This window comes from Impatiens glandulifera, chromosome 3, assembly GCF_907164915.1.
Source record: "Impatiens glandulifera chromosome 3, dImpGla2.1, whole genome shotgun sequence".
NCBI lineage: Eukaryota > Viridiplantae > Streptophyta > Magnoliopsida > Ericales > Balsaminaceae > Impatiens > Impatiens glandulifera.
The window spans coordinates 402,050-663,388 of record NC_061864.1 but is presented as its reverse complement, the minus strand read 5'-3'; the positions used below and the strand labels follow the sequence as shown (position 1 = coordinate 663,388).

At 31.2% G+C, this 261,339-nt stretch overlaps 38 protein-coding genes, 3 long non-coding RNA genes, 2 other non-coding genes and 1 pseudogene across 65 annotated transcripts; 20 read left to right on the top strand and 24 right to left on the bottom strand.

Moving 5' to 3' along the window:
- Window positions 1-2,429: 2,429 nt before the first annotated feature.
- Window positions 2,430-4,789, top strand: LOC124928762 (zinc finger MYM-type protein 1-like). The gene is made up of 4 exons (XM_047469011.1): window positions 2,430-2,446; window positions 3,145-3,796; window positions 3,894-4,358; window positions 4,616-4,789. The coding sequence occupies exons 1-4, from the start codon at window positions 2,430-2,432 to the stop codon at window positions 4,787-4,789; spliced, it is 1,308 nt and encodes a 435-aa protein (XP_047324967.1).
- A 3,397-nt stretch (window positions 4,790-8,186) lies between these two features.
- Window positions 8,187-8,981, bottom strand: LOC124931970 (auxin-responsive protein SAUR50-like). The gene has a single exon (XM_047472561.1). The coding sequence runs from the start codon at window positions 8,749-8,751 to the stop codon at window positions 8,401-8,403; it is 351 nt and encodes a 116-aa protein (XP_047328517.1). The 5' UTR covers window positions 8,752-8,981; the 3' UTR covers window positions 8,187-8,400.
- A 3,130-nt stretch (window positions 8,982-12,111) lies between these two features.
- On the bottom strand, window positions 12,112-15,936 carry LOC124928792. 3 transcript variants are annotated; one of them, XR_007098593.1, is made up of 3 exons: window positions 15,607-15,936; window positions 13,473-13,800; window positions 12,112-13,345 (listed from the first exon to the last, which is right to left on the bottom strand). It is a non-coding gene; the product is annotated as an uncharacterized LOC124928792 (long non-coding RNA). The 3 variants fall into 3 exon arrangements; XR_007098594.1 differs by lacking the exon at window positions 15,607-15,936 and adding an exon at window positions 14,054-15,272 and having other exon boundaries at window positions 12,112-13,369; window positions 13,473-13,941; XR_007098592.1 differs by lacking the exon at window positions 15,607-15,936 and adding an exon at window positions 14,054-15,272 and having other exon boundaries at window positions 13,473-13,941.
- Window positions 15,937-23,139: 7,203 nt separating this feature from the next.
- On the top strand, window positions 23,140-23,606 carry LOC124932324 (auxin-responsive protein SAUR24-like). The gene has a single exon (XM_047472945.1). The coding sequence runs from the start codon at window positions 23,236-23,238 to the stop codon at window positions 23,530-23,532; it is 297 nt and encodes a 98-aa protein (XP_047328901.1). The 5' UTR covers window positions 23,140-23,235; the 3' UTR covers window positions 23,533-23,606.
- Window positions 23,607-30,551: 6,945 nt separating this feature from the next.
- On the top strand, window positions 30,552-30,824 carry LOC124928760 (auxin-responsive protein SAUR21-like). Its single transcript, XM_047469008.1, has one exon. The coding sequence runs from the start codon at window positions 30,552-30,554 to the stop codon at window positions 30,822-30,824; it is 273 nt and encodes a 90-aa protein (XP_047324964.1).
- Window positions 30,825-30,858: 34 nt separating this feature from the next.
- On the bottom strand, window positions 30,859-36,870 carry LOC124928656 (pentatricopeptide repeat-containing protein MRL1, chloroplastic-like). Its single transcript, XM_047468897.1, has 18 exons — window positions 36,478-36,870; window positions 35,462-36,366; window positions 35,267-35,330; window positions 35,030-35,174; window positions 34,823-34,938; window positions 34,443-34,571; window positions 34,101-34,274; window positions 33,851-34,015; window positions 33,406-33,546; window positions 33,172-33,271; window positions 32,904-33,012; window positions 32,716-32,807; window positions 32,335-32,425; window positions 32,019-32,250; window positions 31,858-31,953; window positions 31,695-31,743; window positions 31,420-31,513; window positions 30,859-31,300 (listed from the first exon to the last, which is right to left on the bottom strand). The coding sequence occupies exons 1-18, from the start codon at window positions 36,799-36,801 to the stop codon at window positions 31,060-31,062; spliced, it is 3,267 nt and encodes a 1,088-aa protein (XP_047324853.1). The 5' UTR covers window positions 36,802-36,870; the 3' UTR covers window positions 30,859-31,059.
- A 2,425-nt stretch (window positions 36,871-39,295) lies between these two features.
- LOC124928657 (aquaporin-5-like) lies at window positions 39,296-40,831 on the bottom strand. Its single transcript, XM_047468898.1, has 3 exons — window positions 40,596-40,831; window positions 40,429-40,513; window positions 39,296-40,282 (listed from the first exon to the last, which is right to left on the bottom strand). Exons 1-3 carry the CDS (start codon window positions 40,664-40,666, stop codon window positions 39,491-39,493), a joined length of 948 nt encoding a protein of 315 aa, XP_047324854.1. The 5' UTR covers window positions 40,667-40,831; the 3' UTR covers window positions 39,296-39,490.
- Window positions 40,832-41,985: 1,154 nt separating this feature from the next.
- LOC124928758 (gibberellin-regulated protein 11-like) lies at window positions 41,986-42,595 on the bottom strand (the record flags this gene model as incomplete). The annotated part of the gene is made up of 1 exon (XM_047469004.1): window positions 41,986-42,595. A coding segment is annotated over one exon (306 nt), but the record flags the coding sequence as incomplete, so codon positions are not given.
- An 8-nt stretch (window positions 42,596-42,603) lies between these two features.
- Window positions 42,604-45,846, top strand: LOC124928658. Its single transcript, XM_047468899.1, has 2 exons — window positions 42,604-42,830; window positions 45,576-45,846. Exons 1-2 carry the CDS (start codon window positions 42,667-42,669, stop codon window positions 45,727-45,729), a joined length of 318 nt encoding a protein of 105 aa, XP_047324855.1. The 5' UTR covers window positions 42,604-42,666; the 3' UTR covers window positions 45,730-45,846.
- Window positions 45,847-45,984: 138 nt separating this feature from the next.
- Window positions 45,985-48,403, bottom strand: LOC124932765 (ER lumen protein-retaining receptor erd-2.2-like). Its single transcript, XM_047473444.1, has 6 exons — window positions 47,969-48,403; window positions 47,186-47,385; window positions 46,958-47,098; window positions 46,787-46,867; window positions 46,360-46,484; window positions 45,985-46,270 (listed from the first exon to the last, which is right to left on the bottom strand). Exons 1-6 carry the CDS (start codon window positions 48,189-48,191, stop codon window positions 46,222-46,224), a joined length of 819 nt encoding a protein of 272 aa, XP_047329400.1. The 5' UTR covers window positions 48,192-48,403; the 3' UTR covers window positions 45,985-46,221.
- A 3,168-nt stretch (window positions 48,404-51,571) lies between these two features.
- On the top strand, window positions 51,572-53,967 carry LOC124932764 (probable magnesium transporter NIPA6). The gene is made up of 9 exons (XM_047473443.1): window positions 51,572-52,038; window positions 52,142-52,198; window positions 52,300-52,390; window positions 52,474-52,634; window positions 52,716-52,843; window positions 52,909-53,046; window positions 53,121-53,213; window positions 53,287-53,404; window positions 53,484-53,967. The coding sequence occupies exons 1-9, from the start codon at window positions 51,915-51,917 to the stop codon at window positions 53,591-53,593; spliced, it is 1,020 nt and encodes a 339-aa protein (XP_047329399.1). The 5' UTR covers window positions 51,572-51,914; the 3' UTR covers window positions 53,594-53,967.
- Window positions 53,871-56,232, bottom strand: LOC124932763 (auxin transporter-like protein 2). The gene is made up of 5 exons (XM_047473442.1): window positions 55,634-56,232; window positions 55,377-55,560; window positions 55,219-55,316; window positions 54,652-54,859; window positions 53,871-54,557 (listed from the first exon to the last, which is right to left on the bottom strand). The coding sequence occupies exons 1-5, from the start codon at window positions 56,134-56,136 to the stop codon at window positions 54,018-54,020; spliced, it is 1,533 nt and encodes a 510-aa protein (XP_047329398.1). The 5' UTR covers window positions 56,137-56,232; the 3' UTR covers window positions 53,871-54,017.
- Window positions 56,233-71,668: 15,436 nt separating this feature from the next.
- Window positions 71,669-72,552, top strand: LOC124932152 (actin-depolymerizing factor 9-like). The gene is made up of 3 exons (XM_047472761.1): window positions 71,669-71,703; window positions 71,793-72,055; window positions 72,136-72,552. The coding sequence occupies exons 1-3, from the start codon at window positions 71,683-71,685 to the stop codon at window positions 72,284-72,286; spliced, it is 435 nt and encodes a 144-aa protein (XP_047328717.1). The 5' UTR covers window positions 71,669-71,682; the 3' UTR covers window positions 72,287-72,552.
- Window positions 72,553-76,161: 3,609 nt separating this feature from the next.
- On the top strand, window positions 76,162-77,297 carry LOC124932549 (SKP1-like protein 1B). Of its 2 annotated transcripts, XM_047473200.1 has the most exons (3): window positions 76,162-76,286; window positions 76,380-76,673; window positions 76,801-77,297. In XM_047473200.1, the coding sequence occupies exons 2-3, from the start codon at window positions 76,380-76,382 to the stop codon at window positions 76,972-76,974; spliced, it is 468 nt and encodes a 155-aa protein (XP_047329156.1). In that variant the 5' UTR covers window positions 76,162-76,286; the 3' UTR covers window positions 76,975-77,297. The 2 variants fall into 2 exon arrangements, with proteins under 2 accessions (XP_047329156.1, XP_047329155.1); XM_047473199.1 differs by lacking the exon at window positions 76,162-76,286 and having other exon boundaries at window positions 76,318-76,673.
- A 3,339-nt stretch (window positions 77,298-80,636) lies between these two features.
- Window positions 80,637-82,247, top strand: LOC124928950 (lysM domain-containing GPI-anchored protein 2). Its single transcript, XM_047469205.1, has 4 exons — window positions 80,637-81,442; window positions 81,536-81,659; window positions 81,740-81,918; window positions 82,020-82,247. The coding sequence occupies exons 1-4, from the start codon at window positions 80,767-80,769 to the stop codon at window positions 82,115-82,117; spliced, it is 1,077 nt and encodes a 358-aa protein (XP_047325161.1). The 5' UTR covers window positions 80,637-80,766; the 3' UTR covers window positions 82,118-82,247.
- A 119-nt stretch (window positions 82,248-82,366) lies between these two features.
- On the top strand, window positions 82,367-83,775 carry LOC124928949 (zinc finger protein ZAT3-like). The gene has a single exon (XM_047469204.1). It carries the CDS (start codon window positions 82,539-82,541, stop codon window positions 83,649-83,651), a length of 1,113 nt encoding a protein of 370 aa, XP_047325160.1. The 5' UTR covers window positions 82,367-82,538; the 3' UTR covers window positions 83,652-83,775.
- A 1,282-nt stretch (window positions 83,776-85,057) lies between these two features.
- On the top strand, window positions 85,058-88,465 carry LOC124928947 (calcium-dependent protein kinase 26-like). Its single transcript, XM_047469202.1, has 7 exons — window positions 85,058-85,326; window positions 85,494-86,457; window positions 86,533-86,685; window positions 86,820-86,935; window positions 87,592-87,759; window positions 87,838-88,062; window positions 88,136-88,465. The coding sequence occupies exons 2-7, from the start codon at window positions 85,551-85,553 to the stop codon at window positions 88,247-88,249; spliced, it is 1,683 nt and encodes a 560-aa protein (XP_047325158.1). The 5' UTR covers window positions 85,058-85,326; window positions 85,494-85,550; the 3' UTR covers window positions 88,250-88,465.
- LOC124928948 lies at window positions 88,410-90,775 on the bottom strand. Its single transcript, XM_047469203.1, has 4 exons — window positions 90,311-90,775; window positions 89,606-90,228; window positions 88,925-89,125; window positions 88,410-88,613 (listed from the first exon to the last, which is right to left on the bottom strand). The coding sequence occupies exons 1-4, from the start codon at window positions 90,570-90,572 to the stop codon at window positions 88,560-88,562; spliced, it is 1,140 nt and encodes a 379-aa protein (XP_047325159.1). The 5' UTR covers window positions 90,573-90,775; the 3' UTR covers window positions 88,410-88,559.
- Window positions 90,776-91,833: 1,058 nt separating this feature from the next.
- Window positions 91,834-92,740, bottom strand: LOC124932139. The gene has a single exon (XM_047472745.1). The coding sequence runs from the start codon at window positions 92,583-92,585 to the stop codon at window positions 92,115-92,117; it is 471 nt and encodes a 156-aa protein (XP_047328701.1). The 5' UTR covers window positions 92,586-92,740; the 3' UTR covers window positions 91,834-92,114.
- Window positions 92,741-97,380: 4,640 nt separating this feature from the next.
- On the top strand, window positions 97,381-99,023 carry LOC124928753 (annotated as a pseudogene).
- A 557-nt stretch (window positions 99,024-99,580) lies between these two features.
- Window positions 99,581-105,312, bottom strand: LOC124929142 (lysine--tRNA ligase, cytoplasmic). 2 transcript variants are annotated; one of them, XM_047469425.1, is made up of 17 exons: window positions 105,170-105,312; window positions 104,948-105,038; window positions 104,627-104,689; window positions 104,358-104,523; window positions 104,180-104,273; window positions 103,710-103,795; window positions 103,051-103,169; window positions 102,912-102,974; window positions 102,703-102,828; window positions 101,718-102,000; window positions 101,536-101,632; window positions 101,293-101,449; window positions 100,472-100,615; window positions 100,294-100,362; window positions 100,053-100,196; window positions 99,905-99,956; window positions 99,581-99,815 (listed from the first exon to the last, which is right to left on the bottom strand). In XM_047469425.1, exons 1-17 carry the CDS (start codon window positions 105,241-105,243, stop codon window positions 99,802-99,804), a joined length of 1,842 nt encoding a protein of 613 aa, XP_047325381.1. In that variant the 5' UTR covers window positions 105,244-105,312; the 3' UTR covers window positions 99,581-99,801. The 2 variants fall into 2 exon arrangements, with proteins under 2 accessions (XP_047325381.1, XP_047325382.1); XM_047469426.1 differs by having other exon boundaries at window positions 103,057-103,169.
- Window positions 105,313-106,998: 1,686 nt separating this feature from the next.
- On the bottom strand, window positions 106,999-112,150 carry LOC124931770 (guanine nucleotide-binding protein alpha-1 subunit). Of its 2 annotated transcripts, none has more exons than XM_047472322.1 (15): window positions 111,597-112,150; window positions 111,249-111,434; window positions 110,658-110,730; window positions 110,178-110,215; window positions 109,997-110,086; window positions 109,813-109,890; window positions 109,623-109,730; window positions 109,385-109,486; window positions 108,906-108,961; window positions 108,581-108,715; window positions 108,232-108,325; window positions 108,099-108,158; window positions 107,937-108,016; window positions 107,282-107,514; window positions 106,999-107,203 (listed from the first exon to the last, which is right to left on the bottom strand). In XM_047472322.1, exons 2-14 carry the CDS (start codon window positions 111,309-111,311, stop codon window positions 107,337-107,339), a joined length of 1,155 nt encoding a protein of 384 aa, XP_047328278.1. In that variant the 5' UTR covers window positions 111,312-111,434; window positions 111,597-112,150; the 3' UTR covers window positions 106,999-107,203; window positions 107,282-107,336. The 2 variants fall into 2 exon arrangements, with proteins under 2 accessions (XP_047328278.1, XP_047328279.1); XM_047472323.1 differs by having other exon boundaries at window positions 111,968-112,150.
- Window positions 112,151-114,354: 2,204 nt separating this feature from the next.
- Window positions 114,355-116,378, bottom strand: LOC124931173 (2-hydroxymuconate semialdehyde hydrolase-like). The gene is made up of 5 exons (XM_047471569.1): window positions 115,905-116,378; window positions 115,064-115,375; window positions 114,860-114,955; window positions 114,705-114,772; window positions 114,355-114,621 (listed from the first exon to the last, which is right to left on the bottom strand). The coding sequence occupies exons 1-5, from the start codon at window positions 116,220-116,222 to the stop codon at window positions 114,504-114,506; spliced, it is 912 nt and encodes a 303-aa protein (XP_047327525.1). The 5' UTR covers window positions 116,223-116,378; the 3' UTR covers window positions 114,355-114,503.
- Window positions 116,379-125,894: 9,516 nt separating this feature from the next.
- TRNAS-GCU lies at window positions 125,895-125,976 on the bottom strand. The gene has a single exon. It is a non-coding gene; the product is annotated as a tRNA-Ser (tRNA).
- A 52-nt stretch (window positions 125,977-126,028) lies between these two features.
- LOC124931785 (G-protein coupled receptor 1-like) lies at window positions 126,029-128,763 on the top strand. 3 transcript variants are annotated; one of them, XR_007098712.1, is made up of 7 exons: window positions 126,029-126,224; window positions 126,723-126,872; window positions 127,199-127,305; window positions 127,453-127,554; window positions 127,633-127,689; window positions 127,941-128,080; window positions 128,113-128,763. XR_007098712.1 is itself a non-coding variant. In XM_047472337.1 (6 exons), exons 2-6 carry the CDS (start codon window positions 126,842-126,844, stop codon window positions 128,547-128,549), a joined length of 324 nt encoding a protein of 107 aa, XP_047328293.1. In that variant the 5' UTR covers window positions 126,029-126,224; window positions 126,723-126,841; the 3' UTR covers window positions 128,550-128,763. The 3 variants fall into 3 exon arrangements, 1 of the variants encoding a protein (XP_047328293.1); XM_047472337.1 differs by lacking the exon at window positions 127,941-128,080 and having other exon boundaries at window positions 128,523-128,763; XR_007098713.1 differs by lacking the exons at window positions 126,029-126,224; window positions 128,113-128,763 and having other exon boundaries at window positions 126,729-126,872; window positions 127,428-127,554; window positions 127,633-128,071.
- A 366-nt stretch (window positions 128,764-129,129) lies between these two features.
- LOC124929105 (polyadenylate-binding protein-interacting protein 7-like) lies at window positions 129,130-133,560 on the top strand. Of its 3 annotated transcripts, XM_047469377.1 has the most exons (7): window positions 129,130-129,246; window positions 129,322-129,477; window positions 130,339-131,167; window positions 131,898-132,357; window positions 132,449-132,519; window positions 132,749-132,873; window positions 132,966-133,560. In XM_047469377.1, exons 3-7 carry the CDS (start codon window positions 130,442-130,444, stop codon window positions 133,261-133,263), a joined length of 1,680 nt encoding a protein of 559 aa, XP_047325333.1. In that variant the 5' UTR covers window positions 129,130-129,246; window positions 129,322-129,477; window positions 130,339-130,441; the 3' UTR covers window positions 133,264-133,560. The 3 variants fall into 3 exon arrangements, with proteins under 3 accessions (XP_047325333.1, XP_047325334.1, XP_047325332.1); XM_047469378.1 differs by having other exon boundaries at window positions 129,173-129,477; window positions 130,407-131,167; XM_047469376.1 differs by having other exon boundaries at window positions 129,174-129,477.
- A 1,109-nt stretch (window positions 133,561-134,669) lies between these two features.
- On the top strand, window positions 134,670-136,545 carry LOC124928752 (3-ketoacyl-CoA synthase 10-like). The gene is made up of 3 exons (XM_047468999.1): window positions 134,670-134,990; window positions 135,140-135,765; window positions 135,972-136,545. The coding sequence occupies exons 1-3, from the start codon at window positions 134,670-134,672 to the stop codon at window positions 136,543-136,545; spliced, it is 1,521 nt and encodes a 506-aa protein (XP_047324955.1).
- A 575-nt stretch (window positions 136,546-137,120) lies between these two features.
- On the bottom strand, window positions 137,121-137,754 carry LOC124932837 (norbelladine synthase-like). Its single transcript, XM_047473523.1, has 2 exons — window positions 137,537-137,754; window positions 137,121-137,456 (listed from the first exon to the last, which is right to left on the bottom strand). Exons 1-2 carry the CDS (start codon window positions 137,715-137,717, stop codon window positions 137,170-137,172), a joined length of 468 nt encoding a protein of 155 aa, XP_047329479.1. The 5' UTR covers window positions 137,718-137,754; the 3' UTR covers window positions 137,121-137,169.
- A 4,570-nt stretch (window positions 137,755-142,324) lies between these two features.
- Window positions 142,325-144,585, bottom strand: LOC124931076 (deSI-like protein At4g17486). The gene is made up of 3 exons (XM_047471465.1): window positions 144,306-144,585; window positions 143,485-143,772; window positions 142,325-142,894 (listed from the first exon to the last, which is right to left on the bottom strand). Exons 1-3 carry the CDS (start codon window positions 144,436-144,438, stop codon window positions 142,665-142,667), a joined length of 651 nt encoding a protein of 216 aa, XP_047327421.1. The 5' UTR covers window positions 144,439-144,585; the 3' UTR covers window positions 142,325-142,664.
- A 1,203-nt stretch (window positions 144,586-145,788) lies between these two features.
- LOC124931633 (Golgi SNAP receptor complex member 1-1-like) lies at window positions 145,789-149,703 on the bottom strand. The gene is made up of 5 exons (XM_047472147.1): window positions 149,449-149,703; window positions 148,697-148,927; window positions 147,683-147,853; window positions 146,502-146,615; window positions 145,789-146,133 (listed from the first exon to the last, which is right to left on the bottom strand). The coding sequence occupies exons 1-5, from the start codon at window positions 149,485-149,487 to the stop codon at window positions 146,020-146,022; spliced, it is 669 nt and encodes a 222-aa protein (XP_047328103.1). The 5' UTR covers window positions 149,488-149,703; the 3' UTR covers window positions 145,789-146,019.
- Window positions 149,704-150,065: 362 nt separating this feature from the next.
- Window positions 150,066-164,735, bottom strand: LOC124932294 (CHD3-type chromatin-remodeling factor PICKLE-like). 2 transcript variants are annotated; one of them, XM_047472911.1, is made up of 31 exons: window positions 164,576-164,735; window positions 164,296-164,444; window positions 163,371-163,508; window positions 163,100-163,254; window positions 162,620-162,781; window positions 161,979-162,211; window positions 161,772-161,867; window positions 161,435-161,571; window positions 161,134-161,343; window positions 160,948-161,055; window positions 160,289-160,339; window positions 160,110-160,209; window positions 159,075-159,217; window positions 158,879-158,982; window positions 157,841-157,979; window positions 157,583-157,752; window positions 157,441-157,507; window positions 157,228-157,350; window positions 155,565-155,674; window positions 155,413-155,494; window positions 155,060-155,257; window positions 154,583-154,736; window positions 154,401-154,506; window positions 153,752-153,826; window positions 153,090-153,151; window positions 152,907-152,983; window positions 152,700-152,830; window positions 151,588-151,963; window positions 151,306-151,438; window positions 151,062-151,114; window positions 150,066-150,736 (listed from the first exon to the last, which is right to left on the bottom strand). In XM_047472911.1, the coding sequence occupies exons 2-31, from the start codon at window positions 164,440-164,442 to the stop codon at window positions 150,365-150,367; spliced, it is 4,212 nt and encodes a 1,403-aa protein (XP_047328867.1). In that variant the 5' UTR covers window positions 164,443-164,444; window positions 164,576-164,735; the 3' UTR covers window positions 150,066-150,364. The 2 variants fall into 2 exon arrangements, with proteins under 2 accessions (XP_047328867.1, XP_047328868.1); XM_047472912.1 differs by having other exon boundaries at window positions 154,401-154,503.
- A 785-nt stretch (window positions 164,736-165,520) lies between these two features.
- LOC124928952 (cytochrome b561, DM13 and DOMON domain-containing protein At5g54830) lies at window positions 165,521-168,668 on the bottom strand. Its single transcript, XM_047469207.1, has one exon. The coding sequence runs from the start codon at window positions 168,367-168,369 to the stop codon at window positions 165,682-165,684; it is 2,688 nt and encodes an 895-aa protein (XP_047325163.1). The 5' UTR covers window positions 168,370-168,668; the 3' UTR covers window positions 165,521-165,681.
- Window positions 168,669-176,965: 8,297 nt separating this feature from the next.
- Window positions 176,966-179,150, top strand: LOC124932531 (U-box domain-containing protein 14-like). The gene is made up of 2 exons (XM_047473179.1): window positions 176,966-177,712; window positions 178,001-179,150. Exons 1-2 carry the CDS (start codon window positions 177,183-177,185, stop codon window positions 178,923-178,925), a joined length of 1,455 nt encoding a protein of 484 aa, XP_047329135.1. The 5' UTR covers window positions 176,966-177,182; the 3' UTR covers window positions 178,926-179,150.
- Window positions 179,151-203,006: 23,856 nt separating this feature from the next.
- Window positions 203,007-215,088, bottom strand: LOC124932989 (formin-like protein 18). 2 transcript variants are annotated; one of them, XM_047473710.1, is made up of 18 exons: window positions 214,842-215,088; window positions 213,760-214,460; window positions 212,741-212,962; window positions 210,396-212,659; window positions 210,175-210,298; window positions 209,431-209,502; window positions 208,984-209,082; window positions 208,818-208,859; window positions 208,554-208,634; window positions 208,426-208,476; window positions 208,266-208,347; window positions 206,636-206,730; window positions 205,497-205,568; window positions 205,172-205,288; window positions 204,998-205,066; window positions 204,853-204,919; window positions 203,361-203,598; window positions 203,007-203,129 (listed from the first exon to the last, which is right to left on the bottom strand). In XM_047473710.1, exons 1-17 carry the CDS (start codon window positions 214,912-214,914, stop codon window positions 203,402-203,404), a joined length of 4,428 nt encoding a protein of 1,475 aa, XP_047329666.1. In that variant the 5' UTR covers window positions 214,915-215,088; the 3' UTR covers window positions 203,007-203,129; window positions 203,361-203,401. The 2 variants fall into 2 exon arrangements, 1 of the variants encoding a protein (XP_047329666.1); XR_007098803.1 differs by lacking the exons at window positions 203,007-203,129; window positions 203,361-203,598; window positions 204,853-204,919; ... (1 more) ...; window positions 205,172-205,288; window positions 205,497-205,568 and having other exon boundaries at window positions 206,694-206,730; window positions 208,426-208,459.
- A 225-nt stretch (window positions 215,089-215,313) lies between these two features.
- TRNAR-ACG lies at window positions 215,314-215,386 on the bottom strand. Its single transcript has one exon. It is a non-coding gene; the product is annotated as a tRNA-Arg (tRNA).
- Window positions 215,387-219,319: 3,933 nt separating this feature from the next.
- Window positions 219,320-221,163, top strand: LOC124928606. Of its 2 annotated transcripts, XR_007098565.1 has the most exons (4): window positions 219,320-219,388; window positions 220,076-220,181; window positions 220,533-220,577; window positions 220,757-221,163. It is a non-coding gene; the product is annotated as an uncharacterized LOC124928606 (long non-coding RNA). The 2 variants fall into 2 exon arrangements; XR_007098566.1 differs by lacking the exons at window positions 220,533-220,577; window positions 220,757-221,163 and adding an exon at window positions 220,320-220,349.
- A 1,915-nt stretch (window positions 221,164-223,078) lies between these two features.
- LOC124931543 (chorismate mutase 2) lies at window positions 223,079-224,869 on the top strand. Its single transcript, XM_047472033.1, has 5 exons — window positions 223,079-223,397; window positions 223,922-224,011; window positions 224,102-224,248; window positions 224,331-224,423; window positions 224,506-224,869. The coding sequence occupies exons 1-5, from the start codon at window positions 223,215-223,217 to the stop codon at window positions 224,752-224,754; spliced, it is 762 nt and encodes a 253-aa protein (XP_047327989.1). The 5' UTR covers window positions 223,079-223,214; the 3' UTR covers window positions 224,755-224,869.
- A 1,319-nt stretch (window positions 224,870-226,188) lies between these two features.
- On the top strand, window positions 226,189-232,650 carry LOC124929257 (DNA-directed RNA polymerases IV and V subunit 2-like). 2 transcript variants are annotated; one of them, XM_047469567.1, is made up of 9 exons: window positions 226,189-226,388; window positions 226,498-226,589; window positions 227,651-228,211; window positions 228,305-228,517; window positions 229,040-229,932; window positions 230,058-230,352; window positions 230,667-231,611; window positions 231,790-232,061; window positions 232,146-232,650. In XM_047469567.1, exons 3-9 carry the CDS (start codon window positions 227,663-227,665, stop codon window positions 232,648-232,650), a joined length of 3,672 nt encoding a protein of 1,223 aa, XP_047325523.1. In that variant the 5' UTR covers window positions 226,189-226,388; window positions 226,498-226,589; window positions 227,651-227,662. The 2 variants fall into 2 exon arrangements, with proteins under 2 accessions (XP_047325523.1, XP_047325524.1); XM_047469568.1 differs by lacking the exon at window positions 226,498-226,589.
- Window positions 231,668-236,306, bottom strand: LOC124929259 (nucleoid-associated protein At4g30620, chloroplastic-like). Of its 6 annotated transcripts, none has more exons than XR_007098631.1 (9): window positions 236,141-236,306; window positions 235,367-235,518; window positions 234,789-234,889; window positions 234,632-234,671; window positions 233,801-233,872; window positions 233,185-233,241; window positions 233,003-233,100; window positions 232,819-232,851; window positions 231,668-232,674 (listed from the first exon to the last, which is right to left on the bottom strand). XR_007098631.1 is itself a non-coding variant. In XM_047469574.1 (8 exons), the coding sequence occupies exons 1-7, from the start codon at window positions 236,226-236,228 to the stop codon at window positions 233,026-233,028; spliced, it is 585 nt and encodes a 194-aa protein (XP_047325530.1). In that variant the 5' UTR covers window positions 236,229-236,306; the 3' UTR covers window positions 232,854-232,904; window positions 233,003-233,025. The 6 variants fall into 6 exon arrangements, 3 of the variants coding, with proteins under 3 accessions (XP_047325530.1, XP_047325529.1, XP_047325531.1); XR_007098632.1 differs by having other exon boundaries at window positions 231,668-232,656; XR_007098630.1 differs by having other exon boundaries at window positions 231,668-232,651.
- A 1,632-nt stretch (window positions 236,307-237,938) lies between these two features.
- On the bottom strand, window positions 237,939-243,080 carry LOC124929258 (probable protein phosphatase 2C 60). 4 transcript variants are annotated; one of them, XM_047469570.1, is made up of 12 exons: window positions 242,827-243,080; window positions 242,437-242,572; window positions 242,162-242,225; window positions 241,719-241,827; window positions 241,044-241,197; window positions 240,268-240,393; window positions 239,845-239,968; window positions 239,540-239,616; window positions 239,225-239,277; window positions 238,621-238,675; window positions 238,332-238,536; window positions 237,939-238,237 (listed from the first exon to the last, which is right to left on the bottom strand). In XM_047469570.1, exons 2-11 carry the CDS (start codon window positions 242,551-242,553, stop codon window positions 238,354-238,356), a joined length of 1,062 nt encoding a protein of 353 aa, XP_047325526.1. In that variant the 5' UTR covers window positions 242,554-242,572; window positions 242,827-243,080; the 3' UTR covers window positions 237,939-238,237; window positions 238,332-238,353. The 4 variants fall into 4 exon arrangements, with proteins under 4 accessions (XP_047325526.1, XP_047325528.1, XP_047325527.1 ...); XM_047469572.1 differs by having other exon boundaries at window positions 237,939-238,229; window positions 238,307-238,536; window positions 242,437-242,559; XM_047469571.1 differs by having other exon boundaries at window positions 238,307-238,536; window positions 242,437-242,559; window positions 242,827-243,079.
- A 293-nt stretch (window positions 243,081-243,373) lies between these two features.
- Window positions 243,374-247,522, bottom strand: LOC124931109 (ER membrane protein complex subunit 4-like). The gene is made up of 6 exons (XM_047471500.1): window positions 247,282-247,522; window positions 247,111-247,167; window positions 245,803-245,956; window positions 244,752-244,849; window positions 244,595-244,660; window positions 243,374-243,621 (listed from the first exon to the last, which is right to left on the bottom strand). Exons 1-6 carry the CDS (start codon window positions 247,405-247,407, stop codon window positions 243,586-243,588), a joined length of 537 nt encoding a protein of 178 aa, XP_047327456.1. The 5' UTR covers window positions 247,408-247,522; the 3' UTR covers window positions 243,374-243,585.
- Window positions 247,523-249,677: 2,155 nt separating this feature from the next.
- On the top strand, window positions 249,678-251,118 carry LOC124931974 (peroxidase 46-like). The gene is made up of 4 exons (XM_047472567.1): window positions 249,678-249,913; window positions 249,982-250,161; window positions 250,248-250,413; window positions 250,646-251,118. Exons 1-4 carry the CDS (start codon window positions 249,707-249,709, stop codon window positions 251,056-251,058), a joined length of 966 nt encoding a protein of 321 aa, XP_047328523.1. The 5' UTR covers window positions 249,678-249,706; the 3' UTR covers window positions 251,059-251,118.
- A 634-nt stretch (window positions 251,119-251,752) lies between these two features.
- Window positions 251,753-255,914, top strand: LOC124931675 (eukaryotic translation initiation factor 3 subunit C-like). The gene is made up of 4 exons (XM_047472197.1): window positions 251,753-251,829; window positions 251,928-252,005; window positions 252,119-253,912; window positions 254,675-255,914. Exons 2-4 carry the CDS (start codon window positions 251,982-251,984, stop codon window positions 255,680-255,682), a joined length of 2,826 nt encoding a protein of 941 aa, XP_047328153.1. The 5' UTR covers window positions 251,753-251,829; window positions 251,928-251,981; the 3' UTR covers window positions 255,683-255,914.
- A 684-nt stretch (window positions 255,915-256,598) lies between these two features.
- On the bottom strand, window positions 256,599-258,150 carry LOC124932890. Of its 2 annotated transcripts, none has more exons than XR_007098790.1 (3): window positions 258,010-258,150; window positions 257,788-257,902; window positions 256,599-256,779 (listed from the first exon to the last, which is right to left on the bottom strand). It is a non-coding gene; the product is annotated as an uncharacterized LOC124932890 (long non-coding RNA). The 2 variants fall into 2 exon arrangements; XR_007098789.1 differs by having other exon boundaries at window positions 256,599-256,767.
- Between the last annotated feature and the right edge of the window lie 3,189 nt (window positions 258,151-261,339).

Sequence of the window (261,339 nt, the reverse complement as noted above, 5' to 3'; positions counted from 1 at the left end):
GATTTGAACTTAATAACTATTTTTAAAAAAACTAGCATGTATCCCGTGCACGAGTAATAATATAAAAAATCGTGAAAAAATATTACGATAAAACTTTTATGGGCGGGTCAACCCACAATCCGACCCAAGTATCCATTTACTCTCACATATATCCAAATTAACTATAGCTCTCGATCCGGCAATTCGGAAATTTTAAAAATCAAGCATCATTATATATATATATATATTAGATAGTTAAAAAGTTGAACTTATATTGTTAAAATGTCACGCGTTTATAAAATTTTGGGTTGAATTTAAAATATAAAGTGTTATTAGTCTAGTTGGTTAAAAGATTGCACTTGTTTTTGTTAGGTTGCAAGTTCTCGAACCATACCTATAGTATTTTTAATTTTATTTTTAATCGTCAACCTACAATCCGACTAATCGTCAACCTACAATCCGACCCAAGTATCTATTTATTCTAATATATATATCCAAATTAACCATATCTCTCGACCCGACAATCCAGAAATTTTAAAAATAAAGCATTATATAGATAAATTTGTATATATTGAAAAATGATAAATTCAAATAAAGTGACTTATTAATATTAATACCTTAATTAATTAATTAATTAATTAACTGGTTGTCCATGTGCATGAAAATGCATGGAAATTTCGCGGAAGAAAGGCGAAGCATATGTGTGGGGCCCTACACACTTGAATGTGTGTGACTAGTGAGAGACATATGGACCATACTAGTCACGTGTACCTCTGGGACCCACAGAGTACCATCCCAATATATTAAATATTTTCCAACAATACATGTAGGCCTTGTTTGGAATTCCACTATAAGTCTTGTTTGGCAAAATGTCAGATTCTAACCTCAATTTCCATTCTTAAATTTACAAAATACATCAACCCATATATATATATATATATACAAGAGGGATAAAATAGGAAAAACTATATTAAAAACTTCAATGATTATGTTTTTCTTGTCTATTTTTGGTTAGAAAAACCAAACAAGTCTCTGTACCTGTTTTACCTGGTCCCTTGCTCTACTTTGTAGCCTTCTGACCTATTTATTTCAATGCTAGCTAATTAGTCCAATTGATTATATATAAAATATCTTTAATTACATTATTTATTTTTGAAAGAAAAACAAACAATTTCAATATTTATTATCTTTATTTATTAATTGAGATTGAGACTTTCTTTCTCAAAGTTCCACCACTTTATATATATATTCAAAATCAAACTTAATAATTATATCTTTATATATCGGGTCAAATTAATGTTAACCTAACAACTTAAATAAATAGATACATTGATTGATTGATTGATATGAAGTTTGACCTAAAGAAACAAATTATAAATTTTGAGACCGTTTTAATTAATTAATAATGTTGTTTTTAAAACGCGTTTATATAATATCAATGTACGTACGTACGTACGTACGTACGGGGTGTGAATGGTTTAGAACTAGAAGTACGTTTGATTTACAATTAAGGTCATGAGGGATGACTTAGAAATGAGATAGAATAGTGGTACTTTGAAAGGACAATTAGCTAGAGATGTATGGTTATCATACAACTTCTAGCTAGCTAGCTAGCTAGTCAAAAATGTAACCATCACAAGCCAACTGTAATGGGACTCATTAGGGTTTGTTTGATTTCACAAGTGTCTATTTATCGATGATCGCAATCCGACAATTAATCCTGCCCATATATAGCGGGATATGTGGTTTAGTGAATTGTCTCATTCGATTTTGAATATATAATCGTCATCGTCATCATCATCGTGAAGGATGTGGGTCGATCTTAATTAGATTGTTCTTCTAAATGTTTTTGTTATTGTTTGAAATTAAAGAAAGATCTTCATTAATAATCCAAAAGAAGAGGGGACCTAGCTAATTAATAAATCGGCAATATTTAAAGAAAATGGAAGTAATTGTTGAGGTACGGGTGGTTGAGAAAGGAAGGGCCAACTAAGAAATGGAGAAGAATTGATCAATAGAATGATTGACTTGGGACTAGATATTTCTCCCATTACAATTAATAATTCGAGTTTTCTATTCACTCACGGACTCGTTTTCTAGATCTTCAACAAAGAAAAAAAATATTGTAGAATCTAAATATTAATTAATTATTGGTATTGCAATAGTAGCTGGTATTAGTGTGTTGATATTTAAATATGGAATAAATGATAAATTACCTTTTAAAAATTTTGATTTAATAAATTAAAGTATGTATTATTTAATCTAAATTAATATTTATATAAAAAAAAACTTGAAACATGTATTTGTATAAGTGTATCATTTAGATTTATAAATTATTAAATGTTCATTTTAGACTTATATAATGATCACTAATATTTTCTATATATTAAAAATGGTGTTCATATTTTTGTAACATATTTATTAATTAATTAAAAGTAAAAATAAAACAAATGAGTCTGTTAACACGGTAGTCGTCTCTTCTTAACGAACTCTCATTAGCGAGGAGTTCTCTGCAAACTCATTTTTGTCAAACCTAACCAGGCCCAGACCTGCTGTGTAATAAGTGAGACAATTGCCTCAGGCTCAAATATTTTTGGGACACCAAAATCTTCAAAAAAAAATTTATAATGATATGTTCATGGGCTTATTTTTAAAAAGCCCATAAATAATAATTGACAATCTATCAATGATAAACCCTAACTTAATTTGTATCAAAAAAATAAAAATAAAAAACACTATCTTACTTAGAGAAAAGAATCGCACGATTTCCATTTATCAAAAAAATCAAGGAAAAAGAAAAAAAAATAAGAACAAGCATTCTGAAACAAAAGGAAACACTTTCCCCAAATCCCAAGCCCTTCGTCGATCCTCTAGCTTGCCGGAATTGGAGCAGAAAACTCAGTCGTCTCCTTCCCCGAGCTCTTGGGCATTTTTCGCTCGTCCAGCCTTATTTTTCGGCACTGCGCCACTGCTCACTAGAGTTCTTCCTCTAATTTCGGTGAGATTTTGGTTCGATTTACTTGATTATTTTTTGTTGTTGAGGACTTGTCTGGTGGAATGGTGAATTCACAATCTGTATCTTGCATTATTGCATAGCGGAAGTGCAACATTGTGGTTAATCATAGATTCATAGAATGATGGTTAATCTATAAATTTTTAATGCAGATTAGCATTTAGAGTTGAAGTATTGAAGAGAATAATTGCGGTTGTGCAAAGAATTGCGAAAAATAACTTGGCACTTCGAGAAGATTGTGAAAAGCTTTATGTTGAGAATAATGGAATCTTTTTGCAATTAATTGAAATGATTGCCGAATTTGATCCAATAATGGAGGAACATCTTCGGCGTGTTCATTTTCAAGAACGAGATATTCATTACACTTATCTTGGGCCCAAAATCCAAAATGAATTGATACAAATGTTGACAGCTGAAGTAAGAAGTTTAATTGTTGCAAAAACTAAGCATGCAAAATATTTCACTGTGATACTTGATTGCACTCCAGATGCAAGTCACGAGGAACAAATGTCCCTTGTAATTAGATGTGCGGATGATTCAGAAAATGCAATAGTGGTCGAAGAATTTTGGATTGGATTTTTGAAAGTTAATGAAACTTCTGGGCTTGGGCTTTTTATAGAGCTTAAAAATATTTTGAGCAATCTCGAACTTGCGATTGACATTATAAGAGGTCAAGGATATGACAATGGATCTAATATGAAAGGCAAGCACAAAGGTGTACAAAATAGATTACTTGAAATTAATCCCAAAGCTTTCTACACTCCATGTGGATGCCACAGTCTTAATCTCACACTATGTGATATGGTAAATTGTTGTCCTAAAGTGATGTCCTTTTTTGGTGTTATACAACGCATATATTCATTATTCTCTTCTTCTACCAAGCGGTGGAAAATCTTCAAAGATCATGTACAAGGTCTTACGGTCAAGCCATTATCACAACACACGATGGGAAAGCTATGTTGAAAGTGTGAAGCCCATAAAAGACCAGACTTCAAAAATACGAGATGCTTTAATTGATTTGACAAACACTTCTTATGACTCAAAAATAAAGAGTGAAGCTGAGCGCTTGACACCATTTGAACTTGAGAATTTTGAATTCCTAACCGGAATGATAATTTGGTACAAGTTATTATATGAGATTAACATTGTCGATAAGTTTCTCCAATCAGAAAAAATGGATATCGATGTTGCTATCGGACAGTTAAAAGGGCTTATTTCTTTTCTCCAAGAGTTTAGAGAATCTAGATTTGATCAAGCCTTGGTTGAAGCCGAACATATTGCAAGTGAAATGGGAATTAAACCTATTTTCCGAGAAAAACACATCATTCGGAGAAAGAGACAATTTGATGATATCAATAGTGAAAAGGTAACTCAATCTCCTAAAGAATCTTTTCGAGTTAATTACTTCTTATTTATAATTGATCAAGCTCTTTTTCTTCACTTCAAACTCGGTTTGAGCAATTTTAAAAGTACGAAGAAACCTTTGGGTTTTTATTTAGTTTGGAGAAGTTAAAGTCTATTGATGATGATGGTCTCTTGAGCTCATGTGTCAATCTTCAAAATTCTTTAACACATGATGGGCACTCCGATGTTGATGAATCAGATTTATTTCTATAACTAAAGTTGTTAAGACATTCATTACCCGGAGAAGCAAAAAGAGCGATTGATGTGCTGAATTATTTGAAAACAATGGATGGTTGTTATCCAAATTTCTATATCGCATATCGAGTTTTGCTGACTATACCAGTTACTGTTGCATCTGCGGAAAGAAGTTTTTTCCAAATTGAAGTTGTTTAAAACTTATCTTCGATCAATTATGTCGCAAGAAAGAATAAATGGGTTAACTATGTTATCTATCGAGAAAAAATTTATTGAGAAAGTTGATTATGCAAACTTGATTAATACTTTCGCTTCAAAAAATGCGAGACGAGTAATATTCAAGTGACTATGTACTAGTTCGGAACATAATTTTTATATTTTGGTTGGATCTTCTATGTTTTTTTAATATTTACTTATGACATATTATTTTGATGATATTTTATTTCTAGAATTCATGTTACAAATACTATTATTTATTTAAATCGATAAAAAAATATATGTATGGATATTAAGCTTTGAGGGTACCAAGTTTTGTGCTCGCCTCAGGCCTCGAAATCTCAGGTCCGACACTGAAACTAGCTAGCTATACTAATTTGGCTTCTCTCATGAAATGTTTCAACCTAATTCTTTTATATATATATATATATATATATATATATATATATATATATATATATATATATATATATATATATATATATATATATATATATATGAAATTTTAATTGGAGCTAATTAATGGTTTATAATTTCGACTATATTTCATTCTAACCAAATTTCACAAATAAATTGCAGAGAATATTAATATATAAATATTGACGAGTTCAATTTTTATAAATTTAAAAGAAAGAAGTTGGGAGAAAATGACACATAAAATTCCGATCAATTTCATCCACAAAAATGAAGAATAATAAAAAGTTCTAGGAGTTTTGAATGATAGAAGGAAGAAGAAGAAGAATAAGAAGAAGAAGAAGGAGAGAGAGAGGAAGAAAAAGTAATTGAAAAAAAAAAAAGAATGAAAGGTAGAAGAAGAGGAACATGCAAGCACGTTAGTTTTATTTTTACATTTAGATAATGTAATTAAAAAAAAAACAATTATTAACAGAAAATGAAAAAAATAAGTTAAATGTGCCAATTAAATGTTCTACTTATATAAGCATATATATAAACCTATGCAATTGAATTCGGAAATCTGATTGTTTCCTTATAACATTTTGAATTAAATGGGATATGCAAATTATATATAGATAATAAAAGTTGAAAAATAAAACTGATGGGAATGAATGTCAGAAATTGTATGTGGCTGAAATGAAAAGAAATTAAAACTGGAGGCTATTATATATATATATATAGGATCGAGCCATGTGATGTTATAATTGGAAGAAGGCTAGCTGACGATATTGATATATATACCCCATCCTGCATATCCATGGCTATGAAAGCTCACAAGTCACAAGAAAGACAGACAAATAAACAATAGATGTACATTGCAAATTAATAATGTTGTTGTATGTGATCATAAAATAGCGCTACTCTTTCACTTTATTTATTTATCTTTTATTCAAACCATAAAGTTTTTCAACTTTTTACTGTTAATTCATGTTCAAAAGGAACCCCATCATATATACACCAACCTACCAACTTATTTCATTTATAACTAAAAAAACTAATTGAAATGATAATGATATACTATTAATGTTGGAGTATATATATATATATATATATATATATATGGATCAAAAGGGAGAGTTTCACATTCGTTCAAGATGATCGATCAGATATAATTTGGATAGTCATGATCGATGTTGATCAGGTAAATTAATTATATATGACATTTTTGTTAGGAGTATCTATCTATTCATGTCAATGAAAATTAAGATGAAAGATTAGAAGTTAATTAATTTGTTCTACAAGTTATAGAAATAAAAAATAAATGGCAAACATATCATGAAAGTGCTTTTTTTTTTATAAATGGCCCCCCCAACTTAGGGAGACACTGTATATATTCTAAACTATTTATTAAAGATAAGTTAATATTTATATATAATATATAAAACAAAATAATGAGAACTTATGCAATTTAAGGATTTGTATGGTTTGGGAAGAATTACGTACGTACATTCCAACCAATTATATATGCATGCTTAAAGATTCACATAAAACTAATTAATTAATTAGATTCAACCCCTAGCTAGCTAGCTAACTCATGAAGCTATATATAATATATAATATCCACATACTTTGAATTATTGGTCTAATTACGTACTATATGACAAGGGGTCACTTGATGTTTTTTATTTTTCAAACATTTGTCTATATCATTTTTTTTAGCAAGGAAAATACCACAATTAGGCAATATTGACCTAATTTTACAATTTATCATATATATTAACAATTAATACTAATTAAAATATCTAAGACGATAAAGTTTGAGACAAAACTAATGGTCATCACTAATATCTTCAAGTTTTAAATCATTCATGTAATATATGAGTCGCCTTTGTTTATTTTGGATCTTGAGCAAATTGATTTTTTTTTTTCTTTTTCTTCTGAATAGGTTGTTTGTTTTAGAGTGAGTGTCTTGTATACGCGTGGATGTACGAATTTATGTCTCCCCATAAACTAGCTAGTTCATATTTATTTATTTTTTCATGAAGGTATATTTTATTAATCCACAAAGTTGAGAACTTTCTAGACGTCTAAATGAGTAATGAAAAGTCTTACCTTTACAAAAAAAAATAAATATATATATATAAAAAATAATGTGTTAGTCTTTTATTTGAAATATTGTCCCTCATTAGTTCTTCAAGGTGGGCTATGGTGTCTTAACTTGTAACCAACTTTATATTTATATATATAAACGATGTTTTTATTAGTTTTAGTTTTAGTTGAGACTCCGGTCTTGTGTCATATATGTCTGTGGTTCATATAAGGATAGGGATATAAAAATTATGAGAGTAAATAGGAGAGAAGTGATCATGACATTTTAGCCACTCATTTCTTTAACATTCCCTTCTTTTTTTTTCTATCATATATCATTTCTCTTATTTTATGTAAAATAATAATAAAAATATTTAATAATATTTATTATAAATTATAAATAAAAATAAGATAACTGCCCATAACACAGAGAGCTAGAGTTCACATATATAATATAAACAACAAACAACATTAAATTTTAATTTTCACTAAATATATATATATATATGTATATATTTTATATAATCATGAAGTGTTTTTGTTAGTTTCTTTAAAAAAAATCTGATTTAAATTTATATTTATTTATATATGTGAGAGTGCTTTATATATTAATTATTTCTTTTATATTAAGAGTCATTATATTTTATTATTTGATGAATAAATAATAAATAAATCAAGAATTTGTTTAATGGTGGGTTAATTTAATAACTCTTTATTTATTATATCTCCTTTTAATAATTAAACCATACTTTTATTAATAAAAAATAAAATTGTTTTTTATCACAAAAAAAAAGACAAATAATTTTAATTTATCAATTAGATATAAAAAATAAAAAGTTAAGCTAACCCACATGAAAAGATGAATAAACATAATTAGGGTTCCATTCCATGAATTAATTAGAACAATTATATATATAACGAAGAAAGATGTTAAAAAAAAGAGAAGCAGCAGCTGCGGCCGGCTGATTACTACGGCGGCGGCGGCGGCGGCGGCGGCGCTTCATCTTACATACATATCTCTTCTCGAAACAAACTTGAAAAGCATGCAACTAATTATTATTAAATCTAAGCTAGCTAGGTTTTAATGAAATGAAATGAATTGAGATGGATCATCTCAAAAGCATTGATGTTAAGGATCGAAAGACAACTTCTTCACAAGGAATAGTAAGGCCCATATCATGATTGAAACCGAATTCCTCCTCCGCCCTCTGTAAAAGGAATTGAAATTCTGGATGATTTAAAAGAGAAATGGGCACTATGTATCTGGTTCTGTTCTCTCCAACGTAAACTGCAAAATGGCCTTTTGGTACGTCAACAGGGAAGTTATAATCTCCTTCTTGATCATCACCATCATATGATGATCCTGCTGCCTTGATTTTGCCTAAGCTTGAACATCTCTTCACGATTTGCTTGATCAGTGCCGCTTGTGTTAGCTTGTTTGATTTTGATCTGATTGCCATTTCTCCCCCCGAATCCTCTCTGGGTTGGATTTGAATTTGGATTTGGATAAGAGAGAGAGAAGAAAAACAGATTTTTGTGAATTGGATTGGATTGGATTTGATTTGATTTGGAGCCTTGGAATGGAAGGGGGGTTTGGTATTTATGATGAAGAAAAATGAGAGATGGTGATCATGTGGGGGTGGTATAGAGAGGACAGAAGAGCACGGATGTTTAAGAAGATGAAGGAGTGGTGGGAGCAGAATTGATGAGGAGGCCATTGTTTGTATGTCCTCTAAATCACACAAATGTGGACCCAATTATCCTTTTCTCTCTAGTCTCCCTCTGTCTGTCTAGACTTTAGGCTAGTCGGTTAACCTAATTAGGTTATTCAATTATATTAATAATTATGAATAACAAATTAGTAATGCTTTACATAAAAAAAATTATATTTTCATTGTTCTATATAGGGATATTGGTTCTGGCAGATTGGATCATTAATTGTTGTTATGTTTTTAATATATATAATCTATCTTTTGATTTTTCTTTCCAGTTCTCCAGTTTTGCTTCACATTCTAGGTATAATACCCTATGTAAAATAATATATCTAAAATTATAAATAAGGAAAATAAGAGATGATGAGATGAAATTAACAGTGTAGATTTAGTACGATATATACTTTTTTTGATAGTTGAATAATTATATATAAGGCATTATTTATTGTATATATTTGATCATTATGCAAGAATATATATTCTGCAAAGTTTCCAAGAAGTTAACAACAATAAATCAATTAGTTTAATTGTATTTCTATTTTTCTATGTATTTTTTTGTAAAATGATCTCAGTATGAAATAATTAGTTCATATAGCTTGTTTGAAAGAGGTATAGTAGATGTTATTTCTTTTTATTTTTTAATACTTTAATAATTATAAAAGAAATAGATATATACATTATTTTGGTTGTTTTGTATGAGTTGTATTTATTTTTTGCACACAAAAAATATGGATGAAATTATTTAGATAAATAATTAATATATATTTATATTATTTTGGGAGATTATTATATATAATAGAGTAAAATTAAAGTAGTGTTTGAATTCATTTCATAGTTAATATCGCCGGCCAGTCCAAAGCTATAGCCGTAGTACTATAAAGTACAAATGGGATAAAAAAAAGTAGGTAGCGTTTGGTTTTTCCTGTTGTTTCCTTTGTAATAACTGTCAACTGATAGATAAAAACAAGTATTTAATTAAAATAATTTTATTCATTATTATGTGACATCTGAACTAACAAAGCTTAAGCTTTTTAACTCTAGTTAGTTGATAATTAATTAATATTGATGATAACTTAATTAAAACGCTTAATCACTAATTCTCTTATAGGAATCAAACAAACAAACAAGGCCTAAACAAAAACTATGTGCCAACAACAAAACCAGTAACCACTCGAAACCTTTACATGGTTCCAAAACCACTCTCCAATTGCCAAACATGTCTAATTAAGGCCTAGTTTGAATCATAAATATATGTGGTTTAACCAAACAACAAGATAATAATAGTATATATTATTTTGTTTAAGGCAAACAAACAAACAAAGAAATGAAAAGATGAAGTGAAAGTTAATTTATTGAAGTAATTATGAATGGTTAGAACTTCTCTTTCATGCAGCTCATACTCCCTTTTTATAAGTTGTTTGGTAATGGATGTACACTTTTGAGATAGTACTACAACTTAATTTAACAATAACTTTATACTATAAAATGTTTGGTAAAAAGCAAAAATTAGGTTCAGATATTTTAAAAAAAAAAGATAGAAAGATCTTAATTATTTTTTTATTTTAATTTAAAGTATTTTTAATAAGAATTAAAATACAAAATCTTATCTCAGCTATCTTATCTAACCTTACTGAATTTATATTATTATATTTACAATTACATATAATATATTCCAAGTTGAAAAATATAATCATTTGTTATTATATTTTAAGTTAATGAATAATTTTGTTTTTGTTTTTTTCTATATAATGTAATTCTATTTTATATATTAATTAATATTTTAATAGATAACATGAAAATATATTTTTTAAATTGAATATAATTATAAAATGATAGGAACAAAAGTAAGAACAAAACAAATAGAGGACATAAAATAATGATATTTTTCGCTATAATTACCTCACAAACCAAACAAATCTTAGGGTTAAATATTAAATTATAAGTAGGGGTGGGAAAAATTACCGATATTAAAGGTATATCGAAAATATCATACCGTAATATATCAAAAATATTGACTTTTAAGGTATACCGAAAAAAATGTAAGGTATGATACCGATACCGTAATTATTGGTACGGTAAAGGTATGAGATTTTTAAAATTTTGGTATATCAAGATATACCGAAATAGTATTTATAAGTTAATATATATATAATCCTTATAAGGAAATAATTAAATAAATTTAAAATTAATTTAATTATAGAAATATAATTTTTAAATAATATCAAAATATAATTATACTGAATATATGTAATTTTTACCTTAACGATTGGGATTGATTTTTTTATTAATATATTTTTTATGTATCAAATGTATAATACCGATACTGTACCGAAAATAAGGTAGAGTAAATGTATGAATTCTTTTTATACCGAAATTAAAATATATCGAAATAAGGTATACCAAAATTAATGTAAGGTAAAAGTATTATTTTTTGCATACCGAAATTTTAAGTAAGGTATAAGAAATGGAAAAAATATTAAGATATACCGTACCGAAATTCAGTAACAACTTTTTCCTTTTTTTTTTCTTTCCCAATTTATAATATTTTAAACAAATACAGATTAACTCAATAGTTAGATTAACTCAATAGTTAGATGCTGGTTCCATTTTACTCAGGTGCGTTACATCCTTTTAAATATATATATATATATATATATAGTTTAGAAATAATAAATTGTAATATATTTCATGTACAAAGCAAATATAACAAAGACCATGAGACTATGATAAATAAATAAATAAAACAGTATTTAGGGTATGCTTAGTACGTGATTTTTTTAATTAGCTTTCTAATCCAATCTTACTTCATTTTCTCAACAACAAAATGGATACCTAAATCACCTAATAGAATAAACATAACTTAATTAGAGATATAGTTTATTAATAATAGTTTATTAGAGAGTGGGGGTGTATCCATCAATCAATTTACAGAAAATATAATTTGCATATACTCTTATCTTTGAATTCAAGAAAATTCATATACGGCGCCTGCAAAATTGTGCTAACAGAAATGCAGTTAAAGATATAATAATAATAATAATAATTCCATCCAAGATGAGGAATGGGAAGGAGGGGGCACATGGGTGGTCCTGAAATAGCATCATCATTCATCGCCATCCATCCAACTTGAGAGAATAGAGAGTTGCAATCATAAAGAGACAAGCAAGAATCCAAATCTTTAACCACAACCACTGAATAATAATAATAAGAAGAATGAATCCGACCAATTCATGATCATGATGATAATTGATACACACATACATACAGAGACTCCAACTAGGCTATACGACTCTACTAACCGCATTCGACACCAACAACAACAACACCATCACCCCACGATAGCTATGTAACCTCTCCATGTTCCCAAGGCACACAATTATCACAAACCAACCCATTTTCTCACCTCAAATGTCTTCTACTACTACTACTACAGGTAAGATCTTTTACTCCTATCTCTGTTTCTCTCTTCAACACCACCACCACCACCACATACATCATGCCCATCAAAATTACTCACAATTCCACACAGCATTATATACCAGGATCAATGATAATCATGCTCCTAACTATTTGACAAAATGTCCAAGTGTTACGAGTTCATTTGCAAGATGGAATGAAAATAAAAGTGTTGAAAAGAGATATATATCTTTTTTGTGTGTGAAATGTGTAACTAATTGTTTTAGTTTCATTTCAAGTGTTAAAAATGTTCCTTTATTTGTTGACTTAAATCTCCTTTTTCCTCAAAAACATGCAAAAATTTTAAGTTAGTTAGATTAGACTGGGGTAAAACAACATTCCACTGTCACAACTCCCTACTTTAATCAAAATGTGTTCAATGAAAATCAAATTTGAGATCTGAATCTCTTCGGTTTCAGACTCTAACCAATTAATTTTAGTCTATATGGATTTGAGGTTAGTATGAGACCAAAATGAAAGTGGACCCGATTGGGTGGGCCTCTCATGTATACCTCTCTGCCTATATATTGTACAAATATAAGAGGATAGTGATGGGTGACCTTGTCTCTCTTCAGCCACATGAGAGCCATGTTACTCTTGCCCCCCTTCCCCAAGATCCTCCATCAAAATGGTCAAGAGATGCCTTGAGAAGATATATCTTTCAAACGCCACTTTTACTGACAATAACTTCCCACCAGAAAAATTTCAATGATTAAGCAAATTAATTACCTTTGCCCTCACTTCACCAGAAAACCCACCCAACATATAGCTCAAGTGATAAGAGAGCCTGCTGAAGAATGTCGTCTTGATCTTCCCATGAACTAAGAGGCTGATTCCCACTGAAAACACTTTGATGGTGGTGGGATTTAGTACTAGCCTCCTCATTCTACATGGGGATAAAAACTTTGTTCTAAAATAAAAACAAAAATTATGCCATTGTAGTTGGGAAACTTTCCATATAAAAAATCTAATACAGATTATTGAACTGGACCGGAGTATTAAAAAAATGATACCTAGACGCAAAGAGTAATTGAAGTTAAGAGGATCTAATCTTTCTTTTGGACCCACTCTGAAAATTATATTGAAAATTCTGGGACTAAAGATTAGAGTGATCCAGAGTACAGACCTACCTGTATTTTCTGCAAACACAAAAGAAAAATGAGCTTGCAAGAGGAAAAACAATGGTGAGATGACTACCAACAGCACATGGAGGACCCCGTCGTGAAGGCCGAATTTGAAGACTCTATCCCATCCCTATCACCTCCATATCAGGAACATCAGATCACTATGATGTGCTGCACCTGAGAACTGTTTCTTGCTTCATTTCACATGGCTACAGGACTGAAAAAAGAAAAATATTGATGAAAGCTTAACTCATATTTTTGGATCCAACAAGAAGAATGATTTTGGACACACAGAATCTCAAGTCATGAACTCCTCTTGAGAAGAAGCCATGAGCTCCTCTCCTATGCAAAAGTACAACTGCATCCCAAAAATTGAATAAAAAAAAGACACCATCCGACCATCCTACTACATTACAAAATCGCATCTAGCAATTTTATTAAGCAAACTAGGAACTGTGTAGAAGACATACATACTGCTACACAGACTGCCAATAATAATTTTTTGATTTACTGCTGTGTACAAGCTCATAACCTTGTTCCTCGCGAACTCTTGAATTTTTTTGTGAAGCAATGTCTTGCTAGCCGTTATCTCCTTGTTAGGCACAAGACAAGTGTTTGATAACCTTTTTAAGAGAATACAAAGGAGAATAGGGACGAGAAGATGTTGAGTTGTATAGGAGGTAATAAATTAGGTCAGATACTCAGATAAATATAATATGGTAATAAAATTCAAAAGCATAGTTCATTTTATAATTACATTCCCATATCATAAAGCATAAAGAATCTATGTTAGGTCAATGAGATAGAAGAGATGGTCATTTCAGAGCAAGAGTTGGATCCAATTGAAGCAAATTTTCGTCACACCTTTCGGTAAGGAGCGGGTTAAAGATGTTAACAGAAAAGAGAAAACTAGATCAAAGAAGAAGATGACAAAATCAGAAAGAGAACCAACAACGTATTTGTATTCCAGGATTGTACTTGGTTTTGTTTTTTCCAATCATAGGCAATGCGACCATCATTTTTACTATGGTTGTTAATAGTATTTTCATTTCTTCAAGGAAAAAAGAAAGAAATATCTGTTGTATGTATACATGTTTGAGCTGCAGGATCTAATTTCTATCCATCAGTTGGCCCCAATGGTTGTCTGAGGCTAGCAATATGAGCTTACACCTGTTAAATTTAAGTGTGCTACAAGAATGGTCACTCTTCTGCAAATATGCATCTGTGCAAGACAAAATACACAAGCTAGAACAGGAACTGGATAAGAATTTATCATGTCCAACTAAACAGCAAGGTCATTTCAGATGTAATCTTTTAGTCCACATGGATATTATTTGGACGTGTACACTCCTTGAACATGCAATGAAAACAGCATTCTACTAGTCAAAATTTGATCCAGTTTGAAACAATACAAATGAATTGCCCATGTGACAAATAAAGACACTGGCAATATTGGAGAAATATAGGCAATATATTGAGATTTGTCAGTGCCTAAGTTAGCCTTCAGGAGCAAAAACTACAGAGATTTGTCTTCAGGGTTACTGGTATCATCAAAATGATTTCTGGAAGTTGAAACTTCCCAAATATCAACTTGATATTAGAAAGCAAATTGGACAAAGCATTTGGGATGCTGCCAAAACTTGGAATACTATGCATATATGCCAGAACCAACTGTTTAAGCATCAATTGCTCTACCTCATTTCTTTGCTGATGAGCTAGTCTGACAAACTTCGTCTTAAGAATCCCCCTAGTAAGAATGCTGGTTTAAGAAAAGAGAATTCTCAAATTTGGATAAAAAAGGAACCATGATCATAACAGGTTTATTACACAAACTGAGATTTCGTTAATAAGCAAAATAACAGAATAGTTCCAAATACATCAAATAATATAGAAATGCCATATAATAAGTTCAAGATCTAGTTCTGTTTAACGATAATTTTGGACTATTTTACACAGCATTTTTCAGTCAAGCCAAGTCAAGTAAAGAAAGATATAATTATTGGAAGAGAGAATTCATATTCACCTGCTGACGAGCTGCTGCATGTTTCAAAAGCTCATTTACCTCACAGAATCTTAGGTGATATCTTTAGTGTCCCCTCTATTTTGCTTGTCCTCTTCTTGTAGTTGAACTTCAAAGATAAAGATCATTGACTTAATAAACCATGGCAAAAACCTTCAATACCTAGCTATTTTGAATTCATACCCAAAACAATTTGAAAGCTTGAAAGGTGGGGTATTCCACATCCAGAGGTGGGTTCTTTAGAATTGACATGCAACTTGAGAACTGCTTACCCCAGGTCCCATTGTTGCTCCTCTATAGCAAGAGGTCCACTTGTGAGACTGGGGTGTCCTTTCTAGTAAGTTGTTTACAAGCATTATCAATAATGCATATATATTTAGCCTTTCAAATATATTTCTTTTATTTCAAACTCTGCACTTTTCTCTTCTTCTGTTTTTCCAAATTTATTATTTGCAGAAGACGTCCACAAGAACGAGTACAAAAGGAAAGTGCATGATTGTAAAGAATCATGAAGAAGTATTGAAAGTGAAAACTATCAAACTGTTGCAAGAACTCCATTATACAGGAGTATTACACTAGAATGAAAACTAACTGCTATTTAGAGAACAATGACTAAACTACCACTAACATATAAAGTGTCAATAACAAATCTATCATTTATTTATTTAATTTCTACTATAATCTCATATAAATCAATGGAATCCCAAAAAGTGTAAAGAAAATGGATAAACTACAAACAAATAAAAATGACTCTCAATGTAGACAAGTCTCAATGGCGTGAAGAAACGGAAAATAGCCCACTAATTATCAGTTATGGAGAGCATCGTTGAAGTCTTTTGTGCACAGATCTCCCTCATCCTGTGTGACTCACCCCCTCGTCGTGAAACACATTCATCTCAGACCGATGGAAGCAGCCCCGCAGTCATATAAAAACCCACAAATTATACATAGTTATTTGTCCGCTACTAAAACTCATCAGTCAATATTAGAGTGATAGAAACCTAAGGCAACATTGTGTCATCAATAAACATGTATGTCCACCAAAGAGGCAAAATAATAATATTAACTCAATTTCATTAAAATAAAAGGGTTACAAAAGAAATAAATGCACAGACTGAATGGTAAAGGGGGATTGTAAATGGGCCCTCGTGAGAGGCACCAACACACAAAGATCACATGCTCTGTTTTCAAATGCCAGAAATGCTAAGGAGACAAAGATTAATTAAAAACGCGCTTATATATTAAAAGAAATTATTTATTCATGATCAACATGGTAAAGACCATTGATACAATTAAATTAGTAGGTCTTAGTTCATGTTAGGTACATATCTACCCAAATAAAGAAGAAATACGTAGTAGTACATACATCCTCTGCAATAACTGCAATTCATATTTCGAAGACAAAGAAATGGTTTTGAATTTGAACTTCCCATAAAGTTCTGATGAGAAGAAAAATTGGAAGTTGAAAATGAGTATGCCGTAGTAGTTAAGAGTAGATATGGGGGTGGGGTGGTGCAGGTTTAAGACTTAAGGTATACCATATAATTATGGTCCATCTGAAGGGCAGGTGACATTTGGCATCACAAATTGTGTCTGGCATTAAACTAATGAGGCCTACTTGAGATTATGTCTGATTGTGTGTGAATATCCAATTGACACTTTGAAGGACTTGTGACATAGGGAGGCCATTTCACTTAGCCATGGGGCACCCCCACCCACCTCAGTTTGTAGATCAATTTGTTGATTATATGAATATGTCAAGAAATGTCTTTAATTCATGTTGAATCTTGCTTAGACATCAATTGCCATTGATCTAGATGGTTTAACTAGTTGATTGACCCTTTTTTGGGAGGATTGGTGGCATAATTTTGCATGGGTCCTTCACAAGTGGCTGGCAAGCCACAAGGTTGGATGAACTACACTAAATTATTTTTAATTCTCTCCTCCCTCTTCTCAAGACTCCATCAAGTTCAATGATCCAACAATGAAACTTAGTCATTTATAACTCATGTTCAGTAAAAGTATGTTTGAATGCAAAACTCAAATATATTTGGAATGGAAGTTGACTTAATCGGCTTAGAAGAACACTGAAAGGAAGAAAAGTTCTTCAAGACCTGGTTGTTGCGAGTGGACCATTGAGAAGCAAGGTACAAACAAGAGGAAATGAGGTAAATTGGGAAAGGTCTACTTAAGTTGTCTATAAGTATCAATGTATTATCTGAATTGCCTTTCATGCATGACTGATAATTAATGACAAAGTTGAACATTATCGATTTGTTCATCTATTCTCTGTCTTTATGGAAGGATTTATGACATGTATGATAACTTTGAGATGGCCTAAAGTGTGGAGGAGACTCAAAGAATGGACCACCCTGAAAACCAAATAGAGTTTTATACTCGAGCAACCTAAAATGCTCTTTTGCTGCAATTGTCTACTAGAAATGGAGCGCAGAAAATGTTAAAGAGTGTTCGGAACGCTGACATAAATGGAAGAACAAATATTGAAATTGATTGTAAGAAGAGGTAATTTTTTAAAAAAAAAAAATTGGTCCAGGTATAATGGAAAATAGAGAGTTATTTAAGCGCAACGACACATGAGGAAAAAAGCAACAACCACAAAACATGAAAATAAGGAAAAAAACAAAAACACGTCGCCCAACATATTATCGAGCTCGTAGATACTCGATAAAGACGGTTAGTTCCCCGACCGAATCCATCGGCTTTCCCGAACAAATCTTAGAAATTTACTCAATATTCATCGCCCCTACATATAATCCCAATTCTCAAGTGTTATTTGATAAATTATGAGAGAATGGTGATGTTATCTTTCATGTTTTACTTTCATTGGCTTGTTTGACTTTTCAGTCATATAGTTTAAGTTTTTTTCTTTTTTGATACTCAGCATTTGGGGTATCTTTTCCTTTTTGCTTGTGTTTTGTAGGTGACTTTTGTCTGTCATTTATTAAATTAAGGCTCCGGACTTCCCAAAAAACAAAAACCTTTTCGTATAAAAACTGCTAGAAAGTGTCTATAATATCCTTATCCAAAATAAATTCCATGATTTATCTCATTGGAAAATTCAAATGATTTGCATCAGTTGACCTAACCTCTAAAAGAACAAATATCTAGCAACTTATGCTCTAATTTTTTTTTAAAAATGATTATCTGAAAAAACTAACCCTAAACCCACCTTTTTGTTGTTTGAGAAGAAAATAAGATATAGGAAACAAGACAAAATAGTCTCTTGAATTTGTAGTAGTGATATGATAAGACCAAACTTTGAGTCTCAATTAGCTTAAAGACTAGAGAAAATTTTCTCTAATATCACTCGAACTTTCTAATCCTAAACTTGATGATGGTTGCAGCTCAATGAGTCATTTCAAGGCCCACATAACGATTCAGGTCTAAGTTCAATGGTTCTTCCAATTAAGGAAATATAAATTAGCAACAATATGTAATCTCATATACCTACTTGCATCCTTGGTAAGAGACTTCAAATATGTGATGATGTCCCATATGACCAACAAAGAAAAACACTCATTTGAATATAATAATACTATATTAGAATTAGTTTAAATTTCTTAATACAAAGGAGAAATAAAAGGGCATCGGCTAGGGCATAGTGTCTTAAAACAAGTGGGGGCAAAACCCATGTGGTCATTTTTCGACTTGTTAAATAAAACCACTGTAACAAATTAACAATCAAAATCTGTGGACTATGACTGTGTTCCTTATCTCTATATAAACCAACATCCCTAACAAAAAAGAGAAACCGGGATTAATCTTCTCTCTCTTGGATATACACATTTTACAACAAGAAGAAGAACATGGGTCTAAGATCACTAGCTCAAGCCAAACAAAAGCTCCAAAGAACTCTCTCACCCAGAACCATAAGAGCGGTTGCAGAAATCACAACTGGAAACCAAGTACCAAAGGGGTGTTTCCCAGTTTATGTTGGAGAATCTCAAAGAAGATTTCTAGTTCCAATCTCTTTCCTCAATCACCGTGTTTTCCAAGAGTTGTTGCATTTGGCGGAGGAAGAATTTGGGTTTGATTATCCTACTTCAGGAGCTCTGACAATTCCTTGCAGTGAAAGTTATTTCCTTAACCTCACTTCTTCCTTGGAATGAATGAATAGCTTTCTACATGATCATTTAATCGGTGGTCTAGCAATAATCCCGCCCTTTTTTTCTATTTATTATACTTTAGGCTAGCTATAGAAGAAGATAAGGAGACATTCGAGTGAACTAGCGTCTTCTGATTTGTAGACTTAAAGTCCAAACGATGTAGCTAGCTTTGAGATTCATATCTTTCAATATCAAAGCTTCCCCAACTTCAGTTCTACTTGTTCACTCCAGAAAAAAGGTTAAATAGCACAATGATGCTATTTAAGGCAATCGTAAGTTCTATAAACTATTTGATCTTTGGAAAACTCTGCTTGAGAAATACTTTGTTTATTGGCAACTGATTTACACATCCAATATAGACACCACCTGAAAAGGCTAGCATGTATATATGGATACCCTTCAATACATAATATATGTCGACTCAAATAGAAGTTTTTTAGTTACTTTGATTAAATGAATATCTAATGACATGGTTCAAGAGTTGCAGCAATTTTAATTGTCAGAAGTCAAGAAAGGCAACTGATGAATGCAATTTAGGGTCAGAAAAGATGTCTTCTTTGTGCAATGCTTACCCCAATCAAAATTTAATATTAATACATTTTTTCCCTATTCTATCACATTAACATCACGTCAACCAAACTAACACAAATATCCCATTGTCGTTAACAAAGACAAAATCAAATTTGTCAGTCTAATAAAAAAAAGGCAATTAAATAACCATCCGACCCATTATTAAACCAAATTTGCTTAAAATTCTTCCAAGTTGATGGTTAAGATACGAGATGGGGTTTACATGTTGAAAAAAGAAGCACATGATAACATATAAATTAATAAACTTGTAAATTTATTAAAAAGAATAAAGAAATAAATAAAATAGTGATTATCCAATTGAAACCGACCTAAAAGAATACAAGAAAATTACTATCATCTTCAAAAACGGTAGCAGCCTATGAATAATTTTTCATGAATTAGAAACCTAGAGCAACTTGCCATTAGAAAATGATGAAGCCAACACGTGACTGTCAGAATGCTATAAAGTATATCCTACCAACAAAATTTACCAAAAGTGAAACTAGAGAAAAGTATTCCCCATATTCTAACTATGTTTCCATCTGGAAGCGATGACGCATGGCTATGGCTGTGTGGGTGTCATGCTAGTTCTCCTTAATTCAAAAAAAAATTAAAAAATATAATAATTAAATAAAAACTTGAAGTTGTGACTTCTTACTCCCTTTATTCGAAAGTTTTTTTTATTTTAAAAAGGCATTTATTCAAAAGTATCAAAACAAAATTGTCAAGCGTTCTATTCCCACGTTCTATTCCCACTTAAAGTGCCTTAGGTTGAAGTGGGGTCATGACTGAAAAGGCGTGTTAACTTCCAAAATTAAGAAAAAATAACTATTTTACCCATATACCAAACCTTTCAAAAGTGAACAAATAAAAATAGAACGATCTTAAGCTATTATCCAGTAAATTTGATTTTAAGTAAATCTTAGAGTAGTATTTTGATCTTTAACTGTAAAACTACTGGATAAGAAAATCAAAATTTAAAAGATCTTTAGATCCATCCTGCCCAGGTATTGTTCTCAAAGTTCCTTTTTTCACAAGTATTGGCAATTTGATTCAACATTCAGTTTCAGTCATGTGAAAACTTTAAGGATATATCAAATGATTGATCAATCAAACAGATGTTGGCCCCTGGCCACCATCAATTTGCAGGAGATGGCTTTTATTTAGGAAAATGACTGCACTTCAGCACATGGAGTGACAGACAATTTCATGGGCACCATGACTAAGTAGATCCTTGGATGAGTGTGTAAACGAGTAGTATATTTATAGTCCAAATGATTGGGAAGGCATGGGGAAACCTGAAAAATAAATATCCCTATGATTATCCACATCAGCCACATGACCGAAACTCCAGAGTTATGCATGCAAAATCAGTGGCTGGTGATAGTATGAAGTATGCATGTCATATACTTTTCAAAGTACAGTGCAATTGGGGAGTAATGAAGACGTGTCACCAATAAATACAGAACCAAACTGCATTTTGCCAAAAAGAACATGAAGATACATCCAGATGAGCAAGCGCACATTGTTCCTGATTAATGAATACCTAATCTCAGTCCATTTCCCTTATCCTAATTAGTTGTACGTTAGGAAAGATTAGCAAGACAGAAAAGGCCATTTAATAGGTAAAAAGGCATTAGAAAAGTCCATGTCACATTACTTTGAAGGTTGTGATTGACAAAGTATGACGTTCTTGGATCTTCTCGGCAGCCTAAGTCAATGGGAACCTTTGTTTTGAGAATGTTGGTGTTATTTTTCCATTTTCTTTGACAGTAATTTTTTTTTTAAGTTTAAGTGTTAGTACTTTGTCACCTACTCGCATCTTTTTTATACTTTTTTCGGAACAAAAAATGAGGGGGATTTTTGGCAGCAATATTAGGCCTAATCATAAATTGGCCTATTATTTCTTTTTGTTTCTTTTTTCCTAAGAGAAAGGCAAAACACAACAAATTGGGATATCAGCCGTAACATATCACTGAAAACCTATTTATGTTTAGCTTACACAAAAGGTGGATCCTTTTCGACAAAGACACAAGGCGAAATGAACTTTAAGTAAAAAGAGAATTATGAAATTCTGGTAATAGAGGTTTCAGGATGTTCTTAACCTCCCATGAAATTTAGTGGGGTGGCTTGTTCAAAAAGGAAATAAAGTTGAGGGAATCCCTGAAGAATGTGAAATAGGATCCGATCTAGTTAATTGTATAATGTTGTGCAAAGAGTAGCACAGGAGCTTCCATTATATATGGGAACCACACATGAAATTGGCTTATCATGATAAGTAGTAAGTACATGGGTGGTTTGAATCACTTAAAAGATGGGTACCATTTATCTCGTTCTCCTTTCACCTCGGAACGAAAAGATTTTAGTGGCTATTTTTCATATCCTATAAGAAGAGGTAAAGAAAAACAAACTTTGGAGTAATAAATGTTTCATAGTCACAAGGCCAAGCATTATTAATTCATAGGGTAACCCTTCTGTTTGTGTCTCTAAGAAGTGGGTCCTAGCTTATGTCACTTCTACCTTGGGAAGCTACACAGATCCACCAATAGGTTGTTTTTAGCCTGTTTTCAGAAAATATAAACAATTGCATCAACATAGATAAACATGACTTCATACACACAAGTGGGGATCTATCAGTGCAAGCGGGCTTATAACGGCATGGTGAGAGGGTGAATTAAAATGTTATCTAAAACTGAGAAGAACCATGTGATTGTTTTTTTCTAGGTGGCCCCTCCACGCATCTTAATTCCTACCAGTTTACCTAGCCCTATAAATAAATACAGAGAAAAGATGCTATTATTATTAAGTCAGGATCTTGAGTGAGTTCGCATATCCACTTTCTAATCAACTTCAATCAAACGGGTGGCAAGACCTTGGGTTTTGCTCCCAAGTTTCAAGCATTACCCAACTCCAACCCATTCTAAACTAAACCAATATGGGTATTCGTTTTCCATCAATGATACTTTCTCAAGCCAAGAAAATTCTGAAGTTACAACCATCACAAACTGGGAACCAGTCCGATGTACCGAAAGGTCATTTAGCAGTTTATGTGGGAGAGATTCAAAAGAAGAGATTCATTGTTCCAATTTCATATTTGAATCATCCATCATTCCAAGCCTTATTGCTCAGGACAGAAGAAGAATTTGGATTCAATCATCCTATGGGAGGTTTGACAATCCCTTGCAAAGAAGAAACATTTATTGATCTTACTTCGCGGCTAAATTACTCATGAACAAGATAAAGAAGGCTTGGATTTTATTTTATTTTATTTCCTACACTCTTTTTGTTCTAGTAAACTTATAAAAGGAATTTTCTGGAGCCGAGTAATTGTTTCACCCTATTCATTCTGGAAATTTCCAAGAGGGATAAGAGCTGATCCTAACAACATTTAACTGCAAAAACAGTTATCTTCTATATACGATTAAACAGCTAATCAGGCGGAGAGATTCAAATCATCACAGTTCGTATCATATATATAATGGAATACCCTAAAATGAGAAACAATTTAACATTACAATCGAAATAAAATGATATATATATAAAGAAAAGAGATTATCATCTTATTAACGCAAGATGGTAACGTCAAAAGAACTTTTCGATGGGGAAAGATAAGGATGGACATGAAACTGTAGGGTTCAGATTAGTGAGCAAATGATGAACGCAACTAACTACACGCGGAGATAGAGATGGCGACCGCATAAACGACAAGGAAGAAAGATTCTAGATAATGAAAAGAGTAAGGACTGACCTAAAGAACATTTTCACCGTAGATGATGAGATCGTGAGACCTTTGACTGTCGGTTTGCCGCCCCCACCAACCATCGCCATGGTTAGCCGTCATCATGGACATTAGTATTGCTTCCCGCCACGCCACCGGCTTCTTATTTATATTAAAATCAACCTAATTCATTTTATTTTACATCTTATTCAAATAAATTAATACGGAAATTTTGATGGAATGACCTAATAATTGCTTTGCCTAATAAAAATTTTACAAACTGTTTTAATTGAACCGATGACTAACGTCTTATAAAAAAAATTCGAACAAAAATACCTCGTTTCGTGACGGCACACTCGACAAATTAGAGTTCCGTCAAAATATTCGACAAATTAGAGTTCCGTCAAAATATGGATACCTCGTTTCGCGACGACACACTCGACAAATTAGAGTTTCGTCGCAGTACAAAAGTATTTTTGTCCGATAAATAGGAAGAATCATTTGCGAAACTTTTATTAGGCGCGGAACATTTAAGCAATTAAGGCAATTATTAGAATTATTTCATCCAATTTCTCAATTAATATTTTAAATATTCTTTTATCAATTAATTTATTAATTAAAATATTTAAAATAAAAAATATTAATTATTAATACATTTTTAAATATTTTCACATAAAAATAAAAATCTAACTTTTTTTTAACTAAAACCAAATACTAACGAGTCCTAGAGAAATTATTATAATCAAGATAATGGGAATGGGATACAAAGTAAGGTCAAATTTTCCATTAAACTTTTGATATTTGCCATTTTTACTCTAAACTTTTTATTTTATTTTTATTTTATACACTTGTTTTTTTGGAAAAATCATTTTTATGAACTTATCTAAACGTGTTATTAAAAAAATAATTCATAAATTTTTCATTGAATATGGAAGAAAGCTACTCCATTTTGGCTGTTGTTTTATACATTCTACCTAATGTCTGGACATCAGATCAGATCTTCTGCTACCGAATTGGGTGTTCCCCTAATGCGGACCAATCAAAACTCAGCATTATTATTATATTAATAAATTAAAATTGGGTTGAAAAGGAAGAAAGAGAACCCGGAACCCGTATTTTATTCCGGGTTCAGCAGAAACAGAAATGAGTGAAGCTTCCTTCGCTTCACTCTGTTTTACATGAGCTTTGAAGAGACAGTCTACACTGTTTTACATAAGGTTGTCCATGTAAAACTAATTGATATATATTCACTCAGGTAAATATAAAATACATTCATGTAAAATTAGTTTATATGATAGAAGTGAAGCAAACTTCACTTGATATTAAATTTGTAAGATATTTAAATAAATTTACTTTAATTATTTTATATGATTATATATTAAATATATATATATAAACATGTTCAATTTTTTTTTTTGTAATATATTTAAATAAATTTGTAAAACAAAATATTTAAATTATTTTATATTTTATATAATTATATATTAAATATATGTAAATGTTCATGTAAAACCACTAACACATTTATGTAAAAACATTTATACGTTAATGTAAAAGCATTTATGCATTCATTTAAGTCTGCAAAAAATATAAAAAGAAAACAAGCGCTACCAGGTGAAGCTAGCTTCACCTGAGTATTTACAACGCTCAAATGAGTGAAACAAGCACTACCAGGTGAAGCTTGCTTCACTCAATATTTACAGCGCTGATAGAAGTGAAGCAAACTTCACTTGATATTTACATTTGTAAGATATTTAAATTAGTTTATTTTAATTATTTTATATAATTATATATTAAATATATATATATATATATATATAACAATATATTCAAAAAATTTTGTAATATATTTAAATAAATTTGTAAAACAAAATATTTTTAAATTTATTTGTAAGATATTTAAAAAAAATTATTTAAATTATTTTATATTTTATATAATTATATATTAAATATATATAAATGTTCATGTAAAACCATTAACACATTTATGTAAAAATATTTATATGTTCATGTAAAAACATTTATGTCTTCATGTAAGTCTGCAATAGAATTAAAAAAAACAAGCTCTACCAGGTGAAGCTTGCTTCACCTGGGTATTTGCAGCGCTCAAATGAGTGAAACAAGCACCACCAAGTGAAGCTTGCTTCACTCAATATTTACAGCACTGATAGAAGTGAACTAAACTTCACTTGATATTTACATTTGTAAGATATTTAAATTAATTTATTTAAATTATTTTATATGATTATATAATAAATATATATATATATATATAACATGTTCAAAAAATTTTGTAATATATTTAAATAAATTTGTAAAACAAAATATTTTTAAATTTATTTGTAAGATATATTTAAAAAAATTATTTAAATTATGTTATATTTTATATAATTATATATTAAATATATATAAATGTTCATGTAAAATCATTAATACATTTATGTAAAAACATTTATATGTTCATGTAAAAGCATTTATACTTTCATGTAAGTCTGCAAAAAAAAAAAAAAAAAAAAAAAACAAGCACTACCAGGTGAAGCAAGCTTCACCTAGGGATTTACAGTGCTAAAATGAGTGAAACAAGCACTACTAAGTGAAGATTGCTTCACTCAATATTTACAGCACTGATAGAAGTGAAGTAAACTTCACTTGATATTTACAATTGTAAGATATTTAATTTAATTTATTTTAATTATTTTATATGATTATATAATAAATATATATATATAACATTTTCAAAAAATTTTGTAATATATTTAAATAAATTTGTAAAACAAAATATTTTTAAATTTATTTGTAAGATATTTTTTAAAAAAATATTTAAATTATTTTATATTTTATATAATTATATATTAAATATATGTAAATGTTCATGTAAAACCAATAACACATTTATGTAAAAACATTTATACGTTCATGTAAAAGCATTTATGCCTTCATGTAAATCTGCAAAAGAATAAAAAAACAAGCGCTACCAGGTGAAGCTAGCTTCACCTGGGTATTTAAAGCGCTCAAATTAGTAAAACAAGCACTACCAGGTGAAGATTGCTTCACTCAATATTTCCAGCGTTGATAGAAGTGAAGCAAACTTTACTTCTTGATATTAAATTTGTAAGATATTTAAATGAATTTATTTTAATTATTTTATATGATTATATATTAAATATATATATATATAAATATGTTCAAATTTTTTAGTAATATATTTAAATAAATTTGTAAAACAAAATATTTTAAAATTTATTTGTAAGATATTTTTTAAAAAAAATATTTATATTATTTTATATTTTATATAATTATATATTAAATATATGTAAATGTTCATGTAAAACCACTAACACGTTTGTGTAAAAACATTTATACGTTAATGTAAAAGCATTTATGCCTTCATTTAAGTCTGCAAAATATAAAAATAAAAACAAGCGCTACCAGGTGAAGCTAACTTCACCTGGGTATTTACAGCGCTCAAATAAGTGAAACAAACACTACCAGGTGAAGCTTGCTTCACTCAATATTTACAGCGTTGATAGAAGTGAAGCAATTCAAAATTTTTTGAAATATATTTAAATAAATTTGTAAAACAAAATATTTTAAAATTTATTTTTAAGATATTTAAAAAAAATATATTTAAATTATTTTATATTGTATATAATTATATATTCAATATATATAAATGTTTATGTAAAACCATTAACACATTTATAAATATTTTATTTTTTTTATTCTTTTGCAGATTTACATGAAGGCATAAATGTTTTTACATGAACGTATAAATGTTTTTACATAAATGTGTTACTGGTTTTACATGAACATTTACATATATTTAATATATAATTATATAAAATATAAAATAATTTAAATATATTATTTTTTAAATATCTTACAAATAAATTTTAAAATATTTTGTTTTACAAAAAATTTTAAATATATTACAAAAAAAAATTGAACATGTTGTTTTATATATATATATTTAATATATAATTATATAAAATAATTAAAGTAAATTCATTTAAATATCTTACAAATTTAATATTAAGTGAAGTTTGTTTCATTTCTATCAGTGCTGTAAATATTGAGTGAAGCAATCTTCACCTGGTAGTGCTTGTTTCACTCATTTGAGCACTGTAAATCCATAGGTGAAGCAAGCTTCACCTGGTAGTGCTTGTTTATTTTTTTATTTTTTTGCAGACTTACATGAATGTATAAATGCTTTTACATGAACATATAAATGTTTTTACAAAGATGTGTTAATGATTTTACATGAACATTTATATATATTTAATATATAATTATATAAAATATAAAATAATTTAAATAATTTTTTTAAATATCTTACAAATAAATTTAAAAATATTTTGTTTTACAAATTTATTTAAATATATTACAAATTTTTTTGAAAATGTTATATATATATATTTATTATATAATTATATAAAATAATTAAAATAAATTAATTTAAATATCTTACAAATGTAAATATCAAGTGAAATTACTTCACTTCTATCAGTGCTGTAAATATTGAGTGAAGCAATCTTCACCTGGTAGTGCTTGTTTCACTCATTTGAGCACTGTAAATACCCAGGTGAAGCAAGCTTCACCTGGTAGTGCTTGTTTTTTATTCTATTGCAGACTTACATGAAGACATAAATGTTTACATGAACATATAAATATTTTTACATAAATGTGTTAATGGTTTTACATTAACATTTATATATATTTAATCTATAATTATATAAAATATAAAATAATTTAAATAATTTTTTTTTAAATATCTTATAAATAAATTTAAAAATATTTTGTTTTACAAATTTATTTAAATATATTATAAAAAAAATTGAATATATTGTTATATATATATATTTATATTTAATATATAATCATATAAAATAATTAAAATAAACTAATTTAAATATCTTACAAATGTAAATATCAAGTGAAGTTTGCTTCACTTCTATCAACGCTGTAAATATTGAGTGAAGCAAGTTTCACCTGGTAGTGTTTGTTTCACTCATTTGAGCGCTGTAAATACCTTCACCTGGTAGGGCTTGTTTTTTTTTTTTTTTTTTTTTTGCAGACTTAAATGAAGGCATAAATGTTTTTACACTAACGTATAAATGTTTTTACATAAATGTGTTAGTGATTTTACATGAACATTTACATATATTTAATATATAATTATATAAAATATAAAATATTTTAAATATTTTAAATATTTTTTTTAAAAATATTTTACAAATAAATTTTAAAATATTTTGTTTTACAAATTTATTTAAATATATTAAAAAAAATTTTTGAACATGTTTATATATATATATATATATATTTAATATATAATCATATAAAATAATTAAAATAAATTCATTTAAATATCTTACAAATTTAATATCAAGTGAAGTTTGCTTCACTTCTATCATATAAACTGTTTTTACATGAATGTATTTTATATTCACGTGAATATATATTAATCAGTTTTACATGGACAACCTTATGTAAAACAGTGTAGACTGTCTCTTCAAAGGTCATGTAAAACAGAGTGAAGCGAATGAAGCTTCACTCATTTCTGTTTCTGCTGAACCCGGAGCAAAATACGGGTTCCGGGTTCTCTTTCTTCCTTTTCAACCCAATTTTAATTTATTAATATAATAATAATGCTGAGTTTTGATTGGTCCGCAACAGGGGAACACCCAATTCGGTAGCAGAAGATCTTATCTGAATGGACATATTCAAGTGTAAAATAAATAAATAAATAAAGAAGAAAAATCATGAAAATCAAAATAACCAATAAAAAATTAAATTTATTGCAGATTAAGTTTAATTTTTAAATATGTTTTTGTCTCAACTTTTTGCATTCAATGTATTTTTTAATTGATTTCTGACTTATTAATAATATTTTAAATTGAAGTTTATAAATTTTTAAAAATGGCCTATATCTTACTAAATATTAACTAATTTAGGCATGCAAAATTCCAAGCCTCGGGTCCGGACTCAACCCCTGCTCCGAGAAACTGGTGAACTCAACCTGATTAATTACAAGAACTAGTTTGTTTTACAACTTTTATTTTTTATATAAATATGAACCGAATTTTTAAAAGGACACGTTTGTTTTATAAATTAATATTTTTTTAATGGATTGTAACTATAACCAAATAAATATGTCGGCTCACTAATTTATCCAATTATTTTGATATAACACTATAACATAAATCAATCAAACCCTAGATAGGTTGGTTGATCCGACCTTGTTCTAGGGATCATAAAGAAAGACTTAGAATCTCTAAGTAACTTGTGACATTGACTTTTTAGTATGCATATATTTTATGATGTCAGACAAAATTGAACAAAACCATGTGAGTGTTGTTCAAGGTATCTCATAAGAATCTCCGTAGCCTTTTGTTCTTACCATACACCCACCCACCCAAATCTATCTTATAAATACAAAATGAATTAACTTCTAATAATACTCAAACCACTTTCTAGTTCAACACAAATAACAGACTAAGGCAAACGGACAGCCATAAAAATCAAAAAGAGAAATGGCTATCCGTTTGCCATCAACAATTGCACACGCCAAGCAAATCATGATGAAGTTACAATCTTCTCAGACAAAGAAAGGCTATCTAGCCGTATATGTGGGAGAGATTCAAAAGAAGCGGTTTCTTGTTCCTATATCATATTTGAATCATCCTACATTCTTAGCCTTGTTGCAAAGATCAGAAGATGAGTTTGGGTTTCAGCATCCTATGGGTGGATTAACAATTCCTTGCAAAGAAGAAACCTTCCTTCATCTCACATCTAGCCTTAATTAATTACAGTAATGATTCCATATAGTTAGACACACTCTTGTACAACTTTCTTTGATCATTCTATCTTGCTTTCTTGTACACAACTTGTAAAACCAAGATCAGAAAACAAAACAAAAACTTACTGCATGATCCAATCTATGATTCCAAATTGATTTTTTCTTTCCATTGGGATACTAGTTACATAAATCAATAGGTTGAATTTAATTAGTACCTTGATGATGAGCTTAATCATTTGATATTAGTTAAAGGACAGATCACCCGTTCTAATGCTACGCTGCTGATGACTTATTCCTTTGCCTAGTATTCGTGATTGGGTCGATCCCAGCTCCATTTGTTGTTTCAAGTTAAAAGGAGAATCAAGTTTTGGCCGCAACCACTTCTTAACTACTACCCCATTGATTCTTACTTTTCCATTTGATTCACTTCCTATGTAAGTTAGGCCTAGTCTTCTCATTGATGCTGCTACAGATTGGCTTATTCTGCACAACAGTAGAGATAAACATTCAGTCATAGCAATTATTTGCATAAATAAAGTGAAATTAAAATCTGAACACCAGTGAAGAAGCTAGCTGTTTCTGAGAATTGGAACTGATCTGACCTTCCTGCCAGTCTAATTTCTTTCTCCCCAGTGGGCGAAAGTATTCGTGTCTTCTCAACAGGCAATAAAATGCTTATGTTTGGTAACTTTGCACCTGATAATATAATGTTCGGAAAAGAGGCACAAAATCACTGAACCTTCCAAATTGTAATGAAAAGGGCTAACTCTTTTTTGGGGAGAAAGACTAGCCTTTTATTAATTTAACAGAAAAAAAGGGTAACTTTTGGGGGATTAACCCACTAAAAAAACTAAAAATAAAAAGAGAAAAAGTATACCAGCAGCAAGCCGATGTTTGAGACTCTTCAGAATTGTCAAAATGTATACCTGGTAAAAACGTTCAGAAGGATCAATGGCATAATTAGTTTTCTTTTTCATGAAAGATTAAAAGGAAAAGGCAATGACTGGTTTCATTATAAGGCACTACATCAGAATACAGACCTCAGTAGTATGAATATGTAATTCTCTGGCATCAATTTTAATAATGGGACTTTCTTTTACTGACACGCATGGGATAATTCCAAGAGAAACAGCTTCCTGAGACCAAATTCCTTCTGTTAGTAACCATGACAAAGCAAAAGAACCTGAGAGCCTATACTAACCTCAAATAATGAGAGAGCCCGTGGATCATACTCTCCAAATCCATCAACCAATGAACAAAGGTTTGATCTTCTTGATGAACCACCACTTACCTGCAGATTTTCAATCAGTTTATCTCTCAAGCCACCGCCAGTTGGAAGTTTCAAGCAACCCAAGACTTGTGAGAACAGTTCCATATCAGGCGAAATTCCAGCCGTTATTGTTTCCCTATAAACCAACAAGGCTATCGATGTCCTGCATATTAGTTTATTTTAGGATTTTTTCATCAACGAACGGGCACATGAAGATCATCATTCTAAAGAGGAGTAAGTAACATACCACCTACTATCAACTTGTGGCCGTCCCAAGTTGAAAGACATGACAGATTCACCAAGTGCACCAGCCTTCTTAAATCTTCTCAAGCACATGGCTGCAAGTTGAGAACAAAGGAATAACCTTAAAATCATGTAGTTTGATTAACTTTGAGGGGTTAAAGTTTGTTTTTGACACTCACTAAATTACCAATTTAAGCCATTCTACATAATTAAGTGATTTTAATAGCATTTAATGAACTTAATACAAATAAGCACTTACACCATTTACAGGAATATCACAAAACTAAAATATGTTTTCCACAACAGACACGATGGATGCACAGAACAACCTCCCAAACTGCATACTACTTGAGATAAAATTATAGCCAAATTTCTAAATTCCTACCTATTAGACACCTTGACATAACAAGGCTAGGAGTAACGCCGTCATTTTTTGCTTGAGAAAAGAGCATGAGGCCAGCTTCGAGATTGTCCTCCCTACACAAAGAAGTGGGAAGCGGAAGAAATGAACTATATAATTCTACCAAACATTTATGAATGAGAAAATAAAAAGAATGAAACTTGAGCAACTACTTTTCACAAGCTGCCAGTAGAACAGAATATGTGATGATGTTCGGAGACAATCCAGTCTTCTTAATTTCGAACAGAACTTCTAAAGCTTTCTGCACTTGGTCCCCATCACCTAAAGCAAAATCATAAAATATGGTTGGAAGAGCAAATAATAAATGCAAAACGTAAGATGGCCGACATATTCAGGTCTGTAAAAAAGAAAAAAAAAAAACTTTGAAAAGCAGAAAAGATGAACCCCATCAATTAAAATGTGAACTAGTGCTGCACTTACACAAGGCAGTAATCAAGGCATTCATTGTTGAAACTGTTAGTTTAAGTCCCATGGATTTGATATCCTTGTACAGCTCCAGTGCCTTCTGGCAGTTTTTGGCCTGAAATGTATTGTGCAATAGTAAAACAGATTATTCATCAATGAGAAAAATATGTGGATGTTTGCAGGTTTGATAGAAATATAAAAAAGGACATCATTTAGATATGTAACAACATTTAGCAGGACATAACCTACATTGCTACAGGCTCCCATTAAGGAGCTATATAAAATTATTCCCATGTGAATTCCTTGTTTCCTAGCTTCTTCTAAGATTTCAAAAGCCGCATCCAGATTATTAGCATGCCCCATAACATCAACCAATGCACTAAGGAACATCTGCAAGAAAGAAAAGAACCTTCTTTTAGTTTAATATGTCTTCAATCAGTCAATTTGAAAGGTGACATTGTTCTCATGTTCTAGAACTTTACTGCAATTATAAATTTCAAGGTTACTCTGATTTCAAATAAATGGAGGTGAGTACCTTAATATTGAATAACCAAATAATGATGCGGTCGTGAACCTAATATATGATAACATAACATTTTTTTCCTTATCATGAAACATGTTTATTATTAGCAAAAGAATTATCAACTGTAGCATTTCCATAAAGCTTAACAGCCATATAAGTTGAGACGACTACCTCGTCGGGAACTATGCCATTTATTTTCATGTCATTATACACGCTACAAGCAAATTCACAATCGCCAGTAAGGCTGCAACTATGAACAGCTATAGTGTAAACTTCTGGAGTACCCTTGATGTTATATTCATGAATCATATTGTACACTTCCCGCACACGATGTAACTAGAAGAAAAATGACAATCTGTTAAATTCAATGAGGTGTATAATTCAAAAACTCAATAGCCATTAGCCACTATACAAACCTCACCTGTCCAGAATCCATGCATGCTTTTATTAAAGCACCAACAGTAACATGATCAGGGTCTATTGGATGTGTCTCAGCCTTCATATCTGCTAAGACATCGAAGGCACGATGAACTGCACCTGATTGACCACATGCTGTGATAAGAGCATTAAAAACAACCCGATCTGGCTCAACATTCTACTGCATACAAACATAAGTATTTGTGAAGATTTATTTGGACTCTGAATGCAATCACGGCATAGTAAGAAAACTTCATAAGCATAGGAGGAACGGATTGTCTCAGACATGGGGCATGTAGAAGGGAAACAGATAGGAAAACATATCATTTGAAAAAAAAAGTCATACCTTAGACCTCAGTATGCCATACGCACCAAATGCCTTAGCAACTTGCCCAGCCTTAGCGCAGCCATCAATAAGTGCACCATATGTATGAACATTAGGTTCCACCCCAGCATTAACCATTTCATGGAAAACCTAGAGCAGTATATCAAAATGGTTAACAGAAATTAGGCTACAGAAGAAATTAGAACATCAAGATTGTTAAACGGTAAACAAGAAGATAAGACTATAATATTCAACATTAGGCTATTGTTCTGCATTAGGAATATGAGCACGTCATTAGTTTTATCATTACAAATTTCTTCATTTTTTTACTTAAAAAGTGATAATATTTTTTCTTCGGGTGCTTAGCTTATAAAAATTAAAATATAGCCTTGTCAACTCACCTTGAACATTTCATCAACTTTTCCACTTCTTGCACAAGCTGATATGAGTGTAGTATAAAGCTTACAATCGGGTTTCAGCCCAGCCACTTGAACAAAGTGTAGAACTTCAAAAGCTCCTGATAACATACAATAAATACATTGCACTCTTTTCTAAATGTTATGATGTTCATCACAAACGTTCTAGACTGCAAGTTATGCAATATATACCTGTTGAATTCTGAGAACATGCGCAGACATTCATTAGCATGTTGAATGTACTCAATGTTGGGCTTGGGATTAACCTGGTGAAATGAAATGCTTCTTTAACAGCCTTTTCAATTTTGCACTTCCTAAAAAACTCCGCGTGATGAATCTAGAACACAACTTTTCGTAGATTAGTTGATAAAGAGAAAATAACACCATTCACGGAAATACTCAGCAGCTAGACTGCAAAAAGAGGCTTGCCTTCTCCATATTTAACAGACCCTTTCTTTCCAAATCTTCTAACAATTCTATGCATTCCGATAACCTAACAATATGAAAATAGATTGTAAATATATTTCCTAGAGATTGTAGGAAATCAAGCATAAGATTCTCATTCAAATTCAATACCATAAAAAATAGGAGATTGAATAAATAAATAAATAAATAAATAGCCACCTTCCATTTTTTAGCAACTGCTTGTAGGAACTGATTTGCTGTGAAATGTAATGTTTGGTATTGACATGGGTGACAGGTATTCCATTTGGACAAGAGGGAAGTTCAGTAAGTTTCTGGTCATCCCTATATTGATTTGCTCCTTCATTGTCATTTAAGAATTCTCTGTTTTCCATTAGATTCAGATTTCCAAAAAGATTTTCGTCTTTTCTTTTAGATTTGAGCACGTCTATTGTTTTTGTCCTTCCATCATTTGTAGATTTCCTCCCCGGGGAAGAGAAACTACTGCTGTTTTTAACCGAACTTTGAGGGGATAACTTCTCTAAAGTGTTCATCCCTAATGCATCTTTTCCCCCCAACTGCTCTACCTCAAAAAATGTATAAAGTCCTTCGCGACAAGATTCTCTTGACAAACAATTGTTACCCATAATCTCATCCACTTTACCAATTTCATGAATAGCTTTCGCATTACCGATGGGAACAGATAAAGTAGTGGGCGTGGTTTCATCTGCTTCCACAGGCAACTGGGATGAGTTTGGTACACCATCGAAAGCAAGTGGTTGTAGTAATTCGGTAACCTCTGACTGTCTCAACACAGAATAATTGTCTGTTGCAGGAAACTCTGAAACATTTTTAATAGATTCTTCTTCTTCCCGCGCACAATCAGTTCCTTTTGGTTGCGTCCGCATTGCTTCATCTTCATAATAAGCATGTTCATTTCCCTTCGCTTCTGTTGTTATTGCATCTCCAATTTCCTTTGTACCTTCAATTTCTTTCATTGCATATTTCTCTCCAGTACATTGCATATCTCTTTCCAGATCGAGAGACCCAGAACCCTTCTTCCCAATAATTTGATTGATCATAACCCTTAGGTTTTCGAAAGTCATGATAAACATGTCACGTGCCACCTAGAATTTGCACAACGTAATCTACTCAATGAGTCAAAAATCATTGCTATTATATTCTTGAATTGCATTTGCGTATTCGATAGAGAGTGAAATACGACATAATTGAGTTACCTCTGATATGTTAATCTTCTTTGATTGGCACCGAACGAACATGACAACAGCAAAGGCCGAAATGGTGATTGTGGCTAAGATGAGATGCGATTGCGAATGTAGGGAAGCTTTGATCATGAATCGAGGTGAGTGAAATCGAAACAATAAGTTTCTGCATTTTCGTCGATAGCGAAAGTCTGGCGGTTTGAAGATGCGGGCATTGACTGGAAAATCGAGGGATCGAAGGCAAGATACAGGAGAGAAGGACGAATGAGAAGGGAGAAGTGAATTGACGTAGACTAAAGATAGTGTCTGCGAGCGGGCACAAAAGCTCGCATCCATCATCGGAAGAGATGGCGATGGAGATCACTCTGTCTGAATGAATGAATGAATGAATACTGATAGAAGGAAGTAGATAAAAAAGATGATGTGAAACGCACGGCACACAAACAACGTTGCGAATGTTCCTTTTTCTTTTTAAATCATTAAACTCAATTTAATATTTGATAGGTTGGTTGGATATTTTGGTTGTTATGCAATTTTTATTTATTTTCTCACTTTTGAAGATTATATAGAGATATATAAATTAATATAAATTAATTTAGTTTATTATAAGTTAAAGATTCAAATCAGAACAATTTATTATTATTATTGTTATTATTATTATTATTATTTATGTCACCCTCTAAAGTACGGTAAGTACGGATGATTCTATGCACTAACACATGCATAAGTTGCAATGCTAAAATTACTTATTGGGTATGTATCGTCAATCCGTTTTGGACTATGTAATGTCGACGATTTTGAGTCTAGTATATCTATCATTCATTATAAAGGCATTTTTAGAGTAAATTGTATTCCATTAATTAATATGATATTTATCTAGGGTGATGTAGTGTCAACCTTGAAGATAAGTCTAGCTAATGTATGGGTTAGGAGCAGAATCGGTCCCGAGTTTTGGGCTGTCTAGTCACGATAGAAAAAAAATTGATATTTTTTTTGTTGCTATAGGTCGAGTTAAAAATTTAATAAAAAAATTAGTTTTTGGTGAGGTTTGAAACCATAACCAAATAAAAGTTATAAGTTTTTATCTAAAATCACTAAACTACAATATTTTATGTTTAAAATTACAATATATTTAATTAAAATCTTACTAAATTTAAATTTTTATATCAAAATAAGTAATTAATCACCTAAGTCTAGTGTATTTATTTATTTATTCTAATAATTGGATATAGACATGTTTAAAAACAATTGAAGTTAGAATAAAGCTGAATTTAATTTATTAATATATATATATAATTGTAAATTAAAAAATCAAAACATTATTTCATTTATATCAATATCTCAATAAAATAATAAAATAATTTATTGTAAAAAAATAAAAAATAAAAAAGTGACCCAAATGAATAGAGGTTTCTGGCATTATTTATGTATATTTAAGTTAGGATAATTGGGATGTGAGAAATTTTTAAGTTTTTCCTTAAATACACTAGATAGCCCTAACTCCTAAAGTTTTTCCTTAAATATACTATATTTAAGTTAGGATAATTGCATCACTCCTCGCTTATTAAACCATATTAGAGTGAGTTTGATTTGACTTATGAAAGAAATTATTGGTGTTTGTTTAAAAATATACTTTAATAAGTTAACATAAAAATTAAAATTAAACACATTTTGCATTGAAACACATTTTTTTTTTTAATTTCCCTCATCTTGCTTAAATTTATAGTCTCAACATTTTTCTATCACTTATTATTATTAATTTTCTCATTCTCATTCATCTTTTTTATTTTATTTTATATTTTTTAAATAAAATTTTCTTTTTAACATCTTATATTTATATAAAATTATTATAATAATAATAAAATTTAATTTAAATGACTCAATTACCTAGCATTTGAGATCCTCTGTTACCAAATTAACCTGCTACCTATGTTGCCTTATGGTAAATAAATGAAACAATAGTTTCATTTATTTACCATATTGCCCCTCTCTTTGTGAGAGGCAATATAGGTAGGAGGTTAATTTGGTAGCAGAGAATCCTTTCATATTACCTAGTGCTTGAACTTTGGACGATTTTATAAAATATAATTGAACATTTTGAATTCGAACTATCAACCATTTTGTCATATGAGTTTTTCACTGATGTACTTTTAGTTCTTTTGTTTTAAATAACGTGGCAATACATTAAATTTTATTTTATTTCAATTCAAACAAAATTTATTCTCTTTTCCCATTTTTCAGTTAACTTATTTTGTTTGAACTAAAATTAAATAAAAATATTATCATTTAAAAAAAATGATTAAATGTTCGTTTTAAAAAAATTCTCAATTGACAAGATATTTGATATTTTGAGTCTCAAATTACTCTATACAAAATTGAGCCTAAACTGTAATTGAGGCAAATTTATATATATTTATATATATTCTCTTTTTCATTTTTTACGCATAAATAAAAGTTAAATCTTATCAAACTTTTTTTTTTTAAATAAACTGAATAAGCTGGAGAGAATAAACTGAATATAAGCCGAGTCAAAATTAACCTTATACCAGGTTCAAGGTAACATTTTGATTGCATGTCTACAATATTTACATAGAAAAATTTAAACACTTGTACAAGCCTGAAGAAATAATTAGACATCCAAAATTATTTTACTAAGAAATTTTTAAACTTTATTAATTGTACTTCTTGAATGCGTTTTTTTTAACTTTATTATGGTAGACTTCTTAATTTTATTTTTTTTATACATTTATTTAATCTCACTATTTACAGGTTATAACTAATTTCTTTACCTACAAAAGAAACAACTAAATAACTCTAGATAACAAAATAAATAAAGCAGAGAAATTAATTTTATTTTATTGATGAGAAGATAGTAGTACACAATACATACATTGCTATGATACATGTTCTTAACATTATTAACATTGTCAACTTTAATCGTGATTATTCTTTTTTTTCAAAGTGCACTAAATAAAAGTTGAATCATTGATTCGCTTAATAAAGAAAAAACTCTAACTACTCAACTACACTACATTATACTCGCCTTCACAATTTCCACCACATCGTGTTTATACCCTTTTGCATGGTAATGTTGTCGCGGAATAATTTTCGTGTAGATATAGAAAACCAAAGACCCGATCCCAGGCCCAGCCCAAAACACCCAATGCCTGTTCCATAGATGACCGCCTCTAATAACCGCTGGGCCCAAACACCTAGCCGGGTTTATCCCGGCCCCTGCATACCCTTTTGCGCCTGTTACGGTTGTCGATACAAACACTAACAGGCCGAGAACGGTTCCAACAATCGAACAAACTACAACTGGACCAAATCTTCTAGACTGGCGCTCATCGAAAACAATCCAAATAGAACCAAATAGGAAAATGAAAGTACATATCACCTCAAGACTTAGGGCCTGGGCCGTTTCCAAGCCCATAGTTATTGGGCCTTGTGGGCCGAGGACAATGATAGTAAGAGTACATCCACCCAAGGAGAAGGTTTGTTGAATGGCGCTGCTAACTACAGCCTTAACCGCCATTGCCCCTAAGAGGGCTCCACCACATTGGGCCAAAATGTAGATGAAGGCTCGAGGGATGGAAATGAGGCCCACTAGTGCGGCGGAGAAGGAGACGACCGGATTGATGTGGCCGCCGGAGATCGGAAAAACAGCCAGAAGTAGGACTGTAATGGTGAGGCCAATTAGGACTGAAATTGTTAGGTTTGGTGCTTTTATATGTGTTTCAATGGTGGAGATGACGATAGTGTCGATCATGAAGACTAGAATCGCCGTGCCTAGAAGCTCCGCCACTGCAGCTCGCCATACCTGGTGAACATTCTCTCATTTTGTTAGTTTAACTAATTCAGCTTTATAAGATCAAAGGTTTCAAAATACTCAAATATATAGTAAAAATGTCATAAGCGTTGCTTTCAGTGTAATCAAAAGAGGTCATAGGACTAGTGGGGACGAACATTTATGGAGAAGAAGTCCCCCAAGGCCAGTCTGTCACTTAGAGTGACGGGAGCTCCTTCGTCTTCATGTTTCCACTTGTTAGACCTGCAAATAAGTTGAGTGAATAAGACAAATTAAGTAGTAGACGCACAAGTACATTAATAGCATCCTGGGATGAGTTAGATACTTGGGTGTGGAGTTGAGAGGCTGGATTTTGTTCCCAGAAAGGCTTTCTTCATCCCCAATATCTGAAGCCATTAATAGAAGCTTAACCTTCCTTCTTTAGTTTCTTAAATTTGCTTACTGCTGAACTGCTCTGCTGATAGTAGAAATAGTATATTAGATAACTTGACAGGCCAAATGCCTTTTTATACCCATTTGCTCATCTCCCTTTGTGCCTGTTTAAGTTTCTGATATTTCAATCTGGGAACTGTTTTTTCTTCTTTTGCATTTAATAATCAACCAATCCATTTATTACTTCTATCTATGGTTTCTATCCTGCTTTCATTTGTAGCAGTATTTCCCTCTTTCTAAATTATCCTTCTTACAAGTTATTTTTGTATCATTATGGCAATATAATCATGGTTGAGAACTCCTCCTCCTCTTCAAAGTAAGGTCAGACATTGATCTTCTTTACTTAAATACTTTTTGATCCACTTTTCATAGACAGACAACTTGGAACATGCAATCATTTGTTTCACGTAAACAAGCAAAATAGGGACACCCGCGATGTTTGTCTCCAATTGCTTAACTCCATTTTCCATCATTAGTTATGTTAAGAAGAAGAAAATTAATTGGGTATATTTGATGTTAATAGCCTGCATCCATTTCTACTGAAATGATACAATGAATAGAGATCACAAGGAAGTTGATGTAAAGTGCCAATGACTTTATTAGCCTCCCAATTAGGGAAAGATCAATAAATATAAAGACTAGGGAGGATGATGGTTGGGACATCAGTCCATCAGCCTTTGCAGTAACTGCTCTTTAATCAAACAGATGCAGCTAACACCTGGGTCTCACCTTTCCAACCAACTGATGTACATTTATGCCGGTCCCCCTTCTCTAAATCCTAACAGTGGCCTTATCATGTCACAATTTCCCAGATTCTCCTATCCCTGTATACTATAATTCGGGTGGTGTCTATGTACGGATGTCAATTCCGCATTTTCGCCCAGATGAATATATTTTTTTTGTTAACTTTATGGCAAACAATTTCTTGACTTGTTTTGTATTTTTTTTGTTGGGTGTTTGACTTCTCATCCTTTAAAAAAATATTTTTATCTGTTTTTTCATAATCATATATTTATATAATATAACCAACCATAAATAATTTTCAGTATTGATAAATTAAGTATTTTTTATAATGTCCTATAGTCTATATTCTGGCTTCGCGTTGTGGCGGATCTAGGGTGACAATAGATCATGTGAAGGAACAAAATGTGAAGATGTAAAGTGATTCACTTTTTTAATCTAACCCGATTTGGCTAATACTGGTGACTGAACGCGGCCAGTCTGTCGCGTGTTTAAATTGGGGTGATGTGTCCTACATGAAACAACCACAAGAAATAAGAATACCTTACAAGTGTGAGATTTATTCAAATAACCTTTTCGAAACTTATTACAATGCTAGAAAGAAAGCAGGACACTCGATTTACATATGTATCATACTATCATATAGTCATAGAATTTATATAGATTAACAGGAAGGAATACAACAAACATAAATGAAATATAAATGACGCTGTTACATTGACATAATGTAACAAGCATTTTTATTGGAACCCGACTCTTCTTTCCATTATAGGATCGAATTGATGAATTTGTACTTATATAAACATATGCATCCTCACACCTTGAAGTATTCAATCAAATTACAGTCTAGGGGCATTTGCGCCTGTTTCCACGGGTGGTCATGTTTCCATAGCAAGGGCAGCTATCATAGTTTCCATAAGTGCCAGGTGGCACGCACTTGCACCTACCGCAGCAAGTGCCACATGCCCTTTGGCAAAGTCTCGGCCTTGAGGACAGGCTGCATCTCACAGAACAAGCTGCTCCACAATCTGATCGATCAATAATGTATTGTAAGTAAAAAACACTATCAATATTTTCATTTGAGATAAAACTGAATGTTCGATATTGACATGAGTATAACTTTATATATGTGAGAATTCTAATTGAAACCTTTTATACTCAGTATCTTGCTGTGGTAGCCGCCGGAGACAGCTTGAGCCTGGAAAATAATACGTACGTAGAAGATGATTAGAAGAAACTACAAACAAACTGCAAAAACAAGTTGGTGGGCTAATAATTACCTGTTGATCGGGCAGCTTAGCTGCGTGGACGAGATTAAGGACAAGAAGAGAGAGAAAGAGGGTGGCAAGGAAAGCTTTAGCTCTGAAGGCGGCCATATCAATCTAAGGTACACTCACTCACTCACTTTAGATTACTTACTGCAAGTCTGTAAGCACGGAATGATTTGTGATAAAACATGAATGCTGCATGGTTTTATATATATGTATAGAGAGAGAGAGGACACGTAACTAGCTAGGTTAGGTAGGACTAGGAAGGTAGGCAGCTAGCATCCACAGTACAATATGCATGGAAACAGGCAATGAAAATACAGCCTGGAAAATGGTGTACATACATAAAATTATATGTTAAGAGGATAAAGATGACAACATAAATAAGGAAGGCACTATATGTAATTATTGTTAGTATACAAGACAGATCACTAAAATATCTAATCTTGAAAAGATTAGTACGTAACTAATATTTAAAGATAATTTTCTTTTCTTCTTGAAAAAAAATCTCTCAAGAAGGTGATAAATTATTTTCATGTTTTTTCTAGCATTGGAGGAGTGTGCCTCGTTTCTCACTACACCATTATTTGAGTTGGCGTAGTATATTGTTCAGTTCGACATCATGTTTAGTCGGATCAGATTTGTCGTTTCGAAGTTTTGTAATCCAAATAATACTCTCAATATTTGGTGGGTCGTTTGTTGCTCGTACTTTCCGAATTCCGATTTGTATTGATATTTTTTCGAGTCCTTGTCTGTATCACTCTTAGCATCAAAGGAGATGAAGTTGCGAGAGTTGTAATTGTTTTTCATTTGGAGGTCTTTTTATATGTATCCTCTCATGATTTGTATGATTTTTTCACAACGTAGATAGTCATCTATCACTAGGCAAAACTTTTTCTGACGTTGCTTACTAATTCACGGGTAAAAACTATTTTTATTATCAATTATACTATTTAGTAGAGATGATTCTGATACCACACTTACGTGGTTTGTTTGGCTTACTCTACTTTTTCACTAATTGGAATTCATCTTTGGAGTCAATATTGAATTTTCTCCCTTAGAATTTTATTTTTTTGTAAATTTATAATAAAGATTTAAATTTTCATTTAGTTGTTTGATTTTATAGATGTTAATTTTTATTATTTGCAAATTAATTTTCTATATGTAACTCCTTATTTGAATTAATGATAATTAACTACTTATAAAAAAAAAAAGTTACTCAACAAACTAAACATAGACTTTTTTACTTGAGGATATTTTTTTCGTTTGGGCATGATAAACTTCAAGGTCATGCTTTTGGTGAGGTGAGGACAAACCAAGTTGTTAATCGGAAATATAACATTAATACATCAAAAAGAAACAAAAGAACGTGCAAAAACATTGAAATAAGTCAATGAAAAGAGCACTAATCATGTTCAGGATCTCAAAAGAACGGATAAGAATGTCCTTGCTCTGATTTTGTTTTGAAACTCAAGCTCTGCCATCGTAATTGATGTTGTTGTGCATCTTTTATTTGTTGAGATTTGCCTTTCTTCGAAGCATTTTCAGTCATGTTAAATTCCTGATCTCCTTGCATTTTCTCACCAATCTTTGTGACTTTGTCGGTATCCTCTTTTTCGTAGAACAAGGAATAACATCCCTAACCGAGGTGATGGTGATCACTCTTTGAATATGCAGAAGTTTGGTGGCGGTTTGACGGGATATCAACCCCGTCTCGTCTAACCAAGCATCATCTTCTCAGTTTTTTCATTGTCATCAACCTCATCCTCTTTCACAATCTCATTTACATGCACATCTTCAGACCACTTGGACAACCTCGTGGTTCTTCTCCAGGTCCGAGTCAGAAGTAGGCCTTTCGCTGGCAATTTGATTTGGGAGGAGGGTCCTGAGATTTTCCCAATCTAATAATTCTATGAATACTCAAACTCTTTAAAAGAATGGTTCCAAATTATACATATTGGGATAAAATCTAAATTAAACATACATAGATTTGATTTATACATACAGACAGTAATTAGTTAATTACATATTGTGTGACAATTAAATCTGTGGTTGATTGATTTATTCTCTTTTATGTGGTGATATGTCTTCCTTGTCAGTATTGAGTCTATATTCTTGTCAAGATAGGTGATGTGTATGAAGTCAAGATAGTCAAACATTGAGAGTAGTTAAGAATGAATCCAAACGTGTATGATTGATTATATGTCCCTTAAGTTGGTGAACTTATCCTCTCCGCTCCATAAACAATTAAGTTCATTTGACAGCTATCTCTTTAAGTTTTTTGATTTTATTATTCATATACTATTAATATTGTACACTTGATGCTTTTTGGTAGAATATAGGAATGAAATGAGTATTGCCAACAACAATGAAAGAGATCATGATGAGTTAGCTGGTTTAAAGATAGAACTTGTATGTGTGATTGGGGATATAAGATTAGTTTTTAAGGACAAATAATTGAGCTCCAAATTTGTAAATTATTTTGACACAAAATTGAATAATATTGTTGGATCAGATCAGATGCATGTATTTATTTTTAAGAAAGTATAAATTTTTCTAGTTAAGTGACAAAATAATGGTGATAATGAATTATAATTAATAATATAATGGAATCTCCATTGAACTCCTCAATCAACTACACTAATAATGTAAATCCAATACTATATATGTATTTCTATTTTTATGTGCTTCCCAGCTGTATATATATATTCTATTTCTCTTGTATGATTTAATTATTTTTTAAACTTTCCTTTTTATTTCTTTGGTAGCTACCTGTAGGTGGGCTCTATCTTTCATATTTGCCATGCATAATCTGGTCTAGTCCTTACCTACCATTAATACTATTTTTTGTTTTATTATTACAGCAATGGGGATATTCAATCGTATCTTAATGATGAAGTTCTATTTGTTGAACAAACCCTAAACCTAGATGGAGGAGGTAAGGCTAGATCTACATATTGGAAACAAGACACAAAGCTGGATCCTACCAATGGAGGGAGGATTGGAGTGGTCATTTAGATAATGAGAAGAAACTAAGTATATTTCATCTTCCTATTTTGTTAGGATGATTAATGTCATGATGATGGAATCAGATTAATGATTATATTATAATAGACAAGAGTGTTCAAAGTACATTCTCAAGCATCCTTTTATCAAATTGAAACCCTGTTGATTCTACAGATTATTGTTTGTGTTAACATTGAACATCAATGCCAATAAAATAAATTTAAGATAAGAGAGAACAACCAAAACATAAGCATAAGTGAAGAAGCATAAGTGAAGTAATTAGGATAAGAAAGAACCAGTGACAATACTGCTACAAAGATAACATAAAGGAAATAAGTTATTGTCTGCAAATTGCCAGAATTGCTCAAAATTTACAAGTTTCCTAAAACTGGAGGATACAAAGTTTGAGAGATTTGGCTCTAAATAACTTCAAACTACTGTATGAATAGTGAAAAAAAATATATAATCAAGTCTAGAAGTATCCAGAGTCGAAACTTGCCCCCATCAAACGACCCCAGAGGGAAGACGTAATACAAGCTGTCCTCCAAAAACACTGCAAAAGAATGTCACAGACAAAAAATGAATCGAGCAAGATTTAACCAAGTTGGAAGAAAATAAGGATTATTCCAGCGGAGATCAAACCTTTTGACATAGTAATAACAAAAGTCGGCTAATATGAATGTTTGAACAATCTCTGAAATAAGAACCATAGAAGGCCATAATCCATAACCAAGAGCTGTCAGTAGCCGACCTCGAGTATCCAAAACCTGTTGAACAAAATATTATCCTTCTAATTGCAACACATAAAAGACTTCAAAACAACCATTATACTTCCATTCATGCCAACCATTTTCAATTTTAGTTTTTTTTACTGAAAAACAGGTTAATGCTTCCTGCCTAAAAGTCCCAAATTGACATATTTTAAGGTAGGTCAACTAAAATATTATCGAAGGAGGACACACAAAAGATAGATATGACAACATAATACCATATTACCATCCATTGCACGATAATCACACATTTGGATTTTGATTAACTCAGCATATACAAAAAAGAGTTCAAGGCAAACCTGGAGAACCCAATGAGCGCAACTCAAAAACCTCGCAACTCCCAGGGCAAACACGTAGTGAGCAGTAAAAGGCTCAACAATCTGTGGAGTCAAACACGTAAACAATAATTAACCCATTCTCTGCAGAACTCAACGATAACAGTAAAAAACAAATGGTAAAATCATTCTTGCCTTAGTATTTTGCATCACCCGGAGCTGAGGAAGAACAGAAACAGCTTCTAAGTATACACAAAATGCCCAAAAGATCTTGTTGATGAAATGATGAGATGTGGATGGATGAACTAACAAGGCCAAGACGACACATGGCAACAACTTGTAACAACAAAAAGTTGATGTTAGGTTTCAGATCAAGCCAAAATCAATATATTGGGGGAAAAAAGGGAGATAAAAGGTACTCACCACGTAATAGAGAGCAAAGTTGTCCTTATCTTCCATGTAACTTGACCTTAATTTGAACCGGATCATATAAATAACCCATAATGTGGTGCCTAATGTAGATAAATCAAGTACAGTGTGTATGTCATATTCCATGACAAAGCTACAATAAAGTCGAACAGCCAGAAATATGGCTGTCAGTTCCTGTGATTTTAGTGAAATCCCTGCAAAATGAATATAACAAATTAGAAGAAACTATTATCCATTTCTCCATCTCTTTCTCACCTAGAAACCCAGCCAAATCTATACAAACAGATCACTGATTATCCCGAATGGCAAAACAGAAACAAAAAAGAAATACCCGTTTCCAAAACCCAAATATCATCATTTTGCCCTTGAGACATGGAAAACTACAGATCCTAGGCAGTCATGGAAAACATCCTTAATTGAAAAACAATAACAGCACAGGGAAGAAGAACATACAAATGACAGAAGCCAATCTTAAGTTGCAAAAGGGAAAATCTTGTATTCAACCCAATTGGTTGACCAAATTGATACCCAACATGAATTGAAAGCCACACATAGATGATGAATCCAAATAACAAAGATTCAACATTTAAATCTCAGAACATTTCCCCCAAAGAGAAATGGCTTTGTTTGTTAGCTTAACTAGAAACGGGAATGATTAATTCCTAGTTTTGCAATCCAATATCAAGCTAAATAATGCAAGATAAATCTTCAATAAGCATCAGATAGATAATCACCAATCAAACACCCACAAGAAAAGGGTTTCGTTAATAAATTTACCAGCACAAGTTTTTTCCTTCATGAGTTTGTAGATGAGAACACAGATTCCGATGGAATGAACAGCCTCGGCGGCGACGAAGAGGTTGTCATGATCGTGAACGATGAAACGAAGCAGAACGAGGGATGCCATGCCGGCGACGACGGCGATGAAAGCCTTGACCTTGGACGGCTGCCTCCGAACCCACATCGAAAGGGCGTGGATCGGCCTCTTTGCTGGCCTCATCTTGTGGATTCGTGTGTGTATGTGTGTGCTGGAGGGAGAAGGCGATCTAGGAGAGAAAGGTAGGGCAAAAAAATAATAATTATATTTGGGGGAAAGAAAAGAAAAGGGAATGAAGATTTCTTCAATCTAAATCCAAGGGGTGAGAGATCCTAGAAGAAGCCCAAGAAGCCTAAGAAGACGCAGAAACAATGATGTTTGTTGCCCGAGTCAGTTGAGCCACCTCTGCCTTATCACCTCTTTTTATTTACTTTGCCAAACACAACACAACATATTATTTATCAAATCCAAATTTGTATTTTCATGTTCTAAAGATCTCACTTTTATGTTTCTATTATATATTATTATGCGTGGTCTTATTTGAAAATATTTTTATTTTTGTTAGGTCTTTTTTCCTTTTTGATAATAGGGATTACAACTAGATTTTCGATAGGTCTTTTTTTCTCTTTCATATTAGGGACTACAACTAGACGGATCAGGACCAACAATGCATTTATCATCACGTCTTGTTTTACTTCAGAGATTTTTCACTACCATCCCTATCACCATCATGTTTGATTTCAAGTAATCCCGGGACATCGTTTCTATCAAATTATCTAAAAAAATAAATTAATTAATTTTTTAATATAATATATTGAAAATTCATATTTTGATAAAAAAAAAAACTCTTAAAACTTTTATAAAACGTAAAGAATAAAATAAATATATTAGTGATTTTATATATTTAATTGTGTTTATAGTTTGTGACAAAATTATGATAAAATAAGAGCGAAGTTGAAACTGGACATAAATATTATCTCTTCTCGTCCCGTCTTCAGTCAATTACTGATCAAATCGGAGAAAGATCGTCCATAATGGAACAATTCAAATCGAAACAACGACGAATTATATTTATTATCCCTAAAACTTTGTATTGATATTGATTTTTTAGTTGAGTCATTCATTTGAAGTCATCTCATATTAATAATTTTGGGGAAAAACGGAGTCAAATTTCTATTCAATAATCAACTATAATTATAATTTTGGGAAAGAATATGAAAGTTGCAATATCACTCAAAATATAAGTTCAAGATATTTTATGAATTTATTTTATTTTTCTTAAAAAAATATGTTCTTTTACACACTAAATTGGTCTATTATGCCAAACACTTAGTGCTAGTTTGATTTTGAGTTTTTTTTAGATTTTTATTTAAAATTCAACCATTATATCATAATTCATTTAAACTATTAAATTATTCAACTTAACTTGAATCAAAATACTAAAATATTTTAATTTTAATTTTATAAATATATATATATATATAATAATAATATAATAATTTAACCAATTAAAAAACTTAAATAATTTATGTTTAAGATATTGAAAATTAAATGTTCATTTTTTACTTAAAATATTTTAAGTTAACTTAAATGTTATACGGTCATGTTGTACGTTCAAACAAAAATCCAAATAACTTACTTTTATTTATTTATTATTAAACAGTTCTTTTTATAATAATCCATTAAAACTCCTTAAATAACAAACATTAAACAAGCTCAAACACATCCCAAATAACAAACATTAAACTAGCTCAAACACATCCCTTAGGAGGAGTGTTAATTGTTTTATCATCACTTAAAACCTTGCTTTTTTTAAAAAAAAAAACAATATAATTATATATCATAATATTCAATTTTATTATGTTAATTATATAACTCAATTTATTAATTAAAAAATATCATTATATATTAATACTTAACTTCAATGACGGTAATGGTTCGATTCATATCATTTATAATATTATTATTATGATGTTTTTTAAGATTCATTCTGAAAAGTCGGTAGAGTCCATCAGGGAGTTAATCGTTTTTTAAGGACTTACAAACTCGATAACCTATTTAACAATGTTTTTTATTTTATTTTCTATTTATTTAATTTATTGTTTTTTCATGTTATTCTTTTGTTGTATTTTCATCATTTTCATTTTTAATGTACATTCATATTTTTCAAATAAAAAAATAAATAACAAGAAAAATACTAACAAAGTGCAACCTCACTTAATTCATCACCACCTTTATCTCCAAGTGCGGCTCTATGGACGATTATCCTCCATTCCCCCACTTATATCAATTCACTCACCATATTAATATCATTTTTTATATATATGTATATATATGAGTGGAAGCAAAACTAAAATTTCGAACCAATCAAAAATTGTTCCAAATAAGTTCCATCCGGTTTCTTGTTTAAGTTGTCCATGATATAAGAGAGTGTCGGTGTCTACTTTGAGGTTTGAGAGTGCACTAAACCAAAAAATTAAATTTGTTCTTAATTTTAACATTCATTAAATATAGTAATTGTATTATTATTGTTATTAGAAAAATTAATTTAGTTGGTTAAATATTATGTTAATACATATAATTGCACATTATTAAGATAGAAAATAACACATAAAGTTTGTAAATTCTAAATAAAATATTAAAAAATTGAAAAAAGATAAATTGTTATGAAGGTGACATGTACTTAGAAAGCACTATTAGCTGCAAATTATTAGTCGTTATAAGTTAATTTCTCAAACATTTCATTACTCATGATAAATTATACATATAAGAAAATTAATATAATAATAAAGTCATAGTAATATTCTAATCCCTAGCTCCTAAAATGTTTGAACAAAAGCAAATAGAAAATACATGGAAAAAAATAATTAAAGAAAAATGTGAGTGGCATGGAAACTGACAACAGGCAAAACCATTAAAAACATCACATTTTGATTACAAAAGCTTGTACATAGTTTTAATTTATTGGTGAAGATAAATAACTCAAAAATTATTAATATATTCTTCATTTTGATGCTTCCAAACGGACAATACAAGTGTCCAAAAGTTGGTCTTATTTTCCAATGTCACCTAGAAAACACCAATTCAAAACAAAACATAGAATTTATATGAACTTATTATACAAGCCAAAAACATATAACAAACTTCTTTTTTTTTTTTTTTTTTTTATGTATTTTCATTTTGCAAGTGAATTTGTTTTTGCAATGGATTGAAGTTGTAAGGTAAGATTTTATTTTAACTTTTACTTAACTTTTATTTTATATCTTTACTCGTAAGAATAGATCCAAGAATTCGAGTTGGGTGAACTTATAAAAAATACTAGAAAAATAAGTGGATAAATCGAGAATGTTACGCATTTTCTAAAAAAATAATGAATTAAATTAAAAAATCAAGAAAATGAGAAAAATTATTTGCTTTTTAACACCCAAACCCTAATATAGATGAGCCCAATTTACAAATATTCTAGTATGATTTGAATGAAGAAGTTGTTTATAGAAAGAAAAGGGGGGTGAAAAAGAGATGAAATTGACAGAATTATGGTTATTGCCACGAAATGGGCGGCAATGGTACTGTAAGTAAAATGGGGAAATTTCCGGCAACAGGACAAGTAAAGAAGACGACGATGGGAACTCTATCCCCGTTTTCTTTCTCTTCTCCTTCACAAATATATCTCTTTGGCTGAACTATATCACTTTACCCATTCTAATTCTACTTTTCTTTCTTCCATGACTAGATCCACCACGACTAGGGATTCATTCAATTTCCCGATCCCATTCCTATTTTGCGGGAATCGAATCTGTGCTATCATTCCTATTTTGATCGGCGAGACCTGAATCGACCTTTTTATAATATATAGCTCAATCGTTAGAAATCACAAGAATTGAAAGGGCCGGGGGATAGAAAGAGATGACAATTTCGGATAATGGAAAAGGATTGATCTTGGCCGTTGCCTCGGGCCTATTCATCGGTTCCAGTTTCATCTTGAAGAAGAAAGGTCTTAAGCTAGCAGCTGCATCTGGAACTCGGGCAGGTCATAATGCACATAATTTGACTGTTTTCATATTTGTAAATGTCTGATTTATGATCACTAGTTAGAAATTAGAATCCATCATTGACATGTGTAAATCATATAGGCATTGGTGGCTACACATATTTACTACAACCTCTTTGGTGGGCAGGGATGATGACTAGTGAGTTAATTATCAATATTGTGATTTCTTCTTTGATTTGCAATGAAAACAATTTAATTAATTAATTAATTAAACACCACCAAAATTGTTTCCATTTGTAGTGCTTGTTGGAGAAATTGCAAATTTCGTGGCTTACATTTATGCACCAGCTGTTCTTGTCACTCCACTTGGTGCCTTGAGTATAATAGTTAGGTAACTATATTAACAATGCTGCAAATGCAATACTAGCTAGATGGCATTCAATATTGATTACTAACTTTCAGAATCATATATAGTGCTATTTTGGCACATTTCATGCTGAAGGAACGGATTCAGAGATTAGGTGTAGTTGGATGTGTTTGCTGCATTGTTGGTTCGGTTGTCATTGTAATACACGCACCCGAAGAACATACCCCGAGTTCAGTTCAGGAAATATGGGACCTTGCCACTCAACCAGGTTCTTGGACTTTCGGTTTTCTAATTAGAATCAGCATCAGATATTCTTATTAATACATATATGTCTCCCTGTTTTGAACAGGATTTCTAGTATATGTGGTGGCTGCATTGTCTACTGTTTTAGCTCTTATTTTTCACTTTGAACCTCGATTTGGCCAGACAAATATTCTTGTCTACTTGGGAATCTGTTCATTAATGGGCTCGCTAACGGTATAAATGATATATGCATTGTTATTGTCTTATGGCTAGCGATCTATTCTAATAATTTCATGCAGGTTGTCAGCATAAAGGCGATAGGGATATCGATAAAACTCACACTGGATGGAATAAGTCAAATTGGGTACCCTCAGACTTGGTTTTTTCCAACAGTTGCTGTTATTTGCGTCGTTACTCAATTGATTTACCTTAACAAGGTTTGTTTTTATTCTAATTTTTCTTGGATGACTGCATTATTTTTTCTCTGAATTGTGAAATTTTACTTTTACAGGCGTTGGATACATTCAATGCTGCAATTGTTTCTCCAATATACTATGTGATGTTCACAACACTCACCATAGTAGCAAGCATTATCATGTTCAAGGTAAGGTAAATATTTGGTTAAGATAATATTGAAAATTGTAGATTATATATATATTTTTTGCCTAAACATACAGGATTGGTCGGGGCAAGATGCGAGCAGCATTGCGTCGGAGATATGTGGATTCATTACTGTTCTTTCGGGAACCATAATTCTTCATGCAACTAGAGAACATGAAACCGGCGTCACTTCAGGTATGTATAACAATATTTTTCTTTTCATTATGGATCAATCGAGTTTAGAGCTAATTATATATATATGATATGCAAGCAGGGAATATAACATGGTATAGTACTGGAGACGCGATCAAAAACATTGACGACGCACCACTTATAAGTTTAGAAAATTCTGGATATTTCGAGAAGCTGGATTCATTCCCTTGAAATTGCTTGCGAAAAAGTATATGTTAACCACACATGCATGCAGCATGCACCGATTTTGGTTGCTCTGAATTAATTCTTTCTGTGATAAAACATCGATACCTATAACAGAAGAGGAGTCAGGTTCGGTCTTGCTGAGACAGCCACAGGGACGTTTGGGCGAGTCTTATATATAATTGCTTGATCAATCTAAGATGTTGGAAGATTTTCGCACTTGTGATTGTATTTTCGATTAGGATTCTTATATTTTTCTTGCTGGTTAATTAGCTAGCTAGCTAGATTGTAGTGTAAATTTATTGTGCAAGAAACAACAATGAAGATGAACTTTTAAACTCTAAGGCAGGCAATACATATAACAATTTCGATTCTTTGACAAATTAAGATAGAAAGAAATTAGATAATGAAATTTCCCTGGCGGTCTGTCTGATCATGGTTGGTGGTGGCGGAGGGAGTGGTTAAGGGCGGCAGGGGAGGGTGCAAAGGCGGCGGTTAAAAGAGATGGTGGCGGAGTTGATGGGATGTGTTGTGGAGGGCATTGGTAACATTTAGTGAAGAATCCAAAAGTGTCGATTTGATGAATGAAATTGGTCATGCTAGCCCACCCACCGAATCCAAACCCAACAACGAAAACCCAAACGACCACAAAGATATTGATGGTATAGGCCCCGGTCCATCGGCCTAAGTACTTGGGCGGCTGCTCCACCGCGTTCTCTCTAGCGGCAGCGGATTTGAAGGTGATCATGTAAGCCAGGGCGGGGATGATGTAGACGGTGAAGCTGACAAGGAGAGATCCGACGGTGGAGTTTATGGGACCGAAGAATGGGAAGACTATGGCTAAGAACCATATGGGGATTACAACGGGCAATCTGGCTGCAGCGCGTTTGCATAAACTCTTGCAATGGTGCATTCCTATGGCCTTCTCCCACACGAAGTAGAGCGGGGTGCATGCGAATCCAAACGTGATAAACTAACAACAAAACAAAACAATGATTATAAATAAAAACCTATTAAACTTTCTTTCATTCTTTCTTTCTTAAACTAATTAATATATATATATATACCTGATGAATGAGCATCAAAATGACAGCTATGTCCCTAAGAGGGGTTTTGGGGAGTAGGGCAAATGCATTGGCGTGGTCAAGGAGTAAGTCTCCGAAAGCCCAATAGACAGCGGCGGCGGAAGGAAGAGTAAGCGTTAACACGTAAAGTGTAGCAAAAAGGTATATTGCCTTAAACTTTTGAGGCTTCCACATTGCATGCATTATTTCTCTGCAAAACCAAGCCAAGCCAAATCAAATCAAATCAAATCAAATCACAATGTCCAATTCTTAACATCAACATAGGACAAGATAAATTAAATAATAATAAAATAAGGTTTGAATGTTCCAAAAATAGTAAGCATCCATCCATGATCCATCCATCCATCATTCCCACTTCCCTAGAAATTAAGAGGGTATTTCTCACTCCCACGCCTGCTCAAGGAGGGTAGTTTCGGCAATCAAAATGAAACAAACAATACCCAAGAAGAGTGGGAATTTGAGGTTTTAGGTTATGTCATTTTCAAAAAAGTTTGCTTTTTTCATAAAAACTGTGTGTGTGTAATAGTGTGTGAGAGAGAATTATCATACACTGTGACAGCATGTCCGCCGAAGGTATAGAGAATGTTGGTGGCCCCGGTGAAGTATAGCACCAGTCTAGTCGGACCCGAATGCTTCACGCCTTCCACCTGCAATTATTATTATTATTTTCATATTTAATTCATATAAATATATAAAATATAATTTACCTGGCCATGGAGAAGTGAAGCAATGGTGAGATACCAAGCTGTAAAAGTGGTCATAATCAATCCAAGAAAAGACCACATTCTATAGTTATGAAACGAAGGTATGAACACAGTCGTTGCACAACATGCCCCAAATATATAAGTCCATGTCCTCTTATCCAGATTGTCATTTATATAATATATGTTACTGCGCGCAAACACATATATAATTAATTATTTACATCAATTAATTAATTAATTAATTATAGACACATACATACCTTGCGCAAGCAATGAGCTGAATAACAGATCCAAATAGAAGAAAAGTGCAGTTGAAAGCTAAACCGACATTCCTCCAATGTTTTCCCAACAGCCCATCAAGAACTTCGAACCACTGAATGACATGGTTTCTGAAATCAAGTTTTTCTCTTTCTTTTCTAGTTCTGTATTCTAGGTAAAGAACACTGATGAGATAAGCAGTCCAGCTTCCTAGAACTCCGTACAGCAATTGGAATAGGATGCCGGATGTCATTCCGAGCTGGGAGAATGAATAGGGCAATGTTAGTAGAACCTGAGCAACTTGATTTGAAGCGCAGCTGAACCAGGCATCGTAGGCTGAGCCGCCGTGCCAGAAAACTTTGTATAGTTTTGATTTCATTTTCATGGCCACTGTTGTTGAAGTTGTATTCTTTCCTTCTTCTGCACCTAATTCCATGTTCATCTCCACGTAGTTTCCTACGAGTTGAACTTCCTTCTCCCCACAACCGATATTAATCTCTCCCATTGTAGTAGTTAGTTAATTATCAGACTGACTAGCTTGTTGCTATTTTAGATCGATGTTAATATTAATGGTACTGATGAATGGAAATGGGAGCTAGATCATATATTTTTTTATATAGAAGAAGAAAGGAAAGGAGGTATAGAGAAGGGGGCCCTCGGTAGGTGGAAAAGGCTGATCTCGAAAGGTATGTATGAAGCAGAAGAAGATTGAAAAGAAAAGAGCTTTTGGTTTTTGGGAAACCCTTTTCCCCATAGGCGTGAACCAGGGGTAAAACTGTCATTTTATGTAGACTGTATTTTTTTTACCCTAGGGTAAAACATCTTCCACTAATTTTAACACAATAAATAGTTGATCATTTAACCCTAAAAGTAAGTTAAACTTAGGACATCTTAATTAACCACTCCACTTTTCCACCCATTTTAAAAGGATGGGAAAATATGAGAAATAATTTGTTTAAGTTTATATATTGGAAAGAACATTGATTGAGACCTAATAATAATAATAATAATAATAATAATAATACAATGGAATACAAAGAAAAAAAGCTAGACCTTGATGAATTCTCAGATTTGAAAACCATCTGATTGGGATTGTAAGAAAAATGGTCTTTTTTTTTTACTTTTCTTGTTAGGTTATATTTTGTCCTTTTTTTTATTTGAATAATTTATTAAATTTCAATGTAAAGACTTGTAATGAAATACTTTTTTTTTTTAAAGATGTTTTATAATTGATAATTTATTTTTGTGATAAAAAGTAGTTTATAAGACATCAAAGATTATAAATTTGATTCTCGCTTATAAAATTCTCACTTATAACGTTTTAAGTTAAAGTGAATGTCATAGTTATAATTATGAATACGATAACTTTCTCACTTCAAAATAATTCCTTTAAACATTCTTCTATATATTTTGTTAAAACTATTTTCTTAAAAGTTTAGTTCTTTTAGCCAAAGGATGGGAAAATATGAGAAATAATTTGTTCAAGTTTTTATATATTGGAAAGAACATTGATTGAAACCTAATAAGAATACAATGGAGTACAAAGAAAAGAAGGCTAGACCTAGATAAATTCTCAGATTTGAAAACCATCTGTTTGGGATTGTAAGAAAAATAGTCTTTTTTTTACTTTTCTTGTTAGGTTATATTTTGTTCTTTTTTTATTTGAATAACTTATTAAATTTCAATGTAAACACTTGTAATGAAATACTTTTTTTTTAAAGATGTTTTATAATTGATAAATTATTTTTGTGGCAAAAAGTGATTTCTAAGACATTAAAGATTATATATTCGATTCTCGCATATAAAACTCTCATTTATAACGTTTTAAGTTAAAGTGAATGTCATAGTTATGAATGCGATAACTTTCTCACTTCAAAATAATTCCTTTAAACATTCTTCTATATATTTTGTTAAAAATATTTTTTTAAAAGTTTTAGTTCTTTTAGCCAAAGAATTTATTAATACGAAAATATCTATTAATCTTGACATAATCATATCTAACTCTAGTTAGTATACCAAATGGACAAAATAAAAACAACATATAATAGATCATTTTTAAGAATGCTTGCACAAACAACATCCTCACAAATTTATTATTTGTATTATTTAGGATAATTGTTTTCATTAAATTTAAAACATTATTAGTTTTTTAAGGTAAAAAATGATAGAATTTAATTAAATCCTCAGCACTACGTCATTAGCGTGGTAAACAAAAGTTTAGATTATTAAAAAAGTTTTAATGCCAGCTAAGAAGACTACAAAAGAGAGACCAAATGATTGCATCCAAACGGGCGTGGTCGCTTTTTATGAAGAGCAAAGTTTCACTTTTTTCTTAGCAAATAATAATAATAATAATAATAATAATAATAAAAAAAGAGTTTTGCTTTTATCACATCACATGCCCTCCCATTTTTCTTTTTCCCCTCCATCCCGACCAGACAACACCACTCTCAAATAAAAATAAAGGATACTCCAAACCAGGCCTTAATTCTCTTTTTTTTTTCTTTTTTTTTTTACATTATTGGGTTAATTTAAGGACCAGTAAAAACGACTACAGTTCTTATTCACATTTTACTTTAAATTATTTACTTTTTGGTTTCTACAAACTATACATTATCTCTTTATACTATTTAACTTATTTGAAAGCACTTTATAACAAACAAGTTATTTTATTTATTCTTTAAGAGTTTTGTTTATTTATCAAGTCAATAATAATAATAATAAATTATTGTTCTCACTTTCTACTTCATGCAATATTTTTAATAAGAATATAGTATGATACATAAAATGAATAAACATTTTATAGTCAAAAGTCTTTTACAACTAACATATAATATGTGATATGACTGAAATGATTTTAAAATGAAATACAACGTCCAAATTTTACAATTATAATTCAAACAAATTCTCAAACCAAATTAATCTAAATGAGATTTCAACTAATATAAAATTTTAATTAATGAGCAATAAAAGATCACAAAATCTCAAAATCATTTAGAAATCTATAGTGTTTTTTTACAACAATAGTAACAAATAGAATGTGATTATAACTAATTTATGATATATAATGGACTAGTTTAATTCAGTTTATATATAATTGTGAATAGATTGTCTAATAAGTTGTTATAATAATTTTAACAAATAAATTGAATAATCACAACTATATAAAATGATAAACTCAAACGATTCAATGTATAAAACACAACTTTAATAATTTGAATAAATTGAATATTATTACACATTTGAGTGATTAGTGAATACATTAAAACAAATAATCTGAATACTAGCTTGGTAATTATGATGATATATAATAAAAGTGAAAGAAATAATAAAGTTACCGTACATGTAAAAAAATAATAAATTGTCTAACAACCTAGTTCCTATGTATGGAGCTACCGACAAGTTGGAGCCTGTATATAAACAAACGAGAACATACTCTATTTTGAAATTCAATATTTGACATAACATTTCACAAAAATGTCACATGACAAATATTGAGAATCATTTTACATGACTTCCAAGTCTTCACCACTTTGGACACAATTTTTTTCAATTTACGTAACCGAATTAGTTTTCCATAAATATAAATAGTAGGCAAGTATGACGTTACACTCTTAGTGGTGTCGTGATTTTGACATTATTATTGTCGTATCAGTACTCTTATTACATGAAATTCTAAATTTATGATTAACAATTCATTTTATACAAGGTTAGATAGTATTGGACAGGTTTGTTGCTCAACTATGACAAATGTATTCACACTGTTATTTCATTTTACTTTTGAAATGGTTGGTTAGGAAAGAGATACTTGTGTTGGAGATTTAGTTAACGACAAATATTGTCATTATGTCGGTATCTTTGTCATTTTAATTTATATTAATACGACTGTTTTAAACCTAGTAAGCTACACGACATCCAAATATGAGCCTAACATGACCTATCTCAAGTAGTGATGAGTTGTATTGAAAGGTACATCGATCAACTGTGGCAATTTTTTTTTAAAATGATGCATTTATATTAAAATTGATAAAAATCTTTAAAGCACATATGTGCAAATGTATTTACAACCGTCATTTCATTTATTTATTTTAAGAGAAAATTGGTTAAGAAATATGAACTTCTGATAGAGAAGTAGTCAACAACAATTATTGTTATCATGTGGATGATTTTGTTGTTCAAATTTATAGTAACACAGTTGTTCCAAAACCTCTTAAACTACATGTCATTCAAGTTTGAGCCCAACAAACACAATGTATTATACAGTTAGTGTCTTTGTTGTTACTATATATGTAGGTTTGATCACATAAGTGTTAGACATGTTTTTTTGTTATTCAAATTTATATTAACACAAATGTTCCAAAACTTTTTAAATTACACCAAATTAAAATATGAGTCTCCCTATCCAGAACGACCCATCTCAAGCATAGTGCAGTGTAATGTCAAATTCGTTTTCTGTCGGTGTTGGGTCGTGTCGGATGGTCGGTTGCTCAACCATGACAAATGTATTCACGACCACCATTTCATTATACTTTTGAGAGGGTTGGTAATTACGAAAGAGATGCTTTCGTTGAAGATCTATTCGGCGAAAAATATTGTTATCATGTCGATATCTTTATTGTTCAAATTTATATTAACAAAATTGTTTCAAAACCTTTTAAGTTAATTAAATAAAGTTTGGTCTCTTTATTTTATTTACGATTTGGATGTTATTAACAATGATTTTGTGTATATTATTTTTTGTTTAAATAAATATAATGAACATCTCAAATTAAAAGATGATGATTGATGATTGTGTTTAGGAGACATTGGTGTTATGTGAGATTTTAAGGGGAAGAGTGGTGTGAAAATGATACATAGTGATCAGTTCTCCGTCTCGGTCTTAGATTCAAATTACCCTACCTTGATATATTCATTTTCAAATCTCATCTCTAATTAGCAGGTGAATATCTAATGATGAACGTTGAAGACAAATAAAGACAAATAACTATTGTCGCAGTTGAAGATACCGGTTGTATATAAGTTGTAGACAACATTGGCATATATATGAAAATAACTTAAACTAGTAGACAATGGTTTTATTGTCTAACAATTGTTGTGTTTGCCTAGATTCTAATGAAATTGTGTCATAGAGTACTTTAGTCCACCATAAAAAAAATCATTATATACTATCTATTTATAAATCATACAGTTTTATAAATAATAATGATAAATTAGCAACAAAATTTATTTTATATTCAAACTTAGCTGCTAAATATGAAATAAATGTCTAATGAAATTGTGTACTAAAGTATTTCAGTCCACCTCTTTAATTTATGAGAAAATTTGGGAGAGAAAATGACAGTGGCTCAATCTGAGATTGTCTGAAAAAATAAAATAATTTATCTCTTTTCTCACAGGTTTTCATTTTTTCCTTTTTTATTCACTTCCTCAAATTCTCTCCTCTACCATTCTCATATATTTTATAAGTAAAAAATATTTTTTTATATACAAATTTATTTCATTACAATTTTTTAAATAATAATGATAAAATAGCAACAGAAATTATCTTATATTCAAACTCAACCATAAGTACTATTATGAGATTTGAACTCATAACAATAATAATAATATATATTTATAAGAAAAGTACATCACTAATCTAAGATGTTATTATTGATCAAAATGTATAAATTTTATCAGTTCTTATCCATTTATTTATATCCTAGCTAGAGGATATGAATGACAATACATTACTAATTAGGTATCAATTACTAGTACTTTCCCCCCTTCATGTCCACAAGACCAATGGCCCGTATACTTATTTTATAAACAATATTTATATATTATTTTGTAAAACTTATTTCATTACAAATTTTCTAAATAATGAAGAAAAAAATCATATGTAAACTGGTCAATATATATTAAATGTTTATTGCTTGCTATGAAGATTTGAACGGATAAATTATAAGAAAGGTCGTTTATGATCAGTCTAAAAGTAACTATATATATTCATGCATAAAAACATATATAGATATAGGTTAAACTTAAATATAAAATCATGTTTATAATTAATTTAGCGCATTTCATAAGTATCATGAATTAATGTTTATAATTACTAATAATTGTTAGATATCTTGTCTTGAAATAAATTATAGAAATATATATAAAATGATGTTACAAATAAATGAAATAAAATAAGATATACGAAGAACAATATCACCGTATTTGATGGTTGATTCGAGGCATGTGTTAGACACATTTCCCTTAAAACAGTTCCACCGTCTCCCCATGTGCTAGAGCTTATCACAGATGGCTGTCTCCCAGGGTACAACGAATCTAGTAGTGATTCAGCACCGAAATCACTACACAACGAACTTGATAAAGTACCTGAACTATCACCGGGTTTCAACGGAAAATATCGAGCGAATAACTCGAAGAACACTCACAAAACAAGAAGAAAACTTTTGGAATTCTAGAGTGAGAAAGTTGAAGGATGAAGTATGTTTAAAATGAATAATGAATGGGTATATATTGCTGAGAATTAAACCTGTAAATAAAACCATCCAAACGTTTGTTAGCAATAAATATTGCTCATTCATTTGTTAATCAGCCTATACGTTGATTTGCATAAATGCAATGTTATACATTCAATGCTAATGCTAGCTAATTGAAGAGTCCATACGTTAGCCAATAGGCCAATTAAAGCTAAATGTTTATCCTAACATTATGCTTTAATTTTCTAATTAGGCATTAAATATTAATTAAACAATTAATATTTAATTATAATTTGGATTAAATTCACCGTTAATTCACGTTTGAATTTGTGTGAATTTTATTTGATTTTATTTATTTACAATTTTATTTCCATTCATGAATGGAATTAGCTTAATTCCAACAATCCCCCACATTAATGGAAATTGAAAGATTAACCCGGTGAAAGGTTCAACAGTTGAATTCTACATAGGATAGGTAGGTGTAACCCTTTGAACCTTCCCTTGTGAAAGCATATAACTTTACTAGCTGATTAGTAGACTCGATGTCCTTGAACTATTCTGCCTTTTGTGTAAATGATTACACACTTTCACATAGAATTCTCCCTAATACATGTCAAGCTCTCATGGTTGTGTCCATTTTGGCCATGGAACACGCGCCTGGTTCTGTGAGAGGGTCTAGAATTGAGCCGTGCAATTCTTTCGAAGCGGCCCCACTTCTCCCTCACATAGGTGATCTCTTTGCTCACAAAGAATCATTAAAAGCGATATGCTTATCCTCGTCAAAATATATATTGTTTCGTTATAGAATTAATCCTCAACAATAACTTTCCAAGTTAGTACAATTAGGTTGTCCCATTGAACCTAGTTCTTGGGATCTCCAGTCTGCATAGGTTGGGTTTTCCTTCATACCAACTTATAGTAGGCTAATGTCTCACAAGACTTCAAACTATCTCTCTATTCAATAATCTGATTAGTGGATCCACAATGTTATCTTTGACTTACATAGTCAAATTTGATAACTGCATTAGAGAGTATAGTCTAATGACATTATGTCTAAGACGTGTATGTCTAGACTTGTCATTGACTCTAAGTTTATCTAATTTCAAATTATTATTACAATAATTAGAAATTTCTGATAATCTTGGAATATCTTCTAATAAGAAGCATAGTCATTCGTACATGCTTACCATTTAAACATTTTATTTTTTTATGAAAATATTGTTTACTTGGCTAACTAGTAGACAAAATGTCTTTGAACTATTATGCCTTCGTGTAAACGATTATATATTTTACATAAAAATATTTTATTTTTCGACATAAGTCAAAAATATAGATTATAACGTTTAATCTATCCATCATAAGTTTATTAGAAGATTTCCATACGTAGATTGCACTTCTAAGTGTAAACATATTCACTTTAAGACGTAAAGACTTTCATTTAATAATATCAATATATCATTTGATAACAACGTGATATTTCGTTTAGTGCAATTCATATCCTTTATGGATTTAACCATTTTTATCGTAATTTTCAACGATAAAAATATCGTACAAAAGACACGTAATGAAATAATTTTCATTGTCTTCATGATATATATAATTATCACATCCACTTTTTAATAAAAGTATGATCAAATTTTTATATCATTATTATAAAATTTATTATAAGTCATATCAAGACTTTATAAATTTTCCTTTTCATTTATTTCATAAAATCTTTTTGAAGACATTGATTCTTCAAAAATTTATGAAAGTAATGTCAAAATATGACACGTTTCTTGATTTCAAAATCCTCAAATTTTAAATATCGATTTGAGCACCAACTCAGCAAATATAAACAAGACATTTTCTTGTTATTTTCTTTCTTTTTGTAAAGTTGCGCAACTTTATCTTTTATAGAGAACATATTTCTCTAACAATGAATTATCTTTTCATTTATCATAATATACACAATTATTTTTGTATTATAATCAATAAAAATATTTGCCCCCACATTCGTGTTGGTATCCTTTAAATCACACACATTTGTATGATTTAAATCAATGATTTTCTAATCAAGAAATTGTCACACAATTCTTTTACAAATTTCTTTTGTTATACTTATCATACATTGAATAAGATAACTATATTAATATTTAATTGAATAAATCATAATTTCTATACAAGAGATTAGAATGTTTATTCATTTATAAATCATTCTTCACATAATCTCTACATAAGAAATTAAAAATATTTAATCAATTAAAATATTTATTTCAACACTTAATTTCTATAAAAGAAATTAGAATATTTAATCAAATAAATATTCACCATATCACATGATTTCTACAAAAGAAATCATAATGTTTCAAGCACCTTTGACCGAAGTCGCTTAAACATTTATTTCCGGTTGCACGTTTGCATCCCGTAATATCGGCACGTTTGCCACATTATTCTCAAATCAAAGAAAACTTTACTTGTAATTATTTGATTTCAAAATTATCAAATTAAGTAAGTCTTAATGATGCAATTGGACAATGTATATCAAGTATCTTATATTAAACCAAAATTAATATATCTATATATATATGATATTATATATTATTGCTTCTTTTATTTTAGTCACCACGATGACAAAACAACTATAATATATATAGTCAATAACATAGAAACGTAATCAGATAAATAATATGTCATATATATTATTAAACAAATATATATACAACTTCATTTATCATTAAAAATATCGTTTAAAAAATATATGATAATTAATTAGAATATTGATCATTTATCTTTAATCGAATATAAAACTAACTAATTATAAAAATAAATATGCATGTCATCAATTATTCGTTTCTTAATTAATTAGATGACATTTAACATTCTATAACAATTCTTTGCCAATTAAAGAACACATGATTTGTGACAAATTTCAAAATTATCTATTAAAATAAAAATAGATAGAAAATAAATCTTAATTTATATATATATATAAAAATTTCTAGATAATCATACTTATTATGAATAACATGAATCATCATATTATTAGCTAATATGCATGATTTATATTAATAATCAATTAGCACATAATCAAATATTTCATATATTAATCGAAGCACTTACATTGCCATGTTTTGAACAATAATCGGCGTGAAGCGACTATGCATGCTCAAAATAAATCTTAGTAGATTGTTCTCACCGAGACAATTTTTGCGAAGAAAATTTCGACTAACATAGTCATGTCTCTTTAAATGCATGATTAGAATAAGTTCTAAAACAAATAACTTATTTAATCTCATTATACATATGACCTTCATTTTCTGTCATTATGAATCACATAATTTCTATAGTGCCCCATTCATTTCATTTAATAATTTTTACACAAGAAATTATAATGATTTTCACATCAATGACTCAAGTCTGATTTCTATAAAGAAATCATTAACTACCTCATTCATCTCCAACATTAATGGATAGAGTCATTTTAACGAGTCTGATTTCTACCAAGAAATCATTGACTACACATTCAACTCATAACTTATACACAAGAAATTAAAATAGTTTTAATATCAATGACTAAAGTCATTTTAACAAATCTGATTTCTATAAAAAAAAAAAAATCATTGACTACCCCCATTCAACTCATAATTTCTACAAAAGAAATTGGAATGGTTTCAACATAAATGACTAGTGTCATTTTATAACACATCAGATTTCTATGAAAGAAATCATTGGCTCCATTCATCTAATAATTTCTATACAAGAAATTTGAATGGTTCCACCATAAATGACTAGTGTCATTTTATCACGTTCGATTTCTATAAAAGAAATCAACGTAAATGACTAATGTCATTTTATCACGTCTGATTTCTACAAAAGAAATCATCTTATCAGTTGGATTTGAACAGGGGACCTCCCTTCCGTCACGCATCATTGCGTCTGAACTTTGAACCATTGCACCAATGCGCCATTTCATTGTTGTACCGCTTTTATGACCTTTTGTCTTCTTTCTAGAGAAACTTAACTTTCTCTTCTTTTTGACTTAAACTCTGTCAAACAATGAATATATACACATTTAAAACCATAACTTATTATCATAATAAAATGTAATATATAAAACAATGTATAAATAAAGATATCATCTCTCTTTATTTATTAAATCATCCTACCATATTCTTATTAATTATATTGTTTAATTAAAAAGAAGGTATATATTATAATTAATTATTTTAAAACTGAAACCATATGTTTCAATTATAATTAATTTTAACACCATAAATTTTATAAAAATTGAAAGCTAACATATTAGTTACTTTTTTATTTTCATTCATTATTATTAATAATTTTAATAACCAAACAAATCTTTAAATAAGACTAGAACAAATTAAATTATTGTGTTCTAATTTATTTTCTATATAACATTTGTATAATGAATATACAAATTAATGTTTCTTGAGAAAATTTTCATATAAAATTATATTAGCTTATAAAACTAAGCTTTAACAGCATAAGAACATATGTGTTAATAATCAAACATATTTATATGCAATAAAGACTTATCTTTATTTGTTGATTCCTTGAGATGAATCTTTTCCATTTTTTTTCGAAATGAACATCATCTCTTCCGCAACACCGCGACTCGTATTTCTGAAACATCAAAGACAAAAAATATATTCGATGGTGCAAGCTCTTAAATAGCTTAGCACAAAGAAACTGTTTTAAGATTGTTAGATATCTTGTCTTGAAATAAATTATAGAAATATATATAAAATGATGTTACAAATAAATGAAATAAAATAAGATATACGAAGAACAATATCACCGTATTTGATGGTTGATTCGAGGCATGTGTTAGACACATTTCCCTTAAAACAGTTCCACCGTCTCCCCATGTGCTAGAGCTTATCACAGATGGCTGTCTCCCAGGGTACAACGAATCTAGTAGTGATTCAGCACCGAAATCACTACACAACGAACTTGATAAAGTACCTGAACTATCACCGGGTTTCAACGGAAAATATCGAGCGAATAACTCGAAGAACACTCACAAAACAAGAAGAAAACTTTTGGAATTCTAGAGTGAGAAAGTTGAAGGATGAAGTATGTTTAAAATGAATAATGAATGGGTATATATTGCTGAGAATTAAACCTGTAAATAAAACCATCCAAACGTTTGTTAGCAATAAATATTGCTCATTCATTTGTTAATCAGCCTATACGTTGATTTGCATAAATGCAATGTTATACATTCAATGCTAATGCTAGCTAATTGAAGAGTCCATACGTTAGCCAATAGGCCAATTAAAGCTAAATGTTTATCCTAACATTATGCTTTAATTTTCTAATTAGGCATTAAATATTAATTAAACAATTAATATTTAATTATAATTTGGATTAAATTCACCGTTAATTCACGTTTGAATTTGTGTGAATTTTATTTGATTTTATTTATTTACAATTTTATTTCCATTCATGAATGGAATTAGCTTAATTCCAACAATAATCTCATGATTTTTAATTAGTTTGATTCAAATTATTATCAAAATCACTTATGTACATTCATAATTAACAGTCAACTTATTCAGAGTCTGGCACATTATTCTGTTATTCACTATTAATAATAATAATAATAATAATTGTGGAATCAAAGAAAGTAACCCTGTATGCGGTGTGTTTGGGTGGGTGGGGTATATATATATAGTATAAAAGTACGATATTAATTTGTAATATTGTAATGGCATGATTATATATGTAGAAGGGCCGGGGTACGTACGTAGGCAATTATTAGAAGAATATATAAATAAATAAGGTGGTTGCTTTTTGTAGTTATATGTGAATAGTAATTAATAATATTATTACAGTTTTATTTATTATTATTGTCTGTGACCTCATGATAGTAAAAGGTAATAATAAGGTTACTTACTGATGAATTTGTCGACTGACTGCTGCTTGCTACCACTCAGATGATCATCATCATGACGACGACTCATAAAAAGGAATGAGAATATTTCAGAGATTATTATATATCATTATTATTATTACTACTAGATAATATCGATTGGGTGGAAGGGCATCTCCTCCGGCGGGCGAGGGACCACCGCCACCAGCAGCAACATTCCCTGGTCGTGATCGATCATTGTCGACCCCCCCGGTTAGCCCAGCCCAGCCCAGTCCACCGTCTTTGACTTGACTTCTGTCTTTATTATATAAGTTTCGATCGATCAATCAGCTTCAATATATTCCTATTCGTGCTAAATGCCAATATCAATTGCCATATAATTATAAAACCATATATAACTTAAGACCATACTTTAATGAAAATAACAAGTTATATTGAACATTGGGTTTTATTCTTATTGTTTTGTTTCTATGATGTGGACATTGCATTGCAACGAGTTTAACAAACAAACAAAAACTGTTCAATAAAAAAATAAAAAAAGATTTGTGTGTCTTGTTTCTCTGCTGTTGATCGATTTTGCTTTTTTACAAACATCATAATTCACATATATTTTAACATACGTTTGAAGACTGAATTTTATATTTACAAGGAGTAATTGATTGTTTTTTTTTCTTATTTTAAAAACTTATTTTAGATCATTCAGAAAAAAAAAAAAAAAAAAAAAAAAAGATTATTAGTCAAATTCTCTATAAGTTACAAGTGACTTTAATGATGACAGATTTGGTGAATGCATGCAATTGAAGTTAAAACAAATAAAAATAATAATAATAATTAAATTTACAAGAAGATTATGTTTTAGTCAATTCATCTCCTCCGACTATTTTAAAATAAAAATAAAAAAAAAAAAAAAGTGGTTGCAAATAAACTTCACCTCGAAAGAGTTGTGAGCCATCAATTTCAGGATTTCTTTTGTTGCATTTTTTATGATTTAGTATTCTTTTGCATTGGTATAAGGTGTATTTTGATTGGTCTATTAAATATTTAAATAAATTATCAATAAACCATTTTCTTTTTATTTCTAAATTCTTCAATTAATTAAATATTAAAATATTTTATATATTAATGCCATTTAATTAGTTTAATCCGAAAAAATATAACTTTTATAAATCTCAACAAATCAAATTTGTTTAACTCATACCCATTTAGTCTTTAAGTCAACTCTTACTATTCTTTTTCTTGGGTTGGTGTTATTAACTTATTATTATGTTTGGTTTATGCCTTACTTGTTGAAGGACCAAATTACTTATGTCTCTATTTAATTAAACATTAATGTTTGTAGTTGTCTCACAACTTTGAATTAATGATATTTGTTGGGTTTCATGTACTTACGGTTAAATGAATGATTTATAAGTATTTGCTGATCAAACTACTATTAGAGCAAGATTAAATAACTTTTGGAAACTATATATATTTTTTAAATTGGCTACCTTAAAGAAGATGAATAATAGATAATTAACTTTTGTTCATCATTTGTTTGTTCGGCTAGAAGGTTGAAAAATCGCATAAATAACATAAGATTTAACGTTTAGTAACCTTACATTACATTATCTTTATTTATATGAATATTTAATATGATTTTACATTGTTAAACCAGATAACTTAATTAGGAAGAAGGGAGATTTATTTTTCCCATTTTTATTTTGTATGTTTTGTACCTGTTTGTTTGCAGTTTGGTATAGTTTTCTGCTAAAAATTTAGTTCAGATAAGTTTCATTTTGTGTTGAAAAATATTTGATTTATTTTTTGGAATGGAATTGGGCCACTTGAGATGGGCTTAACTATTTATCATTCTATTCTGTAAAGAATAATATTATTTCAAAAGTCCAGTTCTGTAGATTAATTACATGTATATTTGTGTAAATATAACTTAGCTTGAAAAAAAGAATAAATAAATAATATATAAATTTAATTTTTCGTGTAATTATATCTATTATATTACTAATTGAACTATTGAAGTTAGAACATCTTAAATTTTGTGGGTAAATAAAAATATATTCAGCTTTAGTTTTCAAAAATTATAGTATAACAAAAAAAATTGTTTTGACTTCAAAGAATATAATGGATCTTTATTACAATAAAAGAAATCCGATGAAACTACTCCAAAAACTACTTAATGAACACCCTAGCTAAAATTCATAATGTTAATATATGCAAAGTAATTTTGAAAGATTTTAGTAAGAAAGAAACTAATTCAAAATTGTAACATATGCAAAATATTTCGAAAAGACCTTCAAGTGAAATAATTTGGAGTCATTTTAATGTTTTGTCCTTGTAAAATAGTTTTTTATTTTGTCGTTACTGGATTAAATAATCATTTGAGTAAAATTGAACCGACAAAAGTTAATTTGGAGTCATTTTAATTTTAATGTTTTATCCTTGTAAAATAGTTTTTTATTTTGTGTTTTGTTGTTACTGGATTAAATGATCATTTGAGTAAAATGGAACCGACAAAAGTTAATTTGGAGTCATTTTAATGTTTTATCCTTGTAAAATAGTTTTTTATTTTGTGTTTTGTCGTTACTGGATTAAATGATCATTTGAGTAAAATAGAACCGACAAAAGTAAATGTGGAACTTAAGAGTAAGACCCTTGTTTTAATTCGGTTGCTGCGTTTTTAGGCCTTTTCGCTTTTTAAGATTAGTAACTTCTTAAAAAAAAAATTATTGTACCTTGTATAAGTATTGTTGTTAGGAGATCCTTTCAAACACAATGCCTCTTTATAATATTGTATGGGAGTTTATCATGTTATTGGTTATAATAACATTTTTATTGAGAATTTAATTTTTATTTTTTTTTTAAATCTTAGATAATAATTTTTATCACTGAAGATATTCTAAATTAGTTTAGGAGAATTTAATATAGTACGTATTAGGATTTGATTAATGATTCTTTTCTTTCTTTTCTTATCAATAATAGCAATTTTTTCTTCTATATATGTGAAATATGATTATTTTCCTATATTTAATATTTCCCATCATTATCCATTTATCAAATATATATGATGAAATCCACCATTTGGTCAACTCATCTCAATCCAAATATGCAAGCATTAATGTTTGACAATTGTCCTTTTAAGAAAGAAAAAAAAAAGAGTGAACATTAATTTTCTTATAATATCATATTTTAAATCAAAAAAAGAAAGAAATATTTATTGATTTTATTCAATTGATAATCCAGAGTTTCTATAGGAAATAAAAACAGATTATTTTTTTTTTTATAAAAAAAAAGGTTTCAATCAATCATGAATATAAATCAACTAAAAAGATTGATTTGCTTGAAATCTTTTTTGCTTTCAAGCTGTAAATGTATTAAATTTATGAACCATGACAAGACTTGAGACATATATAAATTGGCCCCATTCGAAAATATCATTTGAATAGTGTCCAGATTAAAAATATTAATTATGTATAATAAATATGTGGATATTTTTCTAATTATTACTTACTGATCATAAATTCTATCTAGATAAGTTTCAGAATCGAGAATTTGTGTATTAATTAATTAATTAGAGGGAATGGTAAAGATTGTAATTTGGTTAAAAAAAGAAGGGCATTTCCGAATAGTGATATGTATTAAATGGGGGCAGAGTCGTTAACTGTCAACACACGAACCAACAAATTAAACCAGAGAAATAGAGAAGATGGCAATGGCGTTCAAAATGGTATGTGCTTTAGATGATCAGATAGATTATTTGAAAATAGATTTTCATATTATATATATATATATATTGATTGAGATTGTAAGTTGCAGACGAGGACGGCGGCGATGTGGGTGACGGATGAATGCAAGAACTCATTCATGGAGATGAAATGGAAGAAGAGTCATAGGTACATCGTGTTCAAAATCGACCAAGTGAGTAAGTTGCTGACGGTGGATAAACTGGGGTCGCCGGCGGAGAGCTACGACGATCTGGCGGCGTCGCTTCCAAACGACGATTGTCGTTATGCTGTGTTTGATTTCGATTTTGTTACGGTGGATAAATGCAGGAAGAGCAAGATCTTCTTCATAGCCTGGTATGTTATTTAATTGGTCATGTCTGTTTGAAGTTTGAGCCCTATATAATTGGATTGGATTGGATTGGTACTTGTTGCAGGGCTCCTACGGAATCGAGAGTAAGGGAGAAAATGATGTATGCAAGTTCGAAAGGTGGATTAAGGAGAGAGCTTGAAGGTATACATTATGAAGTTCAGGCTACTGATCCAACTGAGATGGGTTTTGATGTCATCATGGACAGGGCCAACTGATCAATGAGACTGATATATATATATATATATATGAAGATGGGTTTTCATTTTTAATATACATATATACATACCAGCTTCATAATTAGAAGGATAGATCAGATTCAGGGCTTACATTTAATTAGCTAATGTTTGTTTATCAATCAATTCTCTTTCATTTCTTTCTGCTAATGATTATGATTATGATTATGATGATGTGTGTTGTGTGTAGAGAAACATGTGCCCTGTTTTGGAATTTCTCTAATAAAAACATCTCATTCAAAATTAACACTCATTCATTCATTCATTCATTCATCATATACTCATTGAATTCAAAATTCACATCTTCTTCTTCTTCTACTTAATGTACTCTTGTTGTTGTTGTTGTTAATGTTGTTGTTTTTCTCATGATCATATATACTATATAGATTCATAGATAGATAGATATATAGTACTGTATGTGGGTGTGCTGTCATGCTTATTGAAAGTTGACACATGCTGGAAATGCACCACGTTTTTTTTATCACTTTATATATAATTTTAATGTAGTCCCCTTCACTTTCAATATATCCCAAGCTTTTTCTCTTAGTATTTTTATTTTCATGTTGAGTGATTCTAACGCTGTACCAGTATGAGTGATAAAAGTTGGTGTGATGTGTAATTGATAAATGTTACAAAAACTCAATTTACACCATTTTGTAGGTGGTTTATTGGATATGGAGATAGACCATTTCGACCTATAAACTCATTCTCAAACTTAAAAATGTTACATCAAATAGGAATTCATTTCTAATCTAAAAATTCATTTTAAAACTTAAAAGAATATTCTTAAAAATATTCCTTTCACACTAATTTTTTAACCTTATTAATCTTATCTATATATATTTATCAACTTTACATATTTAACCCAAATATTTTTTAATTCATTTAATAAAATTAAGATAAAATTAATTATATATCATTTTAAGTTTTAACGGATAATTAATTATTTTATTTTATGTATTTTCTATGTTTATTCATACAATTTATAATTTATAAAATTTAACTTCAAATATAACGTAAAAATATAAAATAAATAAGATAAAATTTCAAGTATAATACAATTTAATTATTTAATTATACATTTCCAACATTATAACAGGAATAATTTGAATGATTAATTTGCATATATAGATATCAAAAATTGTAAAAAGAGAAATAGTTTAAGAGCCACTTTGACCAAAGGGTGAAATGAATATAGAACCACACATATTTGAGTTGGACGCATTTTGCGTTTCAAATGCTCAATTGGAGAAAGAAAGAACACACATAATATAATGGATCTTGGGTACACTTTGGATAAGCTATTAGTTTGTTGTTATTTGAGTAAGAATAGTTATTCTGTAGAATTAAGTTTATATGATTATTTGAATATTTTATAATTTATGGGTATTTTTTCTCTTCAATTGTATTTTTTTTATGTTCTGCACTCCAAACAATTTTTAAAAATATTTTATAATATATTACTATTTTATTTTAAATAATTAAAATTAGTAGAACATATCTACCTGTCCTAATATTTTAAAATTAATATTATTTATATTATGTGTCAATATGACAATTTTTTTTTTCTTTCAGCTATATATTTTCTTTTCTATTTTTTTCTAACCCTCACCAAAAAATTTCCATAAAAACTACACTTTTTATTAATCTACACATGCATGCATGATCTCAATTAATTATAAACTATTTAAGAACACTGCTATGGGTATCTAGATCTGATTCTAGGATGAAAATAAGTCAAAATTTTATATATGGATACATTTCTAAATATGTTTTGTATAAAACTAAATGTAGTTAATTGGGATAAAAAATGAGTCACCTTTAAATATCTATCACAACAAAAAGAACAATTGATATCTTTTTTAGTTGTATTTGGATTTGTTCCCTTAATAATATATGTGAATCTTCTTTCATTTTATTACTGGATAAACACTATAATTCGAGTCCAAAAAAACTTGCATAAAATAATAAAATGTCGTTATAAAAATTCATTCATAAGAGTTTATATAAAGGCTATATTTCATTCCCTTTTTCTCTTCTTTATTCTAATTATATTCTTATAGAATCATGACTTGACTATTTTTTTTGTTATAAATTTTTTTAATTGCATTCTAGTAAACACACTAGGCTGATGATTATGGATGTGTTAGTTAGCTTATTAAAATTAAAATAAATTATTAAACACTTATATTATTATAATCTCAAATTAAAATAATTGAAAAGTTTAGTGTTTACTTTAGTGATGAAGTGTTCTTTCTGGTTAGAGTGATGGAGACTTTCTGGATTAACTTTATCTTGAGAAATAAACGTAAAGAATTTAACAAAGTCAATCAGCTTTAAATTCAATTGTATAAAAAAACATTTAGGTATTCTTTGGTGTTGGTTATTTGTTTATTTTAATGGTTTTTTTTTTTTTTTTTTAAAGTTTGCTTGATGAAAACTTAAGAATGGTTATTTAAATTTTTATTTGGAATAAATTATTATAATATTATTTTATATATAAAATTAAAATTTTATAAAAAATAAATTTAATATTTTAAATGATGAATTTAGTGATCTAATAATTATATATAATAATATATAGATTTTGATTTAAAATCATCAAAGGATCTCAAGTTATTTGATGGATTGTTTAGATGTTTTTACCTAAAATTAATATATTTTTTCAATTATCAAATTATTTAATTTATTAATTAAAATATTAAAACTTTTTATAAAATTTAAACATTAAATGAATTAAATATTATAATAATTTAACTAAATAAAATTTAAATAACTCAAACAATTAATTTTTAAAACTCTATATATGACTTGAGCATTTGAAAATTTCAGCCCTACACTGGCCCGATGAATATGTCTACTCTAATGGGCTGTCTTATGAATGAGTTTACTCTAGCCCAATGGCTAGTTGGGTTTATTCCAGGGTCGCACTATCAATAACTAAGAATAATGATATACATAAGATGTGGATTAAGCTTTTTTAGTTAACAAATTATCTAAAGATTAAAATCTCTACAATTAAACATATGTTATGATGTGGCTATTATAAATGAAGTATAATTTGTTTTCATCTCTATTCACTCTACAATTAAACATATGTTATGATGGGGCTATTATAAATGAAGTATAATTTGTTTTCATCTCTATTCACAATACATTCATATATCTACCGCAAAATCTAATGTATCTTAATTTTTTTCGTTACAGACGGAGTGACATTAAAACAATTATTGTTGGCTCTATACGAAAAATCTCGTCTCACATTGAAATTATTACATCGAAATTTCTATAATTCCATACTAAGTCAAACTGAAACACTACTCTAAAATTTTTCAAAATACTTCAAAACATTAAATATCGTGAGATACCTAATAACCAATTAAGTACATAAACATTTACATGAAAACAATAGGTGTAAAAATACAAGTTATTCGATTTTGATAAACGACAAATTATTATTCAATATCAATTTTTTATATTGTTTTGAAAACGACGTCCTAAAAAAATTCAAGGAATTATAATACGAAGACAAATAAATATTTGCCTTAACTAAAATGGACATAATATTAATAATAATAATAATAACTCCAAACATTTGCCTTAAGAGAAGAGAAGAAGATAAAGACATACACGTCAACTTCTTTTACATTTGGGGATAATTAACACTGTCGACTCTTTTACGATTTACCACTTTATAGAATAGTAGTGACGAATTTAATGTTAAATTTGTGAATGTTATAAAAATAAGTGTATTATAAAAATAAAAAGTATTTTAATAAATGTTAATACAGTGAAACAAACGGGGCCCAAATAAATAGGAGCCTGGTTTGATTTTTGCTTCCTTTGATATATATATAAATATATATAATAGTTAGAATAAAAGGTTGTAATTTCTTGAATCGTGTTTCTTTATTTTCTTCCTGACTCTCTCTCTCTCTCTCTTCGTTGTTTCTCTCTCTCTCTATATCTGTATTGAATCAAGGTTGGGTGACTTGGGGGGTGGTTAGGGCTTGTTTTTGTTGTTTTTGTTTATTAATCGAGCGGTGATTGATTCAGATCTTTGGTTATTGTACAGATGTCGACATCGAAAATGATTGTCCTGAAGAGCTCCGATGGCGAAACCTTCGAGGTTGAAGAAGCGGTGGCGGTTGAATCTCAAACCATCAAGCACATGATTGAAGACGACTGCGCCGACACAGTCATCCCTTTGCCTAACGTTACCAGCAAAATCATGGCTAAGGTTATTGAATACTGCAAGAAGCATGTCGAGGCCCCTAAATCCGATGACAAAGCTGCTGAGGAAGAACTCAAGAACTTCGATGCCGAGTTTGCCAAAGTTGACCAGGGCACCCTCTTTGACCTTATTCTGGTTTCTTTTCTTTCCTTTCATCTTCACTTTCACTTTCGATTCTTGTTGTTTGTTTGACCTAGGCACCTAGCCGGCTAGGTTTTCGATTGATTTTGATAATTGGATGGATGTGTAAATGATTTTGCAGGCAGCAAATTATCTCAACATAAAGAGCCTTCTGGATTTAACATGTCAGACAGTGGCTGATATGATAAAGGGGAAGACACCTGAGGAGATTCGCAAGACATTTAACATTAAGAATGATTTCACCCCGGAGGAAGAAGAGGAGGTCCGCAGGGAGAACGCATGGGCATTCGAGTAAAACTATACATCCATCATTATTATGTTTGTTTTGTTTGTTTGTTGTTGTTGCTGCTGCCGAATCTCTTCTTATGTTGGATTATCTTACAACTGTCTTTAACCTTGTTCATCTTTTTTTTTTAAGTCTATTTTTACTCTGAATGCTGCTTCTACTAAAAGGGGGGTTCTTCATCCTCCTCCTAAGTGCTTTCAAGATAATCTGTCTCGCATGGAACTAGTTGTGTTGTTTGTTATCTCTTCTGTTGTTGATTCTTATTGCAAGGAATATTGAATCTTGTAGAACAAAAATTAAGAATATGGGAATATTAGATTGATTTCGTCGAATATTGTCAAGTTTTAATAATGTCTTTTACTATTTATCAGCCTTGGCAGCCAGCCAAAATAGGGTGGGTTAACTTATGATTTGAGAGAGATCTCAGTTTTGAAGGATTAAGGTGTGTGATTGATTGTTTATTTCCCCAAGAGCCATAGAGGTAAGAATTCTTAGCTTTGTTTATTGATGATGCTTTTCATAGTTAGTACTTACTTGGTTTGCTATCAATCAAGTCTCAGAACTTCAAATAGGTTTTTTACTAGGACTGATTTTCCATTGCAGCATCTTGCACATATAAATCCCATATGTTTCCATAACACATGTCATTCTTAGCTTCTTAGTAGATCTTAACTTTAACATACTTAGCTTCTTAGTAGATCTTAACATACCTGGCAGTGGCAGGTTCTGCATTTGAAAACAACTTTTAAGTGAACAGGCTTGATGAATTTAGAAGGAAGAACATTGATTGTGTTATTACTAATTCAAGGGATCCATTCCTTTTGATGAGTTATCCCTTACTTAATCTGTTGTCCATTGCCCTAGCATTCTATAGAGGGTTATGTTTAACCTACTTTCTTTAAAGGAAAGACAGAGTTTGAAAACACTCATACCTACCTAAACCCTAAATATGAAGCTTTACTTACCTACCTATAAGACCCAGACTTTCATCCTAACCACAGTTTCAAAACAAGATAAGGAAGGTCTTTTCTTCTTTTTCTTCTTGTCAGTTTAGAGACTATAGAGGAGCATTTTACTTCATATAGGCAGTTTCAAAATAAGACAAGGAAATGTTCTTCTTCTTGTTGTTAGTTTAGATTAATATTTTGCTATCAGCTTGTTTCACTGGCCTTACCAAATGGATCTTGATCAATGGCCCTTTTCTCAGTTTCTGCATCATATCTTTATCTTAGTTTTTATTTTTGTTCAGTTTTAGTTTCTATTATTATAAACTGTGGGATGGGATTTTATTATTGTTTATGTCATTTTTGTTACTTATATAAAATTAGAATAATAATAATAATAATAATAATATACAAAATGAAAGATGCAATATTCAGAAGGATTGAGCTGATTGTCATCAACTAATGAGATGCCGACACGTGCCACTCGGTTAGCCCACCATGAACAACCGTTCTTATCCGATTATCTCTTCTTCGCCTATTTTCTTTTCTTCTCCACTTTCATTTGTTCTTTCAACAAAAAAAAAAAAAAAAAAAAGATAAAAAGAAAAAATTGGGGATGGTGAGTTAGCTTTTTATATTCAAAATTGATAATATAATAAATATTATAGAAAATCATAAAACACAAATTTTTTTGAAAAACGTATATTATCATAATATACATAAAAAAAAATCAAAATCCAAAATATTCGGGATAAAGAACTAACATTATCTTGATTCCAATAATTTTAAGTTTCTTGATAGTTTGAGACTTTGTCAACTCTTAAAATGTTAGTTGTAGGTATGTTGATGGACATTATATTATATAAGAAGACTATATTTTATTTTTGTAGAAAAATAACTTAATTAAAGATTCATTTTGGTTTAAGTTTACTTTTCAATCCTTACTAGTTATTAGAAAAAATCAGATCATATTTTCAGGAATGTACTTTTTTTTAAGCTAACACGACCCACTAGCAAAAACCTTTTACATTTAAAGCTAAAAACCTTTTAGATGAGATTTTTAATCCTTATATAATTGAAGATATATTAACTATAGTATAATATACCAAAGATTATATAATAAAAAAGTCGTCCTTAATTAAAGGGAATATGGACTCTTATTATATAAGTGTCCCATTATTATTTTGTATTTTTAAATGTGCATGTGAGTCTTATGATAGAAAAAAAAATATGCAGTAACTTCTTATGATTTCTTTAAAGAAAGTAAGGAAACGTGGTGATTGAGGATTTGTTTTTTGTTGATAAAGTTTTTATGTCTAAATATTCTATTGAGAATGATAATTTATAGGATTTTCTAATGAGATGTAATTATTGGTATGATTCCTAAAGAGATCTAATCATCCAATTAAATGCAATAAATAGGCCAACATATTTGTTCTGTAAGAGTAATTTCGCTTTCACTCCAGGTTTGTGGTTGAGAATGGATCATACAATAAACCAAAGCATGTATTATAAAAAAGTTACAAAAGTATTGACTATTACCATTTTTTATTATTAAATGGTTCATGTCTTAACTCTTAACCTGGAATTCTTTAGGTAATAAGGCATTGATTTCTTATTTGCAATTAAATAAATCAAGTCAAACTCAATTACCTCAATGACTTTATTGAATTAACCACTTAGAAATAGTTATATAGTAAGCTTTTGATATATATATATTTTTTTGGTGTGGGGGGGGGGGGGGGATGGACAAATTTATTACCTTGATTTTACTTTTAAGATATATTTTGGAAAAACAAGTTTGGTTAATGGGTGAAGCATCTATATTATTTTATCTATTAGGCAGGATTGTTACCTCAAAATATTTGCCTTAACATAGCTACAACTTATATTTAAAATATTATATATATATTTAAATTAATTTAAGAAGACAGTCCATTTTCCTTTTATGAGTGGGAATTTGGAAAAAATATACACAATTTGAGTGGAATAATAAATTTACCACTGTCCTGTCCTTGTGTACACACTTAAAAGGAAACAGTTATCCACTAGTCAATATTGGAGTCTCCCTCATTTTATAGTCTCATTCTTACTTCATTAATAATAATAATAATAATTATTCAAGATGTCGACTGCACTCAATAACCACAAAAAACAATTACTACTACATTATTTTATTACAACAATAATAAGAAGATTCAACAAACACACTTTCTAGCTCAAATATCAATTGCTTAGCCTTAAATAATAAAGTTGTTTTCTTTATGTTAAGGGGATTGAGTCATATCTTGTTATAACATATGACATCTTATTATTTTTAATTTAAGATAATAATAATAATAATAATAATAATAGTATAAACAATTACTTAAATATGCTCAAACCCATTAATTATCTTGTCAAAGTCTCCTCAATTGGAGCAAAAAAGTCGGTCTTTGCCGTGCAAGTTTGCTCTGTTGAATACTAATATTCATTTGAGAATAGTATACCTTATAGTTTAATTCGAATTATTTTAAAATAAATTTGATTGTTATTATTTATTTCAGTAAAAAAAATATAAATTTTGATGATGAGTTATTTGAGATTTAATTAAAGAAAGAAAAGAAAAAGAAAACTAAAGTCTTCTTCATCTTCTTCTTTAATGTAATGAATGAATAATGGTGATCCATTGATAAAGTTGACTGAAGGTCTGAAATAAACCATCTTTTTATTTAAGTCGGTCTTCTTCTTCTTTCTTCCCTCCACTAATTTCATAGTTTCTGACACACACACACACACACACGCTTTCTCTGACCATTTCCATTCCCCCTACCAAATCATCTGGAACTTGTTCCCCATTTGATTTCAGAGTCCATCGATGTTCTTCATCCTCAACGGAAAGCCTCGAGTGATGACATTGCTATTATTTATTATGTCGGTAATGATGATCATGACCTCGTCGGAGGCGAGATTCACGTGCAATAGCCCCGCAAGAACAAACTGCAGTGCCCTAATTGACTACATCTCTATCAATTCCACAACACTTTCCGAAATCCAAACCCTATTCGGTGTCAAGCACTTAAGGGACCTCCTCGGTGCAAACGCCTTATCTCAAAACACCCTCAAAACCCAGATCGTCAACGCCAATCAGAAAATCCGGATACCCTTCACATGCTCCTGCTCCAATGGCACCGGCGTCTCCAACGGGAGGCCAGTCTATACGGTGGTCGCCGGAGACGGCTTGGACTCAATCGCCAGAAATAAATTCGCGGGTCTCGTGACTTACCAGGAGATTGCGGCGGCGAACAGCATTTCCGATCCCAACTTGATTGAAGTTGGACAGAACTTCACCATCCCTTTGCCCTGTAGCTGCGATGACGTCGACGGAAAGAAGGTTGTCCATTACGGACTCGTGGTGGAAAGTGGGAGTTCTGTCGAGGGGATTGCTCAAAAGTACGGCGTTTCCTCCGGCGCCGATACCCTTCTCAGACTCAATAAACTCGCCTCTCCCAACGACCTCAAGGCCGGTGCTGTTCTTGATGTTCCTCTTCCTGGTAATCAAAATATCTTATATATATAATAATTCAGCTTTCCTTTCAATTTTTAATATTATTTGTTGGCTTTTTCTCCTCTATATATATATGCAGCTTGTTCTTCAAACATTGGCAATAACTCGATTGACTATCCTTTACTTGTGTCCAATGCAACTTATGTGTTTACTGCCAGCAATTGTGTAAAGTGCAGCTGTGATGCTGCAAACAACAACTGGACGTATATTCTTCTTTCTTTCTTTCTTTCTTTCTTTCCATATATGATATGACTAACTATGATTACTTGTTGTTGTTCTACAGGTTAAATTGTGAACCATCTTCATCTGATTCTAATCAAATATGCCCTTCGAGGCAATGCTCGGACAGTTCATTTATTGGCAATTCAACAACTTCAAACTGTAATCGCCAATCCTGTGTTTATTCTGGTTACAATAGCTCCGCCATCTTCACCACCGTGCTTTCTGAACGCGCTTGTCCAGGTTTGTGCTTAATCAATTTCAGTTTTCATAAAAAAAAAAAGAACAAGTTTTGATCTCTCTCTCTCTCTCTCTCTCTCTCTGTGTTGTTTGATGATTGACAGGTTCTAGTGGACACTCTTTGAAAATGATGACTGGTTTTCAAGATTGGTTTTGGAAAGTCTCCGTCTTGATTCTTTTCATCTGTCACCTTGTCCAATGAGAAATTTTGTTGCTTTCTTATTATGATTTTGTTTTCGTTGTACTCTATTTTTCTGTTTGTATCTTCTTCTTAAGATGGATGTGTATTGTATGTGTTTACTCTGCAATAAAATTGTAACCGTTTAAACTAATTAAAGACTCTGGATTCCATGGATTTTCATAAGAACACGAATGTCTTCCTTATGAACTGGGTTTTGTTTTGCAGCTACTCATTTTTTTTTTCCTTTTCAAAGAAAAGGATAAAGACTGCATGCAAGTAACTGAAAATAACTGCCGCAAGAGAGGGGTGGGAGTGGGGGGGGCGGACAGTAACTGCAAGTTTTGTAACCGTCTCCTTTATTTGAGGCAACCACAACGCTTCATGGAAACTTTTTTACGCAAAAAAATACTCTCTCTCTCGGTGAATCAATCAATCCAATGATATGATGAACATGAACATGAACAACGCATCAATCGAACAACAACAACAACAACAGGATCATTCCTCCACCGTCCCGGCTTCCCCTGCTACAGCTTCTGTCTTGCCGCCGCCGCCGTCAAATCCAAGAAAGAAGAGGACAAAATTGCATAATCCTGTCGCCGGAGCGGCAGGGGTCGTCAAATTTAAGCAGCAAACAAAGAAACCTGATCCGTCTGCACCCAAGATTACACGTCCATGCAGCGAGTGCGGCAAGAAATTCTGGTCTTGGAAAGCCCTGTTTGGGCATATGCGCTGCCACCCAGAGCGACAATGGCGCGGAATTAACCCTCCTCCCAATTTCCGCAACCGTCCTCCTCCGCCCCCCGAACAAGGTATCGTCCAGGTCCAGCCTATTTCAATGACGGAGGACGACGATCGTGACGTCGCTGCCTGTTTATTAATGCTCGCTAATTCCCCTTGCCCTGTCCCGGCTCCTTTCAATCATCCCGGCGGCGGCAACAACGAAGTCCCTATTATTCCGCCGGCGGCGTTAAATGTGGAAATTGTTGATGTTGTCAACAATGAAAGTGATGATAACTGCCGGTTTGAGTGTTCTTCTTGCCGGAAAGTATTTGCGTCTCATCAAGCACTTGGCGGGCACAGAGCCAGCCATAGGAATGTGAAAGGGTGTTTTGCTAACGATTACAATATCATCAGCGGGGGCGATGATGATGTATACGTGGAGGAGCTGATGAGAGATCAGGATATTCATAAATGCAGCATTTGTTCTAGGGTTTTCTCCAGTGGTCAAGCATTAGGCGGTCATAAGAGGTGTCACTGGGAGAAGGCTGCGGCGGCGGGAGGCCATGAGGGTCTGCCGTTGTCAACGTCGTCGGCATTAATACCGTTTCCGCCGCCGCCGTCGTCGTCGACACCATCAAGTAGCAGCTACCACCATCAGTTCCACCAGCAAGCAGCGGCCGCCGGACGCTATGGTCTTGATCTGAATTGTCCAGTGAGTCAGGATTCGTGTTCGTTATGTAAAGATTGTCATGGGTTTCTCTCTAGTACTCCTTCGCATTATACTTCTTCTTCTTCATCATCGCCGGGATTGGACTTAAGATTAGGTCTTTGATCATCCCCCCTTCCAATTAGATTATGATGATGACATTTGACATGTAATAATTGTAATTAAAGACTGTTGTGATTTGTGTGTGTTACTTATACTAATAATAATAGTATTATAGCTTTACTGGTTCTGTAACAAAATTAGTTTTTTCAATGCAGATTATTCTTGCATTTTGTCTAGTTTCATTTATAGCTGATTCAAAACATAATAATATGTATGTTTAACCTAACTTGACCTAATCACATATAGAAATATTAAACTGCAGCAGCTGTCATGGTTTGGAACAGCTATAAACTTTGGTCAATTCTCTAAACTGATAATTATTTGTGTTATTTTGAGAATTTGATTATTTTTTTTATAAATTATTTAAAAAATCTTAATATATAAGGATAAAATAATATATTTTTTAAAATAAAAATATGAAAAATCTATTAGGAATAAGTGTAGAGGATTCAAGACTACTCTCATAAATGGTCCTACTTTCTTTAAGTTTCTGCAGCTGTATTGATCTTATCATTAAAGTTTAAAACTAATTTATATTTAGACAGGTTGACACTTTTTTTATTGTAATTAAACTGTAAATTTATTATTCTATTTCTACTCATTTAATATGAGTACCTCAAATTTATTAATTTTTAATTTAAATTCTCATTAAAAACAACTTAATTTAAATGAGGGTGTGTTAATAAACCAGTCATAGAAATACAATTAAATTAAGTTTTAGAAAAACATATAAGTATTATATAACAAATATTGACAATACTAATTTTTTGTTACCAATATAACAATTTCAAATATATTGTATTATATATATTTTTTAAAATAATCTTACATAATTAACTATCATTTTATTCATTCTTATATCATCATACTATTGATTATTCATTAATTAAAATAAAATTTATATTTTAAAAAACCAATATTTTATTATATTATAATACCTTATATTTTTTTTTAATTAAATAAATTATTTGAAGAAGCCTACTTTGAACAAGTTATAAGAATGGCTCAAAGAATCCCACCTAATAATAATGAGAGAGTTGTCATTTTCATTCATTTTTTTCTCATTTTAATGATTACCTCAATAATTTTTGAAAATAAAATCTTTTATTTTCTGGATTTATATTTTGTTTTGTTTTCTCAAATTGGAACTTGTTTTATTTTTCTTCTTTACCTTTTAAAAGTTGTTGAATCTGTATCTTGATACCAACTTTAAAATAAAAATTAATATTTTAGTTAATAATTAAAAATAAAAAAACTTAATATTGTGTAGATATGATATAAAAAATTAATATGAAGAGTCATTTGTTTACAAATTTAATTTTTTGAAAATAAATGATTAGAAAATTATGCATGTTTTATTTCTGGAAAAGGATTATTATATAAAAAAAAAAGGAGGGGGCCAAAGCCAAGAACTTTGAGATGGAAACAGGTTGGAAATCCATCATCATCTTCTTCTTCTTCTCTATCATCATATCCTCAAAAAGTGCTATCTAGTCTATTTTCACTGTAAATCGGCTACTCCGGCCGGCGATCTTATATCTTCTTCTCGATCTTCACTGTTGATTTTCCACTCTTTCTCTAGTCAGTCAACCTAGCCTAGCTAGTTTCTGCTCTTCTCATCGAAGCATTGACCGATGATTTATTGTTCATCCGATTCACATTTTTATGTTTGATAACGGTAAGCGTTTCTTTTCGAGTTTCTACAAAGTCGATCTGAATTCATATATGCATTTCTTGTTCACTTTAAATCTAAGTAAGATGTTTCAGCTCGTAGTGATTTCCGTTTCGGTTAAGTTTCGTGCGTTTGAATGTTTGATGATGATAATAAACTGTAAATTGAAGCAGGTGATATATTAGCTAAAGAAAGAAGAAAGAAAAGACAAAGGGAGTTCCGATTGTTTCATGGGCAACACATGCCGTGGATCTATCAGAACGAAGGATTTTCAACCGTGCAGTGAGCTCGAAGACCAAACGACCTCTAAGCGCGACACTTCCTCTTCTCACTCAGTCGTCTCCGAGAAATCTCCCGTCCGCGTCACCTCCGATCAGCTAATTCCCGACGCCATTAACACGTACGACCGTAAGAAGAATACACAACACATCTCATTCGCAGTGAAAGAAGAGACTACCATGAGACGCGGCACAGACAACCAAGGTTATTACGTTCTAGGTCACAAAACTGCCTATATCCGTGACCTATACACCTTAGGTCGTAAATTAGGGCAAGGACAGTTCGGCACTACTTATTTGTGCACTGAGAACTCAACAGGTATTGATTACGCTTGCAAATCCATTTCCAAGAGGAAATTGATTTCGAAAGAGGATCTGGAAGATGTTAGGAGGGAGATTCAAATAATGCATCACTTAGCAGGTCATAAGAATATTGTAGTCATTAAAGGTGCATATGAGGATCCATTGTATGTCCATATTGTTATGGAGCTTTGTGCTGGTGGAGAATTATTCGATAGGATCATTCAAAGGGGACACTACAGTGAGAGAAAGGCTGCTGAATTAACCAAAATTATTGTAGGCGTTGTCGAGGCCTGCCACTCACTTGGAGTTATGCATAGAGATTTAAAGCCTGAAAACTTCTTGCTAGTTAACAAGGACGATGATTTCTCTCTCAAAGCCATTGATTTTGGACTTTCGGTTTTCTTCAAACCAGGTCAAATTTTTACTGATGTTGTTGGAAGTCCATATTATGTTGCTCCTGAGGTGCTTTTGAAACATTATGGACCCGAAGCTGATGTCTGGACTGCTGGCGTGATTCTCTATATACTGCTAAGTGGTGTGCCGCCGTTTTGGGCAGGTACTATTCTTTTTTTTCTGCATTCGGTTTGAAGATAGCTTTTTCGATGTAATGTTTTCATCATCATCTTTACAGAGTCGCAACAGGGGATATTTGATGCTGTTCTGAAGGGGTATATTGACTTCGATTCAGACCCATGGCCTTTGATATCTGAGAGTGCTAAGGATTTGATAAGGAAAATGATATGCTCCAGACCATCTGAACGATTAACTGCACATCAAGTCATGTGTATGTAACTAATTAACTTTTTTCAATTGGTATCAGCTTGCTTTCCTTTTCTTATTCTTAGAAACATAGTTAAAAAACAAACTACCTTCATCTAAATTACCTTCTTTTTTTTTTATTTCTTTTTGTAATCATAGGTCATCCTTGGATTTGTGAAAATGGAGTAGCTCCTGATCAAGCTCTGGATCCAGCTGTCCTCTCTCGTATCAAGCATTTCTCAGCAATGAATAAACTAAAGAAGATGGCTTTACGGGTATGCATTTCTCCATTTGTTCATTTACAAAAGCTTAGTTGTCTCTATCGGGAAGCGCTTTGAGTTGAACCAAAAAAAAAAAACTTAGTTGTCTCATAAATCTAGTGAGTGGTTCATTGGGGAGTTCTAGTTAGGCGGGGACATGAGTTCTCATTTGTTTGCTATAGTGATCCTGCATGGCTACACCCCAATGGGGACCGAACTGAATGCAACCAGATTTTCCCGAGATTACATGCCCCTCCGAGAATAATACTAAAAAACAATATCATTTATTTATTTGTAATAACATGAACGGGTCAGGGACACCACTCCTTGACCTAAATCTGCACAATTGCTTAATTAATCTTATATGGAAGGGAGACTAGGGTTCTCAAAAAGTGTCAATCACACGACGACACGAAGTCGTCGCGTAGTATGGTTTATTATCTTTCCTATTTAATAGGGTTAGTATTTTCCTTTTCAGTTTAGGATTAGACTAGTATAAAAACAAAGGGACACTTTCGAAGGCTGAAAGCTCTATTACTATCGAAACCCTAGTAGGTTTATCGATTTTAAGCAAATATTTTCATATTTTGAGACTGACACGGCCAACTGTTAATAGTGTGTGATCTTAAAATGAAAAGATGATATAAAGTGATTTGTTTTATTATGAATAGGTAATAGCAGAAAGCCTGTCAGAAGAGGAGATTGCAGGTCTAAAAGAGATGTTTACATCGATGGATACTGATGATAGTGGTGCCATAACATTTGATGAACTTAAGGCTGGCTTAAGAAGATATGGCTCTACCTTAAAGGACACTGAGATACGCGATCTTATGGATGCAGTAAGATCCCTTTTAAATTTGTTTTCTTAGCTTGTAAAGAATGTATGTTTTTTGTTCTGAGAACATCCAAATTTTCAGGCTGATGTTGATAACAGTGGCACAATTGATTATGGAGAATTCATTGCCGCGACAATTCATCTTAACAAACTGGAGCGAGAGGAACATCTTGTGGCTGCGTTTAGATATTTCGACAAAGATGGGAGTGGCTATATTACAGTTGACGAACTTCAACAAGCTTGTGCAGAACATCACATGACTGATGTTCTTTTAGAAGACATTATCAAAGAAGTTGATCAAGACAATGTAAGTAGACAATGTTTTTTTTTTCGTATTTTTTTAACATCTATAGGTGATAACCTGGAAACTTGTGATGCAGGATGGAAGAATTGATTATCAGGAATTTGTTGCAATGATGCAAAAAGGAAATGCTGGAGTAGGAAGGAGAACTATGAGGAACAGTGTAAATTTGAGCATGAGAGATGCTTTTTAGTATCTATACGATGGAGGAGACCAGAATAAGTTAAATTATTGAACATTTTATTTTGTCTTGTTTATGTATTTATAACTTATGTAAGTGATAAGGTAAAAACTGAATTGTATCTTTGTTCTGTGTTTTGTTTATTGTAGTCTATGATTGATACCTTCAGGATAAATGTTACATTCTGTGTGATTGTATTAATTTGACAATACATAAGCGTTTAAACCGTTGCTGTTTATTGTTAACATTACAAAAGTTTTCAAATAATTGAACAAAACAGGTTTCCTCAAGTCATATACAACAACAGAATAATTACATTATCTTATGCTTTCTCTTCCATTTCTGCCAAAGAAGTTTCACGTGCAATTGCTATTTCCTGCCAAGACACAAATCAGATATGTTAAGACACAAAAGAAGAAAGACTATGCTCATGTATTCTCGAGCAAATTAAGTAAAATATCCAAATAGATCAAGGGTTAGGCAGAAGATTAGGGTTTTCATCTAACGTGGAAACGATAGACGAAGATTAGGGTTTTCAAAGGGCATATCAACCATCGCATGTCATGAAATGATGCGCCAATTGCAAGTGGAAAATACATATTAAAAGAAACTACCCAATCTATCATATCAATATATAGTTTGTAAGATAGAGCAGTGACATATAAAATCAATGAAAACTATACTTGCCTTGAGCTGAGCATTTGAAGAAAATATGCATTTTGATGTGATAGCTTGTCCCCTATCCACTAGCCACCCTGCTTCAAAGAAAAATTCACCTTCTCTTTCTTTATATGAACACCATAGTTGCTTTGGGAGAAGTATTAGATCATGTTCATCTCTCACAATTTTCACCAAGCCTTCACCCTTTACTTCATGGAAACTAGTATTCTACCAGTAAACAAAGAACAAAACACAAATTTGTCACAAACAACTATAATCAACTTATGGCTAGCTTTCCTTGGAAAGCTCGTGACCAAAGATAACGTCAATTATTGTTTCATGCACAAAAGTGAAAAGGAAACACTTGAACATCTTTTGATTTAAATGTTCTAGATAAAGCTGAATAAATGTATGAAAAGTAATGATGTTCGGAATTGATGATTCTAGTTTCCTTTCAAATCTATATAAGTGGACATTTGCAGCTTGTATTTATGAAATTTGGAAGGAAAGAATACAAGAATATTTGGGAGCAAGAATAGAAGCAGTGAAGAAATATTGAAAGGAATGGAGTATTGATCATTAACAAATGATGATGAACAAAGTTTTTTTGATTGTAACTAGAAGTAATAGTTTCATGTTTGTTACTGCTAATTAATGTGTTTTATGAATTTCTTTTTTCAAGCAAAACAAGCAATCATTCGAACTTACCAATTGAGAATTCTGGAAACTGGCAGTGGCATGAGATCCCTGCCAAGAACCAATAACTTGAGAAGATTTGAGTGCTTCTGTTGAAGCAAAGGCTGAATCACGAATAGAACATCCACCTAACTGATCACCATTTCTGAATGGTCCATACCATTGCTCACAAAATATTCTAAAGTTCTGCAGTACCAATTTACGTTCTTTATTGACCTGCAAAGCCTGAATTATCCTAACCCGCGACTCCTTATTCCTAGGATTAACCAAACAGTGCTCCAGCTCCAATGACCCATTATCCTCATTGATCCAAACAGCTACAAATGATCCACTGGATTCATACGCAATGATATTTGATCCTCCAATATGCCTCTCATTAACACTATACTGAGTTGCTGCATCAGCTTCACATCCAACAGTAGGAAGCAGCTTTATTGATTTGTAGAAAAAAGAATAAGTTTCTGGAGAAGCAAGAGTGGGACACTGAGTCTGCCAATCGAATACCTTCACCTCCCATTCACGATAAGCTTCAGGAACAACGGATTCTGGTAACTCAACTGGATTCCCTTCAATGGAAAACTCTGCTCCAAATCCATCCCATTCTCCAGACACATTGCTTGCGAAATCTTTCCATCCTAATTCATCAAACATGCAATTACAAATGACTAAAGAAGTGTCTAACAATGCGCACAACCCTAATTTACTCCATTAATTTACCTGTAGTAGACAAGAATTCGCTGTCGCCAGCTTCAACCACGTCTGTAGCTGGATTGGAGTATTTACTTACTGCTGCAATTAGACGTCTTCCTTTGACCTTCCCTCCGCCGTATTCGTGAACTCTCAATTTCAGAGTATCAGCTTGGTTCCGATGAATCCCCACGGCGGCGGAGGAGATAATAAAGTCCAGAGGACGGACTAGGGCGCCACAGCGGAAAAGAAACAAGTGTTTAGTATCGATTGGACAGAATTTCATCGCCATATCTGTTTCTTCAATTGCATATACAGAAATGAATGAACGGTTATTCTCTGTATCTCTTCACACGACGGCCACTTCGCCTGCTCCTCCCTCGTCCTCCGCCTCAAGCAGCGGTCGGAGCCGGAGACGGTACGGATAGGGATAGGTTATGGAGGGCGAAAAGCTTCCAACCAGACCTTCAATGGCTTGAGCTTGGATTTGGAAGGCTGGAAGTAATTGCAGAAACAAAAAAATAAATATAAAATATATATGAAAACGACGGCGGGCGAATTTGATATAATATATTAATATAAGGGCTTAATTAATGTTTATAAAAGATAATGGATTTATTTGAACATTGTCTATAAGTTACGAGGTTATATTTATATTATTGACCGTCGGTGGGTTTGTTCGTAGCCATTATATTGAAATTGACGAGACTAAGGTGAGGGGAACGTGATCTCAAATATTTTAATTAAAAATAAATAAAATCATGTCTACTACAGATGGAAAGCTTAAATCATTTATTTCATCTAATTAATTAAATAATTACATTAGACATTATTATTGCTCCGAATATTCTCACAAACAATAAAAACACATTCATTTTTTAAGATTATTTAAAAATAATAATAATAATAAAAACATATAATTTAAATTATTTGAAAAATAGTATTTTTTTATTAATAATATAATTAAAACTATTCTTATAATTGTTAAAGTAAAAAAATGTGAGTAATTTTGTTTTTAGTTTTATAAGAAAGATACTATTGAATTAGATAAAAAAAATATATAAAAATTATTTTATAATTTTAAGTTGAAATTATAAACAAAAAAGAATAATCAAATTTTTCTCACAACAAGTTTAATTTCTTTTAAAAAAAAAAAAAAAACAATAAAGTTTTTAATATAACAAATAAACTTTTTGTGTCAATTATTATTATTATTTATTTTAAATTTTAAAAAGTTAACATTATTCTTACATTCATTATCATTCCTTACTTTAAAAATATTCTTATTAAGAATTAATACCACATTTTTACTCTTTTAATAAAAATAATCATTTCACTTCTTAATGATTACAACAAATTTATTTTTTATTATTATATAGTCATAAAATTCTATATAAAAAAAAAAGTGAAATACTTTGACTCTTAAGCCTTGTTTGATAAACTAATCATCAATAATTTTTGTTTTTTAATCAAATCATAATTTACCTTATTTATGTATATAAAACACTTTAAGATATCACAATTTAAATAACTTAAATAACACAATACTACTGCTGTTAAATTAAAAACAACCCCACCCTTGGATTTATAGATTCCATGAAGAAAGACATATAAAAAGATTAAAATGTTTAACAAAAAGAAAAGATAAAAATAAAAATAGAATTCTAATATACAAAACAGATCGAGATACATAGGATTCCAATATTAAAGAATAGAATAGAAGAACAAACGTAGAATTAACAATTTCTCTTAGTATATATATAGCAGATCTGATCGGACCGGACCGGACCGGAGGAGATATTATTAATTATTATTAGAATGAATTCAATTCAATTCAACCATCGAAATTCTTGGCGTAATTGAAGGAATCGTACTTGTAGGTCTGAGGAAGACCAACCCTGTCGTTACCGCCGGCGAATCGCCGGAATTCCTTCCTGACTTTAAGGAACACATTCCTCAAACTGCTGCTTATAGGATTAGTCTCCCTGTTGTTGTTATGATTATAAAGTCGGTGGTCCTCTTCGCTCATCTCCAGATCTGATCCCACCGGTTTCCTGAATTGGATCCAAGCCCATCCCCATTCCCACCATTTCCTGATTGAGCTAGCGGCGTGCTCACCCATTGACGCCGCCGACTTAGATCTGCGTAATCCCCATGTCGCCGCCGACATGGAAGATGACTGGATCTTCAGGTGGAGATCAGAGATGGAGGATAATCGCCGCCGCATACCACCGCCGCCGCCAGATGTTGTTCCTCCTTGTGCATCCGTTTGGGACATCGGCAAGAATGCTTGTTTTCCGGCCATGAATTAATGATGATGAATTAATTAACAAATGATGTAGATGATGAGATGAGAGAGAAAGAGTGTTGGATCATGAAACAAACAATATGTTTGGAGAGAGAAAGGTATGAACTTTGAAGTTGAAGTATAGGCATGCAGCTAAGCGTTCACTGTCACAAACTTCACAGCTAATATTTTCGGCCGCACAAATATAAATTAAAAGAAAAACACGGCTATTCTTAATATTAATTAATTAATTAATACCCTGTTTTCGGATATAACAAAACGTACACATTTCTATAATTTCAACTTAAATAAATCTTCTTCAATTTATTCATTTATATATATAATTAAGATAGAGAACAATAAAAAAAATATAAGGGAATAATGTGTTTGGTTAGATTGAAAATCTGAACATTCTCAATTCAATTAATGAATCACATATCATTCAATACATTTTCTTATATATATATATATATATATATATATATATATATATATATATATATATATATATATATATATATATATAATCCTTGATATGACTAGAATAAAAAATTTAAATAAATTTATAAAATAAAAATGTTCAAACAAAGTTATTGTCTCTATTACTTTGCTTAAAGTGTGATTCTGACTTCTGACTGTTTGTTTTAGGCCTTTTTTTCCCTTGAAATAAGTTATAAAGCAGGAAAATAAAATTGGGCCATAAAAAGTGATAATGTGAAAAAACCAGCCTAGGAGGGTTAAGTCCAAGTTCCAACACAAAAATGTATTAAATTTGATGGGCCTGTTGGATTTTCCTACTCTAATATAGACAGGGAAACCCATTGAGGTTAAATGTGCTATAGAGTTTATTAGAAAAAAAATGTATTAAGAAAATGAGTAAAATAGATGTCCAAAATTTTTTTGTAGGGAATTATGTGTAATTTAATGAGTAAATTAAAAAGTTAATAAGAGCAAGAATTTTCATTCCACTCATTGAATTATACATCATTCTCTATTTTTTTTTTTCTTCTGTAAATAGGCTAGAGTTGTTGCTAAAGAATTTGGTGGTATTGAAGCTCTTGATGTTTGGGCCTGAACAAGCGACCCAAAGATCGAGGCATATTGTCTATACTGTTTGTAGGGCCATCATAATTCAACATTTAAAAAAATAAAATTGCATCTAAAATGTGGAGTAAAAATGGCATACAAGTAAAATTGTTGACAAATTCAATATTAACTGTTGACTTTAAAAATAAGATGACTATTTACCTAAATTAAAATGTGTAGTAACATTTACTTAATTCGTGTTTATTGATAATTTAAATATTTTTATTTTATAAAAATATTGATATTTTTGAAATTTTTAATTAATTATTTATCCTAATTTGTATTTTAGTTCAAATTTAAGTGTTTAAAATGTTTATTAACTTTTTTTTAATGGGTTTAATTATTTATTTTTATCACTGTCTGGTTTAATTTGTGATTGTAGTAGGGTTTCGGTTTTAGGTTATTTAAATAATTTATAAAAATGAAACATTACTTCACCTTTTTTTTTTATTCATCAAATCATTGATTAATTAAAATATTAAAAGAGAAAATTATTTGCTTAACTATTTTTTTCTTTCTTTCTTCTCATCTTTCATCATTTTTATATTTTTATATGTATTGGCAAGTTATTCTCTCTCTCGTTCTTTTTCTCAAATTTCATCCCCTATCACTCTTCGTTCTAAAATATTTTTTAATTAAAATTATTATTTTTTAATTTATTTATATATATATATATATATATATATATATATATATATATATATATATATATATATATATATATATATATATTTTGTAAGTTTTTTTATCAAAATATAAATTCTCATATCTTTAAAATCATCATCAATCAATATTTTTTCTTTATATATTATTCAAATAAACTATACCAAACAAGTCCTTATTTTTGTACTTGGAAATGCCGAGTAATTAGGCTTAGTTATCCAATTAGTTTGGTACTTGTAAATGCCTAACAATTAGGCTTAATTATTGTTCCCTTTGAGTATAAATATACAAACATGGGTTATAGTACTTGAATTGGAACCCATACTTAAACTCCGTTAATATATATTTTATCTTATTATAACATTGTTAGGATTTACTAATGGTGACTATTTATTCTAAATAAACATAGATAAGAGAAAAACTTGGTTGGTAAGTTTTTTACAATTAGAAAATCAATAAATTGAGGTGTTTGCTTACGAGTGTAATTGCATTTTTTAAATAATAATGAAAAATATAGTTTTTCTATATAATTAATTTTAAATATTATATATTAATAATAAAATTATAATAAATTGAGATTCTATATAATTAATTTTAAATATTATATATTAATAATAAAATTATAATAAATTGAGATTCGATTATCACTAAAATTGAATGTAAATTATCAATATGAAAAAATAAATTAATCTGGAAAAGGGGTCGGTTAATCATTATTAAGAGTGTGTTGTCATCTATTCCCACATATATATGATGTATTTATTCATTATTCCCATGAGGGTGGCGGTGAAAAATGAGAGAATAATGTCTAAATTTTTATGAATATCTTTTAACCCATCGTTCTTTCATCTAGTTAGTTGTGATAATGTTAAATATTTAAATATTAAGGAGGTCTGGATATTCGAGATCTTATTTTCTTTAATAAAGTCCTTTTATCAAAATAGTGTAGTCGATTTGCAACAGAGCTGAATAGTCTTTGAGTACCAATGATTAGATGTGAGTATGATTATAATTGGTCTAGTTAATTCACACAAATATCTAATTATCCAACGAAATGTAGTATTTGGAAGAAATTTATTGTGGAAAAGTTTTCGTGAGCAGTCTAGATTCATTGCGATGATGGTTCTTTGATAAGTTTTTGGGATGACATTTTGTGTAGTGTCAAAAGTCTAACTACAACATATCATGAACTTGTTTTCATTGTTATATGTTGAAATGTCACAGTTAATAATATGTTTGATCCTTAGTCTAGTGGTTTTGCTAGCAAAATTAGATATAAAAGGAGATTAAACATTAAAGAGAGTTGATCACATAATAAAATTTTACTTTTGATAGCACACAAACAAATATCTACGTCTGAACAAGACATTATGTGTTGGCAAGACATATTATTTTTTATGTGGAACATTATTAAAAGATGTTCGCTAAAATGATTCAATATAATTTTTGTTGGGAGAAATTATGGGAGTTAAAGATTCCATCCAAGATCTTATTTTTTGGATTTAGCATTATTCACGGTGGAATTTTTACGGATGATATGTTCATAAAAAAATGTTGTATTATGGTTAGTCATATCTGTCACGAGAAAGTTGAATTGATAACTCACTTACTTTTGTATTGACGAAATGTGACTAGTATATGGAGTTTTTGTGGAGTATTTTTGAGGTTCATTTGGTGATGCCTAAGTCTTTAGATAGTTGTTGAAAAGTTTGGATTGATGCGAATGATATGTAAGACCTACATATTTGGGTTACCATCAAAGACGGAGCTAAGATTTAAACTCTACCCGAGCTAAATTTTTTTTATAAAATTTACCCGGGCTAGAAGGATAATAATATCAAGCAAAAAAAACACTTAGTTTATTGTTAGTAAGTTTTTCGATGTTGTAAGAAGAATAAATTGAAGGCACACTATCGAAGTAGATCTACATGATGTGAGATGCGTTGATCTATAAATATTTTCAGCGTGGATCACCATAAATTTGGCCAGAATTAACAAATATACTTTTGGGGGTATTTTTAACATGAGATAAAGTGTCTATTTCTTAAAACACAATATATTCAAGTGTCGTTGTCCCTATATTATTTACAAATTAATTTTTTGATGTATAATTCTTTATTTAAATTATTGAGAATTAACTGTTTTTAAAAAAAATGGAGTTTAAAAAAAGATAAAAATTTATCTTCATGTGTTCGATGGTTTATTTAACATCAGAGGTATTTCGTTTTTTTTTTCACCACTCCGATTTCTGTTGGTGTTGAGTTTGTTTGGTGTGACATCTTGTTTAACTAACCGGATTTTTTATCCCGAAATTTTTAATAAACATAATATTTATAGTGGGTCGTTTAATGTTCAAAAGTTTATCTCGTCTTATTATAGCAGTAAAGGAGATGAAGTTACTGGATCAAAAGTTTTTTTTTTACAACCGAGAGTCATTGAAACTGATCTTTTAATTCGAGGCTCTCTTACACGTATATTTTCAATTATTTATATGAGTATAATTTTTTTATCATAAATGTAGATGGTGAGTTACACTTCGTAAAAATAATTCGACAATGTTTACCTATAGCTCAAATTGTTGAGTAGAGATTATCTCGACACGAATTGACATGTTCTGCTTCATCACTCATACATTTAGATTTTCATTCATTGTTTCGATTTTGTTGATATTATTTTACAAATCAATTTTTTTAATAGGTAACTTCTCAGTTAAATAATTAATTATTTTTAAATATAAAATAATAAACAAAACTAAAAATAAAATTAATGAGAGAATCAAATTCAAAATAGTTTTCTTAAAATTCATTCACATGTGTTATGCTAGTCTATTATATGTTTTAAAAGATTTTGATATTAATAATAATTTTTTAATATGATTAAATTATACAACTCCTACAATTAAATAATGATCATATTTATTTATAAATAAGAAAAGAAGGTAGATGAATTTTGTCACAAAAGAAAAGAAAAAGAAAAAGAAAAAGAAATAAATCTCCCTCAATTCTATATAAATAGAAGAAAAATCATATAGGCTCGATCTCTATCTCGATCTCTACAAATTACAATGATTTTGATTGCATGTTTTGCAGCAATTCTTGTTCTGGTGGCCGTGTCAAGTCTTAACTACTATAAAAAACACAAACTAATTAATAATATTGTTCTCGCGCCTGAGCCGTCCGGATGGTTACCTATCATAGGCCATCTCCACCTCTTGGCTTCAACCCAAGATACTGCAGCCAGAACCCTCGGTTCCATGGCCGACAAATACGGTCCCATCTTCTCACTCCAACTAGGAAGCCACCGAGCCATCGTGGTTAGCGGTCGGGATGCTGTTAAAGAGTGCTTAACAACCCACGATGCGGTTTTCGCGTCACGTCCTCCTATGGCAACCGGAAAGTATTTGGCCTACAATAGTGCCGCCTTTGCCCTCGCCCCATACGGACCGTATTGGAGTGAAATTCGAAAAATGGTCACTTCAGAATTCCTGACCACGCAGAGACTCCACGAGCTGCGACACTTTAGGGAATCTGAAGTGAACGCTCTTCTCAAGAGCCTTTACTCGTCTTTTTGTCTTGATCAAGAGAAAAGGCGAGTGCCCATGAGCCAAATGTTGGAGTGCATGACAATGAACATAGTTCTTAGGGAGATAGCGGGAAAGCGACTCTCCGACGACGAGAAGGAAAGAGATGGATTGGTTCTGAAAGAGGCAATCAATAAAGCTCTTTACCTTAGCGGGTTGTTTGTGGTGTCCGATGCAATTCCTTTGCTCGAGTTGGTTCGATATTGGAGGGATCTTAAAGTCTATGAAAGAAAAATTCAAGGAGATAGATATGATCCTCCACCAATGGCTTCTAGAACACCTTCTCAAGAGGAGGGAAGACGACGTCAACGACAGTTTCGAACAAACGGATTTCATCGACGTAATGTTATCTATACTGCCCGAGGACGAGGTGGTGTCGGGCCACGACAGAGATGCCATAATTAAGGCAACTGTTATGGTAATAATTGCATTTTGTTTAAATTGAAAAATGTCAATTAGTTAATTTGAATTGCATATCTATATGGATAGATTCTAATATTAACCGGTTCGGAAAGCATGGCAGTGGCGTTGATATGGGCTCTCTCGTTGTTGTTAAACAATCCCCACTCGTTAAAATTGGCCCAAGATGAGCTTGACAATGTCGTAGGAAAGGATCGGTGGGTGCAAGAATCGGACCTGGATGATCTAAAATATCTCCAAGCCATAACTAAGGAGACTCTAAGGTTGTACCCATCAGCCCCGATATCCGGGCCTCGACAAGCCCTTGAAGACTGTCACGTGGGCGGGTATTTTGTCCCAAAGGGTACCCGACTGATTGTCAACATTTGGAAGATTCAGCGAGACCCGGAAATATGGTTGGATCCTGAGGCATTCTGTCCGGAGAGATTCCTTGAAAATGGGATCCATAAAAATGTTGGGTATAGAGGGCAACAGCACGAGTACATTCCTTTTAGCTCGGGGAGGAGGATGTGTCCCGCGGTAGGGTATGGGATTCAAGTGGTGAACTTGACGTTGGCTAGCCTCTTGCAAGGATTCGACATGAGACCAGCAGGGGAGAATCAAGTTGTGGACATGACGGAAGGACTTGGGTTGGCCTTGCCCAAGGTTCACCCATTGAAGTTGTTTTGGCACCTAGGCTTCCACCTAAGTTATACCAACAACTCTAGTGAATCAATACTATTGAATATAATAATTCTTCAATCTTGGATGACGCTACCATAGTTATTGTCATTCCCACCCCCCTTAGAGTAATGTCACACACATTAGATGAATGCAATGCATACCAAACTTCCTACTCTCAATATGGGCAGGTATAAATTTGATAAACCTCTCCACAAGTATCTACACTAAAATAAATAAAGAGCATTTCTCATTTACTATTGAATGTCTAGAAATAGACAATTTAGTTTTTATCATTAATATACAAACCATAGAAAATTTCTCATAACAGTTGGTTTAAATTAATATACATAATGAAAATTTTATAATTACTATTTACTACCCACCCTTAGTAATATCATACTACAAATTATTTTACCAATATTAATAATAATAAAAGGAAAATTGTAGATATTGGCTGTGTAAAATTAAACATCATAACTATTTTAGGAATAAATATATATCAAAAAACATAATGAAAATTTATCAAATGAATAAATATAGCTTATCATCTAATAAAACCTAGAAAAGTTAATAATAGAAACAATGTCTAATACCAAAAAAACAAAAATCATTACTTGTTCATAAATCAACAGAACTGGAGGGGATCCACTCAACTTAGTAGCAAACAATGGTTCCAAAAGCCAATAAATAGTAAAGAGTACAAGTAACTAATACATAGTGTGCCATTTGACCAATCAACAAAAACATAAAATCCAAATTTGTATGAAAAGATTTTCTTAATTAAAATTGAGTAGCATAAGTCTACTACCTCCATTATAGCAATTAGTTTGTTGTAGCTGCCAGGAAAAATAAAAATAAAACAAAATCAGAAATCAATCTTTACTGATATAAGAAAAACATTATTATAGGATAATAAATTGCGCACCTTTGGTGGATGGCTCATCTTGTGGTTTCATTGCTGGAAATAGTAGAACTTCCTGTTTTCACCAAACATAAAAGAGGTGAGTTCAATCATATAAAATGAGGGGGAAAATGGCATCAGCCTTATAATTAGTTGTGTGTGGAAACAAGACCTTGATATTCTGAGAATCTGTCAACATCATAGCTAGTCTGTCAATACCCAATCCCCACCCGCCAGTTGGAGGCAAGCCATACTCTAAAGCAGTACAAAATGTTTCATCCAAAGCCATCGCTTCATCATCGCCTGATTGTCGGTCCTGAAGTTTAAAAGCAAGCAGATGCATCAGTACAAATAAATATTTTCGCACAAATTATTAGGGTTAGCTAGCAGATTGGGACAAAATGTTTGAGTACCTTCAGTTGGTCTGCAAACCGTTGGCGTTGAACAACTGGATCGTTTAGTTCAGTATATGCATTGCAAAGCTGTGGTGATGGTAACACAAGGTTCATGCAGTGACAATTAATAATAAATATAAACATCTAAGAGGACTCTCCATCTTAGAAAAAAGGGATCTCAAAGATTTTAACTTACTTCGTGTTTATTGACAAACAGTTCAAAGCGTTCGGTAAGTCCAGGTCTCGACCTATGCCATTTCGCCAATGGGCTCATTATCTCTGGATGGTTAATTATGAATGTTGGGTTGACACAGGTTTCCTCTAGAAAGTGCCCAACCAACTGTAACAAGATGTACAAAATAAGGATTATATTTATGTTAACTAAGAGCTTGTTTGTTGTAGGGTTTATGACAAATAATCTGGTTATTTTTAGAGAAAAAAACTCGTTTCATGAAAAGATAGATTATTTTTGGTTAAATGACAAAAATATCCTACATACCATTTGAAAACAGTTTTTGCATATGGATCTTGATCTAGATCCGGACCCAGACGATGAATTGTTAATAATTTTATTTTGAAACACTTTTTCTTGTAAGCTATCTCTTCTAGATGTGTATCCAAATGAGATTCTCGTCACATTTGGAAATTAAATTTAGTGAGACACATTTAAAAAAGCATTGATGGTCCCTCAACAAATTATGGATCCTGACCCTAATCTAGAAAGTGTTTCCAAATGAGCTCACAGTATAAATTTTACAAATAAAAAAGGGGAGAGGTATTTTGGTTGATGTTTTGATTGTGATAGATAGGGGGTTATTTGAATTAAATTCAAATATATTTAAAGAAAAAGATATTTGATATTTGGTGGATGATTAGATTGATAAAGTGCTTGAATTTTGATGATTGGATAAGTGGTTATTTGGATTAAATAACCAGTCATCAAACAAGGCCTACTTCATTATTGACTTTCAATTAAGTGAGACAAAAAAAACAGGGGTTGTGTATAAAATTACTTACTTTATCCAACATGCGTGCAACTGTCAAGGGAGGTGGACATTTGATCTCATATTTCATGCATGCTTCGGCCAAATACTTGCTAGCTTCATCACTGCCAAGGTCCTTGGGTATATTAAGATTTGCCATCTTCTCTAAATCTTCTATCATATCAATCCTCCTGCAAATATCAAGAAATATAAGGATTATCATGGTGATTAGAGGAATCATAACAATGCATAAAATCACAAGGTTAAATTCTCAAACCTAAAAGGAGGTGTAAAATCAATCTCAATTGGCTCATTTTCTAGCCCATTTGAGTGATACTTTAGTTTGTAACCACCAGTAAGCTCCTTCACCATTCCTATCAAAATTTAAATCCATTAACCAAAACAAATCTAAAAAGCAAGTTGCATATACAGAGAAGGCATCAAGAGAGTTTGACTTACCACTAAGCATTTGCTCGGTTAGCTCCATCAAGTCATTATAATCAGCATAAGCCATATAAAACTCACATGTGGTAAACTCTGGGTTATGGGTCAAGTCAATGCCTTCATTTCTGAACTGTTTTCCTATCTCGTATACACGATCTAGTCCTCCAACAACTAGCTGCTTAAGGTAAAGTTCAGGCGCGATACGCATGAAAAGCCTCATATTCAGATCATTGTGGTGGGTCACAAATGGACGTGCAGCTGCTCCTCCAGCAATCATGTTCATCATAGGTGTCTCAACCTTAAGACAGTGCAGGCACATTAGGGCCAACAGTAATAATTCATAAGATTAAGGGTGTTTTGTTGAAACTGAAAATTAAGTATGAAGACTTAGGTATCTGAAAATATCTAAATTTGTAAGTACATGAGTAAATTGATTTGATAAAATGTGAAACTATTGATTTGATAAAATGTAAAACTACTGATTTGATAAAATGTAAGACTATTGTTAAGAAAAAAACTTACAAACTATTATACCCTTAAAATCACATAATTGATTAATTTTCAGGGCTAAAGTTGTGTTATGGATGGTCTTACTAGATTGCCAAGAGATTATTTGATGTAGGTTTATTTGAAAATAATCTGGGTTAGTTAGAAAAACCTTGTTTGATGAGAAATTATATTATTTAGGGTTATTTGGGTTAAATAACTGAAATATCCTTCGTATTTAATATTTTAAATGTTACACAGAAAATAAAGTAAGTGTAATTTGGTATCATAATTTGAATGATGATAGGATTAAATCCAAATAAGCTTTCATCAAGCAAGGCCCAAGTTAAGGTATTATACCTAACCTATTTAGCGAGATTTTGTAGCTTAATCAAAATAATTAAATGGTTTAAAAAGCAATTTTCAAATAAACTTTATTCAAATAAGCAGTTAATAACTATCTGTTAGATTAAATGATAAGGAAAACACTTAATAATTAAATGCACATCTTTACCTCCAAAAAATCAAGCTTATCAAGAAAGCTTCTAACATATTGAATGACTTTTGATCTGGTCTTGAATATTTGTCTGACTTCCAGATTCAACATAAGATCCAAATAACGTTGCCTATAACGCGTCTCCTGCCATTGTACAGAGAGCTGAGTATCAGATAAAAGACAGAAAAATGTACTTAGAAAACAATAAAACTTGTATCATCATGCACCTGATCCTTCAAAATATAAGCATCTGGGTTTCTAGTACTTCCTGGGGTCCATATCTCAGTTTTCTGCACATATTAGAGATATTTAGCACCAATACATGGCCAATGATAATGCATACATGGTTCGTAAGACTGTTTCAACCCTCACATTGGTATTCTCTGAACCAGGACCAGCTTTCTGCCTCGGCATCATATGGAGGCAGTGAGAGAGTACAATGACTGATCTTGGAAATACACTCAACTCGCCCCTATTACTCTTTCCTGAAAAGAGTTAACATATGAAACTTATAGACGTGAAAGTTGTATTGAAGTTAATCTACATGACAAGTCAAAAGCATCAGATTAAAACAATGCAAATGTTTGTATCACCTTCCTACTCATGAGCAGGCACGAAATTGATAAATCTCTTCACTTAAAAATAAAGACAAAAAATAATCATATAAACACTAAGAGAGACAGTTTGATGTAGGGGCTTTACTTCAATAATTCTTTTTTTTTTTGGAAAATATAATCTTGTTTGATGAAAAAGTGGATTATGAGGGGTTATTAGGGTAAGCGACTAAAAAAATCTTTGAATTTAATTTACTATTCAAATGTTGTAAAAAATAAAGTATTGGCAATTTGATATTTTGGTTGATGACTGATGAAGAAATCGATGATGGGATGCGGGGTTGTCTTACAAAAAAGTCATACATTTGAACACTTTAGTTAATTCAAATTCAAAATAAACAGAATTTGGGGCATTGTGTGATATAATTAGTTAAGAATCAAATAAATATGGATCTACGTTAATATGAATACCTGGGTGCCCAACAACACCAACAATATCTCCACGCTTTATAGCCGAATGAAGTTTTGAGAATTCAGCTTCATCCAAGTCTGATGTTCTAGAAGAGACGTTAAATGGAAATTTAGAAACACTATAATGAAAAGAAAGTGTGAAATATATTTTGATTACATGGCAATAGGGTACGATACAAGATCACATATGTTTGTACATTTTCAGCAAAAATGTCAAAATGGTACAGGCAATTTGGGATATTCTTATTAACTAGTTGATTTGGTATAAAATCTAATGCCCAAAATCAAATGGTATTCAAAGATTCTTAACTTTTTTTCTATAAAATAATTTATAAATATTTTAACTTAACAAAAACAGTTCAAAATCTACACTATAATCCCTCTTCTTCACTAGAACAGCCACTAAATTACCTCACATCCTCCCCAAAATGAACCATTCTGACAACATAATTCCCAAAATAATCAATTACCTTGCATCAGCCATTACTTGTACTTTACCCCCTGCACTGTGTAGGTCATAAAAGAACAACTTTGCTGAAGATGATCGCTTGTTCATAATTCTCCCTTGAAAAGGAATCAGTAAAGACATCAGTTCATCTGATTATGCTAGCAAATAAATATAAAAGCTTAAATTTTGAATTCATATACCAGCTAAAGACACTTCAACGTCTTTAAGATGTTCCCCATTGTTTAAGCCTCCATATTTCTCTATGTACTCCAGGATGGTCAATGAAACCTGGAATTTGTGAGGATATGGGTTCTTCTCAGCACTCTTCTGAGCTGCAAGGAATTTGATCCTATTCTCGAAGTATTGCTGTCGGAAAGAACACGTGTAAGGAAAATGAACACTGGAATGTAGGAATAATACAAAGAAAAATGATTGAGAACTGTAGGAGAATGGATCAAAATAGTCTTACAGTTGGGTCCATGTCTTCATCATCAGCTGCTTGGGCTTTCTGAGACTTGGATGCAGCATCTGGCTGAAAAATTATAGAATCGCTATCAATGAGCAAGTATACAATAACGTACTTATTTACTCCAAAAAATTGTAGTCAATTGAGTCTGAAACTGTTATCTTTCAACCCTTTTCTTATAAGGTGATAAGGAAAATGGTCTGGTATATAATGTTTGTTCAGTACAAAATAGTGACTGTCCTCTGTAGGACGTGTAAAATCATACTTATCTGATTGATGTCAATCATCCTAAACTGATGATAAAATAAACAAAATTGAAGGTACCTGTTGCTGTTCCTTTTTCTTTAGCTTTTCATCTTCCTTGCGTTTCTTCTCCTCTTCTCTCTGCTTATTCTTCAACTCTTTCTTCAGAGCACTGCAAAAGATTGGGCATTGAAGAGACAAAATACAAATAAGGGATTGAAACACCGTAAAAACCGGCCGCATTTCTCCACCAAAGAGTTATGCATGGTAACAGAGATCGTTTGAGAAGAAGAAAAAACTCACTTTTTGCTAGGGGCTTCGCTTACGGGTGAAGCAGTCTCCAACGTAGGCGGAGGAAGAGGAGCGTTACTTTCCATCGTTGCCGAAATGAGAGATGTAAAATTACTGCTTCCGCTGCTGCTTGTTCTTGGAGAAGAAAGAGAATGGGAAACAAATGTGGCTGCCCTATTTAAAAATAAGGTTAGGTTTTAGGCTGCTGGTTCCCGGGTCGACAGCTTAGCGGATCATTCGACCCGTAAGCGACGCTGACTAGGCTAGCGACTACTTTCTACTTATTTTATTTCTCAAATGTAATTTCATTTTTGTTTTACTTATACATTAATTTCATAAAAAAAATTTATATTTATTTTTGTTTGATTTTACTACTTCATTATTGACGGTCTATTATATTGAGATATCTTAATCTAAGTATAATAATATACAAGGACTAAAATACATGTTACCCTTTATTTTAAAATAAAATTTACATATATTTTTTATATATAAATGTAAAACTAATTATTTTATATTAACATTCATGATTTTAATGACAGTTACAACTTACAATAAATTATATTATTTTATGAATGTTCCACACAATATATTTTTCATTAGTAGATTGTATATTTTATTTCGTGCACACCAAAAGTAAAATTATAATTGGGGTAGGTATATATTTAGTCCACTCTAAATTCTAAACTTATTACAAGAACAATAGTTTATATAAAGTTAGAAGACTAAGTTATGGTTATGGGTAAAGAGTGACTAATCAAAATCCTTAAAGGCCAAAAAGATTTATCTTATTTATTAGAGACTAAACCTTTTTTTATTTTTTATTTTTTTTTTTTTTTTTTTTTTTGTCAATAATCTTAAAATAATATTTTGGATTTTTTTTTTTTTAATTTTATATTATTAAATTTGAATAGTTCATTGGATTACTTTTCTCTTAACATTCTTTTGAATAAATTTTAAAACAATAGATAATAGAAAAAATAAAGCTAACAAATTTGACAACAATTTTCTTCAACTTCCAACTCTTAATTCTTATAAAAAAAAAGTTATATATATTAGTTACTTTTTTTAAAAATATTATAATTAAGAAAAGACACATCTCATAATTTTTATATAATATATAATTTATTTATTTATAAGTATATGTTGTTTTTAAGTAAAAGAAAACAAAACAATTTTTAACTTTATATTTTTATTTTATTTTTCAATGCTAAAATATTTTTAAAAGTGCTACCACTACTGAGTATAATTGAATTAATATAATACTAGAGACAAATTAAAAACATTTATTGTTATTGTCTATTAAACTCAAATATAAATTAAATTTAAATTATAAATTATTCAAATCTTTATTATTATTATTATTAAATAATCATATATGATAATATAGTTGGGATAGGGGTTCATCTAAATCTTGGCCTTCCTTCCTTTCCTTGCATTACAAGAATTATTAATTTATATAAAGTTGGAAGACTAAGAAGTTAGTGGTAAACATTGACTAATCAAAACCTACCAACACCAGAATGATTTATCTTATTTATCCACTATATTGAGACTAAACATTTTTTAAATATTTGATTTTTCATCAATAATCTAACTAACATAGTATGACATTTTCTCTATATAAAATTTATAATAACATTTCTTCCAAGTTATTCCTTTGTTTTGCACCTACCCATATAATCACAAAATTCATTTGACACTGGAAACCTAGATCTGAGTTGATATCATTGATTCAGATTCATCAACATCAAACTCCAAGTATATAAACATCTTGTAACAACAATTGATGAAAATCCTGATCATATTAAGTAGACTAGGGAAATATGAGGACTTAGTAATATAGCAAGATCGAAATGAAATTTAATTATAATAGCATCATTTTCAATACAAAGAGAGATTAGCCATATGCAAAATCACAATCCGTTATTGACAAAATATTGAAGCATTACATAATAATTAAAAAGATATTGTACTCCAGTAGTGTTAAAAAGAATATAACAACCATCTTTCTTTGATGAAGATTGAATTTCATCGCTACTTTCCCTGAATCAGATGGCCAATAACTTAGAATCCAGCAATAAACAAATTCAGGAGTCTTCAATAGAACAAATAGGTACGAACCTGTCTGTAATGTATGATGATGGCACGACAAATTTCAGTATTGACATTATTCCCGTCACAATAACCCTGCTTCGAATAGATGTCTCCTTCTCAAGGTTTCGTCAACCAGCTTGAAAGTCTTCTTCACTAGCTTTTGATCAAGGGCAGTTGTACGGTAGATTTTAAAGAATCGATCTACCCGATCAGGAGGCGTGCTCTGGAAATACAATTCCTCAAATTTCTTCTTCACGAATCTGTAACCAAGAACCATCCCATCTTAAACTAGTCTAGAAAAATCCAACAAAATCCATGTTCTGAATCAAATCATTAACTAATATAACCTTACTTTATTCTCATAACATTTTAAAATATTAAAATACAAAAACATATTTTAGTCATTAAACCAAATAATCCAAGTCTTCAAATAATTGGATTATTTCAGGAAAAAACCATCAAACAAGCTACTAGTCTAGAAAATGCACTTTAAAGAGAGGTATTTCGCTTAACTCCATAATATTTTTGGCATTTACCATGGACCCTTCTGCCCCATCCTTGTTCCGTTTGAGAAGGTGAGCAGTGGATCTTCTTGGTAAACTCGGGCCATCAAAAAGATTTTGCCTTTCTAGAATCTTTTCCTTTTCTCCATAACTGAATGACGAGAGATTAGGATGCTTACTCATAAGCGTGTTCAACTTCTTGTTTCCCTGTTGAAACGGGCTGATAATCCTTGAACCATTCGCATACATTTAGTGGCACCTAGAAAAACAAAACATCAAAATTCCAACCCCTTCAAACCTTTGCAAGGAAATCAGTTATGTAAAATTTGGTTCTTACGTACTTTGGTAACCTTCTTCTCAAACAAGTCAAACTTGTTAAGGAACAGCATAAAAGATGTTTTCTGCACCCAAAAGAATAAACCTCAAAATGAGCACGTGTCATGAGGAAAATTGAGGAAGAAAAGGGATGGGAACCTCAAAACATGGCTGCTTAAGAACCCAATCCAATAGTTCCTTGGTCTCCATCATCCTATTCCTTGTTTCGTCTTCAAATAGTGTCTGGTCATACCTGAAATTCACACTCAAATTAATTTTAGGTTCCATTAACCATCAATATGCAACATTTTAAAGTTTTTTTTGGCCTTTCTGATGGTTGTATTATACTTGTAATATTAGACATGCTTCCCTTGCCGCATTTATTATTGTTACACAAGATATTCAATTTTTTTTTAAATACGTTGACATGAGAAGCTTTATTTTATTTGAAAACGTATCAGATAGAACTTGGGACTTGTTCATGTAAAAGGAAGGAATTTAATCTTACTCGCTAATGGCAGCACAAAATATAACCGCTGTCACGCCTTCAAATAGATGTATCCACTTCCTTCTTTCATTTCTCTGTCCACCAACGTCAAAAAGCCTATATACTTCACCACTTTTTTTATTGTCCCCAACTGGACTGCAAAAAGCAACCTATTCTTTATGACCTCATCACATATATAATAATCATATAGTACAACCAATTTTGAGATAGAATTAAATTTTAGTTTGGTGCTGCAGTTAAATTGCATAGTAAGGATAAAATTGTAACCATTGAAGAAGATAATAGAAAGAAGCATATAAAAAGGTTAAAGGTGAAAGAACTTCACCTGAATTGAATTTCTACAACACCAGTTGTACGAACCCTAGCATAGAGAACGTCTTCCTACACAACAAAGACAAAAGGAAGTGCTGAGAAATAGACTTGAAGAGTGTTGCATATATCAGTCATTTGCATATTAGAGAAATATATGTTATGAGAATGGTCTAGCACACGAATGTAATTTATAATACAAATAAGCCCAAAACCTAAGTTAAGGCTTGAACTCTTTTTTTCATTGATATATTGAAGTGAGACTCAGTCACCAAGAGAATGATACATTTTGCTTTCTTTTTACCCCCATTTGGAACCCTTATGCTTTTTACAGGTTCAGAAACAGATTTTTTTTTTTATGAATATGCCTCTGACTAAATTTAGTTTCGAAACATTTCGTTATGTGGAAACGAATCCAATCCAGATACAATTATGTCACAGACAGTATCGGTAAATTTTGAAGAGGAACATGTGATGAATTGCATTACAAGTTACCTTCGTTGGAACATAATCAGTAGCAGACAGTCTTTGTAAATTTTGCATGAAATAGTAAGTGCAATCAGGAACTTGGAGTTCATTTCCACGAGAATATGTCTCCTACATGACATATAAAACAAACTTATTTCTTGGCAGTTATGGTGGGTACCAAGTTTTAGTTGACCAGCAATTTGTATAAAGGGAATACAAAACCAGAAAAAAACTAATGTAACAAGGAGAAGTCAGCTAAAGCTACCTGTATTGCAGTATCTTCCCACAAGGTTTGTATTTCCTCTGCAAGTTCTTTTGTTAATCTTGGATAATCTACCTTACTACCAATATCAGATAGTTTATCTCCAATTGCCTGGCAAAAGGATATAACTTTATATTCATGTTTATAATTCATTGAGAAGAATGTAGACACATGGCAAAGTTAACAATCAGACCTTATTCTCAGTAGATACAACATATTTTGAAGAATCAGTTCCATTTTGAGCTAGTTCTTTGGATCCATCACACAATATCTGTCATAGAGAAGATATATAGAGCATTAAACAGTTGTTATAGGATAAATTGAACTTAAAAGTTACAAAAAGGACTAAAGAAATCTGAAATAATTTATAAGCATACTTTTATAGTCTGATACACATTGGCATGAATAACAGGAATATAGCTCTTTAGCTCTGCATCATCAAAGCCAGTTTGGAACAAAAGTCTGATCTGAAAGACAATCATAAAGCTTAAGGATGAGTACTAAAGTTATAATTTTGCACATAACACAGCAAAGTGCAAATCATATTTAAATTCTCGCCTGTTTGAAAATCGTTGATTTCCCGGACTCTCCAGCACCTGAGTGGAAAATTAATTCATAACAATGTGAAGAAAGTCCAAGCAAAGATGAAGATGATACTTTTTTGTTAGAGAAGCATTAATGGATAAAACATGCATAAAAAACTCGAATAGAAAATACAGTTATCTGAAGAAAGTATTCAATATTCATGCATAAAACTAAATACCTTATAAGAAAACAACATGTGAAAACATGAGCACTTGTTTCATTAGTATGCAACTATATATGGATCAGGAACTAAAACTAGCCTAACGTTAGAAGGAATCCAAAGCATAATCGCTTTCAACTTGTAAAATTGAAGCACTCATCTCACTTAAATGCACATTTGCATTTACTTGGGCATATTTTGGTGACCACAGGATTCCAACTTTATTTCCCCAATGGATAATCACTACAAAAACAATGTTGCCAGAACAAGGAAAAGAGTTTACTATTACTTACCAAGTAGTAGAAGTTTTTGTATATGTTTCTCTGCCTTTGTCTCTTCTTCAATCCGTCTTTCTATTTCTGCAGTCTGATTGAAGAGTTGACAATGAATATTATTTAATTAAAAATATTGGAGAGCACAAACATGTTACTCTCATTCCTCAGAAGGACTAAAGGAGAGCAGCAAATAGGCTGTTCTTATGCTCAAACAAAACATGAAAAAATACATTAAAAAGTGTCTATGTGAAAAAGTTAAATAAATAAATCATCATAGACAATGTTAAAGACCTCCTAACCAAACATGTTCCCATCCTCAGATAAAAGATCAGAAAGAAGTGAAAAATAATCATTTGATTCTATCCTAATTGAGAGTCTTTCCATCAATCAAACATTGTCCTATTTGACAGGTAAGTGTTTTTAAGCCATCCGCCAAATGTTTATAGGTATACATATTTAAATCTTTATCAACTCTCGTAAAATAATAGAAATGAAGACTGTCTATCTACGATATATATAATTTGGAACTTCCATGTAAGAATACTTGCAGTCTACAAGATTTCAATGATCTCTGATTTGATTTTTCAAGAGTTTTCAGACAAACTCTACCTGATTGTTTTCTTCTGTATTTGCTTGCTTGTGATGTTGGTGTTTACCACAAAGTATACCCATATTGTTCTATTGTTGTAGACAGCATAAACAATAGCAATCAGGCAAAGACCAGCAGATGGGAACAATCTTCAATGTCTTAATTCATTGCCCGTGTAGCTTCAGTGCAGCTCAGTCTCAAGCTACCTATTTCCATAATGACATAAAGGAAAGAATCATGGTTAATCCTTTAAATCATCCGAATCTCAATAAGACTTCCTTCTTATAAAATGTTAGATATTATTGCCAAAATTTATTGACAAGGGAGGGCTATTCGTGGCGCGACCGATATCAAAGAGTTTTTGTTACCTGTGAAGTTACACCTCGAGCACAGATTATCAAACAGAATGCATCAAACAACAAGTTTTGCAATAATTCCAGTAGTAATGTAGTGTACTCTGCGTCTCTCCATTTACACACAAATGAGAATTGAATCACATTACATACATAGAAACAAACTATCAATATCTGATACACTTAGCAAAAAACCAGTTATTAAATAGAACGGATTCCTCTTGTATAATTTAGAGTTCATCAACCATGTAATACCCCAAAGCATACAAACACATTATCAAAATTCTGAAAAACTCCTAAAAATCGAGAGAGCGTAGTACTACTACAAAAGGGCAGCATAAAACGAAAGAAAATCGTTGTGGATAGAGGCAGAGAAATAAGCAAACCAGATAGATTGTAAGAAAGCACCGATTGGAATTTGGATCTGCAAGTTTTGGGAAGAAGAATGATCTCCGTTGGCGGTGATCGGTAAGGGAAAAGCAAGTGCAATGGAGTAAATACTATTTATTGTTCTGCTTGAAACTCAAAGGCCCCTTAACCTTGCTGTAAAGTGTGTTTAAGAGCGCTGGAGAAGAAAGAAGAGAGTAAACAGAAACCACCGGTCAAAGGGACTGTAACCGGTCAATGGCGCGTGAGAAGAAGATTTATAATAATATAAATCATAGACAAGTTTGGATTTCCGGGCACAAGAATAGAGAAACCCGCTGAATAATATTTTTTCTTTTAGGACTACTTTGATTCCAAAAATGCAGCCGTCCAAAAGTAACTAGCAATGCTCAATTTTTTAAAGGGGTAAAAGTTGGGAATCAAACTAAGCCTTACTAATCAGGAGACCTCAGATTAATGTCACGGTACTACTACCGATATGTTTGAATAACACAGGATAAGGATAAAATCGATAAATCTTCCATCTATAAATTAATATTTATAATTTATTAAATTTTAATAAATAACTTTAAAAAAAAAAACACAAACAAAAGTAGATATATTGTCAAGAACTCAAAATATATATTTTATTGTTATTCTGTTAAGCTCATCAGAACTAAACGATTTAGATGAAAACCAAAATATTTATATTGCACTATGCAAATAATAGATTAATATCATATTATGAATTACTGATCAGTTTAAGATGCATGATCAATAAAAAGTTTGAACATCTTATTCAACTAAATTTTAGTATAAAAATATAGTCATATCATCTATTATATAGTTACTAGCAAAAACGTAATGTTCTTAAAAAATATATATATAATACAAAATTCAAAATCGTCATTTGTGGGCAATATGATTCACTCCACATTGATGGTACTTCAAAGTTGCTTTCAAAGTTGGTGCAATGGAGTAAAATGTGTATTATCAATTTGTTAGGTCTAATTGGTAACTAAGTATATTCATTGTGATTATAATTTAGAATAATTGATATTTTTCCTCATAAACTTGACGTTAATTATCACATTATTTTATAAAGTATTACTGTCTAATTTTATTTCATGTATAAGTAAAAGTATGAAATGATTTCTCAACTAACTTTAAAAATTAATAAAACTTAAATATATATATTTTTTAATTTATATTATTTTGTTTTATAGTTTTCTAATTCTTTTTTATTTTATTTTATTTTATTTTCCAATATTTAATTTAATAATATTTAAAAAATAATCATAATATTGTTTTTTATTAGACAATACAATAATAATTATTTGAATTATTTAAAACATATTAAAATATCATGAATTATTTTGAAAATTTACTTTATATTATACTAAGTTTTTTTTAATAATAATTGAACTATTTTTAATATGAAGATATTTTAGAATAATTTTTTTTAATATGTATACAGATATTTAAATTAATATATTTAACCGGATATTATTTTTTTTGTATTTTTATATTAAAATTTCAAAATTATTAATTCTTTCTATAAATAAAAATAAAAATAATTAATTGTAACACTATATTTTAAATAGTTGATAAATATTTATTATTTTAGTTTAGTTGTTCATTTTTTATATATAATATTATGTTATTATTATTAAATAAAAATAACAATTAATCTTATTATTTAACGAAATAAATGTAATTATATTATCTTACAAAAAATATTGTTGATAAAAAGGCTAAATAAAAAAATTAGAAAAAGCTTTATAAATAAATTTAAAAGTATTGAAATATAAAAAGTAAAACAGTAAAATGTATTTGAATGTATTATAAATAAATAAAAATACATTTAATTTAACCTTCAAAATTAAGAAGGGATGTATTTTAAATTTATTGGTTCGTAAGTAGCAAAAGTAATTTAAAAATTAAATAAAAGTTTATTATTTGTACGTGTCATCAGTTCAAATACACGAGGCTGCAACATGAGGGCAAAAAAACCTAATTTTAAATATATTTTTTTTGTATGTTAGAAGTTTTTTTTTTATCTTAACCTTGGAGAATGTGTATACTAATGTGCTAAGTCTGCTTTCAGATTTATTTTTTCTTCTTCTTGTTTTATGATTTTAACTTATACTCTGAAATAAAAATTCTTGATATTTTTATTTACTTAAGTGTTTGAAAAATTTATACATTTTGAAAATATTATTTCTAGATAAATATCTTTGTAAGAATAAGTATTGTGGGACCTTTTTTGATAATATATTGTGGCCTCTTCTACAAATTAAATGGTGCACCTTTTTCTTGAGAGTTTAATATTAAAATCCAACAAAAACCCTTAAAAAAAACCAGATCAAACGTGGCCCTGTAGTCTCCTTGTGAAATTGCAAGTCAATTATACTACCAAATTATAGAACAATATTAAACTACCAAGAGTTCACCACAAACGATTCTAATCAAAGGTCTAGAGATCTAACCCTAAACAAGAGCAATCAAAACAATCTGTCTGGTCTATAATATAATCTCTAGCTAGTAAAGAACTAATTAAGTCGCCCCACTTAAGAATTTCCTGACAATGTTGTTGAAAGTATCTGGACTCTCTATTTGAGGGATATGACCCGTGTTCTTTATCACTTCGAGCCTCGTCTTCTCTCCCAAAAGCCTGGAACAATATATTAATCAATCGTAAGTTATGGTTTATAATTAAAAGAAACAACAACAAAAAAAAAAAAGGAAGAATCTTACTCTTTGAGCTCATTTGCATTTTCCAAGAAGAAAATGCGATCTTGCTCGCCCCACACCAATAACACATCCTGGTGCAGTTGGATAACATTTAGCTAGCTAGTTTAATTGAAACTCAAATAACAGTTTTGATGTATTACATATTAAATTAAGTTTACCTGCTGAAGAGGAGAAACATTAACTTTGTCATCCTTTCCTATGGTAAGCCCTTGTAACAATTCAATTTTTGAGTTCCTATTATGGGAGAAAAGCCTCTGCATTGGAAAAACAATAACTGAAATTATATTACAAATTAAATTATTTACTATACATAAATAATATATATATATATATATACAATGAAGTTGAAGTAGAGTTATAACCTTCAACATGTCTTTTAAGATGAAATCGGGGATGTGGGATTTGGAGGCGGAAATGAGTGAGAATGAGATTTTCATGTGAGGAAGGTTTGTTGGGAGGAGTACGTCTTCAACTCCTTCGACTTTCGCTCGTTGCACCATGTCCAAGTTATCCCTCAGTCGCATGTTGATGCCCGAGCTAGCGATTATCACCTTCTCCACCTTTTCCGGCCACTTTAATGCTATTCTATATGCTACAAATCCCCCATAACTTGTTCCCATCACATTGAACTTTTCCACGTTTAGCGTCTCCATCAATTTTACCACGCACTCTGCCTACGAGATCAAACACTAGTGTCTATTCAATTCGATTGTGATAATATTATGCCGAAACAAATTATCATCTTCCCTTTGTGGATAATACTTTGACACTAATTTGTTTCGGATTACTTCACATTTTCTAAAGGTAATAAAAAAAATCAATATTTACTACTTATAAGTATCTAAGTAAAGAAATTTTCAAATGGGTAAGTATTTTTTTTGTTAAATTGTATTGATTTACTTTCTCCATATATATATTAATGCATTTATTATAATTTATGACTCTATAATTAAGATTGATTAATAAAATATTATGGAGTAACCCCACTAGTTACATTTTTTTGTCATTACACTAAATAAACTAAATATCATATGTGTTATGATGAGTAAGTAGGGCCGGCAATAATGCAACATAAATATAATAGTATTTAACATCCTGCAATATATATAATAGATATTTGAAAGTAGACAAAATACAGATAATTAATATAAAAAAAACAGTTAAACCCTGGCAGAACAGAACAGAACAGACAATATGGGGTACCTGGAAAATCTCGGACCTTTGGGCAGATTTGGTGGTGGAGTCGCCGAAAAAGACGAGATTGGGAGCGTAAATATCATAATCACGAGAGAATGCGGTGGCCTGACGCCGCCACTGCCAGATTGTCTCCGGCCCAAATCCATGAATCAGTACGAGGGCTGGTTTTGAGCCTGTCTCCTTGGTTGGTCCCCAATACTCCATTGTGGTTTCGCCGCCGTCGATTTCAACGGTCTTATTGGAGAGACCGGCGCCGGAGAAACAGCGGCGGATATATCCTTCGTAGAGAGAGGCAAGGCTTATACATGACGAGCTTGATGACATCGTCGTCGTCGATTCTGTTTTGTCTCCCTCTCCTTCCTTCCTTCCTCTCCTGTTTTTTTGGTATTTTGGGAGGAGGAAGAAGAAAAGAGAAAGAGAGAAAGAGAGAGAGAGAGGAGAGAGTTTGAGAGAGAAATGAAAAAAAAATAAAATTAAAATCGAATGACAAATCAGTTGAAAGATAAGAGAGACACCGGCTTTTTAGATGTCTGGACAGCCCCGTTTGATTTCTAAATTATCTTCTCTTTATTTTTACCTTTATAAATTATTATAGTAATGCCGACAACTAATTATGTGTATAATGAGATTTATTTCTTACAGCATAGGCTCATCATAAAGAGAAGAAAATCCTCATTTAACTTGTATTTAGCTTATTTGTCAAATTATATTACATAAATGGCTACTTACCTTCTATTATAAAACTTTAAATTTATATTATTATTCAACAAAATTGGAAACTTAAATATGTGATTGGTGTTAGATCCAATTCTAAAAACTAAGTGAATAAATCTTAGAATACAAACTAAATCATTAGAGGAAGAAACCTATCATCCAAAATCTTTTAGTTGAAGACTACAAGCAAACTATTAGAGTGAGAAAAATACCTTGATCCATTATCCTCTGTCTATCACAGAAGATTGGGTGTTTTGATCTTCCAAACTCAGCAATCACCTTCTTCTCTCTCTATGGATCGATGGAGGCTCCAAGGATTGTAGGTGAGAGTGAATTGGGGACCATAACCCATTTTATATGCTTTATTTGATAATTTTATTTTGACCATCACAAAATATAAAATTATCCTAAGGTATCTACACATATATAAATTATCCATATTACTTTCAATATACTCCAAAATCCCTTAATCTTTATAAATCACTTAAAATTGATTTAGCTTAATAATAATAACATATGTAACCTTTAGTCAAATAATTTAAATCCATTTTAGAATTATAAATCCATATAATTCTAACAATCTCCCACTTGGATTAAATTATGAACTAAACAATTATACATTATCCTTATGATATCAAATTTTGTTATTATCTAAAAGAATATATTCAAACAATCTTGTCCATTGATTATATCAAATGCAGAACCAAAGCGGCTTTCGTTATCATTATCGTAGCTTAACCGATCAATGATCACAAGCATTAATATAACCAAATGACATAGATCAAATATGGATGTGTAGCATGGAAATTACATGTAATGTGATTTAACATGCCTATTTCCAACTGGTCCAACAAAAACTGTATTGAGATCCATAAAAATAGCCAGAATGGACTAAATGAACACCAAAATTAATACCAAAATGATTAAACCAAAATATATATTACAAATATCCATAGAATAGTATCCCAAAAAACATACAGACTCCCACTAAACTTCAATATCTCCAAGAGATACAACCCCCATATGGGCAACATGCTTATGAAAGACCTTGGGTTGTAATCCCTTAGTGAGCGGATCCGCTATCATGAAGTCTGTTCCAATGTGTTCTATAGATATTTGACCATCCTGAACTCTTTCCTTAACAACCAGAAACTTGATGTCTACAAACTTAGACTTTGAGAAACTCCTATTGTTGTTAGAGAACATTACAGCTGACTGATTATCACATAGTATCTTAAGTGGTCTTTCGATCTCTTTGACTTGTAATCCCATAATAAAATTATTCAGCCATAATGCTTGATTAGATGCTTCATAGCATGCTATAAATTCAGCTGCCATAGTTGAAGAAGCTGTAAGTTTCTGTTTAGCACTCTTCCAAGAGATAGCTCCTCCAACTAAAAGGAAAATATAGCCTGATGTTGACTTCAAGTCATCTTTGCATCCAGTAAAATCAGAATCAGTGTACCCTATGATCTCAAGCTGATCTGATTTCTTGTATGTGAGCATATATTCCTTAGTTCTTTGTAAATATCTGAATACTCTTTTTACAGCCTTCCAATGATCCAATCCAGGATTATTCAAGTATCTTCCTAACATGCCAACTATGTACGCTATATCCGGACGCGTGCATACTTGAGCATACATTAAGCTTCCTACTGCAGAATCATAAGGAATCTTTTGCATTTCTTTGGCTTCAAAGTCACTTGAAGGGCATTGACTTTTATCTATTTTGTCTCCTTTAGCCACAGGGGTATCTCCTGCTTTACATTCATGCATGCCAAACCTTTTTAAAACCTTCTCGATATAGTTCTTTTGTGATAATCCAAGTATACCTTGACCACGATCTCGATATATCTGAATTCCTAATACAAAAGAAGCGTCACCAAGATCTTTCATTTCAAATTTCGTTGAAAGAAATTTCTTAGTGTCGTGCAATAAGCCTATATCATTGCATGCCAATAATATGTCATCAACATATAAAATCAGAAACATAATTTTATTCCCACTAAATTTATGGTATATACAATCATCAACTTTATTTGCCTCAAAACCATATGAGATAACAGCTTGATGAAATTTGTAATACCATTGACGGGAAGCTTGTTTTAGCCCGTAGATGGATTTCTTCAGTTTACAAACTAAGTCCTTTAAATTATCAGAATCAAAGAACTCGGGTTGCACCATATATATTGTTTCATTAATGTCGCCATTAAGAAACGCAGTCTTAACATCCATCTGATGTAACTCTAAATCATAATGAGCTACGAGTGCCATTATAGTTCCAAAGGAATCTTTCGTAGATACCGGAGAAAAAGTTTCCTTATAGTCGATGCCTTCCTTTTGAGTAAAACCCTTAGCAACAAGACGTGCTTTGAATCTCTCAATGTTACCATTCGAATCCCTTTTGGATTTAAAAATCCATTTACAACCAACGGGTTTCGAACCTGCAGGTAACGGAACGAGATCCCAAACGTCATTGTCCTTCATAGACTTTAACTCCTCATTCATGGCATCAATCCATTTTTGAGAATCAGAACTCTTAATGACTTGGTTGAAAGTGACAGGGTCATCTTTTACTTCGTCTATGTCCTCATGTTCTTGTAAGAATACGTAATAATCGTCTGAAATCGTACTCCTTCTTTCTCTAGTGGACCTTCGTAATGGCATAGTTTCTCGAGATTGTTGAGTTTGTTCTTCCAGAATTTCTTCTTGAATAGGTTCAGAAAGCACATTGTCCTTTTCATTATCCACTTGATTAAAATCAAGTGAAACCAAAGGAATAGAAACAAATTCTTCTTCAAAGACAATGTTTTCCTTATCTTTCCTCACACACTCTATATCCTCGAAAAACCGGGCATTTCCCGTTTCAAAAATTGTCTTTACCGTAGGATCATAAAATTTGTACCCCCTTGACCTTTCAGGATATCCAACAAAATAACAACTAACAGTCTTAGAGTCCAATTTCTTTTCATTTGGCCTGTATGGCCTTGCCTCAGCTGGACACCCCCATACATGTAAATGTGTTAATACAGGTTTTCGGCCTGTCCAACACTCATATGGGGTTTTGTTAGTCGTCGCCTTAGTAGGTACCCTGTTAAGGATATAAGCTGTTGTCTTTAGTGCTTCACCCCAAAGAGATTCTGGTAAGCTTGAATTTGCAATCATGCTCCTTACCATGTCCTTAAGTGTGCGGTTTCGTCTTTCAGCAACACCATTCATGTTAGGCGAACCCGGCATGGTGTACTGAGGAACAATACCGCATTCTCTTAGGAATTTAGCAAATGGTCCTGGACGTTGTTCACCTGACCCGTCATACCGACCATAATATTCACCCCCACGATCGGATCTGACGGCCTTAATCTTTTTATCAAGCTGATTTTCAACTTCAGCTTTAAAGGATTTGAACACGTCCAAAGATTGTGACTTCTCTTGAATGAGATATATGTAGGCATAACGCGAGAAATCGTCAATGAATGATATATAATATTGTTGACCATTCCAAGCTGCTGTAGGGAATGGTCCACAAATATCAGTATGTATCAATTCAAGGACTTCCGTCGCTCGGTTAGCTTCAAATCTCCTTACACTCGTTTGTTTCCCTTTAATACAACTAACACAAACATTAAAGTCAGTCATATCAAGAGGACTTAATATCTCATTTGACACAAGCTTTTCAATTCTCTTTTGAGAGATATGACCTAAACGTCTATGCCATAACAGAGCTGAATCATCATTAGTTAATTTACGTTTTGCACCTCTTGAATTAACTTGCAAGGTTTCATTAAATGAAGCTACAGTTTCTAACATGTATAGATTGTCACAAACAGATAAAAAACCAGAACCCATAACATTTGAATTTAATGATAAACTAAATTTTCCATTTCCAAATGAACCAAAATAACCAAATTTGTCCAATGCTGAAATGGAAATTAAGTTTCGTCTAAAAGACGGTATAACAAAAGTATCATTTAAGTCCAAAAACTGTCCAGATTTTAGTAACAATCTAAAGTCTCCGATAGCTTCAACTTCAACTATTTCGCCATTGCCCACAAAAATGTATCTTTCAGCATCATTCGGCTTTCGGCAATTCAGGCAACCCTGCATAGACATACTAATGTGAATGGTAGCACCAGAATCTAACCACCATGTATGTCTAGATGCAGAAACCAAATTAACCTCAGAACAAACAAGGTTGAGAAGTGTACCCTTTTTCACGCGCCATGCATGATACTTAAGACAATCTTTCTTTTGATGTCCTTCTTCTCTACAGAAGAAACAGTTCAAGCCGTTAGACTTTTTCTGTTTCAATTGAGAAGGAGCACCCACAGCTACAACTTTCTTCTTCCTTTTCTTATTCTCTTTGTCTTTGGAAGATGATGCCATATGAGCACTTTCTGTTCGATCATGCTTAATTCTCTCTTCTTCTTGAACACAATGAGATATCAGCTCATTAAGTGCCCATTTATCCTTCTGGCAGTTATAACTTATTTTAAGCTGCCCAAACTGAGAAGGAAGAGAAATCAAGACTAAATGGACAAGCAGTTCTTCAGACAGCTCTAACTTAAGGTCCTTAAGTCTTGAAGCAAGATGAGACATTTCCATAATGTACTCCCTAATATTCCCTTTGCCATTATACTTGAGTGAAACAAGCTTAGCTAAAAGCGTACTTGTTTCAGCCTTCTCGTTTTTCTCAAAACGCTTCTCAAGTGCATCTAGGAATGCTTTAGCATCATTGTCTTCCGACAAATTGCCCCGAAATGCTTCTGGAATAGCACGTTTCATGATCATTAAGCTTACACGATTCGAACGCTCCCACTTTTCCAGCTCTCTTTTATCATCAAGAGTACTTGATGCTGTAAGAGATGGGGGGCGTGCGACCCTAAGTGCAATGTCAAGATCCATGCACCCGAGAACAATCATAACGTTCTCTTTCCAGACTTTATAATTAGTTCCATTAAGCATAGGAACTGCATTAACATTACCTATGATACTTGAAATGTTAACTGTAATAACAGAGAATATAAAATAATGTAAGCTCACAAAATAATGTGCATATATATTTAATAATAATGTAACTCATATTATTGTGCATCCATCAACAAGAAACCGGCACAACATCAACACCTAATCTTTTGACTAAAAGTGTTAACCTGTAATTGGCAACTTGGTCCAGTACATAAATATTGACAACAAGACCTGTCAAACAATGGATTTATCTTTGGACAAATTCAATGTTCACATGGCAACCTAATAATTGTCACATATTTTAATACTGCAACAATCCATGTCAATGTACAAACATCTACCTTCCTTTGGGCCGGTGAATATTCATACAATGTCATGTCTCATGCCCAACATATAAAACAAGACAATTACAACAAGAGGCTAATTTTATAGCATGTTACTCAACTATCCTATTTTACAATGTAAGACGTCATAAAATTGCACGAAATAGTTATAATTCACATATATGCTCAAACAATAGACAAACAAAATCATTTTAGATCGAATAGGGATAATCGCAAAAGGTTTAGTCAATTACAGACCAATCCTAACCCCATCGATCTAAAAAAAAACAAAGAGGGGCTGCATCCAACATTGAAAATCACTCATTCATTGATTTTCACCCCCAAAATTGTTCAATTCATCATATAATGAATGATCAAACAATAATCCTTAACATGCATCAGATAATTTTGCGGAAATAGACACATGCAAAACAAACCCTAAAGTAATTCTGAAAAATTGATTCCAAAATAACCCTAATTGATTACTTGTAGTCTAACAAATCCATGCTCTGATACCAATTGTTAGATCCAATTCTAAAAACTAAGTGAATAAATCTTAGAATACAAACTAAATCATTAGAGGAAGAAACCTATCATCCAAAATCTTTTAGTTGAAGACTACAAGCAAACTATTAGAGTGAGAAAAATACCTTGATCCATTATCCTCTGTCTATCACAGAAGATTGGGTGTTTTGATCTTCCAAACTCAGCAATCACCTTCTTCTCTCTCTATGGATCGATGGAGGCTCCAAGGATTGTAGGTGAGAGTGAATTGGGGACCATAACCCATTTTATATGCTTTATTTGATAATTTTATTTTGACCATCACAAAATATAAAATTATTCTAAGGTATCTACACATATATAAATTATCCATATTACTTTCAATATACTCCAAAATCCCTTAATCTTTATAAATCACTTAAAATTGATTTAGCTTAATAATAATAACATATATAACCTTTAGTCAAATAATTTAAATCCATTTTAGAATTATAAATCCATATAATTCTAACAAGCAAATATATTTATATTATTATTTATGATTTCTATTGAAATTATATTTATATTATTAACTTTAATCTAATCATTAATTTATATACAAATACAATTGATTAATATATATATTATTTAAAAAGTAAGTGCATAGAATGAAAAGAAAATCATTTATATAATCTAGGCCAAGGGTTGGATAGTTAGTTATATGTAGTTTTTATTTTTTTTAACCCTTTTCAAAATAATGGTGACAGAGAATTTTGTATTTTTATCATTATAAATATAAAAAAATGTTTTCCTAAAGAAATTGAAATATGAGATTTATTTCTAAAAGCATAGGGTCATAAGAGAAGAAAATCATCATTTAATTATTTAGCATTTAGTTGTCAAATTATATATGGACATAATATAACCATGTGATGACTATAGTCAATTAATTGTCAAAATGGTTTTACTATAATTACTTTAACTATAACTTAAAAAATATAATATTTATTTACTAGATAAATTTAAAACAAATTAAATATATAAAACAATAATAATAAATAAATATTAATAATGATCTAAATTTTGATCTATCATTATTGTTGAATTTCAAATATATTTTTCATAAAAAGTTATTATAATTATATACTTTAAATAAGAGTATGACCTTATTTAATTTACTTTATAGTAAAATTATTAAGATGTATTATGTAATTTTTTTAGGATGGGTCAATCCTTAAACTAATAACTCTAACTTGTTTAGACTAATTTAACCTGTAGTGTATTGTGGATTAATGGTACGAATAACGGATAATTTGTAAAGTGTTATTATATATATATAAAAAGTGTCAATAATTAATCTTGTTTTAGGTAATTTTAGAATTGGTCCAAACTTAACTTAAATCCTTTTTTTAATTAATTTTTAAAAAATGGTCGGCAAGAAAGAAAGTGTTTTTTTAGTCTAAATTGTCTAGTGATATGTCTAAATATTGTGCAAGTGATATTAAATTTGACCAAAGTGATAGGGGAGGAGACAAAATATGACAATTTCAATTCTTTTGAATTGAAATGAAAGAGACAGAATTTTGATGTTGGAATAAGTAGCTATACCTATAAGGATTCAACAAGAATAAATGGTAGGTGATCAGTATTGAATTTCATATCACAATGTTACAAAATTATAAATATTTTGAATTTAAGATTTTACGACTTTATAAATAATATTATTATTGTATTAAAAAATTGAAATACAATAGTGAGTTTAAACTCATATTTATATTTTCTTTTTTTAATATTAAAGTAATAATATTGTTTATAAACTCGTAAAATCCTAAATTTAAAATATTTATAATTTTTTCGATGGAAATATTACAAAATTAACTATACTTAAATATAATATTCCCTTCTATTGGTTAGACTTTAGTGTTTTCTCATCATTTAAATATATATTTTATTTCATGATCAATAAAAAGAAATACACATTTTATTGTCCATTTATTTAATTTTCATAAATATTTTTACATTGCATCAAATCCAATATGTTAGCTAAAATAGCTTTAATTTATTCATAGTTTAGTAGGTATAAACTCTGAAATGTACCTTCTATATTTTTATAATCTTATTTATTTTTTTAATTTTTATCACAAATTCAGTAAAAATAGTTATATATATATATATTTTAAGATTTAGAGCAACACATATAAATTATCTACTAAAAATAGTGAGACAAGTTTATTAAAGATATATTAGAAAAAAGTGGTTTTAGATTGTATTTGATAATATAATTTAATTATTATTTAACTGAAATTATTTAGTTCTTATTTTTAATTAAAGTCATTTGATTAATGTTTTAAAATTAGTTAGTTATTTAGTAAGATCTAATTTTAACAAAATTGATTTAATTCAATAACATAATATACTTAATTTGTAATGTAATTGCATTAGAGAACAACTCTTTTGACTATTTTTCTTATGTGCAATCTACATATACTAATATTGTCACGTTTTATTTTGTTTTAAAACATCTATGTAACTGCTATTGTTTTTATTTTAAATTTACAATATATGTATTGTTTTAATTTGAATTAAAGAAACAAATTTAAAATATCTCATACAAATTATAATAGTAAATTAAAGGTTTGACTCATTGACTTTTCTATTTATTTGCCCATCATCTGTTTTAGTTTAAGTATAGTTACATATTATTTAGTAATTTTTTATTCAAGATTGGTTGGTAAAAGATATTATAAATATGGTTAGTTGGATCATTCATCTCAATTTTCAGCAACATAATTATATGACAAATAAATTTAAAAAAATAGATTATATAACCATCAATTAATTTGACAAATAATATTGAAATCTCAATTAATCACACATTCATACCAAATAAATTAATCAAATATTATTATAAACAAATTATATGTAGAAGATGTATAGCAAGTTATTTATTTATTTTAAAATTGGATAACTCAAACTTGGTCTGTTATTGAATACAAAATTGACCAATTAATCCAACCAAACTTAATTTAACTTGTATGTTAAACTTAAAATCAAACTTTAATTATTATACCAAACAAAATCTACAAATTTGTGCAAATATTTCAACGTGAAGAATATATTGTTTCCTTGAAAGAATGCGAAATCTAAATTGAAATAAACTGCAATTTCCAAACAAACTATTTTTTCAAATAAAGATAGAGCTTGTTGTATCCAATAAATACAAGACCATAGCAGCAAATTACAAAGAATGGTCCAAGAAGACATATTGAATAACCAATTTATGATGAATCACATCTTATTAGTTGCCGGGGCATGGACCGCTTGGACCACGACTCACAGTGAGTAGACCAAATTGGTCCACAAATTTGTTTAACAAGGACCAATAGATCTAACTTCTAACAGTTTTCAATGAATATAACAACAATGAGCTGTTGTTTTTAATAGGTAAGGACCATGATATTCACAAATAAAAGTATATAACTATACAATTTCAAATAAAATAAAAATTATTCGTCGCCTGAGAGATTCGAACTCTCGCGGGGAAACCCCATGTACTTAGCAGGCACACGCCTTAACCACTCGGCCAAAGCGACTACTTGTTTATTATTTCCTCATTATATTATTATGTTATTATATTAATCTGTCAAGGAAGAATTGCAATGTGATCGAAAGTAACTTGCTTCAGTTAGTAATGTTCTCATGGCGACGGTGCAAGCCCTCGCGGTGAATTGGACGGTTGAAGAACGCAGGATTTTGACGGCTGTCAATAGCGGCGCTTCCAGTCTGTCTTTCCTCAGCTCCAGATTCATAGTTCCATGTTACATTCTCTTCAAGAACCTACGCAAGCTTTCATTCAAGCCAACCCTCTCTGTAAACTCAATTAACTCTTGTTCACAAATCCATAACAATGATTTTGTAAGCACAAGTAGTTGCACCATTTGTCGTGATTCTGATCGTACCTTACTTGTTAAAACTTGATAGCTTCGGCTTAGATCGAATCTTACTTGTTAAAACTTGATAAATAATGTTCTAGGTCGAATTGCCATAGTTTGTCACGAAGCTTATGTTTCTATATAATTTGTACAGCAACAGGATGTCTTTAGTTCTTTTGTTAAAGGAAGTTGGACTTGTATACTACTTGTCCTGCTTCCAGGCATATCTAAATGCAAATGTGCTTACACTTTGTTTGAAATGCCAGTTACTGTACCTAATTTGTAGAATTTGTTTGAGTGCAGGACATGCTATTTAGTTTCTTCAGTATTATCTTAAGTATAAGTGCATTCATTAGAACTCAAGTCTTATCATGGATCACTGAAAGATTTTCTCTGGTATTGTGCAGGGACCCATCAAAAGGACTCTTCTGCATTGCCCAAGTGTCATCTTTCCTGTGGACTACTGTAATAGCCTTTACTTACTCTTCATCGTACTGTTGTTCGACACAAAACAGATGTTGAAGATATGGAACCAATGTTCCAACTGTATGTTTGGGGTATGTGAGCATTCTCTTCTTTAATTTTTTCAAAAAATGAAAGTTTCATTGAAACCATATTTAACTCGAAAGTCGCAACTCCGATGATAGAAATAAAACCAGATAAGCACAAGTCCAGAAGGACAAAGGGGGGAAGATGGCTTCAAATGAGAGTCATTTCATAGCATCATAGTTAATCCCAAAATAATTGTTATCTAAAACTTCCTTGTTTATTATACTTCAATGACCATGAAACTACTTCAACCAATGCTTATCTGGATAAAGTCAATTTATTTTGTTAGGAAAGGGCATACTAATTGTGTTTTTACTATCTGGTTTTTATACAGGAACTTCACTAGTGACTAGTACGGTCACACGATCTATTGGTGATCATCATGAACATTTAAGAGGCCTTGGTGCCTGGTGTTTGACGCAACTGGGAACAAGAGGGAAGGTAGGTGTGGTGTGATTGACTGGACTATTGATTCTAGAGATTTGAGCTAGTTGTTGTCATCAGTGTCTAGAAATATGAATTATGGATTTGCAATTTAATTGACTAGTGCATCTCTATTGCAGAGTATAATGAATCTAACTGTCACAGGCGGTTCACTTAATAACATTTTATATCCCTTTCTGGGGTGCTATTCTTTTCAATGGGATTACATACTTCCAAGTCATACGCATGCTAAATAATGTTGCACGAGTATGGCTTCCTTCCTATTGATTTCTCTTGCTGATATAGAAAAGTGATTCTCCAGATTTATTCTGTTCAAATTTTCAGATTGCTGCTGGTATGTCAAGTAGGCTATACCAACCAGATTGGCGACCAGACATGAAGGTATGCTAGGCCTTGACTCTTATCTCATCACCGCATCACTTTATCATTCAAGAATCAAAATCACCAACCAAAATGCTACAAAGGATATTTTAGTCATTTAACCCAAATAACCCCAAATAATCCACTTTTTCATATATTTTAGCTTCCTTGTGATGTTATCTTTGATCTGGTCTTGACGTTTGACAGAAGCTCAAAGATGTAATTTCATGTAAAAAATAAATCCTTCCTTTTGGTGTGATTCTTTTTGGCAGCATAATATCCATGGAATTCAAGTCAGTACGCAGTAGTAAACATGTGAATTTTTGAATGCTGCATCCAACAAATGGTTGCTTTGATCAGTCTATTTTGGTAGATCAAAATCTTCAGAAACCACCAGAATTCTGTGAGATATATAGTTTTGAACTTCTGTTATCTTGGTTTTATACATGCAGTGAACAGTTGGGGCTTTTATCCTCTAATTTTGATAGTATCATGGATGTTTAGTACAATAAACTGCATCCATGATTTCATTGAACCAGATCATAAAGTATTTTGGCTCTCTGTTTATGATGTTGAAATGGCCTCACTAATGGTAACAATCTTATTATAGCTTACACTTCTCTGTTCTTTTGATTTAGATGTGAAAAATAGTATTGCCTTGCATTTTAGACCTATAAGATGCTAGTTTTAAAAATCCAGTGTAGGGTTTGTTCAACTTAATAGCATATAACCTCAACTCCTCTGTGCAAAGAGAAATTTACCTCGACAGGCAAGTCTCAAAACAAAATCTATCTGCAATTTCGTTTGTCATTATTATTTTTTGAATCTGTAAGTGAATGAATTTTTCTTTGCAGTTTTTTCAAGGTTGTTTGAAAGCTTGAGAAGATGGTTTCCTAATATTATTAGTTCAAAATCCAGAGGCCAACAACATGAGAATGAACTAGTTGCATTAAAATTTGAGCAGCAACATTAGCAAACAGTACAAATTATGTCTGATTCTTTGCTGGGCAGGAATGAACAAATAGATTGTATAGTTTAAAGCTTTCTGGGCCATTCTGATTGTTCATTATTTGAATTATAATGTAACCAATTATAATATTTACTTTTGCATTTAATTTTACTAAACATTTCTCAATTAAGTAAAAGTACCCCACCAAAGTCGCTTATTGGATAAGTCAGTCGACCTAAGAGATCAAAGGTTCCGAGTTTGATTCTTATTGTAGCGCTTTGAATGAAAACGTAACGGAGATATATGAATGTGAGTTCTTTTAATTAATAATTATTGGTATTAAGTATTAATATATATAATCATATTAGTATAGAAGCACATGGGGGAGGTTTATATAGTTAAAAAATGAAGTTAGAAGTTTGATATGAAAACATAATTAAGTTAGAACCCTAATATAATATTTGTAGCATTGTTTTGTCGACTCCATCGTCCGTCCACGTATTACGCCTACGGCCTTAAATTAATCACCAACTAGGAGTCCTTTGGAGTTGAAGGAGAGGGAGGGAGAGAGAGAGAGAGGTCAGCAAGAGATAGAGAGGGTCGTCAAATTGAGTGGCGAAGGCCGAAGGGTTTGTGCTTGTGCTGCTTCTTTAATTACTTCTTGGGTTATATTTATAAATATATTTTGTGGTCGTCGCAAACAGGAGGAGGAGGAGGAGGAGAGGGAGACGAGACCTAACCAAGAAGAAGATATCAGAAAAAAATAGCTAAGATTCAGCTGCAATTTCGGTCTCACTTCATCTTGTGCTGGTCTATGGCAAACTTTAGATTTGTTTCTTCAATCACCGAGCTTCGTAAAGGTATCACTTCCAGATCTCCGTCTTTATTTGTCGTTTCGACTTCGATATTACTTTTTTACACTTCTAAATTCTTAGTTTCTTTCATTACATGTGTTGGTTGTGAAGCCTTTGCTTCCTCGAGATCGATTGGAATTGACCTTCCGAGGAAATGAAAGGACGTTTACTTCATTTTTATTTAAACCTTCTTATTATCTGATTCGTTTTTTCAGAGGTAGAAAGATAGAGATAATCTCTTGGATTTTGTGCTTCATTCTGATTCTGATTGTGTGAGGGTAGTAGGTCTTTGTTTCACATGACTCCTTAAAGCATATGATTAGTTAAGATTTCTGTTTGTTGTCATATAATTCAGACTTAGGAACAACGTTAGCAACTTCAATTTCATTAATCAATTGTTGTTGATACAAAATGTGTTCAGTCTGTATTAAATGCATTCTACGCTGCTTTGTTTGACCCTGGCTTCTGCACTTGGCGTAGACAATAAAAAACTTGTACTTGCTCATTTGAATTATGCAACAACTTAAGGCCATAAGTTGCATGCATACTCTCTAATACTCTTGGTTGGTAACTTTAGTTGTAAATATCCGTTTACCATATTTATTAGTTGCTATTTCAGTCAAATTTAATCACAACGACTGTCGTTTTCAAAAATGGGCATTTGGTTTGGGATGATGAACTTTGTCATTTTTGTGTGTGCTTCTCCCTTTAGACATAATAAAAACAAGTCATTTCCCTTTTGTCTTTTGGTGGGATTATCCTTTAGAAGATCTCGCTCTTATTTGATATCTATTCCCATCTTTTTCATATTGAGTTAGAAACTCTTGCTGTTGTAGCTGATATTTAATTTATCTAATGTTTTTGCAGGATTTGGCTAACAAATTGTGCAATCTTTATACATGTAAATTTATAGTTTTATTTCCTTATTTTGCTAGAAAAGTTAGAGTGATAAACAGATAAGAAAACAAGGATGAACTTGTCTACTAAAAAAGGGACCATTATGAGTGATAAGATAGGTACTACAAGCAGCGTCAAACCTTTGAACCCAAATGCTGCAGCATTTGTCCCATTTGCTCTCAGATCATCGACTGAAAGCTCCAACAAAGCTGATATCCTTTCAAGCCAGACATTGGGAAAATCCGTTATTGATAGATCCGAGTCATTGATATCCAATATCTCTGACGACGAAATTCACCAATATTGGCGTCAACAGCTTCCAGATGATATTACACCTGATTTTGAGATCATGGGCCAAGACGAGCATCACGGGATTAACAACCTTCCTTTTGCGAATTTATGCTTGCAAGAGAATCAAGACCTTGCTTTGAAAGAGCAGGTTGAATTACCATTAAGTGGTACTGTGGGCAACAACTTTGCCAGTAAAATGAGGTATTCCGTGCCTTATGGGGAAGATGTTTCTTCTACTAACTTCATCCATTTGCCAAATAAACCATGGGATGATTCTGTCCTGAAAAATGACCAGCTTCTTACCTCCTCTATTGAGGGTTCTCTCTACAATGGGAGTTCTGTAGCCGATGCCCTGGATGAACATTCTATGGTGGAACACCCAAACCTTAATCCTTTTGAGCTTATGGCTATGCGATTTCCTGGTTTTTCCGCAGAGAGCCTTGGGGATGTCTATATTGCTAATGGATGCGATTTGGACCTGACAATTGATATGCTTACTCAACTAGAGGTATGTCAGACTTATCTTCTTCTCCAAATGCCTCTTCTTGAACGTCTAGTGATTTTTCTTTGCAGCAATATGTGCAATGATATATCATGTCAATAAATTAAGTTAGATTGAAAGTTTGTTTATATTTGCCAGATTTTAATACATTTGTTGAAAATAGCAAAAATCTGATTTATGTGAGAAAATTTTGGTAACATTGGTATAAATGCCATAAATGGCAAGCAGGGATATAGATGTTTCTTAACCTTCAGTAAAACTAGTTTCTTGGATTTTTTAGAACCATTTTTTGAAAAAAAATATTGTAGGATTAGTAATTGGATTATTTGGGTTAAATGAAAAAAAGTTTCTTATTAGTTAATATTTTAAAATGTTATAAAGAATAAAGTAAGGGTAATTTGGTATTTTAGTTGATAATTTGATGTAAGAAGTCTTTGATAATGTGATGGTGGTTTATTTGAAACAATGCCCAGATATGCGAGTAAGATAAAGCTAGTTTTATCTTTCATGGTGCATGTGAAGGGGATTTGCAGAATGTTCCATGTAGATGTTCGTTCTTTATTCGTTCCCCTGATATTGCATGCGTTTTGTGGTGAAACAGACTTGTTTGATTTTGTTAAACCATGTAGTTTGAACATTCAAAGTTTTGGTACCATTAATAGTATTATTGGTTTAATTTTAAAACTCAGCTTGATTTTAATGCGGTGTTCTAAGCCCATTTGATTTGTTAATGTAGTTGCAAGTTGATAGCAGCAGCTTTAATCCGAATCAGAACTCAAAGGCCTTGTCAACTCCAAATTTCAATGGACTGGATTTTCCTGCACTTCCGGTGTCTGATAATCAAAATGGTGCGGGAAGATATTTTGGGGAAGATCTCCATCAACCATTTAGTCCTTATAAGTCAACCAGCAAGGATAATTTGCTCTCGTTCACGACTAGCTCAACAATTCAACCAAGAGGTGCAGTAGACTTTGCATCAGCAGTTAGGAAAATGGCATCCCGGGAATCTAATATAAGGAAATATGATAGAAATGGCTCACCTGTTGCTTCTACTACCGTGGGTTCAAGCAGAAGCTCAAATTTGTTGGGGAGTTCTTTTAGCAATGTGCAGACTAGGGGCATTAGTGGTGATGGGTTTCAAAGTCGAACTTCATCGCGAGCAGCCCCTTCATGGCTGGAAACTGGTGAAGCAGTCGGTAATGTCTTATGTTTATTATATTCTGATTTAGACGCTGGACAAATTCTTCTTCCTGTACGTATACATACTTTAACTTGTTGATCTGGCAGCAAATATGTATTCTGAGATGCGGGAGGAAGCTCGTGATCATGCACGCGTACGTAATGCATACTTTGAACAGGTTTGTGTCCTCCAAAACGGCTGTAAACCCTTTGTGCTTTGGATTTATTTATTTTGGGAGAGATGTACAATTTTCACTTCAAAGTGTATGAGCTGTTTGTTAAAAAAGTATACAATATTTTTGTTCAATTAGGATTTGCCAATTTCTTGTCGCATTGAGATGGTATTATTGAGTTTTAACCCTGTATGTTTTGGTTACTTTAGCTTTTCTTTACTTTGTGAACACACAGGCACGGCAGGCCTACCTAATTGGCAACAAGGCTTTAGCGAAAGAGTTGAGCGTAAAAGGACAACTACACAACATGCACATGAAAGCTGCCCATGGAAAAGCCCAAGAGTCTATTTACCGCCAGAGGTTTGCTCCCACTTGAGAGAAATCGAAACATTATTTATTCATTAATGTTTGTTTGATGTACTTACTGAGAAGAAGATTCCATAATTTGACAGGAACCCTGAGATTCAGGGGAATGGTGGGAGAGTAGAAGAAAGAATAATAGACCTACACGGGCTTCATGTGAATGAGGCGATCCCTGTTCTAAAGAGGGAGCTGGCTCAACTGAGGGCTGCAGCTAGGTCTGAAGATCAACGGGTGCAGGTTTATATTTGTGTAGGGACAGGCCACCATACTAGGGGTTCACGCACCCCTGCTAGACTCCCAATTGCTGTACAGCGATATCTGCTCGAGGAGGAAAGCCTAGATTACTCTGAACCTCAGCCCGGTCTGCTCCGAGTAGTTGTGCGTTAAGAAGGCAGCAGCAGCAGCAGGTATAGAAAGCTTTTTTTTTTTTGACAAATAGATAATCGAGCTATCATCAGATCAGTGATCAGAAAGAAGAAAAAAAAATAAAAAAAAGTTCATCTGTACATGGAAAGTGGTGAATATCGGGCAGATGATGAAATGGGAAAACTGTATAATGTAACTCCAGATGATGATCCATAGGAGCAGGAGAAGTGAGCTTGTTTTTGTTGGTTGTTGTAATATTACTGTAAGTTCTTACTTTGTTTGTTATTCCTTGTTTTTTTTATTGAATATTTCAATCTCAAGATGTATCCGTCAGAAATTCACTTTTAGTATTCTATATCTTAGGTTAAAGCAACCCCCATTTCATAAACAAACTGATTTATATCTTCTCATTATCTCAACAACAATCCATCTATCTCAAATGGAGAGTTACTTAAAAATGTGACCATTTATAAACTTGTAAAATTGATAATTTACTTAGAATGGTAGTTTTTATGAGGGTTTAATTAAATTATTGTTATTTTTAATTAAATATAAAATTAATTAAAAAAAATAATAAATTTATTATATGATTGTCATTTATTTGAATATATATATATATTTTAAATTTATAAATATAAATTCATTTAATTGATGTAATATTGTAAAATAATTTATAAATATCATAAATAAATTGTAATAATTATAAATGTAGTCCATTCAAATGCCGTCAGTCACGTGAAGATTTAAAATATTGGTTAAGATGTAGGTAAGCTTTTAAATTAAAAAAGAAATCATTTTCATTTATTATTTATTATTTATTATTTATTTTCTTATGACTAGTTTACTTTCTTTACTGACCCATTAATAAAATAGTTTGAAAAGAATAGTCTTTTTTTATTTTTTAGGAAGGAATTGTTTAGAGGAGAATAGATCATATATCTCTACCAAACAAACAAGACAAAATTGGTATATATAATTAATAGTATCGTATCCAATAACTAAGAATACCAGTTTCATTTAAACATGTCAAAATCAAGACGTAAGCTAGAAAGGAAAGTCATATCTATTTAACCCCAAACCCACCCATTGGGCCTTGTTTGAAATTCACATTCAATTCCTCATTGATCCGTATTTATTGTGATGAATTTACTTTTGACATCCAATTCCTTAAATGAAGAGATAAATTTATTAAAGAGTAAATTAATTAAATGACAGAAGAATGTAAAAATACATAATATTTTTCTCTCTTAATTTAAAAAAGAATGAAAATTACATTTCAAACCAAACAATTTTAAGAAAAAGTGTACTCAACCTTTTTACTATTATTATAATTACCTTACTCTTGGTTAACTAACTTAGTTCTACTACATGCACTTATATATATATAAAGTTAAACTATTACTATTTAACTACCTTACACACAAACAATGGCGGAGGAACAAATTAATCCCTTGTCCATTTTCATCGGAAGGGTCAAGAGACAGTTTTCGGACATCATCAAGTCGTCGGGAAACCTCAAATATGACAACCTTTGGATATACCTAGCAACAATTCCGGTTTTGGTTCTTGTTATTACCAATATCGGAAATCTATGGAGGAACAACGGTACCACAAACTACGATCTTGCCTCTTTGCTCTCCTTCTTTGTTGTCTTTGTCTTCATTCTCTACTACACATACTTAATATCGCGTCCCCGTTCTATCTATCTCATCGATTTCGCTTGTTACAAACCAAATGATGATCTTAAGGTAGTTTTGTTTTATTTTTTTATTACATTACATATATTTTATATTATATTGAATAAATATAATATGTTTGTATTATTATTAACAAAATAATATAATTTAATTGATTAAATATTTTGTTAACATAAGTTCAAATTAATATGGCATGGCAGGTGACAAAGGATGAGTTCATAGAGCTTATAAGAAGGTCGGGAAAATTCGACAAAGAGTCTCTAGAATTTCAGAAAAGGATCCTTGGGTCTTCCGGTATTGGAGAAGAAACGTACGTCCCGAAATCTATCGGCTCTTGCGAGAATATCGCGACGATGAAAGAAGGACGAGCCGAGGCTTCAGAGGTGATATTTGGAGCCCTAGATGAGCTCTTCGAAAAGACACCAATCAACCCGAAGGATGTAGGAATCCTCATTGTGAACTGCAGTATCTTCAACCCCACACCTTCCTTATCATCCATGATAATTAACCATTATAAGATGAGAGGTAACATTCTCAGCTTCAATTTGGGTGGAATGGGTTGTAGTGCTGCCATCATTTCTTTGGACTTGGCTCGAGACATGCTCCAAGCAAACCCTAATTTTTATGCTGTGGTGGTCAGCACTGAAATGGTGGCTTACAATTGGTACCCGGGCCAAAACCGATCCATGCTCATCCCTAACTGTTTCTTTCGAATGGGCTGCTCGGCCGTTTTACTTTCCAACCGTTTTCGTGACTACCCTCGGGCAAAGTATCGCCTTGAGCACATTGTTCGCACCCATAAAGGTGCGGACGACCTAGCCTTTAGGTAACTAACTGAATGATCAATAAAAAAACATTTTATATATAAGGGTTAGATCCAAATCTAGAGGAAAAACCTCAATACATTTATTTGAAATACTTTTATTTTCCAAATATTTCTTTAGTTATATATATAGCGACAGTTAATAAGTTTTCGTCGCTAATACACATGTAGCGACGGTAATTAAGTTTGTCACCATAATAAACATGCAGGAGTGTGTACCAAGAAGAGGATGATGAGGAAAGACTCAAAGGATTAAAAGTGAGCAAATATGTCATGAAAATAGGAGGAGATGCCCTAAAGACAAACACCACCACCCTCGGACACCTCGTTCTCCCATTTTCGGAGCGACTCCTCTTCTATGCCACCCTTATCCGACAATATTTGTCCGGAGCCATGGTGTCATCCAAGAAAACCAATTTTAAGCCCTACATCCCTAACTATAAGCTGGCTTTCGATCATTTCTGTATGCATGCATCTAGCAAGACTGCGCTCAACGAATTGCAGAGGAAGCTCGAGCTGACCGAGAGGAATATGGAGGCGTCGAGAGCCACAATGCATCGGTTTGGAAACACTTCGAGTAGCAGCATATGGTATGTGTTGGCTTACTTGGAGGCCAAGGATAGGGTTTGTAAGGGAGACCGTGTTTGGCAGTTGGCATTCGGGTCTGGATTCAAGTGTAACAGTGTTGTTTGGCGGGCAATACAAGGAGTGAATGGACCGGCCACTTCGAGCAACAATCCGTGGATCGGGTCAATAGAGAGCTACCCGGCTGCTATGAACTAATGTTATATGAGATGAGCTTAATTATTGATTTAGGGAATATATACATATATATAATAGTTAATATATATGGAATAAGAGGACTAAGTAATGTCACATAAATATTATATCTTACCTTTATTTATTTTTCAAATTTTTGTGTATAATGTAAGTTATAATATGCCATAATTAACTTAAAGAAAATTTGATTTGAATCTTTATAAAGATGAAATATAAGAAATAATTTTTTTTTAATTAAGCTCATTTGTGGAGATAAAAATGATATTCCAAATTATAAAATATATATAGCTAAAAGGATTTTGCTTTAGATCCTAATGTTCTAAAAATTTGGTAAGTTATCTATTTTTTTTTTTTGCCAAGGATGGTGTAAACTAGGTTTTGTGTGAATTAGAGAATTGTTTTGATGAGAACGTAGAGTGTGACTATTTTGATATGAACAATTGCAAATTCAAAATCATGGTATTGATGGTCAGTTTTCATAGTAAATTCGAAATGTGTTATAACATAACACCAACAAACATAACTTTCACATATGGAACCATATACATAGTAGTAGCAAACCTTTAAATTAATGCTTCATTTGACAACTTTTATTCTTACTTTAGTAGCACAAAATAATACATTTATTTATGGGTTTTGGGCAAGGAGATGATCTGCAGCAGCTTGCATGACCAAGACCAAAGGCTGAATGTTTACTGCTGAAGCATTGGCTGCAAACTCTTCCTTTAAATCATACTCTATAGTGGCTCTCGTTATACAACTGCTCTTGCTTTTCTCGATCACTTCGAGCCTTACTCGATAGAGATTGAACCCGCTATCCAAATATCCTCCTTCCACAACCTCAGTTTCTTTAACTCGATTCTCATCATCAACCTTAGTGTATTTCTCCTTGTATGAACTAAATCCCATTATCCCTGAATTAATTAATCAAACATAAACTTCTAATTAATTTGGTTGATTTATATATAAAATCATGCATGCAAAGAGAACATGCCTGGTTGAAGCACGAGTTCGATGATGGTGCCGACACCTCCATCACCTTGAATGTTTAATGTTAGGATGATGTTTTTCAGTTTTTCTTTCAAAAGATTTGGAAGCTCAAGCGAGCCATACAATTTCCATGCTTGATCTGCTCCAACGTTCACTTCAATCTCCTCTTGGACTCTTCCCATCATGATTCTCTTTCAAAGTCTATTTTTGGCCTGCCCAACCAAGCCAAGTAATTAATATATATAGCTAGCTAGATATCATAGAATTGAATCTCAACCGCACAGATTTGGTGGTTGTAAAGTTCTCATTCTTATCCAATTCCTTATATAAGTTTTTCAACACTTAATAAAACAGTGAGCTCATAAATATAAATTGTTTATATGAAAGCTATTTAATAATTTGAAGGGATTAATAAATAACTTTTTTGAAAAGCTACAATATATTTCTCAAAGTAACAACTTCTAGTTAGCAGTGTTGGTTTTGACATTAAAAATAATTGCTGAGGAACCTTTTAATATGTTTTATTGAGTCTGGTTGAATTTCAATATTGCATTTGGATTAATGGATGATGGAGAAAACAGCTTGGGCAGAACTAAAAGAGTATGGTCATTTGTTTTTTTATTGATTTCTTTAACAAGTATTCTTTTTGGACCACAAAGTTACATCTTCTCGATCAATGTATTTTTTTTTTTATCAAAATAAATATTATACTTTTTTTCTCAGCAAAATTCAGATTTTCTTGATCAATATTTTTTTTCGAACTTCTTTAGTTAAGTTTTGTTTTTCTAAAATATAATTTATCATGAGTCTATATATATACGAGAGAAGTTTTTTTTGTTTAATGGAATGAAATGTGAGGGGGTAATAACACCTTTAAATAATGTTTTTATTTAAAAATGATTTTTTCATAACTAAAGGAATGCTTGGTTCATAAAAATGGTATAGGAATACTAATGAGAATAATACCGTTAATAAATGTAATAATATCATTACAGTGTTTGGTTTGATTATAATATAAATTATAATATTGTGTTTATTTAAATAAAGTTAATTTTGATAATTATTAATTTATATCATTATATTTTAATAGTTGATTTTAATATTTGAAATTTCTTATATATTAAAATTAAATAAATGAGAATAATTAAGATTTTAAAATACAATTTTTTAAAATAAATAAATGCATGTCAATGATTTACACATTTTTCAGTTGACCTAACAAATAAAATACTGAAAACCAATAACTATCAATTTAAGCATTATAATTATATAACATTATTTTCAGAATAAAAACAAAAAAATAATATTAATATTATTTAAGAGTATATTGTAACAAAGGAAGTGAAGGCTGCAGTAAAAACATAGAAAAAATTAAAATGAGTTCATTCTCCAAATTTTGAATGGATTGGATGAATTCAAAATATATAAAAATTTAATTAAATGTTAATTAATAAATTCTCTAACCAAATTTTAATATTGAATAATTTTCTTATTAAAAAAAAATGTAAACCAACTCTAATTTTCATATTCATATTATACTTTCATAAATATTTTTTTATAATAATAAATTAATATATATTATTAAATTAAATAATATAAAAAATTACATTTTATTTATTATAATATAATATATTTTATAAGTATTATAAATTTAGAAAATATATTAAAATAAATATTACTATAATATTTTATTTTTAAAAATATAATAAATCTAAATAACAATAATAATAATATATATATATATATATATATATATTAATAAAAATGCTATAATTTTAACATAATAATAACTAGACAACTAAATTATATAATTATTAGATTTAACTTTTTTTTTTTTATATAATTATTAGGTTTATAACTTTCTTTTAACCTAATAAATATCTACTTATTTCAAAAATATTTGAATTGATTATTATAAAACCTATCAACTTATATTAAAAAAATTAAAATTAAAAAAAAGTTAAACATGTAATTATATAACTTTTTTTGTTTTGTTTTTATAATTTATATATTTTTTGTTTTATTGTTATTATGTTAAAACTGATGTATTTTTATTAATAATATCTATAAATTATTATTTATATTTATTATATTTTAAAAAAATTAATATACTAATATTTTCTAAATTTATATTATATAATAATAAAATAAAATATATATTTTTATATTATTTAAATTAATAATATTATTTAAAAATATTTATTAAAAATAATATTATAATATATTATTATAGAAAATTATAATTATTAAATATATTATATCTATTAATATAATTTGTAAATTAATATTATATATATTTATTTATTTGATGTATTATAATTTAAAAATTAAATAAAAAATATTTTATTTTTAATGTAATGAATTGTAAAAGTTAAAAGATTAAAATTTTTGTAATATATATTATTAGTCTATAAATTATATAATAATATATATTAGTAATATGTATTGAATTATATAAATAAATAATATTTATTAACAAATATAATATATTTAATAATTAGAAATTCATATAATAATATATTTTAATTATTATTTCAATTCTAATATATATTTTTTAAATTAATAATACATTTGAAAATATTATTATCTTATAATCAAGTAAAATATATTTTTTTATATTATTTAATATATATTTATAATGAATAATAATACATATATATTTATTCTTATTAAAAATAAATCAAATAAATATTATAATATATAAATTTATAATAATTAAATATATTATATATATATTAGTATAATTTTTAAATTAATATTATATATTTATTTATATAATTTATTATTAAATTTATTATAATATGTTATAATTATATAAATTTATCATTTTTATTAATTATTAAAAGTTTGGTATATTTAAATTATAAGAAAAATATATTTGGAAACAAAAAAACAAATTTAAAAGTTTTAAAAGTGGAGAAGAGAGAAAATAAGAAGTGATGTTATAAATGATAGGTGTTTATTTTTTTAATAAATATAGATGAATTTTACTAGATAAATACAACATTTTTTTTACATAATTAAATAAAAATAAAATGATTATATTTATTATAAATTTGATAATATTTATTATATATTTTAATATTTATATATATAAACCAAATATTAATATTTTCAAAATTTAAAAAAATATATATATAAAAGAAATTGATTATATATATATATATATATATATATATATATATATATATATATATATATATATATATATATATATATATATATATATATATATTTCAAAATAAAATTATTAATATATTATATTATAATAAAGTATAATATATTTTTATAATAATAATATTATAGATTTTTATCAAAGAAAAGTATTATTATAAAATTTTATATTAGTAAAACAAATATAATATATTAAATTAAAATTTGGAATATAGTATAAATATATTATATATATAGTTGGTGAATAATAATAAATATTTATTTCTTATTATAAATTTTAATAAAAATAAAATAAATAAATAAATATTTTATGATTATAATGGTTAATAAATTATTATTATACAATTCAATATATTATAATATACTTTATTTTTAAATTTAAATAAATACTATTGTAATATAATTGAAATTTAAAATCTTATTTCAATAATTTAAGTTTATAATATTATTATTTATTAAAATTATTATTTTTAATTAAATAATTAGACAATTTATTAATATATAAATAAGTACATAAACAATGCAAATCAAATAAATAATTTAATCAATATATATATAGTTATATTGTATATACATAATTTAAAACTCATATATTTTTTATAAAATATATAATAAAAACCTATATTTTTTTAGTATATATAAATTAAAGCACTATAAATTTTTTTAATAATAAATATTTTAAATAAATATAATTTATAACATTTATAAATTTGATGATACTTAATTTTATTTTTATAATTTTCTGTAATAAATTCTGAGTTTAGAAATTTAATTCTACTTGTATTAATGTAGTTTACATTTTAGCACAAATTTACAAAGATTATTATTATAAACATTATATAAAGAATATGTATGTGGAGACAATTATAAAATTATACCAAAATTGACTAATAAGCTTTAAGATGAACACATGATTTTTTTAGTATAAAAAACAAATAGACTTATGTTTATCAATGATAATCTTGAAATAAGTTGTAATTTTTATAGTCATAATTAATGATAAGTTTTAAGATTTTTCCTATATCACCTTTTACTTTTTCTTCCATTGGCCCTTTCAATCAATCAATTCACAAAATAATGATAAATGTAATTTAATAAAAAAAATATTTGAAAAATTGTATATGGTAGTTAGAGATGCAAAAACATGTTGGTTGTATAGGCAGCATGTAACATGGATCTTTAAGAGTGCCGCATGTATGATGGACCCAATACCCATTCAGAATTCAGATCTTCCCTTTATCTTTATGTTCTCTATACACAACACCTAAATTATGTCAGTGGGTGGGGGCCTTTTCAAACTTTAGATCCATCTCATTTCCAGCTTCTATTTGCTAAGCTATGTTATATCATGTTTGTATACAACCCCAACAATTAATAATCCCATTCCATACCATTCCTGTCAAATTATGTTTAGTTTCATTTTATTACATATAAGAAATGCAAAATTGTCATCTTGATTGATCCTAGAAACATAGGTTGATAGGTAGAATTTGAAGCAATATACTTCCTGCTGTACAAACGAATTGTAACCAATTACCAATTCTGCTATATTAAACAAATTGCATTCTTTTGTCCTTTCAACACACAAAAACATTGAAACCAGAGTAAAGAAAAAACATATAGAAAAATAAAATCAAATAAAAAATTACCAAATCTCTCTTCAAACTTATGACTCTGGGGGATAATAAACTTCTTTGTGAACATACAAAGAGATCTAACATTCCCTTTTGAGTTTAAAACAAATCAAATCTTCCCTTTTAGAATGAACTCCTTTTTTTTTTAACTTACAAGAATAAGTTGGATATTCTGGGAAACATGACCAACATTTTAGTGAGTTCAAAGGAGGAAACATATTGGCCTTTTTCTATGTGTAGGGGAAATTTTCATTTTTGTTTTTCTCCAAGAAAAAAAAAATAGAGTATACAAATGATTTTCTTAAGACGGCAATCAGATTGCCTCTAGTTCTTTAGAGAAGAAGTACGAGTATCAGATCTTTGTTTGGTACCTCTTGTAGATGTTGTTGAAGCAGAAGGAGAATGTGACAGTGAAGCTCCAGGACTAGGCAAAGATATGAAACGCGTCGAATGGCTCCTCAACTTCTTCTTTTCCAACGCCTTGTCTTCTGATCTGACTTGCCGCACCTTAGTCTCATTCAAACCAGCAGGAAGAACACAATTGCAAAAGAAACCTTCAAAAATACACAAGGAAAATGTTACAATATGAGGTTAAAATTGAAGCTAGTCTGACCCAGATTAAAAAATTTATTGACGGGATATCTGTAAGATCCGGATCCAAATGTGTTTTCAAATAAGGTCAATGAGCTTGAGTAGGTGGTGGGGCCATCTTAAAATAAACAAAGAATTGCATTAACATGAGAGACCATTTGGTAAGCATAGTAAGAATAAAATGTAATATTGTTTTCTAATCTTTGTCACTGTCTAGCATATGGGAGCCAAAATAGGAAATAAAATATTATTATAAAACCAGATCTAAAGCAAACTGATAACCCCGACTCTGAATGTCAACTCAACTCCCAAAAACTGAAAATTTGAAAGAAAAAAAGCGTAGATATTAAGATGGAATTTATATGTAGGGGTAAAAGGAAGCAGGTAGTCCTAAATTTAGGTTAGTAGCTAGATTGCTTCTGTTGCTAATCAGCAATATTAAAAGGCACTTTAATTAAGATGAGTAAAATGAAATATTATTGAGCAATGCCTCTAATAATGTGATACAATTTGGATCAGATAAAATAGTGAAACCAAATTAGGATTTTGTTACCTAGACGAGCAAGTCGATTAACCCAATTAGGAATTGGTCTTTCTGTCAACCGGAGACATGCATCATTGCAGAAGTGGTTACAATTCTTGGTGATAAGATGATAGGTGTTTCCTGAATACTCATCTGCAAGTTTCTCCATTAGTGAACGCACCTCTTTAGGATCCATGTCTGTCTTTCCAATCAAAATCGACTTTCTGAATGTAAAACCAGGGCATTTCTTTGGTTCTACTTCAAATATTCCAGTTGTAGGACGTTCATGAGCACCAAAGGCGTATTCAACTCCATTCACTACCCAAAGTTAAAAGTTGAAAAACACCAACCAATTCAGCATGAATTTCAGATTAATAATACAACAACTTCATAGTCCATTTCTTTCTCTGAATGGTGATAATTCATTGAAAATGGAGAAACCTATTTAACTAAATAAATCAACAATAAAATGGAAATTGATATCCATATTCCTCAATCTAAACCTATTTAACCTCATTTTGCCACTGGATGACAAATCTACCTACCTACACACACAATTATAGCACAAACATTGGCTAAATATATACGCTCTGATTTTCATTCTCAAGTTCAGAAAGAAACAAATCAGCAGGTTAAAGGATTAAGCTCAATAAAGAAACGGCATGTAAGATCATTCTTAAAGCTGAATCAATTCCGTAACTGAAGCTAGTGCAAGGTGAAACCTAATCACTAAAATTTCAACCGTAATAATTAATCAGCGAGCTCTCAATACTTGTCATAAAATTATCGTACGACTAGATCTAAGCAACAAGTATCGAGAGAAGTATAAAAAAGGAAAAAAGGAGAATGACCTTGTACGCCGGAATGGTAAACGCCGAGACCAAACCAGTAAGCGTAGCCATTGATAGGAGTTAGATCGTAAACATTAAGATAAACCGGAATTTTGCCTTGCTTCGTCTTCCTCGATATCATTCTGCACAGCATCCCTTTCCCCTTTCCTTCTCTGCTTCTACTTCTCTCTCTAAAATTCAAACTGTTAAGGAAATGCTAATGCATCATCGTCTTTAACAATTCAGACTTGTATTAATAAATAATATGGACTAATAATTAATAAATAAATCTACTCAAATTCTCCCTCTCTCTCTCTCCCTTTCTTCTGTTCAGACTCGATGAGGACTCATTTCTCTGCTAAGTATTTTTTTAATCTGAATTTTATTATTTTTATATATCTAACTTCATTTTTTTCAATTTTTTATTAAGACCAAGTTTATTTTGGTGGAAAATATTATTTTGATTCATTTTAATAAATCTGTTTGATAATATTTTTCTATCATAATTCAAAATAATTTATTGTATCTTCATCAATTTTAGTATTTTAGTATTTTTGTTATTTGATATTTTTTTAAAGTATACATGAAGTAAAATCAATCTTTTTAAGAATTCGATAATTTCTAAATTTACACTACTCCTTAAATCTAGGTTCCACCGGGGGTTAAGGGAAGTGGTTCCCACCTGTCGATTCTCTCTTGTTTACTATTTTTTTTTTAAAATAAAATATATAAATATTAATATTGGTGTGTATATATATATATATAAATATAAATTGGGTCAAATTCAAATTAGACAAAATAGTTAGGTACTCTTATTTTGACCATATTATTGGCTAAAAATAGGAGAAGGTCATATTTAATTTATAAACGTAATTTATTGACCAGGAAATCAAAAATATCTTTGGTTTTGTTGTTATAAATAGTTAATGCTTTTTTTTTCTTCTATTTGGGCAGCAAAAATAACTACCATTATTGCAAATTTATAATCCATTTCCATTCTCACCAAATTTAATAAATCTCTTACTTTAATTAATCTGGCAAAAGTAAGTGCAAGACTTTTGCTTTATTGAGAGAGCTTTTATTTTAAAAAAATAAAAAATGAGATATTTAGTCGAACTCTTGTGGCCATACTCTTTCGAATAGCTTCAATTTAAGTTTTTGTGGCCATATTCTTTTGTTTTAATTACAAAATAAAGTTGATAAATGTGAAAAAAGATAATCAGGAATATGTAATTAATTCAACTAATATCCTACTTTAATTATTTTGTTTATAGAAAGTTTATAAAGTGACATTAGTTTGGCGATGAATCGGGGTCGAGACTACATAGGTGCAAGTTCTAGTATACTATGTTAACATTTAGTCACTATTAATGGCTACCACACAAGCTTGAGGACCCTCAAAAACACTAGATTAATTAGGAACATATGTTTTCATGGATAGGAGATAGTAACCAGACACAAAACACTACATGGAAATGTTCCCTTATCAGCTAAATAATAGAGATCATGTGGCAAATAAAATGACACCACATCAAGATTCTGATATATATTACCCAAAATAGTCATACGATTATGGAAATATAATAAAAAATGTTTTCCATGTTTAAGCAGTCGGTAGAATATAGCAATGATCAAGTCTCAGGTCGAGTCGAGTAGAGCCATGTGTACACAAACAAGCTAGCCAACCCAACTGGATATTTACAGCAGCAATAATAAGGGGTAGTGGGGCATTTTCCTATTTGGTTAACCAATAAATCAATATGAGGAAGGTGCAGACTGAAGCTATCAAAGACAGGATAATGGTATCCATGGACTTCTTCTTTTTTATAGAAGAAATAATGTTATTCACCTGCAAGTGTCAAAATCATTCAAGGGTCAACAAAAGCAAACACTTTTTGTGTTGTTTAATCACAGGCTCAAATATGACAGGCACAACTCATAAAATTTCTTGTAGCAAGAAAAAATAAAGTAAAAGTCCATCCCATCAAGTTGACTTGGGCCTTGTTTGATCTGGGTTTATTTGAATAACCGGGGATGAGTTACTTTTAAATAACCCCGTTTGATCTAGGTTATGAAAATTAAGGGTATAAATATATAATGAAATAATAAATATAAGTTATAGTGAATTTTATGAAAATAATCCCAAATAACCAAAACATAAAACAAGGGACAGCTCAAGAACATTAGCAAAAAAAACAAGGAATATCATCTGCATACCGTTGGGAGGCGGCTACTGACATTGCTGAGCTTTGAATTGATGCCTCCAAATGTTGAACGTTGATACACAAGTGTTTTCATTGTTTCATGAGCTTGTGAAATCACAGAATCCATCTGCAGAAAAATAATAATAATAATATATAAATATATATGACAACTTTTCAAAAAAAATCACCAAATGAAGTTCAATCGTACTTTGCATACTAAATATAAAAAAAAAAATCACTTTAACTTTTTACTTTGGCAATTTTTAACTGTGAAAAACTATCACTTTATAAAAAGGCTAATATGATTTTGATTAAAATATGAGATTCAAAAGTTAAAACAGTAAGAATTAAGGGGCGTTGAGAAACTTAATCAGAGGTTCTTGACTAGGTAAGAAGAAGAACATCTGCTTTTAAAAGAGGTTAACTAGGTAAGAAGAACATCATCTGCTTTTAAAGGAGGTTGACTAGGTAAGATGAACCATCTGCTTCTAGAGGAAACGTTTAATATGATCATTAACAAAAGACCTGTTTCAAGTACAATCATATCACACTTTTCTTTTTTGCAACAACTTTTTATCACATTTGTTTCATTTTAAAACATCTTTGAAAACAGGGTGCATCAGAACATAGTATCTTGATACGCCTAAAAAGGCGTCACGATAGAATTGTTCTTCCAGATGGAGGCGATGTCAGATTGGGATCGGTGAGGACTCAAAAAATATCGTTTTGAAGAGATTGAATGAAGGTAGTGTGATTTCTGTTGTATACAGTCAGCTACACCTCTCATACCAAACATATGTGGATTTGTTGTGTATCCAGAAATTCATACCCAGTTTTTCAGTCATATCCAGATCCATAAACAAAAATTATTCCAAATATTTTAAGCCGGAGGATTGATTCATGACTTCATATCATTTTCTAATAGTTTCAGCTACTGAATGAGAAGGGAAACAAAGAAAAGAAAAGGTGCACACGATCAAATGCTGCGAACCCTAGCCTGAACTGAAATGCACCAATGTACCAGGAGAAAATCAGTATTCTATCGACTTAAATTGATATTTAATATCTAGCTGTGTTTTTAGGGACCATGGGAGGAAAGACTTGATGTACAAATTACTTCAATTAGCTGTTCTTGTATTAGTTTGTTTAATAATGTAGCAATCAAATTTATCTATATATATCTAGCCTGGATACCTGTCCTGTGCTTCTACTGATGTTTGCATGTTCCTTAAGAAGACTCTGCTGCTCATATGATCCACCATTGTCTTCCAGATCTAATCCCGTCCAATCAAACTCCCTGAAATCGTCCAGCAACGAAGCATGCTCCTTCTTTGCTCGAAGACTAGATCGGAGTCGATTAAATTCCTGCAATCAAAAATGACAATAGGAAATTTAAATAGATGATCAAATGAAACTATAGGTGAAAATGACTACCACCATCAAAATCAAATCAAGGCTGACATTAAATGTCAAATCTGAATGCAAGCACGTGTTGGAAACATTAATAGCCAATTGACGTATTCTCTCACAAACTCAGGATAATAAGATTAAAAAAATGGGAAGAAATTTATTTCATTTCATCTTTTTTATGCAAATACAGCTATTCTAAAACCTAGACCTTTAAACTCTAAGGTGACTCTTAAATTTCTTAATCAATTTTATTTTCAACGCGCATGCATTTTTAATTGAGGAATAGGATTAATCATCTAAACTAAATAACAGGGAAAACAAATCATGCACCAAACAAACTTAACTGAATGAAGAATATGAAGAAACCCTTAAATATCAAGCAATCTTTTGACCAACTTCAGAAGGAAGCAAAGACCCAACTTATGATGCACATTGGCAACTTTGAAATGATTATACCAGGTATTTATATTGTTTTAAAATAAAAGATGTTCATGATAAAGCATTAATGATTTTACATTTTTCATTCTCTGTAATTGGTGACATTTAGAATCATTGCTCCTTCTCTATTTTTGAAAATGATACATGAATTCTTGCACTTTACCACTGAGCTATGGAGTCTTCGTAATCATTCTTCCTTCACGATAAAAGCATAACCACAAATATTTCTTAAACATTGATTTTCCCTGTTTTTATTATTAATTTGTTCAGAGTTGTTATGAATTTATTATTACAACAAATGAACACTGTGTATCTGACTATTTTATTTTTTTCTTCTCAAAAGGTATAAAGAAACAGTACCTGCCTAAGATCTTGAAGAATCTCTTGATGACGAGTCAATGTGTGAGATAATACTTCAGAACCTCCCGATGACACCCAAGAATTCATCTGCGATATTACTTGTTGAAGTTGTTGCAATAACTGATTTATCGTAGGCTCAAGATCGTTATCCAATGTATCATCAGCTTTTGTGGATACTAATTTACGATAAGCATGCATTTGTTCATCCAACTGTGCTTCAATGTTTCTCGCCTAGAGAAACATCATCCCAGATAAAAGATATAACTCAAGAAAAATAACATGGCAGACAATAAGATATATATATACCAAAAGGACATATATAAAGGAGGGGAATGATAATGTCGTAATATGCGAATATATATATAAGTTGAAAATGACCAAAGCAACATTCATTGCCATCTTATTTGTATTCATGAAAGGCAAGATCCAGGAACAGTCATTAACTCCACTTTGAGTCTATGAGAATAAATACTAGTAATGATATGGATCGCCATTAGAGAAGAGAACATAAGTAACGGTACACAATTTCCAAGCAAAATACTCAATCATTTCGCATTTGAAATCATAACCGCGACAGCACAGATAATAATCGTGAATCTGCTGATCGATCAGGAGGGGAATGTAGGAAGAAGAGAAACGAGAGAAAAGGAAATGGATGACAGAAACATGAAAATAAACCTGCAGTATGATCTGGTGTATGTATGAATGAACATATTAATGTATAGGAATGGCGAGAGATGAGATAATCACACCTGTTTCCTCAAGGAGTCCCAAGAAGTAAGCGGATCCATGGTGAGAAAGAAGGATTGGTCTGCTTCTGTTCTTCTTCTGATAGAATTGAAATCCGATAACAAGAGATCACACAGATGGAGGAAGAGAAAGAAGACGTGCACACAGAGATTTGTTGTTATTTTTAGGGAGAGAGAGAGAGAGAAGAGAATCGTGAAAACTCTAAACGGAAGGCAGACTCAGTCTCCACTCTCCACTCACCATCGCTACCAACGTTTGTTTGCGTTGTGATTCGCCATGCGTGTCCGCTCTTTCATCTTATTTGAACATTTTACTTTAAAATTAAGTGTCATTTTTAATGACTTAATTTAAATTAAATAATAAGTTGTTTTTATAAAAAAAAAAAATTAAATTAAATAAAAAAAATAAAACATTTAGATTGAAATTGAAATTGAAATTTCAGTTTTTTTTTTTTTTCAAACCTTACCATTTGGGATGTATAAAAGGTGAATTAGTAATGAAAATCATGTGTTCAAATTCTCAACCAATTTACTATTTAGCATTTACATAATGAAATTTATATATATTTGTATTAAATGTGTGTTGTTTATGTAATTGACATTACATCATAAACTTAAGATAGATAAATAAGTGTAATTGATTTCATAGTTAATAAAGTATGAGATTACAATAATATTCAAATGTATGGAATTAGTCACACATGGAAAAAAGAAAGAAAAAAAAAAAAAAAAAGTAAAATATGATGGGAGCTGATACATCAGTATGCTAATAATACTTTCTGTAGTCTACCTTTTTGTTTGTTACCAAACTTGTAAGTATTACTACTAATACAACTAATAAGGAGGAGAAATGCCAGGAATAATCCTTTTAATCACGCCAATAATAATAATAATAATAAAGGTACATAAATTTCAATATTTAATCATCTTGCTTATCTTCCATTTCGATATCACCACCATCCTCTCCACCCACTTCTGGATTATTTGTCGGCGAATCCTTTATTACCTTTTCTACTGCTTCAGCCTCGCCTTCGGTTTGAGAATCAGCTGGCACTGGCACTGTTGACAAATTAGCTGTTGTTTCTTCAAGTTCGGTTTCAGTTAATGCTGGCTCTGTGGCTGTCGCTGTGCTGGAACTGGGATCTTTGGAAGTTGAGAGGATCCTGTTTATTGCTTGAGAAATAGTTTCCAGGGAACCTAGGTTATTCCTCAACTTGGAACTGAGTGGTTGTTGCACGGCTAAGTATGCCACTATAGATTCATGCATATTCTCTCCCAATGCTTTACACATCTACAACATTACAGAGATTGTTAGATTATTAGGTAGTCAGTCATTGCCTTGTTTTTTGGAATCGACATTTCGTTACCCAGAAAATTCATAATAATTAAGTTTGTCAAATCGAAAGAGAAAAAAAAAAAAAAAATTGGATCATGATATACTAGAAATGATTTGTATACCAAATGAAATATTTCAATTTTGGATCCAGAAAATATTTACTTTCAATTTTGAGGTGATTTCTAAGTGGGCTCAATTTATTAGCCCTTTCCTTTGCCAACTAAACTGTTCATTCCTAGTGTATCATGAAAAAACAGGAAGCCAATATTAGAATACATACCTCATTATAAAGCCGGGTCAACTCCAAATGATCCGGGTTCTCAAGTACTGCAGCTGCAGAGTAGAAAAAGAGAGATGAAAAAATGAGTGAACTGTTCTGATCATTGAAGAATGAAAGGTTCAAGGATAGTTGAGTCTTCTGAGTTAGGTTTTTCGAAATAATGATTAGATATTCTCATTGTAATTCAACCTATATATACTCACTTTTCTTGCTCTAGGAAATCTTTAATGAAATTGGTACTTACATATGGGTTCCATCTCTGGCAACTGAGTAATTGTTTGAGCATCAGTATCCGCATTGTATAGAGTTGGTATTTCCACAAGTCTGGCTTCAACTTCTTGGTCCACACCAGGAATATCATTTGTCTTGTCATCTCCCTATAGTACAAGAAACAATGATCTATGTCTTTTAAAAGGAGCAAGCACTCAATCAGTTGAGTGTCACTATGAAAGCAAACATATTTTTAAAACGGGTCTACATTTAGATTGTAGTAAAAAAATATTGAGTTCAAAATGCTATAACTTACATATAATTCCTTTTGGTGTTCCATTGTTAGTGCTTTCTCCAATAGCAGAACTCTTTTCTTGATGAACTCAACTTGTCTTCTCTGCATATCTCTGAATTGGTACAGTGAAGAATAATCTTGAAAGACCTGCGCTCGGATGGCAGGATCAGCTGTTGCCTGTGCAGCATCAACTGCTACGTCACTCCCAGGACCAGCTTCTTTTGTTTGGTTCAAATGTGCTTCAGAGCCAGATGTATTTGCATTATTATTGTCCTGAGGTAGAGGGGCTCCAAACACAGGGAGAGAGAGAAAAGGAAGATTCAGCTCCTGACAAATTAACTCTTGAACTTTCAAGTCCTTGTCATCAAGAATTGCTTGCCATCTTCCATAGCCATGCCTTTTCAGTCAAAGAAAATATCAATGAGAAAGTAACAGATAAAGATTACTAAGTATAATTTTTTTTATTTTTTTTAATGAAGGATGCTAGCATGACCTCCACAGCCATACATACACTTCAACTTAAGGCGTTCTAAGTGGGAATCGTCGAATCTGCGACTTTAAAGATTAATAAGTATAATTAATCCCACAAGGTTGCACATTTTTAGCACAGATCAATGGAAACACTATTTCAATAGTTCTTCTGTCAAGTACACAATCATTGGCATGCTGGACTAAGGTTAATGCTTTAATCTGTGTAGGTTTGGGTGTTTGGGTGCTTGTTGGTAGACCTTGCTGGGGTGGTTGCTTTCCCTCCCATCCCAGGAATAATTGAAGAGAGTTATCTCCAGTCACCAACATTAGCATAAAAAATGTAGGAATGTATGCATATAACAAAGATGTCACACTAAGTCTCATATTTCTTTCTTTTTTTAAGACCGGGAAACCCCTGGAGGAGCTAGCACATCACCATCACCCCCACTTCAATCAAAGCGCTTTCAGTGGGAATCAAACTTGATATCTCAACCTCTTGATCTACCTTGGGTGGGTGTCATCTTGCTCTCTTTAACTTTTATGGTACTAGGAGATTTTACTAAAAAAACTGAATATTAAATTTAGAACAATCAATACCATCATCCTTCATTATTTTCCAAGCACTAGAAAGGTTCCTTGGCAAAAAATATATTAATACATACCTCAGTACAGCACGCAATAACAATTTATCATGTTCCTCCTTCCAAAACCTTCCATGCTTCAAGCCTGGGAAGCGATATAGTATATCCTCTGTAAAAATATGAGTGCTTGAAGTTTCTGCCACAAATTTTACCTGTGGAAGAAGAGGGTAGAGAAAATCTCAATCAAGAGAACGAGAATTATCAAACCAGACAAATATGGTAACTCACTTTGTCCCGTATCATCATTAACACAGCCAGCCTTACAAGCACATCTTGTATTCTTAGTCCTTCTTTTGGAACACCATCTGTAGTCAAATATAATAATTTCGTTGAAAACTCCAGAATAATCAGAGGTGAAGGGAGGTGCTGGGAGAAAGAGCTAAAATGCATCATCAGCAAATATACAATAACCTGAAAAGGTAGGTGACTCCGTGATATCTTCGGCAATGTGAGCCAAGAATTGTAAACCATACCTGCAAGAAAGAAATTAGACATGTTATAAATTAGCCAAATCATTGACTACTTTCTTTTATTATTATTTTGCTTTATGGCTTCCTTGGAGATCACTTATTTTGATCTTTTCGAAAGCTATTTCGAATTTACTTTTTTGCTTGCTTGTATCTTTGTTCTCCCAATCTGTGCCACTCTTCACTTTATACAATCTTTACTTTCTTCAAAACAAAAAACAAAACAATATATATATATATAGCAATGTAAATTATAATAGATATAATAATCAACCAATACTTCTGATCAAACCCAATTGAGCTGAGAGCATCGTTGGAAATCAAACTATTAGTTTGTCTCACTTGGCTGCTACAGGTCTCAGGGAGATGATAAAAGGCATCTAAGCTTATGGTAAACAAAAGGGAGCTTCAATACAAAAAACTAAATCAGGAACACATTAAAACATAACCACCTCCACAAGAAGAATATAATTCACAGTACTAGCATATAGGAAAAGACAACTTCCATATCCCAGCATTCTTCAGCAAAATATGAATAGTATTTAAACATTAAAGCAATCGACTCGTAAAAGAATACAAAGGAAGATTTATGAATTCAATACATACTCTTTTATTTCTTCATATGTCTTCTGTTTTAATCGCGGTGTGAACTCTGCCCAGTCATATTCACCCACCCCAAACCTGCCAAGAATGAGAAAAACCTTGTAACAGAAAATTGCAAAAATATGATTTTTGCTGAACCTAAATGCGTACATTACTTCTATAAGCAACCAAATATAGTGTATCAGTGTATGTTCGAAATATGTCTATTGAGTACAATGAATCACATGAACTAGATCCTACATAATCTTTTCTTGGGACTGTGTCAAAGAGAGTGAGGAATATATGTCCTATGCGAGGCACCACTTGTTGTGATGAATTTAATACAATGCAACTCTTTCGAAATCACTTATGTTGTGATGGATGTAATACTATGTGATCTTGAGCAATTCCCCTTTTTTCTTCATCCAAAAGGAGAGATATAGTTTGTAGTGGTGACTTGTGTAAGATTATGTCCAAGGGTTCTCTTCATTTGCATTTTTCCTTTGGAGATTCTCCTAGTGTAAATAGTTAATAGGTGATCTAATGTTATACAGAGGAGTGTCCTACACTTTTCCCCTTTAGCAATGATTTAATATTAAATAACAAAAAAGCTCTTGTGCAGCGAACTGGGAGGAGAAGGGTTTGGGGGAAAAACATAAATATGTCACTCTACCTCATCAAAATTTGAACAAAGACAGCCCGTTGACTTTGATTGAAACCCAATACTCGAAATGATTTTCCTTCGCCTTCCATCAAAGGAATTGGCTCCATGCTATCTACTGCAACAGTTTCAGAAGCATTATACAAGTGCAGCTAGAGACATTATGTAGATGATACCAAGAATAGGTTTTGTACCACGAGCTCGCTTTTTGTAGGGTCTCCTCCCAACAACAGGAATAACTGGTACTGCAGTCTCACCATCACTTAATTCAGCTTCATAGTTGTTGTCTTCACCATCAGAGCTTACATCCTCCATACCAGCAAAGTCATCTTCCTCTACTGGTAACATCTACATAAGTAACACAAACACATCAGACAATTGAGTATAAGGTGTAAATCTACCTAATAGGAATCTGTCATTTTTTTTATGCAAGCACTCTCCACCCAGTTTATACATACAACAATATTTAAACCCAAAGAATGTCAATATTTTGTTAAGTAAGAATATATTGGTCCAACTTGATATCAATAACAGCTACATGTTTCTGTTATTTTCTATGCATATTTTCATACAAACAAATTCAGTTGCACAAGGTCAGAAATAGGATAATGCAGAAAATGAGTATGACATAAACTACATCATAATTATATCTCCCACATGATCAAAGATACCTGTTTGCGGCTCCTCTTCCCTTTCCCCATAGCATTTGACTCCTCAACTTTGTGCCCATCGTAGCAGTCTTTAAGAAGCTCTTCCCAATAGCTTGTTCTTTCTGGGTTGTTAACAGCAGAACTATCTTCAGCAGGGTCATATTTTTCTTCATCTTCTTTTTCTTTTTCCACTTCATCAATGTACTTGTAATTTGCTACCTATAAAGTTTTCTTACATAAGTTTCTTAAATTTAACGCATAAGAAAAAATTGTATAAAGTAATGAAGTGCGCCATGAATGCAAGTTTACTACTGAAACAATCATCATGAATTGTAAAATATGATAACTACTACTCAATACATAAGACTAGTAACCTTAAAAGCCTTTAAGAATCCGTCTTCCTCTTCTTCATCTACAGTATTCTCATCATCCCCAGCTTGTTCACGGTCAAGTAACCTAATAATGATACAGTTTAGCAGATTGTGTGGGTAAATATAATGAATCAACATTATAGGAAAACAATTACCTATCTATTGCAGCATCATCATAGTGAATTTGGCGGGACTTTCCAGCTTCATCATTCTCATCAGCAAATAGCTCCTTTGAACCATACCTTATTATATCATCCAATTCTTCCTGTAATTAAATCAATAGATATAATACAAACTGTTACTAGAGAATAACAAGGGTTCGGGTTACTAACCCGGGAATAATAAATAAGTAGATCTATTAACTAATAAGCAGTTGAGGAGGCGGTTATGGAGGAGTATAAAGGGCAGGAAAGTGGTTATGAGATTTAGCTGAAATAGTTTGTTCCTCTCTAAAGGTTCAATCTCTCTCCTATCTCTTATCATTCAATCTCATCTATATGATATAATTCTATCCTCATCTAATCATGTCCTTCAATTGTAGGTGCTGCCACAATTACAATCTATCCTCTCTTGTTGTTCATCATTCAATTCAAGGTATTATTCTACAATTGAGCTAGATGTAGTTTCGGTTCTAATTCCTAGTGTATCACAGGTATCAGACCATTCAAATTGTGCCTGTTTGTGTACAAATTCTGAAGTGCAAACAGGAGCTAGGTACTGAAGCAGAAGTGCGAAGTGCAGTCTGGACTTCAAAATTGATCCAAGGGAGGATTAGACTGAGTTCGCCAGAGATGGGAACTCAAATTATTTCCTTGCAATAGGTTCTTCGTGAAGCAAAATATGTGTATTTAACAAAATGCAACGGAGGAGGTGATATCACAAGGCAAGGAATTGGATTCCCCTTCAATTATCACAGCCATGAGAAGCACACATGTAATCATGAATCATGTACAAACCTATCAACTAACTAAGCTGAGTGCTTGAGATCTCTTTCCAAGTGATTATAATATTTCCTCCAACAAGTTTAGAAGTAGTCAAAAAATAAGTCTAGAAGTAATAAAAAACACCAGGAAGTTGTCACCTCTAGACAAAGGGAAAGCAGAAAGCATGCATTTTGAATTTTAGAAGGAATATATTTTCGTAGGGTATTACAGACATTTGGATTTAAGATAAGTTAATAATAGATGCGACATGTAGCATCAATTACTTTAGACTGCAAAAGTTCGCCAAACAAGCATGTAAAACAGAAGAAATAAAATGGAAATAACACATGTAAAATGTAACCATAGAGTAGGATATTAGTAGCATGGTAATTAGTAGAGTAGGTTAGTGGGTTAGTAGCTTACTAAATACAAATAATAGAGAATGTAACAGTTGTAGTAATATATTAGTAGTAGTGTGAGGGTAGTATGGTAATTAGAGTAAGTTACTGGGTTAGTAGATTACTCAACTTATTACCATACTCCTACTTCTACAAAAAAAATATAAACACTCTCATATGAACCTAAGACCAGTATCTTAGCATAAAAAACCTAAGACCAGTAGCAATAACTTCATTAGTATATGGAAAAAAAAATCCTTTTTTCTTTGTCCTCACTCGCTTTAACATTTTTTTCTATTATACATATACATACATAAAACCATTAGCATTGTCAAGCTATCTATGATTTAGTTACTGGATTCATTAAAAAACAATATTTTTTTTTGAGAATTATTCATTAAAAACAATAATAATATTGTGTGGTAAAACTTTTCTCATGTTCCTGAGTTTTGAATATGCAAATCTCTCCATTATGAAACGAAATCCAGCAATAATACCTGGTTAATGTTTTGTGATTTAAGCTTCCCAACAACAAGATGCTCTAAGACCATTTTTTTCTTTGTCATCTGCATCATCCTTTCTTCAATGGTTCCCCTTGTTATCAGTCTGTAAATCAGTACCTGCAAAGTAAAGATATAATAACTATCATTATTAACTACAACGCCAAATCAACCTATCGAAAACCAATTCCAAAAAGTGGAGCTCTCTACCATATTTGTTTGTCCAAGACGGTGGGCTCTAGCCATTGCTTGTAAGTCGGCATGGGGATTCCAGTCACTGCATAATGGAAAATTGTAAGCTACAATAAAAGGTAATACATAGAGATTTATATGTATACATCTATGCATTTACCTGTCATATATGATAACTGTGTCAGCAGTTGCTAAATTTATCCCCAAACCCCCCGCTCTAGTTGATAGCAGAAAGCAAAATCTGGAAGAATTTTTGGCATTAAACCGGTCTATCCTTATTTGCCTCTCAGCACCACCAACTTTGCCATCAATCCTTTCATATTGCCATTTCTGAGGGCAGAAAAAACAGATCAACACTTTACTAGTAAAATCACCCAAGACTGAAGGAAGTGATAGGTAACAGGTGAATTATGCATACTCTGTAGGTTACGTAATCTTCCAGCAAGTCCAGCATATGTTGGAACTGCGAATAAATCAGAACTCTATGACCTTGCTCTTTAAGTTTCAGCATGAACTTGTCCAGAAGTTGTAACTTCTTAGATGACTCTAACAATTGTCTGCCAATTATAAACAATCAGAAGAGCCAAGTGATGAAATGGACATACTAGTCAGATACAATAGCTAACCACGCATATAATACTTGCAATCAAGAGTGGGATCAGACCAAGGTTATATAAGGTGAAGATATATAATGCCATATTTCAACTAGAGTTGAGAGTAACCACCAAAACATGTTGGGAAAACATAATTCAACATTGGTTCTTTTCATAGGATTCCTTTGGAAGAACATACTGACCCTTTGTTGCCTTCTTAGGGAACTAAACATGGTACGTTGCATAATTAACTTGGCATACATCAATTTATTATTCCATCACCAAATAATGAAAATATGTACACAGGTTGCCACTTTTAATTTGTTACATACTATTTCCTCAGATGTCCCAAAACACCTATTTAGTTTTCTTATTTGTACAATCCAGATAGATATCCTCCCTAGATTTTCTCTCCCTCCTGATTGTTACACAACTAAAGTCAAGTCCAAACAGCAATTTAAGTATTGACTGGGATGCCAAAGTTCTTCCAATGTAGCAGAGTCAAGTTTTCAGTTTCATCTTCACTTGGCTAGGAATAGACTAGGGTTGGGACCCCTTATTATGCTAGGGAAATATGTGTTTAGTAGGCAGGTATAACTAATATTGCCAAATCAGTGACAAAACACTTGAAATTCTGATCTCCTGACTCATTTAAGAAGCATTAAGAATACCAGATATATCATTGGCAGTGATATGAGCATCACATCCAACTTCAGTGACTCTTTTACAGACTTCTCAACTCTGGGTTAATTGGACTTGCCTACACACTTTTGGGAACTATAGGGGTCCATTGCTAGCAAACAAAAGGAATCAAAAGGAAATAATGAAAACAAAATGGAAAAGATTGAATTGTGATGTATTACTTCAAAGCCTCCTTCGGTTCTCTTATGTCAGGTTCAACACCTTCAAGCATATATGGATGACAACAGAGTTTGCGTAATTCCATTACCACATTGATAAGAGAGATCTGTTTTCAGGAGTTCACAGAATAGACAATTATAAGAAAAAAGGAACACATATTAATGATATCACATTGTGCGGGCAAATTTGAAGATTCACCTGTGCTCCACCTTTACGAGTTAGGATCTCATAGTTCCGAGTCAGAATAGCCTTGTAATATTCTTTTTGTTTGCTACTTAAATCCACACGTAAAATAAGCTCCTTTTTTGGAGGTAGCTCCTTCATCACATCTTTCTTCAGTCCTACAATCACATTAAAGATGATTAGATATTCATGTGTAGCAAAGTCAATTCCACGTGAACAGTGTGCTAATTCTTCACTTCAAAAAACAAACCATGCTAACTTAAACATGACATGCTTGAATCATTGGTAGTGTTGAGAAAGCTTAAAAGTTTCAGGCCTTCACTTACAGCAGTAAAGGCTTTGTTTTATGAATATATAAAAGATGTAGAATCAGCAGACATAATCAACAAAGAAACCAAACTAATCAGGGCAAGTCATATGGACCAATTGTGTATTTATGTAGAACTTCCTGAAAAAATAATAAGATCCTTTGTAACTTCCAGGCATACTCCAAAAAGACACAATCCTAAAACACGTCACGAGCATGCATTAAGCAAAGCCCTTAACTTCCTTGCACACAGCATTCTTAGGTAGCAAGAAATCATTTCTAGTTTTTTTTTTTTGCAACCAGAAATCATTTCTAGTTTTGACGTCACCAAAAAGAAAATGTATTCAGAGGATCCCAGGGCACCACTGACATAAGAATTCAGTCAATTTTTCTTCTCATTAATCATGCAGTAAAAACTCATGTTTCAAGTCCTTCCGTTGTCAGTTACTCAAGAGTTTTTATATTAACATTTCCTACCAAATCTAGACATCAAGATGTGCAGAAAATTTAGGAAGAACACAAGAAAAAAAAAAAAGTTCAGCAACCAAATACTAAATTATAAACAACCAGACATATAGACGATTTATAACAGATATAAAGTATTTCTAATACAAATATTTCCTACCAAATAGGGAAGCATGTTCACCAACAAATACTAAACAACGGGTCAATGAAATTAATAATTATTAAGGATGATTAAGGTATAACATAAAAGATATAAAAGATGAGTTCAAGGGATGTACTTCTAAGCAAATGGGGAGCCAACATTTTATGGAGCCGGGAAATCTGCTCCTCTTGATTAATATCCTTGAATTCCTCCTGGAATTCCTCTAAACTTCCAAACTGAAGGAGTCATTGCTCAAATAATTTAGATTCAAGTGAATATCAAGTTAGGAAACTAACTATTTGCAACTATTCTAACCTTCCCGGCATCAAGAAAGTGCATCAGCATGAAAAGTTCATCCAGATTGTTCTGAGACACACGAGCAGATTACAAATATCAGTAAAAAGATTCTGAACAAAGAATGTTGGTCTCGATCATTTTCCAAAACACTATAGGTACCAATTCAAGCCTACAAAAACTTGTGGCTAAACAAGATCCAGATGCATATGGATCGAATAACAGCTATCAAGAAAAGAGGTATTTCATGGAATTTAACCTGACAATTATAATGCTAAACCTAATATCTTCAGCACTTTTTCTGCAGTTATCCACATAAAATTACAAATATGATTATATACACACCATTACATAAATTATTACTTCTTTGAAGTTAATCAAAGATTAAACATGGCAGAAAACACTTTTTTTTAACTCAGCAGACAACCAACCACTAGACCTTAAGTAGTTCAACAAAAATCTTATATTTCATGTAATATCCTTCGAGACAGGAAAAATCTTCACAAATATCTATCAAATAATAAACCAAAGATGTGACGATCAGATGCTTGCAAATAAACTATTATCTCAGTGGCTCGAGGGAGACGTTTCTTCAAGTCATTAATTGATAACTAAACCTTTAGAAGGATATATATTCCATGGAGACTCTACAATGCCATATCAACTGAATTTGATCAAACCTGCAGAGGAGTTCCCGTCAAAAGAACACGGTGCCTGCTCAGATATTGCTTTAAGGAAGAAAAGAGTTTTGAATCCTTATTTTTTAGACGATGGCCCTCATCAACAATCTGCATACATGTCAGACTCACTCAAAAAGAAATAGAAACACATTAAGCAAAAACTCAATCAGTGACAAAGTATCCTACCATGCACTCCCATTGTATAGGTTTCAATGAAGCAGTATCCAAGTTAATCATCTCATATGATGTCAACAGGACATCAAATTTGATCCTATCTTGTTGTCTTTCGCCACCAATCTGACCATGCTTCTTCTTTTTATTTTTCAAGCTCTTAGGGAAGTAATATTCATATTCCCTTATAACATTGCGTGCTTGAGCAGAGCCAACGTACATAACCTGCGCAAAGTAAATAGTTATTCAGCAAAAGGTATATATGTAGGCATGTCAACAGAGAACTGGTATGATTTGGGGGTGTTCAATTACATACAACATTCATTTGAGGGGCCCATGTAGCAAATTCACGTTCCCAGTTACGCAATGTGGACAGTGGTGCTACCACTAAATGCGGACGGATGCCATCTTCAAGGAGAGAAGCTAAAAATGCAATACTCTGAATGGTTTTGCCTGCAGTCAAATAAAAAGTAGCCATCTCGAGATGATAAATATTTTTATTTTATTCCTCTTACAAAACACAATTTAAGTATCAAAGTGACAAGAAATGGCATCACTCAAACTCTTAGCATTAATAGGACGGCGGACTTCAAAGTAAAATTAAACAAAAGATAAAGTAAAAGCAATTATAAGATCAGGCATATAGGGCATACCAAGACCCATCTCATCTGCAAGTATCACATGTGTCTGTTTGGGCCATGAAAATCGCAGGAAATTCAATCCTTCAAGCTGATAAGGATGGAGTGAACCTTTATTTCCACATATAGAAAAACAATACAATTAGCAACATGGTGCAGCCAAAATAGAACTTGACAAGCATGAAATTTAATAACAGGAAGTATATCAGAAGCTTTGAGTACCTCCAGAAAGAAATTCTGGACTGTGCTCAAATGGTTGAAAATCCTTCCCTTTCTTTTCCATTTCAGTATCAAGAATGCTACTTTTACGTTTGTTTCGACGTCTTGACTGAATGCTATTGAATCTATCAATTTCTTTCTGAAATGAGGAAACATCCGCCTCAAACTCCCAGTAACATTCATCATATGATAGCTCTTTCCATTTCACAAGATACTCTTTCTCGACATCATCACCCCTGCATCATAAATGAGGATATATCAGAACTATTATCAGAACGTTAGTAGGTAAGCAAATGTGCAAGACAGACATGGCAATACCAGCACATGTCCTTTCTTTCTTGGAGAAATTTTTTATAGTTCTTATAAAAGTTTAGAAACTACCAATGCAAGGAAATATACTAATTCATATGATTTTCTAGGCAACAGAATTACAAACTTGAACCCACTACGAAACTGCAGTAATGTTGAAAGGAACCAATAAATCAAACATAAGGGCAACCAACGTTTGTAAGACACGAGAACCAGAAAAGAAAAAATAAATGTCTTTTTTTCAGTACACAGAACAATTTTTTGCAAAACTATCAGACAAAACTATTTTGACTTATCACTTCAAAGAAACAACATGATTACTCAGATGTTCTAACCTGCAGGCTAGGATACGGTCAACAGTAGTCCATTCAGGTCGAATCGCAACAAATTCATCTTCGGAGTTACTAATTGCAGATGTTTGCCTATGAAAATTATTGACTTTCGTCTTCAACCGAGGATATGCCTTGTAGGCTTTCTGAAACTCTTGCTCAGGCAACCTGAGACATAAAGTAAAAATAACTAACACAACTCAAAGACATAAATTATCAAATACGGATGAAGTAGAAGAAACTCAGAAAGAGAAGATTAATTAAGAGTGCGGGGGCAAAAAAAGGTCCTTAGCCCCACTAAGAAGCCAGAAATATTATTTCATGCAATAATTGAAAATATAACCGATCTAGACAACTTTATGGAAAGTTTTCAAGAATTCAGAGGTGAAGTAGATAAGATTAACCAGGTTCAATCACTTTTAATGACCATGATGAGTATTCTAGCACTGTTGAAATAGTAAATGATTATAATCAAACAAAAGATACCAGGTGCAATGAAGATAAGATAATCCTTTCCACTTGACCAGGTAATGTTTCACAAAGATTTGGCCAGAGCTAGGGTTTACAGGGTCACTATCCTCCGCACTTGTGGGACGCATTTCACTGTCTAGGATCTTTTCAATATCATTTAAAGGGCTCACCTGCAAGGACAATAGTGTAATTTAGCAAGAAACACTAAGAATATCTCATAATTTATGGGACTAGTTTCATTGTGGCATTTCATACAAACAAAAATCTGTAGACAGGATAATCTTACACATTCAGGGCACCTCCAGTTGCTTGGAAGAGGAGCTTTCAGCGGAGGAACCAGACATTTTGGATGAAAGGAATACGAACATGTCTCACAGGATAGAAGAATCCCACTTTCCCCGCATAGTTGACAAGAATCATATTTCTACAAAGAGAAGTGGCCAAAAGATAACATTGAGAAAGTACACTGTGCAACTACTAGAATCTTCCCTTTTGAAGGAACATGGGAATAGCACACGATATGACTATAAAACTCAAAGTTAGAAAAATAAATCAGCTAAGCTTCCAAATTCCATTATATAATTTCGAAATTTATTTTCTTCAAGAAAAAAAAAATTAATAAAGAGAGGATGGTCACCATCAGAACAAAACAGGCATGGTTCTCCTAGATTCAACTTAAGAATCCTTTATGCAGACTACAGTATTGTCTCGAGGTATATCCCCATTGAACTCAATTAATTATAAAAACAATTCACTCTTATTGACCAATCCGATAATATAGTACCAAAGACAGCTGAAAACATATAGATTCTCGGTATAAAATTTCATTGCTCTGCACAAACACCAATGATAAGCTCAACCGCCATCCTGGTTGAGAAGATTCTTGGTATAAATTTCATTAACTGAAAATGATAAAAAAATAAAAAAGAAGAAGTGGCATACTTACTTAAATTTGATTGATTTCCTTGAATACTACTTGATAATTAATCTAATTATAAAATTAAAGGTTTGTGGAAATGCGAAAAATCAAGGAGATAGATGAGAGAAATGCTATGAAAAGTGAAATCCAAAAAGCTTTCTGTCCTCGTTCATATTCCAATCGAGAATTTTCTGCAGCTTGGATTCAATTAAGCCGAAAAACAAGAAGTGATGCAAGCAGAAGTTAGCATCAGACAATTAGAAAATGAAAAGTAAAGTAACAAATAACGCACCGTGTTTTCTCTTACTATCCTCTCAAAAACCTCGTTCGCAGCCCGAGAATTTCCGTGGACAAGATCAGCTTCATCATCCGAGTCATCAAGGTTGTAAATAGGCCTTCGATCTGTTCTGGCCCGAAGTCTCTCCACCAGGCTCGACATACCTGTAACAGAAGAAAGGAGAGATGCAAGCGGAACTCAACTATGAGCTGGTGAATTACGTAAAGACACTTTCTTTAAGCTAACAACTGATATCAGAAACGATAAACTTCGATTTCAAAAGCAAATTTCCTACCGCCAACTGCCGGAGAGATAGCAAACGGCCGAGGGCTCCAACTCTCCAAGTACAGAGATAGAGACAGCAAGCTACGACACAGTAAAATATATATATCTATTTTTTGAAGAACAATTGAGAAAAATTGAATACAATACAACCTCAATTGTGACTTTATGACTAGTAAGTGTTGTTTGTTCTAGGGTTACAAAAAGAATCAATTTTATACAGACTTGTGGAGAAATCCCAAATTCCAACCCTAAATGGCTTTTCATTTTTATTTTTATTTTATAAGATCACTTTTCGGTTTAAAAAATTTGATTTCAAAACACGTATTTTTCTAGCTTGTTCTATTGACACCGTTTTATTCCTACTTGGTTGACTAGTGTTAGAAAATCAAATTACAAGTTTATTTCTCGCTTTGTTGGTTTTTACTTTGTTGATTAGTGTTAAAATTACACGATTCATTCTTGTTTGGTTAGTGTTAAACATCAAATTTATCATGAGAGTACTCTATATTTCATGGTCAATTCAAAAATTTCACACTTGCAATACATAGGAAATAAATAGTACAATCAAATAGTATTTTTTTACCCAACTAACACCATAATTGTCAAATTTGTGTCTTGTGTGATGTCTTATACATGTCTTGAGGAAACAAGATGCGGGATTTTCTTTAAGATCACACAATCCAAGTCATCAAAACCGCGAACTAAAAAAGTTCCATAGAATATAAAACGCCGAACAAAACACTCATTTAGTAGTTTCATCGAAGACAAATAACAACATAAACCATGAGACAACTTCCTGAAAGATTTACACATCTTAGTGTTGAAGGGAGAGTACCAAATGAATATAAACCAAAAGACAGATTTAGGATCGAATCACAGTATTCACTTGCATCTGTCTGGGGCTAAGAAGAAATTTCCCTATTTTTGTTTTTCTTTACCATCTGTTTTCAGAACATTTATCAAGTGGAAAAACTATATTGAACAACACAGTACACCTAAGCCACAATTACCCAATTAATATTTGAATGAATTGACTGGGAATGTTATGCTCTATAAAAAGAAAATATATCAACTTTGTAGTAAAGATTGAAAAGAAAAAAGAAAAAAAATATATATTTATCTGCTTAACGGTTCTAGTTGAATCTCCATTCGCTGGGATGAATCTGTCTCTTTCTCAGAAAAAGTTCGACCAGGATGTAAAAGATCAACATCCTCGTCGACGTTTCCAAATACCCAATTGTTTCTAGCCACAATTCTTTCCCTCGACCTCCTCCTCTCTCGGTATTCCAGATACACTACGATCAAACAGCCCATCGATATCCAACCAATTAAAGCCAAAGTCAGCCCATGGACATCTTCATCATTATATCTCCGTCCAAGTTGTTTCAAACCGCTAATAAGAGCAACTGCACCAGCAAAAATTGAAGATCTTCCAACATAGAGATGTACGTACTCCCATAACACCCTTTCTGAAGAAACCTGCTCGCCTTCAGGCTTCTTGGGCCGTATGTACGCATTCAAAGGCTGTATGCAAGCTAGCATAATAGCAAACATTCCAAATTTAACATGAAAGGACTCGAAATGAAGACCTTGAAGCTCAGCAACAGCAAAAAGAAAGCCGAGCAGAATAATAGCCAATCCAGAGTACTGCAAGTAAACATGAAGCTGAAACCAACCGTCCCCTTTAAGATGTTTTAGATATCTAGCCGATAGTATTCCAGCCGGAAGAAGAATCCCCCAAGCTAGAAACATCATGAAGCCATGAACAGCTAGAACCGGCCGAAGATCCTCTTCTGCCTCCGCTGAGCCACGCATGAGATGAACTCTCACCGGTCGACTGCTAGTCGCCGAATGCATATTCCTCTCGCTCAAATTCTCTTCCGACCACTGAGTACCCATCGCCCAAACGACCTTAACCGGGGTCGTCGGTTCGATTATGTTCTTACATTCCGGCTTTTCGTTCCTCTTACACGAAGGATCCAAAGGCCGAGTAAACTCCAATGTAATTATCCCGCTCTCCGATTTACACCTCACATAAGTCAAATTCTCATACGTCGGATGAATCATGGAAGCGTCCTTACCGTCGATCCAATATGTACTGACGCCGGCCTTTCCTTCTCCGTCGATCCAACCAACGTACGCGAAGCTGTTCACCATTCCCGTACCAAAACCGATCGCGAGATAACCGCTTTTCCTCTCGGCTCGAGCTGCGAACGATATTGAATTCTCCGATAACGTCCAAAACAACGTAACTTGTTGGTCGTCTAAAATGACACTGCTGTTATACATATCTGACAATCCCCCGTCCACCACTTGAACTTTCCAGCCCATTTTCTGAGTGTAGACCGAATGGTAGTAAACTTGATCAGGCGTATTTCTATCGGGCGCCCATTCTAACTCCATCGGACTTGCTTGGACGCCTTGAGCTTCGTATCCGCCTGCGTATATAATCTCCGACATGTTTCTCAGGGTCGCGTTTCCACCGAGTGGGTCGGAAGTGATATATAGAGGAACGTCATGGCCTGCTTGTATCGAAAACGTAACAGGGACACCTCTCTCCACTCTCAGTATAGGAGCTTCTTTCTTGTTGATGTAAAAGACTTTAGATGGATTGGGAGGGTTTGGGTAATGAAGTGCAGGGCCAGTAGTGACGACGATAGGAGACTTCCCATCGGCAATGACTATCTCCTGATCCTCTTTGTCTAATGCATCCAAGGGTCCTAAGCAGTCGTTCACGTTCTGGGAGAAATTAAGTAACTGGTGGCCAGAAACGGCGTCTTGACTCTGTGGGAGGTAATAAGGGTGAATGCTATCTGGGGGTTTGATTAATCCGATAACCCAAACTGTTGTGATGTTGTCGGTCTGATTCAGTGGGACGTCGTATTTCTTGTCAACCGACGTTAATGGCTTCTGAAACCTAACAAACGAGACACCATCTTTCCTATGACCATAAACCAATACTGTGTTGTTCACCTGATCAACAGAATCGGGATCAGACCCTGCATAGACCATGTCGGGACAAACTCCCTGAACATTGCCATCCTCATCTTTTGTACACTCAACATATTTTGTTACAAAAAAATCATCGGCAAAAGGCATGCCCTCTTCTGAGAATCCGGTGACTGTGATATCAGCATTAGGGGTAAGGTCCGAAGACAAACTAGGATCAGACCAGCCAAAGGCCAAATAATTCTGAACTCCAATGGCTGCTTCCAACCCAATGTCAATCAGGTTATCAGACGCATGTAATGTCCATCTAACCCTAAAATTGTCTGTCAACACTTTACAATTATCAAACATAGTTGGCTGCTCAAAACCCCAATTGCTCAAATTACCACTGGCCGGAGCTGAAGGGACAGAATCGTTTGAACCATTTCTTAAACTGCTGTCTAAAACAACATGACCAAAATCAGACGCAAAGGGTATATCCCAAACACCAACAACTTTAACATTATCCCAGGTAATATTTTCCATTAACTTGACAACAAAGGTCTCATTTTTGTAAGTTGTATTCAACTTCATATCAGATATAACAAACCCACTAGTTAAATTCCCAAAATCATCCCCACCAGCACCCCACCAGTAGGCGTCAGCCCCTTGAAGCATATCGAATTGGGTAACCTTAAAAGAACAATCATCAATCAACTCGAAAAAACCTCGAAGCTGATGCTGAACCATTACAAACTCGGATTTGTAACCAATAAATGAAGTGTTAGTTTTGGAGCAATTGTAGCCTGGATCGGAGTAGCCAAAAGTAAACCAAAGAAATAGAAGGAAAACGAAGAGCGGAAGAGCTCTTGCCATATGTGAAGAGGAGAGAAGATCCGTCGAATGAACGGATCTGGGTGGGAGTTTAATGGATCCGGGAAAAGATCGTATCTTTGTGTGGCGCGATTGTATATGAACAGATAGAGATACCTAGAAATACCTGGAGAATCTTGAATCGTCAGTTCCTCCTGCCTGGATTGTTGCGGAAGGAGGAAGAAGGAAATGAAGAAAAGGAAAGGAAAAGGGGGAAGAAGGCGGTTGGGACTCGGACAAAAGCGAGTCTCAAACTCGTTCTTTTCCCGTAAATGTATGTTGTTGAGAACATCGCCCCCCCTTGTCTGCAGCAATAGGTAATTAAAAAGCCCATTCTTCCTTCCTTTCTAAATAACCATTATTCATTTTTTTATTTTTATTTTTATTTTTATTTTTTCCCTTTTTTAATACGCCCCCTCCTCCGCCACGCGTATATGTAACACTTTTATTAACAATATAATATATATATAATACTCTCAACAAATTAAAGTATTTTTTTTAATAATCCCATTTAAATGAGGTTATCTTTCTACTTTATAGCATCGTCTAAGATGTGAAAGAGAAAAAGGTGTAATTAATGTAATGGATTCTTCTTATAGCTAGTTAGCTACATCTTCCTTTTTTATTTTTCTTTAATAATTTAACCATTACACATCGGTCAAATGATTCTTTAGCAGTGGAGAAAAGAAAATTAGATGGTGACAATAATGGTGGACCTATTTCACTACATGACTTAGTTAACTTCTATTTTATAATATTATTTTTAAAACTATTAAATATAAACAAGTCATGAAATTATCTAAAATGTTAATTTGAGCTCAATCATAATAATAATTAAGCAAAGGCTCAATATTTTTGGCATGTGACGAGTTTGTATCTTTCTTGGTATGTGTTTTCTAATTTTAAATGTATAATTTAAATTTTGTAGGATAGTTTAAGATTTATTTTGATTCAAGTTATTTGAATAATTTAATTATTTATAAAAATAATGATTGATAATTATTTTAAAAATGTTGAGTTTTTTTTATTAAAATATTTAAAATATATTATTAGTTTATAATGATAAAATAATAATTTAAAATATAAGGTATTTTAATATTGTAATTAATAAATTGACTAATGTAATAAATAAAATAAGAATTTTCATTATTCAAATTATTAAAACACAGCCTAAGGGTCTCTTTTAAATTTAAAGCAAACTCAAATTTTGGTTGAGTGTCCCCTTTCTCTCAAAGATCATTTTAATATTAAGGTATGATTGAATTAAATTAGTAAATAGGTTTCTAATTAAGTTGAAAGTCAAAGAACTTGCTAACATTACACTTTTATTTTTTTTCTTTCAAACAACTTTTATATATATATATATATATATATATATATATATATATATATATATATATATATATATATATATATATATATATATATATATATATATATATATATATATATTTATCTTTGTACGCGGATTGGTAGTTGATTACCAAGAAACCATTTGACCTTTTTTATTTAAACTCAAACTAACACGTGGAAGTTTGGTGCATAATCATTAGCATTATTAGTCAATATTTATTCTAAAATTAAATCATATATAACATTAACTTATTTCAAACTTTATTTACATATATATATTTCATTCAAATCATATGCAATAAAGATTGTTCCCACTTCCAACTTACTTTTTAGTTGTGCTTCTATGCATATTGCTTGAATGAACCTTTAATTTTGTTGCTGAATTTTCATTTGATGTTCATAGTGTTAAGTGTTTGGATTAACTTTTATACATCTAGATAAATATTTAGAAGAAGGATAACATAGCATTTCACCCATATATATGTCAATTTATATTTATTGATGGATTCTAGAAGAACATATGAACATATTATATTCATGTTAATTTGAATCAACTTAATTTAACATTTATATTTTCAAAGAGTTTGTGTATTCAAAATTAGTTGTTTGAACGGATAACAAGAAATACAAAAGAGAACATCGAATAAACCCAAAAAATCAAAAATGAAATATTGTATAAGTCTCCCAGGGATATGTACAATTTTTGGTAGAAAATCTCATTGATGAAGGGAATCATTTAAGATTATTCGGATAAATGTCTAAAGTATGATTTTATATTTAAACTAGCATTTAGCCCGTGCATTTGCACGAGTAATAATATAAAAAACCGTGAAAAAAATTACGGATAACATTTTTAATTTTATTTTTAACCGTTTTAAATTTATGGGTGGGTCAACACATAATCCGACCCAAGTATCCATTTACTCAACATCATTATATATTAGTTAGTTAAAAAGTTGAACTTATATTAATATTAAAACGTCCCACATTTATCAAATTTAGTGTTTGAATTTAATATATGAAGTCTTTGTAGCCTAGTTGGTTAAAGAGTTGTACTTGTTTTGTTAGGTTGCAAGTTCGAAACATACCTCTAGCATTTTTAATTTTATTTTTAACCGTTTTAAATTTAAAAACGGGTAAACCCACAATCCGAACCAAGTATCCAAATTAACCACAGCTCTCGACCCGGCAATCCGGACACTTTAAAAATTAAGCATCATTATATATATATAGATTAGTTAGTTAAAAAGTTGAACTTATATTAATGTTAAAACGTCCCGCGTTTATGAAATTTGGTGTTGAATTTACAATATAAAGTCTTTGTAGCCTAGTTGGTTAAAGAGTTGTACTTATTTTGTTAGGTTGCAAGTTCGAAACATACCTCTAGCATTTTTAATTTTATTTTTAACCGTTTTAAATTTAAAAACGGGTAAACCCACAATCCGACCCAAGTATCCAAATTAACCACAGCTCTCGACCCGGCAATCCGGACACTTTAAAAATTAAGCATCATTATATATATATAGATTAGTTAGTTAAAAAGTTGAACTTATATTAATGTTAAAACGTCCCGCGTTTATCAAATTTGGTGTTGAATTTAAAATATAAAGTCTTTGTAGCCTAGTTGGTTAAAGAGTTGTATTTGTTTTGTTAGGTTGCAAGTTCAAAAAATACCTCTAGCATTTTTAATTTTATTTTTAACCGTTTTAAATTTAAAAACGGGTAAACCCACAATCCGACCCAAGTATCCAAATTAACCACAGCTCTCGACCCGGCAATCCGGACACTTTAAAAATTAAGCATCATTATATATATATATAGATTAATTAGTTAAAAAGTTGAACTTATATTAATGTTAAAACGTCCCGCGTTTATCAAATTTGGTGTTGAATTTAAAATAAAAAGTCTTTGTAGCTAGTTGGTTAAAGAGTTGTACTTGTTTTGTTAGGTTGCAAGTTCGAAACATACCTCTAGCATTTTTAATTTTATTTTTAACCGTTTTAAATTTAAAAACGGGTAAACCCACAATCCGACCCAAGTATCCAAATTAACCACAGCTCTCGACCCGGCAATCCGGACATTTTAAAAATTAAGCATCATTATATATATATAGATTAGTTAGTTAAAAAGTTGAACTTATATTAATGTTAAAACGTCCCGCGTTTATCAAATTTGGTGTTGAATTTAAAATATAAAGTCTTTGTAGCCTAGTTGGTTAAAGAGTTGTATTTGTTTTGTTAGGTTGCAAGTTCGAAACATACCTCTAGCATTTTTAATTTTATTTTTAACCGTTTTAAATTTAAAAACGGGTAAACCCACAATCCGACCCAAGTATCCAAATTAACCACAGCTCTCGACCCGGAAATCCGGGCACTTTAAAAATTAAGCATCATTATATATATATAGATTAGTTAGTTAAAAAGTTGAACTTATATTAATGTTAAAACGTCCCGCGTTTATCAAATTTGGTGTTGAATTTAAAATATAAAGTCTTTGTAGCCTAGTTGGTTAAAGAGTTGTACTTGTTTTGTTAGGTTGCAAGTTCGAAACATACCTCTAGCATTTTTAATTTTATTTTTAACCGTTTTAAATTTAAAAACGGGTAAACCCACAATCCGACCCAAGTATCCAAATTAACCACAGCTCTCGACCCGGCAATGCGGACACTTTAAAAATTAAGCATCATTATATATATATATATATATTAGTTAGTTAAAAAGTTGAACTTATATTAATGTTAAAACGTCCCGCCTTTATCAAATTTGGTGTTGAATTTAAAATATAAAGTCTTTGTAGCCTACGTTTATCAAATTTGGTGTTGAATTTAAAATATAAAGTCTTTGTAGCCTAGTTGGTTAAAGAGTTGTACTTGTTTTGTTAGGTTGCAAGTTCGAAACATACCTCTAGCATTTTTAATTTTATTTTTAACCGTTTTAAATTTAAAAACGGGTAAACCCACAATCCGACCCAAGTATCCAAATTAACCACAGCTCTCGACCCGGCAATCCGGACACTTTAAAAATTAAGCATCATTATATATATATAGATTCTATAAAAGCAAAAAAAATGGATAATTTAATATTTTAATAGGATCATACAGGCTATATATAAAAATATCTACCGAATTCTCTAGACATGCTTTTCCAAACCATTCTTCATCACCGGCCATATCTCTATCATAGTCGTCTTAATTAATCCTCCAATGCTACCAGACACAATAAAAATATATAAAATTACCTTGGTTCGGGTCGGTAGGTTAATATTACCCCACATTTATACATTTTGTTTAAATAAAAAACTTTTATTGAAATTAAACATAAAAAATTTAAAGAATAAATTATCAAATGGAGACACTTATTGGGATCAGTTGAAAATTCAGACATTTGATTTAAAACATCATAATTTTAAGCTACTTAGTGTTAAAATTATACTAAACGTTCCTACGTGACATTCGTAAATAAGTAAATAAATAAATAAATGATAAATGTCACTAATTTAATTACCGAATTTCAGCGAAACGATGATTTTGACTACCGAACTATCGAATTATCGGTAGTCAAAACTATTTGTTAAAATAGTGACATTGATATTTTATTTATTTGTTTACAGATGTTACAGAGATATTAATGTTTGAAATCGTTATGACGTTTTGTGGTTTTGTATTACTTTAACAATGCGAAACCCAAAATTGTGATGTTTTAAATAAAGTGTCTTCAATTGATCTCCAATAATAAGCCCCTAATTTGTCCATACGATCAATTTTTAAATAAAACTTTTAATACTCAAACTACACTAGTTAGTTCAATATTTCATGATTTAAGATGTTAAAGAGAAAATACATTGACTATTATATATTGTGATTGAAACTTCCAAGATCCACAAATGTTACATCATTTGTTGCCAACAATCTAGAAGGTTGTATTATCTTTGCTCCTTTTTTTTTCTTGTTAAGATGGTCCATGAGTTGTATTCTCTTTGCTTAAACCTGGATTGACACTCCTTGGTACTAGTATATGGACAGCCCCCAACCAACTTTTTAAATTTGTAGTATATAATATTATTATCTCTATTATTAATTATATATTATAAAATATTTATTTTACTGTATAATATCACATTCCTTTATATTTATTTATTCTTTTTATATTTTTTTTTCTCTCCATATCATATATAATAATATATTTTTTCTATCTTTATATTATATAATAATATATATTACTTATGTCTTTCTAATATATAATATATATAACATAATAATATAATAATTTATTCTTTTCCAATTTATATAATAATATATATATTACTTACTTCTCTCTATTATATAATATAATAATTTTTTATATCTCCATATTATATATAATATATTAATTTTTTCACTCTTTTTTATTATTTTTTATCCTTAATATTAAGCTAATTTTTTATTTATTCGTAGCCATTTTATATCACAAACCCTAATTATATTGTTTATATTTTAGCCTCTTTCCAACTTTAATAATTAAATTTTTTTTTATCATAAATTCAATCCTAATTGTGAAAATCATCTTTGAAGTTACATTTTAATGCTCTTAAATTATTAATTTTTATTTGTTATTATTCTTATGTTCATCTTCATAATTTTTTCTCATTTTAAAATATATTTCATAAGTTTTTCACTATAGAAACATTATACACAATATATCACGAATGAATTAACTATGATATCAACTGAAAAATAGTGTTAGAGTATAATGACTTAATTGAAAGTTTTGCCTAAAAAAAATGCAAGGATGAGTATTTTTGTTGAATCAATAATAGTTAATTGATAAATTATTATGGTATATTTTTTGTTTACAATTTATTATATTAATATTTAGATATATATTTTGAAATATTTATTTACACTAGTTAATATTATTATATATTTAATTTGTATATTTAATTTTTTTTTATAAAATGTATCATTATTAAATTTTTTATAATTTTATTGGTTCACAAAATTTGAATTTGGGCTTCCAATTCTCCGGGTCGAATACAATAAGGAGGCCATGTATTGCTTTATCAAAGAAAGATCAACATTTTATACTTACAATATATTGACTCTTAAAAAGGTTGTCTTGTTTATATATACAAGCAATTTTTTTTTGTCAACATCTTCAAATGCACATTCAATTTCAACTTGCAGTTCTTTGATTTTTATTTTTAAAAGGTTTATTCTACCTGTCCACCAATTTTATATTTTGGGCTAAAATCCCCATTTTTGTTTTGGGCTTCTAACAAACTATTTTCAGAAGTATTTATAGGATTTAGAAGGAGAAAAAATTATAGTTTTAAAAATATCAAACAAACAACTAAGTTGAAATGGAGCAAAATGTGGGGTCATATTAACTTTTTAATATATTTTTTAAAATGTCTACATGACGAAGGAGAACAACAAGAGGAAACTCCGTATTCAATTCATGGCTAGAAAAGAGTAATAAAAATCAATCATTATATATAAATAATTTTGTTAGAGTAAGAATGATGAAGATGAATAATTGTCGGTTAGGTGTTTGATTTTTGAGCCATAGTGTAAATGTGCAATTGTTGAAGTCAATGAGTAATTAATGCAAAGATTATTTATTTTGTAATAATATGGCAGCATTAAACATTTCTCCAACTTTGACCCCATTCAATATCTTTCCAACCATTTCCATGTTAGATTCTGCCTACCCACTTCAACCCATATGCCTCAGATATTTCAATCAATACAACCATCTTTTTTTAACAATTTCTAACTATCTACACTTCCATACCCTATAGACATATTATATATATATATATAATGATAATAATAATAATAATTATTATTATTTATGAAATGTGTTTATTTATCATAATCATTCTAACTCTTCTAAAACTGATCCAATAAGGGATATTTAATCTCTAAATAAAAAGAGATCAATTGATACTCTAATAATTTCGTTGTGCTCTAAAATGTATTAAGTTAAAAGTTTTGAATTATTTAAAGAATTCAAGTCTGCTATATAACCGGCATCTAAAGTTAATCTTGACTCATATACTTGCTGCAATCAAATATTTGTGAGGTATGTTTTCATAATTAAATTCATTGAAATTAATTAAAGAATGGATCTACCAAATCTTTGCAATAATTATGTGGGGGCAGTACTTTGAAGTTTGAAAATACGATATCAGCTTGATTGGTTGAAAACTGTTTTTAACCAAAACCCATCAACCTATTTAATTTGTCTCTTTGAAATATTGTGGTCCAAATTAACAAAATTTGATTCTAGAAACACCTTTAATTAGGTTATAATAATTGTATATCACTTTATTTTTACACTCATCCGAACTGAAAAAATGAGATATACCGATGTTGGTAATATAATTGCTCTCTCATTTAGAGTCGTCGTTGAGTCGGTGTCTAAAGTAAAAATTATTTAGATTTGAAGATAATATAACATTTTTAAGGAGAACTAGCACCACATTCACAAACATGACTCCCGCTTCAACACAAAAGTTTTCAGATGAAATCGAATCTGTAACCTTTAATCTTTTAAGCCGACTTTTACCACCTGTCAAACTTGGTGGGTTGATAATCCAATTGTTATAGCTAGATTATGAATGTAAGGGATTTATAAATAAAAGTGTATGAATATTTGTCTTCTTTTTATCCCATAAATCATTGTGGATATAAATCCATTTTCATTATGATTTAATTTAAAAACATAACAATAGATAATTACTACCACTATTAAGGTCTAGCAAGATCTTGAAGTTACTTTTTCTTTTTTAATATGAATTGGATATTTAGTGAAAGACAAATGGGCCAATAGGTTTAATACAAATGTTTCATATCATATATGTATAGAAGTATGGAGTATGGACTAGCACATTATTAATTAGTAATATTTTAACTGCATGGTCCACTGTCGGTGGTGACGCTGTTACTTACCACATTGACATTTAAATTAGTTGTTATAAAATAAAATAAAAAGACCTTTATATTATTAGTTTCCCCAATTTGTTACATAATAATAAAAATTAACAAGATGGTTCAAGTATTGTGAGTTCTATTTAAAAAACAACAAAATTTTATGTTAATTTTAACTAAAAACTATCAAGTTAGTCTAATAAACCCTGTTAAAAAAAAAATCAATGATATAGGGCATGGCTTAATATATTTACAAAATATACAGAATTCAATATTTCATTCTTTAGTGAGCTTTCTCCTTGGTATTTAAAGGAGTGTGAATGTGTGATAGTTCTTCCATTGAATCTCGCGATTCCTCACTGCAAGAGATTCATCGTGTGTCAATGGCGACGAGACGACTCTTTTTGCTATCTCAGACACTTTGATCTCTGGAGAATTCGTATAGAAGAAGCGAAGAATATTATACCGTGAAGTGAAGAACAAGTCATTTCCTCGCGCTGCTTATTACTGGAAATTAATGTAGAACTGGTTCGATAAAGAATCAACAGAGAAAATGGCTCCGTGCTGTCCCAACGATATAGGATCAGCCGTAATTCACCGCTCCGCCGGCACTAGTTTCCGTCTTTGGAATGTTTTTCCCCGTACCTCATTTCGCCGTAGGATAACCGTCACTATGTGCTGCGGAGGCGCTTCATGCTTTGGAGGAGATGAGAACGATTTAAAATCGATGTCGTCGGTGAGGAAATGCGAACCAGAGTGTAAGAAGATAACCGGATCGAAGAAGTTGTCAGAGCTTCTGAGTCTGTCCGATCCGCCGTGTGCTGACATTGACGAAGAAGTGACGGAGGATGTGAAGAGGAAGGTGGAGAAGATGCGGAGAGCGGTACAGAAGCTCCAGCACGACGACGGTTTGGGCGGTGCGACCGACGTGAGGATGCTGACAAAGGAAGATTCCGATTCGAGAACGCGTCTCGCATTGCTCGGAGCGATTCCGCCGTTAGTGGCGCTACTTGATTCCGAAGATATTGATTCTCAAATCGCCTCTCTCTACGCTCTTCTCAACCTAGGAATCGGAAACGACGCGTTAGTCTCAATCTCTCTCTCTCTCTTTATTAGTTAGATTAGATGCATGGATCTTCGTCATCTGATCACACACTACACTACTGTTTCTACTGATAATGATTTCCAAAGAATAATCTACGAATTTGTTTACTCATTTCATGTTCTGCCATTCATCCCTGTTCTTCTGCATTGTTCTTCTGAATCTCATGACATGCATTTGACGATACATGAATTTTCAATTTCAATTTACGGCCATGAATATTTTCTTCCTGGCTCATTCATCGCTGCTATATATTGTGATTTTGGCAGGAACAAATCAGCAATTGTTAAAGCTGGAGGTGTTGAAAAGATGCTAAACATCGTCGTTGAATCTCCAAATGGGCATTCAAAACAACCGGTTATAGAAGCAATCATTGCTAATTTCCTGAGCCTGAGCGCTCTGGACTCAAATAAACCCATAATTGGTTCATCCGGCGCAATCCACATTCTAGCGACGACCTTGAAGAACGTGGATGGTATTAATATTATAATTAGTTCTCAAGCAAAACAAGATTCCCTGAGAGCACTCTACAATCTGTCACTCTCACCATTAAACATAGCAAACATAGTAGAATCCGATCTGATTCCCTCTCTGGTGAGTACAATCGGGGACATGGAACTCAGCGAAAGAATCCTGTCAATTCTGAGTAACGTCGTATCCACAGCAGAAGGGCGAAAAGCGATAAGCGATTCGGCGGACGCGTTCCCCATTTTGGTGGACGTGTTGAATTGGACCGATTCCCCTGAATGCCAAGAGAAAGCACTGTACGTTCTGATGGTCATGGCGCACAGATCTTACAGAGATAGAAACGCGATGTTTGAGGCAGGCATTGGTTCGATTCTGCTTGAGTTGACCCTTTTGGGAAGCACATTGGCTCAGAATAGAGCGTCAAGGATGTTGAGGTCTTTAAAAATGGACAAAGGGCGTGGGCGTGGACGTGGTGGAGAAGTCGGAGGGTCGGTTTCGGCTCCAATGGCGAGAAGCTTGTGGACGGCATCTGCTGAGGAGGAGGAGGAGAAGAAGAGAGGAAGGAAGGAGGAGAGGAGAGCGGTGAAGAATTTGGTTTATCAGAGCTTGATGAATAACATGAGGAGGATTGTGAAGAGGGCTAATTTGACAGTGGATTTCGTCCATTCTGATCGTTTAAAGGTCCTATCTTCTTCTGCCTCTTCTTCTATGAGCTTACCATTTTAATCAATTAATTGAATCGATATAGTGTCTTTCTATCTAATAAATAAATGAGTTTGTTAAATCGGTTTGCAAAGCGTGCAACTATAATAATAATAATAATATTATGTTTAAGGCCTTGTTTCATCTAGGGTTATTTTAATAACAAAGGCCTTGCCTTTTTTTTCTTTTAAATCAGGGTTTATTCCTAATATTTTTTTTTATATATTCTTATAATATTGGGTCATTATATATTCATTGTGTAATTGATGTTATTTGTAGGTATGTCAAGATTTCGGATATAGACATCCGTATTTAAACTAAACTTTTTGATTTACATTTATTTTATACATTTGATCAAAATTTTAAATTGACTTGTTTATTTATAAAATCAGTTTGTTTTATAAATCAATTTTTAGATGGATTGTAACTATTAATTAAATAAATATTACCTTATTAGAGAAAATTAAGAAATGATGTTTTCAACAAAAGTTATTAAATTTTTTATCTTTTATATATATATAAAATGATGCTTAATTTTGAAATTGTCTGGATTGTCGGATGTTAATTTGGATATATATATATATATGAGTGTAAATGGATATTTGAGCCGGATTATGGATTGACCCGTCCATAAACTTAAAACGGTTAAAATTAGAATTAAAAATGTTATAGGTATGTTTTGAACTCGCTATCTAACAAAAACAAGTACAACTTTATAACCAACTAAGCCAATAACACTATATATTTTAAATTTAACACCAAATTTGATGAACGCGAACGTTGTAACAATATATTTTTTATCCATATACATCACACGAAAATTTACCTAGTATAAAAAATAATAATATTTGATAATTTTTCAGTTCGAGTTATCCTAACTAAATCTGACCCGATTTTGACCCAATTTAATTGGTTCATGATTTATTCGACCCCATCGGAGCGGAGTGAGTACCCAACCCAACCCAATAGGGTACGTTATCATGTCTATTGGGCTGTTGAGCTGCCTAGACTTTTCTTATAAAGTCATAAGATATTTAAATTACAGTTTTACTATAAAAATAGAAGAGTGGTCTGGGCTTGGCTTGACGAAAAGAAAGAAATAGGTTGGGCTGTCAGATCTATTTTAGTTTTTAATATTACTTTTAGAAAAATGGGCTTGTCCATGCCCATGATCTCACTGGGCATATATACCCATGTAGCATTTATATGGATGACTTCTAGTTATTGTCTTCATGATTTATTTGAATGATGATTTTAAAGGCAAACATCTATTGTCAATATTCTAACATATTAAAATTCATTTTTCTTCTTTAAACATAAGTCAATCTTATATGTTTTCCTTTTAAATAATATGCATTAGATAGTTGTATCATTCACAAAATCATCCATATATATATATACATATAATAATAATAATCAATCACACTAATTGAATGGAACTGTACTTATTTTTTTAATTGAATTTTTTATATGGTCAGTATAATATTAAATGAAAAAAAAATTCCAATGCCACACTAACCAAACATAACCTTAACTAGGGTTCACAGTAAAAAAAACACCTATAATATAACTCAAATTATAAAATGGTTTTGTTTCTAAATATAGAAACATTAAAATATAAAATGGTTGTATTATTTCTAAATATGCTCAATAAATAAATATTGAGGAGAGGAGATTAGATCATATGTAGCTCAAACTTTTTAGGTCATCATTCCAAAAAAATAAAATACATTATTTTTAGTTTAGGCTTATAAAAGTTGGACTTGCTTGAAGCTAGCAACCTAGCTAGCTAGCTATAGAGTTCACTTTTTATATAGATGTTTGGTTAATAAAAAGCCCAAAATCAACTGCCTCAATTAAGACCATTAGTTTAAGTCATGATGTTTCTTCCCTTCCATTCGTTGCTTTTATTAAATTAAGTTTCTTAAACATTATATATAATATATATATGAGATGTGAACTATATGGTCATTATTTTTTCTTTTCTTTTTTTTATCATTTTCAATTTAAAATAAAATAAAATACAAGATACTCATTGAGTTTTGTAACTATTAAAAAAAATGAGGATTGTGAATAATAGGAGAGAAAATAGTGGTAAAATATAAGTTAGCTAGGGAATGCATGGGTTTAAATTAAATTAAGGTAATATAATTCAAAAAAAGATATTAAGAAATAACTACTAATTATAGTTATTGAATTAAACTTAGATCAAACAAGGCCTTAAGTGGAGATTATGCAATATGGTCAAACATATTGCATGCGCAGAAGGAAAAGGCTGTAGAAAAGGAGAGAGTTGATTGATTATACATGGGGACTCTATAGTTATTACTATTATTATTATTTAATATTATAATTTGTCAAGATTTTTCATGATATTTTTTTTTCTTCATGTGAGGTCACGACTTTGGCCTTTTTTTTTTTTAAAAGGAACTGCGAAATCATGTTTGATTACCCATTATTTTAAGATTATAAAACAATTATTTATTTATAAAAAAAAAAGAATGTTCTAGGTTAATTACTAAACTATAATTTTATTTTTATTTTTATTTTTATTAAAATTAAAGTAATCCAGACGGGAACCAATTCTTAGTGACATTGACTCGACATAATTGGTTTAAAATTGATGAAATCATAATTTGTAAAGGAAACGATGTTTTTTTTTTATTATCACCCATATATTACCATCTTAAAAAAATAGAAGTAATATGAATGCTTTATCCTTTTAAAAAAATAAAAATAGATTGAGTTAATCTTTCTGTCACAAAATACCAACATTTGGGATGGAGTGCCTAATATAATATGTTTATCCATTATATATATATATATATATATATATATATATATATATATATATATATATATATATATATATATATATATATATATATGTGGATAATTTGATTTTTGACATTATATATATATATATATATATATATGATTTTTGATATCAGAGTTATTTGGTTAACATGTAAAGAGATTATACTATGCTTTATGAGAAAATTGAAAGAAGATTTATTAATTTGGTTTAAAATCTGTCTTTCTCTTCAAATTTTTAAGTATTAAAATTAAATAAAATTCATTAAAACAACATTTGAAAATTGCCCTTTCCTAGATGTCCTCCATCTCCGAACTTGGACAACAATATATTCCCTTAAGATTTCCAAAATCTTGAACGAAATTTTTCAACCCAAGTTATTTTTTTTTTGTGTATACATAATGTGATATAGATTGAATTTCATATGTACTGATTTTAACAATAATAAGAATCGTTTAAACACGAAAACATACATGAAATAAAAGAAAAAAAATCACTAAACATGAATATATAAGAAAAACGATTAACTCCGCCACCAAATCTCAAAAATTCTAATAATAACTACAATCTACTATACATCATACTTGAACATTTGTCTAAAAAAAAGAACCTAACTACCCAACCACTTTTATTATTTTAAACCAAATAGAGATCGTGGTAGGATAAAAAAAAACGCCACTTTATTCATAGTTGATCTACCAAATTTCAACAAGATACTAAGAAAATTAAAGATGCCTAACAAATTTTGTTTTTAATTAATTAAGGATAATTATATATAATGACCCTCCAGAATTATGACCTCCGTTTACTTTCAAAAATTCTAATTGAAATCGAACCCGTGACATTTTATCTCTTAAGTCGACTATTTCTATTATGTCACATTAATTGGTGAGGTTATTTTCCTTTCAATTCTTTCATAAATGATTAACACAGCAACAAAATTATCTTTGATAAAAGTATATATACTTAAGTGAAGAGAAAGAAGAATTAATTGAGATGAAGATTACATAAGATAAAAGTGAAACTAGTTTTCCCAATAAGTAATTAAAACTCTCTTTCACTTTAGAACACACAAAACTCTTAATTTTAAGATCCTCATTTGTTAGTAGCTAGGGTTCTTCAACTTTAACAAAAGCAAAATTTGACTATAGTTAACATTGATTGTGTTATAAAGAAAAAAAACATAAAATATATAGACGCATCATAGGTTCTACTATTCTAAACAATAATAAATATGTGTACCCAAGTTGATGCATTGAAAAAAGTAACAAAGTGTCACGCTCAATACTACGAGTCAATGACTCAAATCCAATCTTAACCAAGCAAATAAATAAAAATAAAAAATAAAAAGTTGATGCATTAATTAAAAAAAGGAAAAAGATGAGCAATTTGTGAAGGATTCATTCCTTTTTCCACCTCCCCACACATGCTTCTGCAACACTAAAGTGTCTTACCTTTTTTGGTCATCAATACCACTATGGGCGCATAACGGTGGGGCTAATAATATATAAATAATTGTATCTTTTTCTTTTATTATATAACCTTATATTTAGTTAATTAAACTATAAAAATGGTTCAATTCTGTTATTCATGTACAATTACAATAACTGAAAATAGATTATAGTGAGGAGATTCTCTATCACACTCATCCACCCATATATTGGGGGGTTTGTTATAAAGATTTTTATTTTTAAAACAAATATTTGATAAAAGGTTGGGTTATTTGAGATTTTTTTTTTTTTATAAAATTACATTGTATTTAAAATTTAAATTTAATAAAATAAAGTAAAACTATTTTCATATTTTAATTAATTAATTAATTAAATATTTTGATAGCTAGAAATGATAGTATAATGTCACAAAGAGATAATTACAAAATTTTAAAAAATACAAAATTCAAAATCAAAGAAATATAGTTTGTTTGATCTTGGTTTTTGGGTTTTCTTTTAAAAAAAATATTTTTGAATAAATAAAAATAGGTTATTTGAGTTTTTAATTAATTAAGTATTAATTTTTTATATATTTAAATTAAAATTTAATAAAAATAAAATAAAAGGATTTAGTATTTTAATTGACAAAAATAAATGATTTGATGATTAAAATAATAATAATATGATAAAACCTAAATAATTTATAAAAAAAACAAAAAAAATAAAAAAACAAAAACAATTAAAGATCAAACTAGCTCTTATTTTTGTTCTCAATTATATATTAAAAATATATGTAAATTATCATTCAAATCATTAATAAAAGTAAGAACCCCAAATTCGAATATGTACACATCAAACAAGACGAATTTATTTTTAAATAATTCAAAATCAAACAAGGCATATTAGCATCATCAAATAAACTTTAATTATTTAAATAACATAATTCTTATCAACATCAATTGGAATATATATGGGAAGCTTACATCATTGAAATTATCATATCATATATAAATAAATATGCAACACCACAAAACGTCCCCCACAATTTTGATTATTTAATTATCGCACGCGATTGCGGACCCCCCACAAGTAAACCATTGTTTTTAACTATTTTATTAATATTATAAAATATAATCAATCTCTTTGCTTTGCTTAATAAGGACTAGTTTGATTCAAACTTATTAGTTAAAATTCATATATGTTTTCATAGTATTAAACATATTTAAATCATTATTCACAGCATATTGGTTTAATATGCTTAATCGCTTTAACTTATTATTTTTATTAATTAATTTGATTTATATGGGATATATTATTCGATAAAATTATTATACCAACTTATAATACAACATTATACCAACGATTTATTCATATTTATATCTTAAGAAATAGAAAGACAACTTTATCTAATCACGATTAATTCAAATTGATAGAACATGAATCTGAGCCACTGCTAGCATTTATTTTATAACTATCTACTAACGTGTGAATATAATTAATGTCATCTTAATTTAATTTAAAGCCGTTTTTTTTATACGGCCGTCCAAAATCCAGACATACTATTGACTGTTAATGACATGTGTTCTTGAAATTGGCATCTTGATCTGAAAATAATATTTAAAAATATATTAACTAATAAGTGGACATGAATATTTATAGAAATGACTTATGTGCAACGAACTGAATTAGGGTTTGTGTGAAAGATTAAAACATTTTGAAGTTCAGATATAATTACTTTCCAACATTTTGAAGATTCAATTAGATTTGATTATTCTCATTTTGCCCAAAACACTAATAAACACAATTGAATATATAACCTCACTAATATATTTATTTTTTAAATTTTATAAGAATTTTAAGTTTATTTCTTTATAATAATATAATTTTTCAATGTATTACCATATTTAATATTAAAAATTTGTTTATATAATTTTATTAAATATTTTTATTTTATTTTCTTTTAGAGAATATGGTAGAGAGGATTTCTCAAAACCGAACATGACAATGATGATAGTAAAATAAAATTCCCGAATTATAATTAGGCAGGATGAATAACGCATTTTTCACCGCAATCTATCCCATTGTCATCCATAATTTGAAACTTCATTCTTATTAATGATTGTTACATAAACTCTTAGGTTATCAATAACAGACTGTTTCCTTGATGAAGGGGTTATATATAATATAATCCTCAATATTAAGAGAGTCCTTATACAGATACCAAATTAAACAGAATCCTCTCAAAGTGTTTTGGTTCATACCAGTAATATGAGGAATGGATGATATATGTTTTTTATACGAAAGTGAAAGGTTTAATTACTCAGTTATTCTGATTTATTATTTTGTTTTAAAGGATTTATAACTAAGTCATATTATTATTGCTGGTACTAAATTATTCTTATAATCGGTGATTTTAAAAAAAAAAAAAAAAAAAAAAAAACTAATTAGGGATTTTTCCCATTAAGAAAAGAACGTGATATTGAGAAACATATATAGATATATATGTACACAGATACCCATGATGGTCCAGGATCCAGTGGCCAACAGTGCTCTCGATCTGCATAATATATATATATTTAAATTACAATAAATAATGTACACAAATATTTAGAATGGTCCAATCCAAATATGCACAATGTGACGACATTTAAATGGAATAAACAAACGTTTTTTTTTGTTTTAATTTAGATTTATTTATTTAAAAAGAAACTCATTTTTATTATATATTAATTACAAATATCCTAACTCTATGACGAATCATTACAAAACAATTTATTTTAAATTAATATATATATATATATATATATATATATATATATATTATAAAATAAATTACTCATAACTATTTTTTTTTATCTCATTCCATTATAATAGTTCAGTATCTCTAGTTCAATTTTTACTCAAAACTATTTAATTTAAAAGAAAAAAAATTGTGATTAAGTATTGTTATTTTGATTTGAAAAACTTATTTATGTATAAGTTAATTAATAAAACGAAATAATCTAAATGTTTTAAATAAATTAAATTAAACATTGTTTTAAGAATTACTCCTGTCCCAAACCTCAAAACAGACAAACAAAGTTGATCAAGTAGCTAGGAGTTGTATGAAGAAGGCGTGGTTTAGTTTTCCCGTAAATAATTATAACTTTTAAAAAGTAATTAGGGGATTATTAATTTCCACTAATTTGATAATAATGCGTGGGGATTGAGGCACCTTCTCGGTTTCAATGTTTTTTTTGGAGCCCCACAGAGACAGATTCAGATATTCAATATCAAACAAGCTCTAAGCAATAATAATCTATCCAAAAGAAATTTAAAAAATCACATGACTGGCGTTTTTATTTATTTAATTAATTCTTATATTTATAAAATAAGTATAGTTTTAATTATTTGAGAGGTTTTTACTATTATTGTTTTTTTTAGATTTTTTTTTTTAAATATTGAAAAAATATAAGTTATTTAAAATTTTAATGAGTTGAATTACTATAATATTTGTTTGTATTTAAAATTTAAATTTTATAAAACTAAAACATGAGTATATCAAATGTCACGTTAATTAATGTAACTAGGAAAATTATCGTGCGATAGACACAAATAGAAATATAAATAAAATGAATTTAATAAAAATAATAATAAGTATTCATTGTTTAAAATTTTAATAAATTACAAATAATATATTAAAATAAAAAATAAAACACTCTCACGAATGAATCTTTTTTCTCGAAACTTTACCATTTCACTTTGGTCAATCAAATATTTGATTCATATTTTTTAACATTTAACATTGTAACCTCACACTTTGATAATCAAATATTTTATTCATATTTTTTTAACTATTTTCAATTGATATCGGTCTATTATCCCTCGACAAACCATATCACAATCACATTGGTTAAAAAGTTGTACTTATTTTGTTACGTTTCAAGTTCAAAACATACATATAACGTTTTAAATTTTATTTTTAACCGTTTTAAGTTTATGGGCAGGTCAACCCATAATCCGACCAAAGTATTCATTCAAATTAATCACAATTCTCGACCGACAATCCAGACACTTTAAAATTAAGCATAATTATATATATATATTAGTTAGTTAAAAATTTGAACTTATATTGTTAAAGTGTTTAGCGTTTATCAAATTTGGTGTTGAATTTAAAATATAAAATCTTTTTAGCCTTGGTTAAAGGGTTATACTTATTTTGTTAAGTTGTAAGTTTGAAATATATAAATTTTTTAATTTTATTTTTAACCATTTTAAGTTTATGGGCGGGTTAACCCATAATCCGACTCAAGTATTCATTACTCTTACATATATCTATATTAACCACAGTTCTCGACCCGACAATCCCGACACTTTAAAATTAAACATCATTATATATATATATATTAGTTAATTAAAAAGTTAAACTTATATTGTTAAAATGTCCTGCGTTCATCAAATTTGGTATTGAATTTAAAATATAAAGTTTTATTAGACTAATCCGTTAAAATTTTTACTTGTTTGGTTAGGTTATAAGTTCGAAAAAGTAAAACAAAACTATACTTTATAGTTAACCTCATAATTAACTCTTTTGTAGAATCTCAAATAAAATTGTGAATAAAATAATAGATTAACATAAGTCTCTTTTTATTTTTTTCGATTTAAAAATAAACCTTACGAGTCGCCACATAATTTTTTTCGCAAAATTAGAAAAATAATTTAGTCACATGAACGGAAAAAAATTATAGATTATATTTATGAATTCAGTGGTGCTTGATTACTTGTGAAAATAATAAAACAATATGTCTCATAGCCCCCATCAAAATAGATGGTCATTACTACTAGAATTTTAATATTATAGAACATATTATTATTATACTTCACATATTTTATTTTATTTTTCATTAATCATCATATTTTATAAGCAAAAAACAGGAAATATCAGACATACACATGGGCATGTATCATAATAAATTTAAAGTTTCAAAACATTTTATAGAGTCATTGCTAAAAAAAAATGCCAAATAATATAAAATTCAGTGTCTTGAAAATATTTTTATGATTATAAATATATTATTTCATAATTGTTGAACGAAGATTTAAAAAAAGCTATCAAAATCTCGAGTTGGATTTTAAAATCTTACGGTTTTACGATTTTACAAAAGGTTAACAAGTCTGATTTAAGTAACTCTTAAATAAGTAAACTCTTACGATTTTAAATTTTCGATAATAAGATTTTACGAGTTTATAAATAATTTCAATTTTAGGATTTTACGATTTTATACGATTTTACGTTTAAAAAATGAATTTATATTAAATTAAAAATAAAATAATTATTAATTCAAATAAATAAATAATATAATTAATTTTGTAAGTAATTTTTTTATTGTTATTTATTTATTATTATTGATTTTTAATTAATTTTATATTTAAATATAGAAAATTTTAAAATTTTAAATATAAAATATTTAATTATATATATAAATAATAATAATATATAACTATTGTTATTTTAAAATTAAACTTTTACGATTTTAAGTAAATTCTATATTTTACGAGTTTATAACTGAAAATGATTTTAAGTAAACTTTCGATTTTGACAAAGCTTAAAGTTTTCTTCCTTAAAAGTTTTAATATTAAGCTAAACGACTCTTATTCATAATTTTATTTTATATTTTGGTTGAAAATAATATCTTCATGGGTTAAATTTATTTATATTCTTTTGGTTTTTTTTTTTAAAACAAAATATTAATAATTAAAATAATCCAACAAACTATATTAACAAAAAGAAATAAATTTCTATAAACCGATAAAGTCAAGATTTATTCAAATAAATAAACTATATAATTGAAGTAAAAAAATTATTTTAAAGAGAAATGATTAGGTGAGGGAATTTGGTGAGGGAATGATGTGGCATAATCTTATTCGCTGAAAAAATCAAATAATTTCTCTCTTTTCTCTCTTTCCTCTCACTTTTACATTTTCTAATCAATGAAGGTGATGACATATCATTCCCTCACCAAATTCTCTCACTAAATTCCCTCACTATATCACTCCTCTATTTTAAATTTGATTCAATTTATTTTCTTTTATACATACGCACATATTTATTTTTAATTTTTTATAATCGAATATATTTAATAAATAATATTAATTATTATGAGGTTATATATATTTAAAAAATATATTGTTTAATATTAATCACTTTGTTTTTTAATATATTTTTATTATAAATTATTAATAATATAAAACTCGCTATTTAATCCTATCTTTATAAATTTAATATTTTTTTATTTAAAACAGTTTGAAAATTTTATTAATTTAATTTCAAATATTAATAAGTTATTTAAATTAAAAAAATAATTTATTTGAAAATAAATTATATGAATATATTAGTTTCTATACATTTTTATATTATTTGTCTTTTTTTTTGTTCGTATATTACTTTTTATTGTTTAATTTTATCTATTGTTTAATTTATTTCCTATGAAAAATTTAAAATTTATTTTTTTAATCCTTTTTAATTATTATAAAACTGAAAAATATATAATATTATTATTATTATTTTTATTCTGGGTCATGATGTATCTACTCATTCATATATTTTTTATTTTTTTAATATTTAGTATCTAAAAAATTATAATTAATTATTTAGAAAAATAATATAATATTATATTATTTAAATAACAAACATAAATAAAGTGAAGAAATATATATGTTTAACTTTAGGTTTTTAGATAAATATTTTTAATTTTTAAGAAGAATAAATAAATAAATTTATTTTTTATTATTATTAAAATAATGAAATAAAATTATATAAAATAAAAAAGAAATACAATAAAATGTGAAAAAAGAATAAAAAATATAATAAAAAAGTCACTAGTGAAAAACGTTGAGTTTATTATTATAAACAATGAGATCAATCAGTGAGATAAAAATAAAATTTAGTTTAAACGTAAATTGTGTTGGATTGTAATTTCTTTTTATTTATTAGTTCAAATTATTTTATTAAATTTTTACGTAAATATTTGAAACTGGTTTGGATTATAAGTTGAATCAATTGTCCCCTAAATAAGTCTAACCCAACGAGCTTATAAATAATATTACATAAAATCATCACCTCATTTAGCCTAGCGGCAATAAGAGGTGAATATTAACCTTAATTCCTGTGTTTGAGCCAGTTGATTTTAACATGATTTATTTTTAGGAATTTTTTAAAATAAAATTCACCTAAAATTTAATTATTATTTTATTTAATTACTCATTTTATCTATTTAAATGTCAAAAATAAATTATTAATCTAAAAATATATTCTGGTATATTAACTTTATTTTTTTTTTAATTTATCAAACAATTGTTTTTAAGAAAAACCTTATATAACCCCCCAACCCCCCAAAAAAAAAAAAAAAAAAATAATTAACAAGATAATACCCTTGTTATCAGAATGTTTTGAACGCAATTTTTATCTCTTAAACTATCTAGTGATTAACAAAATAAAACTTAAAAATAAACAAATTATAAGCCGAACATTTTAATGATAGCATTGAAGGGATTCCATTGAGGGGCTGTCCTAGGCTCCTAGCCAACTAAAGGCAGTAGGGTTCTCTATGACCAAATTCAGTATGCGCCTCTCACATAGGGTTTTATTGATTAAAAAAAGAAAAAAAACATTATCATTTTAACCCCCCATCACAAATTGGAGGTCACTAGCTGATCTAAAGGGTAGTGGTCTTTATCATTCTCACATCACAATCAATTCTTTACATGCCCTTCACTTCAAAATTAGGAAAAATTATATTACACATTGATATAAGATTCAAATTAATTATAAAATAAATTAAGTTTTGAAGTGCGAAACACATTGAGGAAATTACAGATTTATTCTCCTATTTAAACTAAATTAATAAAATATAATATATATTTCTTTAAGGGAAATAACCATTTAATAAATAAATTGGAAGAATAGATGAAATTCAATTATTTAAAAATATATATATCTAAACCTCACTAGTGGAGTATTTGATAAGAATGATCTATCAAAATCAAAATAATGTCCCCTAATTGTGAGTCATAGTCCCATCTTGACGGAAAACAAACTGTCATACTTAAAATCACTTCACATTTCAAAACCAAAGTAAAGTGAGATTTAATGTGTCCCATCCCATCCTCTTATTTTCATTTTCTTAATTGTCCCCCACGAATACATGATTAATTAATGCTCTATACTGTTTTATTTATTTAATTAATGCACTATAGTACTGTTTTATTTATTTAAATAAAATGAGTCTCTAGTCACAACATGAGCTCATTTTAAAAAAAATAAAAAATAAAAATTGATATTGATTTTTTTACTTTATTTATAAGTTTTATTTTTAAAACAATTATTTATTTATCATTACACAATTATCATTTCAGAAAGCCCTCATCCTTAAGGTGACATGTTATAGAGCCCTCTTGTGTTTAATTGAACTTTTTAATTAAAAATAGCTTTTAAAAATTTAATTATATTATTTGTATTCCAACTTAAAATATTTTTAATAAAAATGAAATTAATTTGATTTCTTTAAGATATTGTTTGGACAAAAGTTATGTAAATAACCTGATTTATTTTTGAAAAAAAAAATTAATGGGAAAATACATTCTATTAATATATAATAAAAAAAAAGATAAAGAATGAAGTTAAATAACTCAATAATTATATTATTATTTAAAAGGAAAATAGGTTTCTTTTGAAAACCGAAATATTTATAGACCAACCAGAAGCAAACACGTAGTGGGAATGGGGGGATTGTTTCTCTCCGTTACAAATGAAAGCGATAAGAATGTTGGGATTAAATAAAAAAAAAAGAGAGAAAGAAAAACCTGCATAAATTGCCGCCCCTCCCCCATCATCTCCTTCTCCCCAACCATTCCAATCATCTGGATCCGTCCTTTCTTCTTCTCTCTAAACTGTTTCTTCTCTCTGTTGGCACTGTTCGATTAGCTCTGATCGATCGGCGTGCAGCTGTTTGTTTACGTGTCACCGCCACCTGCCATTGATATAGATAGATAGATAGAAACAAAGAAATTTAATCTTATCCCCTCATCTGGTTAGATGCATTCCCCTGATTTGATTCATTTTTGCATGTTTATTTCATACAGTTTCTCTCTCCCTTTCTCATTTTTCAATCGATTTCTACTGTGATGATCTAATTACTAGAATTGATCAACCGTCTTCTTCGTCGATCTCTCAGATCTAATTACTTTTTTTTTCCATTCTAGAATCTCTGTGTATTTAATATTGGGACGAAAATGGCAAAATCAAAGGAGGGTTGTATTGTCATTTATGGTAAATAGTGAATTTGGGGAAACGCAGGGAAGGGATGATGAAGAAGACGCGACTGTAATCTGACAGAAGAGAGTGAGCACACAGAGGGTGAACTGTATAGAGACTATATGCAGTTGCTTTTGCGTGCTCACTGCTCTATCTGTCAGTTTCCACCGTTGGATGTATTCCCGGCCGTCTTCATCTCATCTCATCTCTTTAAAACGAGTTTATCATCATCATCATCATCATAATATTACTAATAGATAATTATGTTTTATTTAATATTCGGGCTAGGATCTAGGGAGGACTAGTAGTAGGTTTACTGTAGACTGGAACCTCTAAGCGTGACTTTTCATGTTCTTGGACAAGGTAAAACCCTAATTACTCTCTTAATAAATTATAAACCCCATTTATAAATTATATTTATTTTGTTGCATATATAGGATTATGTAGATAGAGAAAAGAGAGAGGAAACAAGCTGGACCTTCCATCTTTAGCTTACGCATGAAGCAGGTAGGTAGGTGTGTTCTCATCTGCTGGCGGTGTTTTCATTATTTTCATCAACAAACTAGGTTATGATGTTCTTACTGCAAATATGTTTTCTTTCTTTTGGTTTCCTTGAGTTTCATTCTTTTCAAGTTAATTCCTTCGTATTAAAGGTCATTTCAGTCCAAGATTTCATGTTCTTTTTAACTCTTATCTTTTTCAATTGAGACTGTGTGGTTCAAGCTTTCTGTTATATATATATATATGTGATTTCACAACATCTTTTGGGTAGATGTTTTGTTTATTGGTTTAATTTTTTACTTATGGAGAAATGATTTCATGTTGGCACTGTTTTTATGTGCTTTGTTTGCAGATCATATATATGTTGAAGACAATTACAACTTAAAATGGTAAATGCTATGCACAATCAAGTATTCATGATCTGTCTTTATTTTATGGTAAAATTTTCCAATCTTTGCTGAAATATTCCTTCCTTAACAGCTCTTAATTATTATACATGTTAAAACTATAATTGCTTTGCTGAAATATTTTATTATATTTGTTTCTTATGTATTGTATGGTAATTATCATCATTTTATGAACATTTAAATGCATGATTTTTGGATCTGTTTTTATATAGATTGACAACTAATTATGGAAATTCACAACTATGTGCATTATTGATTATTTGCTACCATTGATTTCTCTTATTTGAAACAAATGATTACCTTCTATAAGCCTCTTCAATATTTTAATCTTATGGGTTGTTCTCATTCCAACCCATCAATATCTCAAAGTTAATCTTCTTTAACTTTTATTTTATCTTTTTGTAAAATGTGAAACTCTTTTTCATTAAGTCACTGCTAACAATTACAAACCTAGTTATAACAAAAATTGGCATCCAAATTTTTTAAAATGAAACTACACAAACACAAAGAACAACAAAAACAAAGAGGAAATATAAGTCTTAGGAGTTAAGGTCAATACTTATCTTAATCTTCTTTGTGAACATATTTATATTTCTTTTCTTAGGAGTATCATAATTTACACCACAATGAAGTTTATGCGTTTCTCAGAATTGACAATAATTTTCTCAATTATGGTAATCGTTGTCTTATCAATATCTGTATCATTGTCTCGTCAACATCTGTATCGTTCTCTCATTAGTATTAGTATTGTTGTCAATAGTTATATCTGAATTTTCTTGATTTGTTCCCTCTTTTGAATTAAGCGATCCATCCATCATAATGTGATACTCCTTCTGAGTGCTTAGTGAAATAAATGAGAAATAATTAAGATTGTGTTTACCTTCAATTCTTAACCAGATTTCTTCCTAATCAATACAACTATCACCCAAGTAGACCTTTTTATTTCTCTACATATCTTTAATAACTCCCCCTAATATAGAATGCATTTGTTGTTGCACTTTTGTTTCAAGAGAATAAACCATCTTATTGATTCATATATTTGTGAAAATCACAAAATTTTGTTGAACCTCAAAAATAACATTTAAGTACAAGTTATTCATAATTTTTTTATGCAAATGATGAATTCCCTTTCCATTATTTAAAAATTGCACCAACAAAGTGTTGTGGCTCAAGCTATCCTAAGGTTCATCTACACATCCTCTTGCACTCCCATTCTAAAGCTTTCGATTTCTCAATTGATCGTCATAGTCAAAATGAAGTGTCAAGACAAACCTTAGGAACTGAGATCAATGTTGATCAAGTCTCTCTTGTGGAGTTTGTGTTTTATTTTGAGCTTAGATTAAGTTGTTTATGCCTATTCTTTTCACCGTTTCTCTTTGAGTCATCAATGGTTTTTTCACGTAGGTGTATCTATTGATCAGCTTCTTGATAATGTGTCCTCTAGACAAAAGTTTTCCTTCAAGGTGTATACGATTAAACCAACCTATTGACTTCACGCTCTTAGAGACTAATTGGGGGCCACCTTAATGTTTCACCGTAAGATTTAGAACAATTTTCGTCACACATATCATTAGAGTCAATAATGTGATTCACTTCTTAAGGCACCTCATAGGCATTAAGATCAACATTGTCTTTTGCTCCTAAAAGTTCATAAGTGATAATCTTCACCAAAACCATCATTTGCATAGTATCAATCATCAAACCTCACCATATTTTTTGCTCTTCTAAACTAAGTGTTGCCTAACCAAATGTGTGAATGAATAACTTATATATTATTCTGCAAATTATTGATCCATTTTTTTTGATTATCACAATCACCCCAAAAAAGATCTTTCACACAATAAATTCATCACTGGTCACATCAATGTAGTTGCCTTTCCAATCCAAATTGTGGGATTCCTTAGTTAGGGTAAACAGCTACAATTGCCCTTGACCCACATAATTTATACCATGATGTTAGTTTCATGTTATGACAAGGCTGATGCCAAAGGCAATCAGTCCCTACTAGGGTCTTATCATCTCATCATGAACTGTTATCTCTGCACCAAGTTTATAGCAAGATTAAACGACATTTTCATCCTTACAAAAACTTACCTCGCAATGAAGTGCAAATTTTCTTTTAAAGGTGCAACAATTTCATTAATCATGTGGTACATAGTGAAGGTTGGACTTCTTGAAAGGAAACTCTCAAATACACTACAACACAAAAACAATATATGGGCAACCTACAAAATGGCTGTCAGATGGTTAAAGAACCTCAAATGGGAGCTATCAGGAGAAAGGAAATAATGTTAAAGGTCAATTGAAAATTTTAATGTATGCGAATGATCAATTACATATATTGAATACCTTTTTCTTTCTTTAGCATAAGGCATATAGAGTGATAGGCCTTGCTTAAGACATGTGTATTTTGTTTCTTCCCTTGCTTTTTTGTTAACATCTAAGTTCCATTATATTGAATATTTTGTCTATACTTCATTCTACTTCTTTTTCCTATCTGAACTAGCCCTTCCTTCATTTTACAAGGTAATGACTAGCTATGTTTGGGGAGTTTCTAGGCTAATTTGCTTGTAATCATCATATGCATGCAATTGTTATTACCATTTGTCATAAACTTATCTTTTTAGGCCTATACAACTTGTTGTAGTCACCTGTAATCATTAAACAAGCCACTCCATTAGTCCTCTTTTTTCTCTTCCTTTTCTTAGGTATCCATCCTCTTGTTCTAGATGGGGACTCTCAAGACTATATTGTCAAAACAAATTTGGAACTCTCAAGACTTTATTGTTCCATTGATAATAGAAAAAGTTCTTATTTCATCAAAAAGTGTGGAACATATTTGGATTAACTTACTCTCGTTAGATGGGACTCTCAAGACTTTATTGTCAAAACAAATTGAGAACTCTAAAGACTTTATTGTTCGATTGATACTAGAAAAAGTTCTTATTTCATCAAAAAGTTTTGAACTTATTTGGATTAACTTACTCTAGTTCTCGTATTTCTCTCAATCTAGAGGGAGCAATGAAGAATTGCAATTTTTTTTGTATGTTAACTTGAACTCAATGTGTTCTTCTTTTTTGTTTTCCGTATTATCACTATTTTGTATTTGAATGCATATGTATGTAAACTCTACAAGTTCATTTTTCACTATACTATAAACATTCTACCAGATTCATGCTAGTTTGTCCATGAAATTTCAACGATTCTCATTGCTCATGCTATCCAAGGTTCATTTCTTTTTCAAGATTATTATGCTTCTAGAAAATTGTACTTTCTTCGTTATTAGGACTTCTATTATACCTTTGTTTATAAGACTTTGGTAATACCTTGTTTATTTATACAAGTGTAAAAGGAACATTTAAAACCTTGATGACTGCTTTTTATGCATACTTGCATAAGGAGAGCACATGGTAAAAGATGATTTTGTCCCACCTTCCCTTCCATAGCAAGCTAAAACTTATAGATATATATCAGATCTTATAGGAATAGCATGATTGAATTCTGAAAGCTACCATATATGAATTTGATAAGTACCTTGATTTTTCGCTATCATTAAAGTTCATTTCTTGCATTTATTTCATCTGCTTATTTGTTTTGATTCAGAATTTGGATTCTGCAGACTATGCCTCTAGTTTATAATATTTGTGGATAATCTGCATAGTATTATTCATTCCACTTGTCAATGGTAGAACTTTTCATTCTAGGTTGAGTTCCTGGCTCATAATTTCTTGATGGCTATTTGTTTGCTAAGGTCATTCTATTAATAATTTTACTTATTTCAATGTTTTTGTTTTTTTTACTTCTTAATTTTCAACTATTTAATAAATTAAAATATTAAAAAGTTAAAATTATAATCTACATCAAACAAGCCCCAAGTGATTCATTCCATCTATTGTTCTTTTGTTGTAATGGGGTCCCCCAAACTCATCCTCACAAGGTCCTTCATAGTTTTACCTTTTCAAAAATGAAAAAAATAAAAAATATTCATTGTAGTGTGGACAATTGGGATGAATGGAATATATATATGTTTTTATATAAAATTTAAAGGATTAAAAAAAATAGTTTTGAGGTGATGACTAACTCTATAACTCTAAACTCATCTTCATGAGGTCCTTCATAGTTGTAATGAGGTTCCTAAACTAATCCTCAATAGGTCTTTTACAATTTTACCTTTTTTTTAAAAAGAAAAAGAAAATAGTCATTTTAATGTGGAGAGTTGGAATGATAGGAAATATATATGTTTTTACAGTGAATCTAAATTAGTTTTTTTTTTTTTTTAAATGGTTTAGTGTGAAGTTTCTCAAATTCATTACCCAAATTACTTAAAGAAAGCTATATCACTAAGATTTGATAGCAGGGTGAGTCTTCACTCAAACTTTTTTTTAAATGGTTTAGTGTGAAGATTTTTGAAATGTTTTGATTTTGTATTGAAAGTAAGAAGTCATTTAATTGACCTTCATGTTTATAGATTGTAAATTATAATGACAAGACATGTTTTAAAATTAATTGACAATTTTTGTAATGATAACATTTCAAATTTGTAAAAAGACTTTCTATTTGCTTGTGTTTTCTTACTAGTGCTAATGAGGAAAGGAATTCAATAGTTTGTGTTTTCTTACTAGCGCTAATGAGGAAAGGAATTCAATAGTCACTCGGAGTATTAATATGTCTCCATGTTTTTTTATTTGTATCAACACATTATGTTTTATGAAATGGGCGTTGACTATTGGTTTGCTGTCGCTTGACCAAAAGTTGTGTTCATCCACTTGAACACAATAAAGGCGTGCGGTTTTAGTATGGGCGAGGATTTTGGTGCTTTAAATTTTCACTTTTTAATAATTTAATTATTGTTTTAGGCATGGTTGAGATATTATTTTATGGTTCATGAACACATTGTTTTAGTATGATTTTTTTTTTATGAAAGTAGAAATATTCTCTATCTAAATATATATAATGAAAAGTAACATATTTTTAATAAAAATGCTTTGATTGAGAACCATCCAATATATATAAACTTATTATACTTTTGTTGTAAAGTTTGAGAGCTTTAATTTGTTTTTGTTTTGTTTGGTGGTATAAATGAATAATAAGAAACAGTCCTTTGAGGGGGTATAATAACATTTATGGCTAGTGGGCATCTATCTGCAAGAGTACTGTCTCATGTGACGGTATTCTCATGACGTAAGCCCTCTATTTTGTCCATTCTTTTTACACCTTTTTTTCAAAATCAAAACCATTCTAAAATGAATAACTAATTAAAATATTTTAATCATGATTTTGTCCATTCATGATGAATTATATTTGTTTTATATCATAGGCTTACCTAAATATTTGGTTAAATTGACAATTGCCAAAGTGTTATTCCTTAACTCCAATTAATGATTTATAGATTAATTATAAGATTATTGTCATGGTTTGCTCCTAGGGCCACGTGTGTATTTTAGGGCCACCAATTGCTTTATGAAAAAGCAACTTTAAAAAAGAATCAAAAGGTAGGAAACTTTATTTTTTGAACAAGCAAGTGGAGGAGATGTGAAATGTGATTGTATCTCCTTTTTTGACCCTGATCAGTAATGATATTCCATTTTTGGTGTTATTTCTTAATAGCTTTTAATTGTTTGGGATCTCCTAATTTGTTATATTTCCTAGATTGATTTAATTCATGACATTTCTATAAAAAAAATAAACGAAAAGATTATTGACATTTTATTTCATCATTTAAATATTAATTAGTATGCATGCCCCAACCCAAGAGTTAAATATTTATGAGGTTTATGCAATTTTTTTAAAATATATAGATATATAATATAAAAAATAACTTATCTTAGTTGGTTAGTTATCCTCTTTATTAAAATATCGACATAAATATAGTGTTCAAATTTTAACAAAAAATAAATAAATTATTTTTAATGTTTTTTACTAACCATTTAAGCGGAACTCTATGCAAATGTATATATTACCTCACTGAACTTCCCTGTATGTACTAAAAATATTATATTGATACTAAGTTACTAACAAACTTAAACTTTACAATATTCTATTTATTCCATTTTGTTTAAGTGTGTCAGTATAAATAAATAGAATATTTATAATAATAAATACACATTTCACCAAGTTCTTTGATAAATAGGGTATTCTTCTCTATTATGAATCCGTGTGAGAGTTTGATGTATGTTATTTAATAAATTTGACTCAAAACTTGTGTATATATAATATGATAATGGGTCAGACTAGTTTTCTTTAATTAAAAAAAAATATTAAATAACATCTTTTTAATTTTTCACTTAACAAATCTTTTAATTTATTCCTTTTATAAACCAAAATTTAATTTTTTGAAATAACTTGCAAGCTTTTCAAAGGAATGATCTCTAGTCGGATAATTTTCCAAAATAGTTTAGTCTGGAACTTAATCTTTCAAACTGATTTATTTTGTTTAAATTTTTTTAAACTAATATAATTTATTATTTTATGAGAAAAAAATTTGTAGGGAAATGAGATAGCATGTTTTGATTGGATTGAAAATCTGACAACTCTCTCTCCTATTAAATTTTCAATCCACTTAAAACATGTCACCCCATTTCCTTACAAATTCTTGTGATATTTTTCTCGCTATCTATCATTTCTCTATATATTATATAATATTTTTATTAATATTATAGTTTTTTTTTCTAAAATAACTTAGTTTATTATTTAAACCCAATTATCATTTTATATTAATATTATAACTTATTATTAAATTTGTAGTTGAGTTTGGATTTGTTAGACAAACAGACAATAATTAATGTTTTTGGTTATATATGCTTTGAAGATTATAGTTAAATGAGATACATATAATTTTAAAAATAAAATATTGTCTTAATTAATAAAAAAACTTAAATATTAAAAAATAAAATAAAATAAATTAATAATAAGTTATAATATTTATAAAAATGTAGTTATTTGGTATGAATATTTTCATATATAATTATCAACAGGAGTGAGAGAGTAAGCCCAGCAAATTAACCCACGGGATTAGGATAGACCAACTAATTAAATCCTATCAACATAATCACAGCCAAAAAGGTCAAACGAATAATAGCTTAATCATTTACAAATTAAAATAAAAACTTATATTTATTAAGTGAAAACATCTCATGAGATATTTATGAATATTAGACAAAACAAAAATATATTATAACTAGCTAGGGTCTGATAATTACCACCAAAATAAAAAAAAACAAAAAGTAGTCCAGCTAATTAATTTATTGTTAATATTGAAGCTCGATCAAACTATGGATAATAAACCAAATCTATATGTGAGCTTCATTAACATCAGTACTCTTAATTAAATGGCTTTTGATCTATATACTGGTATCAGTTGAAGTAGTTTTTTTTTTTTGTTTTTTTTTAAATTTATTTAGAAAAAAAAGAGGGATAAATCATAAAATTAATAAAAATGGTCATGGATTAATAATAATATTATTGATAGACAGATGAACTAAAAAGTTTGAAAAAGGAAAAAGGAAAAAAGATTGTTAATGGTTGCTCAATATCGGGCCGGCTCTCCTCTATTTGCTACAACAACAACAACAACCAAGCTTGTCTCCATTTTAAAAAACAACTTATTTCTCTCTCTCTCTACAAATACAAATGTATCTGGTCTCAAACAGGAAAGAGAGAGAGAGAGAGAGAGGTGCAATGAACGCTGACACCTGTGCTTTCTCTGCGGTGGTGGTCTGGTTTCTTTAGATAGATAGATAGATGTAGAAGAGTAGTGTTAGGGATCTGTTTGTTTGTTTGTTTGTTTTGATGGTAATTAGTAGTAGAAGCATGGGTTTTAATTAATTTTCCATTTAATTTATTAAACCCGGCCTTTAATTAGCTGGTAGGTAGCTAGGTTTCCTTAAATGATTTAAGTACATACACACATACATGTGAATGATATATATATATATGTCGCCCCCAGTTTAGGAAAGGGTCCAAGGCTATTTTGTGTATATAGAATTTGGTGTTGGCTGCAGGCTTGACAGAAGAGAGTGAGCACACAGAGGGGAATTGTATGAACCAACCAACCATTAATTAATACATGCAGTTGCTTTTGTGTGCTCACTTCTCTATCTGTCAGATTCTTCCCAGCCGGAAACTTTGACCCCCCAAATCTCTCTCCCTCCTTTTCAATCTCTCAAAATTTGCAGGAGATGATGGTAGAAGAAGAATGAGGCTCAAATTTGCAGGGAATGAGGTTAGATTTCTCATCATCCCTAATCGTTTTAATATTAGCTTGTTTTTATCTTATTTTGGGTTTCTTTTTCGAATTTTGTTGACAAATTTTGTTTAATAAAATAAAAAGAAAAAGTTATTTGAGTAATCATAATGGTTTCTTAAGAGAATAAATATTAGGAATTTGTTGTGGTTTATGCTTCGTACAAGACTTAACACGCCCAATGAAATTAAAAAATATATGAATATTTCGGATTCTAGCTAGCTTATTTGAATGGAAAATGAGGAAATCATTGATCGTCTCTCTGAGAATTGACCATATCAAGAAAATGAGGTAACGACTTTACTTCAAATGTCTTCAAGTGTTTCTTAATTTGCAAAGAGTTTGTTTGTAAATAAAATTATATTAGATAGAAACTCACTCATTCGAAGGTAAATGTAAAATTCTACTTGTGAAAAAATTGGTTGATTTTTGGAACATTGCATACGAGAAAAGTCACTATTTTAATTTAAGACGCTATAAGTTTTGTTGTTTGTGTCCTTCACTCTTGTTCTCTTTCTGATTATTTTTTATTTTATTTTTATTTTGTTGGGGCATTTATTTTTAGTTTTAGACTTGTTCGGCCTGAATGCAAAGAATTCGATACTAATGGAATGGAAACAGAGTTAATTAATGACAATGTCATTATAGCTTCTTACCATTACATAAATAAAATAATATAGATATAAGACAGGTTTCATGTAGGATTATTTGGAAATAATAAATAAATTTTGTTTGATGTAAGAAAATGATATGGTTTGACTAGGTTATGTTTGGTTAATTAATATTTATATATATAATAATATTTTATATCTACCTACACCAGTTATTAGTATATAATATTATAAAAAAAAAAACTAAGTTGTAAAATATGAGTTAAATTTTTTAATAAGTAATTGAATCCAAATAAATCCCATCGAGAAACAAGCCGAGCTAATTGAATCAATATAATTTGACCTAAATTAAAATAAATGATATAAAATTAACAAACCCTAGCTAGCTAATTAAATCGAAATAAGTGACATCGTGATCAAAGAAAGGGCGCCTAGGTAGGTTGGTAGGTAAAGGACCTAAAGGTTGATAGAGTGGAACCTGAAATTAGCGTGTCTTTTGATGGAGGTCCGGCCGTTGAGAAGATAACCCTAATTACTATACTAATTAATTTATTATCCATTTAATTGGCTATTTATTTATTAGTATATCTATATATAGGATGGTCCTGCTCCTCTTCTCTAATGGAGCAATTTCCTTTTTTAATTTAATTTCACATGCATGCTCTTAATTCTAATTACCAATTATATATATGTATATTAATTAATAAGAATGAATGTAGGTTATGTATGAGAATGATAAATTAATCAACTTGAAGGTAATACACATACAGACATACTTAATGTAATATATATTTGTTTAATTAATCTGGTTATTGTCTGTATATATAGATGTAACTACTGTTAACTTCCTAATCAGAGTTTTCTCATCACTCCACGGTCAAAAGTAATATCCAAAACCCAATTTGATTGATTGTTAAGGTTGTGAACGACCTGAACAAAAAAAATTAAAAAGACTCTTCTCGGTCAGCAACATTTTTTTTGCTTCTTTTTAATAGAAATCTTCACTTTTTCATGTCAAGTTTAGTTTTGATTTGACAACCATTCTTTTCTTGCAATTATTAAGTTTTAATTAGACATGTTTTCTTTTTTCTATTTTAAAAACACAAATAATAATGCTCAATTACATAATTTTTGAGGAATTAGGGCATTAGGCTCTCTAACCTTGTTGATCAGTAGTGGATGATGCAGTTGTTGATATCATCTTAATTTTTCATCTTATTAGATGAATCCTTAACCTTCTCCTTGCAAACTTTTTTCTTTATCTTCTTCTTATTACTACTCTTCTTCTTCTCATTCTCCGTTTCCTTCTCAACTTTCTTCTTTTCCACCTCAATTTGCTTGCAGTTTTCATCGTGTGCTCGCTGAAACGTTCTCATAAAATTCAGCAATGTTGCCACAACTGTCCAAAACCACAATGCAACTGGAAATTAGCTAGAGCACAGCTGAGCACCAAGCCACCAATTTAAAATCAATTTAGAAATCCTCAATGAGTAATTAAGAGTACTAAAGCTAGCTTATATAGATACATCCTGTTTTGAGATACAATCCACACCTAAATCAAAAATCCACTTAAAACACTTTTTATTCATGTTTTTATATCTGGATTTCTGTTAACCAGATTATAATAAACCGTTTGGAAATAATTTGTGTGTCAAATTTAGTCCGCAGCAGATTGAATCTTGGTCTGCAGGAGATTAGAACAAGAACAATCAGGGCAACGAAGTTTGGGGGTGTCCTAGGCAAAAATAAAATAAAATGTATTCTTATTTTTTTATTTAATTTGTTATATTACAAATTAATAATTTTGTTATATTACAAATTAGTTTTTATTTAATTTGTTATATTACAAATTAAAACATATAATAGCATTTAATAATTTTGTATTATAATTACAAAAAATAGTCTAGTTAGTTAAATGGCCTCACCCTAATAAGTAAAGACAACTATGATTTTTTTTATTTATTAAAATCTTGTTTCTAATATATATATTTAACATCTTAATTTAATTATTTATTTTAAAATAAAAAGTAATAAAATGAATAAAAAAATTAGATTAAAAAAAATTTATATATATATATTTTTTATTTATAATAGTTAAAATCAATGATAAATTCAAATCAAATATTTTAAAATAATAATTTTATTTTTTATTTTTTAATAAGATTTTATTTTTATATTTATAATACATTTTGTTTTAAATAAATAATAATAATAATTTAGTATCAAATATTTTGATATATTAACAATTATATATATATATATAATACATTATTAAAATATAAAAAAAAAATATTAAGAACTTATTCTAATAAATAACAATATATATATATTTTAAATAACAATATATTATAAACCTAGTTATATATATATATATATATTTATATATATATATATATTATTTTCATTATTATATTATAAAATAAAATCAAAGTTTAAAATTATTTGATTTGAAATAAAATATATACACAAAATAAATTACTGATCTTATTCAAAAAAAATTTAAAACAATCATAGTGTCAAAATATTTTATTAGTTTTTTATTTTATAATAAAATAATTCAGTTTAAATGTTAAATATATATAAACAAATAAAAACAGTTGCCTAGGGTTTAAAATATAAATATGGTATTAGTTCCAAAATAAAAGGTACCTACCTTGTTCAAAAGGAATTTTGGTTGGATCTTCTCCAAAATAAAGAGCCAATGCATCTGCATTCTTTCCCTGAGATCATTTTACATAACAGCAATTAAAACCTATAACAAAGAACTCCTATGCTGAAGCAAGTGGAGATAAACATACCACCACAGAATAAAGTGATGCCAAAAACCTCACTTCAGCTTCAGCAAAACCAAGAAACTCCTTCAAGGTCTAACAATTGAAAATGGTCAAAAGTTTAAAACACAATTATGCACAGCAACACTTCATGAAACAAAAAAACCTTTATAACTAGTCATTTCGATATGCCTCTATTACCTTGCAAAAATCTTCACACACAAGGCCATCATTTTCGGAAGCAGATAATTCCTGTACAACCTTCTCTAACCCTTTGGTAACAGCTTGCATTTCCTCTGCCAAATGCTTAAGTTGTACCTGGATGACAGCAGTTATCATAAACAAAAATTAAATATCAAGCAGAAATAAAACTGAGAGATAAATAAGAGAATATTAGATTACGATCAACTTAAAAAAGTCTCATCAAGTGTGTATATATTCTTCCTTTTTTGGTTGAGGTGAAAGTGTCGAGAAAGAAGCCCTTGAGAAGTTACTCAGACAAATACTACAGAGACCACAACATTACCTTTGTTGAAGCTTCCAAGCTTAGAAGATCTTTGGGAAATTCAAGAAGTTCAGGTAGTTTCTCAGCGACTACCTGCAGATCATCAATAAATATTGGCCAAGAGTTTACAGGTCATTCTGATAACAAATAGCTAGCGAGGAAGTCCAACATCTAAAACTAGCTATAAGACAGTAATATCAACAGTTTGGATAAAATATAAAGCTTATGGTGTATCCTTAGATACCATAGGATATAATAATAGCATTAATGTGTCAGTAATTACTTTTCTAAACATGGTTCAGTTTGGACTAAAGAGACCTTTCCTAGGACATGGTAATTCTTCACCCTTAGCAATCAATCATAAACAACAAACAAACAAACAAACAAAAATTTCTGCACGTATACAATAATTTTATATGACAAAGCTGGTAACTGTATTACTTGAATCAAGAAGACCAAGACCTCTCTCACCCTAGTGAAAGTGTCTTCAGTTTCTTACAGATATTTTTATTATGAAAGAGGAACCAAATCTATGAATAGAAGGGATTTTAGAAATAATGCTACTTTACAATTATCCCTAGGCTTTGTGAAGATCTGGAACAATTCATAGAAGTTCCATATAGAAATCAACCATTTAGAAAATGAAACTCCCAAGGTGCCAATAATCAAGTTCTTATACCTTATTGGCACGAAAAAAAATTCAGTTCTAATTTGACTTAAACCGAATAGATTGACTTACATATATATAACGAAGGAAGACGCTTGTATGGAATGAGAATTTTTCGATCTTATTGTCATTTAAAATTCTTATTTATTGTTTTGTTTTTTTCATTCCCTTTTGTAACGTTTGAACGCATCTTGCGCTCTTTTTAATAAAAGTTGACATTTTTCAAAAAAAATATATATACAAGGAAGACATGTCTTGCATAAATGGTGCAACTTAAATAACATTCTAGACAGTACATGGTGCAGCTTAAATAACATTCTAGACAGTACATGGTGCAGCTTAAATAACATTCTAGACAGTACATGGTGCAGCTTAAATAACATTCTAGACAGGTTAAATAACATTTTAGAAAATATTTTCAAATAATTGGATTCACTATGTCAAACTGCATTTCTAGACAGTACATGGGGAAATAATGCAGTGGTAGTGGTACCTTGCAAAGATAATGCATCAGTGTCATCTTGTTGTTTCGAGCTCTTGTATCAATAAGTTTAAGAAGGCTATCTAGTCGAAAACCAATTGCAGACCCTACAGATAGAAATATAGAATAAATGTAAGTTCGTACCTAAAATCATTTACAGTACTTGGGAACTAACAAGCAGTAAAGAGAACACGAAATGGAGCAATAATGTGATATCTATACGATACGGATGACCTCTCCATAGAAGTAATGTGCCAGCTTAGGGCCAAAGCATCCAATGATTTTTTAACTTCTTCAGCTGTTTATGAATATGGGCTGAAAAAGTTTGAAGGTTTCTACAAAGCAATTTAATTCCATCAATATAAAAAATTTGGATAAAAATGAATTAGAAAATTACTGTGGGGGTTGTATATCATGGTAATGTTATTGGAGCTGTGTTTTATGTCTAAGCAAAAAATTCGGTCTATCTTAAGCAATAATGTGAGAATATTAAGATGAATGTGTGGAACAACGAAGATATGAGAATAAGCATTTACAAAAATATGTAGATTGTGAATATTGTTCTGGATGAAAGAAGCTTGTTAAGATAGTTCGTTGATACACGGAGATCTCCAACTCCTGTTAAGGAAAAAAGATGATACTACTAATTAAATCATGGACTTAGGAAATGAGATTCAGAACCAGGTATATACTCGATCCTGTTAAGGAAAAAAGATGATACAACTAATTAAATCATGTACTTAGGAAATGAGATGCAGAACCAGGTATATACTCGATCACTAGTACTACAAGTACGCTTGAGTATTTAAGCATACATTGGAAATCTGAATATGATTGAGCTTCAATGGTTATGAATTTGTATACGATGTTGAGATAATGGGGAAAATAAAATGCCTTTCAGTTGAGATTTTCCTTACATGAGAAGGAGATAAAATAATTATTGCACAGGAATCTAATTTGCATGGTTTCTTGATAACTTCTAGTTTGATAGGAAACCGCAGAAAATAAATCTGTTAAAGGATATTTAGATCTAGATAGATATCAAAAACAGGAATTTGATATATAGTGGTCTAGAATTGGATTAGTTGATTTCATAGAAATAGTTGAGAAGAGCAAACCCTAACTGCTAGGATTGAGAAATAATCCTTAGATGAGAAAAGAGTGTTCATGACATTTGGGAGTCATAGATAATTATGAGATGAAATAGGAAAGAGTGTTCAATTATTTTTTTGCTTAACTACAACATAACAATTCCTAGTCTATTTATATTCTATTAGTAACCTCTATTAACCACATACTTCAACCATAGGACATTAGTTCTAACCCTTTCCCCTTTACGACTTCCTATACTCACTTAGCTTTCAAGAGTCTATTTATACACTTTCCCATAATCAAGGTTTAAATAGATAAATTCTAAATGCGGTAAAAAAAATAATGAAAAAAAACTTATTAGAAAACATAGCCAAAGTATCTTAAGAGAGTTTTTGTAACAGAAATAACTGTAAGTAAAGAAAATGATTCTTTTAGGAACCCAACAACATAAACCATATAATAGTCTTATAAAAATGAAATATAATATTTTCAACTATTATTGATGCTTAATTGACATATAATGTAGGAAAAGGAAGGAAAATATGTTCACCTCGTGCAGTTCCATGGTTCAAAGCATTTCCCAAAGAAAGAATAGTTTGCATTATCCGTTTTAGTTTGTCTGAATTCTTTATCTATTTAATGATGTAAATCAAAATGAGTAAATGTCTTCATGAGAACAAAGGTAATTAATAACTAAAACTGCAACTTGCCTCTTCAACTGTCGAATTTACGAGATTCAAACAGCTTCTTATATCAGATGCCTGAAATGATAAAGCAAAGAAGTATGAACACAAACAACACAAATTCAGGGAAAACAATAGTCACATTCTACTCTAACCTGGTTGTGAAATTGTATTTTAAATGAGAATACTCGCAATTTGGATTCAACCCGTGGCACTTTCATTAACTCCAAAAAAAACTGCCATGAATCCAAGCCATTTTATTAGGATAAACGACTTTATGCCCATAAGTATAAGAAAATAGTTAGCACCTAAGTGCAGGTTTTAGAAGACACTAATCAATCGCTCAACAAATAACTCCATTGAGATTCTTGAGAATGAGCCATAAGAAAAGATGATTGGGAAGTATATAAGTGACCAACCTGTTCACACTTTCCTAGATTCTCCATTTCTCCATTGTAATTCTGAAGAAAGTTTAGTTACAATACATGAAGAGAACTTTAATAGGATCCTGAACTATATTAAGCAAAAAGTCCGGAAAGCTTGAGAAGAAATATATACTACAAATAAAGTTCAAAATTTCCCTACCTTCAGAAGCTCAATCTCTTCTTTTGCTGGGCAGAACTTTATTAGATTGTCAACTTGATCTGCATCAAGTGCTGAATCGTCCAAGGCAAGCACTGAAATCTATCATACAATATTCCCAAGCAAGATAAGAAGAATACAGCAGATGAAATAACCAAGGAAAAACAAACAAGTTTGGACTAGAATCTTGCATCTATAAAATGCACATTACTGGTATGTGGAAACAATCAAATAAATAAACTTTAATTACTAAATACAAAAAAACATATAAACTATCCATCCAAATATATATATGAAAGGAAATCACTAACGTGTCAAGTCAATAACAGTAAAGTCTTTGGCTCATCAGCTAAATAAAACAAAAACAGCCTAGATAGTAGGCAATTACATTGTATCACGAGCAAAGTACAGTTAATTAGAAAAGCAAATACATAAAATGTTGTGGCTTACCATCAATTCTGGAATAGGGACCTTTACTTTTGTAAGCATGATTTCACAATTATAAGCCCTCCTAAGTTCAATCTGCAAGTAATGTCACATTAATGAAAATTTGGTTCAATTTGTTTCAAAAAAGTATTTGGATCATGCCATGTATTACCACCACATTCATGCACACAATGGAGAAAAATTGGGATGAGAGAGGTTTATGCGGATCTACATGTCAGGTTTAATAAGATGAAAAGCAGGGAAAGAGAACCACAATATATACAATAGATTTAGGATTCTATTTGAAGTTGTTAAAAGTCAAATAAACATGAAAGTTTTAAATCAATTTTGTGCAAGGCCTGCACGCATGGAACTTTTGAAGTTAGATCAGAGATATTGAAAATAACTTCTCTCACAGAATAACCAAGAAATTCGACAAAATTATATTGTGAATTTCAATAAAATCATAAGAATTTTGTAACCTATAATCCAGTAAATTTTTGAAGTAAATGAAAAGCGTATAAGATATGCAAGGATTTTGCCAAAGAAAGCTAATCAAACCTAGCTTCAGGATGACTAGGATAAAAGATCCTACAGTGGTGATGATATCACTAACAAAATCAACATCCTAGGTGCCGATAAATCCCATGTACATTAACTGGTAACTCATAATAGAACTATAAAAAACACAATAAAACTAAACCTCCAGAAAATTAAATTAACAGAGATTCATGGTCACTCCACTTCTCTAAAAAAGCCTGAAAATACCAGGTGAACTTTCTCAGACTTAGGTCCTGAGGCACCACGACTGGATCTTCCCCCAGCATTGTCAGAATTCGAAGTTGATGCAGAGAAAAGATTTTCAAGTTCAGACATGTCAATTGCAGGGGCACTTCAATAGAGAACATTGTAATCAGCTATATGATAAAATAAAAAAAATACGCTGAAAAATGATGTCATAAAATGAGAATATAAATGATTGCAGCTACCTTGAAGCATCTTCAGGTTTTTGTGCCTCAGCCCACAAGCTTCCTTGCACAGCCCTTGATAATTTTAACCAATGATATGGTTTTAAGTTTTTTCTAGGTTGAGCTTGATTCTTAGAACTAGAACGCAATGGTAATTTTCCCTTTAAGCTTAGAGGTGGTCCGGGAACTGGAGGAGGTACACTTGATACTCCAGATATACCTGAATTTGGGGGAGGAGGTAAAGGTGCAACAGGCGGAGAATCCTTAGAGATTGGATTCCCCGAAATAGATATGGGAGGGGGAGGAGGTGCAGGAACTGCAGACATTTCTGGAGAACCTGATGCTGACACAATAACTGGTGGAGGTGGAGGAGGTGGTGGTGCATAACCTACTGATATTTCTGGAGGACCTGGGGCTGACACAATAACTAGTGGAGGGGGAGGAGGGGGTGGTGCAGTCACTGCAGATGTTATTAGAGGAGCCTGAGCTAATATAACAGATGATTGTGGAGGAGGAGGAGGAGGAGGAGGAGGAGGAGGTGAAGGAACTATAGTTGTTGCCAATGAACCTGTGTCTGATGTAACAATTGCTGGAGGTGGATCCAATGGATGTGCAAGAGCTGTAGATGTTTCTAGCAAACTTGTGGCTGACATGATAGAAGTTGAAGCTGGATGAAGAGGAGGAGGAGGAGGAGGTGAAGGAACTATAGATGTTACCAATGGACCTGTGGCTGATGTGACAATTGTTGGAGGTGGATGCAGTGGGTGTGCAGGAGCTTCAGATGTTTCTAGCAGACTTGTGTATGATATAATAGATGTTGAAGCTGGATGAAGAGGAGATACCCGAACTGTAGATGTTGCTAGAGGACTGGGAGCTAACATAACAGATGGCAGAAGAGGAAGTGGAGTAACTAAAGAAGCAATCTGTAATGGCACATGAGGAGCAGGATCTAAAAGGGATGTTGACCTCTGAACAGGGAGATGGGGAGTTGGTGGATAATCAGCACGCAAGGAATCACACGAAGTAACAGGAGAAGACACAGGAAGGGGAGAGGATGTTGTTTTTGTCGTAAGAGATGAATCCAATTCCATGAAAGACGATGGTAAAGCAGGAGTCAGGATGGAAATTGGCTTCACTAAAGTGGGATGTAATTCTGTCTCAGAAGGAGAATGTAGAGTTGGCAAGATAGCAAATTGTTCCTTGGGACTAGAGGATTGAACTACTCCTGAAAGAAGAGGAGAAAATGTAGGTGGTGTTAGTTGGGTGTTAGAGTAAGTTTTGTTGGCTGATCCTGGGAGAGAAACATGTTCTGATAAGTTTGGTGGATTATTTGGAGGATGATGAGGAGTCAATAATGATGCCTTTTTGTTACATGTTGGGGTCAATGGATGTTTGTGAGAGGGAGATTCTAAGGAGTCAGAGATTGATGAATGATAAGAGGCGAGTGGAGGTGGGGAGAAAGAAGGTTGAGCTTGAAGAATGGGCACTTTATTTATAGATGAAGAAACTTCATTAGAAGGTTGTTCCAAAGGATCTAATTTGGTTGGTGGTGGAAAAGAAATGATGCTATCCTTAAAAAGATCAGGTACTAGCTGAACAGTATCTGAACTAGCACTTGGAGGAGATCGTTTAACTTGCTCGTTGAATTTGTTGGTCCCAGATTTCTTATGGTCATGCAGTGAAGCAGTATCAGATTGTGAATTGTATGGCATTCTTATAGATGTGGTATCTGATTGAGTGGAAATGTGAAGAGCACTTTGCAATTTTTCAGCTTCCATCATTTTTGGCATTGAGGTCATATCTATACAAGACCCTGACGAGGGAAAATATTGCTTGCTCGCAGACAATAGCGAGGAAACTTCATTATTTTCTGAAGTACTTAGTTTGTATTTCTCCTCGCGTCTTCCAGGACTGGTCTCTTGCATCATATCATAGCTTATAGCATTTCGGGGAGATGTGGATTCCAACTTCTCTAGCAGTAAATTAATTTGCTGAAGTGCCTTTGTTTTTGGTTTCCCTTTAACTTCTTCAGAACTTGGCCCCTTCAACATATTCTTCTCGCTAGCATTTTGTGGAGAGCAGGAATCCTCCAACCTGTCTTGGAGAATACTGATTTTTTGAATCATATTCAATGCCACATCTTTATTTGGGTCTAACCAGTCCACATTGCTAAATATCTCTTGAACTTTTGCAAAAGCTTCAATGGGAAGATCTTTATTTTCCTCAATAACAGGAAAATTTGTTGCAACAAGTGAAGATACAGCATTCATCTCTGAAAAAATAATCTTATGCCAAGAGGAAACAATTTGGAAGAATGAGAACAGGCAAATATTTTCAAGAATGTAATTGAAATTGGGGACTCATACCTCTGCCCTGAAGTCCTTTGGGAACTGATCCTTTGCGTCCCATAAGATATCAATGTCATCACGGTTAAGCATCAGTATATTTGATCTAATAAATGATGTGTTAAACATGACTTGAAACATCATCACTTCACTTTCCAAATCACTATTTGTGTTGATACACTCAAGAACGACATCACCTTGAACGTTGCAATTGATGTCAATCTTAACCAACTCACATTCAGCCTGTCAAAAAAATATTGAACTTTAAAAACAGTTCAAAGAAATACTTTATTGAATTTTTTTTTTTCAAAGAAGGGAAATATTGTACTCACCTATCCAGAAAATTATATTCATATTAGCAACTATGTATGTATATCCAATTATTCCAATTGTTTGAAATGACTTGCATAACAGCAAACTAAAATCATTAACTTCATGATACATAACACCCATCTCTCAGCAAGAGATTCACTATTATCCAGGCCCTAAGAAAGGTAAGTGGGATAGTAACTGATATATATAGCCTGAATTTCTTTCCTTAGTTGTTCAAATGAATGAAATGAACAAGATTGAGAGAGAAGTAGGGACTGACAGAAGGATCATAACAGGTACAACCTATTGCAGGAATTTATTGCATGTGAGGTGTTTTGCAGGACCATGTACATACAGCTCTAGATCCACATAAGAAGATAATTGACTATATGATGTCACGAGTCAGAATGGATCAATCTTATACGTCTGATAGGCTTCATACTTTAAATTATCATATTACCCAAGTGTAGGCATTAACCACAGGTTTTTACTTCTCTATACTGATCTTTGCACAACTCCCCTGAAAACAATTATCATTGTCATGATCTCAAGAACAATATCAAAGATACATTATTATCCAATGAGATTGGAAACAAATAGCAGGTCCCAGAGAGCCGTGTGTTATATAGCCTTTGAAACAAACATACAAACACAAAATAGACTGACAAAATCGTTAATACGAGAAGAGATATTACTCGAGAGAAAGAAAAGGAGAATAATATATCCACCTGCTTATAATGCCGAACAATTTTGCTTCTCTTTGGTGTTGAGAACAGATTCTTAGGTATCCCATCTGTGTCCAAGAAAGGATCTAGTCCATATATCCTGAAAATTGGACGGCAACCCCCCTCTCGATCGAAGTTAGGAATAGATCTCAAGATAATGCAGTCAACTGTCAGTGCCCTGTCCTTTGGTGGCCATGTGGTACCAACATTCCTCCTCGATACATACTTTAGGTACCTTAACTGTGAAGGTAGTGGATTCAATGGTGACACCAAATTCAAAAGCTCACGGGGAGCTTGCTTGTATATCATATCTAAGGTCCTAAATTCACCAGTGTATTGTTTTGTGTATATCAAGAGGGCAGCCAGCATGAAAGCCATGGCTGGCCATCCACCACGTTCACAATGCACTAGAAGCACATTAAGCTGCCCAAGGGACAGCCAGCTTTCACTTGATCTTAGAAAGTGGTTGATCATCTCTAATTTGAGCACTGGACAGCCTTCATATTGACGAGGATAGTCCATCACGTTCATATCATACTCAGACAGCACCTTGCTAGTCAGGCTTCGATCCTCTCCTTCTCGGAAGTTGAAGACAAGAAAGGAAGCATCTAGAAAGTGTTTCTGGAGGTTCTCCACTATGTTTTGGATATAGATCTTGTATCGACTAGTTTCCAAAGATTCAGTAGTAAAGCAGGAATCAAAGACTACAAGTGTACAAAAGAAACATGGAAAATGTAGAAAAATTAAAATCAGGACCGAAGATCCTACTGTTCAAAAACATTAATTTGAAATTAAGAGCAACTACATTCATTTGTAAGCATTTTTATTACTGAACCTTCTCATTATAATCAACAAACAGCTCTTAATCAACACTTGACTCTATCAGCAACGAGTATCAAACTAGTATTCCGCTTCATCTGACTAATTTCTACGTTTCTTAATCGTATTCTACAAGTAAGAAGATCTTTCTTCAACACATCCTTATTCTTTCATCTAGCAAAATCTAGATAATGTCTACATCGTATTTTACTAGACGCAATCTTAATACAGATATAATCACTCAACAAATATTTTACTAGACTTACCGAAAACCCTCTCCGAAATCTCCAGTAGCCCGTCGGGTGGCTTCTTGTAGAAAAACCTCCGGAGAAACGTCATCTTGGCTCTGATGCAAAGACAGTATACTTAGAAACTCCGGTGGCTTCTATTTGAACTCGAGTCTTGAGGATACATGATGTCCGAGATTCTTAGGTGCAGTATACATACACTATTCGCGCACATATAAACGCATATTTCACTTTGGTAGTGCGTGATTTGATCAAAATCAGGAATCAGCGTTTCAGATTCTTACGTGTCAATTGGATCTGTCCCAAGCTCTCAGCTAGGTTCGTCAATGGTGGCATTGTGCTTGATACGAACGGACGATTCTCTTCACCTCCGATTTATGCATCTCCTTTGGTACGTGCATGGACGTCCACCAACCTTCTTAGCATGACACCTTTAGGCTTTATGTAAAAGAGAGAAAACATAGCTCAATGCGAAATAAATAAAAAGAATCGACTCTGCTGGGGATCGAACCCAGAGTCTCTGGTTTCGTAGACCAGCGCCTTATCCATTGGGCCACAGAGTCATTTGTTATAGTTTTGTATATATTCTTAATTACACAGATATAACATAATCTTATAGCAACGGTCAATAGAGATGCAAATGGAATGGACAAATATTATTTGAAGTCAATAAGTTTAAACTTATTGTAATTCTTTTCCAATTTTTTTTCATATATATATAAATATAAAATGTTCAAATCCCACCTTATTCTTCTTAGGATATTTTTTATTTTTCTGACGGTTTTTTAATTATGATTACCTACAATATTGAGTATTGTAGTTATTAATTTTTATAAATAATTCAAAATTATATCTATTTTAATTATATTCTTTTAAAGATTTTTAACTCAATTAAATTAAATAATCTCAAAATTATTTTATATTTTACCACAATTTATGAAAAAGAGTGTTATTATCAATATAAGTTTTCCACTAGTTTTCGTGAGATTGTTTTTACATGATGTAATAAAAAATAATTGTCAACTACATATAAACAATATTTTCTAGACATAAAATTACTAATGAAATAAATTAATATGCTTTTGTTTTAAATTTAATTTTTCTAATTAATTTACTTTGTTTATTTTTTAACAAATTAACTTAATTTAGTATTCAAACTTAATTTTTTCTATTTTTATTATTATTATATTTATAATTATAATTTACTATCAAATATATCCTAAATTTAATTATTTGTATTTTAATATATATATATATATATATTATTATATTATTATATGAACCTCTTTAAAAAATTCAATTACTCTCGTTTATATATAAATTGAAAATACATCCTAAATTTAATTATTTATATTTTATAAAAGAAGTATAGGAAAATCAGTTTTTGAACATTTTTTTAACACTTTTTCTTCATTTTTTTTTCTGGATTTTATGTTTTCTTGTAGCTAATCTTACCGTAATTATCCATTTATATAATTAATCAAGTCTCATCTTTTTGGTAAAAAATTATATATAAAAAATGAATAAAAAATATATATATTAAAATATAAATAAATTTAAAAAGTTTAATATATAAATTTATATAATATAAATAATTAAATTTTAAATATATTTATTATTAAATTATAATTATTAAATAAAAATAAAATATAAATAATTAATAAACTATATTAATTTAAAAAATAAGAAATCAAATATATTACTTTGAAACCAGAGAAAGGAATTGATAAATAATTGGTGTATATAATAAATTAAACTAAAAATGAAGATTTAAATACTTCAAATTTCTTTTGTTATTTTGTTATTTGAAAATTTGAGTAAAGATTTGTTTTGCTTTAATTCATAAAATTATGTAAAATCATGACGCTAAGTCATTTATAAAAAATACGAAACGACAAAAGAGAAAGAAAGATGAAAGTATGTCTAGACCTGTGAAATGTTTTAAGCATTGTCCCGTGTGATGGAATAATTTTGTCAAATGTTCTACTAAAAAAGGAATTCCGGAAATCCATTCAGGCGGGGAGCGAAAAACTTACTAAAACAAGATTCAAGGGTTCTCTAATAACATGATGCAATTCGCCAAGCTGGGGAAAAGTCGTCCGAGAATAAGTTTGGAGCTCTTGGTGAAGGTGTAGTTCTAATGAGATATTTCGATGTCTTCAGTTATTTTATTCATTTCGTAGCGCAACCGACTCAATAATTTTAATGAAAAACCTATTTTTTTTAAGCTCTCGCTCGACTCAAATAATGATGAAAGCATTAAATATTTTAATAGGTCAAAATAATGTGATCTCGAATATCCGACTTTTTTTATAAAGATTTCCAATGATGAAACCAAGGACTTTCCTTCCGTTCCTTATTGATTTTATGGAAGGAAGCTTTTACATCAAATAATTTAAATATTTGAAAATAACAAATTAAATTATCAAATAAAAATATCTTAAATTTAAGTACTAAATATATAAATTTTAATAATATTTAAAATAAAACTAACACTAAGATTATTATATCCTTATATATTATTTATGTTAATTAGTAAATTCAATACTTTAGATAATGTAATTTATATTAAATATTAAATAAATAAAAACAAAATATTAATATAACTCACATATTAGACATTTGATCAAATTCTTGTGAACTATGTTATGGTTAATTATTTTGAGTCATATTATCAACTTTATATTGTTCGAAAATTAGTCTATTTTGTATATATTTTTGATAAAATTATACAACGCTAGACAACCAATAACAATATTTATTTGGGTTCGAAAACTATACGACACCATCTTATCCAATATTGAAAAAACGAGCTTTCAATACGTGAAATGTATGTTCAAATGACATTTCTCAAATTTACATGTGTTTGATTAAATAATTATTTGTTCGTTCGTGCTCGACCACCTAATTAGTTGAAAATCAGCGAGTCAACAGTGTACATTTCGATAAGGGACCTAAATCCTCAAGAATTAGTAATATGCAACCTCACATAAATAATATTTATTTACAATTTAAAATAAACAAGTATATAAAGTTTTTAATGTAAATAAATAATATTAAAATATAAAATAATAATTTATTTAGTGTGAAAAGATAAAATTTAACAATGAATTATCCCGTCTCAACTAACACTTTAGAATCATGTGTCCCTTTTTCTCCTTCCGCCTAAATAAATATAAATATTATATCAAAATCACAAATGATCAATTAATACATTTTTGATAATATTTCACTTCTCAATCTATTGAGACTAGTGTTGCTAAGTTATTTAATAAAAATAAAAATGGATTGATTGTGTTTCAACTAATTTTAACTTATTTTAGAATAAAATATAATAAATAAAACTAAAATAAAATGTAGGTAAAACTTATTAAATAAGAAAAGTAAAATAAAAAATGTATTTATTTTAATAATTTTAAGTAAGTTTAACTTATTTTGGAATGTTTTTTATTTGTATTTAATATAATTTATTTTAATGTTCATATAATATATTTTATTTAGATATATATAATGTATTATTTTTAATAAAATATGTAATTATTTTAATAAGTTTTATAATAAATTTAATTTATCTCCTAATAACATTTTATTTTAATTAGTATTTAATGTATTTTAACTTAATTTTCAAACTTACAACAGTTGGGAAAAAATAAAACAAAAATAAGAAATAATTTTTTGTTTTAATGTATAATATTTAATAAGTTAACTTTATAATACAGTTCAAATGGTTTATTTTAAATATTAATAATTTAATTTAATTTATATATTTAATTTTGTTAATTTTTATTTTGTTTTATTGTTTAGAGACATAGGAAGGAAGTTAGATAATTTGGGAAAGTTAAATAAAAAGTTGGGTGGGTTGGTAGGTGTGGAATGAGGGAAATTTGAGGAAATGACCCCAAAAAGGGGGCTAATTATGTTTGGTGCGGGCCACTAATTTTTATAGCGCTGGTGACCCCCAAATATTTTAATGACCATTATACCCATGCGTCACGCACCCTCCAGATGCGTGACGCACCCTGAACCCTATAAAGACTTAATTTTTTTTCATTTTCGTTTCATTTTCTCTCTCATCCGGTCCCTTTCTTCCCCGTCTTCTCCGCTCCGCCGTGAAACCCTAATGGTGGCGGAGAAGATTTCCTCTTCTTTTTCAGCGATGAAGAACGAATCGAAGAGGCACTGTCGACCATTCCACTATATTCAATGGTCTAGAGCTGCGAAGAACTTCCAACGGCGAACTGCGGCTCCAACGGCGAACGAAGCAAATTTTTTCACTATATTCGTTTATATTTTGTGTTTATTTTGTTTACATATGATTGTTTGTGTTAATTTCCTTTACAAAACGTCATTGATTCGCCCTGATTTGTTGAATGCAGGTTGGTTGGTTGGATGCGTCAAGTAGGATGCGTCACGTAGGTGCGTCACGCAGGTGCGTCACGCAGGTGCGTCACGCAGGTGCGTCACGTAGGATGCGTCAAGTAGGATGTGTCTCATCTGGTTAGCACATTCTTTTAGAAAATGAAGCAGATGCTTTTTGGTGCTTTCAACGAGCTATGCGGAAATTGGTAATTTTCCCATTTCTTGCTCTTTGTTTGTATAAGACTTATCTAGAAAAAGTGTCTACTCACCAGGCCTGTTGAAATTTTTTACATGTTTGTACTTGTGTAAGTCAGTTTGATAAGCAACATTTTAACTTCTTTTTACATGTTTTCATTGGCTGTACTGTGAATTCACAAGCTACAACTTCAGTTGCTGAGAGTGTCCTATTGTTTTCTGATTCCACTCTGTTTTACTTTTACCTTTTTGGTCTTGAATTATGTGCTAGTGCACTACCTTGTTGTCTGTTTATTGTTTAAAAGCTCAATCTATTTTTTTTTAAATTGGTCTGACTTGAACCCATGATCTTACGGATACGAGTTTTTGCAGTCTAGCATTAAGCTAAATGAATCTTCATAACTCAATCTACTTCTTAAAAGAAATGTTTCTAGAATGTATTCGATGCTCTTGATTGGCATGGATCAGGTACTCTTGCTTGTTATATGGGACAATTCATTTTGCTTGAAATGGTTTTACAGTAAAAAGAAATAATGAGCATAACTGTCCACTTTAACTTTTTGAAATAAGGGGATCTATACTTCAACTATTTAAAGAATAAGTTTTTCAAAAACTTCTTAAATTGGGATATATCTTTTATTCTGCTTCATACTGGTTCTGGGGTTTGAGACTCATTAATTTTCTTGTCTTTGCGAAAGAGAGAGAATTTCAGGTCTGATGCGAACTCTATGGGAGTGCAAACTCAGTTGCGTGCCCTTTCAGGAATTGTTAGAGTTATTGATCCAAAGCTTCATCAACACCTTGGTATGACACAATTATGTTTTATATACAGCCTATCCATATATATTGTTTGTGATGATGGAAACATTAGTAGTATATAGAGTTTTTTTTAGATCATTGGGAGTTTTGACAAACGTAACAACTCTATCACCAATTTGGCAGAGGCACTGGATGCCGGGGAATATCTTTTTGTTTTTGATGTTTCAATTGTGTGACTTGCTCTAGGATATTGCATTGTTATTTGAATGAACTCGGAAATACATTTCAAGAATGACGTCTCCAACTCTCCATTGTATCCTTTTGCAAATATAAGTCATACCCAATATTGAATTTCTCATTTTGATGTCTCACGTTACTGCTGAACATTGTTGTTAGGTTGGAAAATCATGGATTGGACCCAAATGCTGAAATTGTTCCCAAGTGAGTATGATATCAATTTCTTTATACATTCATACATATAAATCTTCAAATCCTTCATAAAACAATTAGACAAACAGGCACTTAAAAAGATTGCACATGCTACATTGTAATGTACTTTATTTGCTTATCCTATCTTGAAAATTTTATAGAAGTTGAAAGTAGCTTATTTGTTCATACAGGGGACCAATAACTGGGAAAATCGATCCACGGGCAATGCATGGAACTCCTTAGCATTGTCTCCAAAAAGTGATGGTGGCAGTGGTACTCGACCATCAACTGCAGCTAGCGATAGAGGGCATGAACCTGTTCCAAGTTCATGGGGTTCAAATTCTAGGCCATCATCAGCCTCTAGAGCATTGTCATCAAACCAATCAGCATTGACATCATTACGTCCTCACAATGCAGAAACAAGGCCTGGAAGTAGCTCACAAATAGTAATGTTAGGATATCATATGTTCTTACACAAATAGGAAAATGCATTTTCTCTTGCAATTGCAATCTGATGCATTATGGCAATTATTATAACTTCAAGTATGCTAATTACCATACCTATGTTAATTACCATACCTGAAGAATGATAAAAAATCACTTTATTATAGTATGGACTTGAGTGTGTAATGAGCTCTAAAATGAGTTTGTATGTAGAATTCTATTTAGAAATGAAAAGTCTTTATTAGAGTTGTTTAGAACACTACTACTTCTAAGCCCAGAAAGATACAGGAGATGATGATAACTGAGAAGTTCTTGAAAACCTTCCCTAAACACTGTTGTTATGTATTATGTATGTAAGAATGTATGTATGAGCCCTAAAAGGCTTTCCATTTTATCCATGTAATTTTGGCTTTGACTTTGGCTTGTAGATGAATTATGGAAAGAGTGATTGGAGTTTTATTGGAGATTAATATGCCAAATTAATTCAAGCAATGTTCTTGTTTCTTCAAATGCTGATTATTATTAATAAAAAGTTTTTTGAGTTATATATCAACATATAGTTAAAAAATTAAACAATTTTTACTTGCAAAAGAAAATTAATTCAACTAAAAGAAAGACTAATAAATAAAAAAGAGTGTTATATTTTGCTATCTATTAAGAAGAAGCTAGCAATTCAGATTGATTAGCAAAGCCAAAAGATGATATCTTCCTGCTTCCTCCTTGACCATACTTTTCATTCCATTTTCGAAGCTCGTTCATGTTAGATGCCTCATCATTCGTAAACACTAGCCAAGAGAATTTTAGCCATGTTGTCTTCCTGCTTCCGCCATGGACTGTTTTAGCTAAGAAAATTTTGAATATCTTGACACTTTCACCAAACCACTGCAAACATCATTTGTAAACACTAGTGTTCAGTAGTTGTTTTCTTTCTATTAAGGGAAATCAATAGAAACAAAATAAAAATTAAATTCAACAGTTAGTTACCTCTGATAATAAAGTTGAGGTAGTTATGTTGATAAAACTTGTGCTTGCTTTAGTTGCAAGTGCCTTAGCAATAAGGTTTTCCAAATTTCAGGAGGTCCAAAAAGTAATATCCCCTTGCAAAGCTAAAACAAACAAACAAAAGTATATTTTTTTTTTTTCTTTTATAAATGGGAGTATTATGATGAAATAGACTAATGAAACAGTACTACTAGTAGTAATTCAATCATTCTTCTTCTATTTAACGATTTAAGAGGCATATGCGTGACGCACCTGCTTGACGCACCTACTTGACGCACCTGCTTGACGCACCTGCGTGACGCACCTGCTTGACGCACCTGCTTGACGCACCTGCGTGACGCACCTGCTTGACGCACCTGCTTGACGCACCTGCTTGACGCACCTGCTTGACGCACCTGCGTTACGCAACTGCGTTACGCACCCGGATTCCGCCGCAACGGTGACATTCACCTACTCAATCCCTAATCACTAAACCTTAACAAACAATGCGTCGAAAGAGAGAAATAAAGAAAGGAGGAAGAATACAGTTTACAGATTATGAATATATAATGAATCTCAAATGCAAAAAGCTACAAAATGATCCATTTGTGGTAACCTGTAATCTGTAATCTGAAGGATAATAGTGAACATCTCCTTCGTTGGGATTCTGCCGTCTTCGTCGGGGTCTTCGTCGGGGATCGTCGTCGGGGTGTTCTTTTTAGAGAGATGGAGGAGAATGAGAAGTGAAGAAAGAGAAGAAGAAAGAAAGAATGAAAAGAACTGATATTTTTTTTCTTATATAGTAAGGGCATTGTGGACTTTTCACAATGCCCTCAGGTGCGTCACGCAACGGGAGGGTGCGTGACGCAACGGGGGTATTTTCGGCAGAAAAATGTTTGGGGGTCACCAGCGCTATAAAAATCATGGGCCCGCACCATCGGCTATTAGGCCTTATTTTGGGGTCATTTCCTCAAATTTCCCTGGAATGAATTCCCCGAGCAAACGAATGACCTAACTTAAAAAATTATAAAAATTCAATCTTTCTTTCCAATCTTTCTTAGATCTATTCTTTTCTTTTCTTTTCCCTCTCTTACTCATTTTCCTCACTCTTACTCATTTTCCTCATCTTCTCTTATCTTCTCTTCTCTCCAATGTGATTGAACAAAAACAAAAAAGCAAGAAAAAAAATTTAGTGTGGGTGCTTCAGGGTCGGTACTGAGTAAGATGGAATGGACGCTGGAATCAGTGAGAGAAAGCTTGATTCGTCAGGAAGACACTATCATCTTCAGCCTAATTGAGAGGGCGAAGTACCCCATTAATTCTCAGATTTATGCTGGTGGATTCGCGGGTAGTCCTTACTCCTTAGTTGAGTATCTTGCTAGAGAAACTGAGGCCCTTCAATCAAAGGTTACCAAATCAACCTCTTCTTCTTCCTTTCGCATTGATTTAACTAGGGTTTTGGTGCTTTTTTGTCTGAATCCTTTTCGTGATCATACAAGATTTATTCAATGAAGGAAGTCTTCCTTGTTCTTAGTTATTTTCTTTTCAGATTGAGCTGGTTTGATTATTATATTTTATTATAAATAGCCTCAGGATTGTGTTTTGAACATGATTCGTTGATCTCTTGTGTACCAAATAGTTTACTTTCAATTGGATGGATTCTGCCACTTCATCCTCATTGCATGTTTATCTGTATTTGGTTTATAGGTTAGCCAATTATGATCATTGATCACGGATATGGAGAAAACTTAAGGCTATATCTATTGTTAATTGAGGCTTCAATTCCAATTTGTCAAGAATTATGATTCTAGAAACCCCCTAAACTTAATGTAATTTCAATTCTTAATCAATAAAAATACAATTGAAATTTTAAATTTCAATTCTTGTAATCATGTTCCATTGTAAATAAATGACACTTGGTATGACCACAGGCTGGTAGATATGAAAGCCCAGAAGAAAACCCTTTCTTCCCAGACAATTTACCAGCTCCACTCATGCCATCGTCGAACAACCAGTCAAATGTAAGCTTTCATGTTCGTCTTTTGGCATTTTGAGAATCCAATTTTACTTTTGGCTTTTTGAGAATCCAATTATACCCACACAACGTGCAGTTTTTGCATCCGGCAGGTGCTTCTGTAAACATAAACCAAAAAATATGGGATTTGTATTTCAATGAACTTCTTCCCTTGTTTGTTTCTGAGGGTGATGACGATGGAAACTACAGTCAAACTGCTGCTTCTGATTTTCTGTGTCTGCAAGTAAGGGTTCCTGGTCTTGGCAATCACAGGCAATTCATTCTCCAAATGCTTTTATCTTCTTCTTCTTCTTCTTTTTCTGTAGGCACTCTCAAGAAGGATTCACTTTGGAAAATTTGTTGCTGAAGTCAAATTTAGGGATGCTCCTCAAGACTATGAACCGGCTATTCTCAATGAGGTATTTTTCCAAACAGTGCAGCAGTGTTTGCCGGTAGAAATTTGAATGTGACCACTCAAATAAGTATCCTGATTTGTTGCAGGATAGGAATTCTCTGATGAAATTGTTAACCTTTGAAAAGGTTGAAGAGATGGTGAAGAGGAGGGTTGAGAAGAAAGCTCGGGTATTTGGGCAAGAAGTGAATGTTGACCACAACGAAAACATAGGTGAGGGTAAATATAAGATTGACCCGGAAAATGTATCGCACCTTTATGGAGAATGGTTAATTCCTTTGACAAAGGTTGTCGAAGTTGATTATCTTCTGAGGAGGCTTAGCAGCCAGAGAATCTAAGCTCTCTTGTGTGTCTTATATCAATCCTTCACATTTCGGTTCTAAACATTTGGTGATTTAATTATAAACCATGTTGATTTTATTGCAAATTTTAATGATATAACTGTCACTTATTTATATTTAGATATCTGATTCTTGATTTCTTTTCTTTTTCAAACCTAGCAGAGTATTTTTATTTCTAAGATGGTCAATTTTTATTTTATTCAAATTTTGAGTTTAAAACCTACATGAACAAAATAAGAAAAATGTTAAATTTTGATAATCCAATATATTATAATAATATTTCAGATATATTTAAAATATGTTATATTATATTATTGTAACAATATAATATATTTTAAAATTTTTCATTTTTAAACTAATATTATATAAATTATATTAAAAAAAAAAATTCTATATAAATTATATTTTAAAATAATATATATATATATATATATAAAAATAATTCAATATTATTTATAATATATTTAATATTTATAAAATAACTTATATAAATTATATAATATAAATATATAATTAAATTATTACCAGTTAAATCGCTGAAAATAGTTCAATCGAAAACCGTTTAACCAATAAAAAAATGTTAACCGGAATCGTTAGAATCGGTTAATCAATAAATCGGTAAAATAAAACTAGTAAGCTATCGATTCGGTTATTGGTTTTTTAATTTTTTTTGCATAGTCCCTAGTTCCGAATTCTGATTTTAATATCTATCTTTCGAATTGGTTAAAATTCAGAAAAAATGGTGATAAATTTTTGTTGTTTTAGATCTAGTCTAATAAATTGATAATTTCAAATCACTAAGTTACAATATTTAATGTTTAAAATTATAATATATTTAATTAAATAATTTAATATTTTTAAATCTAGAGAGGCTCTCTCAAGGTAACTGTTGAGGTGCATGAGCAAGTTTGAATCCAAAGCGAACAAGTGGATTTCATGGCATTGTGTATTGGTTAGAAACGGTAATAATTTTATTTAATTGTTAAAATAAAATTATTGTTTAAATATTTAAAATAATAAAATTATGATAAAATATTCAAATAGACTATAAAAAATATTTTGAACATTATTTATTTTTTACAACATTATAAAAAACAAAACCCGGTCAGACTCTAATGGTCCAAAACCAGCAATGACCTAAACAATTTTCAAAACCTTTTATTTAATTAGTTTTAAATTAAAAATTTATAATCTATATATAAAATTAGTAATAATATGAATATTTTAAATATAAACATTTTATTTATTTATTTAAACAAACCGTTTTAAGCTATTAAAAATTCATATATAAAAAATAAATCCATCACCCCAAAACAGATGAGAGTATATTTAGTAAAATAATATAAAATAAAATAAATAAAATTGGAGTACTCCCCTTACTCTATGACTATGACTAGCGTAGAAGTGTGTGGGAAAAAATAATTCAGCCCTTGCAGAGTGGGGCGCTCCTGCTGCTGCATGTAACGATCGATTGATCGAGTTAGAGAGAATCTGGAGGGAGAGAAAAGGCGGTGATAATCATTCAAAGACGGAGGCATCTATTCTACTTCTGTCGATCTTCAACCGCGTTTGGAGGGAGCTCTAGAGCCTGTCTTGAAGTAAATTTACACACTCATATGTATATATAATAGGTATGTATGTACGATTTTTGTCTTTCTATGGAAAATTCTATTATGCTTTCTCTTCTGTCTATTCATATATGTCGTCGCTCATCTCCATTTACGATTTCTTTTCGTTCAGCTATTGCTTTCTTCATATATAAATCTCAAACAAGGCCGGCCAGCCAGCCTGCCTCCGTTCTTCTTCGAAACGCCTTCTAGCGCGACTTCTAGGTCTGAAATCTGACTTTTTACTTGAACTTCTCTTGATGCATTCACATTGCGTTATGAATGTTTTTATGGAATGTCATTTCAACATTGTTAGCAGATTGTGAAAGTTATATTCAACATTAACTTCTAAAAACAGTGTGGAACAGATAAGACTTGTAACTAGCCATTCCCGGAAATCATAGAAGCCTGTTTCACCTAATTGCGTTTCTTATTTACAAGTAAAAGTATTGATACATACATCCACTGTCCATATTATGGTGTAGGTAGGAAGTATCAAGTGCTTGTCATCCTCATTTCCTAAATGGTTAAAGAAGAATAGTAGATGAGAATTTCTAAGTAGTAAAAAAGAGGAATTATTTAGATAAAAAAAAGGTTGTGGACACGAGCGCGTTCATAAATTACTAGACGATAAAAAGAGAATAAACCGAAATCAGTAACGCCACAAATTAAATTCCTATTAGGTCAAAGAAATCCCATCCTTCCTTTGCAGGTCCCTCATTTCTTCGTTTATCGAATGTGACGGAAGAATGAAGAAAAAAACCTTGATCCATTCTCTTCTGATTCGTTTCCCTTCAAAGTATGTCCCTTCAAAAGTTTCCATGGCATCATAAGAGGGATTATCTTCCATTCTGAAACAGTACCAGGCACTATCCAGTGGTAATTGAGGGTTATCCGCATTAAATTTCAGATGCCCCAAACAAAGAGGCATCAAAGCAGGATATTGGTTCCTCCTTGCTTTCGCATAGGCTGCATCGATTAGCTAGAGCTAGGCTTTCCTTTTAAGCTTATTCAAAGTAAAGATCTCCCTGTGAATGGCCTCCCGAGAGAGGAAATGTATGTATGCTTATGTTTTAACTGAGGATGTTTCACAACTTTAGCATATCAATTCTTCTTTTTTGAAATTGGATGTTGCCAATATGTGTATTGAACTGTTTATCCTTGGGTTTGATGAACTATTTTTGAGGATACGTTTGAAATTTGACAACTTAAAAGATGCATGGCTCACTTGGGCTTAATGCCATGTCACTGAAATAGTTTTGATGCATTTCTATTCTAATGTGCAGACTCTGATTCAAATGGGGGATTCAGATGCCTTTGAAGACCTTGGTTCCTTTAGCAATGGAGCAATAACGATTGATATAGCTGATCTTATGGATGCCCCGGGCACAAGTAGCAATGGAGGAAAACAATCAATTGAATTAGATTATATGAATATGGACGAGTCTGTTGACGACATCGACATGGATGCATCCATAAATGACTTGAGTAAAGATTTTCTCAAGAATTTCTGCAAAAGTGCATCAAGATCTTTCTTTAATCAGTATGGGCTCATCAGTCATCAAATAAATTCATATAATGACTTTATTGACAATGGTGTCCAGAATGTCTTTGATTCCATTGGTGAAATTATTGTGGAGCCTAGTTATGAGCCATCGCAGAAGGGAGAAGATCGAAAATTTGTTTTGATTAAATTTGGGAAGGTCAGACTAGATCGGCCTTGTTTTGGGACTGGTCATAAATTTGTAAATGTTGGAGGCAGAGAGTTCTTGGATTTGTTTCCAAGGCATGCTCGACTTCAGAACATGACATATGCATCGAGGATGAGAGTAGATGTCCACATTGAGGTAAAAATAAATAATAATCTGTTGATTTAAAATCTCACTCTATGTGTTTTATCCAAATTATTTTCAACATGTTATTATTGGTGATCATTTTAGGTATACACCAGTAGAGTTGTCAAAAGTGACAAATGTAAGACTGGCAAAGAACAGTGTCTGGACAAGCATATTCAATTCCAAGATGACAAAGAAATTACTATTGGGCGTCTTCCTGTTATGGTCAGGTCCAAATTATGCTGGATGAATGGAGCTGAGAAAGGTGATTGTGATTTTGACTATGGTGGTTACTTCATTGTCAAAGGTGCTGAAAAGGTTAGAGTACCCACTTGCTTTCTTTTATTCTGGTTCATGTTGCCTTAAGATAAAGTTTTTACTAGAGAATTAGCTGCACAGGATGATATTTTTATTGCATATGAATTTTATATATTTACCCACAAAAGTCTATGATATTTACCCACTCTATGATATATTTATTGCATATGAATTCTTTTCCCGTAGTAAAGAGACCGAATGTGGTGATTGTTTTTCTCACCAATCCGGATATTACATTATGGATATTGATGTGCAATGCCAGTTTTTTTAGTTCTTTCGATCACATTATGTCATTATTGGGTTTCTTTGTTTTCCAGAAAAAATGTTAATAAGAGTGGTGACTCTGATCATGGATGTTTCTTATATGTGGTTTTATCAGATCACAACTACATCCTTAGAGATTATCCTGGCCTGTTCTGGAGGCTTCATTCCCCTTTCTGCCATTTTATATTTGTTGTTTGTATTGTAAGATGATATTTACTAATACAAACTTTAACTTCAATAACTGCTCATCTTTTGTAGGCCTTCATCGCGCAAGAGCAAGTATGTTTGAAAAGACTTTGGGTGTCATCTAATCCTAATTGGGCAGTGGCATACCGTGAAACTTCAAAGATGAGAAGAGTTTATATAAAACTCATCGAACCTCCTGAAATCGAACCACTGGTGGTTAAAGGAGGAGGAGACATGCTCCTCACAGTATACTTCTTTGTAACCGAGTTTCCCATATGGATTCTCTTCTTTGCACTAGGCGTGTCGTCTGACAAAGAGGTGATTAGCCTGATTGACTGTGACATCGAAGATACACGCATAGCCAACATTCTTCTCGAATCTATTTACGACGCAGACAGCAAGTGTGATGGATTTCGGAAAGGGCGGAACGCTTTAAACTACATCGATAAACTGATAAAGAATTGCAAATTTCCGCCTAAAGAAACTTTGGAGGAGTTCTTTAACAATAATTTATTCCCGAGTGTTTGTGGAATGAAGCAAAAAGCTCAGTTCCTTGGTTACATGGTGAAGTGTCTGTTTCAGGGTTATATTGGAATGAGGAAAGTTGATAACCGGGATGAGTTTAGAAACAAGAGGTTAGAACTAGCTGGAGAATTACTTGAACGTGAGCTCGGAATCCACATCAAACATGCTCAGAGGCTGATGGTGAAGGCTATGCAGAGAGATCTTTATCCAGAACGTAAGCTGCAGCCTCTCGAGCATTATTTGGATTCCTCTGTTATTTCCAACGGTTTAGCGAGAGCATTTTCAACTGGAGCATGGGTACATCCGTTTAAGAAGATGGAAAGGGTCTCGGGTGTAGTTGCAAATCTGAGACGGACAAACCCTTTGCAGACAATGGCTGATATGAGGAAGACACGTCAGCAAGTTTCATATACCGGGAGGGTTGGTGACGCCAGATATCCGTAAGCAGTTATCATCCTTAATGAAATTGAGACATTTTGCAAAATTGGTATTTTGTCCAGATTATAATGTGAAACAAAATTATTTGATAACAAAACAAACCCAATATTGTCTTGAACTGTTGCAGGAATCCTTCTCACTGGGGAAAGCTTTGTTTTATGTCTACCCCAGATGGTGAACACTGCGGGCTTATAAAGAATTTGGCAGTTACTGGACTAGTCAGCACAAATATTATAGGAGAATCACTGGAAAGGATGTTGTATGATTGTGGGCTTGAAACTTTGACAGATGACACTTCCATCTCATTTTCTGAAAAGTGCAGAGTTTTCCTCAATGGAAACTGGGTTGGATTTTGTCGAGATTCTGCCTGGTTTACTGCCAATTTCAGGGAGAGAAGACGAGGGAAGGAAGTTCCGCATCAGGTTCTTCCCTTTTCATTTTTTCCAGTTTCTTATCGTTTTATTTAAATTCAGTTCAAAAGCTAAAGAATTTAGGTCAATTCAGATGTACAACTTAACTCATATAGTTTAGCCAGAGGAAAAGACAACTTTAACATTCATCAATTAATTAAATCACCCTTATTGTAAGGGTAAAATACTCTTTAACTAATTTTATAGTCATTCAATATTTATTTTGTCACATAACTAAAATTTTCAAACCCTTAATTAATTCGACAAGTATTCAACCTTCCACAGTTTATTTTTCTTATTAACGAATATTATTTTTTCTCTTTTAGGTGGAAATTAAAGAAGACAAGCAGCAGAAAGAAGTACGCGTATTTTCCGATGCTGGAAGAGTTCTACGTCCCCTCCTGGTTGTTAAAAACTTAAAGAAAATTAAAAGTTTGATAAACAACAAATACACATTCCAAACTCTTCTGGACAACGGTATAGTTGAATTTATTGGATCTGAAGAGGAGGAAGATTGCCTAACTGCTTGGGGGATTGAATACCTTTTCGTCGTAGGAAAGGACGACGAACCTGGTATAACGTACACTCACTGTGAGCTCGACATGTCTTTTGTATTGGGCTTGAGCTGTTCAATTATTCCATTTGCAAATCATGATCACGCAAAGAGAGTTCTTTACCAGTCTGAGAAACATTCTCAACAAGCCATCGGCTTTTCCACTACAAATCCTGATATAAGATTAGATACCAATATCCACCAACTTTACTATCCTCAAAGGCCTCTTTTTCGAACTATGCTTTCCGATTGTCTCGGAAAGCTAGGTCATCCAATGAGTCAGCAGTCCAGGCCCGAATTTCACAATGGACAGTGCGCAATTGTGGCGGTTAATGTACATCTTGGTTACAATCAAGAGGATTCGTTGGTGATGAATCGAGCTTCGTTGGAGCGTGGAATGTTTCGTTCAGAACACTTCAGAAATTATAAGGCGGATATTGACAACAAGGAATCGACTGGAAAGAGGCCGAGGTTTGATGATTGTGTGATGTTTGGAAAGATGGAAAGCAGATTTGGGCGTGTGGTGAGCTTAGATGACGACGGCTTACCCTTTATTGGAGCGGATCTGAAAAATGGAGATATAGTTATTGGAAAAAGAACCGAATCTGGTCGAGATCGTAGTATAAAGCTTAAGCACACTGAAAGGGGTGTGGTTCAAAAAGTTGTCTTGTCTGCAAATGATGAAGGCAAAAGTTTTGCAGCAGTTACTCTGAGGCAGGTAAATATGCTTCTGACCGTCTCTGAACTTAGTATATAGTATGCGATTTTGTTACATCATTTTAATTCAGTGGCTTAATATAAACCCCGTCATAAAAATTAGATCCTTCCCATGAAATATTCATACAAATATATGTTGTGTTTAATTCAATGGCGAGATGACGACGATGATGTTGCAGGTGAGAAGTCCATGCCTTGGAGACAAATTCTCCAGCATGCATGGACAGAAGGGTGTTCTAGGATTTGTGGAGTCTCAAGAAAACTTTCCATTCACAATTGAAGGAATAGTCCCTGACATTATCATAAACCCTCATGCATTTCCTTCTCGCCAAACTCCGGGTCAACTACTGGAGGCTGCTTTGGCCAAGGGGATTGCCTTGGGCGGCCAGTTGCGTAGTGCCACTCCCTTTTCGACTCTTTCTGTCAATGACATAATAGAACAGTTGCATAGGTATGTGTGTGTATATTTCCTAGTACTCGTTTATATTGGATAGAATAACATGAATAATATCCTCTGTGGTGTGGGGTGGGGCAGTGGGGGATTTTGTAGGTGGGGAACCGAGAAAGTATGCTGCGGTTTGAGTGGCGAAATGGTGAGGCCTCTTATATTCATAGGACCCACAATGTACCAGCGTTTGACCCACATGGCAGAAGACAAAGTGAAGTTTAGGAATACAGGACCAGTGCACCCGTTCACTAGACAGCCTGTTTCAGATAGAAAGAGGTTTGGCGGTATAAAATTTGGTGAGATGGAGCGAGACTGCCTGATAGCTCATGGTTCATCGGCCAATCTTCACGAGCGCCTCTTCACTTTGAGCGATTCCTCACAAATGCACGTTTGCGGGAAATGCAACAACCCAGCCAACTTGGTCCAGAGGGCCGTGCCCGGTGCAGGACGCAAGGCTAGGGCTCCCTATTGTCGCTTTTGCAAATCCGTAGAACATGTTATGCAGGTCGATGTGCCCTTTGGGACCAAGTTGTTGTGCCAGGAACTCTTCAGTATGGGCATATCACTTAAGTTCCAAATCTCTCCTTGTTGACCTGTCCTTAAGAAATACCAATAACTATGTCCCTTTATTTATCAAAATTTTGTGATTGTATTAAAAAGAATATCAAATGTGTTATTAATTCCTGAAAAGGAACTAATACAAGATTTGTATTAATATTATTATATTATTATTTATTAAGCCAAGCCTTAAAGAGCATACCTATTTGTTTGTCTGTTTGATTGTCTATCCTCCCTATTTAAATTCAAATTGTCAATAACTTTTTGGATCTGCATCAGACAACAAATCTAAACAGAAAATGTATTTGGATCTGATCAAATAAAACTCTATCTTTTGTTTTTGGAAAATGTATAAGAGCTGAAGCTAGTACAAATTAGTTGAGTACCCCTCATGTCAAAGAGAATCAGCCTACTTCAATCCGTCGCCGAGGCCTTGTGGCATTCCTAGGCTCTGGGCAAGGTTGTTCATTCTTTCCTTCATAGCCTGACATAGGTCAATTGGAAATGGAATTCAGCATTATTTGTTAGTTTCGATACAATTCACAATATGTAAATGATTCTCACTCACCTGAACGCTCTTCTGGTGTGCATCATTATAAGCCTCATTGATCAACAAAGACAGTTTCTGCTCACAAAGGAATCATTTATAAATTCTCAGTTCACTAAACAAATCAACAACCATTTATTTCTGTAACTCAGCAGGAAAAAAACACATTTTCCTCACAAACTGGTTTATCCCATTTGGACACTATTTTTCTGTTAAATATTGCATCTTGAGATGTTAATCCATGTGAAATCGTGTTTAGAAACAGAGTTAATGAATGCTTATATGGATTAACATATTTTACCCATCACTTTATAACTCTTATCCCTATTATCAATTTTTGATTAACATTTTAGATATCGCCATATATAAGTATGCCCACATTTTTTTATTAACATCTAGAACGGGATTTAGGCCTAGTATCAATTTCATATCCAGATCAACAAACATCATTTATAACTTTTATCCCTATTAATTGATGAGCATGTGAATGCTTTTATGTCTAGATATCGCCATATCGTTTTCATGGACGTGTTCAAATATGTGAGATTTGGGAAAGTTGCTCACCTATGTGTTATAAACCAACATGAGAACAGGAGAGAGGAACAATAAAACAGATATCCAATGCAGATTCACTTACTTCAGCTCCCAACTCCATGGCTGCTTCAGTTATCTCAATTCTCAGAGGTTGTTGGTTGCCAGAAAGTGTTGCCTATAAAATGATCAACAATGGGAAAACTGGACACAAGTCTATTGAGCTAGATAAACATGACAGAACTACTCAAATCATAAGGCAAAATATTTCAGTGAACGAAATTAGCTAATGGCAAACAAAGAAAGTCTTGCAATTGAAAATAGGTGTTGAATGTTCAATACTGAATTTTTTAAGGGTGTAATGAGTTAAGTGTGTGAAAATAAATGTTTAATAAGCCAAATTATAAAAACTTTGAATTTTAAATCTTTGATATGTAAGTTGATTTGATAAAATTTAGAACTAATATATAGAAAGTACACTATTTTAAATTTGATTAAATTTCAAGCACTAAAATTGTCTTTTGTGCTTTTTACTATCTTACCAGTTATGTTCTTCATATCTTACTGAATTAAGTTGTATTTTGTGTGTTTGATGGGGTTATTTAAGGAATAATGGTTATTCACTATGTATTTACACCCTCCATCAAACAATTCTTTATGCTCATAGTGTCTTTTTTCCTTAAATAACCCAATATTTATGCCCTTCCATCAAGCAATCCCTTGTGCTCATAGTTGGTTTCTTCCTCAAATAACTAGTTATTTATACCCTCTATCAAATGGAGGTATTTGAAAATAACCGGGTGATTATTCAAATAAACCCAAATCAAACAAGTTAATATGTTAACGGCAGTGAGGGACAATAACCCAACATCTTGTCACATAAAATGGGTCAAGAGAAAAGAAAAGTGTCAGAAGAAATGAGACAAGAGAGTATTACCTTCACTAGTTCATCTTCACAGTAACCATCAAATTCTGCTCTGAAAAAAGGGAATAATAGCATACAAATTGAGTGTCAGTAACTAGTTGTAATTTGCACTGAGTACTTAATAAAGGAAATGGAATTGTTCGAAATAAACATGGATCTCGTTACATACGCAGCTAGTTCTTTTTGCACACGTACAGCTTCAACCTGGACTACCATCTGAGCTTTTTTAACAGTCTCATACAAATTTTGCATGTTCCCTAGTATTCCAGCCTGGTTTCAAGTAAGATAAGATATAATCATCTATCCAATTAAATGTGATAGAATCATTGAAAAGGGCAAAGAAGTCATATGTCAAATGCATGAATACTCTACCACAAGGTGGCGATGCAACACAAAATAGGGATAATCCAAATTATTAAACATTCTGAATGAATTTAAGACAACTTCTTTTCTTTTTTTTTCTAACCAGGGTTTAATCCCTAGAGGAGGCTAGCATTCAAATCGGAAACCTCAACCTCTCAATTCAAACCCTATCCGCTTGAGCTACCATGGATGGGTACAGAATTTTATCCAACTGACATACAAACCTTCATCATTTTTCATAGCACAATGATGCATTGATGCCTCGATAATTTTGAATCACTTATAGGCACTTAGCAAGAAATTTAAACTTTTTGTTCCTTAAGAACAAAACCTTTCAAGTAATGTCATGAATTCAAATCTTATAATAATGAATAAGTTACCAGCCTTTGAGGTATTGTTGTCTTTGTCATTATTTTCTTTTTTTCCACCTCCAAATAAGCCATGCACACAAAGAGATCTTCTTGTCTTCGTCATCTTATTGGCCAACCATGAGGTAACAGGAAGAGAAGCAGGACATGTGATTCGATTTGAATTGCCTAAAATTATCGGTTGAAGATAAATTAATGAAAATGTTTCTTTCATCACGAAATGTAATACTACTCAAAGTAGGTTGATCTGCGTTTTCCTTGTAACACTGATATATAGAAGTAGAATTCTTTCAAACGAGTCCAAGCAAATGTCATTCATATATCAGTTACTCTAACTAACTACACACCAGTTATCTTGATATCAAATCAGTAAGTAATTACACTTTAGAAGTAGTTTAATGAAATGATAAGCTAAATAAAAGAAGCAAAAATGATCAAGATAGAATTAAGAAACCAACAACTGGTTTCCGTCCTCCATTTGTTTCAATGTTTAATCAAAGTAGGTTGCTGCCTAAGGATCCAGTAGCTTCTGAAGATAGCTATGCAGTTTTTGAATCACTAATAATTTCAACCATTCTTATGGAATAATATTGCACAAACTTATCTTCATTATCAGCAAAATCGAATTCATTGCGGTTACAACTGAAAGAAGTCTTATATTCGGAATAATCTGAATGAACATAGTAAGCAAAAGATAATCAAATTTGCAGTAGAAGCTATACTAACTTCACAGATTCGCCAATGAATGTTTGTACCACAAACTAACTAACTAACTAGAGAAAGAACTTACGGAATGAAATCGAAGAAGAAGAAGAACATCTAGAGGTGCTGCTGCATAAATCAAGAGTAACCACATAGCCGGAAGCGGCAGCAGCCATTGCTGCAATAACAGAAATTTGAGGGATAGAAAGAGAAAGTCAGGAGGAGGAGGAGGAGGATAAGAAATTAAGAATCAACTTCTTTTTAGCTCAAAACTAATTATTACATCATGGATCAGTTTAATATGAATGTTAGAACAAAATTAAGTTTAAATTAATTTAAAATATAATAATAATTAATTTATTGAATATAATACTAACTCACAAGTCACAACAAACTAGCTCCTGAATGTCAATATAGAGAGTGTTTTATAGAAGATATTAAATTGGAAAATAACTAAAAAAAAAAATAAAACTAAATTTAATTTAGGCGATTATAATCAGATTGGTGTTGATCTTAAAAAAGTTTTTTTTTTTTATGATAAAAAATACTTATTAGTTTGATTGATATATAATAATAAAATAAAAAATATTTTATTATTTTAAATATTGAATGGAGTAATATTATGCTTTTAGAGTATATACTTTCTCTCTTCTCTTTTTTATTTTCTTTCTTAATTAATTTTTTTTTCATATTATATATAATATATATATACTCAAAATTCAATATAATTGGTAATAAATATTTAATACAATATATACTAAATAATAAAATTATTTTAACATTCTTACGTGGTCTAGTGGTTTAAGTGTTTACATTTTATGCTTAAGACTATGGTTCAAATCCCAAAATATGCAAATTTACATTTTTAAGAATGCAACTTTTAAACCAAATATATGAAATTAGTGGTTGGTTTGACGAACATTTAATAGTGTGAGGTCGGTGATGGGTGGTTTGTCGAGTGTGAAGTCGGAATTGGTGTTAGATCGGGTGGTTTGTCGAGTGTCAAGTCGGAATTGGTGTTAGATCGGGTGGTTTGTTGGCCGAGGGATAAGAAGTCCGTATCAATTGGGATTAGTTGTTGATTTATTAAAGTGAGAATAAAAGAGAAGTCGACTAAGATTGGTGAGTAGATATGAAAAACGTGTGAGTCACAAGATGATGAAATTGAGAGTTAGTGGTGAGTTTAACGAGATATAAGAGACGTTATGTGAGTGCCGATGGAATAAAATATATGTTAACATTAAGTTTAAAATTAAATTTAATTTTTACGAACTAAAACCAATTTTAAATTAATTAAATTTAAATATTATTAATTTTATCTAAAATATTTATAGATAAATAATATTTTTTTTATATATTCTAATTCGTGCAAATACACTCCTATACGGGATTCATGCTAGTTTTTTAAAACTAGTTTTGAAAGAGAGCCTCGCAAGATTATCATATACAAAATTTAAATTAAAAATTAATTTTGATAAATCATCTCAAATACTTAAATTATGAGAAATATATCAAACAAAATATAAAAAAAAAAATTTAAAAAAAAAATTGTACAAAATTATTTGTTTAAATAAAATATTAAAAAACTAACTTGTTTATGTTTATAATTATATATAATGATTTTTTTCAAATACAAAAGGATGTCATAAGGGACATAGATGTCATATGATATAGTTACTAAAATTGATCACATATTTTTTACTCAATAAATAGTTAGTAGGTGTTATACAAGTCAATTTCATTTTTTTTTATTTTAACAAGGAGAATTTAATAATTCTCTCATTTAGATTAAAATCACACAACTAAAATAATATAATTTGTTGGTTTCTATTTATTTATGAAATTACAAACCCAGGGGTCAAGCAACTTACAAAAACAAAGAAATCTGCATCATACAAATGCAAAATCAAAGATTTTCATTAAAAGACAGTAATCAGGTTATAATCAAGTAGTGGAAGAAATTTAAGATCAAGTCAAGAGAAAAGTTGTCATAAATTAATTAAAACAAGAAGAAACAACATAAACATTTGCGACGAATCCCAAAAATTCCACGATCACCGTCACACACCCGTTACTAATTCACCAAGATCCACGACATGAGTCTGTTATTTCGCTTGTGAAGAAGAAGTATGTACAGAACAGGGATGATGAGGGCAAGTGCCAGATGAATCAACCACCTTCATTACTAATTTTAATATATAAAAAAACAGAATTAAACCATTAGTCTGAATAGGTAACACCTGAATTTAATTACCTTGAAGGATTATAATAATGCTCACAGTTATCAGGTAAAGGCCATATCTAGTTGTCATGGCTTGAAGAAGAAGAAGCAGAGGGTTTATCCACAGGGCTCGGGTTTGATTCGATTGGTCTCCTGAATTGCACCAAGATTATCGTCATGTTGTCACATCCCTCGCCACCCACTGTCGATGGAGCTAAACACCTGCTCATGACTTTTTCACATATGGCCGACAGCTTTGTTTCCTGCATGCATTTTTTCTATTACATTTTTTTTATCTAGCAGAAATTCGGACGAAGTATTCCTATATCGTAAGAGCTAGGACTAACAGTCTTTAAATGTTCCCTTATGAAGTCTACAAGTTGCTGACTTGACATACAATCCCTGAAAAGGCAATTTAAAAAAGATGTAAATGTCTTTGAATATCAGAAAGCAGACCAAAAGAAATATAACAGTCTGTTGATATCAGGCTTTTGTTTGTATCTCATCATCTATTACTTCAACAATCAAATCATCCACATCATCAACCAATCAAATTACCCTTTTTATAACAGTTTAGATATTAAATGCAAAGAATATTTTAGTGATTACTTTACCACAAAAAAAATAGTCATTTTGATCTCACATTATTTGAATAACCAAGTGATTTTTTACAAATAACCTTGTTTGATTTGATGTAAATTATTGAAAATTAAGTTATTTGAATACAAAAAACATTAGAGTATAAATATAGGATATTTATATGACGAGTACATTGCTGATTCTGCAGTGGATTATTTGGAATTAATTCCAAATAATCCACATCAAACAAGTACAAATAATCCATTTTTTCATCAAAGATTTTTTTCAAATTATATTAAAAAAACTACATCAAACAAGCTCTTAATAGGCAAGAGATCATCAACCAGAACATTAAAAGCATAAGGTGCATACCAGATACCATCACATGCCAGCACAATAAACTCATCATCTTCGCAAAGCTCAACCTATTAAAAGACAGCATATTCTCAACGGTTGAAAAGTCAATATGGAAATTCAAAAACTAATAAGACGACAAAGAGACTTCATTATACATTTCAAAATCTGTCAGCAACCCAACAACTCACATTTGAACATAAAAATTGTTACTCAAAAATTGTTGAGCTGTAGATGAATAATATAAAGACGAGACCTTGTGCACAACAGAATCTGACTAGTTGAAGAATATCATCAAATGAAAATGATCTTAAAAAGGAATTAGTTGCATACAGTATTAATATCTGGACTGGCGGTCACAATCTGCCTTTCGGCTGGCAAAAACTTGTGCTGCTTAAATTCCATATCTCCTGCAACAACATGGGACACATTATTTTAATTTTTAAACCACTGTATGTAGATCAAATCTTCACTGCACTATTCAATATTCTTCTCTTTTTTTAATAGATTGAAATAAAAATAGCACATATTTAAAAAGTAACAGTGATTCATATTGAAGAAAGACAACAAGCGAAGAAAGATGAAAATTTAAAAAATTGCAAAGTAAATGCAAGCAACCATATCTGGTATATTATTACCAATTGCTCTCGTAAGATTTAGACTGCCGTTAACTCTTCCTGCATGGATGAAACCACCTGCTTTCAATATCCTCTCTCGTTCAGCTTCAAGATCAGGTTTGTGATCTCTGGACAGATTATATGCCTGCAAGAAGAAAAGAAAAAGTACATATATTAATATAAAATTCACAAATATCAAAGATAACAAACACAAACAGATTTATTTTTATTTATTTTAGACCGGGATATATTGCCTGAAGGAGGGATAGCACAAAATTCTACCGACATGAACCCCACGTTATTCAAGGTGTTCTTAGTGGTAATCAAACCAGAGACATGAGTCTCTTAGTTCAAGACTTTACCACTTGTGCTACCCTAGGTGGGTGACAAATACAAATAGATTTCTTGTGAACCAAGATTAATGACTACACAAGACGAAACTACCTGACCCTTTCTAGATATCACACATCTCGAGTCACCCGCATTAGCTACAATAAGCTGGTTTTCCCTTAAAACTGCAACATTTGCTGTGCACCCAGAGTCCGGTCCAGAAAAATCAGAATGGGGTCCCTAATAGTCATAATAAATAGCTAGAATGAGAGAAGCACCATAACAAAAACAACAGAACTAAACGAGTTAAATAGAAATATACTTTTCAAAGTCTTCTACTCAATGATATTGACTCTCATTTAAGGTATAGTTGTAAATAGTAGGGTAATGTTAGGGTATGATTGTAAATATAGTAAATGGCATGATTGTTATTTGTGTCAAGTCCCCCATGTTTTGGTGATATGAGTTTCTGTACATTTTTGGACGATGACATCTTTGTCTTTCATTTTTGTTACTTGTATTTATTTGGTTGTATTTCTATCATGACTGGTGCAGTCTTCGCGATGACCACAGTTTTATATGAAAATTTCATTCCTTTTTTTGAAAAGTAAATGGCATGATTGTAAATAGGTATGGTAAATATATGTTTCTTATTTCTACTGCATTCCATTTCACCTCCTTCTGTCATAATCTATCCTATTTTATATCTACTTACTATAACTATTTACATTAATGTCGTTTACTATATTTACAAGCATATGCTAACCTTACCTAACTATTTACAATTGTAAAAATAATGCAACTTAAAACCCCAAATGATATGAAGGAAGAAAGGAGAAGGGAGGAAAGATAGATAGGAAGATCAAAAACGATCCAGGAAAATAGTTTACCTCCTCGTAAGCCCAATCATCTACAAGCTCCTTTCTCTCACCGCTTCTTGGAGACCATATAAGTCCCTCAATCATACCACCTAACTTGTTTAGCTTATCACCAAGAACAGCAAGTTCCCTCCACCCTCTTTGCCCAACCATCATCTCATCCATTCTGCATCAAGTATAGCATAAAGGCCTACTCCTAAAGATCTCATCATTTTCTTAAATAACATTTTAAGTAGATATAAAAAATTAACTTCTTTCTTTTAGAAAATGAAAACTCTATTAATAACTGTCGACACGAAAATCGCATCTGTTATGGTTGAAAAAAAAATGTAAGTACAAGTCATGACATGTGTAGTCATGAATTCAAAGAAATTAAGAAACACATAAAAACATGAATCACTTCATGACATCATAGTTGACCCCTGAATAAATTAGTTTTTGCTCAATTTTGTTCTGTTCGGATCCTTAATGGTGTCTTAAATAGGGCTTTGCTAAATTCAAGAGTTAGGAAAAATGCGAGATTCATCAAGTTGAAATAATTTTATATATACATCAAATATGACTCTTAGGTTGAACTCTTGATCTACCATTTAAATACCAGCATTTATCCACTAACTGAGTGTCTCAAACCATTAAAAAATTAAGAAATGTCCAGAAATGAAAATAAATCAAACTCATTTGAATCACCTGAAAAAAGATTTCTGAAGTGAGGTTCCTATATCTCCAGTTGAATATGCTTCACTCTTAAGGACTTGTAGATGCAGATGCTTAGCACAAAACTTTGCTACAACCTTACCTGAAATCAATAGATTATTCTTCCTTAATCAGAATACAAACTGGAATTATGATGACATGCTCCAATATAACAATGCATTTCAGGATCTGACAAGGTTGGAGCAATCTAAATTATTTTTGTTCCTGGTGCTTGCAAGTTCTTCCTTTATTCTCTATAGCATCAAATTTAAGTTCTTAGACTCGTCTCATCATTGGTGGCTAAAATAATAATGCAATTTGCTAACACACTTTCCCTCACTATTGTCATACATAACAAAATGCAAACGATATATCCGTTGCGCATATATGATATTTATGGATGAAAAATTTATGTATTAAATCTTTAGATAAGTTACCTCCATGGCCATCATAAACACCAAAGAATGATGTGTTTGCATCCAAATCAGGATAAGCCGCATGCTTACATGTTGGAAACAAAGTAACAGAATAGTCAATAATCACGAGGTAAAAAGATTCACTATTTTTTTTTTGTTTAAGAAATCGCATCTCAAACTACAAGAAAACCCTGAATCAAAATAGCAGGGGATATATATGAACATAATTCAATTTCATAATTTAACATTAAAGCTTTGACATACTACCAGCTTGACCTAGAAATGAAATGACTTACAGCATCTTCCATTGAAGTGCGCCAACCCTGCATGGATGACAGCCCATATCTGAGTCGATCATTCTCACCATCTTCGGAAAACTTGTCAGTTTTAGGAGTACTGAGATACACACCCATCTCAATCTGAAAACGAACACTTCCAAGTTACCAAAGTAAATAAGAAGGTCACGAGAAGGAAGTTCATTCACAGAAAGAAGCCGATGAATTGAAACAGCTTCTTATTTACAATGAAGAAGATATATCAGCGGTTTTGGATGACAACTTTGATCGAAGAGAAAAAAGAAAAGTCGTAATCTAAGAATACAATCAGACATGAAATTAAAGAAAACGAGACGAAGCGTACGCACAAATGCGTCTGGAAAGATGTTAAGAAATAATAGATCTACTTACATGTTAAGAGGATGTTGTCCAAATTCAGATCCAGCTGCGACAAAATTAGACTAAAATTGCTTGCTTGACTATCCGATGATGATTCACATACAGGAGAATTGGCGTCAGATAGATAGAGAGTGAGAGTACTAGTATTACACGCAACAAGGAAATAGAAATCGTATTATTTTAGTTTCCATTTCGTTTTCTTTCTTTCTTTCTTTCTCTTTTATCCAAAATCAAAGCTAAAGAAACTCCGCCAGGAAGAAAGAAATAGAGAGAGAGAGGAGAGAGACAGCTTGAGCGGTGACGCCGGTGGCAGTAGTGAGTGTGTTTAATTTTGCTTTATCCGATTCAGGGGCCCGCTTTAGGAAAATATATATGTCTTTGTTCGGTTTATATCATAATCAAAAATATTATTAATTATTTGTAATTGAAAAACAAATAAACACACTATTATATTTTTAGCAATGTTTGGGGGAAATATATTTCAAATTACACACAATCGTTAACAAATTATCATTTAAATATAATTGAGTACAATTAACTGAGGAAGAGATTGATTGAGAGCATAAATACTAAATATCATTGTTGATGTGTGTGGAAAACATTTAATCAATCACCCTTCCAAAATAGTGTTCCAATTCTTTTTACACGAGTTTATTCTCAAAATAATGTAAGATTATGGTTTCTTAAAGTTTCCCAATAGCTACAAACAAGAAAAATAGTTATGAAATTAAGGCGAAGAAGGGCATCCTATTGATTCAGAAAAGAAGCTCCTCAAAGGGGTATTCCCCCACCTGAGTATTCAACCTCCTGTGGAGAAAAACAAAACAAAACAAAACAAAAAACATCATTAATATGGATGCATCTACAACAAGAAAGATAAACACTAATGATGCAACTTCTACATGATCACAAGTAACAATGTCAACTGTATTAAGATCCCGGGAGGCAATGAAAAAAATACTCTTTTGTAGTATAATTTTCATCAATATGTTCATATTTGCCTAAAGTTAAAAAAAAAATAAAAAAAATATATATATATATTTTATGTTTGCAAATTAATTTTAGTCAGAAACAAATTCCAAGTTTAAATTATAGTTTATCCAGATCCAGATCTGTATACAAAAACAAAAATTATAAGTGTTTTCAAATGGGCCACATGTTAAGGAAAATAATGCCGAAGCCAAATAAGGACGTCTCTCTCCCTTATCCTCTTATATCTCTAGTATACTTCTCTTCAGCTTTCATGACCCCCAACCTACTTAAACTAGGTAGGTGCCATAAATGTATGAAAATGGAAGGCCCATAAAGGCACAAGGTAGTCATATAAAAATCATAAATGTATTTGCAAAAAAACAGCACAACAAAATTACAGTCATGCCTTGTAGAAATAAAAGAAAAAAACATAGGCAATCAAGCAAAGAAAGTTAGCATATCTACTGATCATGGTGTTGACAATATGATCTCATAAACTACCTTAGTCATTATAAACCAATTTTAATGTTATCAAAGAGAGTAATAAGACCTACGATTCAAGGGTAACATATTGACCCATTTGAATCAGCAATCCTTTATAAAAATAAAGTTTTCTTCTGTATTAGTATCATATATAATATCTAGCCTAAAATTCAATTAACTTTTTTTACCAAACAAAAATATATTTGTTTCTCAAACTTTTAGGGTCCATCATTCAAACACCAACTTTATTTGTCAAATGAAACTGTGATCTCACACAAACCACACTTTTTTACTAAAAGAAAATTTGATGTGCAAGAGATTGAACCTGAGCAGGGGGCAAGGATGAAACCCAGTCTGATGCGTGTGTTGGGAGAAGACCCAAGCTATTTAGCTGCCAAAATCACCAGTTCAGCGCAAAATTAAATATAAATAAATAAAGCTTTAGGACTGAGATGATCTCAACAAATAAAATACACCCTTACCTTCCAGACTCCAAGTGCTAAACCTCCCAAGTTGAGGGCAATAAACAATAATTTTGGTCCAAGAAGATCAACTTTTTTGTCCTTGAAAGGCTCAAAAACTGCAACAAATGGGAGAAAAAAGGGCCTGTCTGAGTTAACATGTTAATTTAACTATGAATTAATATATAGAAAGACAACAAAATGCCTAGAAAAAAAAAGTCTGTATATGGGAACATTTGTAAACAACACTTCTCCTGTTTCTATCCCTGGTTTCCAAACCAAACCTAATTCCTACAAAGGCGGAAAGCTTTTTAACCTATTGACATGGCATACCTCAAAAGGTATCCATAATTGGTACCTCTTCTCAGATTTGCAAAATATTCTTGGCCATACATAGAATAGCTAGGACAGTAGTACTGCAAAGCAGGAATGACTAAACAGTATTATTTCAAATACAAAATAGAGAACCAAAATTTATCAGGCCTTTGGAGCAGTTTAAGACCATGACTCCATGGTTATTCATATCTTCTTTTTTCTTTTCTTATTTATGAACAGGGTGTAGAGACAACTTGCCCCCTACTTCAATTCAAGTACTTTATGAGAATAAAACCTGAGACCTTAGCTTAGGGTGATAAATCCCTCAGTGCAAGCCTCTTTCCATCCGGGCTGCATGCCTGGGGTGAGTTTTTATTTTTATTTTTTTCAATTTAATGCTTGTATTATTTATTTATTTTGAAAAATGTCAACTTTTATTAAAAAGAGTGCAAGATGCGTTCAAACGTTACTATAATGCTTGTATTAATTAAAATAACATGAATTGAGATTTTGAGCATTTCTCGTCTGAAATTTGGACACCATATGATTTTTCATTTCTACACCTAGAAATTATCATGTAACTCTGAATGCACTTCTTTACAACCCAATTTACTTGGAAAAAACTAAGCTGAGTTCTAAATGTAATTCTTGCAGCTGGAAGACCTTCACTCCAATGTCTCAGTCACATATTCAATTGGAAAAGAGGCTGATAGAAACTAAGAAATAACAAAGCTTGCTGCCAAAACTTTATGTTTACCTTTTCCAACCCCTTGAAGAGCACTTATAGGCTGCCAGAGTGCTGAAAATGTAATGCCAATGCTAAACAAATGCACCGTATTACCAGCCATCCACATCATGAAGCCCATCATCATCAAATTCTTGAAAGGAGCCTGAGCCACTTCCCATGCTTTCTGTTTTCAAAGGAAAACAATAAGGGGTGATGGACCCACCAGTAATTTGCTTGAAACAAAGGATCGTGACAGAATTATTACATGAAGAATAGTTTGTTTTTTTTTTGAAAGAGAACATGAAGAATGGTGAAAACACCTAGAATCAAACAATAAGAACAAACTGTATAGACAAGACAATTAATTACTCTACAATTCACTTGAGATTATTTTAATCACTCCCCGCACACATGAAGTAATATAGTAATGATAGTTCAAATTTATCTTTGGTGGTTGCAAGCTGTTGATTTTACAAGCCCAGGTTGAGTACATCTTCAAATCTTCAAAATTTATTATTCTATATTAGACAGAGATAAAAATGAGTTGGTTGGAAGAGTATCACCATTTCACCACAAAGGATCAGGGATTTTATGATCAAACCGACTATAACAACTTATTGTTGAATGACCAAGAACATCTCGCATATTTGGACTAGGCACCTGAAGAATATATATCAGTATTGATGTTCCTGTTACTATAAGCACCTGCTTGATACACTCATAACATGATTACAATAAACAAATCACAATCCCTAAATTTGGTTGTTCTTAGTGTCGCTTTCGACTCTGAACCTTAGTGTTTCACAACTGCCAACACGGATCCAAAAGGGTTTCATCAACAACCCAGTATTGATTATATGGAGATGTTAAGTCGAGTTGTCAATCCTATGACTATAAGTACCATCTTAACTCTTGCAATAATAAACACTGTAATTAATTAACTTGAAGTCGTTATGACTCAACCACCAAGCTTTGTTAATCCCGATTATCCTCAACATGTGTAATCTTCGGAAAGCCATATATGATCTCAAGCAGGATCCTGCTGTGTGATATATGCTACATTACGTGACACTAGCTAAGCAGATGTCTCTTTTTGGCAAGAGGTAGTTGCTCGCACCAGCACTAAATAAATCACCGATCCTTTGTGTGATTCAAATTCAAATACTTCATGTTATTTAGCTTCTGTTGTTGCATCAGCTAAGCTATTTAATATAATCACGTGTGATGACATTCCTTCATCCATTCAATTCAATATACATAAACAGTAGGGTAAAAAAAACCTCTGTTTTCAGTTCATAATATTTTACATAGCCCTATTTTTCTAGTAGATCAGAATACCTGAAGCTTCCAGTTAGACTCGGCATCCTTTTTTTGGCGACTGAGCGATGAATCATCCTGTAGCAATCCCATATCATGTAGGCAATTGTAAGTAGGTAGACATAATATCAAATGATGTGAGTTGTAATAGATAAAGATGAGGAAGGAGGAGCTTGAGGGAAGAGAAAGAACCAGTTCAACAGAAACACGGGAGAAACCAGGTGGATCGGGGATGTCGCGGGAGGAAGGAGAAGTGGAACTGTCGGTGAAATCAATAGCCCATCTACGACCAATCGTCACTCCTTTACCTTTCTCCATTGAATTGATCGACAGACGCACTGCAACTCACCTACGCCCACTTCTCTCTCTGGATCTTCGATGTGTGTTTCTGAGAGACAAAATCTAAATACTTGGTTCTCGATTGTTTCTCAATTTTTTTTCTAAGCTTGAGGAAATTGTTATTAAAATAATATACATATAAAATTATGAATAAGGTTGCACAATAAATTATTATGACTAGGGAATAAATATTTAAATTCGGTAATTTGCAGATGAATTATGAAAAGAAATATATATTATTGAATTACCCAAACTCTAAATATAAATTTTGTAGCTGAAAAAAAAAATACTTCTAACTCAATAAAAATGCTAGAAACATTTATTTATTTTGAAATATATTAATATAGGTTATGGGAGCCGGCAGACCCAACCCAGACTAATTACAGCCCATTACTCTCATGAAAATTTTACGAAATGACCCTAAAAATGTCATTAAATGCGTCGGTTATTGCATAAATCACCACTTCAAAATATTCTGACGAAATTATCTTTGTCGCGTAATGCAAATGGCAGGATCGTCTCGCGAAAGAAAAGCATGTGAAATGTCCAGAATGATCGTGCCCTTCGCGTGACAATCGTGCCCTTCGCGACGGGGTAATTTCACAGGTTTTCCCTTCGCGTGACGATCCTACCCTTCGTGTTACGCGACGAGAGTAATTTTGTCATAATATTTTGAAATGACCATTTGCGCAATTAAATTTATGCGCTGATCACCAACGCATTTAAGATGCTTTTATGGTCATTTCGTCAAATTTCTTTTACCTTGTTCATAAGTCTTAAAACTCAAAAAAAAAAACTCTCTTATATATCAATTTATATTATTTTTTTCCCTTTATTTACATATTATAAGAAAAAACATGATAAACTCAGCGGAAAGTATAGCAAAAGTAAGTCTAGGAATGTGAGTACGAGAGAAAAAAATTTAAAATGTCACATTTCGGGTACTAAAATGTTCCGAAAAGTCATATTTCGGGCCAAAATGTCCTGAAATGTCGATTATTTTATTTTTATTTTCAAATTCTAACGCAAATGTAACGTGACAGACCACATCAAATTTGTATCTTTCTTCGTAATTCATATATATTCAAGATGTTGGGCAGCCAAAAGTGTCGGCCTTGTTATCCTGGCAGAAGCTCTGATCCATTGTTAATTTTCCACTATATCAAATATTTGTCAAAAGGAATAATATCTTGTCTACTACTTTATAGTTAGTCATTTTTATTTACCTTGTCTGGTATTGACAGTAATTTGTCTTTCAAAATTTTATCACCTGTCATTATATTTTAAATATTTCAAGTTATTCCGAACAAGGCCTATATTCATATATTTCGATAATATCAACTTAATTCAGTGCACTTTTTAATTAATTACACAAATTAATTTATTAATTAAAATATTATAATATTTTATATTATTAATTTTTTAAATTATTTTACCATTATATATTAATATCATTTAAATATTTTATATAAACATATATAATACCTACCTTCTCAAAATTATCTCATCAATATTTTTTAAATAAATCCAAATTTATTTAAATAAATCTTTATTGAACAAGTTTTAATGATAAATATAACATGATTCCTTTTAAATTTCAAATCATGTAATGCAACTATACAATTTATCACTTTCCAATTTATAACCAATATATAAATTATACATTTTAGGCTTTTAGCCATATTACAAAACCAATGAGGTGAGGTGACCTCTTCCATTTCCATCCCTAAATTTCAACTAATAAATTTATGAATATATTTTATAACATTATTTCATCCAAATTTATCAACATGAAAAGAGTATATATAAACAAACATTTATATTAAATAAAGTAAAATCCAAGTATAATATGAATGATGATTAATATTTATACCTGGTTTAAGATCCATTTGGTTATAGATCATCACTTAATTTTCAAACACCCTAGATCCTACTTGTTGAATATTATGGTTAAAAATCATGTTCCAAAACCAACAAGCCGCGTAAATTTTGAAACATTGATTGAGTTCATATGCTTTATGATGAATGAGTGAATGAATAAATGAAGATAGAGAGAGTTATGACTATTGAGAGCAGCAGCAAGATAATACAATGTCAGAAGCATAGTAAATACCCATCCATCACCGAAGTAATAAAAGACCTGTCATCACCAAACCAAACTAAATGCGCCCACTCAATCAATGGGTTGACTCATCTCTATCTTTCTTCCTCTCCCTGTTGTTGTTTTATAAATCAAGACAGATCGAATGACAGAACATCCAAGAGTGAGTGATCAGTTATGGAGAAAGCAATATTATTATTATCATTATTATTACTATTATGCAGTGTTAATCCAAGTCTTTCCCAGCTCTCATTCAATTTCTACGGAATCTCATGCCCAGCTGCTGAATTTATGGTAAAAAACACAGTCAGATCAGTTTCTTCAAATGACCCTTCAATTCCAGGAAAGCTCCTTCGTCTATTCTTCCATGACTGTTTTGTTCAGGTAATGACTTAAACATGAGATTAAGGTTTATTAAATAAATAAATAAATACTTGATCTTTGTAAAACAGGGATGTGATGCGTCTGTGCTGTTACAAGGAAATGAAACAGAGAGAAGTGATCCGGCAAACAGATCCTTAGGAGGGTTTTCTGTAATTGATTCAGCTAAAAGGATGCTTGAGATCTTTTGCCCCTTTACTGTTTCGTGTGCCGATATTCTCGCTTTGGCTGCTCGCGACGCCGTTGAATTTGTAAGTATACAAACAAATCTCTTTCCAATACTGTTTCATGATCTATGATCTATCTATTCCCCTGATTGATTACGATGGAAGTGCAGCTTGGTGGGCCGGCGGTGGAGATTCCGACTGGTCGGAGAGATGGGAAGGTGTCGGCTGTATCTGACGTAAGGCCGAACATGGTGGACACTAGTTTTTCACTTGATCAGATGATTCAAACCTTCTCTTCCAAAGGCCTCTCCATCAATGACCTTGTCACCCTCTCAGGTTTATATTATTTAACATCAATTAATTTGGTTAATTCGAAGATACCATTATAAGTAGTAGTGCATGTATCACATTCATCAAATATGACACCTATACACGGTGAAACATCCTCTCCTACTTTGTTGATTTTTTTCTCTTTATACCTGTAGCGTTTTCTTAGTGGATTCAGGCATTGGGTAGCATCGAACTAACTAATTTTAAAAAATAATAATTTTATTTTTTTTAACTTCAGGGGCGCACACAATTGGAGCGGCGCATTGCAACGCATTCAGCGATCGTTTCAGAGCCGACACAAAAGGGAATCTAACTTTCGTGGACGGTTCGATAGACGAAAACTATGCGTCCCAGCTATCCAAACAATGCCCAGCCGGGGGTAGCCCTTCGGTCACAGTTGTCAATGACCCTTCTACCCCTTTCCTATTCGACAATGAGTATTACAGAATGTTGTTATCCCGACGTGGACTGTTCCATTCCGACTCCGTCCTTGTGATCGACGATAGGACGAAAGGCATTGTGTCTGACTTAGCAAATGACCAAAATAGGTTTTTTGAGAGCTGGACTCAGTCCTTCTTGAGGTTATCTACCATTGGAGTCAAGACTGCCAATCAAGGCCAGATTAGAATATCTTGTTCTTCTATTAATTGATTGTTTTTGTTTTTGTTTACATACTATTTTAATCAATTCACTTGAGAGTAATTTCTTATAACATTTTATATTATCCATTAAATCAATTATTAACACACATGACAAACCAAAGCATATTAGATTAAAAAAAAACTATGTCTATCAGTATATGCATCTTATATAAGTTAAAATATGAGTAGTAACATAATTAAGCCTTTGTATTCATAATATTTAAGAAATAATAATTTTAGGTTTACTCTTATATTCACAATCTTTAATAGTATTTAAGAAAAAAATAAATTGTTTATAAAAAAATTATTTTAAAATATGTTAATTCAATCAAATAAAAAAAAGTGGATGAAGTTGTATTATTATGAAAATGACTAAATTTTCAACTTATTAAAATAGTTTAGTAATAGTGGTTCTTACATAACAGAAGAAAGGGAATTTAGAATGGAGTTGTATTGATTATTAAAGCACTTTCAATAAATCAGAGTACCCCTTTTATAAGAGAGATAAATAATTATATATATATAATGAGCCTAAAGAACTTCTTGACAATGCAATATATATATATATATATATAATATATATTTGACGGACCCAATATAAAATGTCGGCCCACAAGCCAGCCCAACATGATTTGGGAATTGTTAGGATATAGGGTTTATTCAATTAAACGGGCCTTCTTATTCGTATTGTAGCGAATTCACCCCTATCTTTTAACACCTCCACATAGAGATAGAGAACAAGGGCGGCTTTAGGGTTTCGTTCATTCTCTCTCTCAACACAGTAAGTTATTTTCTTTGCTCCGATTTGGTTTCTTTCGATTTATAGCTGAATATCGCACTCGATAGATATTATCGCATTTCTATTGTTTCTTCTCGCAGAGGATTCTCCATCTTTGATTTTGTTGATAAGGAAGAAGAATTTTCAAGGCAACAATGGCATCTCGATTTTGGGACCAGGTACTGCTTGCTTCAGAGAATGATTTTACTTTTGATATGTTTTACTTACTTGCTAATTTAATGAAAATTAACATCGGAATCGAAAATAATTTCTTATGTGAATGGTCAATTAGGGTGATAGCGATTCTGAAGAGGAGCAACCAGATATCGATGAGGAGGACCTTTCTGATCGCGGCGAGCAACCTGCCGCAACTGCTGGTAGTAGATATCTTGCTGGTGGAAACGGTAGTGATAGCGATGATTCTGAAGGTCAGAAGCGCGTTGTCAGATCTGCTAAAGATAAGCGTTTTGAGGAGATGTCTGCTACTGTTGATCAGATGAAGAACGCAATGAAGATTAATGATTGGGTCAGTCTTCAAGAGAGCTTTGACAAGATTAACAAACAGCTTGAGAAGGTGATGAGGGTTATGGAATCAGAGAAGGTTCCAAACCTTTATATCAAGGCCCTCGTTATGTTGGAAGATTTTCTCAACCAAGCAATGGCTAACAAGGAGGCAAAGAAGAAGATGAGTAGTAGCAACGCCAAGGCTTTGAATTCCATGAAACAGAAGCTGAAGAAGAATAACAAACAGTATGAGGATTTGATAAATAAGCAAAGGGAGAGATCTGAATCTGAGGACGAAGCAGAGGAGGAAGAGGAAGATGATGAAGAAGAGGAAGAAGGTTCTGAGTTCGAGGAGGATCCATCAAAGATTGCTGAGGCATCTGGAGACGAAGATGAAGAAGACGAAGCAGAGAGAGGTCTTGACGCTCCCTGGGAGAAGATGATGAGCAAGAAAGACAAAATAATGGATAAGCAGTTCATGAAGGATCCAAGTGAAATTACTTGGGATATTGTCAACAAGAAGTTCAAAGAAATTGTGGCTGCCAGAGGCAGAAAGGGAACCGGTAGGGTTGAGCTGGTTGAACAACTAACCTTCCTCACAAGGGTAGCTAAGACCCCGGCTCAAAAACTCGAGATTCTTTTTTGCGTTGTTTCAGCACAATTCGATGTCAACCCTGGTTTAAGTGGTCACATGCCAATCAACGTTTGGAAGAAATGTGTCCAGAATGTCCTCTTCATCCTTGACATCCTCACCCAGAACCCTAACATAGTTGTTGATGACATTGTTGAACCTGAAGAGGGTGAAACCAGAAAAGGGTCTGATTTCAAAGATACAATTAGAATTTGGGGAAATTTGGCAGCCTTTGTAGAACGAATAGAAGTTGAATTCTTCAAGAGCCTTCAGTCCATTGATCCTCACACCCGTGAATATGTTGAGAGGCTACGAGATGAGCCATTGTTCCTTGTTCTGGCTCAGAACGTCCAGGAATATCTTGAGAAATCAGGCGATTCCAAAGCTGTGGCTAAGGTAGCACTTAAAAGAGTTGAACTTGTATATTATAAACCTCAGGAAGTTTACGATGCAATGAGGAAGCTAGTTGAATTGGAAGAAACTGGAGAAAACGATAATACAGAATCAACTAACGAATTCAAAGTCGTCGAGGAAAGTCGTCCCGCATTTGTGGTTACTCCTGAGATAGTTCCCCGAAAACCCACTTTTCCGGAGAACTGTAGGACATTGATGGATTCCTTGGTTTCCCTTATATATAAATTTGGTGATGAGAGGACTAAGGCTCGGGCGATGCTTTGCGACATATACCATCATGCTATACATGATGAATTCTCCATTGCACGTGATTTGTTGTTGATGAGTCACTTGCAGGACAACGTTCAGCACATGGATATTTCAACCCAGATTCTTTTTAACAGGGCTATGGCTCAACTAGGTCTTTGTGCATTTAGGGCTGGTTTGATTTCTGAAGGACATGGTTGTCTTTCTGAGCTGTATTCTGGAGGTAGGGTTAAAGAGCTGTTGGCACAAGGTGTATCCCAAAGTAGATATCACGAAAAGACTCCTGAACAGGTTTTTACTACTCTTCATGAAAACAATTATTTTTAAACATGCTGTCTGAATTTGTACTGCTTATGCTACTCCTCATTATAGGATATAATATTTTTATCTGCGTCCTTTGAATTCCCTTGTTTGCTCATCTTTTTAAACTTGACTTCATATTTTCTAGGTTGATTCACTAAGTTTTCATTGAGTCTTCAATAATCACCTTTTTGCTTGAGTACATGAAATGAGAGATTTTATGAGCAAAATTTCCATGATTTACAACATAAGTGATACACTACCATGAATGGAATCTTATTTTTCCTCCAAATTGAAAATTAGAAGCCCTAAATTATCTGAAAAACAATGTCACGCATTTGAGCTGATATGCTTGATGAGCTCATATATGGCTTCATGGTAAAACCCCATTTTTCGTCCAGTTGTGTGATCATGACCTGTTTGATATAGGGTTATCTGAATAACCAAATATTTCTTTCCATATAACCTGGTTTAATGTAGTTTATTTATAATATCGTAATTTGGAGCATATTGATATCTTGGTTGATTGTTAACAGGATAACGAGTTTATATGAAATTAACCCCAAATAACCCACAAATTATATCTGAATATAGTGCCTCCCACATTTAGAAAACCAATTGATGATTTCTCTGAGTAATTCAGATTCATAGACAAGAGTGTTTACAATCTGTCTTTTTTCTCTCCCATATTTGGTTTGGTTGGCTTTGCTTATTAATTTATTCTGTATTTTTTCTGAACACTTAATAATGCAGGAACGTCTTGAAAGGAGAAGACAAATGCCATACCACATGCACATAAATCTAGAGCTACTAGAATCAATTCATCTGATCTGTGCCATGCTTCTTGAAGTCCCCAACATGGCAGCCAACAGCCATGATGCCAAACGCAGAGTGATAAGCAAGACTTTCCGCAGGTTGCTGGATATCAACGATAGACAAACATTCACAGGACCACCCGAAAATGTGAGAGACCATGTCATGTCTGCTACTAGAGCTCTTTCCAAAGGAGACTTCCAGAAAGCATTTGAGGTCATCAAATCGATTGACGTCTGGAGACTGGTGAAGAACCGCGACAGTATCCTGGAGATGCTCCTCTCCCGAATCAAAGAGGAAGCGCTAAGAACTTACCTGTTTGCGTACTCTTCCGCCTACGACTCCATCAGCCTAGAGCAGATCGCCAACATGTTCGATCTTACAGAATCGCAGGCGGTTAGTATTGTGAGCAAGATGATGATTTCTGAAGAGCTTCACGCTAGTCTGGACCAGCCCACTCAGTGTATGGTTCTGCACGACGTACAGTACACCAAGTTGCAGGGATTGATCTTCCATTTGAGCGAGAAGATTAATGTTCTGGTAGAGAGTAACGAGAGGGCGGTTGAGGCTAGGTTTGGCGGCGGCGGTTTGGAGTCCCTGACTCAGAGGAGGAGGGGTGGAGATGGGCAGGACTATGCCGCCGCACTGGCGGCTGCACCTGGAGGCGGCGGTGGTGGAAGGTGGGGAGATAATTTGAATTACTCGGGTGGAAGGGGCGGAGGAAATAACAATGGTGGTGGAAGAGGTGGTGGTGGTTATTATGGTGGTGGAAGAGGTGGTGGTCGTGGGGCGGGACAGGGTCGTGGGTATCACAATAATAGTTCTTCTAGGTATCAAGATACTGCTTCGGGTGGGCAAGGGAGAAGTTATCAAGGTGGATATTCGAGGGGGTCCCATTCGGATGGGTCCACTGGTATGGTTAATCTCAACCGAGGTGTACGAGCCTAGATAGAGATATGGTTTTTATTTCTCGGTAAGTTTTTATTTTTATTATTATTATTTCTTGGAGAGAAGACACTTGTTTTGTACTGTAATGGAATTATTTTGTTATTTTGGTTGAAGCGAGTTCCGGATTTTTTAAATAATTTTGTAAGTCACTGAAATGGCTATTATATAGTAGCTGTTCTTTTTTTCTAGAAGACTGACATGAGAATTAAGTGATCTCTTCATTCTGAACTTAAATCAACTATTTTATATTGGTTTTGTCCTTTGTTTAATTTTTGTCATAAAAATGACATATTTTATTTATATGCATAGATGGTTGTAAATTAATATTTTCATGAAATGGTCGATTCTTCCACTTCAAAAAAAAAAATTACTTAAGAGAAAAATACCTTATTTCAAACTTCTTTTCTTAATTTTTTTTGTTCTCTTTGTCGATCAAGCTAATTTTCCTTTGCATAGTTACTACTTTTGAGTCATTTTCCTTTGATTAGTTAGGACTTAGGAGGTGGGTAAAATTTTATTACTTAAATGATTTGTGTTTAGAATTAAATTTATCAACGATTCTTATTAAAAATCACTTTAACTATTTAAATTCAATTCAAATTAAGTGAAAATTTTAGGTTTATTTCAATCAACTATAAATGAAGAAAGTCCAAAACATAACTTGAACTAAAGACAGTACAAGGGTAAAACAGTCATTTTTAACACATTTTAAATTTATTTTCAATGCCAACTAATTATATTTTCACTTAGATTTTATTTAACAAATAAGTATTCAAGACTTTACTTACACTTAAAAATTTAGTATTACATTCAACAGTTAATTTTCAGTTTTATAGCATTCTATTTAAACATTGGGTTTTGATGTTTCCCAAAAAAAGAAAAGAAAAGAAAATGAAGTAGAGGGAAAACAAACCCCAAAGAAGTGCAATCAATTCATTTAATTTTGTTGGAAAAGACTCACCTAGACAATATGAGAATGATACAAAAACAGCTTGATTAATCTGCAACAATGCTTTTACTGAATACATTTCAGTAGAGAAAGTTGTGTTTCTATCCATCCATCCAACAACCCATGATTAATTAATCTGCAGAAAATACTATATATCAAAATCAAACAGAAGCTAGACAAGATTTGCTTAGCTTAAGCAGGTAAACAAAAGATATACATGAATTAAGAAATTGGAAAGTGCAGTTAATGTAGTAGAGATGCAAATTACTTTCTATATGAGGCCAAAACTCTTCACCCTTATTTAGCTTGTACAGTTGATTATTTCTCAAACCCTAGAAAGAAGTCTCCACATCAACAACATTCTATCTATACTTGTCATATCAAGATCAGGGTTAATCCATATTTCTATCACATACATACTTATAAGATGTTCAGATGCTAAGTACCTCAACTCACATTACAAGGGTTTGTCAACTAAAAGACTGGCAGAGGAGCTAGTTACAAGTATGAAGAAACTAGTTAAAGAGAGTTGCAGTTAGTTCTCTATTTTATAAATGCACTTGTAGAGAATTTAGAGGGTCTAGAAAATTCCTACAAGTGATATAAATTGATTTGAATAACACTCTTACACACTTCTTCTTCTTCTTCTTCTTCTTCTTCTTCAATCTATCTGTTACTTATAAGTGACAACTCCAACAATGATATCTAATGATAGATCTTAGATTGTTTGTGTACCTAATAATATCTCACTTCTTAACATAACTGAATACAAGTGTAAATAGAGTCACAGTTTATGGTTATCTTTTGGAGATCTATAAGCTACTAAAAAGACTATCAATCATGAAAGAAAGGCCTCATAAGCTGCTAGGAGCAGGGAAGAATGCGATTACTATAAACCTTGAATTATATAGTAATCAGCAACGAAGATAGATAATGTTTTAGAAATGAACAAGAAGAATATTATATATATGGAGGGAGGAGTCACACAGACAGACTGATCTCATTCTGCAATCACCAGCATCAACATAATAGGAAGAGTAATTGCAGAAAACGGTACAAAAAACATATAAAGAAATGGTAGAAGAATTGCTCTCAAATATAAATAAAGAAAGATTGCATCGGAAACAATTAGCATCGCATCGAGTTGTTTACTTACTTTCTTCTTCATCTTCTTCTTCTTCTTCTTCTGCAAACTAAACAACTTGTAGCTAGCTTTCCTTTCTCCTCATTGGCTGTTTCTCAGTTCTAACTAATCTGTAAATCCAGTAAACCTGATGATGCCAGAAGAGATCAAGAATGATGATCGATATTACATGTCTAAAGAGAAGAGAAATGAAGAACAGAAGAGAAGAGATCTGAAGGTAATACAAGTAGGTACCAGAGCGAGTACATGAGCAACAATTAAAATTGCTACCAAGATAGGAATTGCGTCGAGGAACCATGGCTTACTCGATATCTGAATCGCCATTTTCTCTCTGTTTGGCAATGGCTGAGGAGAAGAGAAGGAAAAATGAAAAAAAGAAGAAAGAGAGACCCAAGCGAAGCGGGTGGGGATTATTTATGCCGGTTATCACAATTTGAACCGACTTCAATTTGTACCCATTCTGTTTTTTTACCCAACAAATTTAACTACTTTTTTTTAACAAACAAATTCTCACTATTTTCTTTTACCAACAATTCATAATCTAATCACAATATTATTTAAATAATATTAATATGTTTACTTATGCACATATATTTTGTCCCTGATTTATGTTTATATTCTATTTTCTAAAAAATAAGATTATTTATACATATATAAGGCCCTTTTATTTTTTTTAAAATATATATATATATATATATATATATATATATATATATATATATATATATATATATATATATATATATATGTTTCTCGTATTCTTTTTCATCATTCAAATTTTTCATCATTCAAATTTGAGATGTTGTTATGCTTTACTTGATACTATATTTTATTTAGCCGGATCGAATTTGTCGTCTTTTAATATTTTTAATCCAAACAATATTTTTAATATTTGGTGAGTCGTTTGCTGCTTATACCCTCCAATTGTGTTGGTGATCTCTCGAGTTTTTGTCGGTCTCTTTTTTGCAACAAATGAGATGATGTTATCGGATCTTGAGTTATTTTTTATTTTTCTAATAGATCATTTTTAGAATGCATCTTTCATTTAGAGGTATTTTACATTATATTCTAACAATTTATTAATTTCTCGTTATTTTGATCATATTTGTAAATGAGCAGTTATCACTAGGGGCGATTCCAAGCCCACGAGCTAGAACGGTCTGGGGTAAGCTCAACAAGCCCACGAGCTAGAACGGCATGAGGTAAGCTCAACAAGCCCACAGGCTAGGGCAATCCACCTAGGGCAGCTCATTTATTAAAAAAAATAGGTATCTAGATAAATTTATTAATTTTTTAACATAAAAATGTATAGTTCAGTGGTTTATGATGAAATTTTGTAATTTTTATTTGACTATGGGTTTAGATAACATTTTTCTACATGGGATGGAGCAGCCCAATTCTCGGGGTTGTCACTAGTTATCATTTGACATAAATTTTTTTGACGTTGTTTACCAACTCTCGGTCAAAGATAAATTATACCGCCACTCCGAATTTTTAGTAAAAATGTTTTCAACACCGTTTCATTAGTTTGTTCGACTGACTCATTTTCATAATCACTCTCGTGAAACTCAATCAATTTGTCTTTGAAGTTACTTGGAAAAAAAATGAATGTTTGTTACATATTTTCTATTAGAATTTTAACATTTATAAATTTATATTATTTAACCTCTATTATTTTTTATTATTTATAAATTAATATTATATTTATAATTTACTGAAAACTAATTCTTTATAAATAAATAAATAAAATGTCTCACATCCATCCTTTAGCATATTTGATGTCAATATGTATATCATTGTTTCTCTATGACTTCTTTTTTTTCAGCATTTTCGTTTCACATTATAACCATATATATATATATATATATAATTTAAAGTCCTGGTGCATGCTGGATGCGTGTCACATATTTCTTAACTCCCTTCACACTGCATGCATTCTAATCTATGAGATTATGTATATTACATAATTATTATTAATTTGCATCAAATTTCACGATAAACTCACAATTGTTTTGTATGAACATATATAGTATTGGGGTCAATTTAAAAAATTGTAAGTATATATGTCTTATTTAGTTGATTGGAATACATAATTATATTATTGATTTTGGGAAGTAAAAGTTAGATGAGACTTATTAAAGCTTATGTCATACTTCTCTTCTATTTATTAAAGCTTGTTTTTTACTTTTTTATATGATTTAATGAAAAGCAAAACATAAATTGATGAGGGAAATCCTATAAAATGAGTTTGAACCATTAACTTTGTGGTTCTAATAAACAAACGTATCTAATTCATTTATTTTCAATCCGACCCATTTATTATGTATTCCTTGGGTATTCCAATTATATATATATATATATATATAAAATAAAATATTATTTGATTTTAAAAGTAGCTAATTATATATTTCATATTTTTTTAAAATGTTCAATACAATGCATATTAAAAAATAGTCCTTTAAATAAAACATACCAAAACAAAAAGAATAAAATACAACTGACAGTATGAATTAGATAAAGAATGAAACTAAAAGTAATGAGCAAGAAAGTCATTCAAAATAACAACGATCCCATGAGACTCCTCCTCTTAGGTACCTTTTTTGAAAACGTCCTGATCGATTATTACATTGTGAATTATGATCCAATCAAACTAGACTAAGTTGTTGAGCCAAATAATCCACAATATATAGAATAACATGGTTATAATTAAATTCATTATTTAATAATCGCAACAATCACCATCATTACAATACATGACCCAAAAAAAAAGCTAAACTTTCTAAATAATAAAAATTATTAAAGAGTTTAGTTATGAATAAGTATAGAATATTGCACAGCATAAGTACCCCATTTTTCTTATTAGTGGGAATTGAAATGATCTGAAACTTTAATTAATATCTATATATATATGATTTCATTTTATTTGAATTACAATTTTGTCTCACCCCCGGTCTATATAGCTTTAGTAAGAATACTCTGGTTTCTTCCCAAATTGACTAAAATTAAAAATGTAAGATCAAACTGCAGCTGTTTACAGATCGATCTCTTTTTTTAATGTTCAAACAAAAAAGACCATCGATGATCATTTGAATTAACCTAGCCAGCTAAAGCATCGAGCATTTCGCTCATTAGAATAATAGAATATTTTACAATCCCATATATATATATATATATATATATATATATATATATATATATATATATATATATATATATATATATATATATATATATATATATATATATATATATATATATATATATATATATATATATGCATGCTGGCTAATTTATTATAAGGTCAACATTTATCATCTCCCAATAATAAACCATGTGTCAATCCATTACAAAAACTCATCTCTCTCTCTCTCTCTCATGTTATCTTGTACTTTAGAAAAGAAAAGAAAAGAAAAAAAAATATGGGGAAATGCATAAAAAGCTTAGCTACATTCCATTATGACAATATCATTTCCTTAGCAATAAAAAAAGGTCTAAGAAAAGAAGACATAAAGGTATAAAATGGAAAAGCTAGTATACAGCCAAGCAAGTGAAGTTAGGTTCTGT

Coding starts and splice junctions, on each gene's coding strand:
- LOC124929105 (XM_047469377.1), top strand. CDS start 130,442: ATGAACTTGTCTACTAAAAAAGGGACCATTATGAGTGATAAGATAGGT. Junction 131,168..131,897: donor ATATGCTTACTCAACTAGAG/GTATGTCAGACT, acceptor TTGTTAATGTAG/TTGCAAGTTGATAGCAGCAG. Junction 132,874..132,965: donor GAGTCTATTTACCGCCAGAG/GTTTGCTCCCAC, acceptor ATAATTTGACAG/GAACCCTGAGATTCAGGGGA.
- LOC124932763 (XM_047473442.1), bottom strand. CDS start 56,136: ATGGGAGAGATTAATATCGGTTGTGGGGAGAAGGAAGTTCAACTCGTA. Junction 55,561..55,633: donor CAGCTCATTGCTTGCGCAAG/GTATGTATGTGT, acceptor GTTTGCGCGCAG/TAACATATATTATATAAATG. Junction 54,558..54,651: donor TTTTGATGCTCATTCATCAG/GTATATATATAT, acceptor TTTTGTTGTTAG/TTTATCACGTTTGGATTCGC.
- LOC124928656 (XM_047468897.1), bottom strand. CDS start 36,801: ATGATGGATGCGAGCTTTTGTGCCCGCTCGCAGACACTATCTTTAGTC. Junction 33,013..33,171: donor TGCCTTGATTACTGCCTTGT/GTAAGTGCAGCA, acceptor ATTTTGCTTTAG/GTGATGGGGACCAAGTGCAG. Junction 31,744..31,857: donor TACATATTCATACTACTGAG/GTCTGTATTCTG, acceptor CGTTTTTACCAG/GTATACATTTTGACAATTCT.
- LOC124932837 (XM_047473523.1), bottom strand. CDS start 137,717: ATGATGGGAAGAGTCCAAGAGGAGATTGAAGTGAACGTTGGAGCAGAT. Junction 137,457..137,536: donor CGAACTCGTGCTTCAACCAG/GCATGTTCTCTT, acceptor TAATTAATTCAG/GGATAATGGGATTTAGTTCA.
- LOC124928657 (XM_047468898.1), bottom strand. CDS start 40,666: ATGGCTTCAGATATTGGGGATGAAGAAAGCCTTTCTGGGAACAAAATC. Junction 40,514..40,595: donor CCTCTCAACTCCACACCCAA/GTATCTAACTCA, acceptor ACTTATTTGCAG/GTCTAACAAGTGGAAACATG. Junction 40,283..40,428: donor GGGACTTCTTCTCCATAAAT/GTTCGTCCCCAC, acceptor AATGTTCACCAG/GTATGGCGAGCTGCAGTGGC.
- LOC124929259 (XM_047469574.1), bottom strand. CDS start 236,228: ATGGCTGCTGCCGCTTCCGGCTATGTGGTTACTCTTGATTTATGCAGC. Junction 235,519..236,140: donor TTCTTCTTCGATTTCATTCC/GTAAGTTCTTTC, acceptor CGATAATTTTAG/GCAATTCAAATCGAATCACA. Junction 233,873..234,631: donor GTGAAGATGAACTAGTGAAG/GTAATACTCTCT, acceptor ATCATTTTATAG/GCAACACTTTCTGGCAACCA.
- LOC124928950 (XM_047469205.1), top strand. CDS start 80,767: ATGTTCTTCATCCTCAACGGAAAGCCTCGAGTGATGACATTGCTATTA. Junction 81,443..81,535: donor TCTTGATGTTCCTCTTCCTG/GTAATCAAAATA, acceptor ATATATATGCAG/CTTGTTCTTCAAACATTGGC. Junction 81,660..81,739: donor GCTGCAAACAACAACTGGAC/GTATATTCTTCT, acceptor GTTGTTCTACAG/GTTAAATTGTGAACCATCTT.
- LOC124929258 (XM_047469570.1), bottom strand. CDS start 242,553: ATGGGTGTGTATCTCAGTACTCCTAAAACTGACAAGTTTTCCGAAGAT. Junction 240,394..241,043: donor ATGATTGGGCTTACGAGGAG/GTAAACTATTTT, acceptor TATGACTATTAG/GGACCCCATTCTGATTTTTC. Junction 238,537..238,620: donor TAAGGGAACATTTAAAGACT/GTTAGTCCTAGC, acceptor AAATGCATGCAG/GAAACAAAGCTGTCGGCCAT.
- LOC124932531 (XM_047473179.1), top strand. CDS start 177,183: ATGGCTCCGTGCTGTCCCAACGATATAGGATCAGCCGTAATTCACCGC. Junction 177,713..178,000: donor CTAGGAATCGGAAACGACGC/GTTAGTCTCAAT, acceptor TGATTTTGGCAG/GAACAAATCAGCAATTGTTA.
- LOC124931974 (XM_047472567.1), top strand. CDS start 249,707: ATGGAGAAAGCAATATTATTATTATCATTATTATTACTATTATGCAGT. Junction 250,162..250,247: donor CTCGCGACGCCGTTGAATTT/GTAAGTATACAA, acceptor ATGGAAGTGCAG/CTTGGTGGGCCGGCGGTGGA. Junction 250,414..250,645: donor TGACCTTGTCACCCTCTCAG/GTTTATATTATT, acceptor TTTTAACTTCAG/GGGCGCACACAATTGGAGCG.
- LOC124928760 (XM_047469008.1), top strand. CDS start 30,552: ATGGCTATCCGTTTGCCATCAACAATTGCACACGCCAAGCAAATCATG.
- LOC124932139 (XM_047472745.1), bottom strand. CDS start 92,585: ATGGCCGGAAAACAAGCATTCTTGCCGATGTCCCAAACGGATGCACAA.
- LOC124928947 (XM_047469202.1), top strand. CDS start 85,551: ATGGGCAACACATGCCGTGGATCTATCAGAACGAAGGATTTTCAACCG. Junction 86,458..86,532: donor TGTGCCGCCGTTTTGGGCAG/GTACTATTCTTT, acceptor TCATCTTTACAG/AGTCGCAACAGGGGATATTT. Junction 86,936..87,591: donor TAAAGAAGATGGCTTTACGG/GTATGCATTTCT, acceptor TATTATGAATAG/GTAATAGCAGAAAGCCTGTC.
- LOC124931076 (XM_047471465.1), bottom strand. CDS start 144,438: ATGCTGTGCAGAATGATATCGAGGAAGACGAAGCAAGGCAAAATTCCG. Junction 143,773..144,305: donor TTACCATTCCGGCGTACAAG/GTCATTCTCCTT, acceptor AACTTTGGGTAG/TGAATGGAGTTGAATACGCC. Junction 142,895..143,484: donor TAATCGACTTGCTCGTCTAG/GTAACAAAATCC, acceptor GTATTTTTGAAG/GTTTCTTTTGCAATTGTGTT.
- LOC124932764 (XM_047473443.1), top strand. CDS start 51,915: ATGACAATTTCGGATAATGGAAAAGGATTGATCTTGGCCGTTGCCTCG. Junction 53,047..53,120: donor AATTGATTTACCTTAACAAG/GTTTGTTTTTAT, acceptor TTACTTTTACAG/GCGTTGGATACATTCAATGC. Junction 53,405..53,483: donor TGAAACCGGCGTCACTTCAG/GTATGTATAACA, acceptor ATATGCAAGCAG/GGAATATAACATGGTATAGT.
- LOC124931785 (XM_047472337.1), top strand. CDS start 126,842: ATGGAACCAATGTTCCAACTGTATGTTTGGG. Junction 126,873..127,198: donor GTTCCAACTGTATGTTTGGG/GTATGTGAGCAT, acceptor GTTTTTATACAG/GAACTTCACTAGTGACTAGT. Junction 127,306..127,452: donor AACTGGGAACAAGAGGGAAG/GTAGGTGTGGTG, acceptor TAACTGTCACAG/GCGGTTCACTTAATAACATT.
- LOC124931109 (XM_047471500.1), bottom strand. CDS start 247,407: ATGGAGAAAGGTAAAGGAGTGACGATTGGTCGTAGATGGGCTATTGAT. Junction 245,957..247,110: donor AGTCTAACTGGAAGCTTCAG/GTATTCTGATCT, acceptor CTTTGAAAACAG/AAAGCATGGGAAGTGGCTCA. Junction 244,661..244,751: donor TAGCACTTGGAGTCTGGAAG/GTAAGGGTGTAT, acceptor TGATTTTGGCAG/CTAAATAGCTTGGGTCTTCT.
- LOC124928952 (XM_047469207.1), bottom strand. CDS start 168,369: ATGGCAAGAGCTCTTCCGCTCTTCGTTTTCCTTCTATTTCTTTGGTTT.
- LOC124932549 (XM_047473200.1), top strand. CDS start 76,380: ATGTCGACATCGAAAATGATTGTCCTGAAGAGCTCCGATGGCGAAACC. Junction 76,674..76,800: donor CCCTCTTTGACCTTATTCTG/GTTTCTTTTCTT, acceptor ATGATTTTGCAG/GCAGCAAATTATCTCAACAT.
- LOC124931173 (XM_047471569.1), bottom strand. CDS start 116,222: ATGTCATCAAGCTCGTCATGTATAAGCCTTGCCTCTCTCTACGAAGGA. Junction 115,376..115,904: donor AAAGGTCCGAGATTTTCCAG/GTACCCCATATT, acceptor TTGATCTCGTAG/GCAGAGTGCGTGGTAAAATT. Junction 114,622..114,704: donor AATGCAAATGAGCTCAAAGA/GTAAGATTCTTC, acceptor ATATTGTTCCAG/GCTTTTGGGAGAGAAGACGA.
- LOC124932989 (XM_047473710.1), bottom strand. CDS start 214,914: ATGACGTTTCTCCGGAGGTTTTTCTACAAGAAGCCACCCGACGGGCTA. Junction 208,860..208,983: donor AAGAGATTGAGCTTCTGAAG/GTAGGGAAATTT, acceptor AACTTTCTTCAG/AATTACAATGGAGAAATGGA. Junction 208,635..208,817: donor ATCTAGGAAAGTGTGAACAG/GTTGGTCACTTA, acceptor GATTCATGGCAG/TTTTTTTTGGAGTTAATGAA.
- LOC124931970 (XM_047472561.1), bottom strand. CDS start 8,751: ATGGCAATCAGATCAAAATCAAACAAGCTAACACAAGCGGCACTGATC.
- LOC124931543 (XM_047472033.1), top strand. CDS start 223,215: ATGGAATGGACGCTGGAATCAGTGAGAGAAAGCTTGATTCGTCAGGAA. Junction 224,012..224,101: donor CGTCGAACAACCAGTCAAAT/GTAAGCTTTCAT, acceptor CACAACGTGCAG/TTTTTGCATCCGGCAGGTGC. Junction 224,424..224,505: donor AACCGGCTATTCTCAATGAG/GTATTTTTCCAA, acceptor GATTTGTTGCAG/GATAGGAATTCTCTGATGAA.
- LOC124929142 (XM_047469425.1), bottom strand. CDS start 105,243: ATGGAAAGTAACGCTCCTCTTCCTCCGCCTACGTTGGAGACTGCTTCA. Junction 104,274..104,357: donor CGTTGAAGTGTCTTTAGCTG/GTATATGAATTC, acceptor TTCCTTTTCAAG/GGAGAATTATGAACAAGCGA. Junction 103,170..103,709: donor TGGTGTTGTTGGGCACCCAG/GTATTCATATTA, acceptor AACTCTTTTCAG/GAAAGAGTAATAGGGGCGAG.
- LOC124928658 (XM_047468899.1), top strand. CDS start 42,667: ATGATTAGAAGAAACTACAAACAAACTGCAAAAACAAGTTGGTGGGCT. Junction 42,831..45,575: donor GGCGGCCATATCAATCTAAG/GTACACTCACTC, acceptor TTATTATTACAG/CAATGGGGATATTCAATCGT.
- LOC124931633 (XM_047472147.1), bottom strand. CDS start 149,487: ATGGATCCGCTTACTTCTTGGGACTCCTTGAGGAAACAG. Junction 148,928..149,448: donor GGGACTCCTTGAGGAAACAG/GTGTGATTATCT, acceptor ATGTTTCTCTAG/GCGAGAAACATTGAAGCACA. Junction 146,616..147,682: donor TCAGTAGAAGCACAGGACAG/GTATCCAGGCTA, acceptor ATTTTTCTGCAG/ATGGATTCTGTGATTTCACA.
- LOC124929257 (XM_047469568.1), top strand. CDS start 227,663: ATGGGGGATTCAGATGCCTTTGAAGACCTTGGTTCCTTTAGCAATGGA. Junction 229,933..230,057: donor GTTGGTGACGCCAGATATCC/GTAAGCAGTTAT, acceptor GAACTGTTGCAG/GAATCCTTCTCACTGGGGAA. Junction 231,612..231,789: donor CAGCAGTTACTCTGAGGCAG/GTAAATATGCTT, acceptor ATGATGTTGCAG/GTGAGAAGTCCATGCCTTGG.
- LOC124928762 (XM_047469011.1), top strand. Junction 3,797..3,893: donor ATCTCACACTATGTGATATG/GTAAATTGTTGT, acceptor AAATCTTCAAAG/ATCATGTACAAGGTCTTACG. Junction 4,359..4,615: donor ATGATATCAATAGTGAAAAG/GTAACTCAATCT, acceptor CTATAACTAAAG/TTGTTAAGACATTCATTACC.
- LOC124932765 (XM_047473444.1), bottom strand. CDS start 48,191: ATGAGGCCAGCAAAGAGGCCGATCCACGCCCTTTCGATGTGGGTTCGG. Junction 47,099..47,185: donor ACTTTGCTCTCTATTACGTG/GTGAGTACCTTT, acceptor TGTTGTTACAAG/TTGTTGCCATGTGTCGTCTT. Junction 46,271..46,359: donor TGTTATTACTATGTCAAAAG/GTTTGATCTCCG, acceptor ATTCTTTTGCAG/TGTTTTTGGAGGACAGCTTG.
- LOC124928752 (XM_047468999.1), top strand. CDS start 134,670: ATGGCGGAGGAACAAATTAATCCCTTGTCCATTTTCATCGGAAGGGTC. Junction 134,991..135,139: donor AACCAAATGATGATCTTAAG/GTAGTTTTGTTT, acceptor ATGGCATGGCAG/GTGACAAAGGATGAGTTCAT. Junction 135,766..135,971: donor GCGGACGACCTAGCCTTTAG/GTAACTAACTGA, acceptor ATAAACATGCAG/GAGTGTGTACCAAGAAGAGG.
- LOC124928949 (XM_047469204.1), top strand. CDS start 82,539: ATGATGAACATGAACATGAACAACGCATCAATCGAACAACAACAACAA.
- LOC124932152 (XM_047472761.1), top strand. CDS start 71,683: ATGGCAATGGCGTTCAAAATG. Junction 71,704..71,792: donor TGGCAATGGCGTTCAAAATG/GTATGTGCTTTA, acceptor TGTAAGTTGCAG/ACGAGGACGGCGGCGATGTG. Junction 72,056..72,135: donor AAGATCTTCTTCATAGCCTG/GTATGTTATTTA, acceptor TACTTGTTGCAG/GGCTCCTACGGAATCGAGAG.
- LOC124932324 (XM_047472945.1), top strand. CDS start 23,236: ATGGGTATTCGTTTTCCATCAATGATACTTTCTCAAGCCAAGAAAATT.
- LOC124928948 (XM_047469203.1), bottom strand. CDS start 90,572: ATGGCGATGAAATTCTGTCCAATCGATACTAAACACTTGTTTCTTTTC. Junction 90,229..90,310: donor CGAATTCTTGTCTACTACAG/GTAAATTAATGG, acceptor TTGATGAATTAG/GATGGAAAGATTTCGCAAGC. Junction 89,126..89,605: donor GTTTCCAGAATTCTCAATTG/GTAAGTTCGAAT, acceptor GTTTACTGGTAG/AATACTAGTTTCCATGAAGT.
- LOC124931675 (XM_047472197.1), top strand. CDS start 251,982: ATGGCATCTCGATTTTGGGACCAG. Junction 252,006..252,118: donor CATCTCGATTTTGGGACCAG/GTACTGCTTGCT, acceptor ATGGTCAATTAG/GGTGATAGCGATTCTGAAGA. Junction 253,913..254,674: donor ACGAAAAGACTCCTGAACAG/GTTTTTACTACT, acceptor TTAATAATGCAG/GAACGTCTTGAAAGGAGAAG.
- LOC124931770 (XM_047472322.1), bottom strand. CDS start 111,311: ATGGGTATACTTTGTGGTAAACACCAACATCACAAGCAAGCAAATACA. Junction 110,087..110,177: donor AATCAACGATTTTCAAACAG/GCGAGAATTTAA, acceptor ATTGTCTTTCAG/ATCAGACTTTTGTTCCAAAC. Junction 108,326..108,580: donor TTTTGTGCTGCCATTAGCGA/GTAAGATTAAAT, acceptor TGTGAATTTCAG/GTATGACCAGACACTATTTG.
- LOC124932294 (XM_047472911.1), bottom strand. CDS start 164,442: ATGTCGAGCCTGGTGGAGAGACTTCGGGCCAGAACAGATCGAAGGCCT. Junction 155,675..157,227: donor AATCACAAAACATTAACCAG/GTATTATTGCTG, acceptor ATTTAATTACAG/GAAGAATTGGATGATATAAT. Junction 151,115..151,305: donor GCCAGAGATGGAACCCATAT/GTAAGTACCAAT, acceptor TCTACTCTGCAG/CTGCAGTACTTGAGAACCCG.